At 45.2% G+C, this 218414-nt stretch overlaps 2 protein-coding genes and 1 non-coding gene across 6 annotated transcripts; all 3 read right to left on the bottom strand.

Moving 5' to 3' along the window:
* Positions 1–32003: 32003 nt before the first annotated feature.
* On the bottom strand, positions 32004–43288 carry KCTD7 (potassium channel tetramerization domain containing 7). Of its 2 annotated transcripts, none has more exons than XM_058681232.1 (4): positions 42927–43288; positions 40527–40696; positions 34229–34367; positions 32004–33587 (listed from the first exon to the last, which is right to left on the bottom strand). In XM_058681232.1, the coding sequence occupies exons 1-4, from the start codon at positions 43068–43070 to the stop codon at positions 33336–33338; spliced, it is 705 nt and encodes a 234-aa protein (XP_058537215.1). In that variant the 5' UTR covers positions 43071–43288; the 3' UTR covers positions 32004–33335. The 2 variants fall into 2 exon arrangements, with proteins under 2 accessions (XP_058537215.1, XP_058537214.1); XM_058681231.1 differs by having other exon boundaries at positions 32008–33587; positions 34189–34367.
* Positions 43289–65547: 22259 nt separating this feature from the next.
* Positions 65548–65687, bottom strand: LOC118757832 (small nucleolar RNA SNORA48). Its single transcript, XR_004995393.2, has one exon. It is a non-coding gene; the product is annotated as a small nucleolar RNA SNORA48 (small nucleolar RNA).
* Positions 65688–68070: 2383 nt separating this feature from the next.
* On the bottom strand, positions 68071–187082 carry TPST1 (tyrosylprotein sulfotransferase 1). Of its 3 annotated transcripts, none has more exons than XM_058680567.1 (6): positions 186861–187082; positions 143376–144321; positions 113718–113916; positions 71083–71133; positions 69902–69948; positions 68071–68595 (listed from the first exon to the last, which is right to left on the bottom strand). In XM_058680567.1, exons 2-5 carry the CDS (start codon positions 144218–144220, stop codon positions 69931–69933), a joined length of 1113 nt encoding a protein of 370 aa, XP_058536550.1. In that variant the 5' UTR covers positions 144221–144321; positions 186861–187082; the 3' UTR covers positions 68071–68595; positions 69902–69930. The 3 variants fall into 3 exon arrangements, with proteins under 3 accessions (XP_058536550.1, XP_058536551.1, XP_058536552.1); XM_058680568.1 differs by lacking the exon at positions 186861–187082 and adding an exon at positions 173311–173341; XM_058680569.1 differs by lacking the exon at positions 186861–187082 and adding an exon at positions 162786–162803.
* Positions 187083–218414: the final 31332 nt, after the last annotated feature.

Raw genomic sequence — 218414 nt, 5'->3', positions numbered from 1 at the left:
CAGTAGAAGATGGCCTTTGGGACCCTGGACCCAAATGGGAGACCCAGAAGAAATTCCTGGCTCCTTCAGATCTGTTCAGTTCCAGGTGTGCAGCCATATAGGGAGTGAACCAGCAGACGGGAAAAAAAAATTTTTAATAGAAAGTGCAGCCAAGAAGTTTGAAGTTTTACAGCGGATCCAAAAAGGCCTCACTGACATAATTCAAGCAAAAAGTGAGGGAACCAGCAATGCTGCTGTACAGATTTCTGGGTAGGAGTATTCTAGGCACAGGTATTGGCAAGTGCCTAGGTCCTCTTTGTTTAAAAATAAACTTTGTTTTGTTTTTTGATTTACTTATTTTTATTGGAAAGACATCTACAGAGAGGAGGAGAAAGTTCTTCTATCCGCTGGTTCACTCCCTAAATGGCCACAACAGCTGAAACTAAGCTTATCCAAGGGCAGGTCCCCCATGTGGGTGCAGGGTCCCAAGACTTTGGGCCATCCTCTACTACTGTCCCAGGCCATAAGCAGGAAGCTGGGTGGCAAGTGGAGCAGCTGAGACATGAACCAGGGCCCATATGGGATCCTGACACTTGAAGGGGCCATTATTATTATTATTATTATTATTATTATTATTATTATTTTAGATAATATTTACATCGTCAGGGTGGGAAAGATCTGGTGTTCGGAGAAGTGGATGTGATCATTCTTTCCAGACTTTATATTTCTCCCCATTTCTGGGAGAGGGAGGAGATAAGGAGGCAGGCCGTACCTAGTCTCCCAACCGTCCCAGTACCTGAGGATGGGGAAAGGCCACCTGACATCAATCCGGGGTCACAACGTGGCTCATGCTCAAAGGGTTCTGCCCAGGTGGATGCAGTCGCTCCAAAATGCTATTGGTCTCATTGATCTATAGCTGAGGAATCCCTTCCAATGTCCATTGGCTGACATAGTTCACCGCAGAGTCTCCGTTCACCCAGATATTTGCCTGGGGTAGTAGGCCATAAGTTCTGTTCTCCATTCTCTGCTATGAGTACCATGGTCTGCCATCCAGCAGTCCATCCTTTTACACTGAGGAAGACCAGTTCTCCTAGGTGAACTGAGTCAGGCTACCTGGGCCAAGCCCCAGCCCTGGGGCTCTCAGACCCAGCACCTACCACACAGGCGGGCCCAAGGCCCCAGGCCCCAGGCCAGGAGACAAGGCCAAAGGGGCCCTCTTGACACCTCCAACCTGTGTAGGCATGACAGAGTGAATTGAGAAGCAGAAGAGACCATAGGTAATTGATAAAATAAGGGGCCAAGCCTGAAGTCCGTATGAGGGAATTGCCAACAGAATGGACCCTGGAAGGTCTAATTCACTGGGACCACTAATGGAAAATCCACCACATACACAGTTAATTATTCCATTGCTAATTTTGACGTTGACTGTTGGTTTAGAGGAGAAACATGCTATCATGCTAAGTAAATTTTTTTCTTTCATCCAGGAGTGGAAACTTGTGGCTAGGTTACTGATTTGCAGTTCAGTTAATTTTTTTTTTTTTTATCATTTATATCATTTATGCTCCCAATTAAATACCCCAAATAAATTTAATCTTCCAAATATACACAGATACAGAAGAGTTAATACAATTTTATCAGAAATAGGCTTCTTTCCTTCTATAATTAAAATGAATCTGCCATAAAAATCTTTTGTTCCATGGAGAACCCCATATTTGCAGTAATCTATCTTTCTTCTGCCTCAGCCTGATGATACATTACATTAATATACCATTAAAGAGACACCTTTCAAAAGTGATATATTAGTACAGCACATCACTGGAGAATCGCTAACGAGGCACAACTCATTAGATTTGAAATTATTCTCTGAAGAAGGGGATGTTTTATTGAATGGGTTTCTAAACATGAAGAATCACAATACTGGCAGTGTTACGCCAAACAGGTGAAAATTACCATACAAAAATTTAACAAAACATGACAAATAGAATTTTTCCTCTAATGGTAATTAGAGATTGTGAAGGGCTAAGTCACAAAGCTGACAAAAGCAACCAAACTCAATTAAAACAACTTTTAGATACTTCAGTACCAAAATGGCTGTTAGCGAAAGGATGCTTATGAATTTCCGTTGTCAGAGGATATTGTAGAGTCTTACTCCCTGCGTTTTCCTGTCGTCTTCTCCCAATATCCCTAGCAAACTATCCCTGTGTCTGTTGGTTTCTCTATTCTCTGCTTCCAGTATTGTTGTTTTGGCTGAAACACTAATGAAAAGAGGGGCAAAGCTTGCCTTGGGAAAGTAGTTATTTAAAAAAGTAGGTGGAAGGTCCATCAGTGACGTCCTTTCCTTTGTGATATTAAATATTGGGAAAAGGGGCCTGGCAGCGTGGCCTAGTGGCTAAAGCCCTCACCTTGAGCATGCTGGGATCCCATATGGGCTCCGGTTCTAATCCTGGCAGCCCTGCTTCCCATCCAGCTCCCTGCTTGTGGCCTGGGAAAGCAGTGGAGGACGGCCCAAAGTCTTGGGACCCTGCACCTGTGTGGGAGACCTGGAGGAAGTTCCTGACCCCTGGCTCTGGATTGGTGCAGCACCAGCCGTTGCAGTCACTTGGGGAGTGAATTATCAGATGGGGGCCTGGCAGCGTGGCCTAGTGGCTAAAGTCCTCGCCTTGAACGCCCCGGGATCCCATATGGGCACCGGTTCTAATCTCGGCAGCTCCACTTCCCATCCAGCTCCCTGCTTGCGGCCTGGGGAAGCAGTTGAGGACGGCCCAATGCTTTGGGACCCTGCACCTGCATGGGAGACCCGGAAGAGATTCCTGGTTCCCGGCATCGGATCGGCTCACTTGGGGAGTGAAACATCGGACAGAAGATCTTCCTCTCTGTCTCTCCTCCTCTCTGTATATCTGGCTTTCCAATAATAATAAAAATCTTAAATAAAAAAAAATTATCAGATGGAAGATTTTCCTCTCTGTCTCTCCTTCTGTCTGTGTATCTGACTTTGCAATAAAAATAAAAATAAATATTTAAGAATATATATGTATATTGACCTCAGAATGATAGGCGTCACAATGATGATACCACTTCTCTGCTATCATGACAGTACAGTAAGAATGTTGTCGCTTAAGATACCACCAGCATGTTACGTCAGTCGAGCTGAGAGAACCTTGTCCTCCCAAGAGCATCATAGTTTGAAGAGGCAGGAGGATTGCTGTAGCCAGGTGTCGAGAGCCAAAGCAGGGACAGCGAGAGAGCTCTGTCGGCCTCGATTGTCCTCCGACTAGGAGGGAGGAGCTGAGGCATTTCCAGCTGTCGGAGGTGTTCTGGGCCACTGCGGCAAAATACTTTGACGTGGGTAACTGAATAAGACATTTCATCTCAGTGTTTTGGAGGCTGGGAAGTCTATGAGGGTGTTTGCAAAGAGCTCACTCTGCTTCGAGGATGGTGCCTTCACAGAAAACATAAGGAACTGGAAAGACTAGTGGTTTGGTCATTTGAAGCCATGCATATGTGTTGAAAAATTGCCTTGTGGCCCTGAAAGTTGTATATTGAAAATAAACTTTTTTTGAAAGTGCCTTCAAAAAAAAGAAGAATATATATAGGAAAGATGATTATCTTGAATTATGAAGTTTACAAAAACTTAGTTTCAAATGAATTTTCCTACGTAGATTTCTTTTTATTGTGTTTTCTAAAAAGAGATTTTTTTTAAGATTTGCTTATTGGAAAGACAGAGCTACAGAGAAGAGAAAGTTTCTCCATCCACTGGTTCACTCCATAGGTGGCTACAACACCTAGAGCTGAGTCTAGCCAAAACCAGGAGCCAAGAAACTCTACCAGGTCTCCCACAGGTGTGCAGGGTCTCAAGGCTTTAGGCCACCCTCCACTGCTTTCCCAGGCCATAAGCAGGGAGCTAGATGGGAATTGGGGTAGTTGGGATATGACCCAGTGCCCACATGGGATCCTAGTGCTTACAAGGTAAGGATTTAGCCATGGAGCTATTGTGCCAAGCCATGAAAAGACTTACTTGAAAGGCAGCATGTCAGAGATCCACAGAAGCCAAGATTGGACAAGGCCAAAACCAGGAGCCTGGAACTTCATCTGAGTCTCCATCATATCAGGGACCCACACATATTAAAGGGAGCTGGATTGGAAATGGGATCCCAACAGGTGTGTTCACATGGACGCTGACATCCACTGCACCACAATGCTGGCTTTCCTTTGTTAAAGAAAAACCCTGTCATCGGGGTACCGTTTTGTTACACTGAAGCAAGACTTGAATCAGAAATTAGGAACAATTACTTTTGGCATTGTCTCCCTATTAGTGATTGCAGGCGACCTGATCTTACTAAACAAAGTTATAAGCAAAATGCATATTTTGGGGTACAATGCAGGAAATAATACATAACTGTTTCTTTTAACGATTCTGCCCAAACAATATACACAACCCATTGGATCCATGTTTTCAACTAAATCATACTGTTTCTAGAATAAATGTCTCCCTTCCACAATTAAACATCAGTGTAAGATAACATCATTTGAACACAGTGTCATTTTCATAAATACACTGATTTATGTAGATTTGCTAGATTGAATATTGATTTCCCATAAAAGGAGTGGTCACTCTAACTTCAATAGAAAAACATACACATTTTAGAACAATATAGAGGAACACTTGGATCTGATTGCTGAGCTCAACGATTTTCAGAAGCAGCACTGTAGATGAACATAGAGGTGTACAATGCAATTTAGGAGTGATGGGAGCTAATTTAAAAAACTATAACTTTATTTGAAAGGCAGAATGACAGAAACAGAGATCGTCCTCTGCTAGTTCACATTTCAAATAGCCACAACAGGTTGAATAAGGCTGAAGCCAAGAGGCAGAAACTCCTTTCAGATCCCCTGCATGGGTGGCAGAGGCTTACATACTTGGTCCATTATCTGTGGCCTTCCTGGGTAGATTAGCAGTGAGCTGGATCAAACAGGGCCTCGGACAGGTACACCAATATGAGATGCTACCTCCCTGTCAGTGTGCCTGGGGAAGCAGCAGAATATGACCCAAATATTTGGGCCCCTACCACCCAAGTGAGAAACCAGATTGGAATTCCTGGTTCCTGACTTTGGCCTGTCCCCATATCACCCACCCGCTCCAAACCCTTGCAGGGATTTGGGGAGTGAATTAGCAGATGAAAGAAAAGTCTTTCCCTGACTTCCTCCTCTGTGTGTGTGTGTGTGTGTGTGTGTGTGTGTGTGTGTGTGTGTGTGTGTGTTTCAAATAAATAAATGAATATTTTCTAAATATTCTTGGAAGCATTAAAAAAAAAAAAGGTAGTGGGCCAGGGACACACCAACAATGTGATTGGCCAACTCATCTAGGCCAGGAGGGGACACCAACTGGTTCTTCAGAGGATGGAGAGCAGAACAGGTTGGAAAATTCTGGCCAACCTAGCAGCATGTTCCTGGGTCTGTGAATGCACTAAGGTGGATTTTTATCGATGAATAAACCTTAGGGGGAGTTTTTCTCAACCCTGGAGCAATGAAACCAACAATTTCTCAGAAGTATCAAAACCACCCAGGTAACCCCCTTGGAACATTGTTCCCCACTTTAGGATCTCTAAGGCATTATCAAATGACTGTCCCTCCATCCTCAGATACTAATATGGTTGGACATCAAGAAGCAGCCCCCCTCCTTGCCCTTCCCTGGGACATAGGAGGGAAAGAAAAAGACAAACATGTGTCCCACCGGCCTCCCTCTATACCTGATCCTCCCCTCCCTAATCAGAGACCCACATGGGAATGTATCCCTCTCGACTGTAAACAATATTAAAAAGAACATTTTCTGACTAATTTTGTCTCAAGAAAGGTAATGGTATGTTAAATCGTACTGGGTCGTATGATTTGACTTTTTTAAAAAAGATTTGTTTCTTCAGTCACCTAAAGGAGTATGTAACAGATAAAACATGTGCATATTGATGTTTATATGAATGATAAATTCCAAGTCACTTTTCTGCCTCCTCTGGGAAAAGAGAGACGGAAGCATCTGAAAGGAGCTTTGAAGACACATCCAAATAAGCAAGCAGTGTTTTCATTCTTGAGCTAGATGATAAATACATGAATATTCATTGTATTATTCTTTAATTCATGTGTTGTTTTTGCATGCTAACTTGCACACATCAATCCCCCTGGGCAAAGTGAATACACACGAGGCTTAAGATTGGATCCTTGAGTCCATCTTTGTGGTACAGCGGGTTTAGCTTCTGTCTGAAATGCCGCCATTCCAGCAGCAGTGCAAGTTCCAGTTACTCTGCTTCTGATCCAGCTCCTGGAGGGGCAGTAACAGAAGATGACCCAAGTGTCTGGGGCCCTGCCACCTACATGAGAAACGTGGATGGAACTCCGGGCTCCTGGCTTCGTGCTGGCCCGTAGCGGCATGCTTAGCGCGTGTGCTACACATGATCAGAGCTATGATTGGCGTGCCTGCCGCGTGCATCGGTGACCTTTAAGCTGATTGGACTAGGATTGTATTTAGTGGTGGGGGTTCCAGAAAGAAGGGGGAACAGGACAGGAAGAAGACGGAGACGGACGGACGGACTGAGACGGAGGACAGGGTACGACTGGGACAGACGGACGGACAGAAGAAGACTAGGGGCGACGAGGAGACTGGGAATGAAGCAGAGAGAAACTGAAGAAAAACGGGAGGTAGCAGAAGTCAAGTCGACCGGCTGGGAAACGGACTGGTTGGAATTCCGGGGTCCTCATTTGGGTTGGGGCAGACTCATTCCATTGCAGCCATTTGGGGAGCCAGAGGATGGAGGATCTCTTGTTGTCTTTCTCACTAACCCTGCCTTTCAAATAAATAAATATACCTTTTGGGCCCAGCGGCGTGGCCTAGCGGCTAAAGTCCTCGCCTTGAAAGCCCCAGGATCCCATATGGGCGCCGGTTCTAATCCCGGCAACTCCACTTCCCATCCAGCTCCCTGCTTGTGGCCTGGGAAAGCAGTTGAGGACGGCCCAATGCATTGGGACCCTGCACCCGCGTGGGAGACCCGGAAGAGGTTCCAGGTTACCGGCTTCGGATCGGCGCGCACCGGCCCGTTGCGGCTCACTTGGGGAGTGAATCATCGGACAGAAGATCTTCCTCTCTGTCTCTCCTCTGTGTATATCTGGCTGTAATGAAATGAATAAATGTTTAAAAATAAATAAAAATAAATAAATGAAAAAGAGAGAAGAAATGATTTGGTGCACATGTTCATGGTATTTCTAATTTTAGCTACTCGATTTTTTTTGCTTTTTCTTAGTCAATCAAGCTAAAGAATTATTCATTTTTCTGATCTGTTAAGAGTTTCTCATTTCGCATATTTATTTATTTGATAGACAGAGCAAGATGAGAGAGAGCTCTTCAGTCTGCCGGTTCTTTCCCCAAATGCCCATAACGCTCAGGGTTGGGCTTGGCCCAAATCAGAATCAAGATCTCTATGTAGGGCTTGCCTATTGTGGGCAGGGACTCAAGAACTGGAGCCATAACCTGCTGTGTGTCAGAGTGTTCGTTAGCAAGAAGCTGGACTCGAAGTGGAGGTGGGTATAAATTTTAAATGTGCCTCAAACACAGGCTTTTCAGGGGGGATGCAGGCTTCCTAAATGGTAGCTTAACCTGATGTACCATAATGTCCAATCTTACTAATCTTTTTAAAGAGTAACTTTTGGTTTTAATTATCTCTATTTTTTCTTACTCTCTGTTCTACTTAACTTAATTCCAATCTTTATTCCCTGCTATGCTATTTTAGGTTTAGTTTGTTTCTTTTTCTAGTTCCTTTAAAGTATATGAATTGGTTTGACTTGGGTTTTGTTTGTCTGTTTGTTTGTTTTGTTTTAGGGAAAAAAAAATCGTTCCTATGTATTTGAAATGCTGAGAGACAAGAGACAAAGAGTCCTCTGCTTCATGTTCCAAATACCTGCAAGCTCCAGGGCTAGGCCAGGCTGAAGCCAAGAACCCAGAACTCTTTCCAGGTCTCCCATTTGGATAGCACGGACCCCACCATTTGAGTTGTCATCTGCTGCACCACAGGTACACATTTAACAGAAAGCTGGAATTGGAAGCAGAACTAGAATACAAACCCGGATACTCTTACATAGGATGCAAGTGTCCCAAATAGGGTCTTAAATGCTGAGCCAAGCTCCCAATGTAAAACTTTTTAAAAAACAATGTATTTATTTATTTGAAAGTCAGAGAAAGAGAGAGAAGGAACTCTTCAATTTTATTAACTCTCTCCAGTGAGCACAACAGCGAGTGTTGAGCCAGATCAAAGATAGGAACTTCATCTGGGTCTCCAGTATGGGTTCAGGAATCCAACCACATAGGCTATTATCCACTGCTTTCCCAGGCACATTAGCATGAAGCTGGATCGGAAGTGGAGCAGCTGAGACTCCAACCGGTGTTCAATGTAAGATACGGGTACTACAGGTGACAACTAGAACTGCTGTAGCACAATGCTGGTCCCATGTGTCTTCATTTTTTAATCATCGGTGGCTTAAGAATTTTTTAATTCCCACATGTTTGTGGGTTAATGAGTGTCAATTCTGTTGCTGATTTTCAGTTCTTTTTTGTTTGGATTATAATAAATCTTTTGTATAATTTCAATCTTAAAATTCATTAAGAGTTGTATTGTGGCTTAACACTGAATAGTATTTCTTGTTCATTTAAGAAGAATGTACATTCTGCTGTTATTGGTGGAATGTCCTTTTTATTTTTAAAAAAGCTTCTATGTATTTTTACTTGAAAGAATTAGAAAGAAAGAGATCTTCCATCTGCTAGTTCACTTCTCCAAAGAACAGCAACAGTCAGAGTTGGGCCAGTCCAAAACTGGAAACCAGGAACCTCATCTGGGCCTAATGACTTGGGCCTTCTCCACTGCTTTCGCAGGACGTAAACAGGAAGCTGTACGAGAAGTGGAGGAACTGTGATTTGCACCAGTGCCCATATGTGACACCAGCACTGTAGGCAGAAGATTAGCTTGCGGTGCCATTGCACCAGGCCCAATAAACTTTTTATTATAAAGACAAACTGATTTTGATGCAAAAAAATATTTACTTCACACATAGTCTATTTTTCCACAATATTCCTTGTCCATGAGAGTTTGCAAAAAATCTCTCATTTGGGCCCGGCGGTGTGGCCTACCAGCTAAAGTCCTCGCCTTGAACACCCCGGGATCCCATATGGGTGCCGGTTCTAATCCCGGCAGCTCCACTTCCCATCCAGCTCCCTGCTTGTGGCCTGGGAAAGCAGTCGAGGACGGCCCAAAGCCTTGGGACCCTGTACCCGCGTGGGAGACCTGGAAGAGGTTCCAGGTTCCCGGCGGCCACTTGGGGAGTAAATCATCAGACGGAAGATCTTCCTCTCTATCTCTCCTCCTCTCTGTATATCTGACTTTGTAATAAAATAAATAAATCTTCAAAAAAAACTCTCATTTGTGTGTACGTGTGTACAGTTTCACAAAAAGAAAGCTGAAATAAGAATAGACTCACTGAGCGTGATCAAAGCTACCCCTTACCCAGAGAGGACTCTATGATACATTGGGTTAAGCTGCTAAATCAGAGCTCCATCCCCAGCTATAGGAGATTGCCTAGATTGCCTTGTGACTAGCCAAGTGTTACAAGGCTGGGAGAAAAGCAGCCAGGAGCTGCAGGGCATTCTAGACCTAATGTCAAACTTGTGTTAATGATACAAGCATACCAACATAGTTGCTTTTTTTTTTTTTTTTTTTTTTTTTAAGATAAATGGGGAAGATGGGAAACTCCAGGCCAGGACACACCACCCTGGCCCCTAGCCGAAGGGGCTGCGGATTGCTTGGGGAAGATGTCTGGAGATGTATTGTACTGGGAGTGGCTGAGAGCATGATTGGCAGGGCAGGAATGCTTTCTGGGGTCTTCCACAGTCAGGACCACTGCACTTGCAGATAGGCAAGGGAGCTGATGGAAGGTCCTGTGAAAGGGAAACCAGAGGGCGTGTCTGGGTTAGGCCAAGGCACTCACCCATGTGGAAGACCTGGGCTAGACTAAATAATATCACCAGCCATCCACCGTAGTACAGAAAAGATGGGGCCAGGAGAGCATGCCTAGCTGCATTTGGCCACAGTACCTGTGAATGAATGTTACAGCAGCAGATGGTCCACGTCAGACTGAGTCATAGCAACCATGTAATGTGAGAGAAACAGATCTGGGGGCAGATTCTCTAGAGGACTTGCAGGCTCACCTCTGTGGGATTGCAGCACCTATGGTTTATGCAGAGAGCTAGAGATAGTGATGAGCCAAGCTAGGTTGGACCAGGAAATCCACCTGGCAGGAACCCATCTGACTGGGTGGGACTGAACAAGGCTGAGTAGGGCCAGGCTGCAGCACCTGCTGGCACGTGCACAGCCAGGGCTGAGGACAGATCGTGCCAAGCAGGGCCGCTGCTTCCACTGGCATGTGTGAGATCTGGGGCTTGGTGGGGAACCTAGAACTCCCCTACTAGTCCACAGCTGCCACTAATCCACTGGGGAGCCCCAGAAATGGAGCTGGAGGTTGGCAAGGCTAGGCAAGACAGTCATCATTTGTGTGGGTCATGTGTTGGGACAGGCCAGGCTAGGCCAGGCTTCAGCACCCACTGGCATGCAGGACAGCAGGGCAGAATGTAGGTCTTGTGCAGCTTGGTAGGTTCCCACCAGCAAGAGCTGAGACTGCAGGTGGGCCATGCCTGGCTAGGTCAAAGCACCCACCAGCATGTGCAAGACCTGGAGCTGGGAACGGGCCTGGTAGGGGAACTCTAGGGACTCCCCTGTTGGGCTGGAACTCCCACTGGTTCTTGTGAGAGCTGGCACTGTGGGTGGACCAAGCTGTGGGCTGGGTCTGGGAGTTACCCAGAGTGGGCTAGGCTCCAACATCCACTGATAGTCTTTACAGCCAGGGTGGGTGAGGGACAGACTGGTCTAGGCTGTGGCACTCGCCATTGCATCTGAGAGCCAGTTCTGGAGGTTGGCCAGTCTACACTATGCAGCAGCATCCATTGGTGAGAGCTGGAATAGGTGCAAGCCAGTGGAGCTAGGCCACAGTACCTGCCAGTGAGTGCAAGAAATGGGGACCAGTCATGTCAGTCTGGGTAGCAACACCCAACAGCACACGCAGACCTATTATGGTAGGAAGCTTGGTAGGAGAACTTAGGGAACTACCCTGCTAAACCATCGCTCCTACTGGTGAGTGGATGAGCCAGGTCCTTGGAACTAGACCAGGCTGCATTGCAGCACCTGTTGGTTGACATGAATGTGAGCTAGGTCTTATTTTGGGCTGGTTAGGGTCAGGCTGCAGCATATATTGGCATAAGTGAGAGCTGGGAAAGGGTGCAGGCTAGATCAGGTTGGACCACAATACCCACAAGTTCACATGAGGACTAATAGTGGGCCAGGCTGGGCTAGACTGCCAACACTCGCCAGCGAGAGTTGGCACTGGGAGTAAGCCAGATTGAGTCAGGCTGTAGCACCTGCTGGAAAATGCTAAGACTGGAAACAGGCTATCTTAGACTTGGTCACAGCACCTGTAAGCACATGCATGACCCAGAGTTTGGAGTGGGCTTGGTAGAGGAACTTTGGGGACTCCTTTGCTGAGCTACTCCTTCTACTGATAAGTGTGAGATCTGGAACTGGTAGCAGGCCAGTGTGGAGGTGGGCCAGGCTGGGCTAGCCTGTTGCAACTACTGGGACACATGAGAACCAGAATGGGTACAGGTCAACCAAGTTAGGCCACAACACCAGCTGGCAAGTGCCGGCCAGTGCGTGAGTCATGTCAGGCTGAACAACAGTACTTCCTGGAGCATGCCTATCAGGGAAACTGTAGGCATTCCCCTAATTGGTTCTACTTGTCACTAGTGAGCACAAAAACCAGGGCTGGGGCCAGCCTGGTGAGGGCTATTAAGGGTTGCCCTGACTAGGCAGCAGTACCCACTAGTATGTGTGAGGGCTGGGTTTGCAGCAGCTAGTGGGGCTGGGCCACAGCACCCATCAGCTCGTGTGAGATACAGGGCGGGGCAGAACTGACCAGACAGCTGCATCCGCCAGGATGTGTGATCACACCTGACCTTACACTGCCTGGCACTCCCAAGAGTCAAATCTGAAGTTACCCCAAGCGAGGTTTCTTGGGGGATTGTCCGGCTACACTGCTGGACTCAGATCCTAGCCACAGGGAAAATCACAGGATGTGTGGTCCAAATACAGTGCACGTGTATTGCATAGGGCCTCCCTAGTAGGGGACAGCATATCCAGGTGCACATAGGGGACATTTCAGCCAGCTCATCTAGACCATCAGGGGACATCAACTGCCTCATCAGTGGATGAAAAGCAGAACAGGTTGGACAGTTCTTCTGGCCAAGCTTTTGCAGAACATTTCTGAGTCTGTGGATGCACTAAGGTGGACTTCATCAACAAATAAATCTTGGAAACATTTTCTCAACCCTGAAGCAACGAAACCGACAATGTCTCAGGGCTACCAAAGCCACTCAAGTTAAAACCCTCAACACTCCCCCCACACACACAATGGGGTCTCTAAGGTGTTATCAAATGACTGGTTCCCCATCCCCAGATGCTGATGTGGTTTGACAGCAAGGAGCAATCCTCTCCCCCTCCTCTCCTGTGGACACAGAAGAAAAAAGAAAAAAGACTTAAACATGTATCCCACTCACCTTCCTCCATGCCAGACCTCCTCCACCCTAATCAGAGGCCCACATGGGCATGTGTCCCTCTCAACTATGCAAAAAATATTGAAAAAAAATAAGGTCCTATACAGTATCCTAGTGGCTAAAGTCTTCACCTTGCATGCGCCGGGATCCCATATGGGCACCGGTTTGTGGCCTGGCTGCTTCACTTTCCATCCAATTCCCTGACTGGCCTGGAAAAGCAGTCGAGGATGGCCCAAAACCCTGGGACCCTACACCCATGTGGGAGGCCCAAAAGAAGCTCCTGGCTCTTGCTTTCACATCGACTCAGCTCTGGCTGTTGTAGCCACTTGGGAAGCAAACCAGCAGACAGAAGATCCTTCTCTCTCTCTCTCTCTCCTTTTCTCTGTAATTTTGACTTCCCAATAAAAAAAATAATAAATCTAAAAAAATAAATGAACATAAACATTGTGGAAAAAGCTTTGGTTCAAGTCTTGATCATTCCAAGTCCAGTTTGTTCCCTGCTAATTTGTCTGGGAAAGTAGCAAATGATGGCTTAGGTGCTTGAGCTCCTGCCACACTAATGGGAGACCTAAATGGAAATCCCAATTCCTGTCTCAAACTCAGCCCAGCTCTGGCTTTTGCAGCCATTTGGAGAGTATGCCAGTGGATGGAAGCATGCTCTCTCTCTTCTCTCTCTCTCTCTCTCTCTCTCTCGCTCTCTCTCTCTCTCTGTCTCTCTCTCTGTTCATCTGTCTCTGTTTTACTTTTTAAAGATTTTTTTTTTTTACAATTTTACTTGAAAGAGTTACAAAGAGGGAAGGAAAGATAGAAAAAGAGAAAGATCACGCATCTACTGGCTCATTCTTCAAATGATTGCAATGATCAGAACAGGGCCAGTCTGAAGCTGCCAGCCAGGAGCTTCTTCTGGGTCTCCCACATGGGTTCAAGGTGCCAAGCCTTGTGCCACCCTCCACTGCTTTCCCAGGCCATTAGCATGAAGCTGGACCAGAGCAGCTAGGACTTGAACTGGCACACATACGGGATGCTGGTACCATAGGCAGAGGTTTAGCCTGTATACCACTGTGCAAGCTCCTGTCTCTTTCTGTGTCTCGTTTTTAAAATAAATAATTTTTAAGGCTACATATTTAAACAAAACAAACCAAGCATACCCCTTACTCTAGGTGCTGGAGAGCTGTGAGTTCAGGAAAGACTGAGGCAGAGAACAGCAATCCAGTGAACCTGAGAAGAGACTCTAAATTGATTCCCAAAAGCACAAATAAACCAAAGATGACACTCAGGGAGAGGAGAGATACTCACAAGAATGACCTGCCCCCATCTTTTACTTGGTGGTTGCCAGGTCAAAAAACACCTGCAACAGACACCTTCTCACAGGCCCTAGGAAAGAGGCGTGGGGTTTCCCCTGGCCACCCAGTGGAAAGCACCTCTAAACTCACAAATAGACTTCACGTGCAGGTGGTTCCCATAAACTCTCCCCACAGCCAGTGTCCCTGTGCACCAAGCCCTGGTGAGGTCATGAATGCAGCACCCACAAGACTCCACTCTTGGCTCTCCTGGTGCAGCGAGGGAAGGCTACCAGGTGTTCATCCATAGTTAAGAGTTGTCCCTGGGCCTGGCAGTGTGGCTTAGCGGCTAAACTCCTCACCTTGAACATGCTGGGATCCCATATGGGCACTGGCTCTAATCCCGGCAGCTCCACTTCCCATCCAGCTCCCTGCTTGTGGCCTGAGAAAGCAGTTGAGGACGGCCCAAAGCCTTGGACACTGCATCCCTGTGGGCGACCTAGAGGAAGTTCCTGGCTCCTGGCTCCGGATCGGCACAGGACCGGCCCGTTGCGGCTCACTTGGGGAGTGAATCATCGGACGGAAGATCTTCCTCTCTGTCGCTCCTCCTCTCTATATACCTGACTTTGTAATGAAAATAAATACATCTTAAAAAAAAAGAGTTGTCCCAGCCCTGCAGCATTTGACTGAACAATGGAGGCAGCCGACTCGGGAAGTGTTGGGGCTTGTCCTGGATCACATGTCATTGCTACCATATGTGATGGATGGTATCGTTTCTTCTGCTTCTTGTCTCCTTGTGTTCTGTGGATCTAGAGGTCTCAGTTACAAAGGGAGGAATGCTTCTGGTGAGAGACCTAATGTTCCATTGGATTGGAAATTCAGACTTGCATGTGGTTACTTTGAGCCGCTCCTGCCTCTGTAGGGTAGCAGGCAACAAAGAGTGAGTGTATGCACCAGGTGGTAGATCCTATCAAGGAGAAATTGAATGGCTCTGCAGTCAAGGTAGGCAACGATCAGTCTCACCAAGCTCTGTGACTAATGTTAACAGAAAACCACAACAACCTAAATCTAGGCAGGACTACTAATAGCCTAGAGTTTTATGGAATAAAGGCTTGGATCATCGTGCTGGGTAGAGAATGGCCAACTAAGGGGTTTATTATGGCTTCAGCAGTTCTGAAATGCTGTCGGTCTCACTGATCTAAGGATGAGGAAATGCTTCCAAGATCCATTGGCTGACATAGTACACCTTAGAGTTTCCATTTACCCAAATGTTTGCTGTCAAAACTTGGCTGGGGTAGTTGACCAGTTTGTTCTGTCTTTCCTCCTTTGCTATAGTACCAGATGTCTTCTTCAGGTCCCAGTGGACTGTCATCTCCACCATGTGCATCTGGGCATGTCATTCACTGCTCCATCTTAGCCAGAGAGGAGGCCCAGTTTGAACACATGCACTCCACGGTCAGACCACAGATCGTAGGATTCTCTCCATGGTTGGAGTTTTGAGTGCAGCAGTTTAGTAGGGGGCATCCCCAAAGAAACCTCGTCTGAGGTGAACCCAGACCTGACTCTTGTGTGTTCTTGCCAGTATGAAGTCTGGTTCAGTCTGTCACTAACATCAGCCCATGCACACAGTGGATATTGCAATTATTGGGTCAGTTCTATCTACAATCCTATCTCTTACACAAACCAATGGATGCTCTGGCCCAGCGCAACCCAGCCCAACACATACTTGGCCCACAGGTACAACAGAGGGAACTAGAGCCTAGTTGGAGCAATACACAATAACCCCCCACCAGGCCCAGACCCTGTCTCGTATGCTTGCCAGCTCTTGGCCATATCAATGGGCACTGGAGTCTAGTTCAACCCAATCGACCTCACTAACTAGTCCATCTTCATGCTTACCAGTGGGAGTTGCTACTGATTAGAGAAGTGCCAACCATTTCTCTACTGGAGCCACACCCAGTCACTGATCTTGGACTCTCCAGGTGGTTCTGCAGTCTAGCTTGACAGGATTTGCCCCCAGTCTCAGCACTTGCCAGCTGATGCTGCAGCAAAGCCCAACCAGCCTGCTCATGCGTGCACCAATGGACACAGTTACTTAGCCCAGCCTGGCTCTCCCCCTAACCCAGTTGACATGCAGGCCAACAGGTATTGTAGCCCTACCAATCTGTCCCCAGTTCAAGTTCTCATGCTCACCATTGGGAACAGTGGCCAACCAGAGGAATTTCCACAGCCCTCATACCAGGCTCACTCCCTCCCTCAGATCTCATGTGTGCTGGTGGGTGCTGTGACCCAGGCTGGCATGGCATGCCTCACCTTGGGGTTTTCTGGTAAGTGCTGCAGCCTGGCCTAGCTTGGTCTGCTCCCAGTTTCAGCTCATACTGGTGGGTGCCGCAGCCTAGCCCAGCCCAGCCCAGCCATCTCCAAGTCGCAGTCCTAATGTGAATGGCTGGTGTTGCAGCCTGACCTGGCCTCTCCTGCACCCCATCCTGCTTCTCAGATCTGCCTGTTGAAATTATGAACTGGCTCAGCCTGGCCTGCCCTTAGACCTGACCCACACATACAATGGTAGATAGTGTAACCTTACCTAGTCTGGGCTACTCCCAGCCTCGGTTTTTGCACTCACCTGCAGGGACTGTGTCCTGAGCGAGGAATTCCCCAAGCTCCTCGATCAGGTCACTTCCAGTGGCAGATCTTGTGCACACTGGTGGGTCCTAGGCCCAAGCTGACTTAGTACACCTCCCATCCTGGCAGGAACAGTGGCCTTGCCCATCCGGCCCACACCCTATCCAGTTCTGACTGATGGGTGCTACAGTCCAGACACAACTGGTCCATGCAAAGACATAGCTGTCACGTGGTTTAGCAGGTGCAGAGACCTAGCCAGACTTGGACATTGCATTCCTGTCCAGCCTAGAAGGCATCCCCATTCTGGCTCTTGTGCTTACGAGTGGGAACCACAACCCATCCAGGACATTCATTCTCTTAGCTTCCCAACCAGGCCTATTCCCTGCCACAGATCTCATGTGACCCAGCTCCACATAGCGCATCTTGACCTTTGCCATTGGATACTTCAACCTGGCTTATTCTGTGTCACCCTGAGTCCCAACTCTCACTGGTGGGTGCCACATCCTAGCCTTGCCTAGTCTGATCCTATCTCTGGCTCATGCAAACTGGTAGGTGTGATAGCCTATCCCGGCATGACCCGTACTCCAATCTGGCTCCTGCACATGCCAATGTGCTAACATTTTCCTCAGACCTGCACAGTTCAGCCTCCTACAGAACCAACCCACACACTTAACTTGCCTGGCCTGACCTACACCCAGTCCTGAGTCACATGCTTACCGGTGAGAGCTATAGCAGCCCACTAGGGGAGTTTCCCAAGTTCCCCCACTAGGCTCACTTTCAGACCCAGATCTCACATGTGCTAGAGGGGCTAGGCCCTTAACCAACATCATCTGCCCCCTCTGTCCTGGTCTTTGTATGAGCTGGTGGATGTTGCAGCCCAGCCTGCCCCAGACCCTATTCTTCGGTGCACCTGTGGGTGCTGCAGCTTGGAACAGCCCATCTTGTTCCCGACCCCAGTACTCATGAGTGTCAGAAGGTTTCCTGGTCATGCCTAGCTCAGCCAGTCACTACCTCCAGCTCTTAAGCAAATCAGCAGGAATTACAGTTCCATAGGGGTGGGCCCACATATTTCCCACAGAATCTGCCCTTAGACCTGATTCTCTTATGTGCTGTTTAGCGTCCCCTATTAAGACTTTTCACTGACAGGTACTGTTGTCTAGCCCTGCCAGGTAGTCCCCCAACCCTAGCTTTAGTGTGCAGCAGTGAGTGGCAGTCAACGATGGCCAATGCTAATTATCTCAGCTCAGGTCTCCCATGTAAGATGGTGCATCGATCTGACCCTTAAAGACCCTCCATTGTTGAAAAGAAGATTTGTAACAAGTGTTTTGAATTCTGTATCCCCCATTTTCTCGATGTATTCCTCAGTGAACTCTGAGGTTGGCCAAGGCTTTTTCTCCTTTGCAGGGGAGTCTTCAGTAATATTCATTGTGCCTCTGTCTCTTCTTTTGCTCTTGGTCATTGTACTTCTGGTTAGCAGATTCTTCTCCTTTGGGCAGGTTTCTAAGCTGTGTCACCCACAGGTTTACAGTTTGATTTTACTTATTGTGGTTGGTACGTGGCTTTTTGTTTTCAGTCACTTGTATCACTCCCTCCAACAAGTTCCAGGTCTGAGTTCTTATGTTAGACTTCCATGATGGTCTCCGTAGCCCCAGCTCCTGGCTCACCAGTCTCCACCTCCTTTGATACTGTGTTGAGGCTGCATCCTTGTCTGTACAACATTTCTCCTACTTCCAGTTGGAGTAGGTCCCAGGATTAGGGAGACACCACGTATCCCACATAGCTAGGTTGTTGTTGGTGGTGATGATCTTGCTGGAACCTATTGGCTATTAGGTCTCATGGCCACATGGACCTATTTTGACCCATATGATGCCATAATTGGTATTATTTTCCCTATGGTACCAGTGCAATGCACTGAGCTCAGTGAGTTCTCACTGAGTTCAGTGCATGCACAGCTCACTCTTTTCCCCTACAGTGTTAAATTTTTTGCCACACTGTACAAAATGGTTCCTGATGTTCCTCTACTAGAATTTTTGATCTGCTGGCCATCAGGTCTGAGAGTTACCCAGACCTATCTTGGGTGGAACCCATAGGATGCCATGTTGTTCCAGTTCACTGAACCCAAAATAAGTTCACTCCAAGCTCAGTGCATGCACGGCACTGTCCACAGCTCTTGCCTCCTTAAACAAAATGGCACCCGATACAACTCATGGGGGCGGACTGGGTTATGAAATCCACCCTGCTCCCTCATTGTCCATCTGGGATCTGCTGCTCTGTCTCTGCTTTTGGTCAAACCAAACAGACCAGCAGGACGGGCAGTTCTTTGTCTGGGTTCACCGCCTGAGCTCCCAGTGAAAGTCCCTTCCCTCCTGGTTGCTGGTGGAGTTCAGATTGCCATTAGCTGAATGCCACTGGAGTATCCACCACTGCAACACCACACCGTTGTGTCTGCTGCTTTCCTGTGTCTATCAGTCTCCAGGTACCCCTCTGCTGTTGTTCTGTCTTCTCCTATCTCCTGGAATGTGGTCTCTCTGCTTCATACTGGCTAATATTTCTCTGTCTATTTAAATGTGTCTTTATTCTGTCATCTTGATTCCTCAAAGGTCCTCCAGTTCCCCTTCCTAATCTGCTCCATGTCAATCCTTTCACTTACCTGCAAGTACCATAATTTTGTCAATAGAAGTCCCTCCAACATTATCCTTCACCTGTAACATGCTCCCTCAGTGGTCCTGCCTCCCACAAATTCCCTTGTCCCCTTCCTGGTGAATCCACAGTCCCTGCCCCTCAGACCAGCTTTCTGAAGCCCAGTCTTCCAGTGGGGTGGTATGCTGGCCTGGAGCTCTGCCTGCCCATTAAGGTCCCAACCTCTTGGTCTGGTGCTGGCCTGGGATCTTACCCCTCCATGGACTCAAGTTTCCAGCCCATTCAAAGTTCTCCAAGATAGACCCAACATGTTAACCTAAGGTCTTGTTTCCCCTCCCACCACCCTTCCCAGGACCAAGTATGTGTGAAAATCTCCAGGCTTTCTGCGGCTACCTTGTCTTGAGCTCCCAGGTCACTGACACTCCACCAGCACTATCCTCTAGGCCCCCATGAGCCCACATTCCCGCAGCAGTATAATGACCAAATGTTTACTTAAAATTTTATCTATCTATCTATCTATCTATCAGAAAGTCAGGTAGAGAGAAATCTTTCTTTAGCTGCTTTACACCCCAAATGGCTGCAGAGCCAGGATGGGTCAGGTTGAAGCCAGGAGCAAGGAGCTTCATATGGTCTCCCGTGTGTGTAGCAGGGGACCAAACACTTGAGCCATCTTCTGCTGACTCCTCAAGCACATTAGGATTGAGCTGAATCAAAAGTGGAGCAATGAGAAAATGAACCAGTGGCCATATGGAATGAATGGTGGTGGCTAAGCCTATTATGTCTCTATGCCAGTCCCAAAGGTGTGTTTTTTAAAATCTTTTTAAAAAGATTTATTTATTTTTATTGGAAAAGCAGATATACAGAGAGGAGGAGAGACAGACAGAATAATCTGTCTGCTGGTTCACTCCCCAAGTGGCCGCAATGGCTGGTGCTGTGCCAAACCAAAGCCAGCAGCCTGGAGCCTATTCCGGGTCTCCCACGCAGGTGCAGGTTCCCAAGGCTTTGGGCTGTCCTCGACTGCTTTCCCAGGCTACAAGCAGGGAGCTGGATGGGAAGCAGCATCCATATGGGATTAGAACCAGCATCCATATGGGATCCCAGCATGTTCAAGGCAAGGACTTTAGTCATTATATTACTGCACTGGGCCCAAAAAGTGTGCTTTTTCATAAAATATTTATTTATTTGAAAAGCAAAGTAATAGAGGTGGAGATTGATGGTGCTTTCATCCAGTGGTTAAATGATCACATTGGTCAAGGCTGTGACCCACTGAAGCCGGGAGCCCAGGACTCCATCTTACTGGTGCTCTAGTATGGGGTGCCAGTATCACAGCATGGCTTGGCCAAATGTACCACGATGCTGCCATGGGAGGATTCATCTTAGAGGGCATGATTCTAGGTCTTACAGAGGATGTGACTTTTTAGGTGGGACATAAAATAAAAAAATGAGTCAGCCATGAGTGAGAAGGACTGGAGAAAAGCCATTGAGAGAAGAGGGGTGTCAATCAGACACCTGATACAGATACTGGAAGAAAGCCAGGAGGAGTATGGGCAGTGAGTGGGGTGGTTTGATGAGGCTGGCCAGCTGGGCAAGAACCAGCCCCAGCATAGTAAGGCTTCTGTTGTGTTCTAAATGGGAAGAAGCTTAGGACAAGCACTGTGGCATGGTGGGTTGAGCCACCACCCGCAGTAGCAACATTCCATATGCTCACTGGCTCGCATTCCGGCTACTCCACTTATGACTCAGCTCCCTGTTAATGCAACTGGGAAAGCCCTGGAAGACGACCCAAGTGTTTGGGCCCCTGAACTCTGGGAAGACCTGGAAGGAAATCCTGATTCCTGGCTTCAGTTTGGCCCAGCTGTGGCCACTGTGGCCATTTGGGGAGTGAACCAGCAGGTGATAGATCCCTTTCTCATCTCTTCTCCCTCATTCTCTGTAAGTCTGCCTCTGAAAAAAAGTGAAAAATGTTTTTAAAAGTGAAGGCAAAAGATTTCAGCAGGAGTATTGCAGAATATAAGCAAGACTTCAAAGACCATTCTGGAGTATTGGACAAACAAGATGGTAAGGGACCCAATTAGAGCAAGAGGCCTGTGAGGTATGCAGCAGATGGAAATGGCCTCAGCATGGGCCCCGAGGGCATGGGCTATGAAGGTGAGACAGGCAGCAGTCAAATATGATTCGGAGTTTGCTGAGTGTGAGGATGGTGGTGCCACTTCCCAAGATATGGAAGAGGCAACAAGGAGAGTGTTTGGGATAGGGAGACATGTGTTCCCCTGGATTTCCTACCTTTGAGATGGCAGGCCCAGTGCAGTAGCCTAGTGACTAAAGTCCTCATTTTGCATGTGCCAACATCTCAAATGGGTGCCCGCTCGTGTCCTGGTTGCTCCACTTCCCATCCAGCTCCCTGCTTGTAGCCTGGGAAAGAAGTCAAGGAAGGCCCAATGCTTTTAGACACCATACCCATGTGGGAGACCTGGAGTCAGCTCCTGGCTCCTGGCTATAAATCAGCTCAGCACTGGCTGTTGCAACCACCAGGGAAGCGAATCACTGCGTGAAAGGTTTTTCTGTCTCCTCCTCTCTGTATATCTGCATTTCCAACAAAAATAAATAAATATTTAAAAATAATTAGCAGGCAGTTAGGAATCTGGTTTGAGACTGAGGGAAGCAGCCTGGGCAGAAATATAAATTAGGGACTAATCATCATTTGGACGTGTCAATTTTCAGCTAATTGTCTTTTAAATCCAAATTCACCCTTTATTGCCTGTCCTGCAATCAGTCAATCAATAAAACTGAGTGGGGTTTGGAAGTGTTTTATTCGTTGCCAGTGAGCAGGATTTTCAGCTTTGTCAGTAGAGGGCATTACTGAGATGCTATGATACAGTTCCATAGGCCCTGGGATTGCCCTTACCTGCTCTCCAAGTCCCCTCCTCTCCTCCACTGATTTATCCATATTATTATTATAGTATAATTCTTCATAAGCAGTCATAAAGTCCATCATTACAAGCATAGACAAAGGTAAAGCATCCAGCATCCTATTGTCAAGATATAGTAAACAGTTTCATTGGGAGTCCGTCTTTGATCTGGAAGCAGAGATGCATACTGCATTGTATCCTCACATCTGGATATGATAGTCTCCATTACACAGTTACTGTACATTCTCTTAAATGAAAAGCCACAAAACAAAATCAGCAACAGGAAGGAAAACAGAAATTTACATTGGCATGAAGTTACAGAAACATGTTACTGAATGACTAAAGTGTGCTGCCGGCATGGGAGGTGTACTAAGTCAGTTTGGGCCTAGGACCCACCAGTGTGCACAAGATCTGCCACTGGAAGTGACCTGATCGAGGAGCTTGGGGAATTCCTCGCTCAGGACACAGTCCCTGCAGGTGGGTGCAAAAACCGAGGTGGCAGTAGCCCAGACTAGGTAAGGTTACACTATCTACCATTGTATGTGTGGGTCAGGTCTAAGGGCAGGCCAGGCTGAGCCAGTTCATAACTTCAACAGGCAGATCTGAGAAGCAGGATGGGGTGCAGGAGAGGCCAGGTCAGGCTGCAACACCAGCCATTCACATTAGGACTGCGACTTGGAGGTGGCTGGGCTGGGCTGGGCTGGGCTGGGCTGGGCTAGGCTGCGGCACCCACCAGTATGAGCTGAAACTGGGGGCAGACCAAGCTAGGCCAGGCTGCAGCACTTACCAGAAAACCCCAAGGTGAGGCATGCCATGCCAGCCTGGGTCACAGCACCCACCAGCACACATGAGATCTGAGGGAGGGGTCTCCCTGTTATGTCTGACCGTGGAGTGCATGTATTTAAACTGGGCCTCCTCTCTGGCTAAAATCGAGCAGTGAATGACATGCCCAGATGCACATGGTGGAGATGACAGTCCACTGGGACCTGAAGAGGACATCTGGTACTATAGCAAAGGAAGGAGGATAGAACAAATTGTTCAACTATCAATTTGGGTTGAAGTTGGGTATCTGTTCCCATTCTTAGGTACTGGGGCTATTGGGAGGCTGGATGTAGATTTTCCCCTAGTCTCCCATTTCCCTAAATACAAGAAGCAGAAAAAGAAAATTTGGAAACACTTTCCCCTACCCTTTGACCTTCCCCTACCCTGAGCAACTATGTAAACATCATTAAAAAATTTTTTTTAAAGAAGTAAATTAGAATCTGGCATTGTGACTTAGCAGGTAAAGCTGCCTGGGCACAGGTTCATGTCCAGCTGCTCCGTTTCCTATCCAGCTCCCTGCTAAAGTGTCTGAGAAAAGCAGTGGAAAATGAGCCTAAGTTTATGGGAGACTGTGATGAAGCCGCTGGCTTAGGCCTGGACCGTTGCTGGCAGTTACTCTTTGGGAGAGTGAACCAGTGAAAGGAAGATCTCTGTGTGTCTGTTTTCCTCCTCTGTGTGACTTTCAAAATGAATAAAATTTTATAAAGAAAAAATTCATGGTGTTTTTAATTTCTTTTTTCTTCCTATTGTTGATTTTGTTTTGCGCATTTCATTTAAAGTGATGTTAATAGGGCGTATCATACCTAGTAGCATATTACTTAGCTTCATGCCATTGTAAATTTCTATTATTCTTCCTGTTGTTGATTTTGTATTGCGGCTTTTCATTTAAGAGGACGTATAGTAACTGTGTGATGGAGACTAACATATCCAGATGTGAGGATACAATGCAGTATGCATCTCTACTTCCAGATCAAAGATGGACTCCCAATGAAACTGTTCACTATATCTTGACAATAGGATGCTGGACGCTCTGCCATTGTCCATGCCCGCAATGAAGGACATATGTTTATGAAAAACTATACTATAATTATAATATAGGTAAATCAGTGGGGAGGGGGTTGTTAAGGAAATCCCAGAGCCTTTGAAAATGTAACATAAAATAATACTAATAATAATATAAGAAGTAAAAAAATTATTTTTGGGCTCTGTAAGATGGTTCAATCCACTAGCCCTCCCCTTGCAAGCACTAGTATTGCATATAGGTGCTGGTTTGTGTCCCAGCTGCTTTACTTCCCACCAGCCTCTTGTTTATGACTGGGAATGCAGTGGAGGATGGCCTAAGTCCTTTGGATCATGCACTCACAGGGAGATCAGGAAGAAGCTCCTGGCTTCTGGCTTCCATTCGGCTCAGCTCTGGCCATTTTGACTACTTGGGAAGTGAATCAGTGGATGGAAGATCCTTCTTTGTGTCTCTCCTTCTCTCTGTAAATCTGTTTTCTCAACAGAAATGAATAAATCTTTAGTTTCTTTTCATTCTATTTGGGAGACAGACAAAATGAATCTCACAAACTGATTTACTTCCCAAATGCCGGCAAGAGCCAGAGCTGTGCCATTTGGAATACAGACACCTAGAACTCAATCCAGGTTGCCCACATGGATGGCAGGGAGTCAAGTGCTTCGGCCATCATTTCTGCTTTCAGGGTGTATATTAGCATGAAGTTGCCATTGGGCATGGAGCTGGGTCTTGAATCAAACTCTCTGATAAGGGATGTTGACATGCCAAATGGAATCCCAACTATGCACCAAATGTACAATCATATGTTTTATTTTCTTTTTTAAAAAAGATTTATTTATTTTTATTGCGGAGTCAGATATATATAGAGAGGAGAAGAGACAGAGAGGAAGATCTTCCATCTGATGATTCACTCCCTAAGTGACCATAATGGCAGGAGCTGAGCCAATACAAAGCTAGGAGCCAGGAGCCTCTTCTGGGTCTCCCACATGAGTGCAGGGTCCCAAGGCTTTGGGCCGTCCTCGACTGCCTTCCCAGGCCACAAGCAGGGAGCTGGATGGGAAGCAGGGCCGCCGGGATTAGAACTGGCACCCAGATGGGATCCTGGCGTGTTCAAGGTGAGGACTTTAGCTGCTAGGCTGCCACACTGGGCCCCTTTTGTTTTTATTATTTCAACCCTATTAAAATCAGCAGTTACTTTACTGAAGATAAAAATGGTTTAAATTACTACATAGATTTTTTTTTCCTGAGGAACACAAATGATCCTAAATGCAACATGGGCAGAGTTGTGTGTATATTAGTATGTCAGAAAAGTCTCTCTTCTTCAATTCCTGCTTGGAATGGCTTAGATGCAAAGGCACACGGAGTGTTCTGGGGGAGCAGGAGCACCTGACTTCAGCTTCTTCTCTTCTGACAACAGCTATGGTTGGGAGGCTTTGGGTTTCTGCCTGGCCTTTGTTATTCCCGAGTACCTGCCTGCAGCTTGCAATGGCCTCTCTGCCATTTACAAAGCCAGAATTGCCGTATGGTCATTCTGGACCTTACCTATTATCTCACGGAGCAGCCTCTGAAGCCTAAACCTCCGCAAAGCATGCTTTGCTTCCACTATGTTCGCTTGGGCTCCTGTTGTACAGATACCACATAAAGCCTGCCTTTACCAGTGGTGGGGAATGGCTGGCCCACGGTCTGTGTAAGCCCTGAATGCCTGATCTAACTGGTTCTACACCAAGGCAACCATAGGCAGGGCTCAAAGTTCAATAAACCTATAGTGGCTAACTGAAAGTTGGAAATGTATGGCCTGCAAATGATGTTACGATATCCAAACGGCTTTTGGCAGAAAAAAAAGTTTCCCCACCACTGCTCTAGATTTTGACATATTCATGGAATTTCTTTTCTCTTTTTAAATAAAAATTCATTTGTTTGAAAGACAGAGTGACCGAGAAAGCGGGGGACAGAGAGGGCATCCTCTACCCTCTGGTTCACTCCCCGCATGGCTGCAAATTCCCCCCCGATTTTCTCCTGTATGAGTGGTAGGAGCTTGGTACTTGAGCCATCTACTGCGGCTTTCCCAGGCACACCAAACGGAGCTGGATTGGAAGTACAGCAGCCAAGACTCAAACCGCCAGCCACCCTGATATGGGCTGTTTGTTTTACAGACTATAACTTAAATCAGTGTAGCACATGCCCATCCAGGCGTTCATCATGTCTCAACTGTCAGTCGCAGGGCTGTTAGGCTGGAGGTGGAGATGCTGTGGTTTCAGTAGGGACAGTGGACACCCACAACAGGTACACATGCAGATATGGGTCTTTGGGGGTGGAATCAATTGAAGTACAGTTGGTGATCATGAGGTTACACTGATGAACTCCATATTAAAGGCATTTAGAGTGGTCGAGACATAAGAGAACTTGAAAATGTTTGTGGGAAATGAAACTGAAAGACATATTATTTTGGTGCAAGGTATTTTGCATGCAAGGGGTCTTCAAAAGGTTTATGGAAAATGTGCATTATGAAAAAATAGGCATAGGCCTGGCGCGGTACCCTAGCGGCTCAAGTCCTCACCTTGCACGTGCTGGGATCCCATAGAAAAAAATAGGCATGGATTTCAATTTTTTGCACTAAAATAGACATACCCTTTAATTCATTTTCCCACAAACTTTTTAAAGTTCTCTTTACAAAAAAAAAAAATCAAAGGGATGAAAAAGATTTCTTCAACTGGACTAAACTTGTACATTTATCTTAGTGGAGGCAAACTCCTAGTTTAGTGGTACTTTGAGGCTATAAGTCTTTGTGTGTTATGTATTTTTTTTTAAAGATTTATTTATTTTTACTGGAAAGTCAGATATACAGAGAGAGGAGGAGAGACAGAGAGGAAGATCTTCCATCTGATGATTCACTCCCCAAGTGAGCGCAACGGCCAGTGCTGTGCCGATCCAAAGCCAGGAACCAGGAACCTCTTCCAGGTCTCCCATGCGGGTGCAGGGTCCCAAGGCTTTGAGCCATCCTTGACTGCTTTTCCAGGCCACAAGCAGGGAGCTGGATGGGAAGTGGAGCTGCCGGGATTAGAACCAGCGCCCATATGGGATCCCATCACATTCAAGGCGACCATTCGCCTTTCGCACATTGAAGCCACTAGGCCACCATGCTAGGCCCTGTATGTATTTTTAAGACTTATTTGTTCATTTATGTGTTTGGATGGCTGAGTTAGGGATATAAGAAGACACAGAGGGATTTTTCCCATCTCTTCACTCCCCAGATTTCCATGACAGCCAGGTCTGAGCCAGGCTGAAGCCAGGTGTCAAGAACTCCATCCTGGTCTCCCACCTGTGTGACAGGGACCCAAGTGATTGGGCCATCTTCTGTTGCCTTCCCAGCTGCATCAACAGGGAGCTTAGATTGGTAGCTTAGCCTGTGGTCCAACAACAATGGCCCCTCTGTCTCTTGAATTCAGTAATAACTGAGAGAAACATGGATATCTCCATTCCAGACAACTACAGGGTCAGACGCCACCTGCCAGGATCACATGATACAGTGCACACATGCACACACACACTCAGATCAGGGTCCACAAAACACGAGACTCCTGCTTTGGTTTGTTGCCGGGTCAACCAGGCTGAGGCAATCAGAGCCGGCTGTAGAAGATGCGTTATGACCTTGGACCTGATGACAGGCCTCTGCTCACGGCGCATTCCTGGATGGCCCCAAGCCTTTTGGATTTTCTCCCTGTAAACAAGTCCAGTTTCAGCTTGGTACCAAGTGTTCCGAGGAGGAGGAGGACTCCTAGGATCTTTACATGATGTCACTCCTTGAGAGGAATAAACACTTGAGGAACGAAGGTCTTGGCAGTCAGGGAACTGATCTGCCTTGTTCCCAGGCCTGCTCTTGTTCTCTCTCTCTCTCTCTCTCTCTCTCTCTCTTTCTGTGAGTGTGTGTGTGCGCACGTGTGGCAAGCATATTTTGAAAGAGGAAGCAAAAGTCTGGCCATCAGATCTACTAGATAATAACCAAGACTCATGATTTTATGGTAACAGTTTTCCCTTGCATCCAGGGTTCATCTAAGGAAGAATGAGGTTGCCTGACTCGCAGCTGGTACAATCATGGTGGAGATGCCTGGAGAAGAAAAGCATATTGATTACACGTGCTCGGAACAAGAATGACTTGCACTAGTGTCCTGTTCACGTACATTTTAATCAGAGGTTAGAAATAAACCTTAAAGCTGCATTTTAGATGGGCCAGTGCGGTAGCCTAGTGGCTAAAGTCCTTTCCTTGCACATGCTGGGATCCCATATGGATGCTGGTTCGTGCCCCAGCGGCCCCACTTCCCATCCAGCTCCCTGCTTGTGGCCTGGGAAAGCAGTCGAGCACGGCCCAAAGCCTTGGGACCCTGCACCCGCGTGGGAGACCCGGAAGAAGCTCCCGGCTCCTGACTTCAGACTGGTGCAGCTCCGGCCTCTGTGGCCACTTGGGGAGTGAATCATCGGATGGAGGATCTTCCTCTCTGTCTCTCTTGCTCTCTGTATATCTGACTTTCCAATAAAAACAAATCTCATAAAAACAAAACAAAACACAGGGAAAACCCATTTTGGATGACTGAAATGAAGCTATAGTATGTGATAAGAAAACACAAAAAAGGATGAATGAACGACTAGAACATTAAAGGTAAGTAAAGGATCGTGCTCTAAGTTCAAGCAATCAGAATTACAAGCTAAGCCAGCAAGGTTATCGTCACAAAGACAGGGCAGACACCTGGAGTCCAAGGGCGGGGGCCCCAGGTCAGGCACACGAAGTCCCCAAGCTCAGGAGCCTCAGGCCACCGTTCCTCTCGGATGGATATCAGGCGCTCCTTCAGGAGCCCTGCGGCTTGCACATCTTCCCACGTGGCCACGTTGTGCCAGGCTGGGCGGTGCAGGCAGGGCTGAGGGCTCTCCCAGGTCATCCCGCCAGACCCAGCGCCCCGTTCAGGGACTGTCTTCACCTGCTGTAGCATCCTCCTCACAGCGCCCCGTGGGCGGGGCCCTTTTCCTGAGAGGACATGCTCCCCTCACTAATACAGTCAGTCAACTGGGGGCCCCATCTATCTTCTTAACAGCCGGAAGCTCCTGAGGGAGGCTTTCTAAGCCACCTTTCCAGAGCATCCACTTCTCTCACGTCTTCTTAGGTCAGGCCAAGGGAAGCCCTGAGCCAGGTGAGGGGAGGGCCTGGAGCCGCCTGGGGGAAAGAAGGGCCGTGTCACTCATCTGCGCATGCTCCTGCGGAATGGTCTCCTCTCCGAGGTTGTGTCCTCTGCTACTGGCAGTATGCTGCTACCAGGGAAGCTTGTGCTCTGTCATCTGCTTCAAAATCCAAACGATGACAGATGTGAGGGAAGCCCCTAGGTGGTGGCTGTGCGGCTCCTCAGCACTTCAGCACCCACTTCTCTGGCTTCGTCTGTGACGGGGCTCCAGGGCATACCTTGGTGAGAAGGGCAACCTAGCTCTGTTTTGCTCTGGGATGTGTAGAAGTCCCTGAGGCTCCCACATATGTTTAGAGCCCCAACTCTCCCTCTTGAAAGACAAGTGCAGACTGGACAGCAGGGATTGCCTGTGCCATTCCTGGGCATGGCGGGAGCTATGCAAGCGAGGACAATGCAGCTGGGGACTCTCCTTCCCTCAGGGGAACTCTGAGCAGAGCAGGACAGGACTGTGTGCCCAGGCTGGGCAGGAGGACACACTCCTACCTAGGACAGAGACAAGGCTGGGGCAACTCCACCGGAGCCTTGGTAGGTTCAAGGTCAAGTCAGGGCAGGAGCTCGGCTCCCTGTCTCGGGGAGCAACCTGTTTGGTTCAGTGCAGCAGAAATTGGGACCTATTTGCTGACCAAACCCAAGGCAGGGAAGGGATGAGCGCAAGTCTCTCACAAGGAAAGCCAGGCAGCCTCATTCTGGTTCTTGACTTTAATGCCATGTGAGAATGTGGAAGCACCTACAGATAGGTACATGAACGAACACAGGAAGGTTATGCTGCATACAAACCCACAGCATCCAGAGGAAGACTGTGGACCCGGCGGGCTCTGCCACTCCACAATCGGCTGCCTGTCCCTGCACCCAATCTTTGCTCCTACCTCCCGAAACCCTCTGCCAACCCGCCCCTCCCCAACTTAACATATATAAATATATTCACATATATACTTCACCCAGAATTCTAAAACCCAGCTTTTTTTTTTCCCTCTCCTGCCCCATCCCCAACTCTCCAGTCTCCGGTAAGAAAGGCCGCTCTTCTAAGGACCTTGAGACAGGCACCTTCATGTAAGAGCCCTGGGGAAGTGGACAGAGTATGCAAGAAGGTGGTATCCATGACTCTTACTGGCCTCAAAATGCTTGGAGTGAGTAGTCTTTGCTTTGCTCTTGTTTGATGGAATCTCTTTGGGCCTCAGCTCAGATCAAAGTCACATTGAAGCTCAACCTACTCCCTGTCTTGCAAATGTCTGTTTCCTGGTCCCCTAGAGAGCAGCCATAATGAGATGCCATCACCTCATCATCTGAGGTATGAGGTTCACACAGCTTCTAGAATATTCTAAGCTCCCAGAGAAAGCTAAGAGGAGAAACTTTCGGAGTATGGCGAACTGTTCTCTGCATGGGAAGCCTGGTGAATGAACACAGCAGAGGTAGAGTGGGGTGGTGATGACTCCTTTCTTCTATTTAGGGCATTGCCAGAATCCCTCTCCCTGGGAAGTCATGTGTTGTGGTGTGGTTTTATTTCACCTGTGTGTGTGTGTGTGATCATCAGATCTCTTATTGTTGTTGTTGTTGTTATTGGAGATTTTGGCTAGCGTTGAGCCACAAGGTCCCATCTCCTGGAACTTTCACCTTCCCAACCAGGCAGCGTGGTCCCTAAGAAGAAAGGTGCCCAAAGCTAAACAAAAGGTTCCAAGGCAGGGCCTTCAGTTCAACTCATAGATAACTCCTGGCCTGTGTCAGAACAAGTTGGATCTGGTTCCTTGTCGAGATAAGAGGGATCTATGAACACACAAGGATTCCATTTTCATCAGGGAGAAGCTTTCATCCTATGGAACCTCCTTCAGAAGATAGCCCTTTGCATGCTGCAGGCCTAGCCTGTTTGGAGCTGGAAAAGGATCACCCTGGGAAAAATGATGAATGCAGGGGTGACCTCTTTGTTTGGAGAACATTACCACAAACCACCTTACCATTTCCATTCTGCAGAGGCTCCTCATCACACAATGGCTCTCGAGAGGGCATTCTGCAGTGGTTCCTCTTAGAGGGCGTTGTTCCACTTCCTTAGGGACAGTCCTCAGCTGCCCTCTCTGACTCCCTCCTGGCCCCTTGTCTCCCGACCATGGAGAAGAGAGCACCATAAGGAAAACCCAGGGGAGCAGAGAAACGTGGCATCTCTAACTCTGAGCAAGAGCAAGCCAGTGCCTGTGTTTAAGCAAACTTGCAAACATGTTTCTCTTTGTCCTGTAGGGACAGATTCAGTCATCAAGAACTGTGCTACCCTGCAGTGAGATGGAAAGGAGATGGGACCAAGGCCAGATTACTCAAAGAACTGGGTCTCATTACCTCTCCTTGCCTCGGATTCCTCTTGAATAGCCTCACTAGGCCATGAGAACGTGTATCAGGCAGCAGGTGGCACCAATTGAAGCAACGTAAACCCAAGGCTAACATCAGAGCAGGGACACCGGTGCTCCTGAAAATAAACCATCCAACTCTGCAAGAAAACTGGAGACAGACCACGTATCTTGGAACAGGTACTATGGCCCCTTCCTCTTGGACCTGTTTCCACCTCTGTCCTGCTCTCATGAGGCTGCTGTGGGAGGGGTCAGGCCATGTCCTGGAATCTCTCTTTCCATCCAGGGGTCCATGAGGCCACTGCTCTCCAGCCAAGGTCCCACAGCTAGGCCTTGTCCTCTTCAGAAGGACAGAGCTGCATTAAGCCTCTTCTTGCCCCATAAGATTGAGACCAGTGACATTGTCTTTATCAAGTTCTTTACATATAAAAACAAACAAGCAAAGAGCAAAACAAAACAAAAAACAAACAAACAAAAAAACACCTTCGAGAACCCTTTGGGAGCAGTCAAGTTCAGTTACAATTACAGAAGGCAGTTCTTAAATGCAGCATGGAACAGCAGCATGCTGTCTAACAGTTCCTCTACACGCAGGCCCATAGCCTGACAAACTGCCTTGGGCTGCAGATACAGCGGCAAAGACATAAGCATCGTTGTGCAATTTTCTCTCTCTCCGAAGTGGGTGGGGTGGAGGGGGAGGACAGGTAAAACACACAGACCTTTGCTGCTGTCTCCCTAGGGACAGTCTTGCCCTCACTTCCTGGGGACACACTGACTTCCATGAAGACAAAGTTTGCAGGGTTAACACACCCGGGCTTCACAAGGCAGGGAAGGGTTCCTTCCCATGAGGCTCACCACAGACTGGATCCTAACACATGAGACGGTAGCTCTGGAGGCGCTCTGTGCCTCTCCAAAGAGAACAGAAAGTCCGGGCATCTTGCCTGCTGGACTTGGGGGAGTCTTTGAAAAGGAGTCCGTGGGAGCTAGAACTGGTGTCCCAGCCCTGGGAGCAGCTAACTCTGCAAGCAAGGGAGCCGGACAGGAGGGAGGAGAAGCTGAGGCCCTGAGGGCTGTAAACATTGTGGTTTGCTAAGGCCAATCTGGTACATGGCTTTGGCAACTACGCTGGAGTCTCCAGAAGGGTGAAGAATGTGTTCTAGAAGGAAAAGAAGTCTGACCACATCCTAACACAACGAACACAGGGAATTAACATTAAGGGGATGGGCCTGCACTGGGAGAGAAGATGCTATTTATGCTTCAGTGGGGGGAGTGTGGGGGGCTTCTGGGGTGACATGCCCCCCAGTCATGTTGCACATTTGTCCCACCAGAGGGAATGCTGACGTGTACATCAGTTTGTGGCTCTAGAAAGGACAGAAAGTCTCTTACAAGCTCAAGAAGGTGACGAAATCGCTCTGGACTTCCTGGCCAAGACCTGCCCACACTCCATTGGCCTCGAATAAAGCTTCCAAGCCTCAAGGGAAGGCCAGGTGAGCGCAGGCCCCAAGCCTCCTGTGGGCTATGAGCCCTGGGCAGGATCTGAGGTGCGACCACGGTGGCTGGAGCTGTTCCTCTGTCCCCTTGGAGCCGTGTCCCGGGGCTCGGTCCTTGCCTCAACAGGTTCCGGGTCAGTGGGCAACCGCTCCAGGCATCTCCATCCCAGAGCCACCGAGAGGGATTCTGCAGCCTCCCAAGGCTACTCACCACCACGTGATCTTAAACTCATAGATGGGGCGCTTGCAGTAGTAGTGGTTGACGAGGTGTTTGTCGCACACCCCAATGCACTGATGGTCCACAGTGAGACCCTGGGCCGAGAGGTCTGTGACTAGGCAATGCAGCAGGTCGTACACATCCGCCACAGCCTCCCAGGGCCCAAATGATACATCCACTTCGCAGTGATGCTCAAAGAGCTGCCCGTCACTCTCACTCCGCTCAAAGCGCAGCGAGTTGAGCAACGGACACTCGTAAGGGGTGATGGGCATCTCCTCCTTGAAGACACAGACCTTGAGTTTGGCAAAGCGGGCCTTTCGCTGTACTGCCCGCAGCCGGGCAATCTCCACAATCCGCTCCAGGTGATCTATGTGGGAGCAAACACAGGGCACTGGTCAGTGGGGTGGGAAATGGCACAGGACAATCCTCAGGAGCTGACACTGTGGCGTGGTATGTGGGTAAAGCTGTCCCTTGTGACATTAGCATCCCATATACGTACTGGTTCGAGTCCTGGCTGCTCTACTTATGATCCAGCTCCCTGCTTGTGGCCCGGGGAAGCAATGGAGAAAGACCTGTGTGCTTGGGCCCCTACACCCTTGTGGGAGACCCCGAGGAAGCTCCTGGTTCTTGCCTCTGGCTTGGTCCAGCCCTGGTCATTGCTTCTGCTTGCAGATTGAACCAGTGGGAACAAGGTCTCTCTCGGTCTCTCTCTCTCTCACTGTGACTCTGTGTTTCAAGTGCATAAATAAATCTTACAAATGCTTCGACTTGCTGATCATCATGAGCACAGTGGGACACCTCAACCCACAGCCTCCTGATGTGACTAGGAGGCAGGTGTTCTCTCCCACCTCGGGTGACCTGAATGAACCTTGAGCCCATCTGGTCTGGTCTTAGCACTACAGGTGCCTCGTGCCTGCCCCGTGTCCTCCCAGAATTCCACCAGCTGTCCGGGGCTGCTGACCCCTCACCTTTGTAATAGGGCATGAGTCCCAGAAACGCCTGGCGCACCTTCTCACCCTTCAGCGGTTGCATGTTTTCAAGCTGCTCCAGCAGGGGCCCGATGGCATAGTACTGGGCCTCCTTGTGCACAGCCCGCACCCGCTCCCGGGGAGGCAGGTCCCCCGAGCGCAGGAAGTTAAGCACATCTCTGGGTAGGAAGGAGAAGAGAGAGAGTGAGGAGGAACAAATGGATGTGAGATGTGCCAGGGCTGTGACAGCGCAGAATCTGGAACTCAATGACCAGCTGTATAATCTCAAGCAAATGAACCTGACCATTCTGTCTTAGAGTTCACGTATCCCGCTTGCAATGCCAGCATCCCTTGTGGAAGGCTGGTTTGAGTGCCAGCCGCTCTGCTTCAGCTCTCACTTCCTGCTAATGAGCCTGAGAAAGCAGCAGACAATGGCTCAAGTATTTGGGGCTCCTCTCATTTACACAGGAGGCCTAGATGGAGTTCTGGGCTCCTGGCTTCAGCTTGGCCCAGGCCTGGCTGCTGTGGCTATTTCAGGAATGAACCAGTAGACAGAAGATGTCTCTCTCTCATATCTTCTCTCTCTGCTGCTCTGCCTTTCAAATAAATAGAGTGCTGAGAAATACTCAGCACAGAGTAAACCCTTAATGTGTTGCTAGATGCTACAATCAGTATAATTATTATTTGGTATAATATTAGATGTTATGGTTATTCACTACTTACAACAAAAAGATGTTATAACTTAGAATATGTAATTGAGTTGTTATTAATATTCAATAAATATACCAATCTTAACCCTACAGCTCAATTATTTTAAGTACAAATTACCCACACAACCACCACCTAATTAACTAGAGAAAACTTTGGGGTTGGTACTCTGGTGTAATAGGCTAAGCATCCCATATATAGGCACCAACTTAAGCCCTGGCTATGCCACTTCTGATTTAACTCCCTGCTTACAGCCTGAGGAAGCAGTGGAGGATGGCTCAAATGCTTGAGCCCCTGCACTCATGTGGGAGACCCAGAAGAAACTTTAGACTCTTGGCTTCAGATTGGCCTAGCTCCACCAGTTGCTGCCATTTGAGTGTCTCCTTCTCTCTGCTTTTCAAATAAAATCTCTCTTAAAAAAAAAAAAAAAGATATACAGGGCTCAGCACAAGGACTCAGTGGCTCAATCCTCTCCTTGAATGCACCAGGACCCTATATGGATGCCAGTTCATGTCCCAGCTGTTCCACTTCCCTTCCAGCTCCTTGCTTATAGCCTGGGAAAGCAGTAGAAGATGGTCCAAAACCTTGGGATCCTGCACCCCCATGGGAGACCTGGAAGAAACTCCTGACTTCGGATCAGCTCAGATCTGGACGTTGTAGCCACTTGGGGAGTGAACCGGTGGATTGAAGATCTTTCTGTCTATCCTTCTCTCTGCAAATCTGCCTTTCTAATAAAAATAAATACATCTTTAAAAAAAGGATATAGAATATTTCCATCTACTTTTGAAGATAGGGTTTGAAGAACATGTTTGTTATTTATTTATTTACTTATTTCTATGAAAGGCAGAGTAACAGAGAGCGAGAGAAGAGCAAGATCTTCCATCTACTCCTTCCCGCTCCCAAAGCCTCTAGGAGCTTGAGTTGGGCCAGGAATTCCATCGGAGTTCCCCATGGGGGAAGCAGGAGTCAAAATATTCATCTGCTCGCTTCCCAGGCATATTAGCAGGGAATTGGAAGTAGAACCACTGCAGCTCAAGCTGATGCTCTAACCTGAGATGCGGCATTTAACTGGCAGTAACACAGTACCATTTCTCTACCCCACCCCCCATTTTTATCTCTTTCAGGTTTCCTTCAGCCCCTGCCAGGCAACTCCTTAAGAGACAGCTGCTCCACCTTCTCCTTCTGTCAGCAGCCATTAGCTGTGCCTTCACTTGAAATTCACATCCAAGGGATGCTTCAGAACGCGTGCGTGGTGTGGCATTCAAGGATCACATGTGCTTTTCCATGAATCTTTGGAAGCTCCTTAAAACAGAATCACAGAGCGTGTTCTTGCATATGGCTTCTTTTTGTCAGCAGAATATTTTCAAGATTCACCTAATGGTATGTGTGGAACAATACTTCCTGTTTCTGATTTGGCATAGAAACAGCAGACGGTTGTGTGAACAGATTATCATTTACATTCCCGCTCCCCTGTCGGTGGACACCGTGGTTGCTCCCAGTGTAGGGCAAGGCCTTCTGCAGATACAAGGACAATCTCCGTTGGGTAAACGCCAGGCATAGTGTTTTCACGCTCTGAGGAAGCGCATGATGAACAGAGGGGCTGCAGCTGTTACACTCCCACCAGCCATGTGTTAAGAGGTTTGAGTTGTTTCACATTCTAGGCTGCTATGGTTCGAATCCAGCCCCTGCAGGGTTTACAGCTGACAAGATTGATCCCAAATCTGGCCATGGGAGGAGGTTATGGAACCTTTAAGAGGTGAGACTGGTGGGAAGTCATCGAGCTACTAGAGTTGCCCTCTAATAGGATTAAGACGGTTCTCCTGGGCGCTCCCCCATTTCAGCTCTCACGAGAGCAACCGCTACGAGGGAGCCCCTTTTCTCCGAGAGGCTGTTTGGTTTCATGTTCTGCCATGTGATGTTTGGATCACCCCCACGTCTGCCACGATGCTAGCTGCTCACCAGACACCCAGCCAATGGGGCTGGTTGATTCTGAACTTTCAGTCTCTAAAACTGTGGGCTAGGTAAGCCTCTTACCTTTACAAGTGATCTTGACTGAGTTATTCTATAACCGTAACAAAAACCAAATTAATGCACTAACCCCTAGTGTTTAAACAAATTGCTTCTAAGACCGAATAAAATCATACATGGCTGGTGTTGTGATGGAGTGCATTAAACGATCAGCTTCTACACCAGCATCCCATGTGAGCACTGGTTCGAATCCTGGTCGTCTACTCCTTGCTAATGTGCCTGGAAAATCAGTGGAAGAAGGCTCAAATACTTGGGTCCCTGTCACCTATGGGGAACACCTGGATGAAGCTCCAGGCTCCCAGCTTCAGCCTGGCACAGTCTTGGTCGTTACAGCCATTTGGAAGGTGAGCAGCAGATGGAAGCTCTCTGCCTGCCTTCTCTGTAACTCTGCCTTTCAAAGAAATCTTGTACAAATAAATAAATAAACTACAAATCGAGTTTCTTCTAATTGCCCATTTAGAGTTTTTAGTGCTAAGAGTAATCGGATCCATCACAGTAGGTATGGGAAGAGGGTAAATAAACCCTGGATAAAACTGTTACCTCACCAGTGGACATCCAGAGTATTAGTATGTATCAGCTGATATTGTTGTGTTAGTCCATTTAACCTTTCAGTAACACTGAGGCGGGCACTAGCTCATCTCCATTTTATAGATGAGGCTCAAGTGGGGTCCAGATAGGCTCAGGAATAGCCTTCAGTTACAGCAGCTAGAATCTTATCTCCAGGGGTGGTTCACTGTAAATGCACATCCACAATGGCCCACACATCAGACCACAGCACGGTACACTGAATGTAGTCGGGATTTGCTCCAGATGGGGACCCAAGCAGCCTCCATGGGGGTGCAGGGAGAATATGAGTGGAACCAACCAAAAATGATATATCCCAGAAAGTGCCAGGAACCCTATCTTACAGGAGTTGTTCAACATCACCTGCCGCTGAGGAATCCTGGGCCACTGCGGTTGAACAGCCCAATCACAAATGGCACCACCTCCTGCTTTCTGCCAGAGGCCCAGGTGCCCACCTGGGCACAGCACATCAGCTTCAAGTCAAATCCTGCCCTGCTTCTAAAATTGGTCCTCCGGGATCCTCAGTGAACCCGGGTGAGCTCTGAAAAACACAACCCTGGGGCCAGGCCCCACTCTGAGCGCTGCCAGCTGGGGCCAGCACTTTCCTCCCCAAACAGCTTGCAAACAAAAATCTTTTTATAGTTCTGCCAAGCTATGTCACACTTTGTTTTCTCAGCACTGGAGGCAGCTGACAATCCACTGGGGAAACCCAGATGCTTCGGAAACAAATAATTTGCCCCGAAGCTCCTTTCTGAGGATCAAAGTGACCCTTCCCAGAGCTGAAGGTCAGTGCAGACATGGAGTGATTTGAGAGTTTCTGCCTTCTTGGTCATTTGGTTCAAAGTCAAGGTCATGTCAGTTCTCCATGTATCTCTGAAGTTAGATTGAAAGAGGAGAAAAGTTCTGGCCATATACGAGAATAATTCGAAAAATTTGTGGGAAATGGAATTTAAAGGTAAGTTCATTTTAATGCAAAAAAAAATTGTTTTAAAATCAGGTATTTGAGAGATATTTAAAAAGTTGATGAAAAACGTCAATGTCCCACGGCAGGGACCCTGGGATGGGTGGGAGGCTGGGTAGGGTTTCTCTCTTTATTGGCCCCCTCCCCCCAGATACAGAAAAAAAAAACAATAATGTGGAAACAATGGTCTTACCCACTTTCCTGTAGCCCTTGGCCCTTTGTGCCCTAATCAATATGTAGATTATCAAAATAAAATAATTTTTAAAAAAGAAGAAACAGTCAATGGCATCAAATCTTTTTGGAATAAAAATAAATGTATCTTTTAACTCCATTTCCTATGAATTTTCTGAAGTCACCTAGCGCTCTGAGAGGTACCTAGCCTGGGGTCCAAGTCTCTAACCTTCAGTAATAGGTCTGCAAAACAGCTGTAAATATTTTTCATTTCACAAACAAGGAAACTGAGCTACAAAGTCTATAAATTTCATGTGATGTTGTCAGACACCTGAACTTGAGAAGGTCTCTCTGTTTTAAAGATTGGGTTGCTGGACGTATTAATGTTAAAATGATAATAACAATAGGAGCTTCCTTTTTTTTTTTTTCTTAGAATTTTACTTATTTGAAGACAAAGTGACACAGAATGAGAAACAGAAATATCCTCCACCTGCTGGTTCACTCCCCAAATGGCTGCAATGCCAGTGCTGGGCCAGGCTGAAGCCAGGAGCCTGGAGCTCCATCCAGGTCTTCCACATGGGTAGCAGGGGCCCAAGCACTTGTGTATCTTTGGCTGCCTTCCCAGGAGCACAGGCAGGGAGCTGGATGTGGACCAGTGCTGGGGCAGCTGGGAATTGAATCAGTGCTCCTCTGCTGAATGCCAGCCTTGTGGGCAGAGCATCACACACCACCAGCCCTTGTTGTGTTATTTTCAAAGACTGGGAGAAGCTGGGAAGCTACCGCCATACACCGACGCCAGGCTCTGGGGTCTGGATCCGAAGGTGTCCCTGGAGAAGCTGTCTCAGGTTTCCCTGCCTCGGTTGACATCACCTCTATTCCTGTCCACACAGAAGACAACTTCCCAGGTCTGAGACTCAGACATTGCATCACACCTGACCTGTGTGTGACATCCGCAATGTCTCTGGCTGCCCGTATTTTCTCTGGCAAAGAAATCAAGAATTCCAATTCAATTCAAAAAGCATACTCATTCATTTCAACCAATAAGTCACTTCTTCTTCGACATACTATGCCAGATTGGTTAGCTAACAGTATGGGCATGCCCCAAAGGCCTGCGTATTAAAGCTCTGGTCCTCAAACTCTCATGTTAATGGATTTAATGGCCACTGGATTAAGGGTGGATACTTGATACAATTATGGTACAATGATGTTATCCAGAGAGAACACTCTTCAGGCTGCTGGGAGCTGCATTTAGAAGGCGGTTCTCATACAAGGGTGAATGCTCTAAGCTGACTTCGGCTGAGCGTCTCTCTGACTTCCTGGTTTGGGGTGGAATCATCTGCCTGCATTCCTCTGAGCTCATCAGACCCCTCAAGCAAATGGGCCGCCTGATCTTAGACCGTGAAACCTCCAAAACTGACCAAAAATGTGCTTTCCTCCTTCCTAAATAACTCTTCTCGGGTATTTTCTATTTTATTATTATTTTTTTTTAAAGACATACGCATTTATCCAAAAGGTAGAGTGACAGAGAGAGGGAGAGGCAGAGTGAGAGATCTTCCACCCTTTGCTTTACTCCCCAGTGAGTTACAATAGCCGAGGCTGGGTCAGAATGAAGTTAGGAACACGGATGGTGGGAACTCGAGGACTTGGGCCAACATTCACGTCCCCCTCCCCCTCCCCCTCCCCCCCAGTGCATCAGCAGGGAGCTGGATCTGAAGCACAGAGCATCTGGGGCTTGAACCAGGCCCTCCCATACAACATGAGGGTGTTCCGTGTAGCGGCTTCACCTGCTGCACCACAATGCCTGTCCCAAAAAGCTGATTTAATGCAATGCCCAGGGTCCAGCCACACAAGCCTGGGCTATTCACCTGCTAGGACTACCCAGCTAACCGGAGAAGGAAAGACATACCCGAAGTGTGTGCCATCTCGGTCGATGAAGTACCGGCCCTCGGAGTCCGTGGGGATGTAATGCCGCCCGCTGAACATGGCCGCCAGCATGGTATCTTCGTAGCGACGCAGGGTGGACAGGCGTGTGGTGAAGTGGGCCCCTCCAATGTTAAGGGGCACGACCTCGGGAAACTGCAAGGGACCCATCGGGGCTCTCAGGCAAGGGAACCGGGACTGCCCCCACTTCAAACCTCCTGGGTGGGACAGGTACCACATCTGTCCACTTAGGGGTGTGTCTCAACACTCTCCTCTTCCTTGTCTCACACAAGCCATGCTCACACCTTCAGTGTCCTCCTCCCTCTACGTCATGAACTTTCTTTGTCTTCTTCGCCCCAAATGTCCTTACCACTCTTCTCCCACGTTCTATTGGGAAAACAACGCTGCTCCGGGTGCCAGCACAGACGGTTCACTATGTGAGGCCGCCTGGCTGACATGATCTGCAGTCCCATCTCTTTGATGCCCATGGAGGTCAGCGGCATCCACCCTCACTGAACACTTCCAGTACCCTACCTCTGTCCACACATCTGCTCTGTCTCCCCTCCACTGTCCCCCTCCCGGTAGAGCTGACCCCACCCTCCTCCATCACAACTTCACCAAATGCCACACCTACTTGATGGCAGAGCCTAGCTTAAACTGCTGCCAATGACTTCCTTCCCAGGAGGCCACAGGCTTCCCAATCACATGGGCTTGGCAGCTGCCCTCGCCTCCTCTCTCTCACATCTCCTCTCCTGTTTAACCTGCAGGACAGAGGCCCCAGCCCCAGTGAGCTTCTGGAAGCAAAGGGGCTCCATGAAGCAAATCACAGCCCAGGCCTGGAAGCTCCAGGTTCCCTCTCAAAAGCTGAAGCAATTGTTCCTGTTTCAATAGCATTCATCACGTGTGGTTTCCATCAAACTGCAAAAAAAAAAAAAAAGCCACCAAGCCAGTCCTCCCTAATTTTCCCAGACTTCCTCCAGGTCAACGAACATCTTAGCCCAGTGCATTCTTCGGAATATTACGGCAGGTCTATGACTCCGGAACTGGATGGTCCCTTTCCCCACGCATACACCCTTTTGTGAGATAAGGGAAGAGACCAACATGTGACTTGAGGCTCACCAAGGGCCTGGCTCTTGCTAACCACCCTAACCACGACAAACTCACTGAATGCAAGAAAGCAAAGGCATGTTGCACCCCCAGCGCAGGGAAGGCCTTCTACCTAACCTACAGGTCCTCTCCAGCCACTTGAGGCACAGCCCGAGACTCCAATATGGTGGAAAGAAAATGGTATCATTTCTCACTGATGGACTCTTTAACCACTGTCTTCCAAAGACATTTTGCAGAAACCCAAGTGTCCGCATGAAAGACAAGAAGACTCAAGCAGAGTGGGGACAAGTAACTGCAAACAGTTTAGGGAGCTCATAGCAACGCCGTCACTGGGGGGTGGGGCTGAGCAGTTGGCACCAGAGCCACAGTCGGCCACCTCCGGGCCTCGTTTCCTTTCCCTCAAACCACACTATTGCCCCAATGACTACAAACAAAAAGAAGAAGGAAAAAAAAAAAAAAGAATAGCACTACTGTGTCTCTAAATGGCTCTTTTTTTCCCCCGAGCTGCAGTCAGTCTGTGTCTAGAATTTTACCCATTCTCACAAGTGCCCCATGGTGGTGTGGGTATCCAGGGCTCCGGGCACCAACAGAACGCTATCCGCGTGCCCCCGGGATTCTCACTCCATTGGCTCCCACCTGGGGCACTACCTTAGTCCCTTCCTCCTCGTCTCCATCTTCAGTGTCTACCTGCCCTTCTTCTCTGCAGGGTCGTTTCAACCGGGAGCATGCTGGGCACCCAGACCAAGCCCAGGCGCACCCAGCCAGTGCATCAGAGCCCAGCGGCCAGGAGGGCAGGGCCCTGGGCTGTGGACACAGCTCCCACCCACCTGGCTTCTTAAGGGCAGACAGTTCCGTGTCCCACTTTCCTGGACTGCTAGAGGGCCAGTATGGGCAATGACCAAAGCCTCTCTTTTTGAAGTCTCCAGAAGACACCATCACTTCTTGGGGCTCCAGGACCATCACCTCTTGGGGCTTCAGGGTCCCCCTTGCGCAGCCTGCCCTCCCTCGGCTGGTTAGGAGAGATGGGACATAGGGATGGGGACATTCAAGCCTCACAGGGGGTGAACATGGAAGGGGAGGGGCTTGGGGGACCACGAGCCCTCTGAGATGGGGAAGACACACCTGGGCGGTCAGGAGGGGAGGGAGTAGGCGGGGCAGCATAGCCGCGCCCCGAAATCCAGCCCAGCGCGGCTCACCTTCCAAGGTCAGCTCTGCCCTGCAACCCGCTCCTCCTCGCGCCGGCCCCCCTCACCCATCCACGCTCCCCTCTGCCGGGTACCTCCTGGGGCAGCAGGGGCAGCGCGTGACCCGCCTGCGTGGCCGTCGGGGTGGCCGGTTCCAGAAAGTCGTCCTCGGCGTCGGAGCTGGACATGGCACCGTCCGGGCGACGGCTGTCTGGCTCCTGCCCCGTGACTACCACCATCCCTCTGGCTCTGGGTAGTGGGCGCGGCTTCGGGCGGGCGGGCGGCCGGGCAGGCGGGCGGCGGTGCCGGGCACTTAGCGCCGCGCAGCGCCTGGCATGACGCGGCCGGCGGGGCCGGGTGGCAGCCAGCGGGCCGGGGCAAGGGGGGCGGCGGCAGTTCCCTCCAACGCCTGCTGGCTCTCCGACCACCGCGCAGACCACAGGGCCGCTGGCCTCACCGGGCCTCCCTCCCGCTATTGGCCGAGCTCTCGTTGGCTCCGCCTTGATCGGCAGGGGACTCGCCCAGTCGCAGGGCGGGCACGCGCGCACGGCCGGCGCCTGAGTGGCCAGGCGCGCGTGTGGACCGCCGGGGGCGCACTGCCGCCCCTCCTAGCGGCGCCGCCGGCTTGGCGTGAGGACCAGGCTCCCGAAAAAGGGCTGCCGACTGGCTAACTGGTTCGTCTCTCCTAGATGCAGGGCCTGGGCAGCTGCTCCGGGAGGATGTGGCGGGAGGAGGAAGGGTTGAGGTCAGTCACTGAGGTTGCCACAGTGGTTGGCCCTCCTCAAGCCACAAGGGCAGAGTGTGCGCTTCCATTTTTTTTTTCTCCCATTGACTCAGGCAGGAATTCGGGAGGAAAGAAATAAATGGAACCGTGGAGTTCAATGAATAAGGACAGTGACTGCCCACTGTGACAGCCCCAGGATATGCAAAATGGCGACAGGCCCTTCCCGCTGAGCCGACACAGATGGTGTGTACCCCCTGTTGGGGGTGGGAAGAGAAGCTGTCAGGGGCTGAGTCCCCCTCCTGGGGATCAGGGATTTCCACGCCCAGTTCATCGTCTGGTTGGCAGGCTCGAGCGATGAGACAGCTTGAAGGAGGTCAGCCATGAGCTGGTGGCATTTACCGTGATGGGCAGGGCCCGCTCCTAACTGAGGTCACTGCCTCTCCAACTGGAGTTGTATAAAAATCGCTAGCTGAAGAGATCTTTGTTGGAACAGAGATTCCACCCGGAGAGAATCTGACTCACTTGGGAGGAAGCCCTGGAGTTTGAATTCCTAAAGCCACATACCTGTCCCCTGCCATTCCTCAGACCCATGCTCTTAGGCGCCAGGAGTAGCACTGCCCCAAAGGCCCCATGGAAGGTGCTGTAAGCCTTCCTCCAAGATGCCTTGTTGAGTCACTCCTTGTTGGGAAAACTCGCATCGCAAGTTGCTTGGGTTGGAGTCCCGTCCTCGCTCCTGGTCCAGCTTCCTGCGCCTGCGCTTGCGCAATCTGAAAGGCAGGTGAGGGCTTAAGTACTTGGCTGCCTGCCTCCCGTGTGGGAGGCGTGGATGGCATTGTGACCCTAGGCTCCTGGGTTTGGTCTGATCCAGCCCTGGCTGTAGAGGCCATTGGAGGAATAACGAGGGAGTGGAAAGTTCTGTCTTTTCCTGTTTTTCAAATGAATAGTTAAAAGGATCGAATCTATCTGAAAATTCCCTGTTTTCATCTTGATGATATTTTAGGATGCTATAACAGACGCCACGAGGAAAAGCAGTTTAACTAATAAGGGAGCTTGATCTTAAAGGGAAGTCTTTGCAGACCTAGGGTTGTTCAGTAACAAGCAGGTCCTAGAGTCTGCTTCCTTCTCTGAGCTGCTCTTCCAGGTGGCCTCCCCCACCCAGAAGTTCACGTGACAAAAGCACAGCATTAAGGGGCCGCCAGGGAGGCAGTGGAGAGCAAGAAAAGAGGGCATGGAGGGCAGGGAACCCAGTGTGGCAGCCTAGTGGCTAAAACCCTCGCCTTGCATCTACCGGGATCCCATGTGGGTGCTGGTTTGTATCGTGGCAGCTCCACTTCCCATCCAGCTTCCTGCTTGTGGTCTGGGAAAGCAGTCGAGGATGGCCCAAAGCTTTGGGACCCTGCACCCACGTGGGAGACCTGGTGGAAGTGGCCATTGTGGCCACTTGGGGAGTGAACCAGAGGATGGAAGATCTTTCTGTCTGTATCTCTTCTCTGTATATCTACCTTTCCAGTTAAAAATATATATGTATATTTAGGGCCCAGTGCAGTAGCCTAGTGGCTAAAGTCCTCGCTTTGCATGTGCCAGGATCCCATATAGGTGCCGGTTCGTGTCCTGGCGGCCCTGCTTCCCATCCAGCTCCCTGCTTGTGGCCTGGGAAGGCAGTCGAGGACGGCCCAAAACCTTGGGACCCTGCAGCCGGGTGGGAGACCCGGAGAAGGTTCCTGGCTCCTGGCTTCGGATCAGGGCGTCTCTGGCTGTTGTGGTATTTGGGGAGTAAATCAGCAGACAAAAGATCTTCTTCTCTGTCTTTCCTCCTCTCTCTATACATCCGACGTTCCAATAAAAAATAAATAGATCCTAAAAAAAGAAAGAGGGAAGGGGACCTGCATTGTGGGGTAGCAGGTTAAGCTGTTACCAACAACCCAGCTGAAGCATCAGTTCCAGTCCTGGCTGCTCGCCTTTGCTAGCTGACTTCCTGCTAATACGACTGATGATCTGTTCTTTTTTTTTTTTTTTTTTTTTTTTTAAGATTTATTTTATTTTCATTACAAAGTCAGATATACTGAGAGGAGGAGAGATAGAGAGGAAGTGGAGCTGCCGGGATTAGAACCAGCGGCCATATGGGATCAAGGCAAGGACCTTAGCCCCTAGGCCACACCGCCGAGCCCGCTAATACGACTGAGAAGGCAGTGGAAGACGGTCCACAGGGGAGGCCTGCACGGGCTTCCTGGTGCTTGTCTTCAGGCTGGCCCACCCTGCGTGTTGCAGTTATTTGTGGAGTAAACAAATGGGTGCAAGATCTCTTTTCCTGAGTTCGGAACTCGAGAAGGGTGCTTGGAGTCGGCTTTCTTTGACACAGATACTGTCACTTGGTGCCTTCTTGCTTTTTTCCCAAGAAGAAGCTGTCCTTGTTATTTACTTAGACACAACACAAGCCTCTGCACAAATGTTTGATTTTACTATCTTTAACTTCAGAACTAAGCCAGCATATACAGATGTTTGATTCATTTTCACTTCGTGGTCAACCAGGTGCTCTTAAAGATAATTCTGTAAGTTACTATAATCAGTTTCTTTAAAGCAAGCCATTATTCATTCTTCAGAACGAGCCATTAGGTGACAGCCAGAACTCCAAGGCCAAGGCACAGATGGTTACCTACTAATCAGTAAAACATTCCTACTACATTTTATTTTCACAACTTATCTATAACTTAATGGGAGAAATACATCAAAAGAGAAAAAACATGAAGATCTAAGACAAAAGTTTTAAACATTAAATCCCCCTGCAACTGCAGGCTCTATAACCTCATAAACAATCAAGCAATAATCACAAGTATATCTCTATAATGTTAATAAAATCACCCTATATTTCCTCTAGTTAAAAAATTATGAAAGCGGCTAAAACAGCTACATTTTCTATGCTCTAAAGAAACTGCAAAGGCAGACTAGCCTTTGAGATAACAATAACTATATTTATTGCCATAACAGCTTCAGCTCTCACTCCCATCACTTGCATTAATATTTAGGATATTTATCAAGCCCTTTCCCAGAAGGTGTGCTACATGTCTGGGCCAGATTCTGAGGCAATGGTTAAGTACCCAATAAGGTGTCCAGAAATGGCACGGGCTTAATTGTGCTCCTGTGTATAAATTGTCAAAGGCCCACTCACCAAGACATTATCAGAAACATTAACTCTCAAGCTCACATCGGTTGCAAAAACCGTCTCACGGGGGCAAACAACAATGCCTCAAGAGATTACAGAATTCTTAGCAGGGTGCTTGAATGTCCATGCAAGAAGGGGGTGAGACTGCATCAAGGTGGTCAGAGAGACATCCGCCAGGCCCTGCCATGCAGCGGGAAGCTTCCCCGGGCCTTGCCAAGCAGGGAAGCTGTTCTCTTCACACCTTCATGTCATTCACACCTACTGCACGGACCCCAGCACCTGTCTCTGTCACATTGTCTTTCAAGCAGATAAAATTAAATCTTGTGGCCGGCATGGTGGTGTAGTGGACTGAGCCTCTACTGTGGTGCTACCATCCCATGGGGAAGCTAGTTAAGAGTCTTGGCTGGTGCCCCGAACCAAATTACCACCTATTTGTGTTAACCCTGAATGTAAACGGCTTAAATGCATCAATCAAGTGTCATAATCAAAACCCATCTATTTGTTGCTTACAGGAGACACATTCCATCAACTAAGATCAGCAGAAACTACATCTCATGGGTTTTGATGTTTTTTGTTAGTTTCATTTCTTCAAAACACTTTCTTGTGATTAAATTCTTCAGTGACTCATAGATCATGCAGTAACATCATTTTCTTCAAGAAGGTTCTTGATTTTCATTTCTTCAAGGACACATTAGTCATTTAGTAGCATGTTATTTAACTCCATAGTGTTGTTAATTCTTTTTTCTTCCTGTTGTTGATTTTGTATTGCAGCTTTTCATTTAAGCGGATGCACAGTAACTGTGTAATGGAGACTATATTACCCAGATGTGAGGATACAATGCAGCATGCATCTCTACTTCCAGATCAAAGATGAACTCCCAACGAAACTGTTTACTATATCTTAACAATAGGATGCTGGACTCTCTCCCATTGTCCATGCCTGCAGTGATGGACATATGACTGTGTATGAAGAACTACACTATAATAATAATATAGAACTAAGTGAGGGGAGGAATTGGGAAGGGAATAAGGGAAATCCAGGGCCTATGAAACTGTATCATATAATGATAATAATAAAAAGAAGTAAAATAAAAATAAATAAATAAAAATCCCTCATCAAGAAAAATAAAAACAAACAAACAAAAAACAAAAAGCGCAGGGGCGGAGGAGGAAGCGGCAAGGCAAGAGTTTAGCCACTAAGCTGTTGCACTGGACCCCTGCCCTCTTTTCTTTCTTCAGACCTGCTCTTCAGCCTTGCTCTAGGGTTAGGGTTAGGGTTCGGGTTGGAGTTTGGATTTGGGTTTGAGTTAGGGTTAGGGTTGTAAAGGGTTAGGGTTAGGCCTGTTAGGGTTAGGGTTAGGGTTATTGTCTCCTTGAAGTAAGACCGTCCAAAAAAGAGTTCATGCTGTCGTGCCTAGTGTGCTTGCCTTGCAGCTAAAGTCCTATGCTTGAACATGCCGGGATCTCATACTCCCTGTTGTAATGCCGGCAACCCTGCTTCCCATCCAGCTCCCTGCTTGTGGCCTGGGAAAGCAGTCATGGATGGCCCAACACCTTGGGACCCTGCACCTGCATGGGAGACCTGGAGGTAGTTCCTGGCTCCTGGCTTCGGACTGGTGCAGCACCATCTGTTGCTGTCACTTGGGGACAGAAGATCTTTCTCTATGTCTCTCCTCCTCTCTGTATATTGGACTTTGCAATAAAAATAAATCAATCTTGGGGCTCGGCAGCGTGGCCTAGTGGCTAAGGTCCTCGCCTTGATTCCATATGGCCGCTGGTTCTAATCCCGGCCACTCCACTTCCTCTCTGTCTCTCCTCCTCTCAGTGTATCTGACTTTGTAATGAAAATAAAATAAAAATCTTAAAAAAAAAATCAATCTTAAAAAAAGTTAGGGTTAGGGTAGGGCTAGCATTAGGGTTAGGTTTTGTGCGGCTAATGTTAGGGATAGGGTTAGAGCTAGGGTTAGGGTTAGAGTTAGTGTTAGGGTTAGGTTTGGTGTTATTGTCTCCTTGAAGTATGACCATCTGATTCATGCTGTCTTGCATGGTGTGGTGGCCTTCGGGTTAGGGTTATTGTCTCCTTGAAGTAAGATCGTCCAAAAAAGAGTTCATGCTGTCTTCTCTGGCGTGCTTGGCTTGCAAGTAAAATCCTTAGTTTGAACGTGCCGGGATCTCATATGGGTGCCTGTTGTAATGCCGGCAACCCCGCTTCCCATCCAGCTCCCTGCTTGTGGCCTGGGAAAGCAGTCATGGACGGCCCAACACCTTGGGACCCTGCACCCATGTGGGAGGCCTGGAGGTAGTTCCTGAGTCCTGGCTTTGGACGGGTGCAGCACCGGCTATTGCTGTCACTTGGGGAGTGAATCATCAGATGGAAGATCTTTATCGCTGTCTCTCCTCTCTGTATATCAGACTTTGCAATAAAAATTTAAAAATCTTAAAAAAAAAGATAGGATTAGGATTAGGGTTAGGATTATTGTATCCTTGAAGTAAGACTGTTCAGAAAAGAGTTCATGCTGTCATGCCTGGTGTGGTGGGCTTGGGTGTTAGGGTTAGAGTTATGATTAGGGATAGGTTTAGGGTTAGAACTAGTTTGAGAGTTAGGGTTAGGTCTAGCCTCAGGGTTAGGGTTTGGTTTAGTGTTAGGGTTAAGGTTATGGTTAGGGTTGCTAGCATTAGGGCTAGTGTTAGTGTTATTTTCTCCTTGAAGTAAAAGCATTTAAAATAGAGTTCTTGGGCCCGGTTCCGTGGCCTAGCGGCTAAAGTCCTCTCCTTGAACACGCCGGGATTGGAATGTTAGAGTGTGGGTAAAATGTTATTGTTGGGCAGTGTGAGATTCCTTTGTACTGAACAACTGCTACTTTGCTAGGCCAGGAGGCGCCCGGACTTTGGGAGGATTCCGCTTTAGCGATAAATCTGTTCTTCGCTGCCTTGCGACTTTGTGAATGCAAGGGCACAATTCTTCTCCAGTCCCCGGAACCAGGAGGAAGATAAGGATGTGCGAATGGGATGAGCCATTCAGATAATAGGTATGGGAACAGAACAGGCTGCCTGTGCCTGAAGGCCATATGTCTAAAGTTGCTACTTTTGATGTATTTCCCAGCCCAAAAGGGCCTATATAAGCTTCTGTCTTGGGCTTGTTCGGGATCCGACAGCCCTGTTTGGCTGGCCTGTGTGCCCCAAGTGCAGTCTGGCCCCAGCATGCTGGCGCAATAAACTCTGTTTGCTGTTTGTATTACCAGCGAGACTCTTTGTCATTCTCTGGGGGTTGACTAGTTCACACCCTGACGTCCGGCGGCTTTGGCCCAGACTCTAACAGGTGCTGGTTCTAATCCCAGCAGCTCCAGTTCCCATCCAGCTCCCTGCTTGTGGTCTGGGAATGCAGTTGAGGACGACCCAAAGCATTGGGATCCTGCACCTGTGTGGGAGACCTGGAAGAACTCGTGGCCCATGGCTTCGGATTGGCTCAGCTCCAGCCATTGTGATCACTTGGGGAGTGAATCAGGTGGACAGAATATGTTCCTCTCTGTATATCTGACCTTGTAATAAAAATGAATAAATCTTAAAAAAAAAAAAAAAAAAAGAGTTCTTGCTGTCGTGCCTGGTGTTGTGTCCTTGGGATTAGAGTTAGCATTAGAGTTAGGATTAGGGTTAGGGTTAGGTCTAGGCTTATGGTTAGGGTTAGGGTTGTTAGGGTTAGGGCTAGGGTTCAGGTTACGGATATGGTTAGGGTTATGGATATGTTTTGGTTTAGGGTTATGGTTAGGTTTAGTGTTATATTGAGGGCTAGTGTTAGGTTTAGGGTTAGCGGTTGGGTTATTGTCTCCCTGAAGTAAGACCGTCCAAAATAGAATTCATGCTTTCATTCTTGGTGGGGTGGCCTTGGTGTTGGGGTTATGATTATGGTTAATGTTATGGTTAGGGATAGGGTTATGTTTAGGGCTATAGATAGGCTTATGTTTCGATTTAGGGTTACGGTTATGTTTCGATTTAGGGTTACGGTTATGGTTAGGCTTAGGCTTAGGTTTAGTTTATGGTTAGGTTTAGGGTTTGGGTTAGGCTTAGGTTTAGTTTATGGTTAGGTTTAGGGTTTGGGTTAGGCTTAGGTTTAGGGTTAGCATTAGGGTTATTGTCTCCTTTAAGTAAGAGCGATCAAAAAAGAGTTCACGCTGCAGTGCCTGGTGTTCTTGGCTTTAGGGTTAGGGCTAGTGTTAGTAGGGTTAGGGTTAGGGTTTTGGTTATGGTTACTGTTAGGGTTATTGTCTCTGTGAAGACAATAGTTTGGGCTGTTGTGCCTGCTGTGGCCTGGAAGTTAGGGTTAGGGTTAGGGATAGTTGAGGGTTAAGCTTAGAGTTAGGGTTAGGTTTAGGGATAGTGTTAGGGTTATTGTCTCCTTGAAGTAATAGCGTCCAAAAAAGAGCTCATGCTGTCCTGCCTGGTGTGGTGGTTATGGTGTTAAGTTAGGGTTATGTTAGTGTGGTTAGGGTTAGGTTTATGGTTAGGGTTAGGGTTATTGTATACTTGAAGTAAGACCGTCCAAAAAGGACTTCATGCTCCTGGTGTGTTGGCCCTGGCGTTAGGGTTAGGGTAAGGGATAGAGTTAGGGTTAGCAGTAGGGTTAGAGATACGTTTAGGGTTAGGGTTATGGTTATGGTTAGGTTTAGGCTTATAATTATGGTTAATTTGAGGCTAGGATTAGGTTTAGGTCTAGGCTTAGAGTTAGTTTTAGGGTTCGGCTTAGGTTTTGGGTTACGGTTAGGGGTTAGGGTTTAATGCTAGGGTTAAGGTTAAGGATAGGTTTAGGTCAAAGATTATGGTTAGGCTTAGGGTTAGTTTTATGGTTACAGCTAGGTTAGGCTTTTGGTTAGGGCTATGGTTAGGGTTAGGTTTAGCATTCAGTTTAGGGTTAGGGTTTAGGTTATTGTCTTCTTGAAGTAAGACCATTCAAAAAAGATTAAAGGAATTCATGCTGTCGTGCCTAGTGTAGTGGCCTTGGTATTAGGGTTAGGGTTGTGAATAGGGTTAGGATTAGGAATAGAGTTAGGGTTAGGTTTAGGTATAGGCTTAGGGTTAGTTTTAGGCTTAGGCTTAGGTTTAGGGTTAGCATTAAGTTTAGCGTTAGGGTTCAGGTTATTGTCTCCTAAAGTAAGAGCTTTGAAAAAGAAAGTTCATGATGTTGTGCTTGGTGTGTTGGTCTTGGGTTAGGGTTAGGGTTATTGTATCCTTGAATTGAGACTGTCCAAAAAAGAGTTCATGCTGTAGACCTGTTTTGGTGGACGTGTAGTTAGGGATAGTGTTAGGGTTAGTATGGTTAGGGTTATGGTTAGCGTTATTGTCTCCGTGAGATAAGACCGTTCAAATAAGAATTCATCGTAGTGCCTGGTGTGGACGCCTGGAAGTTAGGGTTAGGTTTTGGGTTAGGGATAGGTTAATGGTTAGGGTTAAGGTTAGGATTAGGGTCATGTTTGGGTTAGGGTTAGGGTTATTGTCTCCTTGAAATAAGACTATGTAAAAAAGTGTTCATGCTGTCATGCCTGGTGTTGTGGCCTTGGGGTTATTGTTAGGGGTAATGTTATGCTTAGGGTTAGGCTTAGGATTAGGGTTAGTGTCAGGGTTAGGGTTATTTCTCTTTGAAGTAAGACCATCCAAAAAAGAGTTCATGCTGTCTTCTCTGGCGTGCTTGCCTTGCAGCTAAAGTCCTTGGTTTGAACGTGCTGGGAAATCATATGGGTGCCTATTGTAATCCCAGCTTCCCATCCAGCTCCCTGCTTGTGGCCTGGGAAAGCAGTCGTGGACGGCCCAACACCTTGGGACCCTGCACCTGCATGGGAGGCCTGGAGGTAGTTCCTGGCTCCTGGCTGTGAATTGGCTCATCACCATCCGTTGCTGTCAGCGGGGGAGTGATTCATCAGATGGAAGATTTTCCTCTCTGTCTCTACCTTTCTGTATACCTTCCTCTTCAATACAAATAAATCTTTTTAAAAAAAGAGTTCACACTGTCTTTTCCTTCTTACTTGCTTCACTTTTCACAACTCTTTCAGGGTTGCAATGTCACCTTATCCCTAGGGTTAGTGACTTGTTGAACTCTCTGAAGCACACCACTGTCAAGTGCTTTTTCTCTCTGGACACACCTTTCTCCTTGGGTAACACCACCCTCTGATACACTCCTCTTTCTGTTTCCCACCACCTTGGCAGTTTTCATTTCCTTCTCATTCCTCCAGTGGGTTTTCGATGCCAGTTAGTGTTTGGCTTGCCTCATTTCCCATTCTATACAAATTTTCAAGCTCATCCGGACATTCAAGTTTCCCCTATTTCAATTTCCAGCCCAGATTTTCCTCTTTAACTTAGCTCTTTATCCAGATAGCATTAACATATTCAAACCTAGATTTTCATCTTCCCACTTAATTTTTTTTTTTTCCCTCCTTTCCTCTCACAATTCCTTCTTTTTCATCCATGGAAAGGTCAAGTTTGAGAAGATAGAGTTGATGGGTTGGTCTACCTGTACTCTCCCAGCCTTGAGAAGGATGGTGTTTGCCGGCGGCTTCCTGATGCACAAAGGCTGAGCTAAGGGTGTACTTGTTCTCATCTCAGCTGCTCTCTGCTCAATGCACCACCCTTCAACAAACACCACTCCTTAGCTTGTGCTTCTTTCCCCAGCGTCTTGCTGGTGCATGTGTCCAATGGCTCATATTGCTTCTCTCACCTCTTTAACCCCCTTGAAATGTGCCATGCTACAGATCAGAAGCTTGGAATTTGCCTGGGTACTTTGTGTCCTGGTTCCACAGATGACCCAACCTTCACGTAGCAGATCACGCACTTGAGAGGTGGAGAGTAACACTGAACTGATTGAAGACTGGGCTTCTTGCTCCTTCTAGCGGCAAGCAAGGATATGCAAGTCTTAAGGATTTTCTGTTTTATTCTATCTCTAGCTAAGGTCCTAGTGTTGGCCTCAGGATTCCTGGTGATCAAAAGGCAGGCTGTTTATCTCTTTTTAAAGTTACGTCCAAGGTCTAGTACAACGCCTGGCATGCAGGATGGATTCAATGGCTTATGTGAGTGGAGTCAAGTTTAGACAGTTGGCCCTCTCTGCATCTGCTTTGTTGATGATATTAGTATACAGAGGCATGTATTATGGTTATTAATACTGCAGGGGTAGGGGATCCCAGGATGCCAACCCGCTGGGCTGGTGAAAAGGAATTTGCTAAGTGGTCAGGGTTCTCGGGGATTTATCCAGAACAAGACAGGAATGGGGCTTTTGCTTTCCACTGCACAATGAGTGTAGCCATCTTCACTGTGCAAACCACACAGGTTCTGAGGTTCTCTGGTCTAAGTTCTTTAAATGGAAGCTTTCTTTTTTTTAAAAGGTTTATTTGAAAAGTAGAGTTACACATTAAGAGAGGGAGATGAGAGAGACCTTCTGTCTCCTTGGTCATTCCCCAGATGGTTGCAGCGGCTGGAGCTAGGCCAGTTGAAGCCAGGAGCCAGGAGCGTCCTCCAGCTCTCCCATGCAGGTTCAGGAGTTCAAACACTTGGGCCTTCCCCTGCTGCTTTCCAAGGTATATTACTAAGGTGTTAGGTCAGAAGTGGAACAACCAGGACTTGAACCAGTGCCAACATGGGATGCTGGTGCTGTAGGCAGTGACTTAATCTGTTACACCACAACACCAGCCCCTACATGGAAACTTAAATGAGTGTTTCATTTATGTTTTGTTATTGTTTCATTAAAATAAAACAGAGACTACAAAACGAAGATGCAAAAATAACCACCCCTCTAGAAACCCATGAAAATAGCATCTTTTTTTATTAAATGTATTCATTAATTACATTGTGTTGTAATTACATAGAATCTGGGATTCTTCCCCCACCATCCCCCCATGGTGGGGTCCTCCACCTTGTTGCATAACCAAAGTTCAAGTTCAGTTGAAAATTCCCTCTTTGCAAGTATATGCCAAGCATAGAGACCAACATCTTATAGTCCAGTCAAGTCCAACTGCTTATTGGGTAGACCCTCTCTGGTCTGAGGGCAGAGACAGCAGAGTATCATCCCGGTCAAATAAAAACACTAATATACCATCTGCGTGAAAATAGCATCTTATGAATTTAGCTGCACATCCACTGTTATCCTATTTAACACTGCACATCGTATTCTCATCTTCTCAGTCTCTAGGTAACTCCCATCTGAGTCAATTCCCCTGTGGGCCAGGAAAGTAAACTGGAGCCATTTCCTTAGTTCTCTTTCCCATCCCACACCACTTATGAGGCGTTCGTACTGGTCCATCAGTTGTTAAGTACTTCACAGCTATGATGTCTGTGGCCTCAAAATACTCCATCAAACGGGGAATGAGCTGGAAATAGAATCATGCTGGGCCTCATTCCACAGCTTTTCTCCCCACCAGGCAACCCCATCCACTTAGAGACCATGTTGGACTTAGAGGAGGTAAAAAGGCACCAGGGAAAAAACAATTTGCCTTTTTTTGGGGGGGGGATAGTGGTTCTAGCTCTGGAATTACAACATTTGGAGCCAAAAGTCCAGAGTTCTTTTGGTTGGTTAGAGATATCAAGGTCCAGTCAGACATTCACACATCCTCTTTTTTTCTTTTTTTTAAATTGTGTTTCATTTTTTTTAATTAATTACATTGCAATATGTGATACATTTTTTATGCACTGGGATTCCCCTCGCCCCTCCCAAAACCCTCCCCCCACGGTGGATTGCTCCACCTTGTTGCATTTCCATAGTTCAAAGTCAGTTGACATTCTTTCATTGGAGGTATTTACCAAGCATGAAGTCCAGCATCTTATTGTCCTGGTAAGTTCAATGGTTTCTTGGTGAGACCATCTCTGGTCTGAAGGTAGAGCCGGCAGAGTATCATCCCAATCAATTAAAAGCCCCGACATAATTTTTCCAACCATTTATAACATTGTGGCATTAATTGACATGGTATTGATTAACCAATATGTTAATAGGAAAATGCAGGTTCTCAACCACAACCTGTGACTTCTTCATAGACATTTCATTTTTGGTTTATATTCAGCCGTGTTCTATACACCTTAAAATGGCTTAGATTGCTATTCAGCTGTCTCATGCCTATTTTAATTTTAGTCTTTAGCAGTTTATAGCATTGAAGCATGTTTTCGCTGAACCTGGCTGTTTTTCAGGTGGTCTAACTCTATAATTCCAGCAGGATATATGTCAACAGTTTAGGTGAGCATGTTTAGGCGGAGTGTGCAGAGAAATCTTCCATACCTCAGTGAGGAGTAACTAATCTTTGTGTCCCACCCAGTGAGTTATAAGTGCATCCCCGCTGACCGTTTCCTGTCTGTTTCTAAGCTTTCCTTGTTGTTCTCTGTCTATCTATTCTAGTTTTGTTTGCTTGTTTGTTTTGAGGGGTTTCTGGAGCGCTCCTGATGGTTATTACGAGAGGGGGTGGGGACCCAAAATTGGAAGCAGACAAGGACCAGAGAAAGCTCCTCTCCCTAGTCCTGAAGGAAGTTTACTGTTCTTCTGTTTCTGTGGACCGCTCAGGGATCCTGGTTGTTGTTCCAATGACCTTGGAACCTGCAAGGCAGGATTTGGGCTTCTTCCATCCCATGTGGTAGATCCAAATGGGGGTGGGTGACCTCAGAGTTCTTGGTCTCCGAAGGCACTCCATTTCCCCGTGGTCTCCTTGGCAGTAGGGATGTAGCCCTCGGGACATTCCCACATCCTAAGACGACATGATTCTGTCAGGAGCAGGGGTCTGTAAACTTCTGTAAAGGATCACTCAATGCTTTCATTGCGCAGGACAGAGAGTTTCTGTCCTGACTACTCATCTGCTGTTGTGGTGGGAAGGTGACCACAGACAAGGCAAATGAATAGGTGTGGCCAGATTGGGTTCAGCGGCCACGGTTTGCCAAACTCTACACGAGAAAGAAATAAACGCTGGCCTCACTGTGGTCTTTTTAAATGTTCCATCTAATGACCGTATCAGTTGACACCCTGCTTCTTTTCTGAGTTTTATGTGAACCACCAAACAACAGCGGAGTCTTGAGATTGCTAATATTTCTAATTTTCTGTCCAAGGGTTGACTAATGTGTCAACAGAAAGTATCAATGAGTTTACAATTAATTTTAGGTCTAACGTAACACCATTCAGAACTCAAAGACTGTCTTATTTTCTGCAAGACTAGGGGCTCAGTTTCACAACATAATTGCATTTTACTTTTACAAATGAAAGCAATTATTCATAGCATGTTTAAACAGAGTAAATCAAAAAGAAAACAAAAAAAAAATCCAATGATACACCACTGAGATACCACTGTTATGTCTGAACATGTTGTCTCATGTCTGTTAATTTATTGTATTTACTTGACTATCTAACCTTTTATTTTGAAAACAATATAATCAGCTAATTTATTTTCATTTGAAAGGCAGAGGGAGAGAGAGAGAATGAATGCCTTCCCTCCATCAATTCACTCTCCAAATGCCCACATAGCTGGCAGTGGATCAGTTGGGAAGCCAGGAGCCAGTCTCCCATATGGGCGGCAGGGACCCAGCCACTTGACTCAGCACCTTCCACTTCTCTGGATCCATTCACATTAGCTGAAGTTGGAAGAGGAGACACGAGTCACACCTTGGCTCTCAATGGTGGTGTTTCAAGTGGTACCTTAACCATTATGTCAAACAACCCCGTCCTCTAAGCAACACAAATAGGTTCACATTAAAGCTTTGTGGCTTGGGCCTGGCAGCATGGCCTAGCAACTAAAGTCCTTGCCTTGAAAGCCCCGGGATCCCATATGGGTGCCGGTTCTAATCCTGGCAGCTCCACTTCCCATCCAGCTCCCTGCTTGTGGCCTGGGAAAGCAGTTGAGGACGGCCCAATGCATTGGGACACTGCACCTGCGTGGGAGACCCGGAAGAGGTTCCAGGTTCCCGGCTTCGGATCGGCGCACCGGCCCATTGCAGCTCACTTGGGGAGTGAATCATCGGGCGGAAGATCTTCCTCTCTGTCTCTCCTCCTCTGTGTATATCTGGCTGTAATAAAATGAATAAATCTTAAAAAAAAAAAAAAAAAGCTTTGTGGCTTGAGTCTGAACCCTGGAGGACACCACTGAGTTCATCGGTCATCGGCAGTCCAAGTGGACGCCGATTTGAGAGCTCCCAATGAGGAGCCAGAGAGTGCCCTATCCTTGTGTTGAGTAAATGCTGCTTTTATCCTTAAACCGGATGTGTGTGAGAGAAAACTCTCTCCCGAAAGGATATCAAGCAGGACCTGGCTGGACCAGACTCCCGCACCCCTCCCTGCTGGAGAGAGGTTTGACTTCATTTACCCTGTCTAGTCTGAGAGATTTTCCTCCTTTGCCATCAGATCTGGTCTACTTGTTGGCATGCTCAGTTAAATACACATTTAACCAACTTATTTGGATCTCTAAATTGCTCAAAATTCTGAAGCAAGTCTCCTGACTTTGGCAATTTTATAGGATCCATGGACGTCTCAAAGATAGAGACAAAAATTTGGGTAATTGAGTTGCTATTTGAAACAATATGGATTATAATCTCACAATGTTATGAAATTATGCAAAGTTGGTTGCTTCATATGTCCTTTTAAAGTGATGGATATTTACATGGTTACAGAGAATGCAAATTGAGGTTTAGGTTTATTGGTCAAAATATTATTTCATGACAAAATTGATTCAGGTTATAAGTTATCTGTGTTCTTATTTATTAAGAAGTATTGTTTGTGAGAGGCGAGCCGAGGGCTGCGGGAGAGGACGTCTAGCTCGGATCCCGAACCCAGTCTGCCATGTGCCCATGGCTCATGGCGGGCTGGGCCCGGACATGCCTGGGAGCGGGGCCTGCTTCCTTCTGGGGTGAGTACACCGAGGGGGGAGGCCTCCGTGACTGGGCATGTCCGGGGCCCACCCACCACCCTCATTGGGTGGTGAACGGGATTGGGGAGGGGCGCAACCTTGGGCCTGCAGGATTACACCTCCGGCTGCCAGAGGCGAGCCGAGGGCTGCGGGAGAGGACGTCTAGCTCGGATCCCGAACCCAGTCTGCCATGTGCCCATGGCTCATGGCGGGCTGGGCCCGGACATGCCTGGGAGCGGGGCCTGCTTCCTTCTGGGGTGAGTACACCGAGGGGGGAGGCCTCCGTGACTGGGCATGTCCGGGGCCCACCCACCACCCTCACTGGGTGGTGAACGGGATTGGGGAGGGGGCGCAACCTTGGGCCTGCAGGATTACACCTCCGGCTGCCAGAGGCGAGCCGAGGGCTGCGGGAGAGGACGTCTAGCTCGGATCCCGAACCCAGTCCGCCATGTGCCCATGGCTCATGGCGGGCTGGGCCCGGGCGGTCAGTGCGCCATTTGGCGCCAGGCTTTGCCTGCTGGCCGCCCGGCCGGGGAGCTCTGGGGTATTGGACGTTTGAATCGCTGCTGAGATAGCTCTAGAGTGACCCCACTGTTTCTGGGATCTGAGTCAATCCTAAAGATTCCCAATGCCAGTAACTCTTCCTTTGAAGAACTTCCAATCCCTTAATAATGCTGCGCTTGGAACACCTATCAAATAAAAGATAAGCTCTGGCTTGTCTAGCAGGCTGGCACCTAATGGTCCTTGGAGCAACCACGTGCAGGTCCGTGATTCACGGCTAGGAACGGTCCCAATCTGGGATGCCACAGCTGGGATGAGGTTCCCACCAAGGGGTGTATGTGCTGGAATGGGGGTTGCGTTCTATCTAGGAAACAGTTGCAGTCACCCGAGGCACTAGTGTGGGCTGGGATTGGATGCACCAGGCCGGTTCAGATCCCAGCACCATCTGGTGTTATGGAGAACCAGGGTAGATGTGGGACTGACTAGGCTGGGTCTCAATCCCCTTCTGAGCCATGTGTGAGCTGTATGTGGGTATGGACGAGCCATGGCTGGGCTGAAACATCCAACAAGAGTCAGAATGGGGTGAAAGCCAGCCAGGAAAAGCCACTGTTCCTGCTAGGACAGGAGGTGAACTGAGTAGGGTTGGCTCAAGAACCCCCTGGCAAGCGCAAAATCTGGCATTGGGAGGGGTTCTGATGGAGGAGCCTGGGCAACTCCTCTGGCAGGACACAGTCCCTGCAGGTAAGCGCGAGAAGCATGATTGGAAACAGCCCAGAATAGGCCATGGAAAGTTTCCCACTGGCATGCATTCGGCATGGGTCAGGAGCAGACCAGGCTGAATCAGTTCATGTCATCCTCTGGCAAATCTGATCACCAGAACAGAGTGTGGAATGGGCCGGGTTTGGTTGCGACAAAACCAGTACACATTATGGAACGCCAGGGCGTGGTTGCCTGTACTGGATATGAATGCAGCACCCATCCAGCACACATGAGATCCAGGAAGGGAGGGGCAGAGCTGGCGGGGGGATTAAGGGGCTGGTCCCCTCGCTGGACAGCCACTCCCACTGGAGAGCGTGGGCTGGGATAGAGACAGACACGACTAAGCAAGGCTACAACACCTGTGCGCTGCATGTGGACTAAATCAGGGCCACAGCATCAGCTGGCAGAAGCTGGCACTGGGGACTAATTCTGTCGAGTCAAATCACAGGACCACCTAAAGAGTGCATAAACCGGGACAGAGAGACCTGGGAGGGAAAAAGTGGGTTCCCCCTTCTTGGGTCACTATTCCCGTGGGAGGGCATGAAAACTAGGACGGGGGCTGGGATGGCTAGATAGAGAGGTACTCAACAATATCTGTGAGGGCTGGATGGTTGAGTTGGTTAGATAAAACTAAGCTTTAATACCCATTGACAAGTACCAGAGCCAAATGGGATGGGGGACAGATTGGTCTTCTGCTACACATACTGGCAAACCAGGGTAGGGGGCGGTCTGGTGGGGGTTATTGTGGGTCGCCCCAACTAGGCTGCAGCTCCCACTGGTTGATGTAAGGGCCGAACCAGACTGGACTGCAACACCCATTGGTTCCAGTGCAACTCGGGACTGAAAACAGAAACAACACAGCAATTGCAACCACCAGCTGATCAGGGTGATGGACTGTGCCGGGCCCTGTGCTTGCTAGAACATACAAGAAACTAATCTGGGAATACCTCAAAGTATCTTTGGAGATCTCCCCACTTGAACTGCTGGACTCAGATTTCTAACCAAGAAAAGACAGAAGACAGAACAGGACAATCATTCATCTCAGCTACATGTTGGCAGCGAAATATGGGACAAATGGAGACTTCATGATGGACCATATCAATCAGTGGACCACCTCATCGAGCGAAACTGGCAGTGACTCATAACTGGAGAACTATTAACTCCACTTGAGCACATATCTCAGAGCATGCCCCACATCCAGGACTTGGGGTGGGCGGGAAACCAGGTGGGGCTTCTCCCTCAATATCCCCCTTTACCTCAGATACATGATGGAAACAATATGGACATAATAGCATTGCCCACCTCCCTATCCCCCTGAACCTTTTTTTTTTCTTTTTCTTGTTTTTCCTTCAACTATAGTTAACTATGTAAAGATTGTCAACAACAATACAATAAAATGGATTAAAAAAAAAAAAGAAATACAACATTGTTCTGAAATGTAGGTGAGAACCATTCAGCAGCGGACATGACAACGCAATGCAGAAAGACTGAATATGAAATCACATAGCTATGGGCATAAAAATCACCAAATCACACATGTTTGATGTAACATAAAATTCCCCACCTGTAAGGGTACAGGACATTTCACTGGCCAAATATAGTACTTGTTTCTGATTAAAAGAGCATCAACCAAAAAAAAAAAAAAAAAAAAAAAAGTATTGTTTGTGAGATTTTGCCTTATAGGAAGACAACGAATTCTTCAAGGATGTGTGGCAAAATTGTACATCTTCTAAGTATTTAACCTTTAAAACGATAGAATTGAACCCTGCTCACTAGGTTCAGTAAATTCTTAGGCAGCCTCCTAAGACAACAGCCAAATTGAAGTTCTTCCATACCCTTGACTTCATTAAGACAGAAGATAAGAAGATGCTCCAGGCCTAGGAGCCCTGGAAAAGGGAGAGGCATGCTTGGAGCCTGGCCTTTGAATTTCGGACTTTTTGTCCCTACCACTGATTCTTATCTGCCTTCATTTGAGAAGGGGGAAGTTCCCAAATCAGCTGGAAGGAGGTAACCACTTCTGGTTCTGAGGTGGGTTTGCGTTTTAAAATGTTTTCATGGACAGGCTATTTATGAAAAATAATTGAAGACTGCCTAAAGCAATTGTGTCTAAAATTTCACCTGCTTTTATTTAGAAAATGTTTTGGAGTCTTACATGATTGTTTTCATAATGTAAATCAAGAAAATTAGCAGATGGAAAATGGTTATAAGCCTGAAAGTGTGTTCTTAGGTTACAGAAGGAGAATTATTAAGGAAGAACATTGCTTGTAGAATTTTTTGGTCCAACAGGAGAATGGCTATCATAGAATGGGACAAAATACTGAAGGTTTAAGCATGTTAAGAAAGAGGTGAGGAAGTCAGAAAATTTGAAGAATGAATCTTCTAAGTTTTATATATAATTGGCTATCATTTTTTAGATACTATTGCAACATTGTTTAAGTTTTTAACATTAATAGCTAATGTATGCTGACATTAGAATTGATACGTTTGCAAGAAGTTTTTGAAGTGTGCACACATAGGGATGCTACTAAATATCTGAGAATAAGAAAAATCTCTTATTTTGAAAGCTGTTAAAAAAATTGAAACATTGCGGGCCCGGCAGCGTGGCCTAGAGGCTTAAAGTCCTTGCCTTGAATGCCCCGGGATCCCATATGGGTGCCGGTTCTAATCCCGGCAGCTCCACTTCCCATCCAGCTCCCTGCTTGTGGCCTGGGAAAGCAGTCGAGGACGGCCCCATGCATTGGGACCCTGCACCTGTGTGGGAGATCCTGAAGAGGTTCCAGGTTCCTGGCTTTGGATCGGCGCGCACCAGCCCGTTGCGGCTCACTTGGGGAGTGAATCATCGGACGGAAGATCTTCCTTTCTGTCTCTCCTCCTCTCTGTATATCCGGCTTTCCAATAATAATAAAATCTTAAAAAAAAAAAATTGAAACATTGAACTTTAGATAGTCTGTTTAATTGGTGACTTTGTCAATTATCTATCCAACTTCTGTAAACTGCCTTAGTGCCAACTTTTGAATTTGTTAAACTTAAAAGTTATGAGATGATTTTATGCATTAATTCCTATGTTTAAGGTTATATTTTCCTTTTCGTGACTGACTGAGGAAATATACATTTTGCCTTCTAGTTAGTTAACCCTTGGGTTCTATATATTGTCTTTGTTAAGTTCTCATGGTTTAAAAAGAGCTGCATTTTTCAAGGGTGTTTTCTGATATGTATTTATTTGTGTGGTCATTTTGTAAGTGATAAAACATTTTTGACCTGTTACTACCTGAATCAACTTGACTCTTCTGAATTTTTGGCCAGATGGATCCTAGGGAGTCTCAAATTCATAAGAATATGTGTCGAAGGTTACATATTTTGGTTGGTAAAGATAATTGTGTAGAAAAAAAATTGGTTGCAGAAACCAGTTTGGGAAGCCTTACCAGTGGGGAGCCAGAATTAGTTACAATCCTACCAGGAAGGATCCGGGAATGGTTGATATAAAAACTTACAGGGGAAGGGCCTGGTGCGATAGCTTAGCAGTTAAAGGTCCTGGCACAATAGCTTAGTGGTTAGAGGGCCTGGTGTGATCGCTAGTGATTAAAGGGCCCGATGCAGTAGCCTAGTAGCTAAAGTCCTCACTTTGACAACTGGTAACTTTAAAAGACTTAAGAGAATTTTCAAGAAATGGTTACAAAAGCTATTTTGTTTTACAATATGTTGTGCCTGATACACATGTACATGTTCATGTGGCAAGCTATGTAGTCTATCTTAATTGGCTTATAGATGAAAATGCTGATAGATGAGAACTGGTAGGCTAAATCCATTTTAAAATAATGGACAGATGTATAATTAGACTCTTGGAGAGTCTGTCTGTTTGTCTTCTCAGCACCTACAAAGTCTGTTGAGCTATTTCTGCATGTATTCAAATGGACTTACTGCTAGGGTACAGTTTCAACACCGGCCATGGGAGCCCAAATCCCCATGAGCTCGATGGAAAATCTATGGGTATATGTATGTAAGTGTTTAATGATGACTCAGAATGTTACAATGCTCCCACATGGGAAGCAGCTCTTACAGCAGACTCATAGATTGGCAATCTTGAGTAGCACTCAGTGACCTCAGGATCAGCCCAAAAGGCATTCTGGTTTGACAGGAGAGCCAGCGAGAGAACAAGCGAAGAGTGTCCCTCCGTGAAGGACCCCAGTGCAAAGAAGCAGCCCTCAGATATGGTTGTGCTCTTCTCTTGATGGAGGAGGAAACTTCCACTTCCTGTGTGGCCTTGTCTGATGCCTCGTGGGGTTGTTGTGGACTCAAGAGGCTTCCACAGCCTAAGCACGTGCCAAGAGCTTCAGGGGATCACTGACGTCACAGATAAGAGTGCTAATCTATTAAATTCACTAGAGTCACTGTGTGCCGGCTTCCCACGCACGACCTGTATCCTCAGAGTCGTAGTACAATTAATAGGAAACCTTGCTGTATTTTCGTACGTTAAGATCTATCCTCTCAGTTTTGGTTATGTCTGAATATTTAGTTCTTTTGCTCTGAGGCAATTGTTCCTAAGTTTTGCACGCTCCTACAACCAGGGGTCTAACTGGCTCGATAGAGTTCAATGGCAAGTACGTGGCTTGTTCGACTATAAAATAGTAGATTACTTGCCTCTGCCTTAAAGTGTATAAAGTTCTATAAAATCTTGTTGGATGCTATAAACTGCTGGGTTATTGTAAATAAAAACCAGCATGCTGGCACAATAAACTCTGCTTGCTTTTGCATTTAAAAAAAAAAAAAGCTTTGTGGCTTCAAATTTTCATTTAATGTATGCGAACATTTTTCTGTGATTGTTTTTCTAGAATATTCTTTGGCTATTTAGTATTTCATTATGGGCTTGTGCCCTAATCCATTTAATCACCCCTTTCTACAGTTAAATTCTTTCTTATTTTTGCTTTTTGTTTCATTTATTTTATTTTAATTTATTTGAAAGAGTCCCAGAGAGGAGAGTCAGAGAGAGGGATCTTCTAAGCCCTGGTTCACTCCCCGAAAGACTTCAACAGCCAGAGCTCAGTCAATCCAAAACCAGGAGCTTCTTCCATTTCTCCCACGCGGGTACATGGGCACAAGGACTCGGACCATCTTCTACTGCTTTCCGAGGCCATAAGCAGGGAGCTGGATGGGAAGTGCACCAGCCAGGACACAAACCAGCGCTCATGGGGGACGCTGGCGCTGCAAGTGGAGGTTTAGCATGCTACGTCATAGCACTCGTACAAAATATTTTGTTTTTATAAACTACATTGCAACAAACATCTTTGTAGAAAAAGCTTCCAACATCATAATTTCTTCACTTCAACTTTAAAGTTTTTTGTAGGTTTTAGCAGACATTCCAGTGTGGCCAGTAGAGGGCACTTTAAGCCTGCCTTCTCAAGACAAGGCCCTCTCTACAGTAACAAAATGGTTGTGAAAAATGGCTGAATTGGGAATTTTCAATAATAAACAATACACTTCGAAGGGAAAATAAAAATCATATATTTTTCTCACAAGATCTTTTTTTTAATTGTTAGACAGGTGTGCCAATGTTAGCCACACCCGTGTTTTCCATCCTTTCCAAGCAGCCCTCAGTTGAAAACTGTGACCCTTTTAATCACTCCATTAAACACAGTTCAAAGAACCACATGACATAAACATGGGCCATTAAACCCTTACCCCCCACTGCAAGCCCTGGCACCCCTGCCATAGACCCGACATGCAGATTCTTCTGTGCTCTAGGATGAAACAGCTCTGGCCACCAACAGGCATCAAGCTAGGATGAACAAAGGGCTGCCTCTGCTCTGCCCCTGGCTGATGTAAGAGCAACATCACAAGCGAGATGTCGCCTTGCCCATTGCCAGGGGCGGCTAACAAGATTTTAAACACACACACACACACACACACACTCTGATATTCAAATAATGAAAAAGAACAAAAATCACATCTTTTGTCCCAAGCAGAATAACTAAGGGAGTGATCTCCTCTAGGCAAATGTGGTCTTTGAATGTGACAAACTCGCAAAGACTCTCAATTCTGAAAACACTGACTTTGCCAAAGGAAAATCCAGGCAGATCCAGGTTCTGCAGCCTCCTTAGAAAAAGATTTTGAAGCGACAGTTAAGTGGGGGTCTTGTCTACAGGCTAGTTTTGGGGGTTAATACTGTTAAGTTTTGTTAGAAAGGCTTAACATGTACCTTCTTGGTTTTCATCCAGATCATAAACTGGTAAGTGAAACAATCTGACTCTATACTCCTTGACACCCACAATTACAGAAACAAAATGACTGAGCACAGGCAGGTTTTTCCAGAAAGTTGTCACCAAACACTGATGATGAGTTCTGTTCCTCTAGAGTGATGGTTACTGAGGGGCAGGGCAGTGATTAAAGGTACCAGCCTGGAGCCAGGCTGCCTGCAGGTGTTCTGGCACTGCTTGCTGGACAATCTCGGGAAAGGGACTTGATTTCATTGGGTCAGTCTTGTAACAGCTTATAAAACATGGTTATCAAGAATACCTACTCTGGCCCAGTGTGGTAGCTTCACCTTGCACGCAGCAGGATCCCATATGGGTTCTGGTTCTAATCCTGGAAGCCCGGCTTCCCATCCAGCTCCCTTCTTATGGCCTGGGAAAGCAGTCACAGACGGCCCAAAGTCTTGGGACCCTGTACCCACACAGGAGACCTGGAAGATCCTGGCTCCTGGCTTCGGATAGGTGCAGCTCCAGCCGTTGCAGCCACTTGGGGAGTGAATCAGGTGGACAGATCTTCCTTTCTGCTTCTCCTCCTCTCTGTATATCTGACATTCCAATAAAAATAAATAATCTTCAAAAAAAATAATACCTACTCAAGAGGATGAGTAGAATTAAACATGTAAAGTAGTTAAAACAGCACCTAGAGCATGAGAAACTCCTGCTCAATGTTACTAGAATCATTAGTTGACAAAGTGACCACTTCCTAAATTCAGTTTAGGCTAATGCTACCTCCCAGTTCTTCCTCTAGCTGTCAGTGGTCACAGAACTGATTCAGGCTGTCTCTGGTAGAGGTAACAATGGGTCCAGGAAGCTCCCCGCCAAGCCCAGGCCACCCCGCACACTTTCCAAGTTAGCTCTTCTCACATTCTACTCCCGCCATCTTTTGCATGTTCAGCAGCAGTTGTTTGATTCCATCATATCTGAACACGTCACAAACAGAGCCATCTTCATAAAGATGCTAACAGTGATCAAAATGCCAAGTGAAACAGAAATGCAGTTCTTTGCAGGACTCGGGGGAACTGCTGGGGTGGGTCTCGTGGCACAGCAAGTTAAGCACTGCTTGGCATGCCTGCATCCATACGGCTATGGATGTGTTTGGTTCAAGTTCTGGCTACTCCACATTTCTGATTCAGCTTCCTGCTAATATACCCGGGAGGTAGCAGAGGATGCACGGGCCACACGGCTGTGTTCCAGCTACCCACATGAGGGACGCAGGTGGAGCTCTGGGCTCCTGGCTTTGGCCTGATCTGACCCCGGATGCTGTGGACATTTAGGGAGTAAACTTCACCCTCTTTTTCTATCTTCTCCTGTCACTCTACCTTTTAATAAATAAATACATATTAAAAGGGGGAGGGTGGGATTGGGAGGAGAGAGAGAGAATTGTGTCCAGATCAGAAAGAAATAACATTTTGTGAAAGAATACAACATCATTGGCTTCTTCAGGCCACTAGAGTGGAACACGTTCCTTTGAGTCAGCCATCCTGAGTAGTATGTCTCTGCCTTTTCCCCACTTTAATACATTCTCACCTCCAACAATGGATTCTCCAGAGGTGAGAAGTACAGGGGGGAAAAAAGATCATAATTTATTAGGAGAAAATGGATGGTAACAGGTCTCTCTGAAATAAAGCAGACAGAATTTCATGAAGAAATTTGGATGCCAGCTCCCTGCTTGTGGCCTGGGAAAACAGTCAAAGATGGCCCAAAGCCTTGGGACCCTGCACCTGCATGAGAGAACCGGAAGAAGCTCCTGGCTTGAGATCAGCTGAGCTCCGGTCATTGAGGCCTCTTGGGGAGTAAACCAGTGGACGTACAATCTTTTGTATCTCCTTCTCTGTAAATCTGACTTTCCAATAAGAATAAATAAATACGTCTTTCTTTTTTTAGAAAAATAAATTTGGATGTCTAGAGAACCAACTGGAGAAACTTTGGCTTATCTGATTGCCACCTGTTAAGGTCTTGTCCTTCTCTGGAACTACATTTATCAAAACAAAGAATTACTATGGCTCACATTTAAAGCTTTTATTTTGAAAAATAAAATACAAAAGTCATTAAGTTGTAAAGGTATGCAGTAATTTCCCAACTTTCCAGAAACAATACAGTGAATTATTTAAATAATTAAGATATATCATATTATCCACATCAATACATTTAAACAGGCACAAGTGCGCTATAAAACATTAGAACACATACAAACAACCTATTCCAAAACGAATCTGCCCAGTTTTGCTTACACAGAATCCCATTTGAAAACCCTCTCCTTAAAAACAAAGCTTGCAATCTGTTAAGAGAAGATGAAGAGCAGAGGAGTTTTAACAGAACACACAGGTCCCCTCGGGGCTCCTGGGCCACAGGCTGTGCGTGTGACCAGGTTCAAGAGACGCTGCCCGGGAAGCAGATCACATCTCCACCTTGAGAACGGCAGGAGACTGGTGAGAGCAGGAGCTGTAGTTGGGTGCGTCCACTCCGCTGATCCCAGCGGGGACACCCAGGGCCAAAACCTCCCCTGGGTGGAGAAGGCAGCAGTCTCTCCTAGGGCAAAGACACAGAGCGTGGTTACACGTGGGCACTCGCAGGCTGTTCTCCCCGCACCAGCAACACATCCTCTCCATCGTGAAGCTGCTCGAGTCAGGCAGCAGGAGGAAGAGCTGCCTTAGAGGGTGGCTGGGGAAGCACGCTCACCTCAGCAGAGGGGCTTTTGGGGACATGCAAGGACTTCTGCATGCAACTCAGCAGCTGCATGCCAAAGCACAGGCTTCCCAGAGTCCTTGTGTCAGAATCTGTGGACACCTACAGGCCCCAACAAGCAAACAGGGACGAAACGCTGCTGTGGCCAACTTGAAAGGCTAAGGTTACTGAGCACGCACCCTGCATCAGTAAAGGAAGTTTTTACTGGCAGGAGCTGAGGACTATCTGGAAGCTTAGAAAGCATTTTAGATAAACACGTTATCCAAGGACGGATGACTGCTGAGACACAGGCATGGCCACGAGCACAAGTCTGACATTCAGTGTGTACTGCTCAGCAAGGAGGCTGTGCTTAGTACCGACTCAGTACTAAGGTAATTGGCTCAGTGACACACACGACCGACATGACCCAGGAGAGTCCATTCATACACAGCAAGTCATACTCAACTTCAGGAATAAAACTACACACTTGCCGGGGTGTTTTGAGAACTGAATGAAATTTTACACACACACACACACATACAACTTGCCATGTTTTACATTAGCATATGTCACATAATTATACATATAAACTTTTGCATTATGCCTGGTATGGAGTAAGTACTCAGTGCACAGTTGCATACAAGAAAAATTCTAAAAAAACCCAACAAGCAGAACTATCAGATTTTTAGAAAAGCGAGTTCCACAGAACCTAACGCAGTACCACAGCTCTCAGTGTGGGAGGAGCTGGGAGCTGTGAGTAGTAGTTTTGCCGCTAAGCAGCTGGTGCTCCGAGACATTAAATGAGCAGCAGGGCAGACTTGAAAAACCGACCAACCCACTATACGTTATGCAAAACCACTTGCAAGCGCAGCACAGCGCAGTGGTGGGAGGCGCCCTGGCTGGGGGTCAGGAGGTGGTGTTCTTTAGCTCTGTGATACGATCTGGACAAATAACCTGCTTGTTCCCAGATCAGTTACTTGATCAGCAAACAGGTGGTTAGAGTTAATGGCCTCCAGGCTGCTTTCAGATATTTTCTAATTTTAAACGCCTCTGAATAACAACAACAAAAACACCTCCACTGGTATGGTTACTGCCCTGCTCCTTGTAGACATCACTACAGTTAACTCTCTCTTAGCCCAAAGTGTCAGTTGTTACGCACTCCAGTTCTCACCTCACATAGGACAGAGGTTCCTGGCTCTGCTACTCCGCTTGCTCAGTCTGTGGAAGGAAGCAAAGATGGTTCAGAGTCCTGTCACACGGTCAGCATAAAAACCAACCGCTTGCTGCTCAGACACTGGGCCTGGCTCACGGGCTCTGCCGGTTTGGTACTGTGGTACAAGGGGGAACTCTCTTCCCTGTGGTTCCTCTGAGGGAGACTCTACACCATGGGGGTGTCTTTGTTACTCCTCAGGCTCTTGATTGATTCACGTTGGGAGTTTCTGTTAAGAAGATGGCATCACTCAGGATGAGGGCTGCTCACCCACCAACACCAAGCACGTGGAGCAGAGCACTTTGAGCCAGCCTGACCTCCACACCGGGGTTTGCCTGGAGAGCCAGGATCAGATGAACCGTGGCCATGTGGAGCAGGTGCATTAGGAGGGTGGCACGCCTGGTTCCACAGCAAGAGGACACGGCAGCTTTGCATTTTTCTCTTCATGACTGCTCCTCAGGTGAGCCCTCTGTAAGACTAATGGTAAGGAGAGAGCTCTCCTCAACTCTGAGAGCCAGCCCAGCCAGTTATGGAATCGAAGGCTCCAGGGGCTTCAGTGTTCTTGTTCACACACACATAAGTCCTTTCTAAGAGTTTTCCTAAGGGCGGGCATACATGTGATACAAAACCATAAGACCAACCAACAGGCTCTGAAGTGCTGAGGTCTTGTGCCCGCATTTTCCTCTTTCTGAAACGTAAGAGTTCTTCGCAACCTTTGGACAAGTCCTCTTTTTCAAGCAAGGCTGACTTTCACGTTTTTTAGGATGAGCTTTATTAAGTAAACATTCTCGAAGAACAAAAAGAGTAGCTTTACATTTTTATTCCCAATTAGGTATCAGAAGATTGGCAAAGATGCACCAAAGCTCATGCCTCAGCTGTGGAATATCGTGCGGCTTGGAAACAGCTTTGCCTTCTTACTTTAGGAAGAGAGTGAGCTCTCTGACATTAGGACTGTGATAAATTACTGTTAAAACCAACAAGTACCAGAAGCCAATCTTTCAACCATTAGCCCATTTCCTCCCCCCCCTTCTTTTGTTTTCCTGGTTTTGTCCTTTTTATTTCATTATCTCTTTGAAAACACTTTCACGCAAGGGTCCATCTATTACACATCAAGAGGTAGAAGCAGACACAGTGTACAGTACCTGGGGTTTCTCTTTAAGAAAATCAGGTAGTTGAAATTCTCCTTTATAGACCTGGAAAAAACAAAGCAGACACAGGTGCTGTTGGCATCATTTCAGCAAATCTGGGTGGGTTTACCGCTTCATTTTTGGTGAGCTGAGAATGAGGTTGGAGTATCAGGGAGCTGGATTGGAAACAGAATGCTTGGGATTTGAGCCAGGGCTCTGGTATAGGACCTGGCATTGCCCCAATGAGCCACAGTGCCAGTCCACCAATTAAAATGTTAACAAGCTTCCTTCCTTCTCTTTTCTTCTTCTTCTTCTTCGTCTTCTTCTCTCTCTCTCTCTCCCTCTCTCTCTCTTTCTCTCATGGGAAACAAGCAATATCAAGCTGATTGCAAACATTGTATGGAAATGCAAGGGACCAAGAGCAGTCAAGGTAAAGACAACAAAAGGACACAGTGGGAAGACTTATTCTGTCAGCTATCAACACATTAACATTACAGGGCTACAACCACACTTAATTCTGTAATTACTTATAAGCAGTAAGTGAATTACACAGCCACAATAAGGAGAGTAAGGTCTTGGCAAAAGGACAGACAAGTATCTCAATGAAGCAGAAATCAAGAGTCCAGAAGCAGGTCGTCATGTGTAGATAACTGGCTTATGACAAATGTGGTGTTACAGAGAAACGCAATGAGAATGGATAAATAAGTCGAGTCAATGTACATAATAACATACTTGACAGCAATAACAATGAACTACTGTTATATCACCCAAACCACAAGTGAATCGCAAGGCAGTGATGAGGGAGAGGTGGATCTCAAAAAATTTCTCCATCCTGAATTTCTAAAGCTCATTCATAAATGAAACAGATTTCCAACGTTAGACATCAGGATACTGCTCTTTGGGGAGGAGAGAGGTAGCGGTGAGTTAGGAGAGGGGCAGAGAGAAGCATCCAGGATGGTGACAATTTTTTGTGTCCTAATACAGGTGGTAACTCTGAAGGTATGTTCATTTGGTGATCACTGATTGATGGCTGACTGCTATACTTTTCTGTACTTAATAAAAAATTCACTAAGTAAATTAAGGTCTTAATTTTAAAATTTAGAGCTAACACACATACAGAGATGTTCAACAGTTTGAAAGTAAAAGAAGATAAATATTAATGTTTATAAATAATGATGAAGAGTTCCCATAGAAAAACATCTGATAAATAATGTACTCAAATTGTTGTAGCAAGGAACTTAGGGTATTGTCTAGAAACAGTGTGACTGGGTAGCCGCTCAAAGCACAAACAAATCTCCTAAATGATAAACCCTGAGCCTGCAAACCTCATCCTCATGACGTTTCTCCTCTTAGCTGATTATAAGATGCCTGATCCAATTCCAAACGTAACTGCATTACTTCTTAGAGTTAGAGAATTAAGGCTGAACATCCTGGTTTTTTTCTCTCTCCCTGCCATTTCTTAAATGTGGGCTATTCTTTTTTTTAATTAATTTTTTTAGGTTTTAATACATTTTATTATTATTGTTATTATTTTATAATACAGTTTCATATTCCCTTATCCCCTCCCCAGTTCCCTCCCCCCCAGTTCCTCTATATCATTACTAACATACAGTTCTTCATATACAGTCATATGTCCATCATTGCGGGCATAGACACTGGCAGAGAGTCCAGAATCCTATTGTCAAGATACAGTAAACAGTTTCATTGTAAGTCCATCTTTGTCTGGAAGTAGAAACGCATACCACACTATATCCTCACATCTGAATGTTAGTCTCAATTTTGCAGCTACTGTACATTTCCTTAAATGAAAAGTCATGATTCAAAATCAACAATAGAAAGAAATTTACAATGCCATGAAGTTAAATGACATGTTACTAGATATGACCGTCTCCATTACACAGCTACTAAACATCCCCTTAAGTGAAAAGTCATGATACAAAATCAACAATAAAAAGAAAAATAGAAATTTACAATGCCTGAAGTTAAATGACATGTTACTAGATATGACAGTCTCCATTACACGGCTACTATACATCCCCTTAAATGAAGAGCCACAAAACAAAATCAACATTCGGGAGAAAAAAGAAGTTAACAACATCAAGAAGTTGAATAACAAGCTATTAAATGACTAATGTCTAGCTAAAGAAAATCAAGAACCTTCTTGAAGAAAATGATGCCACTGCATGATCTATGAGACATTCTATGATTTAATCAGAAGGAAGTGTTTTGAAGAGATGAAAACAACAAAACCCATGTGATACAGTTTCCGCTGATCTTTGTTGAAGTGTATCTCCTCCAGACAATAAGCGGATGGGTTTTGTTTTTTAATCCGTTCTACTAATCTATGACGTTTGATTGAGCTTAAGCCATTTACATTCAGAGTTTAATATACATGGGTGTTACTTTGGTCCTGTCATTTTAGAAATGGGTTGTTCATTGGTTTAGTCTTCTGTTGTCATTTTACTGGGATGTTCTTCATCTTTGCCTTTCGCTTTGGTAGGTGCTATTCCTCTTTTCTGTCAAGAGAACTTCTTGAAGTATCATTTGTAGGGCAGGTTTGGAAAAGGCAAATTCTTTTAGCTTTTCTTGACTGTGGAAGAATTTTATTTCATTTTCAAAGACAAAAGAAAGCTTTGCTGGATATGTTATCCTAGGCCGACAATTTTTTTCTTTTAGAATCTGGAATATGTCACTCCGTTCTCTTCTTGTCTGTAGAGTTTCCTGTGAGAGATCTCCTGTGAGCTTAATTGGCATTCCTTTATATGTCAATTGATTTTTTTCACGTGCACATTGAAGGATCTTTTCCTTATGTTCAATTGAAGAGAGCTTGATGATCATATGTCGTGGTGAAGATCGCTTTTGATCAAGCCTGTTGGGAGTTCTGTGCCCCTCCTGGAACTTGTTTCCCAATTCTTTCTCCAGATTAGGGAAATTTTCCTTGATTATTTCATTAAATGCATTTGCAAACTCAGCTTCTCTTTCTGCACCTTCTGGGACTCCCATAACTCTTATATTTAGCCTCTTAATGGTGTCTTTCAGTTCTTGAATACTTTTTTTGGCGTGATCCAGCTCTGTTTCTAGCTTTTTGTTCGCTTCCTCCTGATGACAGGAAATACCTTCCAATTCTGAGATTCTTTCTTCTGCTTGCTTCATTCTATTTTGGAGACTCTCCACTTTACTCTTAATTTGCTTTACTGTGTTCTTAATTTCTGATATACCAGTCTTGATATGCTTTATTGCTTCCTTAAATTCTTTGAACTCTTGCATGAGCTTCTCATTGTTGATCAGAATCTTTAAAATGAGTCTTATGGATGCTGTGTGCCCCATTTTCTCGATGTCTTCCTCAGTTAACTCTGAGATTGGCATAGGATTTTGCTCCTTTGCAGGGGAGGCTTTGGTAATATTCATTGTGCCTTTGTCTCTTCTTTTGCTCTTGATCATTGTACTTCTGGTTAGCAGAGTCTTGAATTCTCCTTGAGGACAGGTTTCTAAGCTTTGTCACCCACAGGTCTACAATGCGATTTTACTTATTGCGGTTGGTACACAACTTTTTGCTTGCAGCCACTTGTGCCACAACCTCCAGCGAGTTCCAGGTCTGGGTTCTTACGTCAGATTTCCACAGTGGTCTCCACAGACCCAGCTCTTGGCTCACCACTCTCCACCTCCTGTGATACCATGCTGAGGCTGCACTGTTGTCTCTGCAACCTTTCTCCCACTTCTGGTTGGAGCAGGTCCCAGGATTAGAGAGACACCAGGTGTCCTATATAATTAGGTTGTTGGTGGCACTAATCTTGTCGGAACCTGTTGGACTTTAGGTTTGGGTGCCACACGGACCTATTTTGACTGGTATGCTGAAACAGTCAGTATTAATTTCCTGTGTGACCTGTGCTATCACGGACCTCAGCAAGTTCTTGCAAGCTCAGCACATGCACAGTTCACTATTGTCTCCTGCAGTCCTAAAGCTATTGCCACAGTGCCCAAAATGGCGCCTGATACACAACCACTACAGTTATTGATCTGCTGGCTGTCAGATCCGAGGGCTACCTAGACCTGTCCTGGGTGGAATCCGTAGAATGCCACGTAGTTGTAGTTCACTAAGACAGAAATGAGCTCACTCTCAGCTCAGCGCATGCTCTGTCCCTTCCCTTGCCCTGTTCTCCTTTCGCAAAATGGCGCCTAATTCAGCTCTAAGGAACTGACTGGGCAGTTAAACCCACTCTGTTCTCGCACTGTCCGTCTGAGATCTGCTACTCTGTCTCTGCTCCTGTCAAATCAAACGGACCAGCAGAACGGACAGTTCTTTGTCTGGGTTCACCACCCAAGCTCCCAGTGAAAGACCCTTCCCACCTGGTTGCTGGTGGAGTTCCGGATGCTGGCGGAGTTTAGATTGCCATGCTGGCGTATCAGTCTCTGCAACACCACACCGCTGTGTCTGCTGCTTTCCTGTGTCGGTCAGTCTCCAGGTACCCCTCTGCTGTTGCTCTGTCCCTTCCTATTTCCTGAAATATGTCATCCCTGCTTCATCTTGATTAAATGTTTCTCTGTCTGTTTAAACGTGTCCTTACCCTATTCTGCCATCTTGATTCTCCTTAAATTAATTTAATTCTAAGCTGTTTCCAGCTGCCAAACTACATCAGTACCCAGGGATGGGGGATGTCCAGTGATGTCATCTTAGAAATCCCATTGTGGAGAAGAATGTTCTGGGGCTATTGTTTGAGTGGATTTGATAGTTGCAAGACTCCAAGTGTTGCTTCAAGGTTGAGGAAATCCTTCCAAGGTCCATTGGCTGACAGAGTCCACCCTAGTGCATCTACTCACGCAGACACTTGCTCCTAAAGCTTTGCCAGGAGAGTTGTCAAACCTGTCCAGTTCTCCATCTTATAGGGCACTCACTGTCCTCTACAGGCCTGAATGAGCTAGCTGACATGTCCCCTGAAGTACCTGGGCATGCAGTCCACTGCACAGGCATCACTAATAGAAGAGGTCCAGTCCCAATACACGCATTCCAAGGGTGGGCCACAAATCCTGATTTTCCCTGTGCCTGGGGTTTTGAGTCCAGTGGTCCAGTTGGGAAGTGCAAGAAATTTCACCTGTAGTGACTCCAGATCTGACTCTTGCATATACCAGCCAATACATGGTCCGGCTCAGTCACCCACATCAGTCTACATACACACACTGGTGACTGTAGTTGCCTGGTCAGCTCCCTCTCAGTCCCACATCCCATGCAAACTGATGGGTGCTGCAGCCCAGCCCAACCCAGCCTGCCACACACCTGGCGCTAATGCACACCAGCAGGAACTGCAGCCTAGCTAGGGCGACCCCCAATATCCTCCACCAGGCTCACCCCTAGTCCCGGTTCCTGCACATGCCAGTATGTGCAGCAGACCAGCGCAGCTCATGTGGCATCCCAATCGGGCTCTTGTATATACCCAAGGGTGTTGCAGATTAGCTCAGACCATTCCACTCTTTGACCCAGTCCAGCATACACAGGTGTATGCTGACAGGTGCTGCTGTCTTGTCCAGCCTGGTCCACCCCCAGTCCCAACTCTTGCTACTGGGTGCTACACAGCCTAGCCCTGCACGACCCACCACAGTCCCTGGCTCTCAGGCAAACCAGTGAGTATGATAGCCTAGCCTGGCATGGCTCACATCTTGTCCTAGCTCCTGTGCATGCAAGTGTGCTACAGTTTGGCCTAGCTATACCTGGTCTGCCCCCTCTAGCCAGCCCACATACCTGCTGACAAGTGGAGCAGCTTTCCCTGGCCTGACCAACACCCAGCCTGATTCTTGTGTTCACCAGTGTAAACTAAAGCCCACTAGGGGAGTTCCCCAAGTTCCCCCACCAGGCCCACCCCCAGATCTGGATCTTACGTATGCCAACGGGAGCTAGGCCCTTATCCGGCATAGTTCTGTCCTCCCACTTCTTTCCCACCCTGGTCTCAGCCTTTGTGTGTTCTGATGGATACTGTTGCCTGGCCTGCTCCACACCCAATTTTTGGGCATACCTGCAAGTGCTGCAGCCTTGACCAGCCAAGCTTGGTCCTAACCCAGTATGCATGAGTGTTGGCGAGTTCCACAGGCATACCTAGCTTGGTCCATCACCAACCCCAGCTCTTGAGCAAACTAGTGGGTATTGCAATCCCACAGGGGACAGCCCACAAATTTCCCACAAAATTTGCTCCCAGACTCAGTTCTGATGTGGTGCCCAGTTACTGTCATGGTCTAGCATAACGTGGCCTATCTCCTGCCCTAACAAACACTAGTGGGTACTGTGGTCTAGTCTTACAAGGCAGGTCCCCCAGTCCTGGCTTTCACGTGCACTTGTGGGTGGTGGTTGATGCCAACTAGCCCAGCTCAGGTCTCCCACGTGGGTGGGTGTCCTGGTCTGACCCAGAAAGGTCCTCAGTTTCCCTCCAAACCCCTCAGTCTCAGCCTCCTCATTTACCTGCAAGTGCAGTGGCCTGGTCAGTAGAAGCCCCTCAGAAGTCATTCCTCATCTATAATGTACTCCCTCAGCAATCCTCCCTCCCAGACATCCCCATATCCCCTTCCCTGAGCAATCCACAGCCCCTGGGGCCCCGCTCATCTGCTTGGTGCTCATGTGTGCGTCCGCAGACCCTATGTGCTGGTGTGCCAGCTCTCAAGGTAGGTTATTCTTTGGTATCTCTGTTATAGTAAAGCCCAAATTAAAGCAGAGGTGCCGGGGGGTGGGGAGGCTGTCACAGTGGCTTAGCAAGCTAATCCTCTACCTGCAGGGCTGACAGACCATAGGGGTGTAAGTTCTAGTTCCGGCTGCTCCATCTTCCATTCAGCTTCCTTCTAATGGCCGGGAAAAGCAGTGGAGGGTGGCCCAAAGCCTCAGGACCCTGCACCCACATGGGAGACCCAGAAGAGGCTAACAGCTTCAGACCAACAAAGCTCTGGATATTGCTGCTATTTGGGGAGTAAACCAGATGATGGAAGATCTCTCTTTCTGGAACTTTTTAAAATACAAGACATAAATCTCTTTTTTCAAAAGTGAAGATTCCAGACTTGAGATAAGGTGTCTCTGAGGAGATGTAGCACACTGGAAGCTGAATAGCACTACCTCAAAAGCTTCCAGGGTTGGTGAAGTAGTTCAGTCACCACTCGGGACACTCACATCACATATTGGAGTGCCTAATTTAAGTCCTGGCTAGTCTGCTTGCTCTGTCTTTGTCTCCCTCTCGGATAAAATGAAAATAAATTTTTAGGGGATGCCATGGTGGCATAGCATGTTCATCCTCTGCATGTGGCACTGGCATCCCATATGCACAACAGTTGGTGTCCCAGATGCTCTACTTCTGATCCAGCTCCCTGTTTATGGCCTGGGAAAGCAGCAGTGGATGGCTCAAGTCCTTGGGCCCCTGTATGTACATGGGAGGACTGCAGGAAGCTCCTGGTCAGGTCAGTTTTGACAACTGGCCATCTGGAGGGGGGGTGCGGTGAACCAGTGGATGGAGGAACTTTGTGTCTCTCCCTCTCTCTGTAAATCTGCCTTTCCAATAAAAATAAATAATCTTTAAAAAAATTTTCTAAAAGATGCTACCAGGAACACATCTTCTTCCTTTCCGTCTCAAATTGCCCTAGGTCCCTGATGTACTGGTCTAGCTGCTCCCAAAGAACCCACAGTTCCTCTACCCTACCACTGCAGCCTACTCCTCCAGTTTCTTGCACAGTGAGGCTCCCAGCTCTGGCAGCTGACTGCTAGCGTGCCTATCTATGCCTGTGGGGACAAGCAGAGACCATGCCTGCTGCGGGGGCCCCAGCTATGAGGATGCTTTTGACTTTTATCATAATCTCAAGTTTCTTTCCTTCTCTCTACTATTCAGGAAACCGAGCCTCAAGCTCTACTTTACCTGTCTACAGCAAGCTGCTCGGGCCTTCAGTTCCAGCCTGGATGGCTTTACCAATCAGTTCTGGTTTGCTTTGCCCAACCTTGTCTTCCCTTGGTGGTTTAGTCCCGTGCAGCCGTTCTTCCTCACACTGTCTCAGACACTGAGTTTCTTCTCTCTTGTTAAGCACGTCTGCTAGAGAAGGCTCAGCTCAAGCCCAAGTCATCACAAAGGGGAGGCAGCCCGAAGCCAAGACAGCCCCAGCTCAGCCTCTTCCGTGGTGCCACGCTTCCGCATCTTGTATTACTGCTAGCAAATCACAGGGTCAACTATTTCCTTCTCTTTTTTGGTTTGCTGTAAAAGCCAGCAGAGTATGACAGGAAAATACGAGTAGCAAGAGTCTTTAAGAGTCTCTCAGTTCCAGAGAGGCAAGGCATATCTGAGGGTGGGGGAATTAATTAAGTCACACACACAAAACCAGAAAAGGCTGAAAACAAAAACAGGAATGTTTGCGTGGGGAAGGATGTGTGTTGTGGCACAGCACATTAGCTGATGCTTGGAATGTCGGTACCCACATCAAAGTTCCCAGAATTCAGTGTCACCTCTACTTCTGATCTAGCTTTCTGCTGATGAACTTGGGGGTGGGGATGGGCACAGGACTTGGGTTCCTGTCATCCACACGAAACATCTGGGTTGAGTTCCTGGCTCCTAGCACTGGTTTGGTCCAGCTTCAGCTATTGCAAGCATTTGAGGATTTTTTTCTTTCTCTCTGACATTCTGCCTTTCCAATAAAATAAATAAAACTAAAAGAAAAAAAAAAGTGAGTTTGGTGGGCATTCGGCTTAGCAAGCAAGGCACCCACTGGGATGCCCATGTCTCACACTGGACTATCTGGTTGGATACCCAACTCTGGCTTCTGACCCTGGCTTCTTGCTAGCATAGGAGCCCAGGAGGCAGCATTTGATGGCTCAAATAACTGGGTTCCTGGTATTCATGTGGGAGACCTGGACTGAATTACCAGTTTTCAATTTGGGCCCCCAGCCACTATAAACAGTTGAGAAAGGAACCAGTGAGTAGTGTCCCTCTCTCAAATAAATGAATAAAAATTACGAAAAAAAAGTTAGAAGCTATCTGGGAACTTGGTTTTTGTTTGTTTGTTTGTTTGTTTGTTTTTCAATATCCTGTAGGGAACAAATACCCCCAACTTAGGAGTATTCTAACAACAACAACAACAACAACAAAACAAAAACAAAAAAACCACTTTCCACTGACAAAACAGTTCCTTTTCAGTGCAGGAAGCCAACTAGCGCACTGTTTGTAAAACTAGCAAAGTTAGCAATTAAATTTCCTTTGGTTAGATGAACAGTGTTTCCGAACATACTATTCTTAGGCACTAACAATTGAGGATTCTGCTCGACAGAAATGACCCAGGGACTTAGAATTCAAGTATTTCCATACATCTTCCCACCTCAAGGATTGAACGAACAACAAGGAAACAAAAGCAGGCTGCCTGTTTGGAGGGTGCACTGGAAATAAAAATAGTAAGGACAGCAGCTGAACTCGACCATTTTCTGTGCACTAGGTGGTTATTAAGCAAGTACTTATTTGTACAGTAATGCCACCCCCATCCGTGGTGATATGTTCAAAGACTCCCAGTGATACCTGAAAATGTTGATAGTACTGAGCCCCATTTAGGTCATGTGTTTATTCATGTACAGAGATCCAATTTACAGAGATCCAAGATGGCTGACTAAAGAGGAAGAATGAGTAAGAGGAAGAATAAAAAGGAAGAAATAAGTTTCCAGGAGAATGAATAATGGAAACCTTTGGGAAAGAAGTGACAGGAATTCTAAACAGCACAGAGACTCCTGGAAGGGGCAGAGGAGACGAGAACAAAGCACAAGACAACTTCTACCCTACACCCTGTCTGTGGGTGATAGTATCTTACAGCAAAAGGTAAGTAGAAAGTTCCAGGCCTTAACACTGCCCTTGCTACAAACAGGTAGCCCTAACTACAGGAGAATCTCAAGAGTCCTCCCTGGTTTTGCTTCAAAAAGGGAACCTACAAGGCTCCCTAAGCCTTCAGAGTCCCAGATCTGAGCTGCTGCGGCCATCACTGTGAAAAGGCTGTCTTAGGGGACAGCAAGCAGCCCTGTATTTCCAGAAGACCCTGGAGGCACAGCAAGGCTACTCTACAGGGTATGGAGCAGGCCCCTCTGCACTCAGAGCTGCACCTCAATACTGCAGGAATGCCAGGCACAAACACTTGATTCATAGTCATTTGCTCTGCAGGACCTAGGGGTTTCCATCTGCCCTGCGGGGCTTGGCACCAGCAACAGCCAACACACGAGCTTGGAAGATCAGACTTCAGAAGTCCTCTTCTGGACCTCTTAGCTCAGGGTTCTCAGTGGCCAGGGCACAAGCACCAGTCGCACTGCTGTGTCCTACAACCCTGGCACGATGGCTGTTGGTGCTACAATCCCTTGTGGGACCTGGAAGGCTCCACCTTCACTCCTCTTTTTCAGAACGGTAGCATCCAGTCTACAAGCCCAGCATAACTGGTGCTCATCCTGTAAGGCCTGGTTAAAGATCACATTGCATCAACAGCTCTGGGTCTGTGATTGCTATGTCTGTAAATCCCAGTACACCAGTGGGACCTGAAAAATGGCCTGTGTGGGCCCAGTGTGGTAGCCCAGTGACTAAAATCTTCACCTTGCATGCATTGGGATCCCCAATGGGCACTTGTTCTAATCCCAGCTGCTCAACTTCCCTTCAAGCTCCCTGCTTGCAGCCTGGGAAAGCAGCCGAGGACAGTCCAAAGCCTCGGGACACTGCATCCATGTGGGAGGCCCGGAAGAGGCTCCTAGCTCCTGGCTTCGGATTGGCTCAGTTCTGGCCATTGTGGCCACTTAGGGAGTGAATCAGCAGATGGAAGATCTTTCTGTCTCTCTTTCTTTCTGTAAATATTACTTTCAAATAAAAATAAATACATCTTTTAAAAAAATGGCCTGGGCCTGGTGGTGTGGCCTAGCAGCTAAAGTCCTCACCTTGAATACACGGGGATCCCATATGGGCACCAGTTCTAATCCCGGTAGCCCCGCTTCCCATCCAGCTCCCTGCTTGTGGCCTAGGGAAAGCAGTCAAGGACGGCCCAACACCTTGGGACCCTGCACCCATGTGGGAGACCTGGAAGAAGTTCCTGGATCCTGGCTTCAGATTGGTGCAGCACCGGCCACTGCAGTCACTTAGGAAGTGAATCATTGGACAAAGATCTTCCTCTCTGTCTCTTCTCCTCTGTGTATATCTGACATTGCGATAAAAATAAAATAAATCTTAAAAAAAATGGCTTATCTGCATCTCACTGATCCAGGATTACATGATGCACTACACAATCCCCAGCACAAGCTAGCGTCGATCTGTAGGATTTGAGTAAGTTACCCTCCAAGTTTTACAGCTCTGCAACTAGGACTGTTGAAATTAAATTCCACTGAGTCACCCAAGCTCTCCTTGTGGAAGACTTTATCTTCATTCCACTGTTCCAGACCCATCACTACCAGTGAATTATCCCCTAGCATAACCTGCATGTGAATCATAAGACTGGTCAAGGCCTCCTTTATACTCAGCAGCTCTGAGCCTTTGACTGCTGGTTCTGAGTCCAGGAACACCATGCTTGCCCTGTGGAAAGCTCTGCCTCCGTTCCTTTGCTGCAGGCCCAAGGTTACCACTGCACAATTCCCAGCATAACCTATGCTTTCCCCGTGAACCTGGACAAGGTAGCCTTCCTACTGTGCAGCTCCAGGACACTGACTATTAGTGCTATATTCCTCAGAGTCACTGGAACCTGGAAAAGATCCTATTTATATGCCACTTCTCTAGGTCCACATCTTCCAGAGTACAATGTCCACTACATCCTGCGTTCACCCTATGGCACCAGGGCAATGTCCTTTTTTACAATATCCTTTCTTACACTGACGTGGTAAGACTAGCGCTTTGGACGCTGTAAGCATCACCCATGGCCACAAGGGGGATTATGGGAAGGTTTCAACCACACCACACAGTTCCAGGCCCACATCCAAAGGCATCACAACCGCTGCTCAGTCTTAAGAGACAGACCCAGGGGATGTGTAAGTGGCTACTTTTAACACAAACCTTTGTATTAATGCCTTTCAACTATCTGCAGCCTGAAGACACACACCTTTGGAAGCTCACACCCCCATCAAAATCATACTACAGCCCCTACAAACTGCTGCACACTACATAACTGTGGTACTCATACATTCTTCTGACATTGTTTAGAGTGAAAGAAATCATTCAGAGGTTATGCTTCTGGGTTTACCAAATCAAAGTCAAAGCCAACTACCTACTGGCACTCTATATTCCATATAAACAAAAAGTCTTTTTGGCCTAGGTGTTGTCCTTCTGCTGTGGCAGTGCCTAAGTGGCCTCAGGGGGCCTGTGCGTTCAGGCTGGGGACTGGCGGGTGGAGGGAGCCTGGGAACTCCCCCACATGTTTGGTTCCCAGACAGGTAGAGGGGTATAGGGGTTTGGCCCTAGGCTGGCATGCTATGCTTGCAGACTGGGCTTGTGGACTTGTTAATATGCTGGAGTCCCAGCTGGGCAGAAGGGTGGGGTTCCCAAGTAGGGAGGCAGGGCCCCAAGCCAGCACACCACCTCACCAAAAGACTGAGGTGGGGAACCCATGAGCTCAAGGGGTGAGGCTGTGGATTAATCAGGGAAGGGGGTATAGGATGGTGGGAGGGAGAATGCTGAGGGAGTACGTTACAGATGAGGAAAGACTTCTGGGGGACTTCTGATGTACTCACCCATGTGGGAGACCTGAACTGGGTTGGTTAGCTTTGACCACCACTGACCACCACCCACTGGCGCACACTGAAGTTAGGGCCGTGGGCCTACCTGTAGTTCTAGATCACAGTACTTACCAGTGAGCGTAGGAACAGGGGGCGAGTAACGTTAGCTGGGCCATGACACTAGCTAGCATCAGAGAAGCAGGTTTTGGGGCAGACTCTGTAGGGGATATGTGGGCTCATCCCTGTGGAACTACATGTGCTCGAGGGGTGAGGCTGGTTTGCTTTTGAGCTGGTTTGCTCAAAAGCATCCTTTGGTTTGTATAACAGATGAGGCTGGAGATAGAACTGCCACAGCAATTGCAACCACCAGTGTATGTATAGGCTGATATGGGTAACAGATTGAGATGGACCCTGTACTGCCTAGCACACACAAGAGTCAGGTGTGGAGTCACCTCAGACAAGGTTTCTTTGGAAGCGCCCCCACTAACTGAACCGCTGGACTCAGAACTCCAACCACAGGGAGAGTCACAGGATCTGTGGTCTGACCGTGGAGTACATGTGTCAGAACTGGGCCTCTTCAGCTGCTGAAGACGTTACAGTGGATGGCATGTACAGATGCACATGGGGGATATGGCAGCCCATTTGGGACTGCAGAAGACATCTAGTACCGTAGCAGAGGATGGAGGGCAAAACAAACTGGACAGATCTCCCAGCCAGGCTCTGACAGCAAGTATCTGGGTGAACGGAGACTGTAAGGTGGACTATGTCAGCCAAAGGGCCTGTGGAAGGCTTTCCTGCTCAGAAACTATCAAAAGCACTTGGGCAGCACTCTCGGACCATGCTCCACATCGGGATGACATTGGTGGGCGTTCCTCATTTCCTGATACTGATGCAGGTGGGATACTGGGTGTGGCTTCTCCCCTTCTCTGCTCCCTTCCAAGACCAGATACAGGGAGAAGAAAAAGAAAATTGTAAATAGTGATCTCCTCAATGCTTCCTACCCTAATAGTGGTTGCACATGGGCATGCATACTTCTCAACTAGGTAAACACCTTCAAAAATAAAAGTAAAAAAATATTAAAAGTCTTTTCCAATTAAAGTTACTTCATGAAGATGAGACTGTTAAATTAGATGTACAGATGCCAATGCAGGAACACAGGAAACATGAAGAAACAAAGAAGCAGGATGCCTCCAAAAGGATGTAACACTTCTCCAGAAAAAGATCTTAATTCTAAAAAAGAATTGAAAATAATGATCCTAAGGAAACTCAATGAGATGCAAGAGAATACAGATAGTTAAAGAAATGAGGAACACAATTCCACAATATGCCGGAGACATTGAACAAAGCCAGAAATCAGTAAAAAGGATTGAAGCAGAGAATTTGAAGCTAAAACTTCAATGAAATATTTATATAATAATAATACTTGAAGGAGAAGAAAAAAGGCATTGAGAACCCACTTAATGAAATAATTGAAAATTCCCCAATTCTTGAAAGCAATATGGAGATCAAGATAAGGGAAACTCAAACTACTCTAGCCAGACTCAATCAAAAAAGACCTTTTCCAAGGTGTAATACAGTACAACGGTCAAAAACTAAGTCCAAGGAAAGAAGCCAAAAACAGAGAAAAACATCAAGTTGCTTGTAAAGCAAAATCCACTAGAGATGAACAGTTCATTTTTTAAAAAGATTTATTTATTTTTCTTGGAAACGCAGATTACAGAGAGAAGGAGAGACTAAGAGAAAGATCACTCCCCAAGTAGCAGCAATGGCTGGAGCTCAGCTGATCCAAAGCCAGGAGTTTCTTCCAGGTCTCCCACGTGGGTGCAGAGTCCCAAGGCTTTGGACCATCCTCGACTGCTTTCCCCGGCAACAAGCAGGGAGCTGGATGGGAAGTGAAGCAGCTGGAATATGAACCAGTGCCCATGTGGGATCCAAGCGCAGGCAAGGTGAGGATTTAGCCACTAGGCCGTTGCACCAGGCCCAGAATAATAAATTTCTCACCAAAAATTCTACAGGGTAGAAGAGAACAGGATGATATAGTCAGGTCCTGAAAAAGAATTTTGCAATCGAGAGTACCATCTATATTCAGTGAAGTTGTCCTTTGGAAGTAGTGGAGAAAAAAAGAAGAAGAAGAAGAAGAAGTAGAGGAGAAATAAAGTATTTTCCAAACAAAAATTGAGAGAATTCATCAAAAACTAGACCAGTACTTCAGGAAAGTCCTACATTAAAAATAAAAAGATAATAAGACCATTATCAAAATATATAACAGTACAAAATACACTAATAGAAAAATACACAAATAGAGAAGAAAATCCAATTCAAGCTAACAAAACAAAAAGACAAATAATAAAGTCAAAAACAAAAACCAAGAGAATATATAAAACAATTAGTAAAACAATAAGTAAACTGATAGGAATTAGTTATCAATCAATATCATGAATAGAAATAGATGAAGTTCCCCAAATTATATAGGTTGGGTGAATGAATTAAAAAACTCTATGCTGCCTACAAGAAACTTCACAGGCAAAGACATACATAGAATGTAAGTGAAGGGTTCGAAAAAGATATTCCATGAGCATAAGCTGGGTAGCTATCACACAGGCTTTAAATCAAAAAGTAAAAGAAGAAGAAGACATTATAACTGATAAGACCAATATAGCAAAAAATTTAATAATCATAAATACATATGTACCAAACACAAGACCAACTAAATATATAATGCAAATATCAGACCTAAAGCGATAAACACCACCACAGCAATAATGGGGGACATCAATACTCCACTGTTACCTTCCAGACAGAAAAGTAGCAAACATACAACAGAGGTGAATCACATCACTGAGCAAATGAACCTAACAATTCACAAAACATTTCATTCAAAAGCTACAAAACACACCTTCTTCTCACCAGCACATGGGATATTTTCTAGGATATATAACATATTAGGCCACAAATGGAACCTCATTAAATTTTTTTAAAACTAAAATCATACTCTGTGTCTTCTCAGGTCACAAAGAAATCAGGAATAAGAACAATAAAAAGTTCACAAATGTATGGAAATTGAAAAAATGTTCTTGAATTATTATTGCATTATTATTGAAGAAGCTAAAAAGGAAATAACAAGTTTCTTAAAACAAGTTAAAACGAACATATGCCATGTCAAAAGCTGGCATATGACAAAATCAGCAGAGGAAGTTTTATAGTAATAAGTAACATACATTAAAGAAATAGAAAAATTTCAAATAAATACCCTAGCAATGCATATCAAGGACTTATGAAAGCAAGAGCAGGGCCATGGTTGTGATACAGTATGTTAAGCTGCTGTTTGCAATGCTGGCACTCCATAACAGAGTCCTCGGTAGTCGGCTTGTTTTTTTTTTTTAATTAGCTGACACAACTGATATACTCTGCTTCTTATCCAGGTTTGTGTGAACGCACCTCTGAAGGCACAAGATGACAGTCCCTGCACTGAAGCAGGAGACCCAGGCCAGCTAGCAGCTGTTGTGGCTATCTGGAGAGTGAACCAGTAGACAGAAGATTCTTTCTGTCTCTCTCGTTTCCTCTCTGTAAACCTACCTTTGAAATAAATAATAAATGAATACTTTTTTTTAAGGCATCTAAAAACGATCTCTTAAGGTATAAAAGAAAAATTATAGTGTCTGCCTTGGGGTGGGGTGCTCGAAGCGGGCCTTCAGGAACCCCTGCTTGGAAGCTTTACTAACTGGTGCAGTTATGAACAGCTGAACACACTGCCTCTGGGTGGAGGGTGGAGAGGGGATGAGGCACAAGAGGACTCCGGTAGCACTCCATCCTGGAAGTATTTTTTTGACCTGCGTGAGTGCATGTAGCTGAGCTGCGTGGATCCCTTGGGGAAGGGGATTTCACAGCCCAGTACATCCCCTAGAACTGAAGCAGGCACCATTTTGTACAGAGAGGCAGAGGCCATGGGACAGGACTGCACATGCACTGAGCTGGGAGTGAACTTATTTTGGGCTCAGTGAACTGGAACAACATGGCATCCTACATGTTTCACCCAAGATAGGTCAAGGTTGCCCTCAGACCTGATGTCCAGCAGATCAAAAACTCCAGTAGTGGCACATCAGGCACCATTTTGTACAGTGTGGCAAAGGCTAAGAATGCAGAGATAACAGTGAGCTGCACATGCACTGAGCTCAGAAGAACTCACTGAGCTCAGTGCATTGCACTGGTACCATAGGGAAAATAATGCTGACTTCAACATAGTACAGGGCAAAATAGGTCCGTGTGGCCATCAGACCCAATGGCCAACAAGTTCCAGAAGATCTGCACCACCAACAACCTCCATGGGACTCCTGGTTTCTCTCTAATCCTGGGACCTACTCCAACTGGAAGTGGGAGAAAGGTTGTACAGACAAGGATGCAGCCTCAACACAGGATCAAAGGAGGTGGAGACTGTGAGCCAGGAGGTGGGGCTACAGAGATCATGGCAGAAATCTAACATAAGGACCCAGACCTGGAACTCGTTGGAGGGAGTGGCACAAGTGACTGCAAACAAAGAGCCACATACCAACCACAATAAGTAAAATCAAACTGCAGACCTGTGGGTGACACAGCTTAGAAACCTGTCCTCAAGGAGCAGAATCGACTAACCAGAAGTACAATGATCAAGAGCAAAAGAAGAGACAGAGGCACAGTGAATATTACTGAAGACTCCCCTGCAAAGGAGCAAAAGCCTTGGCCAACCTCAGAGTTCACTGAGGAATACATCGAGAAAATGGGGGATACAGAATTCAAAACATTTGTTATAAAACTTATCAACAACAAGAAGCACGTAAAGCAGGCATTCAAGGAATTTAAGGAATATGTCACACAGGAAATGAATCAATGAAAGCTGATATATCAGAAATGAAGAATAAAGTGGAGCAAATTAAAGGTACAGTGGAGAGTCTCCAAAGTAGAATGAAGGAGGCAGAAGAAAGAATCTCAGAATTAGAAGATATTTCTTGTCACCAAGGGGAAACAAACAAAAAGCTGGAAACAGCTAGGTCAAACTAAAAAAAAGCATTCAAGAATTGAAAGACACTATTAAAAAGGCCAAATGTAAGGATTATGGGAGTCACAGAAGGTGCAAAAAAAGAAGCTGGGTTTACAAATGCATTTAATAAAATAATAAGGGAAAATTTCCTAGTCTAGGAAAAGAATTGGGAAACAAGATCCAGGAGGGTCACAGAACTCCCAACAGGCTTGACCAAAAGCGATCTTCCCCACGAAACGTGATCATCAAGCTCTCTTCAATTGAACATAAGGAAAAGATCCTTCAATGTGTACGTGAGAAAGATCAATTGACATATAAAGGAATGCCAATTAAACTCACAGGAGCTCTCTCACAGGAAACTCATCAGGCCAGAAGAGAATGGAGTGACATATTCCAGATTCTAAAAGAAAAAAATTGTGAGCCCAGGATAACGTACCCAGCAAAGCTTTTCTTTGTCTTTGAAAATGAAATAAAATTCCACAGTAAGGAAAAGTTAAAGAAACTATGCTTTGTTCAAACCTGTCCTAAAAAGGATACTTAAAGATGTTCTCTCTCTCTCTTTTTTTAAGATGTTCTCTTGACAGAGAAAAGGAACAGCTCCCACAAAACCAAAGGCAATTGCAAAGAACATTTCAGTAAAATAACAACACAAGACTAAATCAATGAACCAACTGTTGCTAAAATGACAGGACCAAGTTACCACCCATTCATATTAACCCTGAATGTAAATGGCTTCAACTCATCAATCAGACATCACAGATTGGTAGACTGGATTCAAAAAACGAACCCACCTATTTGTTGCCTATAGGAGATTCTCACCAACAAAGATCAGTGGAAACTATATCTCTTGGATTTTGATGAATGTTTGTTTTGTTTTGTTTTGTTTTTTTAGTTTCACCTCTTCAAAACATTTTTTTTTCATTAAATTCTTCACTGACTCATAAAAAAAATTACAGAGGAAATAAGTCCATCCCATTTTACGTGGTCACCACGGCCTTCCCTGTAGTCACAATTTGAAATTAGGATGGAAACGCAAATCTCAGAGCAGCTTAAAATGGCTGCAGTTAACATCACTTGCAGGCTGCAAATGCAATCTTTCGTGGGTCTCTTACTTTATATGTTGTTATAACCAACTTACGTTATTTAGTTTTGACATTTGGAAATTAGATATAACAAACGGGAAGACAATGGGTAAAAGCTGATTAACCGAGACAGGCAATGGAAGGAACCCAAAATTATAAAAGAGAAAACAGGCATCTTCTCTAACACAGCTGCTAATTTTATTATGATGAAATGAAATCTCATTACTGAAATAATGATCAGTCATTTTTTAAAGGAGGCAGGGAAGTATGTGATTAAATACAGAAGGAATTCTACATTAAATTATTCAGATCTGGTCTCATTGTGGGTTAAATATATCTGAGAACTGACTCTCCAGAATGACTCATTTCCCAAGGGTTTCAGACAGCCGAGGATTTATAAATTAGAAGGAAGAAAAACAAAACACCCTACAATAAATGTTTTGAGGTCAATTCTGTGCTTAGCTTAATTTTTATTAAAAAAAAAAAAAAAAGTGTTGCAGCCACATTCTGAGACATACATGGCTTGTTATTTGTGGTAGGCAGCCTCTCTGATGGAACCTCAAGCATCCCTGACTGGTGCCTGTGACCCTGTGTAACTCCCTTCAAGCCTAATTAGCAAATTTCTTGTAATAATAAAATGTGGAAAAGAGATAGATAATCCTACTTGTGAGATGAGGTTACAAAGACTGTATCTTTTGTCTTGGGCACTTTTTCTTGCTTGCTAAAGGAAGCCAGCTGTGTGCTGGCAACTGCAAAGAACCGTTTTCAGCCAACAGCCAGCAAGGCACCGAGGCCTGCCAACACTCACACAGTGCAGCTTGCCAGCGGGCCCACTCTCAGTTGAGCCTGGAGATGAGTACAGCTGTGGCTGAGGGCTTAACTGCAGTTTTACTAAAGACCTTGAGCCTCAGGCATCTTCTAGGTAAACTGTGCCTGGAGTTCTGGACCACAGAAACTAGAAGATAACACATTTGTCTTAAGCTGCTAATACGTTTTAGGGTTGTTGCTGTGACTCAATGGGTAAAGAGTGTAATTTTTTGTTGTTGTTGTTAGGAGTGCAGTTCTGTGGTAACAAATACCTGAAATGGGAGGAAGAATATTAGAATTAGGTAGTAGTAGCTTGTAGGACCTGAAGGGTTTCATTGGTAAAACTCTAAAATGCTACAAACTAGACCTTGAGGAGGGTTCTGTGAAAAGTTCTAAGACTGTGAGGGGCATGGACATGGAAAGAGACAGGGAAATCTTTCTCATGCAGTCCCCAAATCTGAAAGCCCTATGCATGCAGTTATATAGAAAGTAGAGATGTGTCTATGGAACTGGATGGTCCAGGTAAGAGATTCCAAAGCAAAGTGTTAGAGGTATCACATGCTTTCTTCTTAATGTTTATAGAAAATGTGTGAGGGGTGAGAAATTGAGAGACACTGTTAAAAAAAAAAAAAAGAGCCAAGACAGGGTTTTGAAATTGAGCATGAAAATTCTTAAGCCTCACCATCTCACTGCTAGCATGATGGCAAGGTCCAAGTTTCCTTCACTGATAGTTTCCATGGTCACAGCATTATCTCTGTCAAGATCCTGTGCTGGGGATTCCCAGAATGGGAGGGAGCATCAGATAACAAAATAATCTCATTTGAAATTCATTAGTTACACCAGTGAAGTAATTACTTTGTGTCGGGTAAAATAGCAGATTCACATTGGAGGGATTAGGAAGTGGACATGTATACAGGGTCCTTACTCAATATATTAGACATAAGCAATAGATAACAATTACATTTAGAATTTCTACAGATTGCAAATGAGAATACAGGGATGAAAGCAGTGCTGTTATATATATTAGGGGAATGGAATGTATTTTTCCCAGCCATGAAGACACCCTCTTCCCATATTAGAATACCTTGGGTTCCAGGTATTTGTTTCTGTCAGGAAGGAATAGTCACATAGAGGAGGAGAGACAGAGAGAAAAATTTTCCATCTGCTGATTCACTCCCCAAATGGCCGCATGGTTTGGGATGAGCTGATCTGGAGCCGGAAGCCAGGAGCCGGGAGCTTCTTCCGGGTCTCCTGTGAAGGTGCAGGATCCCAAGACTTTGGGTCACCCTCTGCTGCATTCTCAGGCCATGAACAGGGAGTTGGATGGAAAATGGAACAACTGGGACATGAACCAGTGCTCATATGGGTCCTCGTGCCTGGAGGTGGAGGGATTGCCTTGGACCCTCCATATTTAGTGCTACCTCCTAACTCTAGCTTCCTACCAGTGTAGGCTCCAGGTGTCAGTGGAGATGGCTCCAGCAGTTGGGTTCTCACCAGCTTATGTGGGAGAACTAGATTGAATTTCCAATTCCTGGCTTTGGTCCAGCCCAGCCATGAGTTCTGTAGGCATTTGTGGAGTGAACCAACACAGTACCCCCTCCCCCTTTTGTTTCTCTGTCTTTCAAATAAATAAAAAATTAAAAAGAAATGACAGCCATATTGTGTTTACAAATAAACAGCAAAATTCACACGTATATCTTTACATTTTAACACAATGGGCTATACTGGACATTTCTCCTTTTTTTAAGATTTATTTATTTTCATTCCAAAGTTATATATATAGAGAGGAGAGACAGAAAGATCTTGGTCAATTGATTCACTCCCCAAGCGGCCACAACGGCAGGAACTGATCTGATGCAAAAGCAGGAGCCAGGAGCTTTCTCTGGGCCTCCCATGTGGGTGCAGGGTCCCAAGGCCTTGGGCCGTCCTCTACTGCTTTCCCAGGCCACAAGCAGGGGGCTGGATGGGAAGCGGGACTGCTGGGACTAGATCCTATGCCCATATGGGATCCCAGCGCATGGAAGGCGAGGACTTTAGCCACTAGGTTATTATATTGGGCCCAAATTTCTCCTATTCTAAGAGTTGTGTACTGCAGGCATATATGTAAAACTTTGAAATCATTAAGTATCAGCAGCAAAAACAAAAATATCCATCACATATACACACAAAGAATGATGGGAAATAAGGCAAAAATGGTTATTCTGTGTTAAGGGTACTTAATGTACTTGTTTTTTCAATTCTTCTCTAAGTTTGAAAAATCTGGAGGAAAGAGAAAGATAAATTTTAAACACAAAACTATGTTAGCCCTACAATGCTAATCTGTCAGATGACAAGAAATTCATCACTTACGCGTGGTCTGAAACTAAGGATTAAACTCAGGGGTCAGCAACCGACTCTACAAAAGGCCAGAGCAGATATTTCAAGGATTGTGGACCACACGTACAGCCTCTGTCCGGCCACTGAACTCTACTGGTATGGTGCAAGCAGACAGAGGCAATATGTAGATGAACGAATGTAGCGGGTTCTGATGACGGCTACTTCACACACACAGACGGCACATCACATTCCGACTGCAGGCTGTGATCTGAAGATTCCCACTTGAATAAAAACAATTCTTTTGGAAACTTTTACCTCCGAAAGCTAAAAGATTTATTTCACACTCAGGGGTTGTGAATTCAAATTTCATTTCAATTTCATTTCAATTTATTTCCCTCCTCTCTGTCTGTGAATTCACCGTCAACTCTAATATAGTTTCTCCTTTTGTTGAATTGTACTTTTAAGTACAGAATTGTATTATTCATAATTTTTAGCTCCTAACAAACTTCCATTATTTGTCTGTTTGGTCTATTATTACTTAATAAGATAATTCACTACTTTTGATATTGTACAAAGTATCCCCCCCTTGAGAGATTACGACTTAATAAACACCAGAGAAAACGCACAACTCCAGCTAGATATGATAATTCAGGAAGGAATCTAGATTTTGAAACTTACATCTTTAATCCCACTGGGTTCTTTCAGGCCACTAGAGACCGATTATTTCTACAACATAAATATTGTAAAATGGTTGATAACAGGCATGTTTATGTATTCTCATTCTCTTCAAATATTTTGGCAGCTTTGCAAATCTCAGCCTGGGTTCTTGGAAAGTTCAACCATCGTGTACTGTCTATAAACAATTGGATAAATATTGTTAATACTTATTATATCAAGAAATATGCTAGTTTGTTCCAAGAATATTTTTAAGAAAAATAAATATTTTGAGAAAGGGTGCACACAGCATTGTGGCTGGAAGCCGGTGAGGAACAGCTGTGCTTTTTCTGAACAGCGGGTCTCGCAAGAGGCTGGACCTGGAGGAGATGAAGGGGAAGACACCCAAGGATGGGATCTTTTCCATACCAAACCTCCTCATCTCCACGGCCTAGCAATGAAAAGAAAGTGGGCCTCACATGGAATGTACGCTGCAAAGGACCTGGTTACCGTTTCCACTTCTTCCTGCAAATAAATAGGCCAAAGGGTGTGAGAGTCTACTTACTAAGTAGCGGTGAAGTAGGATCTGCCTCTGGTAAGTGACTTCTATTGTCAAACAAAACTCTTTAGGAAGTCTAGAGAGACTTGTGGTCACAGTATGTAAGTCATAGTGTGTCTTAAGTTCAAGAATTGGGGTCAGCATGATGGCTAATCCTCTACTTACAAGCGCTGGCATTCCACATGGGTGCCAGTTCGTGCCCTGGTTGCTCCACCTCTAATTCAGCTCCCTGCTTGTGGTCTGGGAAAGCAGTCAAAGATGGTCCAAAGCCTTGGGACTCTGTACTCCCATTGGAGACCTGGAAGAACTGGGTCTCCCGGCTTCAGATCAGCTCAGCTCTAGCCATTGTGGCCATTTTGGGAGTGAACCAATGCATGGAAGATCTTTCTTTCCCTTTCTCTGTAAATCTGTCTTTTTAACAAAAATAAAAATAAAAGAATGTTAAAATTTCATGAAATGCGTAACATCTGAAGGAGTCCTGTCTTGTCTTCTGTTTACCTTTTTGTTTGGGTCTGGAGTATATTTGTGAGGAATTTCTTAGAATTGCTACATCTTATAGAAGTCAGCACACAGCCAAGTTAACATTGAAGCACAGGACTGGTTGGTTATACTTTAAACAAATCAATGAAGTAAGGTATGTTTCAGTATATTAACTTCTGGGTAAAGTTCGACAAGTGGTTGGGCCTAGTGCTATGGCAGAGTGAGAAAAGCTGCTGCCTGAGGAGCATCCTACATGGGCACGGGTATGGGTCTCAAATGCTCTACTGCTAATTCAACTCCCTGCTACTACGTCTGGAAAAGCAGTAGAATGTGGTCCAAGTGTTTACTGTATGCCTTTTCTAGTCTCTTGATTATTTTTACAACATTAAATTTCAATGCAATCTAATCTAGCTATTTTCATTGTGTCCCTCGTGCTTTTGGTTTCATATTTATAAAACAGTTTTAAATCCAAGGTCACACACTTTACTTCCATGTTTTCTTCAAAGAGTCTTGTGGTTTGTTTTTTTTTTTTTTCTTTACGAATTATTTATTTATTTGAAAGTCAGAGTTACAAAGAGACAAGGAGGAAAGACAGAGAAAGATCTTCTATTTTAGGGTTTAATCCCTAAAAGGCCACAATGGCTGGAGGTAGGCCAGGCTGAAGCCGGGAACCAGGAGCTTCATCCAGGTCTCCAAGGTGGGTGCAGGAACCTAGCGACTGGGGCCATCTTCTGCTGCTTTCCCAGACACATCAGCAGGGAGTGGGGCAGCTGGGACTTGAACCATATCCATATGGAGTCACAGCTTAACCTGCTATACCTTAATGCTAACCCCAAGTCCTGTGGTTTTAACTCCTACATTTAGCTGTAGAGTTCATTTTTAATTCATTTCTGCAGATGGTATAAAGATGGAGTCCAATTTTGTTATTATACACATAGATATCTAGTTGACCCAGCACTATCTGTTGGAAACATTGTGTCTTCTCCACTAATTGCTTTGGCAATCTTATTGAAAATCAAGTAACCAAAAAATGGTATGGATTATTTATATATGCTCATGCACAAAAATCAATTAATGTATTATCAACAGAATAAGGGGAGAAAACACCATCACATAAGGGAAAAAGTTTTGACAGAAAGGGACTGGCATTGTGGCACAGCTGATTAAGCTGTTGTAATTAATCAAGCACCAGTAATCCCATAATGAAGTTAGAAATGAGATTATAAAATTAGAAATGAATAATAAATACTTTTATACTGTTGAAGTATAAAGGGACAAAGGAGGATGATATAGTCAACCTAATCAAATAATATTAAGAAAATGCTATGAAATACTACTGGAAAAAAATTAAAGATGATGCAATAAATGAAAATACATTTCATGTTCACAAATTAGAAGACTTAATATATCAAGATACCAGCACTACACTGATTAAAGCATCTATTGGGCACAGCGCAGTAGCCTAGTGGCTAAAATCCTCACCTTGCATGTGCCGGGATTCCCTGTGGGTGCCAGTTCATATCCTGGCTGCTCCACTTGCTTCCAGCTCCCTGCTTGTGGCCTGGGAAAGCAGTAGAGGACAGCCCAAATCCTTGGGACCCTATACCCTTGTGGGAAACCCAGAAGAGGCTCCTGGCTCCAGGATTTGGATCAGCTCAGCTCTGGCCATTGTGGCCACTTGGGGAGTGAATCAGCGGATAGAAGATCTTCCTCTCTGTCTCTCCTCCTCTCTGTAACTCTCATCTTCCAATAAGAATAAATAAATCTTTAAAAAAAAAAAAAGAAAAAGAAAAGAAAAAAGAATAGAGGAACTGGTGTGGTGGCTTAACACACTCATCTTACATTTTCTTTCTTTTTTTTTTTTTTAAAGATTTTATTATTATTGGAAAGCCGGATATATACAGAGAGGAGGAGAGACAGAGAGGAAGATCTTCCATCCGATGTTTCACTCCCCAAGTGAGCTGCAACGGGCTGGTGCGCGCCGATCCGATGCCGGGAACCAGGAACCTCTTCCAGGTCTCCCATGTGGGTACAGGGTTCCAAATCTTTGGGCCGTCCTCGACTGCCTTCCCAGGTCACTAGCAGGGAGGTGGATGGGAAGTGGAGCTGCCGGGATTAGAACCAGCGCCCATATGGGATCCTGGAGCGTTCAAGGTGAGGACTTTAGCCGCTAGGCCACGCTGCCGGGCCCTCATCTTACATTTTCAAGCAGACATCACTATGGGTGCTGGAAGGTGTCCCAGCTGCTTCACTTCAGATTTAGCTCCTTACTTATGGCCTGGGAAATCAGTGAAGCACGGCCCAAGTTCCTGGGACCCTGCACCCACATGGCAGACCCAGAAGAAGCTTTTGGCTCTTGGCTTCAGTTTGGCTCAGCTCTGGCCATTGCAGCCATTTGGGGAGTCAACCAGTGGATGGAACATCCTCTCTGTAAATTGGATTTTCAAATAAATAAGTACATAAACTTCTTGTTTTTACAACCAAGGGAAGGGAAGGGAAACTAAAAGAAGTGAAGGGAAAGGAATCCACGCACTTATTTTGTAGAAAACTTAGAGGAGTGAAAACAGAGATGAAGTGTCTTACTGGAGAACGTCAAGAACGTCAGTGCACACAGAAGAGGGGAGGGCACATCTATTCACAGCAGTGGTTCTTCAAGGCAATCAGAAAACAGAGCTTCTGCGGCCCTTGGAGGAGGCAGAACCCCTGAGACCGTACCCGCAGGGCATCTCACTGCCAGCCATGCTGACTGCATGCCATCACTGAAGCTCTCTCAGTCCCTGACATTCTATATCTGAATGGACGTGAAAGCAGAAGATGGATCAATTCACCAAGGATGGAGGAGACGATGGTAACCTTGTTACCAAAAAGAGGTCTGTGTTACAGACACAACTGGATGGGTGGCACAAAAGAAGGCTAGAAAAATGGGAAAAAGTTTAAAAACCTACCTGAAGCTCCAGGAATGTCCACATGAGGCTATTGCCCCCCCCCCCACCGTCTCTATAGGAAAGACTAGATGAACAGAAAGGAAGCTGTACGAACATGACGAGCAGTTCTAATTCAAAAACATGTTAAGAGGCCTAGATGATGATGAGCCCGACTGCCCTGATGAGATTTCTCAGCAGTAAGAACTAACAGAAAAGCAACTAGGAGATGGAAGAACTGAAGGAATATGGAAATAATCTTAAAAAGGTTGGAATTTCTTCAGAAAAACAAAAAGAAACTGGCTGTGATACCCACAGAAACCAGGAACAAGTTCTCCCAAAGTTGTTGGAAGGAGTTGTGCAGTGTAAGAGTTCAGAATGGCAATGGTGTCAATAGATTGAAACCAGATCCTGACTCAGGGGACAGGAATTAAGCTATGTGTCTCTCAGAAACACTACCCTGATGGCCTCTCCATCCACTGCCCCGCTGCTGTTGTCTGCCTCCCAGCCCCCCAGGCCTGAGCATCCACACAGGGAGTAGCAACTGGGAGCCCAGCTCAATCAATGCCACTAAGACTGGTCCCTTCACCTTCCAAACGGACACGTGCCCTGAGCCTCCTAACTTATCTGTCCTTATGATGGAAGTTTGTCTCCTCAAGTAGTAGGGCTGGTCATCCTGTCTGCAGCCATTGCCTCACTCCAAAAACTCCCTTGTTTACTTCCTGTACATACTGGGGTGGCTTTTTTTTTTTTAAGTTTTTATTTATATATTCGAAAGTCAGAATCACAGGGAGAAAGAGAGGTCATCAATGGCCAGGGCTGGGCCAGGCCAAAGCCAAAAGCCATGGACCACGAGCTTCATTTGGATCTCCCACACACGGGTAACAGCCTGAGCATCCGGACCATTCCCCACTACTTTCCCAGGCACACTGGCAGGGAGCTGAATAGGAAGTGGAACAGCAGATACTCAAACAGGTGCCTATACAGCATGTTGGTGCTGCAGACAGTGGCATAACCCGTTTCACATGGTGGCTTAATAGATCGCATGTAGCACATTAAACAGCAGCAGCACAGTGCCTGTCTCCAGCATGATATTTTTCAGCTAATTCAGAAATGTACTAGATTTTTTTTAAAAAAGAGGGCCTGGCACAGTAGCCTAATGGCTAACGTCATCACCTTGCATGCACTGGGATCCCAAATGAGCACCAGCTCATGTCCCCAAGTGCCCCACTTCCCACCCAGTTCCCTGCTGGATGGCCCAAGGCTTTGGGACCCTGCACCCCTTCTGACCTGGAAGAAGCTCCTAGCTCCTGGCTTCGGATTAGTTCAGCTCCAGCAACTGGGGGAGTGAATCAGTGGATGGAAGATTTTTCTCTGTTTCTTGTTCTTTCTGTAAATCTGACTTTCCAATAAAATAAATAAATAAATAAATATTTTTTAAAAAAAGAAAGAAAGGAGAGGAGAGGAAGGTATTTGGTCTACCAGGCAAGATATCAACTGGAATTCTTATATCCCAAGTCAGAACTCCAGGAGTCCAGGCTCCATTTCCAAATGTAGCTTCCTGCTAATGCGCATCGTGAGATGCAGTGGGTGATGACCAAGTACTTGAGTCCCTGACACTCACAGAATGAGTTCCTGGTTCATGGCTCTGGCCTGGCCCAGCTCTGGCTACTGTTGGCACTGGGGAACAAATTAGGAGATCGTACCTATTTGTCTCTGCCTTTCAAATACAAAAAATATATATAACAATTTAAAAAAGATCCTACCATCTGTGTGTGTGTGTGTGTGTGTGTGTGTGTGTGTGTGTGTGAACGAGAGAATGACTGAACGAAAGAAAGTTTGATAAGTGCATTTGATAGAGAGAGGCAGAGAATAAACACAGATTTGGGAAAGGATATCCAGGAACCTTAATTATTTTGTAACATTTCTGTACATTTTAAATTCTTTCAAAAGAAAAAGATAATAGCTATAACTCCAAGAATGTGGTTCTTAACCTTTCCTGTTTCATGAAATCCTTGAAAATACAGTAAAACACTGGATTCCATTTCCAGGAAAATCAACTTGTTTAAACACAAAGTTCACATGTAATTTCAGAGTTCAAGGACCATAAAGATCAAGAAATACTACTCCACGACTTTTTAATATCCAGCACTGCAAAAGAGAAGTCTGTGGCCAACATGATTTCTGATCCTTTTCTAACAACCCATTTTTTATGTATGGAGCATGTGATATTTTTTGGAATCCTTGAAGTTAAAAGATTAAAACCAAAACACATTTCGGTACAGATGTTTTTCATAATGTTCCTTAGAATTCACTTTTTTTTTTTTCAGTCACACATTTGACAAACACTTTTACTCTACTCTCTTGGCCTTCTCCTTTGGCCATATCTATTATTTACTAGTTAAATCTCTTCCATCTTTCACTGATTTTTTCCTCACCTATAGTTTTCACCTCTATACTTTCATTGTTTTAGAAGAGCACATCAAATATGCTCTCCACATCACTTCTTTGATTTTTTTTTTTTTTTGTAGTGTAAACTGTGCCATTGTAAATGTGCTGCTTTAACTCCAGAAATACTGTGTTCTCAGAATTGTGATTTGAGAGCGGTAAAGAAAGACAGCAGATGATAGGAGCAGGTTTTCAGCAAACCAGCTTCCTGATTCTCTAGTTAGGAGAGCCCCTCTAATCTGGAGTTATGGATGGGTAGTTAAAGTGAATCAAAATCTTGCTCTTTCTCCTCTGTGCTCAAAAGCAATCTTTGTATTTAAGAAAGGTCTACAATGCTATCAAGGATACATTCAGTAAGAAAATTTTTCCCAGGAAATCTCAGGCCACCAGCAGGAGCTCAAATTGGCACCCATATGGGATGCCTGCACCCCAGGCAGAAGCTTAGCCTGTTATTGTACAATTTCTTTCTTCATCGTCGTTTTTTTTTTTAATTACAGTATCTTCCTGAAATTTTTCAAGTAATGGAAACAAAGTATTTTAGAAACTGGTAATCTGATATCAGTTTAACATATAGAGTGCCTTATTTCCTATTTTTCCTTAAGTGGTGGAAAAACGACTTGTAACTGGTTTACTATATTCCCACTTATAGATATGGGTTTTCTTTTGTTTAAAAAAATTGGACTCTACACATGCCTTCCAGTGGGATCAGGGTTGAGAAAGAAGAATATTACGCTGGATTAAATCATGCAATACAATGAGTAACAGAATATTTGCTCATTCTTACAACACACAAAGGGTTTACCTCTGACATTTGTGTAGGTAAGTAAAGTAGGCTGCTTCACACAGAAACATGAGCACAGTAAACTTACAATCTCCCAAAGGATTTGCAATGGAAAACGAAAATGATTGGAATACATTTATAAATGATAGTACCAAAACCAGTGACACAGAAGCTAGGATATGACTTGTAAAGGCAAATTGCAAAATGAGGCCCTGTCCCAGCTCCTCCCTTTGGGCAGTCTTACATCTTTAAATGAATCCTGTGGACCGATGTGTGAGTTTCTAACAGCTTCTAACCCCTTAAAACACAGTGGAAATTTTTCAATAACTTTATTGTTATCTCATCTTTTTCATGTCCTGTCTTCTCTTTGCAATTATTAATATTTATTTCCCAGGTACAAATAAGAAGGATTTTGCTTCATCTGAAGTATCTAGATGATATTATGGCAAGACAAGACAGTGTTTACTAAGAATCCGATTCATTATTAAAGCCTTCAAATGATGAACTGGAACACAGACTACTATTCTAAGATTATAAAATGTGTAATTCTGAACCTTTTCACATATTCTTTATAGAGCACATGCAGGAAACAATTCTGCCTGCTTTGTAAAAATACTGATTCATGGGGACTAGCGCAGTAGCCTAGTGGCTAAAGTCCTCGCCTTGCATGCACTGAGATCCCATATGAAACTGGTTCGTGTCCCAGCTGCTCCACTTACTTCCAGCTCCCTGCTTGTGACCCGGGAAAGCAGTCAAGGACAGGCCAAAGCCTTGAGATCCTGCACCCTGGTGGGAGACTGGGAAGAAGCTCCTGGCTCCTGGCTTTGGATAGGTTCAACTCTGACCTTGCGGCCACTTGAGGAGTAAATTAGGGTAAGGGAGATCCTACTGTCTTTTTCTCTGTAAATCTGCTTTTGCAATAAAAAGAAATCTTCTAAAAATAAACTGATTTATTTAATGTCATCTTATTTGAAAAGTAGAAACACTGAGTGACACATAAACGTCTATTCACTTGCCAGATGCCTGCCACAAGCGAGGCTGGACCAAGCTCATCACTCAGTACAGCATCCTAGGGTACACATTAGCAGAAAGCTGGAGCTGGAAACAGAGCCAGGACTTTAACTAGGACATTCTAATATGAGATGTGGGTGCAACAGCAGAGACCTAATTGCTGCACCAAATGCCCACCCCAATTACTTTTAAAATACAGCAAAATACTTGAATTAAAAAAAAATACTGATTTAAGGAAATAAATTTAGTTCTGTGGCTGTTTTGAAGGTCTACAAACATTCAAGAGAATGGAATATTTCTTCAACTTAAAGAAAATGTAAAGTTATTAAAACCTGAGCACAGAAAAATTTAAGCTAGGAGGAGTAGCTAAATAGTCATCATTTTTCAAATTTACCCAACTGGAAAACTCCTACTATAGCACAGAAACCCAATTAAAAGGAATACAGTTCCAAAAGGGAAATAGTTCCTGAAAGTGAGCCGAGATGTCTCACATGCCTGAGACTACATTTCCACCTCAGTTCCTGGATATGGTACCAGAAAGCTTCTATGAATACCCAAGGGTCAAGACTTGAAAACCAAGGCCACGATATGATCTTGCAGGTGGCTGAGCAGCATCACTAACTGGTCTCACAGCCATTAAAGATAAAACGCTGAACAAATTACACTCTTAACATTAGGATGATGTATTTGGGAAGATTTTAACGATGCTTAGAAACTTGGACTCCAAATTTATGCTGGGACTCATGTGTATGTAAAACCCAAGGGGGCTTCTTTGTTCCTGTGCTTCTGATCCAGCTTCCTGGTCCTGTACCTGCTGGGCAGCAGATACGGCCCAAGCACTGGGTTTTCTGACACTCAGGTGGGAGACTAGGGTGAGCCAACTGACAGAGATTCTCTCTTTCCCTCTGTCTCTTTCGCTGACCTTATATTTAAAAAAAAAAAAAGGGGGGGGGCCCGACAGCGTGGCCTAGCAGCTAAAGTCCTCGCCTTGAAAGCCCCGGGATCCCATATGGGCGCTGGTTCTAATCCCGGCAGCTCCACTTCCCATCCAGCTCCCTGCTTGTGGCCTGGGAAGGCAGTCGAGGACGGCCCAATGCATTGGGACCCTGCACCTGCGTGGGAGACCCGGAAGAGGTTCCTGGTTCCCGGCATCGGATCGGTATAGCACTGGCCCATTGCGGCTCACTTGGGGAGTGAATTATCAGACGGAAGATCTTCCTCTCTGTCTCTCCTCCTCTGTGTATATCTGGCTGTAATAAAATGAATAAATCTTTAAAAAAAAATAAAAAAATAAAAATTAAAAAAAAAAATGGACTCTGCTGGATGGACTACTACCAAGGAAGGCAGAATACTAAGTCCCACAGTTTCCTTCCTTGCTTGATTCAGGGTCAGGGGCTGCCAATGTGAGAAATTCGTGTGGGTTTTGTGAAGCAGAAGAGAAGCTGAAGCCATTACTCTCAAAAGATCAGTTGTCAGATGCAGTGGCTCCACAGACTGCTTCTCAAGCTCCCCCTCCATTCGTATGGCAGGCTTCACTGGCCTTTCCCAAAGCTCTCCCGGCAAAGTCCGACCACAACAGCTACATGTAGTTTTTCATACTTTTCTGCAAACTGTTGCAAACTGAGTTCCATTACTCTATGTCCACTCCAGAGTTTCAGGGTTAAGGCATTAATGCTTACCTTTCCAATATAGCTATATCTAATTCATCCTCTAACTAATGCTGTATACAGAGTATTCAGTATACAGTTTAAAAGAATTTGTGAGGGCTGGAGGAAAATAAGAGGTGCTCAAAGCTCACCTCCACCTCTGGAGCCAAGGACCAAAATAACAAGCAAATAGCCACATTTCATGTCTCCCTTGCTGAGTGCCCAAGGGACTGAGCAAGAGGGATAGGGGAACTCCGCTGGATAGAGACTGGGGATGATAGCATAATGAGAAGAAAAGAGTGCAGTCATTCAAGGGCAATTAAAACACCCTTGTTTCACTCTGGGGTACCTGCGGGGTTTCCATAGCTGGCTTCCAGCATTTCCTGCTCCTGTAGACCCAGGCAGGAAGTGGTGATAGCACAAGTAATTGGGCTGATGACATTTACATGATACCATAATAGAAGACCTGAACTGAGTTCCTAGCCCTTTGTTTGGGCTGGCCCAATCTCAGTCACTGATGGCATCTGGACAGTGAACCAGCAAAGGCAAGATCTGTCTGTTTATGGAATAAATAGATTTCTAAATTAAATTTTAAAATCTTGTAAATAAAATGATCATGAAAATGTATAGACCTTCAATAGAATTTCCCCAGTTTGTCCACATTTATGTAAGCCTTAAAATAGTAACATCCAGTAACACTATTAACCCATTAATATTTAATCTTCATTCATGAAAACCTATGGTGCTATAACACAGCAGCTCAATCTCTTCTGAGCTCTGACCTAGAGTCACAGGCATGTCCCTCACCGATGGTGGCCATGTCTGGGTACTAGAGCATTTCACAGGTAAGACAGAAACCCTGTGAACTGAACCTTAATAAACTAGTACCCAAAAGACCCTAATATCAAAACATAGCTTTCTGGTTATAAAAAACAATTCTCTCCCTACACCTCAAGTTTATTTTGTTAATGATAACCATTTTACTGAACATATGATTGTTAAGTGCTCAAGGTATAAAATTCAAATGGAATGGTAACTAAGGTTACCTACAGTACTTTTAAAAATAGAAATGATAAAGCATAGTACATCCTGACTACATTATAGAGATTGTCTCACATCATTACATTGAAACCTACCGCGTTCACATAGCTACCTTCTTTTGAGGAGAAGGAAGACATCAAAATGTCAGCATTTTAATTAAATCAAGACTATGTCATTGCTTTGAAACATAGTCATGTTCTCAGCTGAAGGCCTCTTGGGCAAATAGAAAAGTTCTTAGTTTGAAAGAAGCAGCACAGAGCACACAAATAATGATACTATAGGATGGTCCATGCCAGAGTAAAGGTACATTTCCACAGGGGCAATAGAAACAGTCTGTGACACACAAGGGGTATCATTTGTATCATTTGAGCTGAGTCTTAAAATGTCAAGATCTCAGAGGAGAGGAAGAGAAACAGAATAATCAAGGCAGAAGGCACAGGAAGGATCAAAGGTATAGATACATGAAGACGTTATGGGTATGAAAGGTGTGGTGTGGCTGAAAGAGTAAAGAATAAAGGCTGAAAGCAGAAGAGGAGTCCCATTACTCTCAGAACGTCAAAGGTTTCAAGTGACCACTACTGCCATCAGAGCAAGAAATACTAGAAAAACTAAATACTAAAAACTGCATATTTTTCTTTAGAGTGCAAAGAAGCCTAAACGAACCAAAATGCAAAGAAAGATGAGTTCTTCAAAGGTGGGCCTTGAGTCAACTGCCCAGCCTGGGTACAGATACACATCAATCAATAAATAGCTAGATAAGCAAACAAACAAGTAACAGTGGGACACAGGTGAAAACATCCGGAGTAGCCTCCAGCACAGTAAGAACCGTCCAGCTGTGCCAGCGGTGCGCCAAGGCTGATGGGCTAAGAGGGGTGGGAAGTTTCCAATCCCCTGTAGAACTGCAGCTCCAGTCCCTGCTGTAACTACAACCCAGACGTTCAATGATGTCACTAAACCTTCGGCCCCAAACTCCTTTCCTGTGAAATATTGATAAAGAAACCAACCCCTTATCTAGAGCACACAGGAAGATGGGGCTTTGGTTACAGGTCAAATCTCCACAAACACATTTGAATCTAGAGGTAAATGGAAATGAAAGCAGCTCACCTCCCTGAGATCTGAAACACCAGGCTAGCTAGCAGACAGAGAAAGAACATGGCCTCTCTGGAAAATACAACCAAAAACATCATCTATCTCATTTGTTACTCTTCATTTACGCAAAAGGTTTAGTATGTCACCCAAACTTTTAAGACATGAAAAAGCTAATAGGTATAACCTATAATTTAGAAAAGAAAAAAACTCAATAGAGACCCTTGGATGCAGACTTTAATTATTATGAACGTTAAACTGAGAGGAAGAGAAGAACAAATAGGTGAAGACATTTCAACAAACAGAAACTGCAGAACTGAAAAATAAATGATTTGAAATGAAGTCAATGTAAAGACTTAGCAAACAAGACATACAAGAAAAAAAGGATCAATAAATATAAAGATAGGTTAATTAAATCAATCAAAGCTAAGGACTATATTGGATATAATTAAGCAAGTTTTAGTGAATTTTCTTAAGATTTATATATTTTTATTGGAAAGTCAGATGTACAAAGAGGAGGAGAGACAGAGAGGAGGACGCTCTGTCCAATGATTCACTCCCCAAGTGGCTGCAATGGCAGGAACTGAGCTAATCCAAAACCAGGAGCCAGGAGCCTCTTTTGGATCTCCCACACGAGTATAGGGTTCCAAGGTTTTGGGCCGTCCTCAACTGCTTTCCCAGGTCACAAGCAGGAAACTGGATGGGAAGTGGGGCTGCTGGGACTAGAACCAGTGCAGTTATGGGAGGCGTATGTAAAGTAAGGATTTTAGCCACTAGGCTACTGCAACAGATCTGACTGGATTTTGTGTATCGGAGTCAAACTGCTCAATACCAAAGATAAACAGAAAAATGTAATGGCAAAGAGAAAAAAACCATTACATTCACAAGAATGTCAGCTGACTTCACATCAAAAAATGGAATACAATGAGATTTTTAATTGAAAATCCAAAACAATCTTGTCATCCAAAAACTCTGTCGGCCAATTATTACTTTAAAAAAAATGACTTATTTTTATTTGAAAGGGAGATTCACAAAGAGAAGGAGAGACAGGAAGATCTTCTATTCGCTAGCTCACTCCTCAAATAGCTACAACAGCTGAAGCAGAGCTGATGCGAAGCCAAGAGCCAGGAGCCTCTCCTGGGTTTCCCACATGGGCAACACAAGGGCCCAGGTATCAGGCTATAAGCAGGGAACAAGGTCCGAAGTGGAGCAGCCGGGACACAGACACCTATGTGGATTATTGGCGCTTGCAGGTGGAGGACTTGTCTGTTGAGTCACTGAACTGCACCAGACAAATCATTATTTTTAAAAAGATTTTATGTATTTATTATCTTTGGAAAGTCAAATAGATACACAGAGCGGAGGAGAGACAGAGAGCAATATCTTCTGTCCGCTAGTTCACTCCTCAAGTGGCCTCACTCCTCAAGTGGCCTCAATGGCCAGAGCTGAGCCAATCTGAAGCCAGGAGCCAGGAGCTTCCTCCGGGACTCCCACGCGGGTGAGGGTACCCTTAGGCCATCTTTCACTGCTTTCCCAGGCCACAAGCAGAGAGCAGGATGGGAAGTGGGGCCTCTGGGATTAAAACCAGTGCCCATATGGGATCCCAGCAAGTGCAAGGCGAGGACTTAGGCCGCTAGACTACCACACCAGGCCAAAAACAAATAATTTTTAAATAACAATGGAAAAAATAAACATATCTGATTATTTAAATTTTTGAAAGGTTTACTTCTTTATTTGAAAGGCAGAATCATAGGGAGAAACGGGGAAAAACAGATCTTTCATGAACTGTTTGAACAGTTGAGGCTGGATCAGGCCAAAGCCAGGAGCCTGGAACTGCATTCAGGTCTCAAGCATAAGCTTAGGAGCCCAGGGACCCGAATCAGAAACGAATCAGCACTCATAGGAGATGAGATGTCGGTGTCCCAGGTGGTGTGACTTCACCTGATGTACCACAGTGCCCCTCCAGAAAGTTGTTGCTTCTTTGTCCTGGAGTTACTACAACAAACAAAATTTTAAAAAATTAACTAAAAAGGGGAGATTATCGCCACCGGGAGATAAAAGTGGAACACTGAAAAACATTATATTAATCCAAAACAATGCTGGAAAAGAAAAACAAAAACTGCCAGGTGTGGTAGCCTTGCAACTGAAGTCCTTGCCGCGCATGTGCAGGATCCCACATGGGCGCAGGTTCGTGTCCCGGTGACCTCACTTCCCTTCCAGCTCCCTGCTTGTGGCCTGGGAAAGCAGTCAAAGATGGCCCAAAGCCTTGGGACCCTGCACCCGCGTGGGAGACCCGGAAGAGGTTCCTGGTTCCTGGCTTTGGACAGGCTAAGCTGCAGCCGTTGTTGCTGCTTGGGAAGTGAATCAAAGGACAGAAGATCTTCCTCTCTGTCTCTCCTCTCTGTACATCTGCCTTTTCAATAATTAAAAAAAAAAAGTAAATCTTAAAAGAAACAAAGGACAGATAGTCCAAATAAAAAACAAATAGCTAGATGTAATGAAATACATGAAAATGTTGCTGTGGTTATATTCTATTAGAGAAAGTAGACTTTCAGAGAGTAACATCAGAAATATTTTATAATGGTAAGAATTCTTCAAGACGACGTGGTGTGCATCTGAAAACAGTGACCCACAATAAAGGCCGCAGGTGTGGATGCTTGGCTCAGAGGTAAAGAAAACTGCTGAATGTATCTGCATCCCGAATCAGAGTGCCTAGCCTGGAGTCCCAGCTCTCTCTTCTGACTCATTTCCTGTTACTGCACACTCTAGCAGGCAGTACACGGAAACGCAAGCACCCCTCAGCCCTACCTTAGTGCAACTACGTCAATTCCCAGCTGTCGAAGCATCTTACCGCCTGGTTTAGGAGCATGACCTAACCTCCTTTCCCAGCTCACTTCATCTTCAAATCCTTTGAGTCTGCCGCTGTGAGCTCTGCTCCAGACACCTGCTCTGCCACGGACCGCTTTCTCTTCCTAAGCTATCTGCTCAAGGTTTCAACTATATATTCCAGGCATGTTTGGATCTGCTTTTCCACTTTAAGTTTAGCAAACAGATCTACATGACTTTAAAGATTCTGTTCCTCATATCTGCTCTCTGGCTCATGGATACCGCAAATTGAGATGGACAAAACCTCATCTCTATTCTCACTATAGATTCCTACTCAGTTTAGTGAACAATTTGTACATACGTACATCTTCCAGGTAAGAAACTACCAGTTTCATTTGATTCTCAAATAAAATTCCTAAGTCTATGAAGATTAAAAGCCTATTTCTGTGTATGTGTATGTGTGTGGTGGTGGTGGTGGTGGTGTGGTTGTGGAGACAGTTTGGGATGTAACTTAGGACACTTCTTACTAGAATGTGCTGTAATTTTGAAATTAAGGACTGTGGTCTCTAACCATCTGCTATTTACCAGGTGAATCACAGCAGCCATGAAGCACATGGTTTTCTGTTCAAAATTGCACACTATGTCCCTAAAATGTACCGACTCAGACATCACTATTTCCACACTACCCAGAACTGTATGCAAAATAGCAGCTTTAGGCCAAAGGATCTAGAATCTATATTCCCAGTCAGAAAATGTGTGGGTTTTTTTTCCCCTCCTACATTTTTTTAAAAAGATTTATTCATTTTATTACAGCCAGATATACACAGAGGAGGAGAGACAGAGAGGAAGATCTTCCATCTGATGATTCACTCCCCAAGTGAGCTGCAACGGGCCGATGTGCGCCGATCCGAGCCGATCCGAAGCCGGGAACCAGGAACCTCTTCCGGGTCTCCCACGCAGGTGCAGGGTCCCAATGCATTGGGCCATCCTCGACTGCTTTCCCAGGCCACAAGCAGGGAGCTGGATAGGAAGTGGAGCTGCTGGGATTAGAACCGTCACCCATATGGGATCCCGGGGCATTCAAGGCGAGGACTTTAGCCGCTAGGCCACGCCGCTGGGCCCCCCCTCCTACATTTTTAATATAAATAAGGGAATACCTTCCCCAGCCACCTTCCTATTCTGGAGTTCATCTGTCACAAGCAACAATTAGAGAATTCTTTCCAAGTACTGCTTTACAAACCTCATGATAATGCCAGAGTTATTAGAAGCAAAAAAAAAAAAAAAGCTTTAAAATTACAACAGACGTAGTTTACAAGGCAGTCTATGAAATCCACTTCATAAAACAAGAATGTCAGCTTGTATGCAGTTGCAGAGCTAAAAGAAAATGCAATCATAGTCCACATTTTTCCTTTTCTTGCTTAATACATCATTTCTTATTTTAAGAGAGGTAGAAACCAGAAAAAAAAAAATCCTTCTTCCAGCATGTATTTTAGGCCACAAGTGTATATAAAACAAATTCTTTAGTCACATGGAATCAAACCACTGCATTCTTCCCACCCTACCATTCAAAAAACCTGAGAAAATTTAGCCAAACCAACTTACACGTATGAGAACTGTAATGTCTCCTGCCTGGGAACCTCAGTATATCATTTGGTTTATTGAAAAAAAAAAACAAAACCTCTCAGTATTGTGCAAAAAAGAAAGCTGTGAATGACTGACCACAAGGAGATTACTGAGGACTGTAAAAGCAGGTTGCAAGACGGAGGCATGCTTTTAGGAGAATACAGACCACCACACTTCACAGGAAAGGCACAGCAACTGAGAGTGTGCATGAGAGAGAGAAAAATACTTCATCTATTCCCCAAAGAGTCACAGCAGCCAGGCCTGGGCCAGGCTGAATCTAAGCATCTGGAACTCCATCAGAGTCTCCCACGGGAGGAGCAGAGATCTAAGCACCTGGGTAATTACTTGCTTAATAGGAAGCTGGACCGGAAGCAAAGGGAGCCAGGATTTAAACTGGCCCATCAAAATCGGGTGTGAGTTACAGTTTAACCTGCTATGCCACAAAACCTCCTCCCATAAAACTTAAATACATATAAAAAATGTTTAATGTATGAGACAGTTCATAAAAGAACGTGTGCATATAGTTAATAAGCGGGAAATATTAAATTTATTAAACAATAAAATCTATCAAAATAAGCAGAACTCTTAAAATCACCCCATTTTGCTGGTAGCTTTACTATTAAAAGAAAACTATCAGTACATATCAAGCACTTTGAAAAACCTCAGATACTTTTTTATGTAGTTTGACTTTTATGTCTTAAAAAAGTCCTTGGGTCTGGCGTGGTAACCTAGCAGCTGGAGTCCTCATTTTGCATGCACCAAGATTCCAAATGGGCACCAGTTCTAATCCCGATGGCCCGCTTCCCATCCAGCTCCCTGCTTCTGGCCTGGGAAAGCAGTCAAGGATGGCCCAAGGCCTTGGGACCCTGCACCCGTGTGGGAGACCCCAAAGAAGTTCCTGGCTCCTGGCTTCGGATCAGCATAGCACCGGCCGTTGCTGCCGCTTGAGGAGTGAATCATAGAACAGATGATCTTCCTGTCTCTTCTCTCTGTATATCCAACTTTCCAACAAAAATTAAAATAAATCTTAAAAAAAAATTCTTAAACATGCAAAGGTCTTTACTGTAGTACAACCTGTCAAAGAGAAAACTTCAAACAAAAGAAAATTGGAAAAATGAATTACAAAACATTTGCCAGGGAACTGTGTCTTGTTTTTTCATTTACATACTTACTATAGTGTTTCAGGAAGGATTTAAGGTACCTCCTATGATAATGTTACTCAGCCATGAAAAATTATGCTTAGAAAGCATGCCCATAATGGGAAAGAATCTATGAATATTAAGAGAACAATTTTGATACACAAGCCTATAAGTTATGCAATTTTATCTTTGTTTAGCAAAATGCAGAGGAGGAAGTGAAATACATCAAATATTAAGAATGATGGATCCAGTTTTGTGGCATAGCAGATAAGGTGGCAGCCTGTGGTGTTAGCATCCCACATAGGCACTGGTTCAAGTCCCAGGGACTCCACGTCTGATCTAGCTCCCTCCTGATGTGTCTTGGAAAGCAGTGGAGCAGGATCCAAGTACTTGAGCCCTTGTACCCACACGGGAGATTCAGAGGGAACTCCAGGCTCTTGGCTTCAGTTCTAGTCGCTGCAGCTATCTGGGGAATGAACCAGCAGATGCAGGATCTCTCTCTTTCTCTTTAATTCTGCCTTTTAAACAAACAAACGTGTGTCGGGATGTTAACTTTATAGGCAATGATTTTTATTTCTTTATTTTCATTTTGTAAGTTTTATACAACGAGCTTACATTTTTAAAATAAAATATTCACATACATAAAAAGCTTAAGAAGAACAAAGATTACTTTAAAAACGAAAAAATCTGCCTTTATATGTAAATGCTTTACAAGACAGTTTTTCTTCACTAGTGATGAGTTAAAAAGCATTAATACCTCAGAGAAACAAATCCCTGTGGAAAGTAACCTTCAAGGAAACAGAGAGTTACTGCAAAGCTGTGGGGGAGAGAATGGTACTTAAACAGGAATTCCAGAGAAACACAAGAAATATTAATTTTGAAATCAAATATCTTACCAGTGAGCATACACTCACATGGGTGTTATGTCTGTACTGCAGTTTTTAAAAAGAATAAATATAGAAAGATGAAAACAGGCCATGGAAGAAGGCAACAAAGGGTTATGGTTCAATGGGTAGGGGAAAATTATTTCCAGTTTGAATCCCAGCTGCTGCAGTTCTGATGCAAATTCCTCCTAAAGCATCTAAGAGGGCAGTGGAACATGACCCAAGTGCGGGGGGCCCCCTGCCACCCACATGGGAGATCTCCAGCCTCTGGCCTGGGTCAGGCACAGCCCATGCAGCCATTTGGGGAATAAGCCAAGTGGATGGAAGCTCTCCTCTCTCTCTCTTGCCTCTCCTTTCTCACTCTGCCTTTCAAGTAAGTAAAAATAAATCATTCAAAGAATTCTGCTAAAAAGGCACATTTATGTTATTTAACTAAAGAAAAGAATGTGTAAGGTCTAACTTGATGAAATGGACTCAACTGGTAAAGTACTATATTTAGATTAACTCTTTCGGTTTTCAGAAAAAAAAAAAGATTCAAAAGATGAACTTTTTAAAAAGAAAAGCTATAATTTTACTTTAATAGCATTTTCATCCAAACAAAAGGCTGATGTATTTTACCTATTTAATACTTTTGCTAGGCTCTGACAGCAACATTCCATGGCTAAATTCTCACCTTGTAAGCACGGGGATCCCATATGGGTGCTAGTTTCTGTCCTAGCAACTCCACTGCTCATCCAGCTCCCTCCTTGTGGCCTGGGAAAGCAGTAGGGCATGGCCCAAAGCCTTGGGACCCTGTACCCACATGGGAGACCGGGAAGAAGCTCCTGGCTTTGGATTGGCTCAGTTCCAGTCATGTTCAGTGAAACAGCAGATGGGAGACCTTTCTGTCTCTTAGTAAATCTGATCTGCCATTCCAATAAAAATAAATAAATCTTTCAAATAAAATAAAAATAAATCTTTAAACATAATTATTCTAATGTAGCCAACATTTCATCTTTACATGTCAAGAAATTATGTTATCTAAACTTAAAAGCATAATTTGGTTTAAAGAAAAAAATGAGAAATACGGCCACTAATAATTTCATGTTTTTGCAAATTTTATTTACTCAGCTATAGGAATAAATCTCCACAACAATTAACCCCTCAGTTCTTACAAGAACCAGAGTAATCTTGAAAATGCAGTGTGAAACTTCTAAACATAAAGCATTCTACAAAGTTGAAACTTGCTCATTTAAAATAATTTTCTGATGAGAAAGAGCAAAAGAAGGGCCTGGCGTGATAGACCAGTGGCTGAATCCTCACCTTGCATGTGCTGGGATCACAAATGAGTGTCGGCTCATGTCATGAGGGTATACTTCCCTTCCAGCTCCCTGCTTGTGATATGGGAAAGCAGTGAAGAATGAGTCAAAGCCTTGGGACCCTGCACCTGCGTGGGAGATGTGGAATAAGCTCCTGGCTTCAGATTGGCTCAGCTCCAGCCATTGTATGCACTTGGGGAGTGAACCAGAGGATGGAAGATCTTTCTCTCTGTCTCTCCTTCTGTATATCTGCCTTTCCAATTAAAAAAAAAGAGAAAGAAAGAAACAAAGAAAGAAAGAAAGAGAGAAAACAAACAAGGAAAAAATACCACACAGAATTCAAGTTCCCCACCTCGTTTTCTCAGTCACTTACCCTTCTAGTGTTTTCCAGGATTTTTGGATCAGGCTTCCCATAGTTGGGTGGATTGGCATATGGGTCATATCCAAGTTTGGCAAGCATAGGTGCAATCACTGCCATGTCCTGTAGAACATCTGGAGGAATCTTCCCAACCCATTTTGACAGAGCTCCTACATTCACCGGCTTGATGACTTGGTCTGTAGATCTCTCCACTCTGCAAATAACATAATGTGATTACATACTTATCTAGACGTTTTTAAATGGTATTTAAAGATTACTGTAAATTATTTTTGGATAGCTTTAAAATTATAATTATCTGAATAACAAAGCACTCGGAAAAGTATCATCAGGTTTAACACATGGAGAGGGAGGGAAACAGAGAGCTTCCATTCACCGGTTCATTAGCCAAATAGCCACAACAGCTGGGACTGGGTTAGACAAAAAAAACCAGGAGTTTCACACAGGTGTCTTACATGGATGCAGGGGTCCAATCACTTGGACCACCCACAGTTGCCTTCTCAGATCCATCAGCAGGTTGGAAGTGGAGCAGCTAGGACCTATAACCATTGGAAAAACCTGCATCACAGACAGCAGCTAAACCTGTTGCGTGAAAACCCACCCCCATGAAAAAGAATTTAAGGTTTGTTTTTAAGATTTACATATTTATTTGAAAGCTAGATTTATAGAGAGACAGTGAGATGCAGATCTTCCATCCAATGGGTCACTTGCCACACAGCTGCAAAGGCCAGCACCGCACCAGGCTGAAGCCAGTATCATCCAGTCTCCCAGGTGAAGTTGTAGGAGCCCAACGACTTCGGCCATCTACTACTGCTTTCTCAGGTGCACTAGTAGGGAGCTGGATGGAGACATGGGACAGTCAGGACTCCAACTGAACCCAAGTGGATGCCAGCGCAGCATGGGCTTAACCTACAAGAGCAAATCCTAAATAACTTGACAGTAACTCCTGGCAACCTAAGATTTCTAGAAAAAGGGTCAGCTGAAAACATCTTCAAAAAAGTCTGTTGGCACTTTCATTACAATATCAAGGAGGGAAAAAAAGCAAAGATAAGATTACTAGAAAAGCCTCCAATTTGCTTGAATTACATAAAAAAATAGACTGATAGATGACAAAGCACTGAGTAATTGTAGAATCTAGGTAGTGCATGTATTCATTTTGTATGCTATAAATTTTCATAATCAAATATTGAGGGGAAAAAGCCAACTGAAAACCGCTAAGAATGCAAAATATTCACCTGTTGTGTTTCTGGCTGACTTCTTAGAGAATGTTTTCTATAGAAAAAAAAAAGAGCTGCTTATGGTTTTTGGTACAGGACTCAATCTTAACCAAATCAATGGGTTCTACCTGTTGGTCTGGCAATTTACTTTAAGCAGGTAGAGATTGTCTTCACTAGTTCACTAGTGAAAAAAACACCATGAAATGACATCTTTTAAATCTGAATTAGATTTTGGCCAGTGATTATAAAACTGAAGTTCTTGGGAGAGCTTTACACTCTCATAAGAAGTGTCTCAAATACAGTGTTCTAAAAATGGGGGAAGGCCTTTCATTTGACCTACTTCTCACTGCAGATAATCATTATCTAATGAGGAATTTATCCAAGGAGCTTTGCTCCTAAAAGAACAGGCAAACAGAAATATGTTGAAGCCATTTGCTCCAGCTTTTCAGCTAGCTCAGGTTTTTGTCTAGCTCAGTATGGCATTACTTTTTTCCCCTTTTAAATGTTTCTTCAGGAACTCATTTAACTCATTTTCCATGTCTGGTTTCATCTCTAATGATCTTTGCTTGCTATACATTTTTTTTTTCCTAAAGATTTATTTATTTGGAAGGCAGAGTAAACAGAGACAAAGATTATTTTCCATTTGTTGGTTCTCTCCTCAAATGGCCAAAATAGGCAGGGCTGGCTGATGCCAACGCCAGGAGCCTGGAACTTCACCCTTGTTTTCCATGTATCTTACAAAGGCCCACACTGGGCCATCATCTGCTGCCTAGTCAGATCCTTTAGCAGCAAGGTGGAAGTAGCTCCAGCAGAAGTGGAATAACTGGGACTGATACTCCAGAAAGAGATGCAGGCATTCCGAGCAGTGGCTTAACTTGCTGAGCCGGAACACCTGCCCCACCCACTGTTTAGTTTTCTTTTTTTACTTCTCTTTATTTGTTTTTAAAAATATTTACTTATTTTAACCAGAAATGCAGATTTACAGAGAAAGAGGGAGGGGAGGAGGAGAGGGAAAAGAGAAAGATATCTCCCATCTGTAGGTTTACTCCCCAAAAGGCCACAATGGCATGAGCTGAGCTGATCCAAAGACAGGAACCAGGAGCTTCTTCTGGGCCTCCTACCAGGCAGCAGGGGCCCAAGGACTTACGCCACCTTCCACTGCTTTCTCAGAACTTAAGCAGGGAACTGGATTGGAAGTGGAGCACTCGAGACACAAACCACAGCCATATAGGATGCTAGCACAGCAGGAGGTGGAATAGCCCTGGGCTTTTGTTTCTCAAACACTTAAAAAGGGGCATGGGGGAGGGAGGGACTGAGAAAAAGAGAGAGAGAGAGAGAGAGAAAGCAAGAAAGAGAAACTCTTCCTTATGCTGGCTCGTTCCCTAAATGGTCAAAACAGCTAAGCCTGGACCAGGCCAAATCCAAAAGACAGGAACTCCACCAAGGTTCTCCCACATGTGCATCAGCAGTTCAAGTACTTGGGCCGTCTCCAGTCGCTTTCCCAGGAACATTCGCAGGGAGCTGGAACTAAAGTAGCCAAGACTCAATGTGAAACTCTGGCATGGGATGCTGCCATCAGAAGCAACAGTTAAACCCACTGTCCCACGTATCAGTGCCTTCATTTACTGTCTATGGCAACTCTTCTACCACAATGGCAGAGTTCAGTAGGCTTTTTTGTTTTCTCTTTGCTGTTGTTGCTAAAGACAGAGTTAGAGAAAGGCAGACAGACGACAGGCTCAATGGCTGGAGCTGAGCCTGATCAAAAGCCAGGAGACTCTTCCGGGTCTCCCATGTGAGTGTAGAGTCCCTAGGCTCAGCCATCCTATACTGCTTTCCCAGGATACAAACAGGGAGCTGGATGGGCAGTAGGGCAGCTGGGACACAAATCGGTGCCCATATGGGATTTCAGTGCTTAAAGGGGAAAGATTAATTAAGCCATTGCATCAGGCTTCCTAAAATGGAACATTTTCCACTTTTTCTGTGACTTAAAATAGTTTAAATCACATTAGATACACATTATTTTTGCGCAAGCAAAAAAAATTCAATTGCAAGCCATCTATTACTTTTTAAGTAGTATCTGTTCATCATTTCTTAATCTCTTATCCTAATCAACCTATTTCTCCAACTTCAAAATCAGTCACTATCTCTATTTTCAAAGTTACTGCAAAACGTCTCACAAAATTCTTTCAAATCTGTGGCTATTTCTTCTTTCTCCACTATATAACATATTCTCTTTTTAAAACCGTCATCAATATTGTAAATGTTTACTTTTCATTGATCATATAAAAAGCATTTTCAAATTTATCCTTTTCATTTCTGTCCTATTTTTGTTAATTTCAGGTTTTTATCAGCATTTAGTGTAGGACCCACTCCTTTGTGTAAGATGTCACTCCACTGTCCTAAATCCCCAGGGGATTTGTGATTGCTTCTTATTCTTTTAGCTACTGGCTAAGGCAAACCAGTATTTCATTCACAGGCAAGCAGATTCTATCTTAAAATAGTACAGAAAAACTCATTAGATAATATAATAGGAGAATCGATAGTAGCATTAAACTAGATGTTCTGAAGACAAAGCAAGTAAAGTAGCCATTTTTTCCTAAACTCATGGGGATCTTATCATATGTGTATGTACTGCTGCCACACAAGCCACTAACATACGTAGGACAAGGACAGGCATTTTGGTATGTTGTGTTCATCACGGTATTTAAAGTGCCTAGAAGTATATTATCCTAGGCACATAATGGGAGCTTAACAAGTTTCTGTTGAACGTAACAATGTAACTGGGAAATGTTCATGTTTCTTCAGATGAAGTTGGCATTTCTAGATTTAGATTAATAGTAAAAGGTTAAGAAAACAAAAGTAAGATCTCTTTCCTCCCTTGTTTACCCTATCTTTTCCCTACGCTTCTGTCATGTTCCACGAAGCAGCTCTGGGGTGCTTTTGTTTCTAGCTGCTTTACTCTCTCTGTGCAGCAACATCTTGGTATTTGGCCAGGCCCTGCATTCTTTGCAAAGAACAAATCTGATTTACTTTTTCTGACGGACAAGTCATTGCAGAAACACCGATGTTTCATTTCTCAAGTTTCTAACCTAACTCCTTCTACTGTGGCCCTCCAACAGGAAGGAACAGAGCCAACCTAGTTTACATGGCTAATAACTGCCTTACACCTATTTTGAACTTCAAAAGTAAGATATGTGACCAGATATTTAAACACTATAATTCAACAGGGTGGTCAACAGGCTCAGTGAGACCTATGTTTATCTTAAAAGTTGAGTGCCACAGAATTGGTCCCATTCATTTGTATTCTGTGTACTGAAAACGTTAAATCTATTTTTTAAGTAGGAAAGGAATGGTGAAAAGATACCAACTAAGTAAGTTATTCGAAACTATATACTGAATGCAAGAAGGGTGCTGGGCTCTTAAAAGGGGGAGAAGAGGGAGGAGTATGTTTTCATCCTTCCTGTCCTTAAGTAGATGATTACTGGAGCGCCTCCTTCCTCTGGGGACCAGTACTGGTAGGGATATATAAACCTATCTAGCGGCCCGGCGGCGTGGCCTAGCGGCTAAAGTCCTCACCTTGAATGCACCGGGATCCCATATGGGCGCCAGTTCTAATCCCGGCAGCTCCACTTCCCATCCAGCTCCCTGCTTGTGGCCTGGGAAAGCAGTCGAGGACGGCCCAAAGCTTTGGGACCCTGCACCCGTGTGGGAGACCCGGAAGAGGTTCCTGGTTTCAGGCTTCGGATCAGTGTGCACCGGCCCATTGCGGCTCACTTGGAGAGTGAATCATCCGACAGAAGATCTTCCTCTCTGTCTCTCCTCCTCTGTGTATATCTGACTTTGTAATGAAAATAAATAAATCTTTAAAAAAAAAATAAATAAACCTATCTAGGTAACGTTACCAATGTTCTTTATTTGTTCCCAAGGATTTGAGTATAATCTCTTTGAAGCCAGAAGTACTTCCCTTAGCAGTTGTTACAGGCAGGTCTGCTTTCAACAAATTCTTCTGGCTTAGACTTATTTCTCCTTATTTTTTGAAGGCAGTGGGTTTCAGGTGATGCTTCTCGTTTCAACGATGTGAACATTTTCAGTTCCTTGATCTCATGGAGGAGTTTTCTTAGGTGATGGTATGCTTTTTTCTCACTGCCTTATTCCTTCGCTCTTTGGCTTTCAACTATTTCATTAGGGTATGTCTAGTTGTAGCTCTCTGGTTTTGTCCTACTTGAAATTCCTTAGATGTCCAGCCATGAATTTTTCGACACCTGATGGTATGTCACAGTTTTTAGATTTTGTTAATTTCTCTTAAGTATTATTTTTCTTCTCAGAATGAATAAAACCAACTGTCCTATCTTCAACTATGCTGATTTGTTGCTGTTGTTACTGAAATCTGCTGGGCCCCATGTGTGCATTTTTCAGTTCAGTTACTGTACTTTTCAACTCCAGAAAATCCACCTGGTTCAGTTTTATAATTTTTATCTCTTTATTGATGTCTTCAATGTGGTGAGATACCGTTTTCATACTTTGTTATTTCTTTAGAGGTGGTTTTCTTTAGTTCTTTGAGGATATATTTTAAGTAGCTGATTAAAAGTTCCTCAGGAAAAATTATTGTCAGCTGTTTTCTTTTTTAACTCCTTGCCTTATACTTTTTAGTTTAAAAATTGGACATTTCAAAATTATAAAGTCATAATTCGGGGAATCATATCCTTTCCCCTGGTCACAGCTACCACTCACTGTAGTAGTTGCTTTACCTATTTAAAAATGATTATGTACATTTTGTGTTCTTTGGTGTTTGTGGCCACTGGAGAATATTCTGTTAGTTTAGCAGCTGGCTGATAATTTCCTTAAATGCCTAGAAACAAAAATCTCCCAGCCTTTGCAGAAGGGATCTGTGTAGGTTTGGTGCTCACTTTTAATAGTCTGTCAGTTGATTACACAATTGGCTTAATCTTCCCTTCTCCAGAGCCTCAAAGTCAGTCAGGCACATAGCCATTTACCTTACCAGGAATATATGACATTTTTCAAATGTCCTTACAGATATCTCATGCCCAGTTTTTCAAATGAGTCTACTTGTTACGCTCAGTGTTGTCTACTGAATCATGTACCAATAATTATTTTCTATAAATACTTTGGATAGCTGTTACTTTCCAGGCTGTCGGCAGATTCAGTAATGTCCAGCTCTAAGTTAACAGAGATACAGCAGAGGCTTTTGAATCAGCCTTCCAGGATCACAAAATGGAGTTAAGCAAATAATGACAATTCTTTAAGAGTGAGGTCCGTTCTGTTCTTCCCATACTGGGAACTGTTATTTCAACATCAGCTGATATGTGGAACAGGAAACAGTACAGGGCTAAGTTGAAACACCTCAAATCTCATTATTCTTACTGATGTCTTATAATCTTAATTACACATTTTTAGAAGATTTATTTACTATTTTATTAGAACGGTAGATTTACAGAGGAGAGACAATGAACGAACTTCCATCTGCTGGTTCACCCCTCAAGTGGCTGCAACAGCCAGGTCTGAGTCAATCCGAAGCCAGGAACCAGGAACTTCCTCCGGGGCTCCCTCACAGATTCAGGGTCCCAAAGCTTTGAGCTGTCCTCTACTATTTTCCCAGGCCACAGACAGAAAGCTGGATGGGAAACAGAGCAGCCAGCACACAAACTAGCACCGATAAGAGATCCTAGTGCATGCAAGATGAGGATTTAGCCACTAGGTCATCGTGCTAGCCCTTAATTACACTTTTTTTTTTAAATGAATAAAGGATCTCCAAGTTATTTCAAGTCTTTGCATAATCTCCGGAATTCTGAAAAAGTTGATTCTGACAGTTTTGGTCAATTCTGCTGCTGTTCTTACAGAAGGGTAAACCAGATTTGGTGTCTGGTGACGGTTTACTGTCTGCTCCAAACATGGCCCCTCACATGGCAAAAGAGAAGGAACGAACAAGCTCTCTCACCTCCTAACATCACATTGGAGATTCAAGCTGAACACATTAGTTTTAGAGAGACCATAGCACAGAAAGATGAGAATTCTAAGAATCAAAAAAATGTTAAGATATAACAAACTGTAATAAGAGTGACTGTCTTTGATAGGCTCATGAGCTGACCAGACAAAGCTGAACAGGAATCTTTGAGCTTGAGGCTATGTCAACAGAAATTCCAAAACAACAAAGGAAAGAGATTGGGAAAAAAAATGCACAATAATACACACAAGATGGAAATGTCACTGTTTATGTCAAACAGTAAGCAGGCTGTCTTCCCCGATAGAGGAAGAGCTGATCCAATCAACGGAAGTCTTGAACATGAAAAGGCTGAGCAAGAGGAAAATCTGCCTGCCTATTAAATCCCAAGTAAGTAGGATTAAAAACTGAAATTTGTGTGTTTGAAAAGATAAAACTGATAAACTTCCAGTTAAGCCTAAAAAGTTACTGCTGGGCCCAGTGTGGCAGCCTAGTGGCTAAAGTCCTCGCCTTGAACGTGCCAGGATCCATATGGGCTCTGATTTTAATTCCAGCAGCCCTGCTTCCCATCCAGCTCCCTGCTTGTGGCCTGGGAAAGCAGTCGAGAACAGCCCAAAGCCTTGGGACCCTGCACCTATTTGGGAGACCTGGAGGATTCTCTTGGCTCCTGACTTTTGATCGGCTCAGCTCTGACTCTGGCAGCCGCTTGGGGAGTGAATCATTGGAGGATCTTTCTCTCTGTTTCTCCTCTCTGTATATCTGACTTTCCAATGAAAACATAAATAAAATCATTAAAAAACATTACTGCTATCAGAATGAGGTGACATCATTACAAATTCAATGCACATTAAAAGGATAATGAAGGAATAACAAGTCTATATCCACAAATCAGTACTTTAGATAAAATGTATCAATTCCTTGGCAGCTACAACCTGCCAAAACTCACAAAGAAGACCTAGACAATCTCAACCAGGTCTATATTTGTTATAGACACTGAAAAATTGGCCCGGCGGCGTGGCCTAGCTGCTAAAATCCTCACCTTGAATGCACCGGGATCCCATATGGACGCGAGTTCTAATCCCTGCAGCTCCACTTCCCATCCAGCTTCCTGTTTGTGGCCTGGAAAGCAGTCGAGGACAGCCCAAAGCTTTGGGACCCTGCACCCATGTGGGAGAGCTGGAAGAAGTTCCTGGCTCCTGGCTCTGGATCGGCACAGCACCGGCGCGTTGCGGCTCATTTGGGGAGTGAATCATCGGACAGAAGATCTTCCCCTCTGTCTCTCCTCCTCTCTGTATATCTGACTTTGTAATAAAAATAAATAAATCTTTAAAAAAACAAAAACTGAAAAATTTATAACCTTCCAATTAAAAACCCTGGTTCCAGACAGGTTTACTGGTGAATTCAACAAAACATTTAATAAGTAAATAATGTCAATTCTTCTTTTTTTTAAGATTTATTTTTACTGGGGGGCCCAGCGTCATAGCCCAGCGGCTAAAGTCCCTGCCTTGAATGCCCCGGGATCCCATATGGGTGCCGGTTCTCATCCCGGAAGCTCCACTTCCCATCCAGCTCCCTGCTTGTGGCCTGAGAAAACAATAGAGGATGGCCCAAAGCCTTGGGACCCTGCTCCTGCATGGGAGACTTGGAAGAAGCTCCTGGTTCCAATTCAGCTCAGCTCAAGCCATTGTGGCCAAATGGGGAGTGAACCAGTGGATGCAAGATCATTTTCTCTGTCTCTTCTCCTCGCTGTAAATTTGCTTTTCCAGTAAAACTAAATCTTTTTTTTTTTTAAGATTTATTTATTTTATTTTATTACAGTCAGATATACAGAGAGGAGGAGAGACAGAGAGGAAGATCTTCTGTCTGATGATTCACTCCCCAAGTGAGCCGCAACGGCCGGTGCTTGCCAATCCAAAGCCAGGAACCAGGAACCTCTTCCAGGTCTACCATGCGGGTGCAGGGTCCCAAGGCTTTGGGCCGTCCTCGACTGCTTTCCCAGGTCACAAGCAGGGAGCTAGACGGGAAGTGGAGTAGCCAAGACACAAACTGGTGTCCATATGGGATCCCAGCGAGTTCAAGGTGAGGATTTTGCCACTAGGCTATCGCACTGAGCCCTGTGCCGATTCTTTAGTATCTTTTTCAGAAGATAAGAACAGAGAGTATTTCCTGATACTATGAAGCCATCATCACCCTAATCACGAAAGAAAACTAGGCCAATATTTCTGATGGACATAAATGAAAACATTGTCAGCAAAATATTAGCAAGTCACACCAAACAACACAGACAAGGAATCGGCTGTGGTTTAATTCCAAGCATGCAAGGCTTGCGCAACATGCTAAACAACAACTAAAGAGGGTGGCCGTATGCCACAGTGGTTCAAACACCGCGTTAAACATTCACAAAAGACTGCCTGGGTTTAAGCCCGAGTTCCCGCTTCCTGCCAATATGTACCCATGCAAAGCATCAGGTCACGGCTCAAGTACTTGGTCCCCTGTCACCCAAGGGGGAAACTCAGATTCAGTTCTGGGCTCCCAGTATCAACCTGGCACAACTGCAGACGTTTCAAGCATCTGAGGAATGAATCAGTGACTAGAAGCCCCAATTCACTCAAACACACACACACACACACACACACACACACACAATCCATTTCTCTCCTCTTTTTCTCACCTCTCTCGTCCCCAATAAAAATGGAAGAGAGAACACTGTGGTTTTCACCTCTCTCTTCCTTTCAAATAAATACATAAGTAAATGGAAAAAATGATCCAAAATTTTACCATCTTGCAAGTCAAGGATTTAGCCATTGAGCCATCTCATCGGGCCTAAAAATTTTACCATCTTATTAAGAGAAGAAGAAAACTTACTTCATAAAATCCAACATCATTTATGATTTTAAGAAACCAGCTAAATGGAATACAATGAAAGCAGCATTAAGGGCAAAGGTCACAGCATTTAAAAAACATTTCCTGTTAAAGATCTTTAGGACAGAAAATGGAGAACAAACCAAATCCCAAACCAGCAGGAGGCAAAGAAGAAAAAGGGTCAGGGCAGAAACGCATGATTTTGAAATTAAAGGAAACTAAAAGAAAAAGGTCGACAAAACAAAAAGTTGTTTTTTTTTTAAAGAAGATAAAACAGATAAACCTCTGGTCGGACCAACAAAGAAAAAAACAGAAATTCAAATAAATAAAATTAGAGATAAAAAAAGGTGACATTACCACCAACACCGATGAAATATAAAGGAATCCAAGAGACTACTGTGAAGAACTATATGCCAACAAACTAGAAAACCTCAAAGAAGTGGATACATTCCTGCATTCATATGACCTACCAAGATTAAATCAAGACATACACAAGATGGAAAGTCATTCCTTGCTCATGGCTTGGAAGACTCGATATCATTAAAATACCTAAACTACCTAAAGAAATCTAGATTCAATGTAATCCCGATCCAAACACAATGATATTCTTCATAGAAGTAGAAGAAACAATCTGAAAATGTATATGGAATCACAAAAGGCCCAGGCCAAAGCCAGAACCCAGGGGCTTCTTTCAGGTCTCCGACGTGGCTTCAGGGTCCCAAGCACTTGAGCCATCCTCTACTGCTTTCCCACGCAGTTTGCCGTGGAACAGCCATGACCTGAACCATGGCCTATATGGGACATTGGCTCTGCAGGCAGCAGCTCAGTTTGCTATGCCACAGCACTGACCACTCAAGGAGGGTTTTTTTTTTTTTGAGATTTAACTTATATGAAAGGCAGGGCTACATTTGTCAAAACTCATAAAACACACAATACCAAGAGAGAACTTTCATGTCAACTATGGACTCTGGGTGATAATGAAATCAATACAGATTCCTCAGTTGAAACAAACGTATCAGTGTCATTTGGAATCTTTCCATACAGGTATTCTGCACATGCGCATGAGAGGAACTCTGTTCATTCTGCCATCCCGCTCAATTTTGCTATGAACCTGTGACTGCCAAAAGTTATTTTCGTAAATTAAACAGAACATTAGCCAGCTGAGGAATAATTTCATGGCGTCACATTCATGTGTCAGTAGAATGCTAAAAAACAGGAGGAGTTTAAAAAAAAAAGACACAAAATCTACCCAGGAAAAGCTCAACATATTCCATGTAGAAACATTTCTAGAATGCAAGTTTCTACAGACAACAGAAACCCTAAGGGCTTTGGGGAAATGGAGTTAATCAAAGTTCCCTCACTGTCATGACACACAGGAGGCCTGAAAACCGGTAAGTTTTCTATTGGTCAGCAGGCCTGGGAGGCCCCAGCACACCAACAGATTTTTGTCAGTCAGTAGGCCCAGGGACTGATCCAGTCTGCTATGTAACTCTCACTGCTTTCGACTGCTTATAAAACATACGTAAGAAGCTGAGGACACAGCTGAGTGCAGATTCTCTGCTGTAGCTCGTCAGCTGCCACGAGCATGGGCATCTGTCTCCTCTGTATGTTCAAGAACCGTCGTGAGAACAGAGCCCTCTGAAGTTCTTACGAATCTCTTCTTGTTGGAGTTGAACTGCAGAACCCAAACATGGTCAGCTTCATTCCTATAAAACCAACAACTTCAAGGAAGTAGAAAAAAAATACCTCAGAAGACATAAACTACCATAGCTCATTTAAGAAAAAAATACTAAAAAAAAAAAAAAAAACCTTTAAACTAGCCTGTACCTTTTAAAGACATTGAAATTTTAGTGGAAAATAAACATCCCATATTTTCAAGAACATGGGCCAACATTCAGAAATCTATATCTACTCAGAAACTATTGCTAAGAACACAGAACACAGACATAAGAAGAATATCTAAAAGTGACTGAGAGAAAATTACTAAATGACTGCCAACCTAGAATTGAGCAAAAATAATCAAGCAAAAAATGAGAGTTAAAAGAAATCTGAGGAGAAGGCATTTGGTACAGTAGCCTAAAGTGCCAACTGGGATGTCCATCTCCCATATCAATGTACTTGGGTCAAGAGTTGGCTGCTTTGCTCTGTAGCCATCTTCTGCCAGGGCTCATCCTAGGAGGCAGCAGATGATGTCCAGTGCTCATGTCCCTGGCAGCCACATGTATCGGGATGAGTTCTGGGACCATGACTTCAATATGGCTAGATATTGGCTGCTGTAGGCATTTGGGGAGTGAACCACTCACAGAAGATGTCTGTCTCTTTCTGCCTTTCAGATAAAATAAAAACAATTTTAAAACAAAACAAAATTAAAAAGATCAGAGTTATTAAGATTCTCCAAATAAGAATCACTAAGTCTATATATAAAGTATGAATATAAACAGTAATAGATCTGAGCAAAATCCCAAGAAACACCTAGAAGGGACCACAATGGTCTAAAGTGTATGGGAATCATCTTCATTATTTCTGACACCTTTCTCTCACGCCCTGGCCTTCAAGAAGGCCCAGTCTTACAGACACGCATGCTAGCACAAGCAGCTAAGACCTAGAGAAACCTACAGTTCTGCTGGAATAACAATGAGAAGAGCGTGCTAACACCTAGAGAAACCTACAGTTCTGCTGGAATAACAATGAGAAGAGCTTCTGGCAGCCAGACAGTACAAACGAAATGCAGAAAAAGAGAAAGCTGGGGAAAGATTTCACCCTGATGTTTTTTTTATAAACCAGCCACTTCTAGTTCATTGAAAGACATACAGAAAGACTTCAGAAACTGAACTGGAATGTAAACTGTCATTAAAGATCCACAGGTGAGAAAAATTCAAAGAAAGCATAATAGGGTTTTAAATGGTGCACGGGTGAGAAAAATTCAAAGCAGCATAATAGTTCAAGTTTTCAAAAACCTGAACTGATGTTGAAAATATCATTCACGAAAGGTAAGAAAACTTGTGGTTTAGGACTTCACTAGCATGAATGCCTAGAGAAACAGTCAGCACAGTCTCAAACATTTTAGAAGGTCGTAGAGACACCTAACTCTAAAAATTATTCAAATCAAGAGGCCAGCATTGTGACACAGCACATAAAGCTGCTTGTTCCCTGTAACCTAACTCCCTGCTAATGGCCTGAGAAAAGCAGTAAAAGATGGTTTCATTCATGATACAGTTATAATTACCTTACAGCAAAACATAGTTTATCAAATCCATAAATACCTGTCAGATGATAGGCAATGACCAAGTTTTGTTTTCTCCCAGGAAATCAACACTAGAAAATCTATTAATGTAATTTATATTAATGGTTAGGTAATTTTAAAAAAGATTTACTTATCTGAAAGACAGTTATGGACAGGAACAGAGAAGGAGTGAGCTATCCACTGGTTAACTCCCCGAATGTGCCAAAGCCAGGGGATTCATCTGGGGCTTCATCTGGGTCTCCATTGTGGATATCAGAGGCAGGCCCAAGCACAGGGGTTGTCTTCAGCTGCTTTTCTAGGAGCTTTAACAGGGAGCTGGCTCAGAAATAAGGAATGGAACCTGAGATGGTGCCCATATGGCATGCCAGCACTGCGTGCAGCAGCTTAATATGCTATGCCACCATGTCAGCCCTGAAGGACTATGTTTTTAAAAAATCCCATGACCACTTCAAACTCTGGAGTAGGCCATTCCTAAAATGGGACTCAATAATTCAGACATATCAAAAGGCCCTCTAAAATATTTTAAGGTGTGCCTCACATGGCCTATGGAACAACAGGAATCCTGCAACAATCATAATACCATTATCCCTTAGCCTTCTCAGAAGAAGTCAAAAGATAATTTATCTCAAAGAGATATATCTCAAAATGACTTGTGGAACTGACTATTATCCAGTGGAATAAACCCCAAGGAGTTTCACAAATGACTCACCAAGTTTTTGAGAAACATTCTATCAGGAACAACACTGTCAGGCTGGACTCCGAGACAGAGACAGTGCAAAATAAAAACAGGCCATGTGATTCTCAAATTTCTACTTGTAGGGAGCAAATAAAACTACAAGTAACAAGCACATACACATTTTTTTTTTAATAAAAAAGGAAGTCAGAGGAAGATTCAAAAGCCTAAAGGACACAGATGAGCACCGTGTAGAATTATCTCCTTTTTTTTTAAGATTTTTTTTTTTTTTTAATTGGAAGTCAGAGAGAAGGAGAGACAGAGAGGAAGATCTTCCACCTGACAGTTCACTCCCCAAGCAGCCGCAATGGCTGGGGCTGAACTGATATGAAGCCAGGAGCCAGGAGCTTCTTCCGGGTCTCCCATGCAGGGACAGGGTCCTAAGGCTTTGGGTCGTCCTCAACTGCTTTCCCAGGCCACAAGCAGGGAGCTGGATGGGAAGCGGGGCTGCTGGAATTAGAATCAAGGCTCATATGGGATCTCGGCACATGCAGGACATGGACGTTAGCCACTAGGCCACTGAGCCGGGCCCTGTAGAATTATTTCTAGGTCTTTGGATCTAACTGAGGAGTTCTAACATTTATTTATTTTTAAAAAGATTTAATTTTTATTAGCAAGTTAGATATACAGAGAGGAGGAGAGACAGAGAGGAAGATCTTCCGTCCGATGACTCACTCCCCAAGTGACCATAACAGCCAGTGCAGTACCTATCCGAAGCCAGGAGCCAGGAACTTCTTCCAGGTCTCCCACACGGGTGCAGGGTCCCAAGGCTTTGGGCCATCCTCAACTGCTTTCCCAGGCCACAAGCAGGGAGCTGGATGGGAAGTGGAGCTGCTGGGACTAGAACCAGCACCTATGTGGGATCCCGGTGCTTTCAAAGACAGGACTTTAGCTGCTAGGCCAATGCGCCAGGACCAATTTTTTAAAAAGATGTATTTCATTTGTATTTGAGAAGCAGTTACAGAAGGAGAGACAGAGAGGGAGAGAGAGATCTTCTATCTGCTTTTCTAAACCATAAGCAGGGAACTGGATCAGAAGTGAAGTAGCCGTGACTCAAATTAGCACTCCTCTGGGATGCTGGAGCCAGAAAGTCGCACCGTTTTCCTGGCTGGATCTTGGTGCCTTCTATTCTTCACCCCTATAAACAAGAATATCTATTTATCTCCTGGTTGATCCTCCAGTGCATGCTGGGAATGAGTTAGGCTTTAGAGCTTAGGCACGCACCTGGCGTGGTAGCCTAGTGGGTATGTCATCACCTTGCATATGCCAGCATCGCATACGGGCACAAGTTCATGTCCCGACTGCTCCACGTCCCATCCACCTCCCTGCCTATGGCCTACGTAAGCAGTAGGACTGCCCAAAGCCTTGGCACCCTGCACCCACGTGGGAGACCCAGAAGCAGCTCCTCATTCCTGGCTTCAGATCAGCTCAACTCTGGCAGTTGACTCCACACAGGGAGTGAACCAGCAGATGAAACATCTTTCTCTCTGTCCCTTCTCTGTCAATCTGCCTTTCCAATGACAATAAACAAATAAGTAAATAAATAAATAAACAAATAACGCTTGTGTGTATCGGCTGAGGTGGAGTGTGCAAAAGTTTGGGTGTGGTTTGACCCTGCCAAAATTCATGCTAATATTTGATTCCCAATACTGTTGGGAGGTGAGGCCAGTGGGAGGCATATAGGTCCCACGGACAGAGCCCTAACGAATGAGTTAATGTCCTTTTCTGTTGTACTCTCACTCTTTTGGGACCCAGATAGGTTACCTGAGAGTGAGTTCAGCCACTCTAGGCCTCCTTTACCTCTGCTTCCCTTCCGCTCTTCCAGGAGCTAGAGCAGCATGCGATCCTCAGAGTCGGAGCCACCTACAGTTGCACTTTCCAGCCTCCAGAGGCAAGAGTCAAAGTAAACCTTTCTATACATTACCCCCATGTAGCATCGGGAAGTGAATACAATGAAGCAGAAGAGGGTATCACTGGAGTTGAAGGATCTTTTAAGTATTTAAGGAACTACACTCGGGGAAACAGGAACTGATTTGGACAAAGGAGTCCACATATTTTGCATTCGAAAGAGACACAGTGAGGGTGTTGCTTTTAAAATGGCCTCTGAGGATTCCTCACCTCTGGTACTCCTGCCTCTGTAAAGTCCCTTTCCCTTCACTGTATTTAGGTTTGAGGACTTGACTCTAATAAGTGTAGCAAATGTGACAGGATGTTGCTTCCAAGATTGTGGCTCACAAAAGATGTTGTATCCGCCCTGTTTTCTTCCTGTGGCTCCAGCCTGCTGGTGCTGATGAAGCCAGTTGCCAGGAACCCGGACAGAGGATCTTCGGGACAAGGAACTAAGATCCCCTATCCACTGCCTACGAAGAACTGAATCCTGCCAAAAACCACATGAGCTACAACACACCCACTTCTCCAGCAGAACTTGACTGTTCTGTGTTGTGACTCAGAGTCAGAACATGCAGCTAAGGCAGGTGTATATTCCAGACTCACAGAAATCGTGATAAAATATTTGTTACTGTAAGCTATTTAATTTTGAGGTAACTTGTTGCACAGCAACAGAAAACTAATTCAATATTCACATGAAAAACCCTTAGCAAACAGAACATTTTTTCTTTTAAAGATTTATTATTATTGGAAAGCCGGATATACAGAGAGGAGGAGAGACAGAGAGGAAGATCTTCCATCCGATGTTTCACTCCCCAAGTGAGCTGCAACGGGCCAGTGCGCGCCGATCCAGAACCAGGAGCCAGGAACCTCTTTCCAGGTCTCCCACATAGGTGCAGGGTCCCAAAGCTTTGGGCCGTCCTCAAGTGCTTTCCCAGGCCACAAGCAGGGAGCTGGATGGGAAGTGGAGCTGCCGGGATTAGAACCGGCACCCATATGGGATCCCCGGGGCGTTGAAGGCGAGGATTTTAGCCGCTAGGCCATGCCGCCAGGCCCCCAGAACATTTTTTTACCTGATAAAAGGCATCTACAAAGGGCCCAGCGTGGTAGCCTAGCGGCTAAAGTACTCGCCTTGAATGCACCAGGATTCCATATGGGTGCCTGTTCTAATCCCGGTGGTCCCGCTTCCCAACCACCTCCCTGCTTGTGGCCTGGGAAAGCAGTCAAGGACAACCCAAAGCCTTGGGAGCCTGCACCCACATAGTAGACCCGGAAGAGGCTCTGGGCTCCTGGCTTTGGACTGGATCAGCACCAGCTGTCGTGGCCACTTGGGAAGTGAATCATTGAACAGAAGATCTTCCTCTCCTCTCTGCATATCTGACTTTCCAATAAAAATAAATAAATCTTAAAAAAAAAAGGTATCTATAAAGGGGAACAAAACAAGCAATGCCAGTACCTATCACATAACATATGTCAAAATAAAGTTGGGTATAGTGGCATAGCAAGTTGAACCACAGGTAGGGGTGCCTGCGTCCCATGTCAGGCTGCCGGGAATAGAGTCCCATCTCCGCTTCCCATTCAGCTTTCTTCTAATGGACATACACTTGGAAGCAGCAGCTGATGAATCAAGCACTGGGGTCCCTGCCAATCATGAGCAAGACCCAGATGGAGTTCCTGTCTGGCCTGGTCCAGCCCTGGCTACAGCAGGCATCCAGAAAGAGAACTGACAAATAGACCTCTCTCTTTCAAATAATTTTTTAAAAATAAATAATCTTTAAAATGAATGACTCATTAAATGTATTCCCTTTATAACCACCTCTTTGTTCGGAAAACAAACCAGAAAAGTCAGTAATTACCCTTAGTTTTTGGCGCAAATTATATTTAGAGGTAACCAAATAATTCCCTTGGAAACCGTCTTGTTAATAGAAAAATGCCATTAATAAATATAGAAGGTGTTAAGAAAATATCATGATTTAGTCAGATAAATTAAAATAAGAAGCATAAAATACTAGGTTTGAATAATAATCATCAATGACTGCAAAAGTCATCAGATGAAAGACTTAGAAAACTTGTACTGCCACATTAAGTATATTTCTGATTGGATATTTTAAGTCAATGAGGATGTGATATCAAGAATACAATGGGGCCCGGTGGCGTGGCCTAGCGGCTAAAGTCCTCGCCTTGAACGCCCTGGGATCCCATATGGGCGCCGGTTCTTATCCCGACAGCTCCACTTCCCATCCAGCTCCCTGCTTGTGGCCTGGGAAAGCAGTCGAGGACGGCCCAATGCACTGGGACACTGCACCCACGTGGGAGACCTGGAAGAGGTTCCTGGTTCCCGGCTTCGGATTGGCGCGCACCGGCCCGTTGCGGCTCACTTGGGGAGTGAATCATCAGACGGAAGATCTTCCTCTCTGTCTCTCCTCCTCTGTGTATATCTGGCTGTAATAAAATGAATAAATCTTTAAAAAAAAAAAAAAAAAAGAATACAATGACTATACAGAGGATTTGCCCTGAAGGATATTAAGACATTTTATCTCACTTTCATCATTAGTACAGTGATATATTCTGGCACAAGAATAAGCTAATACCTATGATGGGGTGCAGCTACTGATGGCTCACACCCATTTGACAAGCTGACAGTGGACAGGGCTCGGGTTTCCATACCCGGCCATTCCTACCTCCACTTGCACCATTCAAATTAACTGAAGGCCTGAAACCAGCTTTGGGGGTCCTTGCTGGTGCCCCACCTCTCCTGCATTCCACAGGGTTCAGAACAATTGACAGTGAAAAAATTACTCTGGAGGTTCCACATACCTCACCCCTCCTGCCTCCTAGTGCTCTAGATTAGGTTAACTACAAAAAGACTTTGGGCTCTGGCAACTCCCTTCCTGCCTGAAACTTTGTACTATGTGGCTCTCAATCTGATTAGAGGATGAGAGCTTAAAAAACCCCTGACTTTGGTGGCGTTGCAGTGGTTCCTGGACTGGAGCAGGAGTTGCTGTCGCCAAACTTGAGTAATATAGACTCCTCCTAACATCCTACACTTGGGTCCAGCGTGATCTCGCTCACACTCTGCAACAATAACTGACTTAACAGAGAGATCTCCCGAAAAACATAATGCATATCTGAGACTTAACACAATTAGTCGTGCATGTCACTAAGAGAAACGAGATTATTTCATAAATGTTTCTGGGAAAGTGGCCATCTATATGGAAAACATTTGAAAATAGAACTGCATTTCAAACACCAGACACACAAAACAAATTTCAGCTTGACTACTAAAGTTTGAGATTAGTTAATATTAAAGTCTTAGAAAAAAACATGGGAGATGATTTTTATCATCACAGATAAGGAAGGATTTTCATCACAAAATGTAGAAAAAATTTAAAACTGTAAAAGAAAAGATGTATGAATGCAACAACTTTAAATTTTACAATCCAAAAGCTATATTACAAAAAGTAAAAAGTTATTGAGGGAAGCAATCTGGAATATGTAACAGATAAAGATCATCCTAAAGGAAAACTGCCTATCAAAAAATGCACTAAAGTCATGAACAGACATTTCACAGAAGAGATTCACAAATAGTCTGTAAAAATGCAAAAGTATCATATCACTATTGGATAATTAAACATTAAAATCATAATGAGGTACCATTTTACCCTAACTGGAAAAGCAAAGAGCCAGGACGGTGCGAATACGGGTCAGTGGCAACTTTTATACCCTGATGACAGGAAACATCAGAGTAGAAACTAAGGCAAACTCTTGGAAGAAAAATTTGGCATTCCCCATTGAAATAAAACACACATATCCTGTGAGTCAGTAATTACATTCTGAAGTATTCATCTTAGAGAAATTCTTGAAGGAGGTATCTTAGAATTTACAAAGCCCCTAACTAAAAACAATCCAAACGTTCAATGGAAAGCCGTTGGGGCAATGAAAGCAAGTTGATGATAGCTATATATCTCAGCATAGAGAAACATCAAAAAACAATGTTAAGCATAAAAAAACTGACAGACGACTATAACCCCATTTACATAAAAGCTCACCAGCAGGCAAAACCAAACCAACATAAAATGGGAAAAATACGACAATAAAGGATCACAGATCACCACTATGTAGTTCAAATATTGCTACTGCAGTGCTAAAATTTCATGTTGATTTCACCACTGCAGTTGTTCAAATCAGGTGCCAATTTTACTTCAGTATTAAGCAAACACTGAGTTTAAGATTATCTCTTGGGTCTCCTCCCACAGCTTTTCCGGGTGTATTAGTAGGGTGCTGCATTGCAACTACACATGGGATAGGAACCAGCACTCATATAGGATGCCGGCACTACAAGCAGCAGCTTAACTCACCGGTCCCCTAAATGATTAATTTTTTTTTTTTTACATTAAAGGGGTCTTCTAAGTTTTATACTTTACTGTGAACAAAACACTTGTGTCTTCCCACTCCAGATTCACATGTGGAAACCTATCATCAGTGTGATCTTAAACCTAATCACTAATCACCGGTATTAGGGAGGGGTGGCTTTCGGGAGGGACATTTATGAGAGCCTTTATAAAGACACCTGAAAGAAATCACTGGCCTTTCCACCATGCAAGGACACAAGACGCACAAGGAGTACAAGGACACAAGGTTCCATGAACCTTTTTCTAGGCCCACCTGTCTACCTAATTACAAGAAAAAAAAAAAATTAGCAAACAGCCCTGTTAAGTCACTCTAACAAGATACTGCCATCCTCCAGGTGATGTGTGATCACTCTGGCCTGTTAGCTCAGCTTGGTCAGAATTCCTTTTACCCTTGATGCTTCCTCATGTTCACTGACCCACCTTGCTGCAAACCTACATCTATAAATTCCCACTTGCTCATATCATTAAGCCTCTGCGTGTGGCACCAGCATGGCATCTGGGCGCCAGTACGTGTCCTGGCTGCTCCACTTCTGATCCTGGACCCTGCTTATGACATGGGAAAGCAGAGAATGGTCCAAGTCCTGGGGACCTCGCACCCATAGGTGAGATGTGGAAGAACCTCTTAGCTCCTGGCTTCAGATCGGTCCAGCTCTCCCACCACTGTGACTGGGGAGTAAACTAGTAGATACAAGATTCTCTCTCCTCTGCCTCTCTGCCTTTCGAATTAAAAAATAATAATAAAATAAATCTTTAAAAAGAAAACCTGACTATTTTCTCCTGACAATTTTTATAGAATCAGAATGAGTTTAACGACAGAAACTACTTTGTATGTTCCAGAACTTCTGAAAAGATCCCTGGTAGATTCCCACACTCTGTGAGAAAAGGGTTCATTTAAATGTAAATAGGCTCAAACTGTATTTCTCAAAATATTTCATACTCAAAATATTTGCACAACTAAGACCTACTAGTTTTCTGTAACTGGAACTAACTGGGAGACAAGAGGTACTACTTTGAAAATAACTGACCCCTTGAGGGTTGGGGGCAAAAGCAGCTCCCTGCAGTGTGGTGGCTGTGGGGGGTGCCCCTGCCAGGCCGAACCCAATGCTGGGGACTCAAACCAAAGCCACGAGTCCTTGGCTTTCTCCAGACCCAAGAGAGATCATCCCTGAGGGTGAGTATACCATGAGGGGAACTTGGGAACTGGATTAAAGTCCTAGCTTTGCCCTGCCACTAACATCTTGCAGCAAGATTAGTTGAGGAGCGGTTCCGGCCTTCGGGTTGGGGCCAAAAGCAGTTCCCGACAGTGTGGCGGCTGTGGAGGGTGCCCCTGCCGGGCCAGACCCAATGTTGGGGACTCAAGCCAAAGCCACAGCCCCCAGGCAGTGACCAAGTCCTCAGCTTTCGGCGGCTAGTGCACCAAATGGTGCCAGGCTCCGCCTGCTGGCCAGCCAGTGGCAAACTCTGGGGTTTTTAGGATATGTAATTACTGCCAAGGGACACCCATGAATAAGGCCAGTGTGAATGTAGGTGAGAGATGAATTCTAGGTGATTCCCAGTAGCAGGGTCATGAAACTTTGGGGCAAGCGTGGGGAGTGAAACCTGGTGGTTTGGAGGGGAGTGTCCATAAAGTCTATTAGGGCTAGACTGATTCACCAGCCCAATTAGCATAGAGCATCACTGACTGCCACACACCAGTCCACACAAAAGCTAGGGATGGGAGCCTGTCTGGCAGGGCTGGGTACCAGTACCTGACTGGGTGGTAGAATGGTGGACTAGTCACACTTGGCAAGTCAAGACACTAACCAGCACACGAGAAAACTCGGTCCGGGAGAAGTCTCTGTGGGGGAAGTGTGGGCCCAACCCTGCAGAAATACAAGTCCCGCTGGTTAGCTTGCAAGCCGGGGTGGTGATGGGCTAAGCTAGGAGTGACCATGGCACCTGCCATCACTTACGGGTAAAGAAACCGGAAATAGTCCGAGCAGGTCAAGCAGCAGTACCCAAAGCTGTATCCTATCCTAAAGTAGGATGTGGCGTGGGCCGAGCTGTAACTGGAAGCAGGTGGACCAGGCAGGGCCAAGCAAACCTCAACTAACCAGAAACTATAGAAATCAGGATGGAGCACATGTCAAGCTGAACTAGGCTCTTACACCAACTGGTCTGCATGAGCCAGGGACACTAGCCAGGCCACAGCATCAAAGGAAAAAGCTGACACAGGTAAGGGGCTAAGCCACCTGGGTCAGAGCAACCACTGGCACGCACATATCTAAGGCTAGGAATAGGCTCAGGTGGGGAGCTGTGAAAGCACACCCTTGCTGGGTTGTGGCACCCATGGGAGAGTGCGGGGCCATACTGGGGGATGCCCTCTGGTCTGGATATGGCTGCATTCTCCTTTGGTACAAGTGTGAACTGGGGCTGGGCGCACCTAACCGGGCTAGATGCCAGCACTATCTGGTGCTCTGGAGAACCTGGGTAGATGTAGGACGAACTAGGCCAGGTCTCTGCCCCAATGAGCCATGTGTGAGCAGTGTCTGGGTATGGATGAGCCTTGGCTGGGCTGAAACATCCAACAAGAAGAACCAGAATGGATTGAAGGCCGGCAAGGAAAGGCCACTGTTCCTGCTAGGACAGGAGGTGGACTAAGTAGTCCTGGCCCATGGACTCACCGGTATGTGTGAGATCTAGCAATGGGAGAGGTTCTGATGGAGGAGCTTGGGAAACTCCTCTGGCAGGACACAGTCTCTATGGTTGAGTGCAAGAACCACGATAGGCAGCAACACAGACCAGGCCACAGAAAGGTACCCAGCAACATACATTTGGCATAGGTTGGGGGCAGACCAGGCTGAACCAGTTCACATCACCTGCTGGCAAATCCGCGCATCAGAATACAGTGTGGGTCGGGCCAGGCATGGTCGCAGCACGTACCAGTGCACATTATGGAATGCCAAGGTGAGGTGAGCTGTACCAGATTTGGCCACAGAGCCTGAACAAGCACACGTGAGAACCAGGGAAGGCGGGGGCAAAGACGGCAAGGGGATGTGGGTTCCCCTGATGGACAGCCACTCCCCAGGCACAGCATGAGTTGGGATGGGGGCAGACCAGACCAGGCAGGGCTACAACACCTGCTGGCCTCATGTGAGTTAAATCAGGGAAAAGCCAGGTTGGGCTGACTGTTCCTACTGGTGCAAGCATAAATTAGAGTGGGTAAGGGTTGGTTGGGCTTTGCCACAGCATCAGCTGGCAGAGGCTGGCACTGGGGGCTAATTCTGTCAAATTAAACTCCAAAACCACCTGGAGAGTGCATAATCCAGGAGTGGGAGTGGCCTAGGAGGGAAACAGTGGGCACCTCCCTCTTGAGTTACCACTCCCAATGGTGAGCATGAAAACCAGGACAGGGGTAGGGATGGCAAAATAGAAAGGCAAGCTCCAGTATGTGTGTGGGCTGGATAGTAGGGTTGGTTGGGCTGAACTAGGCTTCAATGCCCGTTGACATGTACAAGAACTAAATGGGATGTGGGACAGACTGAACAAGTGCGGCACATACTGGCAAGCATGGGAACCATGGCAGGGGGCAGACCTGGTGGGGGTTATGGGGAGTCACCCCAACTAAGCTGCAGCTCCCACTGGTTTGCGTGAGGGCTGAGTATAAAGTGGGCAGGACTAGGCTGGACTACAACACCCATTGGTTCACATGGAAGACAGGGTTGGAAGCAGAACTGACCCAGCAATTTCAACCACCAGCATGTGCATAAGCTGACTGGGGCGACTGACTGTGCCGGACCCTGTACTGGCAAACACGCACAAGAATCAGGTCAGGTCTGGGATCACCTCAGACAAAGCTTCTTTGGAGATCCCTCCAACTGAACTGCTCATCTCAGAACCCCAACCATGAAGAGACTATGTCAGCCAGTGGATTCAGAATAGACTTCATTGCAATTGGAACAGCGAGATTGGCAGCAATTCAGAACTGTTGAACTATCAAAACTGCTTGAGCAGGACCCTCGGAATGTGCCCCACATCAGGGACCTGGGATGGGAGGGATGCTGGGTGTGGCTTCTCCCTTTGTTTCTCCCATGACCCCAGACACAGGGGGTAAAATGATGTTGATATTAGTGTGGAAACAATGGTCTTACCCACTTACCTGTAGTCCTTGACCCTTTGTACCCTAATCTACTAAGTAAGATTATGAAAAAAAAAAAAAAAAGGAACTGGCCCCAGCTCTAGGCAAGTGCCTAGCTTGCATTGTATCAAAGTAAGTGGTACACTGCTGGGAAAAAAGAAGCTAATAGCTGGCAGGCATCCTGGGCCTGGTTAATGCCAAATCTGTTTTAACTATACCAGTGTGCCAGCATAGTTGCCCATTTTTTAAAAGATATGTCGGGCGCAAATGCTGGCATGCCAGCAGAGAGGATCTGGGGACGCACACACCAGTGTGCGTTGGTCTCAGGCAGGCAGGCAGGCAGGGCCCCAGTTGGCACAGCACACTACTGGAAAACCAGGCTTGGGATCTGCAGGCTCGTGGGCATCAGTGGGTGGGGGGTGGGGGCCTGTGGATTGCTCAGGTAAGTGAGTGTGGAAATGTGTGGCAGGGAGGACTATTGAGAGAGAATGTGTTAGGTGAAGAGTGACTTCTGGGGGACTTCCACCAACCAGGCTACTGCACTCATAGGTAAACGAAGGGGCTGAGACCAGGTGGTTTGGAGGAGGGAAACTGGAGGACCTTCTGGGGCCAAATACACGGAGCCACGTGGGAGACCTGAGCTGGGATAGCTGGCATCAATCATCACCTACCAGAGCACACAAAAGCCATGGTTGAGTGCTTGGATGCCAGAGCCTGACCACAGTCAGTGAGTGTCGGGCCGGGTGTGGACCATGTTAGGCTAGGCATGACACTAACCAGCTCAAAAGAGAACTGGGCCTGGGAACAAATCCTGTGGGGGATCATGGGCTCACACCTGTGGGACTGCCATACTAGACGGCTGGCCCAAGGGTTGGGGGTGGTGACAGGCTGAGCTAGACATGACCATGGAGCTCAGCAACACTAATGGATACTGGGGTTGGGAACAGGCCAGACTGGTCCAGGCTATTGCATCTACAGGTGCACCCAAGAATTGGGTGTTATGTGGACTGGGCTACAACATTCACAAGTACACACACACAGAGACCGAGATTGGGAGAAGACTATGCCAGGTAAGGGCCTAATACCCGCTGGCATGCATGGTATATGGGTCTGGGAGTGAGCCTGGTGGTGGAACTTGGGGAGGCCTAGTGGGCTGTCACTTCCACTAATGACGTGAGACCTGGAACTGAAAGCAGAACAGCTTGGGCAGGGCTATAACACTCATTGGCCTGCATTTGGGCCAGGCTGGGTGGAGAGTCAGGCTGAGCTAAGTGACCACATCCATTGTCACATGCATGAGCCAGAGTAAACACAGGCTGGCTGGGCTTTGCTGTAGCATCGGCTAGAAGGTGCTGTTGCTGGGACTCGGGGGAGGTGGGTGTCGGGGTGGGGCAGGGCAAGTCTTGTCAGGCTAGACCACAGAACTACCTGGAAAGTGCAAGATTTGGAGCTGGGAGTAGAGCTAATAGGGAAATTGTTGGCACCCCTCTGATGGGTTGCAGCTCCTACTGGTGAGCATAAGAACCAGGGCTGGAGGTGAGCACGTGGCTGGACAGGCAGTGGCACCTACAGGCATAGTGTAGGCTGGACAGTGGGGTTGGTCAGGCTGAACTAGGCTCCATACCCACTGATCTATAAGAAACCTGAATGGGATGTGTGACAGTCTGCTGCATATATGGGCATATATGAGCATATATGAGCCCAGTGTGGGGGTAGGTCTGGAGGGGTTACTGGGGACTGCTCCAACTAGGCTGTAGTTCCTGCTGGTATGCATGAGAGCTGAGCATAGTATGGTGGGCAGGGTCAGGCTGGGCCACAGCATCCTTTGGTTTGTGTAGGAGATGGGGCTGGGAACAGAACTGACCAGTTGACCAGTGTGTGTGTGTAGGCTGATTTGGGTAATGGACTAAGCTGGACCCCACACTGGCTAGTACCCACAGGAGTTAGGCTGGGGTCACCTCTGGCATGGTTTCTTTCAGGATCCTGCAAATTGGATCAATGGACACAGAACTTCAACCACAGTGAAAACCACAAGATCTATGGTTTGACCGTGGAGTGCATGTATCAGATCTAGATCTCAACAGTTGCTGAGACCTGTGCAGTGGATAGCATGTCAGTAAATGAACCTTAGAAGGATTTGCTCAACCTTGAAGCAACAAAACCAACAGCATATCAGAACTATCAAAACCACTTAAGCAGTATCCTCAGAACATGCTCTACACTGGGGACCCTGGGATGATATCACGTGGCCATCTCCCATTCCTGGGTGCTGACGCAGTACAGTTGGGCTGATGGAAGCTGCCCTCTCCCTCTCTCTCTCTCCACTTCCCAAAGATACAGCAAGAAAAAAAATTGGAAGCAGTCACCTCATCCACTTTCCCCATTCCTAATCAGTGGTCCACATGGGCATGCATCCCTTTCAATTATGTCAACATCAAAAAAAACCAAAATAAACTATTAAAAAATAAAAACAAAAAAGAAAATAACCAGAAGTTTCAAACAAGGAAAGGAAAGGTTATCTTTCATAATTAACAAGATAAGGCAGTTCCTATAGGATAAATGCCTTCCCGATTAGTTTCTGGAGTTGATATCTTCAACAGCTTCTATAATCCTAGACCATTTGTTGACAGCTTCCCATTTTTAAGGCTGAATATATAAATACTGTAATGTTGAAAAATATTAAAATTAGGATTAAATTACTTTCTTTAAACAATGTTCCCAGAATAAAAATACTTACATAAAGAGAAAAGCACACAGTATGAACTATAGTTATTCCTTACTATAACAAATATGGAATACTTGTAACTTGTTGCTAACGGAATAATTTTCTATGTTTCTGTTTTAGTATTCAGAGCAGAGCTGCTGTTTCTTTTATTTCATTTTAAATGTGACAAATTTATTTGGTAGAAAGGAGAATAAAGGAAGCTCACCTCCTTTCCTACCATGGTTACAATACTGAAGAGCATGACAAAACATATAAGAGAGAAGTTGGCAGGACTACCCTCCCCCTGGCCCACAGAGCTGGGACACAGCACCAAAGCCTGGTACATGCAGGCACCTTTTCTGCTCAGAGCTGTACATGGGAGAGGCAGGCACTTCTCTTAAAAGGGCAAGCTTGGCCTAAGTTTGACTGTCCTCAACCAACAGCACTGTTCTTTTTTTACACTGGAATTCTGTGTAAGATTTTGTTTCAAAAAGGAGCTCAGTCTATTTCCCATGGCAGGTATGCTTTTGTAGAGGGATTCCCTCCTATTCCCCCCCATGCTCCCCTTTCCCGCTATTTGCCCCTGTGTTATTAACAAACCTTTAGCAACAAGTCCAATATTCCACTATTTAAGGGTATCCATGGCACTGTAGGTATAGGCAATAATATAAAATCTGGTATCATAAGTTTTTTTTTTCTTAAGCTTGCACTCTAATGGCAAGCTTAAAACTTAAAAACATTGACAACGCTAAATACTGCCAAACATGTGAGGCAACCAGAACATATTTATTTACGGTAGAGCCACACATGAATGGTATACCACACCAGAATGATACAGACACTTTAGAAAACTAATGTTTATATGTACACTACAAACTTAATATATAAACTATATACAAGGCATCAAAGTTGCTAAGGAGGCAGAGTTTTCTATATTTTGAGGTGGGTGGTGATTACACAAATGTGTATGATTATAAAAATTCACCATACTGCAAACAGAATTTGTCCATTTCCTATATAGGTCAAACTTCAGTTTAGAAAATATCTTGAAATAATGGTAGTTCTACCATGCACAATTTTTCAAAAAGCAGAATCTTGCTAGGCTTCTACTCATATATTAAGAATTGTCAGTTTCTCATATTTTTTTTAAAGATTTATTCATTTTATTACAGCCAGATATACACAGAGGAGGAGAGACAGAGAGGAAGATCTTCCGTCTGATGATTCACTCCCCAAGTGAGCTGCAACGGGCCGATGCGTGCCGATCCGAAGCCGGGAACCTGGAACCTCTTCCGGGTCTCCCACAAGGGTGCAGTGTCCCAATGCATTGGGCCATCCTCAACTGCCTTCCCAGGCCACAAGCAGGGAGCTGGATGGGAAGTGGGGCTGCCGGGATTAGAACCGGTGCCCATATGGGATCCCGGGGTGTTCAAGGCGAGGACTTTAGCCGCTAGGCCACGCTGCCGGGCCCCAGCTTCTCATATTTCTAAAACTCATTAATATGAAAAATTTCTATGAATTTCCTCAGACTACTTACCTTAAATTGATTAAGTTTATATATCCCAACTGGCACAAAAATCTACCTCAAGCATATCTCTCTAATTCCGAGTTGGAAAGGAGTGGGTGGGGAACCTAAAAGGCATTACTATCTCTGGGCCAACATACAAGTACAAAGAGTAACATAAGTATCTTGGAGTTCAGGTGATAAACCAATTACAGTTTATTACTTGGAAAGAACAAACTGTGACGACAGTAGCTGGCGCTGTAATTGTCTTTTGAGTCTATGGGTTAATAGTACCTTTTCTATGGGTACTGTGGCTCAGCAGTTTAGTATGCCCGCATCTACTTCAGATCCAGCTTCCTGTTAATGCTTTCTGGTACGCACAGAGAATGATCCAAGTGATTAAGTCTCTGCCACCCTCTGAACACCAGATTCAGACTGAGTTCCAGGCTCCTGCTTTTTGCCTGCCCCACCCCCAGCTGTCCTGGACATTTGGGGTGTGAACCAGCAGGTGGGAAGATCTCCGTGCTTCTTTCTGCCACTCTGTCTTTAATTTGATTAAAAAAATAATAATTTACAAGCAAGCAATAACTTAAAGCTATATATAGGCAGGCAGCTTTTCTTTCGAGATAATCTGTATTGAGGAATCAATATTCATCCTACAAGTTCCACACTGAAAAGAAACAAACTCGAAGGCATTCCCTGGTGGAAGCAAGCAAAGGATCACAAACAAGTAACTAAGATCCTTCACTGCCTATAAATGTGGATTGCATCCATCAAACATATAAAGGATCACAATAAATAAATGAACAAATAAACTAAATAGACAAAAGGGTCTATAACAACTCGAAGAGAAATGATAAAAACAAAAACACATTATTGAAGCTCTATGTCAGGAAAGTCAGGCAAGATACACATATCCACACAAACACGCATTCAACTATATGCGTACAAACACAAATCCATCTACACACATGTATCTTTCCTAACAGAATCAAAGTAAAAACACATCTACTTACTTTGACAGCGACACTCCCCCAGCTTTCCCAATCATCTCTTCGTGATGTAATACTGAATGGTTCCATGGAATATGGAGGAATTTTAAGAGTGTTCTCATCCACCGTTCAGGATGTAAGACGAGCTGTTCATAGTGAACTAACATGCATTTTTTATAACCAACTTCCATACACTGGTTATACATGGTTTCTATGGCACGATTCCACTTGGTCAAACAGTCCCTGTAACTGTTCAGGTCAAATCCAGCTATAGTCACTTTCCGAGAAATCATTGAATGTACTGATGCTCGTCCATCTCTGATCATCAGCAGAAATTTGGCGTTGGGGAATAACCTAGCAAGGTACGTTAAGGATTTCAGGGCAAATGGATCTTTATTACATAAATAAGGGGCTGGCTCTCCGTGCTTAACAATGACTTCCAGTAAGAAGGCTTGCATGGCAGAATCCAGCACTTCATCAGTGACACCAGCCTCATCCAAACGGATCTTCTCCTTACTTGACCGTGACCACATCTGCTTCAGGGCCAGGATTCGGGGAATGACCCTGGTTTCCTCCCCACAGCGAATGTCAGGGTGTGCATCTAGCATGGCCCTCATGAGTGTAGTGCCACTCCGCGGCACACCTCCAATAAATATTAAAGGCATATCTTTGTGGTAGGCAAATGTTTTGTTGGCTTTCACATCCAGGCTGGTTCGCACAGTGGTCTTTGTGTTCTCCAACTTGACTGGCTGGCTACGTTCTTCTATTCGGTGATGGCATTCCATGGCATGCTGGCCCAAGTAAAACACTGTCACAGAACTAATCACCAGACATGCCAATAGTAAGTTCTGCTTCAGTTTGCCAACCATCTTGATGCGGTTTTCTTGTTATTAAACAGATATTCCACTAAAAATGATTTTCAGCAAATGTTCAAGCCATGGAGATTCTACTTCAGGAAGATGATCAACATCTAATAGGAAAAGGAAAGAGTCATCACATCACGATTGTTCACGGATTAGTCACCAGTTACCAACACTGCACTCTAGCTGCAAAGAACCTGAAGTGGTCTTGGATGCTTTAACATTCCTAAGCATCGCACACACAAGTGCAAGCAAAAACAAAATTGACACTGATAATCAGAAACAACTTTTTTAATGTAACAATTTTGAAACTGTGTGGTTGGGGCAGAACAGAAAATAAGAAACTATTTCTATAAGTAAATCTATCAGATACTTCACATGCCCAAGTTGCAGATGAGATCTAACTTCCAACAAAACAGCTTCAGTTAACTCACCCAGTTTATTTAAGTACTACAGATTGAACACTTTGTCTCAACTAAAAATAAACCTTAAAAAAGACAGCAGTGCAATGAACTCTGCTCTTAAAAACAAAGACTTGGGCCCTGGTTTGTGTCTCCACAGCCCTGCTTCCCACCCAGCTTCCTGCTTGTGGCCTGAGAAAGCAGTCAAGGATGGTCCAAACCCTCGGTACCCTGCACCCGTGTGAGAAAGCCGGAAGAGGCTCTGGGCTCTTAGCTTTAGGTCAGCTCAGCTCTAGCCGTTGCGGCCACTTGGAGAGTGAATCATTGTATGGAAGAGCTTCCTCTCTGTCTCTCTTAACTCTCTGTATATCTAACTTTGCAATAAAAATAAATAAATCTTTAAAAAAAAGACTTCTGGACAGATACATAAATGATGACAATAGCATATGATCAGTGCTTCAGCAGGAATATGCAAAAGGACACAGGCACATAACAAAAAGCAGTGTAAGTTTATGCTGGGAAGGTGTAAATGCGTTACATCAAATGAGGAGGGCTCTCTAAGCCATAGGAATATGTGCACAAAAGCTCAATGGCATGGCAGAGCACACAGCACAAGGAAAGCTGGTGTAGAGAGCACAGATAGCGCATGCGTACGAGGGTCTGCTAGCTACTCCTCAGTGACCAATTTGTCACCATCTGAGGGTGATGATCAAAGCTGGACACTTGGAGCACTCCAAAATGCAGGCACATTACAACCACAGCCAGGAACATACAAAAAGCAGGAGCACACACATAAATGTTACAACCGCAGGTTAGCTATATCAAGAGTACACTGTGGGAAGCAAACAGCAAGCAGAATATCTCTAGACTCAAAAACTACTCAATGCTCAGAAGGTAAGTATGATGGCTAATTTTACACCATGACAGCTAAGTATGGCATCCAGCTATCTGATAAAACATCACACAGCAATGGAGATTATCATATCCAGATGTGAGGATACAATGCAGTATGCATCTCTACTTTCAAAGATGGACTTACAATGAAACTGTCTGCTATATCTTGACAATAGGATGCTGGACTCTGCCACTGTCCATGCCCGCAGTGATGGACATATGACTGTCTATGAAGGACTACACTATAGTTATAATATAGGGGAACTCAGTGGGGAGGGGGAGGAGTGAGGGTAAGAGAAATCCCAAGGCCTATGAAACTGTATCATAAAATGATAATAATAATAATAATAATAATAATAATAATAAATTGTAAACAACAAAAAAAACCTCACTACACAGCTATCACTGTAAGGGTCTTTTTTAGATGTGATTAATACTTACATTAACAAATTTTGAGTAAAGCAGATTACCTGCAATAATACAAGAGGACCCCATCTAAAAGTTACAAGGCCTTAAGAGTACACTACAATTTCCTGAAAATGAAGGAATTTTAAAGATTTTCCTCTATGCGCCCAGTGTGGTAGCCTAGCGGCTAAAGTCCTCGCCTTGAATACACCGGGATCCATATGGGCGCAGGTTCTAATCTCAGCAGCTCCACTACCTATCCAGCTCCCTGCTTGTGGCCTGGGAAAGCAGTCGAGGATGGCCCAAAGCCTTGGATCCTGCACCCGCGTGGGAGACCCGGAAGAGCTCCTGGCTGCTGGCTTCGGATTGTCTCAGCTCCAGCTGTTACGGTCACTTGGGGAGTGAATCATCGGACGGGAGATCTTCCTCTCTGCCTCTCCTCCTCTCTGTATATCTGACTTTGTAATAAAAAATAAAATAAATCTTTAAAAAAAATGATGCGTGTGGTCCATGGGTCTGCTATCTAAACCTCAGTGATTAATTTGTAAGCAGGATTAGTATGATGATAAAAGTTGGACACTTGGAGCATCCATTGGAGTGCCTGGGTTCAATGGCTGACTTTTGACTCCAGCATTCTCATAATGCAGACCTTGGCAGGCAGTCAACATGGCTCAAGTAACTGAGATCTTGACACCAACATGAAAGGCCTGAATTGAGTCTCTGGCTTCAGCCCCAGTCTGATCCAGGGCTCCTTCAAGCATCTAAGACAAGAAACACTGGATTAGAGTGACCTATTTGCCTTCCTGTCTTACAAAGAATAAGTAAATAAAATTTTAAAATGTGTTTACATACAAACTATTCTAGAAGGAATATGTTTATATAAATACACACACATGAGTATATGTATATATGTATAGGGTATTTCAAAAATCTGGTAGAAAACGGAGTTAAAAGGTAAGTTGATTTAGTACAATACATTTTGAAATCAATGTAATGTATAATATTTTAAGAATATATATTTTCCGGGCCTGGCGGCGTGGCCTAGCAGCTAAAGTCCTCGCCTTGAATGCACCGGGATCCCATATGGGCGCTGGTTCTGACCCCAGCAGCTCCACTTCCCATCCAGCTCTATGCTTGTGGCCTGGGAAAGCAGTCGAGGACGGCCCAATGCTTTGGGACCCTGCACCCACGTGGGAGGCCCAGAGGAGGTTCCTGGTTCCTGGCTTCGGATTGGCACAGCACCAGCTGTTGTGCTCACTTGGGGAGTAAGTCATCGGATGGAAGATCTTCCTCTCTGTTTCTCCTCCTCTGTGTATATCAGACTTTGTAATAAAAACAAATAAATCTTAAAAAAAAGAATATATATTTTCCATGAATTATTTAAAATTATTTTCTAATTTCATTTCACATGAGCATTCTGAAGCAGATATGTGCATGTGTGCTCACATACTTATACATAAACGAGTAGCTTATGTACAAGCTCATTAGTTTTAGGAAATATTTACACAAGGCAAATTTAGAGACACAAAATACAGTATAGAAGTAGAAATTAGGCTTTAGAGAATCAAGATGGCAGAACAGGGTAAAGACACGTTTGAATGGACGGAAAAACATTTAATCAGGATGAAGCAGAGAGGTCACATTCCAGGAAATACGAGAGGACAGAACAACAGCAGAGGGGTACCTGGACACTGACAGACACAGGAAAGCAGCGGGCACAGCAGTGCAGTGTGGCAGTGACTCATACTCCAGCGGCATTCAACTAACGGTGATCTGATCTACACCAGCAGCCAGAACTCCACCAGCAACCAGGTGGAAAGGGACTTTCACTGGGAGCTTGGGAGGTGAGCCCAGACAAAGAACTGCTCGTCCTGCTGGTCCATTTCATTTGACCAAGAGCAGAGAAAGAGCAGCAGATCCTAGACAGAGAACAAGTTGGATTTCACAGCCCAGTCAGCTACCTAGAGCCAAAATGGCACCATTTTGTCTAAGGAGGCAAAGGCAAGGTAAAGGACTGAGCATATGCTGAACTGGGAATGAGCTCATTTCTGACTCAGTGAACTGCAGCAATGTGTCATTCTACAGATTCTACCCAAGACAGGTCTGGGTAGCCCTCAGACCTGATGGCCAGCAGATCAAGAACTCTAGTAGTAGCATGTCAGGTGCCATTTTGTACACTGTGGCAATAGCTTTAGGCCTGCAGGGGACAACAGTGAACTGCGCATGTGTTGAGCTCACGAGGACTCACTGAGTTCCGTGGATTGCACTGGTCCCACAGGAAAATAATACCGACTGTGGCATCATAAGGGTCAAAATAGGTCCATCTGGCACCCAGACCTAATGTCCAACAGGTTCCTACAAGATCAGCACCACCAACAACCTAGCTATATAGGACACCTGGTGCTTCCCTAATCCTGGGACCTGCTCCAACCACAAGTGGGAGAAATATTGCAGAGACAACAGTGCAACCCCAGCATGATATCACAGGAGGTGGAGAGTGGTGAGCCAGGAGCCAGGGGCTGTGGAGATGACGGTGGAAATCTAACATAAGAACCAGACCTGGAATTCGCTGGAGGTTGTGGCACAAGTGGCTGCAAGCAAAAACTGGTGTACCAACTGCAACAAGTAAAATCAAACTGTAGACCTGTGGTGACACAGCTTAGAAGCCTGCCCCAAGAAGAAGACTCTGCTAACCAGAAGTACAATGACCAAGAGCAAAGAAAAGACAAAGGCACAATGAATGTTACCGAAAACTCCCCTGCAAAGGAGCAAAACCCCATGCCAACCTCAGAGTTCACTGAGGAAGACATCAAGAAAATGGGGGACATAGAATTCAGAAAACTCATTTTAAAGCTTCCAGTCAACAATGAGAAGCACATACAACAGTTCTAAGAATTTAAGGAATATTTTACAGAAGCAATAGCAGCAATAAAGCATATCAAGTCTGATATATCAGAAATTAAGAACACAGTAGAGCAAATTAAAAGTACAGTGGAGAGTCTCCAAAACAGAATGAAGCAAGCAGAAGAAAGAATCTCAGAATTGAAAGATACTTCCTGTCACCAGGGAGAAGTGAACAAAAGGCTGGAAGCAGAGCTGGATCAGGCCAAAAAAACTATTCAAAAATTGAAAGACACTATTAAGAGGCCTAATATAAGAGTTACGGGAGTCCCAGAAGGTGCAGAAAGAGAAACTAGTTTTACAAATATATTTAATGAAATAATAAAGGAAAATTTCCCTAATCTAAAGAAAGAATTGGGAAACAGCATCCAGGAGGGGCACAGAACTCCCAACTGGCTTGATCAACAGCAATCTTCACCATGACACATGATCATCAAGCTCTCTTTGATTGAACATAAGGAAAAGAACCTGAAATGTGCATGTGAAGAAGATCAATTGACATATAAAGGAATGCCAATTAAACTCATATTCCAGATTCTAAAAGAAAAAAAACTGTTGGCCCAGGACAACGTACCCAGCAAAGCTTTCTTTTGTCTTTGAAAATGAAATCAAATTCTTCCACAGTAAAAAAAGTTAAAAGAATATGCCTCTTCCAAACCTGCCCTACAAATGATACTTCAAGATGTTCTCTTGACAGAGAAGAGGAATAGCACTGACCAAAACCAAAGGTAAATGTGAAGAACATCCCAGTAAAATGACAACAGAAGACTAAATCAATGAACAACCCAAGCCTAAAATGACAGGACCAAAGCACCACCCATACATACTCTGAATGTAAATGGCTTAAGCTCAATCAAACATCATAGATGAGTAGACTGGATTAAAAAACAAAACCCATCTGTTTGTTGTCTAAAAGAGACACATTTCACCAAAAAAAATCAGCAGAAACTATATCGCATGGGTTTTGATGTTTTCTGTTAGTTTCACCTCTTCAAAACAGTTTCTTCTGATTAAATTCTTCAATGACTCATAGATCATACACTAGCATCATTTTCTGCAAGAAGGTTCTTGATTTTTCATTTCTTTAGCTACACGTTAGTCATTTAGTAGCATGTTATTTAACTTCTTGGTGTTGTTAATTACTTTTTTCTTCCTGATGCTGATTTTGTTTTGTGGCTTTTCATTTAAGGGTATGTATAGTAGCTGTGTAATGGAGACTGTCGTATCTAGTAACATGTTATTTAACTTCATGGCTTTGTAAATTTCTATTTTTCTTCCTGTTGTTGATTCTGTATTATGACTTTTCATTTAAGGGGATGTACAGTAGCTGTGAAATGGAGACTAACATATCCAGATGTGAAGATACAATGCAGTATGCATTTCTACTTCCAGACAAAGATGGACTCACATGAAACTGTTTACTGTATCTTGACAATAGGATGCTGGACTCTCTGCCATTGTCTATGCCCACAATGATGGACATATGACTGTGTTTGAAGAACTATACTTTAGTAATGATAGAGAGGAACTAGGTGTGGGGGGGGAAATTGGGGCTGAGATAAGCAAAATACTAGGAGCCTATGGAACTATATCATAAAATAATAATAATAAGCAATAGATATGCAAAATAATAAATACATAAAAATAAATTTAGGCTTTAAGCAGGCACGAAGAAACTCCTTTGCCATAACTGAAAAGTTATTTTTATTAAGGCGCATTTATTTATTCGAAAGGCAGAACGACAGAGAGGGAAGGACACATGGAGACTTTGCATCTGCTGGTTCACTTCCGAAATGGCCAGAACTGCTGCGGCTGAGTGAGGCAGGAGCCAGAAGCCTAGGATACCAGTCAGCCTCCCACTTCAAGTGGCCAGGGTTCAAGCACTTGAGCCTTCTGCTGCTGCACTGTCAGGTGAAATCAGCAGGAAGCTGGATGGGAGGGGAAACAGCCAGAACCCAAGTCAGTGTTCTAACAGGAGATGCTGACGTCATGCACAGCACTTAATCTCTGCGCTGCAACACCGGCCCAATTGAAATGCTCTAAACTTGACTGCCGGCACAGCTGCACAATTCTATGAAATACATAATGCATCAATGAATCATACATTTACAAGGAGTGAGCTTTAAAGTACATGAATCATACTGCAATAAAGCTTTTAAAAACAATTACAAGAAAAATGTCAACAGTCTTAGTATACAACAAGACCTGACTTTTGTTTATTGATGTTTTCAATCCTTTAGTCAAACACTCAATATATAGATTTATGAGCACATAAATCACAAAGTGAAAACAGGTTGGGATTCAAAGATCAGTTTAACAAGAAAAGACTGCAAAGAAGAAAGCATTAAGTGGTAGCAAAAGAGCAGAAAATTATGCATTTTTTAGGATTCATTTATTTTTGGGCCTAGTAGCTAAAATCCTTGCCTTGCACATGCCAGGATCCCATATGGGTGCTGGTTCTAAACCCGGCTACTCCACTTCCCATCTAGCTCCCTGCTTGTGGCGTAGGAAAGAAGCAGAGGATGGCCCAAAGCCTTGGGACCCTGCACCCACATGGGAGATGCAAAAAGAAGCTCCTGGCTCCTGACTTTTGATTAGCTTAGCTCTGGCCATTGAACCAGTGAACGGAAGACTTTTCTGTCTCTCCTTCACCTTGTAGATCTGACTTTCCAATAAAAATAAACAAAAAAAAAAATTTATTTATTTTTATTAGAAAAGCAGATTTACAGAGAGAAGAAGAGACAGAAAGAAAGATCTTCCATCTGCTGGTTCATTCCCAAAGTGGCTGTAATGGCTGGAACTGAGCTAATCTGAAGCCAGGAGCTTTTCCTCCAGGTCTCCCACGTAGGTGCAGGATCTTAAGCACTTGGGCTATTCTCGACTGCTTTCCCAGGTCACAAGCAGGGATCTGGATGGGAAGTGGAGCAGCTGAGATGTGAACAGGCATCCATATGGGATCCTGGCCCATGTAAGGTGAGGATTGAATCACTGAGCCACCATGCTAGGCCCTATCCACTATTTTTAAAAAGATTTACTTATTGGAGCCAGGCTTGTGGTATAACGAGTTAAGTCACCATCTGCAATGCCAACATCCCCTATGAGTGCCAGTTTGAGTCCCAGCTGCTCCATTTCCAATCTAGCTTCCTGCTAATGTACCTGAGAAAACAGCAGAATAAGGCCCAAGTCTTTTTTTTTTCTAAGATTTTTTTTTTATTATTATTGGAAAGCCGGATATACAGAGAGGAGGAGAGACAGAGAGGAAGATCTTCCATCCGATGATTCACTCCCCAACTGAGCCACAACGGGCCGGTGCTGTGCTGATCCGATGCCAGGAACCTGGAAACTCTTCCGGGTCTCCCACGCGGGCACAGTGTCCCAAAGCCTTGGGCCGTCCTCGACTGCCTTCCCAGGCCACAAGCAGGGAGCTGGATGGGAAGTGGTGTTGCCAGGATTAGAACCGGCGCCCATATGGGATCCCGGGGCGTTCAAGGTGAGGACTTTAGCCGCTGGGCCCAGCCCAAGTCTTTAGAACCCTACATCCATGTGAGAGATTTGGATGAAGCTCTTTGCTAAAATTTATTTCTACTTATTTGAAAGGCAAAACTACACAGAAAGAGGGAAAAACAAAGATAGACATGGAGGGAATAATGGGGACAGTGAGAGAGGGGAAAGAGAAAAAGAGAGAGAAAATTCTTTAATCTGTTAGTTCACTCCACCAGTTGGGCCAGTCTGAAGCTGCAAGAGCCAGGGCTAGGTCAGGCAGAAGCTGGGAGTCTGGAACTCAATTCAGGTTTCCCATGTGGGTAGCAGGGATCTCATCTTCCATTACTTTCCCAGGCACATAGTCAGTGAACTGGATTAAAAGTGAAGCAGTCAGGAGTTGAACTAGAACCCATACAGAATGCTGGCATTATAGGCAGCAGCTCAATCTTCTGTAGCACAATGCTGGTTCCAACTGTATCCATTTGATAGAACATATACTTAAGATATTATCCCAGAATTCAATTTAGAAGAGGGTATGTTGGGCCCGGCGGCATGGCCTAGCGGCTAAAGTCCTCACCTTGAACGCCCCGGGATCCCATATGGGCGCCGGTTCTAATCCCAGCAGCTCCACTTCCCATCCAGCTCCCTGCTTGTGGCCTGGGAAAGCAGTTGAGGACAGCCCAAAGCATTGGGACCCTGCATCCCTGTGGGCGACCTGGAAGAGCTCCTGGTTCCCGGCATCAGATTGGCGTGCACCAGGCCCGTTGCGGCTCACTTGGGGAGTGAATCATTGGACGGAAGATCTTCCTCTCTGTCTCTCCTCCTCTCTGTATATCTGACTTTGTAATAAAAATAAATCTTTAAAAAAAAAAGAAGAAGAGGGTGTGTGGGAAGAAAATAATATAAAAAACAAATGATTAAGATTTAGCCAGGGGGCACTGCTGTGGCACTGTGGGTGAAGCCAGTACCTGGGACGCCAGCATCCCCTCCCAAACTGCCAGTTCATGTTCCTGTTGCTCCACAATTTTGTTTTGTTTTCGTTTTTTAAAGATTTATTTTATTTATTTGAAAGGCAGAGTTACAAATTGAGAGAGAGAAAGTCAGTCTTCCATCTACTGGTTCAATCCTCAAATGGACACAACAGCCAGAGTTGGGCCAGTCTGAAGCCAGAGGCTAGGAATTTCTTCTAGGTCTCCCACGTGGGTACGGGGAATCAAAGCATTTGGGCCACCCTCTGATGCTTTTCTAGGCACTTTAGCAGGAAACTGAATTAGAAGTGGAGCAGCCAAAATTTGGACCTACTCCACCACAGCACTTGTCCCACTGCTCCACTTCTAATCTGGATTCCCACACCTAGGAATCTAGCAGAAAATGGCCCAAGTGCTTAATTCCCTGTCACTCGAGTGGGAAATCCAGCAGACATTCCAAGCTCCTGGCTTTGGCCTAGCCTAATCCTGGCCATTTGAGGAAGGAGTGAGCAGATGAGAGGTCTCTCTGGCTCCTCCTCTGTCACTCTGCCTTCCAAATAAATTAAATCTGTAGACAAACTGAAATCATTCAACCCAAAAAAAGTTTTCCTGAACTGGAAACCGGCACTAGTTACTGATGTATGATATTATTTCAAGCAAAGTAAATGACAATAGATCCAATGTGGGCACATTTTAAAAATTGCAAGTACAAAGAAAATAATTCTGCAGAATTACAAACAAATGAAGGAAATAAGGACCACAGAACTAAACAAAGTGGCATTAGATGTCTACAATACTAAATGGGTACTCTCTGGTTTCCTGTTTATACCTTTTTCAAATTTGCTATAATGAACATGCTTGTGTTACTCTCCTAACTGGGAAAAGAAACATCAATGTTCTAAAAATAATAGCAACAGTTTCTCCTTCAAAACAGAATTTAGGCTAAGATTCCACAGATGAGTAGGGGTTAACAAGACTGATGAAAAGAACATTCCAGGAGAAGCAAATGGATATGCAAAAGTCCTTACAATAGGAAGGCATTTTGAAGCTTTCAAAGAAGCAGGAAGTAGACCCAAGTGGCTGCAAGACAGTGAGCAAAAGGGAAAGGAAGTGAGAGATGAAACCAGGCAGGGATGGAATCATAAATCTTGTGGCTCAAATTAGGGTCATGAAATTTTATTGCAGATATAACCAAATGTGCCTGATTTAAAGATTTTTAAGCAAGGAGTTACTTGATCTAATTTAGGATTTTAAATCTCATTCTAAGCAAAACGATCTTAAAAAAAGGACTCACACTTCCCAATTTCAAAACCATAAAACTATGCTAACAAAAATGTCAACCTAAAATGAAGAATAGAGAGACTGATTCATTATGGCAGAGTTCACTCAGGAATCGCACACACAATCCTAGATACATGTTTTATGGCACCCAATGCACAGACTGGTTAGCTGCTGCTTGGTAGTTCTGCCTCAGCCCCATAATTCACACAAACCAAGGGGTGTGGCAGCTCAGCCCACCACATTCCAGCAGGTGTCAATGCCTTGTCAGGGCGATCCCTACCAGGCCTATCTCCAGCCCTGGTTTTTGTGTGTGCCAGCCTGTGCTGAGGCATAGCCCAGGCTGGCACACATCCCACCTGGCTCTCCTGCATGCCTGTGGGCACTGTGACTTAGCTCAGCTTAACCCATTCCCAGAGCCGGCCTTCTAGCATGCCGACAGGTGCTGCTGCCTTGTTCAGCCTGGCTTGCCCCCAGCCCTGGTTCTTGTGCACACGAGCAATTGGTACAGCCTGGCAGGTGAGTGTAAATCTTAAACAGAACACACACAACCACACACAACCACACACACACACAGAATAAGATACTGCTTGACAATCAAATTTGGCTACAACTGAAAACAGAGAAAGAATCAAGTAATAGGCCAAGTTTGGCAGAGAAGTTAAACTTGCATTTGTGATGCTGGTCTCCAGGTGCACTTTTGATTCCACTTGAGACTGCTCCGTTACCAACACAGCTTCCTGTTAATGCACCTGGGAAAGAAGCAGAAGATGGATGGCCCAAGTGCTTAGGCCCCATGATCCCCTAAAGATTCAGTGTTTAGGATTCAGTGTTTAGCCTGGTATGGCCAAATGGCCACAATGGCCAAAGATGAGCCGATCCAAAGGTAGGAGCTAGGAGTGTCTTCTGGGTTTCCCATGCGGGTACAGGGTCCCAAGGCTTTGGGCCATTTCCCTGTTTTCCCAGATGAGGAGTAATGACTAATGAGTATGTGATTTTTCTCCTGGGGTTATGAAGGCATCCTAAATCCAGATTTTGGAGAATTTTATGGTATGTAGATTACATCTAAACAATACTACTTTTTAACTAGATGGTCCCAACTAAGTACTATTATGCTCAGTGAAATAAGTCAATCTCAAAAGGACAAATACATACGTTCTCTCTAATATAAGGAAACCATCATGCAAATTGTAAGTTCAATAACCCAATCCATACGTTCCTGGGTTTTTTTTTTTTTTTTTTTTTGCTGCATCCCAAGTATTTTGATATTTTTTATTTCATTTTCATTTCTTTCAAATACTTCATTTTCTCTTGTCGAATTCATCGCTGGCTCATGGATTGCACGGTGGCATCATTGTACCCAACAGACTTTTGTTTTCTTTTTGCTACCTATGCGTTGGTTATTCAGTGGCGCGTTTTTTCAACTCGATGGTGCTGTAATTATGTTGTGGTTGTTGTTGTTGTGGCTGTTGTCCTAATTCATAATGGTTGTTGACCTTATTTCGTGGCTTCTCATTTAAGGGAATGCATAGTGACGGAGTAATAGAGACTACCATATCCAGACGTGGGGATACAACAGAATATGCATCCCTACTTCCAAATCAAAGATGAACTCAATGAAACTGTTGGAAATGTGTAAAAAATAGGATGCTGGACTGTCTGACATTGTCTGTACCAGCAATGTCAGGGCACACTTAAATAACAGACTGATGGAATCATGACTCCTTATGAAGGACTGTATTATTGTAGCAACGTGGGGAAATTCAGGGGTGGGATTTTGGAGGGACAGAAATCCCAGTCTCTCCAAAACTGTACCATAAAGTTCAAAATAAAAATTAAAATAAATAAGTAAGAATACTGCTTTTTATAAAAACATGGGGTCCAGCATGGTAGCCTAGCGGCTGAAGTCCTCGCCTTGCACACACCAGGGTCATATATGGGCACCAGTTTGTGTCCCAGCTGCTCCGCTTCCCATCCAGCTCCTTGCTTATGGCCTGGGAAAGCAGTCGAGGATGGCCCAAAGATTTGGGACGTTACAACTGCGTGGGAAAGTCAGAGGAGGCTCCTGGCTCCTGGCTTCAGATCAGCTCAGCTCTGGCTGTTGCGGCCACTTGGAGAGTGAACCAGCGGATAGAAGATCTTTGTCTCTCTTTCACCCTGTATATCTGACTTTCCAATAAATCTTAAAAAAAAAAAAAAGCATGAAGCATTAAAAGGGATAAAATAAAATACACTGACAATATCAAGTTTCAAAAAGATCATCAAACACAACAATTAAAACATCTTTCTGTTGGGTGGAATTTGGAAAGCTTTAATATATTCACTGGTAAAACATTATCCAGCACTAAGAAGGAACAAACTTTTGAAACATGCAAACACACAGGCAAATCTCAAAGGCTGAGCAGAAAAGTCAGTTTCAAAATGATTCCATTCATTAAACATTGTCAAAAAAGGGGAAAACCACACATCAGTGGATGCCAAAGGACTCTATTACACAAAGGAGTTTTCTGGGATAATTCAACTGTACTATTTTGATTATGAATCATAACATACATAATCACAGAACCGAGCACCAAGAAAAAAATTCTATTTAATTTTTTTGGTAGTTTTTAGAAATTTCGAAAAATTTGAGGAAAACATGAGGGAGGAGGAAGATTGAGGATAGGAAAGAGCCAAGAACAGGAGTTGTGAACCTAAATCTTCCAGTTAATGTTTCTGATCAAGCATCATTTGATGTTGATAAATTCAATGGTAGTAGGAAGACATGAAGTAAATAGTGAGTTTTACTGAGATCTAGAGAAAATGATCCTAGAACATAGTCTCATATTTTCTATCTGTGAATACTGAAATAAAATAAAAATTTATTTAAATCTAAACAAAGCCAACTAAATCCACTTAGTGAAGCAACGGTAAGAGCTTCTTGGAATATAACAGGTTCTAATCAATGGCTGATTTCCTCTTTAGACAGTCATACAAGAATGATTCCTCTAGCATATTAGATTCATTTGAAGTGTTGTATAATTCATCTTACATGAGAGAAGTAGTCAGCTAAAAAAACATTTTAAGTGGCAAGCTTTTGATAAAATGCTTGCATGACCCTTTTTTTTTAAAGATTTATTTTGTTATTACAAAGTCAGATATACAGAGAGGAGGAGAGACAGAGAGGAAGATCTTCCGTCCAATGATTCACTCCCCAAGTGAGCCGCAACGGCCTGGTGCACGCCAATCCGATGCCGGGAACCAGGAACCTCTTCCGGGTCTCCCACGTGGGTGCAGGGTCCCAATGCTTTGGGCCGTCCTCAACTGCTTTCCCAGGCCACAAGCAGGGAGCTGGATGGGATTAGAACCGGCGCCCATATGGGATCCTGGGGCGTTCAAGGTGAGGACTTTAGCTGCTAGGCCACGCTGCCAGGCCCTTGCATGACCCTTTTTAAAAATTTTTATTTTTGATGATGATTACATGGCTGACCAGGGTGGGAAGGATCAAAGATTAGGGAAAAGTGGGTGAAATCATTGTTTCCAAATTTGCTATTTCTTCTTGTGTCTGGAGGAAGAGGAGATATAAAGGGGGACACCACACCCAGCCTCCCAAATGTCCCAGTACCCAGCGATGGGGAAGCGCCACCCTGGTATCAGCCCAAGGTCCCGCTGCAATGCATGAACTGAGGGTTCTGACCAAGTGGTTTGGATAGTTCTGAAATGGTGTCGATTTCGCCGATCCAAGGGTAAGGCAACCCTTCCAATGTCCATTGGCTGACATAGTCGACCTCAAATCTCCATTCACCCAGATTTTTTCTGTCATTATTTGTTGGGGTAGTTGCCCAATTTGCTCTGTTCTCCTTCCTCTGTGACAGTACCAACTGGGCTGCCATATTCTCCATGTGCATCAGGGTCTCCGTCCACTGCTCCACCTATTTGCCTTGCAGACAGTGCCAAACACCAGGGCCAGGCGACCCGAGCCACGCCAGATCCCCCGCACCCAGGACTCACACACCCGGCACCCACATCACAGACAGGCCCAAACACCAGGCCGAGCCCCACCAGATCCCCTGCCCCCATGCCAACTAAACTTGCCAACCTCTGATATACGTCAATAAGTGACAAATTTCAACAGGTAACAAATGACTGCTGCAATCTCTCCAAAATCACCTTAGCAACAATTTAAAAATCAACTATACAAAAATAACATAATTATCTCTCTGAAATCAGAAATATAAAATCTAAACCAATCAAAGGTTAATATGACTGAACTCTAAGTTATTAAAGCAACAACTGGGCCTTGAACATGCCAGGATCCCATATGGACGCCGGTTGTAATCCCGGCAGCTCCACTTCCCATCCAGCTCCCTGCTTGTGGCCTGGGAAAGCAGTCAAGGACGGCCCAAAGCTTTGGAACCCTGCACCCGCGTGGGAGACCTGGAAGAGGTTCCTGGTTCCCGGCTTCGGATCGGCGCAGCACCGGTCATTGAGGTCACTTGATGGAAGAGATCGAGTTTGGCAGGAAAAAGCAGAGAGAAAAATGAAAAAAAGAACCCACGCACTTGCTCAGTGTTTCCTTGGAATTTGAACCCAGCCCTGGGGTGTGGCTGCGACACAGGTGCACAGAAGATCTTCCTGGGGCCTCTGTCTTCCAGTTATACCTTCACCTCATAAAATTGGTTCCTGGTGAGAGGAAAGAAGGGTAGTGGGTGCGCAATTGGTAAGCTCCTACGAGCCTGTTTGTGCTCCTCACAACGCGGATGAGGCTCAGACTAAAGGTGGAATGAATGAAACCAGATGTGAACTCCAAGGTTCCAAGCAAACCTCCTCCAGGATGCCGAAGTCAAAGCAGAAAGCTCAAGCGCTACAATCATCGCTAACTTGGCGGCACCCATTTCTTAAGACCTCCTTCTCAGCCTCCTAAGGCCGCCCCCTGCACAACCCTCTGACACGTGCTAAGCCAGATGAACCTTCTCCCTTCTAAGAATACCCCTGGCTCTCCATTCCTGCTGCCTGCCTGAAGAGGACCCACACTCCTCGCCCTAAGCTCACTGCCTGAAGGTGTTGGTTCAGCCTTCCTGGGATGCAGCTTTGTCCAGCCCACTCACTGATCTGTAATGGGGAGAGGAAGGATATGGTGAACACGAGCAACTATACAACATATTTTAGGAGGCAGCAAAAGTGGGGAGAGACACAGGCACCTGAGGCATTGGCCTTCCAGGATCAACCCCTTGGAAAGTTCCTAGAAGTGTTGGTGCTCTCAGCTGGATATTGAAACTGAATGGGAATTCACCACTGGCTGCAATGTGTATGGTTTGAAAAGTATGGACTCCCCCAGCTCACAAAACATTTAAACACGAAGAATTACGCCTTGCCAAATGCCTAAGCCAATGGGGTTGCCGGACTTCCTGACTGCAAGTTGAAGTAAACATTCTTTCTTTCTTAAATAAATAAATAAATAAATAAATAAATAAATAAAGCAACAACTGATTACTGATACTCTCTACCATCTTCTTATTAAAATTCCCAGTTCTATGCACACTCAGTTTTTCCAGTTACACTCTCACAACACAGATCACTTCTGACAGTAGATGCACATGTGTGGCTGCGGGAGGTTCCCTTATACACCAAATAAATGATCAGTTCTGTAGCAGCAGGCATCAGCTGAATGCTTTTTCATTCACTCTCAATTAGACACTACCTTCCTGGAGACAGTGTCCGATTCCACAAGTTGAGAACAGTGAATCCCACCAGAATGCCCAGCTGCACCCCTTCACCCCTGTACCCCAATCTCCAGTCATGGGGTTTTTTTTTACCTATGTTTTGACCAACTAGCTCCAAAACAAGGTTCCCACAACCCTCCTTCAAGCTCCACTGATTTGCTAGAGTTGCTCACAGAACTCAGGGAAACACAGCTGTGGTTCATTACAAAGAATAACAAAGGATATACAGAGGGGAGGTAGATGCACATGGGAAGGGGTATGGAGCTTTCTTGCATTCTCCAGGCACATCACCACCCAGGGACTTCTACATGTCTGACTATCCTTTGAGGGGCATACATGGCAACACTATCACATAAGCATGACTTAAGCATGGCCAACTCTATAAACAGCCTAAGTTGCCTTGCACTTAGCTGATTGTTACACTGCTGGGAGAAAGGCAGCCAATAGCTGGCAAGCTTCCTGGACCTGGTTAATGCCAACTCTGTGTTAACTATACTAGTATGCCAGCATAGTTGCCTATTCTAAAAAAAAAAATCTAGGGAAAAGGGGGCAGAGTGCCTGCTATGCCACTGTCGGCACATACCAACCAGGGCTACATCACTGCAACCACTGCCGCCACAAGCCTGTAGGGGGGCTTGCAACACTAGGAGGTGGGGGACTCAGGATGGGTCAGAATGGGGGCTACTAAGGACTTGTTGGACAAATATAAAATGCTTCCTGGGGGCTTACATGGACTGGGCCACTGCACCCACATGTAACGGTGCGAGCTAAGACAAAGCAGATCAGAAGAGGGGATTAGAGGACCCCCCTGGAGTAGGCCAAAGTACCTGCCTGTATGCACAAGAGCCAGGGCTGGGGCCCAGCGTGGTAGCCTAGTGGCTAAAGGCCTCGCCTTGAACGCGCCAGGATCCCATATGGGCGCCAGTTCTAATCCCAGTGTCCCTGCTTCCCATCCAGCTCCCTGCTTGTGGCCTGGAAAGCAGTGTAGGATAGCTCAAAGACTTGGGACCCTGTACCCACATGGGAGACCGAGCAGAGGCTCCTGGCTTCTGGCTTCAGATCAGCACAGCTCCAGTCATTGCTGCCACTTGAGGAGTGAATCACTGAACGGAAGATCTTCCTCTCTATATCTCTTCCTCTCTGTATATCTGATTTCTAATAAAAATAAATCTTAAAAAAAAAAAAAGAGCCAGGGCTGGTGGTAGACCAGACCAAGCTAGGTCACAGCACCTTCCAGCAATCACAACAGCCATGACTGTGGGGCTAGTCTTGAAGGGATTCTTTGGGGTCACCCCAACTAGGCTAGGCCAGGCTGAGTCAGGCTAGGCTGCAGGACCTATTGGCATGTGTGAGAGCCAGGTCTGGTGGTGGGCCTGTGAATGGTCCTGAGAGGTCTCCCCAGATAGGCTAGAGCATCCATCAGAACAAGAATGATCCGAGTTTGGGAGTGGACTAGGCTAAGCCATGTGCCTGCTGGCACAAATGGAGGCTGGATCTGGACATGCCCCTGATTAGGGGTTAGGGGGGGGTGTCTCCTAACCAAGCTGCAACAGCCACCAGCACATGTAAGGTTGGGTCTGGGAGTGTACCTGGAAGGTGTATTCAGGGGTTCCTGACTAGGTTGCAGCACCTATTGGTACAAGTTACTACCAGGTCTGAGAGCAGACTGGGCCAGGCTACAGCACCCACTGGTGTGCACAAAAGAGCCTGGTTTGAGGGTGGGGCAGGCCAGGCCATAGTAATAGCCAGTTCACACAGGAACTGGGGCTAAGGGATGGCTAGGTCAGGCTGGACTGCAGCACCCAATAGCATGTACAGAGGCCTGATCAGGCTCGGCCTGGTTGGAGTTATGGGCTGCATCACCTGCCAGCATGCATGAGCCAGAACTGGGGGCAGGCCAGGTCAAGCTAGGCTGTAGCACTCACCAGCACACTTAAAAGCTGGTTATGGGGGCAAGTCTGGAATGGGCCCTCAGGGATCTCCCAACCAGGCCACTAAAAGAACTGGGTGTAGGCACAGACCAAGCCAGGCTGCAGTAGCCACTGTACACATGGGGACTAGGTCTAGGCTTCTTGGGGGTTACCCCAACTAGACTGATGCACCTACCAGTGCATGTGAGGGTAGGTCTGAGGGAAGGCCAGGTTAGGCTGGGCAGGAGTACTTGCTAGTATACGGTGAGAGATCTATCTGCGGATCAACTCAGTAAGGGCTCTTAGAAGTTGGCCCAGTGGGTCCATTCCACCCTCTCCCCAACATCAAGGACCACCACCCAGACATCTGAACTGGACTTGGAGCACATGTTGTAGGACTGGGCCAAACCCATTGCTGATTCTGTGTAAGGAGAGGCAATATACTGGGATGCACAGAAAAGACAGGGCAGTCGGCCTCTCTTGACTCAACAGAGGAACTTGAGTGCATTACCAAAAGATGGCAAGAAGAGCACACTGAATAACGCTACAGACTAAATTCTCCACCAAGTATCTAAGGCTATAGACATACCAAAATAAGACAGCCAACAAGTACATGAAGTGGTATCTTACACCTGGTACAACAAAGCCAACATCAGCTCAGAACAATCAAGACTACTCAAGTAATCCCTCAAGACATTCTTCTCCCTTTTAGGGTCCCTGGGAGGAAATCAGGGGACCACCTTTGTCCCTGGCACTGATATTATCTGGTAGCAAGGAGGAGCTCAACACCTCCCCTTCCTCCCCCAACTCCTCTACAGTCACAGGAGGGAAGGTGGGCTCTTTTCCCTCACCCACCGCCCACTCCATCCTTTCCCATCTCGTGCATAGGTTTGCAATCCCCTTACTTATGTAACAAACATTTTGAAACAAATACATTTAAATTTTTAAAAATGTGATTGGACCAAAAGAAACTATGATCTCATGCTAACAGGACTGAGTGAGGAATCCAGCAAGGTCATTCTGTCCAGATTCTTCTTGGTCTCTCTCTCTGGAACAGAATCCCTTCTGAAACGAGGGCCTTTTAAAAATTAATTTATTTTAAATTTGCATTATTTTTTTAATGAGGGTCTTATGATTAGACAATTTCTTTATGGCCAGCTCCAAAACAGAAAGACAAAGGGGGTACTATATTGGAAATAATTCCAGTTTCTATTACCTGCCTTTGGAAGAAAAGGGAACAGCAAGGAAGGCAGGGAAAGAGATTTTGTTTTCTGAGGCCTGTTTCTGAGATCTGCAGTGGCCCAACATTATAACAAGTGACTGTTTTTACTTTCACTGTTCCAAAGCTGTTCTGCAAGTGTTTCAGGAAGAACAAAAGGCCAAATACTTCAACCTTACTATTCCGGTCAGTTAAGAAATAATTAAGGGCCACAGGAATTATGAACCAGAAATCATGAATGAAAACAAAACAAAACAAAAGAAAAAATATATATATATCTCCTAACACACCAGTAAATTATAGAAGACTGAAACTGTAAATATATTTTAATGTACTTCCTTGTGCAAAAACATACACGTAAATAATTTTAATGATTGTATAACACTTCACTATGTATTTGACTAATTCTCTATTATTTACTTATTTTAAACTTTTCCTCACTATAAACAATAGTGATATTCTTATATGTAGAAATATCTTTGCACACATGGTTATTTTCTTAAAGTATGTTTTAAGAAGAATTGCTAAGTCAGAAAGCTTATGTGCTTGTCTACAGAGTAATACATAACTTTATTTCATTTCTTTACACACACACACACACACACACACACACATACAGATATCCGAATCTGACAACACTAATGATCCTACCTCCAAAATACAGCCAGAATCTGACCCTAACTCCATACATGCACTTCCCAGCAGGAACATCTCCCATCATGATCACAAACAGGTGGCATTACTTCTTTCCACTCTTGTCCCCACAGTTCATTCTCAACTCAGCAGCTAGAACAGTCTTTGTAATTATTTATTTATTTATTTATTTTTAGATTTATTATTATTGGAAAGCCAGATATACAGAGGAGGAGAGACAGAAAGGAAGATCTTCCATCCGATGTTTCACTCCCCAAGTGAGCAATATGGCCAGTGCACGCCAATCCGAAGCCGGGAACCAGGAACCTCTTCCGGGTCTCCCACACGGGTGCAGGGTCCCAAATCTTTAGCCCGTCTTCAACTGCTTTCCCAGGCCACAAGCAGGGAGCTGGATGGGAAGTGGAGCTGCCGGGATTAGAACCGGCGCCCATATGGGATCCCGGGGCTTTCAAGGCGAGGACTTTAGCCGCTAGGCCAGGCCGCCGGGCCCCATAATTATTTATTTTTAAAGATGTATTTTATTTATTTGAAAGGCAGAGTAAGACAGAGAAAGAAAAATAGAGATCTTATACCTACTGACTCGATTCCCAAATGGCCACAATGACCAAGGCTGGACCAGGCTGGACCAGGCTGAAGCCAGGAACTCAAATTGGCCTCTTATAGCAGGCCAGCTTCACAGGTGGCAGTTTAATTTTTCCTGCCACAATGTCAGCTCCCAGAGAGATCCTTTCAAAATGTAAGAATTACGTCATTCCTCTACTCAAAGCCCAGTTGTTGCTTTTGTGGGTTATTTTTTTCCCCAAAATGATCTTCAAAAGGCTTATTTTAAAACATCAGATACTAAATCCATGTTAAATTTCCCACCCTTTCTTTTTGTGTTTCTATGAAGAAATTCCTAAGGGCATCCCAAAGTAGCACTGATTAAAGTCGGGCTAATATGATCATTATCTCCGAAACAGTAGTTTGTTGTCCAAAGTAATGTAATTGAGAAGACATCTCTTAACCTTAGAGGTTTCATGAGGACTCTAACACAGGCAACTCTTTCTTACCTGGAGATAATTTAAGAGGAAACAAAAACCTTACAACACATACAATCACTTGACAGTTGTCAACTGACATAATTTTTCATTTTTTTTCCCTTAAGTTTCACTTTTACTGTATTTTCAACACAGACTCCTCTCCTATATTTGGAGGGAAAAATATATTCTACATCCCACTCAAGATGTTTGAAAGCAAATGAACAAGATAGTGACGAAAGTCCTTATAAGAGACACCAGAAAGAAAAAAGAGATTTTGACATCTTCGAAATATTCTTCTCTACTTTTCTCAAAGCTTGTGGAGTCCAATTTCTTCTCTCTGAAAGTCTGCTCACTTGCATAACTGCAGAACCATACAGCACCAGTGCAGAAAGGGGCCTTGAAATTTTTTTAAATTTTATTGTAAATATTGTCTACATAGTCGGAAAGGATGCGTATGCTTATGTGGGTGTCTGACCAGGGTGGGTTAGGGTCAGGCATGGAGAAAGGTGGGCGGGACAAATGTTGACATTTTTTTTCTCCTGTGTCTGCAAGGGAGAAAGGGGAGGTAGTTTCTCCCTGCTATCAAACTGCGTCAGCACCTGGGGATGGGGAACAGTCATCTGATTTGTTAGAGGCTGATGTGAGGAAGAGTGTCCTGGGGATGTTACTTGAGTGGTTTTGATAGTCCTGAGAAGTTGTTGGTTTAGTTGCTCTAGGGTTGAAAAAAATCTTTCAAAAATATGTTGGTTGGCAAAGTCCACATTAGTATATTCACCGACTTAGCAAGATGCTAGAAAGTTGGCCAGGAGAATTGTCCAACCTGCTCCTCTAAGTCATCAAGCTCCAACCTTCTCATTTCACAGATATACAGACTGAGGGTCATGGGTATTTTGCTTATTCCAAGTATCTCAGATCCAGAGATTTTTATGTTTCAGGTCACAGCACACACTGAGACTCCGAAAGCATCCATGTAACTAATCAACTGAAAATATTCTTCTCCAGAAGACAGACTGCGAACTTCACGCTGCTATTCCCTCTTTGATACATATTCTCCTCAAATTTTGGAGAAGAGACAGCCTTTGATTTTAAAGCTGTGAAATGGAGACTAACATCCAGATGTGAGGATACAATGTAGTATGCATTTCTACTTCCAAAGATGGACTTGCAATGAAACTGTTTACTATATCTTGACAATAGGATGCTGGACTCTCTGCCATTGTCCATGCCTGCAATGACGGACATATGACTGTGTATGAAGAACTATATTTTTAGTAATGATACAGAGAAACTAGGTGGGGGGAGGGAATTGGGGAGGGGATAAGGGAAATGCCAGGCGCCTATGGAACTATATCATAAAATGATAACAATAATAATAATAAAATCTTTAAAAAAAAAAAAAAAGAAATACAATTAAGAAAAGTCTGACCTTTACCCTTGCATCTGCCCGCAAAGCACCAACGCAAACACATCACGGGCTTCTTTCCATCACCTTTAACTCCACTGCACAGCATTTTCAGATGAGTAGTATCAATATTTTCTCAGCTGGGACATTTAAAGAGCTGAAGCTGAGTTAGAAAGGAACACTAGAATGCGTAACAACTCTCTTATCTCTGGGGAAAAGAAAGTGTTGAACACGGCAATAAACATATCTGAGAAATTCACTATTAATAAGATTGTTCTTTCCTAGCAGGCCAAACGAAGAGACTCCCAAAAATAAGGATTTAGAGACAAAGACAGGGCTGACTTCACATTTCTAGACTTAGATCTCTGCAAATTATATACAGATTTACTATTCAAAAACGGCGTTCTGAGGCAGTCACTTAGCCAAGCAGTTAAGACGCCAGTTGTATTACTCCTTATCAAGGCGTTGCGTACAGGCTGGCCTGCTTCCAGCTTCTGACTCCAGCCTGCTGCCAGTGCAGACCCTGGGAAACAGCAGCAGATGGTCACGCAGCTGGGTCCCTGACTTCATGTGGGAGACCTTGATTGAGTGTCCCAGCTTCCAGCTTCAGTTTTGATGCAGCGTTGGCCACTAAGGGCTTGTGAGAAATGAAACTAACAGATGGGGGCAGAAGGGAAGTGATCCATCTCTCTGCCTCTTAAATAAAGTATGTTAAAAACTTAACAGCATTGACACCTATCACCCTAATCAGCTGTGTAAAAAATCATCAAAAATAGAAATAATCATTGGGAAAAAAAAACTAAACAGCATCAAACAGGAACCAATGTGGCACAGCAAGTTAGGCCACAGCTTGCAGTGCCAGCACCCCCCATCAGAATACCAGTCTAAGTACCAGCTGCTCTGCTTCCAATCTAGTTTCCTGCTAACATGACAAGGACGGCACCAGAAGATGGCCCAAATACCTGGGCTCCTGCCACACATGTGGGAGAACAGGATAAAATTTCTAGCTTCAGTTGGGACCCTGAAACCTCATGGGAGACCCAGAGGAAGCTCTTGGCTCCTGTCTTCAGATCTGCTCAGATATAGGCTTTAAAGTCATTTGGGGAGTGAACCAGTGGATAGGAGATCTTTCACTCTGTCTCCATAATTCTGATCTGCCTTTCCAATAAAAATAAATAAATCTAAAACAAACAAACAAACAAACAAACAAACAAAAAACTTCTGACTTTTGGTTTCTGGCTTCTACCTGGTCCAGAATTGGCTACTGAGACCATTTGGGAAATAAAAGGGCAGATAAAAGAGCCCCTTTTTTTCTCTTTGTAGCTCTCTCTCTTTCAAAGAAATAAATCATTTTTAAAAGACAGCATCGGTTAACAAAGGCAGAAGTATACAAGTGCACTTCAGAGTTTGTGGAAAACTGAATGAAAAAAATGCATATTTTGGTGCTAAAAAAAACACTGAGATCATACATAATTTATACAAAACACATTTTCCATCAAGTTGTTGAGGATTGTGCCCAGAGGTCGGCCATGCTCAATCCCTGAGGCATAAACATGGCCCAGGCACCTGTACGTCTCAGCCTATTCAGCTCACCTTTTATTGCAATCAGGAAAACAGCCATGTTTCACACCCAAAGAGATGCTGGAGAAGTACCAGAGCAAAAGATAAATGATAGGACTATAAAGATCCTCTGGAAAACCTTCTTCCCTTTGTTAATCATTAACTCTTTCCCAGGGCCATTTATGATGTCAACTAAGGTGGCAAATAGCAACAATCAATGTCGTTTTATCTGCTATCTAAAGTTCAGTTTTATAGCTGGTTTCTCCATTTACTCTCACCTTGCTACCAAAAGGAAAAATAATAGCATAGCCTCAAACTTGCCGATGAATAAGCATTTAGAAGTTCGTTTTAAAAAACAGTGATGTTCTTCAGCAGAATGTTTAAATCAGCAGAGGCCATAAGTGAACCTCTGTTACTCGGGAACACCTTTTCCCAACTACATTTTGGGGGCTTGCACAAAATCCACTGACAACAAACAACAAATAGCAAGAATGTGGTAATACGACTGACAGTCTCTGAAAGTCAGTTAGGACTTTTCTGATTTTGAATTAATTAATTTGAAAAGCGGAGTGATAGAAGGGGGTAGGAGAGAGAAGAGCCATTGGCTCACATCTCAAAAAGTAGTAACAGCCAGGTCCCACCCAGGCCAATGCCAGGAGCCAGGAACCTATCCTGAACCAAATAGGGTAGCAAGAGCCGAAGTACTTAGGGTACCATCTGCTGCTTTCCTGGGCACATTAGCAGGGAGCTGAGCCAGAAGCAGAGCAGCCAAGATGCGAACCAGCACTCCAGTATGGGATGCCAGTCACAAGCAGGGCTTAACTCACTGCCCTGGGATTCACCTAAAAGGAAAAACACGCTGCAACAAACCTCACTGTCAGGAAGAAAAAGAGCTTTTCAAATACTAAAAACTGAATCTAATGCCAAGTATAAAAATGGAAACAACAGGGCCCGGCGGCCTGGCCTAGTGGCTAAAGTCCTCGCCTTGAAAGCCCCGGGATCCCATATGGGCGCCGGTTCTCATCCCGGAAGCTCCACTTCCCATCCAGCTCCCTGCTAGTGGCCTGGGAAAACAGTCGAGGACGGCCCAATGCGTTGGGACCCTGCACCCGTGTGGGAGACCTGGAAGAGGTTCCAGGTTCCCAGCTTCAGATCGGCGCGCACCAGGCCGTATTGCTCACTTGGGGAGTGAAACATCGGATGGAAGATCTTCCTCTCTGTCTCTCCTCTTCTCTGTACATCTGACTTTGTAATAAACTGAATAAATCTTTAAAAAAAAAAAACGCAAACAACACTATAATCAAACTCAAACACAACTGCTAAAAATTCAAACTAAATCCAATGCCTGGGATTTGCTTCAAAAGCATCTGCAAGCAGACATGTAAGCAAGGATTATAAATGAGACTGCAATGAGTCTGCTTGTGGCCTGGGAAAGCAGTCAAGGATGGCCCAAAGCCTTGGGACCCTGCACCTGTTTGGGAACCCAGAGGAATCTCCTGGCTCCTGGCTTCAAATTGGCTCTGCTCCAGCTGTTGCAACCACTTCAGGAGTGAATCAGTGGATGAAAGATCCTCTCTGTCTCTCTTCCTCTCTGTACATCTGGCATTCCAATAAAAATAAATAAATAAATGAATGAATGAATAAATAAATAAACAAAAAACCTTAAAAAAAAAAAGAAATTGGGTGATAATTGAGTGTTCAGTATAATCAAGTCCATCTGGAGTATACTTAGAATTTTTCATACTAAAGAGTTGAAATTATAATCACAGGCCCAGCGTGATGGTTCAATTGGCTAATCTTCTTTCTTGCTTGCGCTGAGATCCCATATGGGTGCCAGTTAGTGTCCCAGCTGCTCCACTTCCTATCCAAATCCCTGCTTGTGGCCTGGGAAAGCAATGAAGGATGGCCCAAAGTCTTGCAACCCTGCACTATGTAGGAAGCTCAGAAGAAGCTCCTGGCTCCTGGCTTCAGATTGGCTCAGTTTCAGCCTTTGAGGCTATTTATGGACTGAACCAGTGAATGGAAGAAATTCCTTCTCTTTGTAAATCCACTTTTCCAATTAAAATAAATAAATCTTTTAAAAAAGTCATCAGTTTAAGTTACCAAGTTATAACTTTCTCAAGCCTATAAATTAGAGGTCACTGTTGCTAACACATTTCTCATAAATTCTTCAAGCTTATGTTTATAATCTATTTAAACCATCCATGATAAGGAACACAAAGGAAAGAAAGCAATTTCGTAAACTTTAGAATTAAAAGTAACTACAAGGGCCCAGCACAGTAGCCTAACGGCTAAAGTCCTCGCCATGGAGGTGCCGGGATCCCATACGGGCACCAGTTCATATCCCAGCAGCCCCATTTCCCATCTAGCCCCCTGTTTGTTGCCTGGGAAAGCAGCAGAGGACAGTCCAAAGCTTTGGAACCCTGCACCCATGAGGGAGACCTGGAAGAGTCTCCGGGCTCCTGGATCTAGATCGGCTGAGCTCTAGCCGTTGCGCTCACTTGGGGAGTGAATCATGGGACGGAGGATCTTTCTCTCTGTCTCTCCTCTCTATATATATCTGACTTTCCAATGAAAATTTTAAAAATCTTTTTTAAAAAAAAGTAACTACAAAAGAACAAAAAGTCCAGAAAACAGTACTTAATTAATGTAAAAGAAACCTAGCATAAAGTCAGAGAACTTGAGCAACAGAGAAACGGAGAGAGATTAGCTATCCACTGGCTCACTCCCTAAATGGCCACAACAGCCAGATCTGGGGCAAGCTGCAGCCAGGAGTCAGGAGCTCCACTTAGATTTCCCACATAAGTAGCAGGTGCCCAAGTACCAGGGCCATTTTCTTCTGCTTTTCCAGGCACGTGGCTCAACTGGATGCACATCAGTTGGGACTCAAACCAGTACTCTGATATGGGAGGGTCTCACAAGCAGCCTTAACCCACCATACCACAAAGGCAGTCCCTGGGGTCACATTTTTCTCAGCCATATGACACTAGCTAAATTAGTAAGCATCACTTCTTTCCTTCTTAAAATAGAGAAAATGGTAATCAGATTTGCTTCCACAAGTAGAGTACAAATTATGAGTGAGAGAAGAAAGACTGATGAAAGATTGCAAAAACACCTCTTTGTCCTTCACTGCGCCACTTTGATAATCAAGCAAATATCAGGTAAAAGATTTGAGCAGGAGCCCATAGCATCCTTCTCACACTGGTTTCTACTCATCTGCTGCTTTTACCTCCTCACAATCCTCCATGCAGTGACTTCCTTCAGAAGCACCATCCCCACCCACTAGGTCTCCCCACACCTGGCTTCTACCCATGTGATTGCTTCTGTGTTATGCTTTTTCCTTTCAAAGAAAAGGTAAGAGAGAGAGAGAGACAGGAGAGAAAGAGAGAGAAAGATTTGTTTATTTGAAAGGAGTCACAGAGAGAGGGGCGAAGAGAGAGAAAAGTCTTCCATCTGCTGGCCACTCCCCATGGGGCTGCCAAGAGCGGGGCTGGGCCAGGCTGCAGCCACGGACCAGGAGCCTCACCTGAGTCTCCTACGTGGGCGGCAGAGGCCAAAGCACTTGGCTTAGCCTCCTCTGATCTCCCAAGCACATCAGCAGGGAGCTGAATGGGCAGTAAGGTATGGTAACAGCCTGACTCACTACACCACAGTGCTGCCCTGCTCCGCTCCTCCCCCCATCCCTTTTGGACACATCTCTGGTGAACCTTTCACTGAATGTTCTTTTCCAATCCTCTTACCCTCCTCCCCTGGAAAAAAAAAAAAAAAAAGAATCTATTTTTCCCTTTTCTCTAACCTCGATGCACTTGGTAAAAGAGTTTTGGTTTACACATGTAACACTATATAGTGGTTAATTTACCCAGTGGACTATAAACTCTTTTAAAGTATAAATAAAAACTCATTCATTAAGTAGTATTCAGTAAATTCAGTGTCTAGTGGGTAAACGAATACTATATTAAATTTTAAAAAAGAATGTGGAACTTAGAGGTGAAGAAGCAGAGAAATCTTTCTATAAAAATATGATTAAAACACCTATAAACTCTGAAACAAAGAAAATATATTAAAAATGTATCTATTTTCATTGGAAAGGCAAATTTACAGAAAGAAGGAGAGAAAGAAAGATCTTCCATCTGCTGGCTTACTCCACAAATGGCCACAGAGGCCAGAGCTGAAACAATCTAAAGCCAGGAGCCAGAAGCCTCTTCCAAGTCTCCCACACAGGTACAGGATCCCAAGGCTTTGGGCCGTCCTCCACAGCTTTCCCAAGCCACAGGCAGGGGGCTGGATCGGAAGTGGAGCAGATGGGGCGTGAACTAGCACACATATGGGATGCCAGAGTTTAGAAATGGAAGATCAGCCAACAGAGTCATTCTGCTGGCCCAAAAAACAAAGCAAATATTTAACAGATAAAACAAAACAAAACAAAAACACAATGAACTACAATTAAACAAAAACAAAATAACCTAGAAATATTAAAAAATATATAATTTTAATCATTATCCCAACTGTATTTTTTAATTAACAAAACTATTATAGAATTCAGAGCAGGAAGGAAAAGATGTCTTTCCCAAGTCTTTGGGGAGAAATAATAAGATAGTAACAAAAACACCTTAACTGATTGATACCAGCAGTGATAAATTGGACCAAACAGAAAGCTCCTAAAAAAGTGTTAATTATGTATACAATTTTACTATGTTTCCAAAGCAAACCACAAAGTGGTGATTATTCCATTGATGGTGCCATTTACCTTCTTTCTCTCATTTACCTTCCTACCATTGTCTATAACTACAGTGTCCCGATCCAGCAGAATGACGGGCTTGTGAATGTTGTTGAAGGACTATACCATTGTGATAATACAGGGAAAATCAGTGTGTGTGAAGCGGGGATGGAGAGAGTGGATGGGGAAATCCCTGAGCCTATGGAACTATGTCATGAGATTTAAAAAAAATTTTTTTAATAAAAAATAAAAAAAAAAAAATAGGCAACTGTTAGCATGCTGGATATAGCTAAATACAAATTTGGCATTAACCAGGTTCAGGATGCCTATCAGCTACTGGCTGCTTTTCTCTCAACAGTGTAACATCTGCCTAGGTACAAGGCAACCTAGACAGTTGCCTACAGCTAGGATGCAAATACTTATACCATCACCATGTTGAAAGCATTTAAATGATTTTCCACTTCTATCAGAAAAAAAAAATATATATATATATATATCAATCATCACTCTCCAGCCTCAACTCTTGTCTGTCCCTCAGCTTCTGTCACCTCCTCCCAATACCATTGTCCCACCTATGCATACTCACCCAGTGTGGCATTCTTCAGCCTGAACCATCCCTGACTTGTCAAAGCCTCCACCAGCTTATTTATTCCCACTCAGCCTTCAGCATGCAGCTTCAATGCCATCACTTCCAGCACGAACAGCTCTCTGCCACATATGATACCTGTGGAATGGTTCCTTATTAACACTCAGATGCATCCCTCTTTCACTGCTTCTTGCATCAGATGGTGGCTTGACTAGTTTTTCACTAGACAATGAGCTTATTTAGTATGGACTTGTGAGTAAATTAATTGGCTCTTGATTGTCAATAAGCTGTTTATAGTTAACCCTAGATTCTGTCAGTGAATTTTAACTGTGAGTTCTTAGCAGCTATGCATCTGACTGTATCTTACCTTTTTCTCTATTCCCTGTGGAATAGAACAAGAAGCTACATACGTAATGAGCTCGATCTATACCCACTGAATGACCACACTAAAACTCCTAAAGCTCCAAGGACTAACACCGTCCTGGGATTTTTTAGAATAATGGTCTTTTTTTTTCTGATTCCAATGTTATATGGTTTGACTACATTTAGAAAAAGCAAAAATACAAAGTTAATTTCCTGATTTGTCCTTTGACCCTTGCTCTTCCAATCCACTGAATCAATCTATTTCATGTGCCTCTATCAATTATTCTCACTGATGAATGAGAATCTTTTTTATAATCCTTTACACTGGGCACAACAAGTCGTAAGCTACAGAAACACCAATGCCTATTAAACTGTTAAAGAAATTAACTGTTGTAAAAATTAAAGAAATTAACATTAAAAAAAGATACAGAAACACTTCTGTCCTAGAACAATTTGACATATGAGGAAACTGAGCCTCAAGAGAGTTTAAAAATTTGCTTAATATAGCAAACTGCTGACTAAGGAAGAAGCTATATCATGGTGCTTCCCAGACATTAGATTTGGCAGGAACAAAAACTCACACATGCCAACAGGTAAAGCATTAAATAGATGATTTTAAGAGCATTTGTTATTAATTCTAAGGCTATTGTTGGCATATGGTTTTATAAGTATGCCCAACTTTTGAATTATATTTTCTCTAGGATTATCTTATTATGAACATCTCAAATTGAATTAGAATAATAGAGGACAACTAAAAACATGTATGCACTATGCTTTCTTGGGATAAATGAACAGTGTATGTAACTGATCCTTCTGAAAACTCAGAAGGTATCATCTGGATGAGACTAAGAATGGGGAGCCGACACTGGGGCGCAGCAGGTAAAGCTGCTGCCTATGGTGCCAGCATCCCTTGTAAGTTCCCCAGCTCCCTTTTACTAAACCTGGGAAAGCAACAGGTGATGACCCACATACTGGGCCGCCCGCAACCCATGTGAGAGTTCCAGATGCAGTTCCAGGCTCCTGGCTGTAGCCCAGACCAGCCGTGAGCATCTGGGAAGTGAAACTGTATACAGAAGATTTATTTTTCTCTTTCTCTCTCTTTCTCTGTTACTCTGCCTTTCAAAGAAACAAATCTCTTTTTTTAAATGGAAAGCCAGAGCTTGTCTTGAAGGAAAAATAACTATTCCAGGACAGTTTTTAGAGACAACCAGAGTGGTCCAGCATTTCACATACCACCACAGGCTTGCTTACAATACAGCCTCCAGCAAAACCACTGTCCCAAACCCATGGGGACAGAATTGTTATCTTTATCCCAAGGCTGAGGAGGTATCAAAACCTGCATGTGACATGTGTCCAAGGAGACTTTGAGGGATTCATGCTCTAAGACTTAAAGTTACAACAAGCTTGCCTAAATACATATGTATACATAATAGAAATGGCTGGAAACTTCCCAAATTTAGGAAACTCACACACACACACACACACACACACACACACACACACAGTGGTCATCTGCTTTAAAGCGATACCCTTCAAACAAACAGCAAAAATGATTCAGAAAATCTGGCCACATGGAAGACAAGGAAAAGAAGCAAATGGAAACTATAAAACTGAAAAGTACAATAGCCAAAATAACTAAGTATATTGCAACAACCAAAACCTCCCTGGGTGGTCTCAATAGCAGAACCACAGAGGGAAGAGCCAGTCGATTCGAAACTAGATGTCGAAAAGCAGGAGTTACTCCATCTAACTAACAGGGAAACAAAAAAGAGAAGCGTCTCATGGCCTTTGGAACCGTAACAACAACAACAGCAACAACTCTAACACTCACACCATCACGGAGGTAGAAAGAGAGAACAAAGAGAATGATACTAGAAAATAAGTCTAGGAAATAGCTGGACAAGCCTTGCAGTTCAAGAAAGTTAAGGAAACAAGAGACTTCATAATTAGACTTCTGAGAACAGAGGACAAAAATTCATTAAAGCAGCTGAGAGAAATTATATTGCATATACACCAACAAAATTTCAAAAACAGATTTCTCATATGAAGTCAAGATAGTTTTCAAAGAAATACCAATCCCAAATTCCATAAAAGAAACAGGTGACATAAACTCCTAGAACAAAGGACAAAAAACAACTCCAGTTTAGATTCCAGCCTTGAGAAATTATAAAATGGTATGACAAAGGAGCAATGATTAGTGTTTACTATCAGTGCAATTAAGTATTTTAGATTTATAGACTTCTCCCCCTCTCTAACACCAAAGCTATGGAGGCTCATTTACATACAGGCCTTACTATGTACCTCCTACTTCTTGTCTTTAGTTAAAAAGAAACTGACAAGTCATTGCTCAAAATCCTTCATCAGGGCCCAGCAGCGTGGCCTAGCGGCTAAAGTCCTCGCCTTCAACGCCCCGGGATCCCATATGGGCACCGGTTCTAGTCCCGGCAGCTCCACTTCCCATCCAGCTCCCTGCTTGTGGCCTGGGAAAGTAGTTGAGGACGGCCCAATGCATTGGGACACTGCACCCGCGTGGGAGACCTGGAAGAGGTTCCAGGTTCCCGGCATCGGATCGGCGCGCATCGGCCCGTTGCGGCTCACTTGGGGAGTGAATCATCGGACAGAAGATCTTCTCTGTCTCTCCTCCTCTGTGTATATCTGGCTGTAATAAAATGAATAAATCTTTAAAAAAAAAATCCTTCATCAGCTTGACAGTTCTGTTCTAATTAAAAATCCCAACGTGCAAGAGTCTAAAATCAGAATTATTTGCTTCTAAAATAATAGATGTATATGCCTTAACCATGTGAAATAAAATGTATTGGAATATGTGTCGGGGACAGCCCTGTGGCACAATGGGCAAAGCCATCCGGAACAACAGCTTCAATCCCGAGTGTTCCACATCTGCTCCAGTTCCCTGCTAATGTAACTGGAAAGGAGAGGAAGATGGCCCAACCCTTTGGTCCCTGCACTCAACTGGAAGATTCAGAAGGAACTCCTGTCTCCTGACTTCAGTCTGGCCCAGCCCTGGCCAGTGTGACCATTCGGAGGTGAACCAGCGGGTGGAAGATATCTCTCTCTCTTTCTCTCAGTCTCTTTCAAATAAATGAAAATAAATCTTCCCGAAAAGAAGTTTGAATGAAACTCTGTAGTAACCGTCACAGCTTAATCACCTTAAAAGCCAAGTCTCTGTACAACAAAAATTGTATCTGAACCGAGCAATTTATACAGATTGTGTTATGTGCTTTTTAAGACGTATTTTTTATTTATTGGAAAGTCAGATTCACAGAGAGAACAATCTTCCAGCTGCTGGTTCACTCCCCAAGCAATCGCAACGGCTGGAATTGAACCTATGAAATCATATCCTTCAGGTTAGCTGGGATGGCCAACGCCTGCGGGACACTGCCAAGCAGAGACTAGCAGGGAAGACAAAGGCCTCTTCACCCACTGGGAACCTTTGAAGAAGCTCCAGGAAGGAGAAGGCGGAGGGTCTCCTCGCCCAGAGTGTACTTTTGCCCCAGTGACTCCTTGGACACGCTTCTGTGCTCTAATTAATAGATTAGCCAACAACAAAGCCACGCCACAGATCAAAATAGCTTTGTTAACTTTTCTGGAACTCCCTGACCATATGAGAAATGCAAATCACTAACCAATTAAGTCTTGTGACAGAATCCTAAATTTGAACTACTTTGATTAATCCTAGAGACATAGCCTAAGTTTGAACTACTGTAATTAAACCTGATGATCGTAACTAATCTTTTGTTTAAGTTTAACCTGTCAGAACTAAGTCTGACCTGTTGCTATGCCAAATGTATAAAAACTGAAACTCTGGAAATCAACTTTTGTCAGCAGCGCACAAGAGCACTGTCTGCCCCATTCAGATCAGTCACTTTCCAAGGTCCTTAAAAAGAAAACTTGCGGGCCCGGCAGCGTGGCCTAGCGGCTAAAGTCCTCGCCTTGAACACCCCGGGATCCCATATGGACGCCGGTTCTAATCCCGGCAGCTCCACTTCCCATCCAGCTCCCTGCTTGTGGCCTGGGAAAGCAGTTGAGGACGGCCCAATGCATTGGGACCCTGCACCCGCGTGGGAGACCCGGAAGAGGTTCCAGGTTCCCGGCTTCGGATCGGCGCGCATCGGCCCGTTGCGGTTCACTTGGGGAGTGAATCATCGGACGGAAGATCTTCCTCTCTGTCTCTCCTCCTCTGTGTATATCTGGCTGTAATAAAATGAATAAATCTTAAAAAAAAAAAAAAGAAAACTTGCAGAGCTGATCTGCAGCCAGCAGCCAGGAGCTTCTTCCAGGTCTCTTCCGTGGGTGCACAGTCCCAAGGCTTTGGGCTATCCTCCACTGCATTCTCAGGCCACAAACAGGGAGCTGGATAGGAAGTGAAGTAGCCAGGACACAAACCAGCACCCATATGGGATCCTGGCACATGCCAGGTGAGGATTTAGCAACTAGGCTACAGCGCTGGGCTTCTGCTGTGTGCTTTTTCAAAGATATATATATATATATATATATATATATTTTTTTTTTTTTTTTTTTTAATTGAAAGCCAGATTCGCAGAGAGCAGGAGAGAGAGAACTCTTCCATCCTCTGGTTCACTCCCCAAATAGCCACAATGGCAAAAGCTGAGCTGATCAGAAGCCAGGAGCCAGGAGATTCTTCCAGGTCTTCCACATGGGAGCAGAGGTCCAAGGACCTGAGTCATCCTCTGCTGCTTTCCCAGGCTACAAGCAGGGAGCTGCATCATAAGCAGAGCAGCTGATAAACAAAAACAAACTGGCACCCATATGTGATGCCAGTGCTGCAAGGTGAAGGATTAACCTGTTGAGCCACTGCACTGGTCCCTGTTCTATGTTTTTTAAAACAAAAGAATGACTATGCAAGTTTGAGTAGTGATCTGTTAGTAGCCAAGAGACAGCTGGTCAGCCTGCAAGACCTACAAATCCAAATCACTTTTACATGATTTACCAACTGACCATTCGAACAACTTCTCAAGTTTCGAAAATGCATCAAGTACTGTGCAAAGCAGTAATGAAGAGATAAATAAGGCACTGATCCCCAGCCTCAAGGCAAAAGAAAATGAGAAATAATTTTAATGAAATGTTGTAAATATTTTTTTAAAAGATTTATTCATTTTATTACAGCCAGATATACACAGAGGAGGAAAGACAGAGAGGAAGATCTTCCGTCCGATGATTCACTCCCCAAGTGAGCCGCAACGGGCCAGTGCGCGCCAATCCGAAGCCGGGAACCAGGAACCTCTTCCGGGTCTCCCACACGGGTGCAGGGTCCCAATGCATTGGGCCATCCTCGACTGCTTTCCCAGGCCACAAGCAGGGAGCTGGATGGGAAGTGGAGCTGCTGGGATTAGAACTGGCGCCCATATGGGATCCCGGGGCATTGAAGGCGAGGACTTTAGCCGCTAGGCCAGGCCGCAGGGCCCTGTTGTAAATATTTTAAATAGGTACATGAATAACACAGCAGGGAAGTAAGCAACTAACCCAACCAAGCCCCGTGAGTTAAATTACTCCTCAGGGTTCTGTCACTCTTCTTCTCTCAGCCCAGTTCTCAATCCTAGATGCGCATCACCTGCCCATTGGGGAGCATCACCAGCCCATGGGGAGCATCACCAGCCCATGGGGAGCATCACCAGCCCATGGGGAGCATCACCAGCCCATGGCGAGCATTTTTAAAATAACAAAGACTTGTCCTGGACCAAATGAAACAGAATTTCTGCAGGTGCCAGGATCTTTTCACCCCTATCCTTTAAAGGTATCCCTGATAGTTTTTAAAGTAGTACTGTGTTGAAAATCATCAGAGAAAGCAATCTCATCTATTTCTGAAGAACTTAGATTCTATTCTGGCACAGATCATAAATCTACCTTCAGGCCCAACTACTCGCTTGAGCTATTTCCTTGGGCAGCAAGAAAGTCAACTACTGTAGGCAGTTGACTAGATTGCCTTGTACCTAAGTGAGCGTCACACTGCTGGAAGAAAAGCAGCCAGTAGCTGGCAGCATTGTGGGCTGGGTCTTTGCCAACTCAGTGTTAACTGTACTTGTGTCCAGCAGAGCTGCCTGTTCTTTTTTCTTTAAAGATCCTGGGGGAAGAGGCAGAGCACCTACAGTACCACCATGGTGCATGCCAGCTGGGGCACTCTACTATCATGCGCATGTCGGGGGCTGGGGAAGGCACGCACTGCTAGGAGATGGACACTGGGGATGGGTTTGAATGGAATTTACTGAGGGTTTGTTTGCCATATATAAAATGGTTTCTTTGGGCCGCCATAGATCAGGCCACAGCAGCCAAAGGTAATCATGGGAGTTGAGACGGGATGGATTAGAAGGGGAAATCCAGAGGGCCTTGCTGGGTGAGGCCAAGAAATCCACCTTGCATATGACAGTCTGGGCTGGGGGCGGTCCAGTCAGGCTACGTTGTACCACCCACCAATGCTCACGAAAGCCATGGTTGGGGGCAGGTCAGATGGGAGTCCCTTCAGGTCACCCCAACCAGGCTGCAGAACTCAGTGGCAAGTGTTGGGTTTTGGGGTAGGCCATGCCAGGCTGTGTGGCAGTACCTGCCAACATGTACAGAAACCAGGGATAGGAGCAGGAATCTTTGGGGACAACCCTACTATACTGAAGCACCCCCTGGTACGCATGAAAGCTGGGATTGGAGCAGCCTGAGCCAGGCTAGACCATAGCACCCACTGACAAGTGCTAGAACTGGGAGCAGGTTGGGTTGAGCTGGGACAGGCTGCAGGACCTGCTGTCAAATGTAAGAGTGGGATCTGGGGTTAGACCTGGTAGGGGTCCTCAGGTGTCTTCCAAACTAGGCTGCAGCACCTACCAGTACAAGTAAGAGCAGAGTCTGGAGGTGGACCAGATAGGCCACACCACTAGCTGGTACACACAAGAGCTGGGTCTAGGGGTGGGTTGGGTCAGGCCACTGCATATGAGAGCTGGGTCTGAGGGAGGCTGGTAAGAGTCCTCAGGGGTCTTCCTGACCAGGCCACAGCTCCCACTGGTACAAGTAACAGGTAGGACTGAGAGCTCACAAGCCAGGTCACATCTGCCAGTATGCACAACAGCCAGGTCTGGGAGCAGGTCAGGCGAGGCCACAGTACCTTCCAGTGCACAAGAGTCACGTCTATAGGCAGGACAAGCTGGGCTAGGCTGCAGCACCCACTAGTGTGTGCAAGTCAGGACTGGGAGTAGGCCAGGCTGGGATAGACTGCAGTACCCACTGGCACATGTGAGAGCTGAGTCTGGGGGCTGGCCTGAAAGGGGATCTTAGCATTCTCCCATCAGACCACAGCACCTACCAGCATAAAACAGCACTGGGTCTGAGGATAGGTCAGAACAGGCCATAGCACTCACCAGTGCACACGAGAGCCAGGTCTGGGTGCAGGTCTGGAACGGTGCCTCCAGAGTCTCCCCAACTAGGAGCAGCACTCACTGGCCAGCATGCACCTGCTGGCACATGCAGGGACTAGGTCTGGACATGGGTCCAGATATGGTTCTTAGGGACTGTCCTGACCAGACCACATAACCCGCCAGTGCACACTAGGCTAGGTCTTGGGGTGGACCATGCTAGGCAAGTTTGCTGGTATACAGTGAGAGCCAGGACTCTTAAGAGTTAGCCCAAAGGGTCCACTCTAGCTGATCCCCAACCTCAAGGCACACCACATGGAAGTCTGGTCTGGTCTGGTCTATTCTGGGAGCACACGTTATAGGGCCGTCTCCATTGCTGATTCCATGTGAAGAAAGACAACATACCAGAATGCATATGAAAGACAGACAGCTGGCCTCTCTGAATAGAGAGGATCTTGAATGCCTCTCTAAAAGATGGAGAAGAACAGACAGAACAACACTGCAGGCCAAAATCTTCACCAAGCAACTAAGGCATACCACAACATAGACAGCCATTAAGAAGGGGAAGTAGTATCTCACACCTGGTGTCACAAAGCCAACACCATCTCAGAACAATCCAGACTACTCAAGTATCACCTTCAAGGCATTCTTCCCCCCATCAGGAACCCCAGAACATCAGGGGATCATTTCAGGCCCTTGGCACTCTCACAGTGAGGAGCAGCACAACATCTGCCTCCCACTATCGTCCCCCACCCTCATAGACACAGGAAAGGATGAAGTCTTTTCCCTCACTTCCCAATATCACTTCCCATCTCACCCAAAGAAGTGCATGGGTCTATAATCCCCTCACTTATGTAACAAAAAGTTAAATATGAACTTTAAAATAATAAAAATAAGGGTCTGGTGTGGTTGTCTAGCAGCTAAAGCCCTCACCTTGAAAGCACCAGGATCCCATATGGACATCAGTTCTAATCCTGGCAGTCCCGTTTACCATCCAGCTCCCTGCTTGTGGCTTGGGAAAGCAGTCGAGGATGGCCCAAAGCCTGAGACCCTGCACCCGTATGGAAGACCAGGAAGAGGGGATATAGACATGAATCAAAACACATCCTGACTTCAAAAACTTACCAGTAGAAGAGAGAAAATGGAAGAAGTTATAAAGCACGTAAACTCAACAATTCTAAGTACTTTGGCGGTAGAGATCAAGAGCAAGATGACGTGGGGGAAATGCAGGCTTTACTGCAGGAATTACCACAGGCATGGATAATCTACAAGTGGTTAAGAGGGTGAAGGACATTCCATGGAGAAAGAGAAACACAGAAAACAGGCATTGCTAAATGCTAGGCTCGGGTAACACATGTGATTTCTAATGATTTTATATGGCTACTCCAAAGGCCAGGCATGCACCAAGACAAAAAGCCTGAGATGGAACAAGCCAGGCTTTGCAAGAACTGCCCGAGTTCAAAGCTTTCAAAGGTTACTCATTATCATCAGGACAAAACTGTAGAAAAACACACAAGCTGCATCGCTTACACCTATCAGCCACCCTCATACGCCCTTTCTTCAACCTTTTCAAATCACCAATTCTTTTCCAAATATACTGAGATCCCACATAACTTCATACAAGTCATTTTTGCTTCCCAAAAATGCCTGTTTCTCCTTACTTTTCCTTGCCTAAATTCAGTTCTTGAGACTGGACTAGTTTACTGAACATATGCCATGTGTCTAGCATCTTAATCACACTACACTGAATGGTCTACCAGTGCACATTAACAAGTTCACAAAAAGGCAGGGTTGCAGCACAGTAGGCTGGGCCTCCACTTAGGAAAACTGCATCCTATACTGGAGTCCTCGCCACTCTTCTTCCCATGGAGTTTCCTGCTAATCCATCCTCAGAGGCGGTAGATTATGACCCAAGTTCTTAGATTCCTGTCCCCAGGTAGGAGAACTAAACAGAGTTCCTGGCTTCTAGCTTTGGCCTGGTCCAGCCCTGACAATTGCAGCAATTCTGGAGAGTGAATCAGCAGAGGTGAGGTCTCTCTATACCTCTCTTTCTGTCCTTCAAGTAAACTGAAGTGAATAAACTTTTAGAAAAAAATAGTTTATGAGATTTAAAAATTTGTTTTGGAGCAAAAGTTTTTAAATCGTATATATGAAGGGTCTTCAGAAAGTTCATGAATGGGCCAGCAGACTGCACCACTGCATCAACTTGGACACTGGTTCCAGTCCTGGCTGCTTCACTTTGGATCCAAGTCCCTGCTAATTCACCTGGGAGAGCAATGGAGAACGGCCAAGTCCTTGGGCTGCTTGCCCTATGTGGAAGACCTGGAAGAAGCTCTGGGATTTTGACTTCAGTCTGATTCAGCCCCAGCTGTTGCAGCCATTTGTAAAGTAAACCAGTGGGTGAAAGAAATTTCTCTCTTCCTCTCTGTAACTCAACTTTTCAAATAAATAAACAATAACTTTTGCATCATGAAAGGCCCAGCATTAAGACCATATCCATGCCGCAGGAAGTTTAGTAGAGACCTGGTCATCACTGGTCAGAATGTTTTAAGGAAACAAGTGTCACAATCAGGCCGAAATTTCAGAAATGGAATCAGTCCCACAAATGATATGAAGAATGGGCCAGAGTGCAGGTTCCTGAGGCAAAGAAGCCATGAGGCAATGCTGTTTTCATAAAATAAGGAAAAAAGAAAAATAAAATAACAACAAAAATAATGAAGATCTGAATCAATCTTCTGAAAATAAGAACATAAAGAATTATTTAAGATAGTTATGCTAGGGTCCAGCGGCGTGGCCTAGCGGCTAAAGTCCTTGCCTTGAACGCCCCGGCATCCCATATGGATGCCGGATCTAGTCCCGGCAGCTCCACTTCCCATCCAGCTCCCTGCTTGTGACCTGGGAAAGCAGTCGAGGACGGCCCAAGGCTTTGGGACACTGCACCCGCGTGGGAGACCTGGAAGAGGTTCCTGGTTCCCGGCATCCGATCAGCACAGCACCAACCGTTGCAGCTCACTTGGGGAGTGAATCATCGGACGGGAGATCTTCCTCTCTGTCTCTCCTCCTCTCTGTATATCTGACTTTGTAATAAAATAAATAAATATTTTTTTAAAAAAAGATAGTTATGCTAGATCTATGATAGGCTTAATGTGAGGAGGAAAAAATGATTCTGAAGTTTTAGGATAAACATCTTGTTAGTTTTTTGGTTTTGTTGTATATTTGTTTGGAAAGTCAGATAGATACACAGAGAAGAAGAGACAGAGAGGAAGATCTTCCGTCCGATGATTCACTCCCCAAGTGAGCGCAACGGCAGGAGCTATACCAATCCAGGAGCCTGGAACTTCTTCCAGGTCTCCCATGTGGGTGCAGGGTCCCGAGGCTTTGGGCTGTCCTCGACTGCTTTCCCAGGTCACAAGCAGGGAGCTGGATGGGAAGTGGAGCTGCCGCTGAGATTAGAACTGGCGCCTATATGGGATCCTGGGGCATATGCCAGGCAAGGACTCCAGCTGCTAGACTACTGCGCTAGACCCTACGATAAATATCTTAAAATAGTAGAACATGTATATATGTGCTTGCAATGGGCATGGGTAGAGAGAAGATGAAGGAAAACAGCCATTTTTGAAGTACCAAGTATCTAATTACAGTTATCCAATACAGATGGAAATCAGGACCTGACGTTCGACAGGAATAGGACAGAAAATACATCTTTGAAAGCCATAAATAAAGGTGTTATTTGATGCCATGGAAGGAATAATCACATCCAGGCCAGTGTTACAGCGGTTTGTCATGCTAGCATCCCATATTAGACCAGTAGTTCTAGTCCAGGCAGCTCATGCACTGGATACTGCTAATGTACCTGGCAAAGCAACGGATGACAGGGTACACACCTAGATCCCTGCCACCCATGTGGGACACCCAGAGGGCGTCTGGGCTCCTGACTTTGGCCTGGACCAGCCCTAGCCCGCGCGGCCATTTGGAAAGTGAACCAGCAGATGGAAAAATTCTCACTGGTTCTCTCTCCCGGTCTGTGTCACTCTTCCTGTCAAATAAATAAATATTTAGTTAAAAAAAAAAAGTCACAGGAAATCAGAGAGAACAGACAAAAGAACAAAAATGAAAACCTAGAGAGTGGTACGTCAATCTGAGAAGGGGAAAAAAACAAAAGACAGGCAAGAAAAGCAGCAGAGACAGATTTTTGTTTAGTTTGTGATAAATGGTGGAAACCTAGGCCCGTAAACATGCATGACAACGGACAGGGAGAGCCTGATTAAGGCAGACGTCTCCCCGAGACAGAGACCAGAAATGACATCAGTCCAGGCACAAAAATGACAGGTCCCAAGGAACTCAAGGGCTGATGGCCAACAAGCTATTCTGTGAAGTAAGAGACAGAATCAGCAAAGAGAAGGCAGCAGCAGGACAGAGGGGTACAGAAGAAAAGTAAAGCTATCTTCATACAAGCAGAGCAAACGGAGCTGAACACAGAAATTCAGAACAGCTCCCAGTACCTCAGTTTTCCCCCAGCCTTCCCGGACCGATTCATCCAGACTTGAGCCAAATGTGGCAAGAACAGCACAAGCCATAACAATGCTTTTATCATTTGAAAAAAAGTCACATTCATTTTCCTTTTTTAATTCAAAGAAGAAGAAGAAGGAGAGTGGCTATCGCTTTGGTAGCCAGAGTGTTGGAGCCGGGAAGAGTGGACAGTTCCGCTCACACTCTTGAGAACTTGTTCAGACTTTTTACTCCTATGCATATCTGGCCCCTGCAGTAGTAGGCTGACTTCAACAAAACCCACCTAGGATCCCTCCTGGCTGTTCGAGGATCAAAATTTACCGCCGCTCCCCGGACTACCCAGCTAACAGATAAAAAAAAACGAACAACACTAACACACAATGCTTCCCTAAAAGAAAGGCTCTGTCAACACTAGGTTGGGGCAGGGGGGGGAAGTAATTAAACTGCAAAGCTCACTGAATAGCAGCAGCCCAACAATCCTTTGAAGGGCAATTTGCATAAAGCAACACAGAACACAAAGATAGTGCAGTTCCACTTCTTCTAGATACATACAGTAAGTAATTGACAATGAGAGCCCTCCTGTCATCTTCTGAATCCCCCCATTCCTCCCCAACTCTTCAACCACAGGACTTCTCTCTAACTCCGTCTGGGTACAAAAGGCTACCACGGTGAGCACCGACTACGCGCCTGGCCTACTATGTGCTAGGCTGTGGGCAAGGCACTTCAGAGGCGCTGCTTATCCAAGGACTGAGGCATCACCAGTGATGGCATCCAGGAGGGTAAGAGTAACGAAAGAGTTAGGAAGGTGGTTGATGAAAGTGAGGGGAGAAGGGGCGACTTAGGAAGGACCGGAGACTCCTGGTGGGGGGGCAGATGGCTGAAATGCCCAAGGCATAAAGCTTAGGAGTGGGAGGGTGGCAAGGGGAGCTACTCAAAGCGAAACCCAGGGGGAGAGGTGAGGGCAAAAGCGATCCCGGAGCACGGGGGTCTCCTCGTGGGACGCAGCCGCGAAGGATGCGATTCCCAGCGCCACGAGAGGGAGAGGAGCAGAGGAGGGAGGCCGACCACGACCCGACCGGGGCGAGGCGAATCCGGATCCGAGGAAGGAGTGCGGACCCCGGGGCCGAACGGGCCAGAACCTGGGGCGCAGGCGCTGGGGGGGTGGCGGGTTGGACAACCGCCCCGGGAAGCCAGCGGGCAGAGGATGGCAGGATGCAGTCGGCGAGGACGGGAAGCCGGGTAGGCGGCGGCGGCGGCGACAGGGCAGGGTGGCCGGGATGACGCTCCGGGAGCAGTCCGCCTTACCTGGCACGGGTGAAGAGCCGCCGCGCCGCCTCGCCGGCATCCTGCGTTCAGCCGCTTGGCCCACCGCCCTAGGTGAGGGCCATGCCGCCCGCCCTCACCGCCCAGCGCTAGGCTTGCCGCTGCCAGCCGGGCCCGGCCCCGCCGCGCAGCGAAGCCGCCACCCGCGCCCGCGGCCGCCTCAGCAGCGACTCCCGCCGTCCCCGCCTCAGCGCCGGCCGCCTGCCTCGGGGGCAGCTGCGGGATCACACGCGCGCTGTGATTGGCCGACGGACGCTCGGGGCGGCGATGTGTCGGCCTCTCGGATTCGTGGGTTGTGGGGAGAGAGGCGTGGCTGGGGAATTCATCGCGGGGGTCCAGCAGGCGTCCGGCGGCGGGGGTCTGACGTCGCGGCCGGGCCTACGCCCCCCTCGGCCCTGTCCGGGCGCGCTTCCGGAGAGGGGTAAGTCTTGGCAGGCGCCACCTGCCTTGCCAGGGCGAGGTGTTGCCGGGGCAACCGTACGCGTGGCCCCGCTGGGGAGGAGCGGGCTGCAAGTGGCCAGCCTCACCTCCCCGGGAAGGCCCGGACGTGGGTTTCTCAGCAGGCTGCACCCGTGAGAACCTGGGACCGCACACACACACACACAGAAAAATAAGCTTTTCCAGGAAACTCCCGCCTCTGCCTGTCCACACTGCCTCAAGCCCCGGGACTCGTAGGAGAGCAAATTTCCTCTCTTGGGAAACTCTGAAATGCAAACAGCATATTCCACATCCATCCGGCACGAAACTATAAATGAGTGATAGTAACCTTGTCCAGACAATGGGACTAGGGAAGCAACTACTTGAAAAGAAGAAGAAGAAGAAGAGAAAACTATGAAAGAGGAAAAGGCAAAGAAAAAGCTGGGGACTGGAATTTCACAACTGGAAATTAATCATTTACTTTTCCGCTGCCTTCCTGAAGGGGCATCCACGTCAGGTTTGGTGGAAGTCATGAGTTCAACTCTGCCAACATGGAATGGACAAAAAGCCAGACTCAGGAATTAATCCCACAGCTGGGTTGAAAATTTCTGTCTGGGGCCTCAGGGTGGCCTAGCGGCTGAAGTCTTCACCTTGAACACGGGATCCCATCTGGGCGCAGGTTCTAATCCCGGCAGCTCCACTTCCCATCTAGCTCCCTGCTTGTGGCCTGGGAAAGCAGTCGAGGATGGCCCAATGCATTGGGACACTGCACCCACGTGGGAGACCTGGAAGGGCTCCTGGCTCCTGGCTCCGGATTGGCTCAGCTCCGGCCATTGGGGCCACTTAGGGAGTGAACCATCCGACAGTAGATCTTCCTCTCTCTCTCTCCTCCTCTCTATATATCTGACTTTGTAATAAAAATAAATAATAAAATATTTGGGAAAAAAAGAGAAATTTGTGTCTGACCATCTTGGCACCAGATTTGTTCCCTGTAGAGTGGGGGCTGATAGGCACTTTAGAGACTGGCTATAATGATCAAAAGAGGCTTTTTTTTCTCCTGCTCCCCGCCCAAAGCTTGGCTTCTAAGCTTGGACACTCTGTTGGTGGCTCAGTGTCTTTCTGGGCTGCTGAGGAGTCACCACAGACTCCAGCGCTCCTCTGCCCGAGAACCAAGCCCCTGAGAAGGTGTCCTTACACTGCTGTGGATCCTCACCAGACAGCAACAACGCAAGTTGGATCCCTCCATCTTCCTGGAAGTCTACGGCAGACAGTTCTGATGTGTTAGAAAGGTTGACGAAGGATCTTTGTAAGCTGACACTTGAACCTACTGTGCGAAGATTTCCAAGTCCATACACTGTGAAGAGTTTGGCATTGTTAACCTATACACACAAAATGAAGACACACACGGCTGCGCGGAGAGAAGGCAGGCCAAGCTGATAAGGCATAGGAAATCTCAGCTTAAAAGAGAGGGCAAAAGGGGCCCGGCGGCGTGGCGTAGCGGCTAAAGTCCTCGCCTTGAATGCGCAGGTTCTAATCCCGGAAGCTCCACTTCCCAAAGCAGTTGAGGACGGCCCAAAGCTTTGGGACACTGCACCCGCGTGAGAGACCAGGAAGATCGTCCTCTATGTATATCTGACTTTGTAATAAAAAATAAATAAATCTTTTTAAAAAAGAGAGAAAAAAAAATTTTTTTTAATTTAAAAAAAGAGAGAGAGGGCAAAGACAGCGGTCTTAACGGAGTGCAGAGTGACTCAAGCGAGGCATTCCGACGTGGCTGCAAGCACTGCCTATATCCTAATTGGGATCCTTTGGAGGATGCAAAGCCAGGAATGGGTTCTAACAAAGAGTTGATTTAGGCATAATCCTTGTTTTACTAATTTTGCCAGTAATTTTATGTAGTACCCAAACTGTTCCATGCTAAGGTAGACTTGTATAGCAATCGTTTTGATAATGTAGGACTTTGGTAGGGGACGCTGGCATCCTAAGCAGCAGCCTACCGTGCTATGCCACAAGCTGAAAGGGATTTCCACTGAAATTAGCTGTGCTGTCTTCCTAGTCTGACACCAGTAATTTATGGAATTGGTAGTTAATGATTTCTGATACGTTTCATTCTTTTTGTCTTTGATATGACTGAGAGAAGAAGCACCAATAAGTTTCTCAAATATTCCCATGTTTTAAAAGGCTAAGGTCAATGAGATGAAGTTACTGTACAGGAAGAATTATTGTCCACAGTAACTTGTAGGAAAGGAATAAAATGAAAACATTGGATATTTTGTCTGCATAATTTGGGAAAACAGATACTCTGGTTTTCAAATGTCTGGATTGAAATAAAAAATTGTGATGTGCAAAAAAAAAAAATTTCAAAAGAGGTCCAGCGTTACTCTTCAAAGTCACAGTAGTCAAAAAAAAAATTAAAAATCCAGATGTCCTTAACTGATTAATGGAAAATCAAAGTGTAGTCTCTCCATGTGAGGGACTATTATTCAGCTACCAAAAAAGAATAAAGAACTGATACATGTTACAACATAGATGAACCTTGAAGATAGGATGCTTGGGGCCAGGAATGAAGCTAGAGCTGGCCACATCAGAGTGCTACTTTGAATCCCACTAATGTGCTTTAGAAGGCAGCAAAAGATGGCCCAGGCACTTGGGCCCTTGCTATCCATGTGGAAGTCCCAGATGGAGTTCCTGGCTTCTGACTTTGGCCTGACCCAGACCTACCGGTTTTGAACATTTGGGGAATGAACTAGATAATGGAAGATATCTCTGTGTGTTCCCCCGCACCTCCACCCCCATCGCCCATTTCACACACACACACACACACACACATACTGCTTTTCAAATAAATAAATCTTTATGCTCAGTAAGAGTAGATAGTGTATTATCCCATTTATGAAAAATGCCCAGAACACGCAAAGCCATGAAGACAGAAATGTTGGTAGATTCTTTGGGCTGGAGGAATTAAAGAATGGGAAGTGATGATAAAAATGTTCTAAAATTGATTCATTGTAGTGGTGATGTTGCGCAGTTCCATGATTACATTAAAAATAATTGAATTATGTGCTTCAAGTAGATGATTTGTAAAGTATATGAGTGGCAGTTCAAGAAAGCTCAGAAAGCTTCAAGTCCAAGGTAAAGTGTGTGGTATATCTAACATTGGTTTTACCTTTAGTCACTTGGCCAAATCTTGTCAGCAGTCTGACCGAAGGAAATATAAAGAAATATTCACTATGATCATTCTCTTTAGAGATTTTAAACCAAATGAAGTTTTTACCCAAACTGCAGATGGAAGGCAGAGTGAATTCTACAAAACTCTGCCGAATGAGCAGAGTTAGCAGGCAGTAGAGCAGAAAGGAAGAAAGGAGGGCAAGACCCCCCTGTAAGGTTACTATAGTTCCCAGGGCGGTCCTCAACATCACGTCACCAATCCCTTAACGGTTACACCCTTCTACTTCCTCTACTTCAGACCTCTTAGGGAAGAGAGTGCAGTGTGTGATCTGAGCACATACTGCCAGCCTCTCTGCACAGAGCAGAACTGCAGATCCCTGAGGTGATCTCCCTTGCTGCCCAGAAAAAAAAAAAAAAAAAAAAAAAAAACTTTCACCTACCTTTCACACCTGGAGGAAAAAATGGAGTATCCAGAAAAGAAGGCTGACGCTTAGCCTCCTCCTGCACAGAAAAAGGCCTGAACAAACTCCAAGTGTGGGAATTCACTGAGAGCAAGAGGCATCACTGCTGCACAGAACAAACCTAACTTGTGGCAGAGTGCGTCAGTTGGCATCAGTGGCGTCAGTGGCAGAGATGGCATCAGTTGACCCTGGAGCCAGCTCTGGCTGGCATTGGCTAATGTCACAGCCAGAGGCAAGGAACAGCTTGATCTGAAGCAAAGATCAGGGTCATTTGGAACCAAAGTTTTCCTGATTTCTAAATATGGCCCCAAACCAAACAGCCTACGTACTAATTAGAGAAAAAAAAAAGATTCAGCCAAAATACAGTTAGGTAGGAGTGATTAGTTCTAGTGTTCTACAGCTTTGCAGGGTGACAATAGCCTACAAAAATTTATGACATATGTCAAAATAGCTTCAAGAGCCTGATGTTCCCAACACATGGAAATGATCAATGTTTGAGAAGAGGGAAATGCTCATGACTGATTTAATCATCATGATTATGTACATGTATCCAGTTATACTGTACTCACATAGATGTGCGCAAATCGTCTGTGTCGATTAGAAAGAAAAAGGGCAAAAAGAACAAAAAAGATTTCAAAATACATTCCTAAATGAAAAGGTCAAATTTTAAAAGCATGTATATACTTCTTTTTTTTTTTTAGAAAAGTTACTTTTCTAATTTTTAGAAAATTGCTTTTAGAAAAGTACACAGACACACACACACACAAATGTTTGGAATTTTCAGTCTCTAGAAGGAGGCGTGGTACCCTAGCTAACAGGGATTGTAAGGATTTGCACCAGGAGTCAGAACAAGATTACTTTTCACTGTATGTTTTCACCTTTTCTGAAATGGTTTTGTGAAGTGCTCAGATCTATCTATCTGAAATGAGCAAATACTTTTTTTAAAGAAAATAACTCCTGCAATATTCCCTTTTCATGCCTAAATGAGCATCTAACTCACACAATATGTTTATATCTTGGTATAACTTCAAAACTGTCATATTTGGGTGTTTGTCACTGTGGCTTAGATGCCCCTTGGGACACCTACATTCCATTGCCAAGTGCCTGGGTTCCAGAGTCCTAGTTCCACTTCCGATACCAACTTCCTGCTAATGCACACCCTTGGGTGCAGCAGAGGATGAATCAAGTACATATACAACACCCTGACTCAGTTCCTGGCTCCTAGACTCAGCCTGACCCAGCTCTAGCCATGGAAGCCATATAGGGAATAAACCAGCAAAATGAAGATACTCTTCTGTCTGTCTGTCTGTCTCTCTCTCTCTCTCTTCTTTCAAATAAATAACATATAGCAGTAGCAAGCCTTGCTGTGTATCTGTTTTTCCTCCCCACAACCTTACCTCTTCCAGGTAATCCGCTCAGGTTCAGATAAGCTCACCTGAGAGGTAGGCAGCTTCACACCTGTTCAACAAGCAATTCAAAGGACTCAAGGAGAGAAAGGAAATAAACAGCAGCTTGCTGGCACCCCAGTGAGAGCCAGAAAGCCTCTTTCCTCCTCACCAGCCAAACTCTGCACACCTTCCACCTGGAAGATTCATCTCCAGGGGAGACAGCCTGGCCGAAGCTAAGTGAGGACCACTTATCACAGCCATCTCACTCCTGGAAGGAAAGTCTCCATGCAACAACCCCCCACCACCGGAAAGGACAGGCTTTGAAGAGAACTGAAAAGGTAGCATTGCTCTTTAGCACCCCTCTGATTCAGGAAGGCCGGGGTCGGGGGGGGGGGGGGGGGGGGTGGGCGGAGGGGAACGGGTGGGCGATGTTGGAACTGCTTTTCCATTGGGAGAAAGGTAAAAAAAAAAAAAAAAACGCGTCAGATTTCTTTTCGTAGCCTCTAGATTCCAGAAGCTGTCTGGAAAGAGGATGGTGGTAGAGGTAGAAGGCAGGCAGGCCCTCAGAAAGGGACCCTCAGAAAGGGAAAATTGATCATGCCAGATCTGACCTTTTTAATTCCGTGTCCCAGCCCAAAAGAGTTGAAAATGAGGACTCAGGAGCAAGGGATTTGGAAATAGAAAATGGAGACTGAGAGGCCCCCTTTTGCAACTTAATGTTGAAGGGGCAGAGAAGGTTCAGAGGCTGGCTATGGGAGCACCGGGAGAAGTGAGGTTAAAAGGGAGGTCCCAAGGGTAAGGGTAGAGATGGGGACAACAGGAGATAACCAAGTGTATGTGACCCTCCATGCAAAGCCTGGCACTGGGTTGTACGGAGGGATGGGTAATAAATGGATATCTGACAGCACAAGCAGCAGCTATCCATCCAAGCCAGCAGGGCAGGACAGAGAAGGACAGAGAAGGACAGAGAAGGACCCAGGAAAAAGAACAGCAGAAACACTTACCTGCGAGCAGCAACCAGGAGCCAATGAGCTGCAGGGGACACCTTCCAGTTCTCCAGCAGCTTGTGGGACAGAAGCATTCAGAACAAAAAGAAAATGGTGAGACAATTTAAAGAAGAAAATGAGCCTACTTGCTCACTGTCCCCACTCCTAGATCCTGGAAAACTGGCCAGGTCAGGCCCTTCAGCCACATCAGCATTTTCAAATGAAAATCCAGCCCAGCCTATGAGCAGGCATTTTCCAAATGGCTACAGAATCCCCTGCACCTTCCAAAAATACCTCTTCATACTATTCCTGCCAGAGAAGGAGGGCCCCATGCCCGGATGCCTGGAACTGCCCAACGGGGCTTCCTGAGCCCTGGAGCTGCTGCCACGTGCTCTGCGGACCTCACGTACAGGAAATGCCCGCTGCTCCCCTGGCAACCCAGCTAAACCAGCTGCTGGTGCTGAGCCTCAGACTGGGGGGCAAAGCACTGTATAGTTTTGCTTCCAGCCCTGGAGATTGCAAGACTTCCAGGAGCTGTTTCCAACCCTGGGATGTGTGGGAACTACCTGGGCAGCCACTCTGTGGCCAAAAGCAGGCTCCTGGTGCTTTTGTGAGGCAGGAGCTCTGGAGGGAAGCCCTGCTTTGAGACGGGGCTGGGGACAGAAAGGAAAAGCAGCTCCAGAGACTGAGGGATCCTTCTGTTTCTCAGCCTAGGGGCAATTATCTGGGTTGTTTTCTTTGTGAGCACTCATCCACTTATGTACACATAGTGCTTTCAGTGTGTGTTTGTTAGACTTCACTTAAAAACAAAACCAAATGAGGCAAGTATTTGGCTTGGTGGTTAAGAAGTCACTTGAGACACCTGTAGCTCATGTCAGAGTGCCTGGGTTTGAGTCCCTGCCCTGCTGCTTCCTACTAATGCACACCCTGAGAAGGTCATGGCTCAAGTTCTTAGCTATCTGCAAACCACATGATAGACCTGGATTGAGTCCCCAGTTCCTTGGTTTCGACGGCCCAATCCTAGACATTGCAGGTGTTTAGGAAGTAAACCAGTGGACGGGAGAGTCTTTCTCTTTTTCATTCCTTGCTTCTACATTTTCTTCCTCACTTCTTCACTCTTTCTTCCCCTACCTCTCAAATAGAATAAATAATGCCTGAAGAACCAAAATTAAAATCATCTTCCAGATCATTCTACTGCCCAGACAGGCTTGAGAACCACTGAGTCAGGAAAGGATGAGGACTTTGCTTAGTGTAAAGAGGCAGGCGTGCGTGTGCAGAGTGCTTCTGAATGTGGCTGGAATAGGAGAGATGCTCCAGGAAGGGGAGAGGTCTGAATGGTACATGTCCAGATAGCAACTAACCCTTCTCTGTACGTGGATGCTGGCCGGAAACACCAGTGTAGACAGCTGCCAGTGACCTCTCTTCTGCTGATCAGAACTGGATTAAGCCTCTGATTCAAACCTGGTTCAAACCTGGTTCAAACCTGGTTCAAAGCCAAAGCCTGTTGCTTTAGTGTTTCCCTCCCTGGTTAAAAAATGTGGTGAACCCACAGGCTTCTTGCCTCCCTTCTGGGTCCCATTACTAGGGCAGCAACTCTTCAAAGCATAGACCAGTGGGGCATCATACGTTCAGGCGCTGCCCGCGGTGCCAGTATCCCATATGGGCAAAGGTTCAAGTCTCAGCTGTTCCACTTCTGATTCAGTTCCCTCCTAATGGCCTGGGAAAACAGCAGAGGATAGCTCAAGTATTTAGGCCCCTGCACTCATGTGGGAACTCCAGATGAAGCTCCTGGGTCCCAGCTCCTGGCTTTGGCCTGGTCTAACCCAGACATTGCAGCCATTTGGGGAAAGAAACAACAGATGAAGTGTGATCTCTCTCTCTCTCTCTACCTCCCTCCCTCTCACACTGCTTTTAAAATTCATGAAACAAACCTTAAAAACAAAACAAAACATAGACCACTCTTGCAGGATCCAATGGGACCCAGCAGGGGAACTGGCTAACGTCTGCAGCGGGTACTATTCTAGGTGCTGAGAACACAACAGTGAGTGAGATAGCCCCTGCTACTAGGCTTTCTTTATTGATTTTTTACACATGTTTTTGAGAAGCACAGAGGCAATAAAAGAGAGATCTTCTGTCTTCTGGTTCATTCCCCGAGTACCTACAACAATCAGGTCTGGACCAGGCCAAAGCTGGGAGCTCAGAACACCATCCAGGTTTCCCATGTGGGTGGCAGGGACTCAACCACTTGAGCTGAAGGGGAACATTTGGGATTGGAAGGACAAAAGGATTTACTTTGCTTTTTCTTTGCTTTCTGTATTTTGCTTGCGGTAGAGGACAGTGAATAGCTGAACGAACATTTCATGATTAAGTTTAGATAGAGCCTGGGAGCCTGAGAGATAAGGGGCACCTGCAACTAGCCTCCGCCCCTAATTGCGTGGCCCCCTCCCTGTTTATATTTATGGTTTCCTCCTCCCTGTGTATGTTTATGGTTTTGCCCTCCCTGTTTGTGGTTATGGTTTTAGCCTTTGCTTTCCTGTTTATGGTTTTATGGTTTTAGCCTTGGTTTAGCCTTTAAAAAGAATGCTATACCATGACTCGGGGTCGGTGCCTTCCCTCCTGTGTGAGGAACTGGCCCTGGCCCCAGCGTGCTGATAACCGAATAAAGCCTCTTGCTTTTGCATCAAGCTTCGTCTTCAGCAGTCATTGGGGAAACCCACTCTCTCGAGACAGATGATAAGGTTTTCCCTGTTGGGGTGCTTTACAGAGCCATCACCGTTACCTCCCAGGAACTGCAAGACGCCGGAGGTGGGTATGGAAACTGATACAGGATGCAGGTGCCCTAACCAGTGCTTACTCATGAGCCTGGATGTTCTTCCTGCTCTTACATTTGAACAAGGAGCCTAACATTCTGTTACATTTAAAGGGGACAGGAATATGTTACTCCAAAATACACCACTGAGGCATTAGGGTTATTTAGAGCGAGCAGTAATTAAGAAATAACCAACACTGGCACTGCCTGTTCTCTTTCTCCCTAAAATCAGGTCATCAATTTTCTTAGATTTGCAATGGTATCCACCTCTCCCATAACAGGAAGAAGTGGCCAACTTGGAGACAACTCCATCACATGAGACCAACAAACCTAAGCTAAAAAAAAAACAAACAGACAAAAACCAAAACAACAACAACAAAACCTTCCATTTACCTTCTCCCATATCATTACAGTAATTAGAAGCCCATAATCTCCCTTTCTTTTCTCCCACTAAGGCTTTTACCACTTAGCAAGCTGGTTATTTCCTTTGTTGGGCTACTCTGTGCATGACAAAACTTTTCTGCTGCTAATCCATCTTTAAGACCACATTCAGAACCTAAGAAGGATGACAGAAGAGTGTTTGCTGCCCTCGATTTGAGCTTCGCTCAGGGCAAACGTGGCCTCCGCTTCTGTTTCTTTGTTCTCTGGCATCCTGCCATCTGCTATGCACTCCTCAACCCAGCTCTGCCAGATGAAAACTCAAGCGAGCTCACTGCACATAGCAAATGACAGCTCCTGTGCAGAGGGTCCTGATTCTGTGACTCTTACGACTTTTCCTTAGATTTAGGTCTTTTAAAAAAGGAGTTATTTATTTGAAAGGCTGAAGAACAAAGAGGGAGAGACTGGAGTGTCTTCCAGTAGCAGTAGCAGAGGCTGGCCCAGGCCGAATTCTGGAGCCAGGAACTCCATGCAGGTTTCCATGCGAGAGACAAAAATTCATTATTTGGATTATTATCCAATGACTCCTGAGAACATTAGCAGGAAGCTAGATTTCAAGCACCCAAACCAGACTGCAGTACGGGACATGTGCGTAGCAGGCAATAAATTGGCTCACTTTGCCACAATGCTGACTACTAATTTATGTTTTTTTCAAAAAACATTTCTCCTATTCTACTGTGTATCTTTGTGTATTCGTCTGGGGCTCTACTCTTGGTCCCATCCTGGTAGAAGTTGCTTGGCTACAGGACAGTCATTTTACTCATTGCTTGTTCCTCCACAGAACCAGACACTATCCCAGGCCTGTACTAGATGTTGAAACACTGGTTCACATGGACTAGATGGAAGAATGACACAACATTTCCCTTAAGCAGTTTACTTTGTTGTACCACTCTGTAATCTAGAGACAAAAAGCTGTATTGTATTTTTTTTTTTTAAGATCTGTATATTGGAAAGGCAGATTTAAAGACACAGAAAAGATTGTCCATCCACTGACTCACTCCCCAGGTGGCTGGAACTGAGCCAATCCCAAGCCAGGAGCCAGGAGCTTCTTCCAGGTCTCCTACGTGGGTGCACAGTTCCAAGGCTTTGGGCTGTCTTCTGTTACTTTCCCACATCACAAGTAGGGAACTGGATGGTGTTGGGTCTGGAATTTATCCCACCCTTGAACAGAGGAATTCCACACAAGGAAAAGCAAAAGCAAAGGAACTTTATTGCTAGCGTGCTAGGGTCCAAGTCTCATCCAACGCAGTGGAGTCTTGCCAAGTACCCCAACCATACATTTCACGTAGTTCATATAGGGTTTTGGCTGCAGTTCTGGGAATGGGCCATTGATTCTACACACAGGCATTGACAAGATTGTAATTAGTCAGTTTCTGTTGCCCGTGACCACACTGGTGGTCGGTCTCTCTTATCTGTGCCCACCCCAGTGGTCAGCTTCTATTGCCATGACCACCTGATGATTAGGGACCCTTCAAGTCTCCTCTGATTGGTTGGCTCTGTCAAGGGTGTGTGGCGACCCACTTCGGGGAAGTGAGTACCTCAATTCTAGGGACTGAAATTTAGGCCTCGCCTGTGTCTGAGGCCTGTCATGGCTTTACCTTGGTTCCCCTTGTAGCAGCAAAGCTCTCATTACAGAAGCCAAACTTAGCTTTATTTCCTTTATTGCAAGACATTCATTTATTATTGAACTATTTCTTAATACTACTCCCTAATGCCATTTCTTGTTGCTATCATTCTAGTACTATTTACCTACTGCTTAACACACTATTTTCTTGATTCATCTATCATTCAGCACTCTTTAGTACTAAGTACCATAGTCTCACAATGGGAAGTAGAGTAGCTGGGATGCGAACTGGTGCCCATATGGGATCCTGGTGCGTACAAGGCAAGAACTGAGCCATTGAGCCATTGTGCTGGGCCCAAATTGTACTTTAATAAAGGTTATTTTGAAAAGCATTCAAACAGAAAAAGAAGTGGTGAGAATACAATGAACTCTGATGAACTTAGCTTTCACCAACTGTCCAACTAACGATTCACTATGTGTTTTTTTTTAAGATTTATTTTTTTTAAAGATTTATTTATTTTATTACAGTCAGATATACAGAGAGGAGGAGAGACAGAGAAGAAGATCTTCCGTCCGATGATTCACTCCTCAAGTGAGCCGCAACGGCCAATGCGCGCCAATCCGAAGCCGGGAACCAGGAACCTCTTCCGGGTCTCCCACGCGGGTGTAGGGTCCCCAAGCTTTGGGCCGTCCTCGACTGCTTTCCCAGGCCACAAGCAGGGAGCTGGATAGGAAGTGGAGCTGCCGGGATTAGAACCGGCACCCATATGGGATCCTGGAGCGTTCAAGGTGAGGACTTTAAGCTGCTAGGCCACGCCGCCAGGCCACGCCACCAGGCCCGATTCACTATGTGTTTAACATTCAATAAATAGGGAACAGCATGTGGCTCAACAAGCTAATCCTCTGTCTGCAGCAACAGCATCCCATATGGGTGCTATTCAAGTCCAGGCTTCTCTACTTCCAATCTAGTCCCCTGTTTATAGTTTGGGAAAGCAGTGGAGAATGGCTAAAGTCATGGGGACACTGACCCATGCAGGAGAACCAGAAGAAGCTCCCAGCTCCTGCCCCCTGGCTTCAGATCCAAGCTCCTGGTTCCTGGCTTAGCTCTGGCGATTGCAGTCATTTGGCAAGTGAATCAGCAGCTGGAAGATTCTTTCTCTCTGTAAACCTGCCTTTCAAATAAAAATAAATAATTTTTTTAAAAAGTTACAGTAAATGATGATGGGCACAGATGGATCAGTAAGTGATAGATCTCATTACTAAACCACTTTTTCATGGTGTGGGAAGTAACCAGTTGAGACTGGTGTCGTGTGTGGCAAAAGCATTCCAGGGAGCAAATAGAGTGAGCCAAGCTGTATTTATCCAGCACGCTGCAAGGGAACAGCAGGCAGACAGGATGGCTAGAGGCTTAGTGCTGCAACACAACCTGTGATCTATATTCTACGTAATATAAGCCTGTGAGCTTATATTTGTAGCGGCTGTCCCTTCTTAGGGTGAGATTACCTGGGACCCAGCAGATTTTTCCCAGTTTAGTAATCTGCATTTCTGGGCAGAGCTGGGGAGTCTACATCAACAATCCTTAGCTTAGGGACTTTTCCATTAGCAAAAAGCTCAAGGACGATCTCCCACATCTAATGTCCCTTATCGCCCTTCATCTTATGTCCCTTTTGCCCTAAAGATCTGTTCCCAAAATAAGGACACAGTCTTACGAAATAACCACAGTCAAGAAACTTAACATGTGTATGACACTATTACCAATATGCAATCCATGTTAAAATTTCCCTTGTTACTTCAATTACATCCTATATAGGACAGTATTTTTCCCTTCCAATCAGTGTGTTGCATTTAATGGCCATATGATCTCAGTATCTTTTTGGTTGGGACATGTCCTCACATCTCATTCTGGAGGTGTATACTAATTTTTTTCTACGGAAATGATGCTGTATCTTTCTCAGTGCATTGTACCAGGAGCATACAAGGTCAACATATCCCATTATTTGGGTGTATTGATTGTCTGGTTTAAGTACAATATGCTAGACTTTCCCTCTGAGTGAAGTGTGAAAGATTATTTTGGACTGTGGAAAGATCCCATTCCTGTCTGCTGCTGATGCCTGCTTGGCCCAATTGTGCTGGCAAGTAATTCAAGGAAAGCAGAGCTGACTGGCACCAAGGCTGTGAGGCATGGGGGAGTGCCACAGAGCCAGGTTGGACAGGAAAGGAAAAGCATCTGGGATAGAGAATCAGTAAGAGAACAGAGCAGGCAGTCTGAACACCACTGTGCAAGACAGACTGAGGCTTACTGAGGCATAGACTGTAGGCATCTACTCCCCTTCACACCCACAAGGCACCTGCTGACTGCCCCTGTGGTACCGGTGCTTCACCACAGTCCTACCGGAGTGGGACCAGCTTGCAGAGAGTCGAAGGATGGCTTTTCCCCCTTCTAACCCCCAACTTTGTTTCCAGAATATATCCAGGGCCCCAGTGAATTGCAGCCTGGCTCTGGTAAGCAGGTTCCTCCCTCAAACCCCTGCGTGTTTGCTCCACTTCCTTGCAAATATTTGCTGTTCTGTTGGACACAGACCTGGATTGGCAGTCAAGGTGGAGTGTCGGAGGTGGAGGAGGCCTGCAGGATATACACACAGCAGATGGGCCAGAAGTTGCTGCACGTTTTCCAAACGGTATAGTAGCTTCCTGGGCTGTCTTAGGACATTGTTACAAACCAGGTGATAAATTGCAAAAGGAACTCCCTACCTCACAGCTCTAGAGGTCAGGAGTCTGAAACCAAGGTGTCAGCAACACCCAGCTCCCTCCAAAGGCTCCAGGGGAGAATCCTTCCACAACCCCCCAGCTTCTGGGTGCCAGCCACCCTGGCTTGCTTGGCTACATCTTCCTCTGCGCATGTTTCTGTCGCTCTGCTCACATTGCTGCCTCCTTCTCTTTCTCTTTTTGAGATTATTGGCTCAATTTTGAGAAAGAGGGAGAAGCTTCTATTGTGGTTCATTGTCCATAACAGCTAAGGCCGTGCCAAGTGGAAGCCAGGAGACAGGAACTCCATCTGGGTCTCCCTTGTGAATAGTAGGAAGTTAAACACTGGGACCATCATTCCCTGGTTTCCAGGTGCATCCATCAGGAAGTTGAATTGGAAGCAGAGGAGCCAGAACTCAAACTGGACACTCCAGTACTGGATTCAGGTATCCCATGCAGTAGACCAGCCTGTTGTGCCCTAGCACCCGCAGTCTCCTATCCTCACTTACCAAGAAAGCCATCATTGGATTTGGGACAGATCCCGGGGACATTCAGATAATTTAGGGCACTTATAATCTTTTATCTCTTCATAGGATTTTCAGCTTAATCACATCGACAAAGACTCTCTTCCCAGTTAGGGTCATATGCATGAGTTCTGGGGGACACTGGAGAACCACTGTTCAACTCACAACAGAAGGTGTATGTTTGCCTCCTCCCATTCTACACATACATGAACTTTCCACATTTTTCTGAATATGTTCTGTGTTGACAGTCAGCACTCGCTAAAGCTGGTGGCTGCTTTAGGTATACTTGAAATGTTTGTCCCGCACACACACACACACACACATCATTGCACATACGCATAACTACACGTGGAATGCCTACATCCCATATCCGAGTGCTGGCTCCAATCCTGACTTTACTTCCCATTTAGCCCTGATGATGTGTCCTGAGCAGCAGCAGGTGATGTGAAGGGCTTGGACTTCTGATTCCCAAATAAGAGGCTGGGAAAGAGTTCTGGGTTCCCAGCTTTGGCCGAGATCAGCCCTAGCTGTTGGGGGCATGTGGAGAACGAACCAACAGATGGAAGCACTCTCTTTTTCTTTTCTCTCTCTCTCTCTCTCCTCTTTTTCCTCTCCCTCTCTCTTTCTCTCATACACACACACACATACACACACATACACACACTGCTTTTCAAGCAGATGAAAATAAGTAAGTAAACATTAGGCAACAAAATGCAACCACCCACACATTTACATAGCACACACAAAAACACGCTCATATGTTATATTCATTCATTCAATGCATGTTTGTTGAGTGCACACTCTGCACCCTGCCCTTTTGAGTCACAGGAAATAGAGGACTGAATAAGAGAGAGCCTGAAAAACAGAGTCCCAAGCTTGCATTCTACATTTCAGTAAAATGTTTACGTGCCCACAATAAACAAAATACGGATGCAGAATTCTGCAAAACTTTTAGGTTATTCCCGGGGCTCCCGGAATGGTTTGGTTTAGATTAGTAACTTCAGGACACAGATAGAGAAGGAATGTTAAACATTTTTACGCAAGTACACAAAGTCACCAGCTAAGCAGTTTCAGAATAAACCCTTAGGGGCTGACCTTGGGAGGCATTTGGTTAAGCAGCATCCCAGATCAGAATGTCAGTTGCTTCTGGTCCAGAATGCTTCTAGTGTTAATGTGCCTGGAAAAGCAACCTAAAATGGCCACTCACATGGCAAATCAGGCACTCTCTCAATCTGCCACTCTTCCTATCAAACAGATGGAAATGCTTTTTCGAAAAAAAAAAAAAAAAAGAAGTGGTGGACCTGGCACGTTAGCCTATTGGCCAAAGTCTTCGCCTTGCACATGCTTGGATCCTGTATGCGCACCGGTTCTAATCCCAGCAGTCCCGTTTCCCATGCAGCTCCCTGCTGCTTGTGATCTGGGAAAGCAGTAGAAGATGGTCCAAAGTCTTGGGACCCTGCACCCAAGCGGGAGAACTGGAAGACGCTCCAGGCTCCTGGCTCCAGATCAGCTCAGCTCTGGGCGTTGCAGTTACTTGGGGAGTGAATCAGCAGATGAAGGATCTTCCTTTCTGTCTCTCCTTCTCTGTGTATATCTGACTTTCCGATAAAAGAAAGAAAAAGAAAGAAAGAAAGAAAGAAAGAAAGGAAGAAAGAAAGAAAGAAAGAAAGAAAGAAAGAAAGAAAGAAAGAAAGAAAGAGAGAAAGAAAGAAAGAAAGAAAGAAAGAAAGAAAGAAAAGGAAAAGAAATGGGTAGGTGGGATCTGGCACAATAACCTAGTGGCTAAATCCTTACCTTGTACACCTGGGATCCCATATGGGCGCTGGTTCGTGCCCTGACTGCTCCACTTCCCATGCAGCTCCCTGCTTGTGGCTTGGGAAAGCAGTTGAACATGGCCCAAAGCCTTGGGTCCCTGCACCCACGTGGAAGACCTGGAAGAAGCTCCTAGCTCCTTGCTTTGGATCAACACAGCTCCAGCTGTTGCAACCACAAGAGGGAATGAACCAGTGGATGGAAAATCTTTCTTTGTTTCTCTGCTCTCTCGGTAAATCTGCCTTTCCAATAAAAATAAACAAGCCTTTTTAAAAAGAAAAAAAAAATGCCATATATCTCCTCTAATATTAGGCAATCTTAATGCAAATTATAAGATCAGCAAACTTTCAATACTGTTTTTGCTGCAACCCATGGGTTTTTGATATTGTGTTTATTTTCATTTCTTCTCAATAGTTTCTTTCCTCTTGTTAAGTTCCTCACTGACACATAGATAGCACAGTAGCATATTTTTTTCCAAGACATTTTGTGTTTTCTTTTCCATTTCTTCATCAACACATTGGTTATTCAGTAGCATGGTACCTCACTCCATGGTGCTGGAAACCTTTTCTTTTTGTTTTTGTTTTTTTGAAGATGTATTTATTTTTATTACAAAGTCAAATATGCAGAGAGGAGGAGAGACAGAGAGGAAGATCTTCCGTCCGATGACTCACTGCCCAAGTGAGCCACAACGGCCGGTGCGTGCCGATCCAAAGCCAGGACCCAGGAACCTCTTCCAGGTCTCCCACACAGGTGCAGGGTCCCAAGGCTTTCGGCCGTCCTCGACTGCCTTCCCAGGCCACAAGCAGGGAGCTGGATGGGAAGTGGAGCTGCCGGGATTAGAACCGGTGCCCATATGAGATCCCGGGGCATTCAAGGCGAGGACTTTAGCTGCTAGGCCACGCTGCCGGGCCCTGAAAACCTTTTGTTTTATCTTTACTCTTGTTGTTGATGTTGTTTCAATGGCTTATCATTTTTTTTCTGGCTTTCATCTTTTTTTTTTAATTTTTTAAAATTTTCTTTTAACGTCTTTTAAATTTTTTAAATGTATTTTTGCTGGGAAGGCAGATATACTGAGAGGAGAGACAGAGAGGATGATCTTCTGTGCACTAGTTCACTCTCCAAGCGGTCACAATGGCTGGAGCTGAGCCAATCCAAAGCCAGGAGCCAGGAGCTTCTTCCAGGTCTCCCACATAGGTGCAGGGTCCCAAGAGCCTAGGCCATCCTCGACTGCATTCCCAGGCCACAGCAGGGAGCTGTATGGGAAGTGGAACAGCCAGGATTAGAACCAGGGCCCATACGGGATCCCAGCGCCTTCAAGGCGAGGATTTTAACTACTACACTATCATGCCGGGCCCCTTTTTAAATTATGATCATCATTCTATGATACAATTCCATAAACCCTGGGATTTCCCTGCCCTATTTATAGGGCAGCTGGCAAGTGCTAGGAATTTTTTTTAATATATGTTTTTATTATACTATTTATGTATCTGAGGTGAAGGGGGATATTGAGGAGAATCCCCATCCAGTCTCCCACCCGCCCAAAGTCCCGGATGTGGGGCATGCTCTGAGATACTTGCTCAAGTGGTCTTAATAGTCCTCCAGTTATGGATCGCTGCCAGTCACATCCCTCCGAGCTCGATTAGGTCATTGAAGAAGCCACTGATTGTCACAGTCCATCATAGAGTCTTCATTTGCCCAGTATTTCGCTGCCCAACATTTAGCTGAGGTGGTTGATTGACCTGTTCCATCCTCCGTCCTCTCCTGGCCAGGACTCTGAGTCCAGCAGTTCGATTGGGGAGATCACCAAAGAAACTTTGAGGTATTCCCAGATCAGATTCCGGAATGTTCCAGCAAGCACCTGGCCCGCCACAGTCCATCGCCACGATCAGCTGGTGGTTGCAATCACTGGGCTGGCTCCGTTCTCAGTCCCGACTTGCACTGGAACCAAGGATGTTGCAGTCCAACCTGGTTCTGCCCAGCATGCACTCGACTCTTTCATCAACCAGTGGGGGCTGCAGCCCTGTCGGGGCGACCCACAATATCCCCCACCAGGCCCGCCCCCCACCCTGGCCTGCCAGTATGCATAGCAGACTAGTCCAGTCTGTCCTGCTTCCCATTTGGCTCCCGTACCTGTCAATGGGCATTGAAGCTTAGTTCCCTCCAACCAACTCAACTATCCAGCCCTCAGGGATGTTGCTGAGTGCCTCTCCGTCTAGCCACCCCAGCCCCCGTCCTAGTTTTCATGCCCTCCTGCGGGAGTAGTGACCCAAGAGGGGGGAACCCACCACTTCCCTCCCAGGTCTCTCTCAGTCCTGGTTTATGCATTCTTTGGGTGCTTCTGTGGAAGTGCTAGGATTTGAAGCAAGTCCTGTCAAGCTAAACTGCAGAACCACCCAGAAAGTACAAGTTCCAGGACTGGGAGTGGACCCAGTAGGGGAATGATGGGCACCTCTCTGATGGGCTGCAACTCTCACTGGTGAGCATGAGAACCAGGGCTGGAGGCAGGCCACACAGGTGGCACCCGCTGGCATGAGTGTGGGCTGGATAGTGGGGTTGGTTGGCATGAGCTAGGCTTCAACACCCATTGATGTGTACGAAAGCTGAAAGGGGTATTGGCCAGATTGGACCAGTCTGCTACACATACCGGCCGGCACAGGAACCAGGGCTGGGGCTGGACTTAGTAGAGGCTATTAGGGGTCATTCCAGGGAGGTTATAGTTCCCACTTGGGTACATGAGGGCTGAGTGTGTGGTGGGCAGAGTTGGGCTGGGCTGCAGCATCCACTGGTTTATGTAAGAGACAGGGTTGGAGATAGAATTGTCCCAGCAATTGCAACTACCAGTGTGTGCATAGGTTGATATGGGTGACAGACTGAGCTGACCCCATGTTGGCTAGCACAAATGAGAGTCAAGTCTGGGACACGCCAGACGTGGTTTCCTTGGGGATCCACCCAGCTGACCTGTTGGACTCAGAACTCCAACCATGGGAAGAATTACAGGATCTGTGGTCTGACCATGGAATGCACGTGTCAGAACTGGGCCTCTGTGGGGAAATTTGTTCCCTGAACCAGACCACCAGATGCCTGGGAGACCTGAGGCTCAGATATTCTCAGCACACTGAGAATGCTACAGGAAACAGGTTTCCTGCTGGGGCTGCAGCAGCCTGGCTGGCCAGGCGTGCCTGGGGAGGTGTGCGGCACCTCACTATCTCTGCTTTTAGTGCTTGTGGTCTAAATGTATCTGAGTACAAACAAAGTTTTGTTATATTCCTTTTCTTGTTAAACCTGTTTGTTTATTGGTATTGGTTCCTGTAACTCATGTTTGCTATACTGTTGCCTAAAGCCTGATGACTTTTTTTTCTACGATTTTTTTTTAAAGATTTATTTATTTTATTACAAAGTCAGATATACACAGAGGAGGAGAGACAGAGAGGAAGATCTTCCGTCCGATGTTTCACTCCCCAAGTGAGCCGCAATGGGCCGGTGAGCGCCGATCCGATGCCGGGAACCTGGAACCTCTTCCAGGTCTCCCACGCAGGTGCAGGGTCCCAAGGCTTTGGGCCATCCTCTACTGCTTTCCCAGGCCACAAGCAGGGAGCTGGATGGGAAGTGGAGCTGCCGGGATTAGAACCAGGGCCCATATGGGATCCCGGAGCGTTCAAGGTGAGGACTTTAACCACTAGGCCATGCCGCCAGGCCCAAGTCTGATGATTTTTTCCCCAAATTCCTTGTCATCTATCTTTAGAGGGGCTTGTGAGCTATTGTTTAGTTAACTAATAACTTTTACCTGCCTGCCTGCGTTGCAAAAAAAAATTTAGTATAAAAATGCTGAGAAAAACTCACTAAAGCGTGCACTGGTTCATCTTGCCTTTGCACTGCCTGTGTTTCGATTCTTCTCAGTGCAGTCATCACACCTCGGGTCCGTGTCCCCTCAGAGGAACCCCCCAACAGGCCTCCTCAGTGGCTTAGACAGAACAGTGGATGACATGCCCAGATGCACATGGAGGATACAGCAGGGCACTGGGGCCTGCAGAAGACATCTAGTAGCATAGCAGAGGAAGGAGGGCACAACAAATTGGCCAACTACCCCAGTCAAGTGTTGACAGCAAATATTTGGATAAATGGAGACTCTGAGGTTGACTATGTCAGGCAAAGGGCCTTGCAAGGATTTCCTCATCCTTGGACTGGTGATATCAACAGTATTTCAGAACGATTGAAACCACTTGAGCAAAACCCTCAGTGTATAGGGGACCCTTGGATGACATCGGATGGCTGTTCCCCATCCCTGCATAAAAGGGTGGTTGGGAGGTTGGATTCTGCTTCTCCTCTTATCTCCCCTCTTCCTCTTCTTCTCCACTTCCGCCCAATCCTCAACCCTTCCCACCCTAATCAACTATGTAAACATCATCAAAAATAAAAATTTGTGAAAAGCAGCAACTATGTTGACATAGCAAGATATTTGAATACACCTTTGGCATTAACCAGGCTCAGAATGCCCACCTGCTAATGACTACTTTTTTCCTAACAGTGTAACACTTGCATTGATACAAGACAACCTAGGCAGTTGCTTACAACTATCTATCTTTCTTAAAGATTTATTTATTTTTAACGGAAAGGCAGATCAGATTTACAGAGTGAAGGAAAGACAGGGAGAAAGATCTTCCATTCACTGGTTCACTCCGCAAATGGCCACAATGGCAGGAGCCAAGCCAATCTCAAGCTGGGAATGTCTTCCAAGTCTCTACATGGGTACAGGATCCTAAGTACTTGGGCCATCCTCTGCTGCTTTCCCAGGCCACAAGCAGGGAGCTGGATGGGAAACAGAGTAGCCGGGACATGAATTGGCATCCATATGGGATCCCAGTGCTTGCAAGGCGAAAATCCAATCAGCATCATCATGTCATGCCTAATAAAGTAGTTATCTAAAAAAGAAATGGTATCTACTTCTGTTCACTAGTTTTTTTCACTGAGACAAAGATGCTGTGTTGATTCTAAAGATTTATTTGAGAGAGAGAGAGAGAGAGGCAGGGGAAGAAGACAGATCTTCCATTTCCTGGTTCATGCTCCAAGGGAACTGTTGGATAATCTGGTGCTCTGATTTGGCATGCTGGCATTTTAAGCAGTGGCTAGCACCACAGTGTCAGCCCCATAAACCCCACTTCTGAAAGAGCAAATTTCTGTATTGTTTTGGAAGAGCCTGGAGTTCTGGGGCATGAGGTAGAGGAGTGTGACCAACGAGGGCTTTTGCCTTGGTGGGGCTGCAGACATAGCCCTGAATCTGAGTGAAGTGCCAAGGCAAAGGGGCTGCTGCTTCTTGAAGAAATAGCTTGAGCAGGACACGTGCACAAAGAGGAAAGCAAGCCACACATACAGACACCATGATAAGCTATGCCAAGGACACTCAGACGCCAACTGAAATGATCCCCAATGGCCAATGCCAGAATAAGTCAACCAAAAAAAAAAAAAAAAAAAAAAAGTAAAGTACTATTGAATTGTAAACCAGTGTGAGACCATTTAAAAACAAATACATGGAGAGGGATAAGTTTTGTTGCCACAGAAGGTTAGACTGTCACTTGAAACACCTACATCCCATGGTGGAGTGCTGGTTCAAACCCTGGTTATTCCACTTTTTTTTTTTAAGATTTATTTTTATTTTATTACAAAGTCAGATGTACAGAGAGGAGGAGGAGAGACAGAGAGAAAGATCTTCCGTCCGATGATTCACTCCCCAAGCAACGGGCCGGTGCTGTGCCAATCCGAAGCCAGGAGCCAGGAGCCAGGAACCTCCTCTGGGTCTCCCATGCGGGTACAGGGTTCCAAAGCTTTGGGCCGTCCTCGACTGCTTTCCCAGGCCACAAGCAGGGAACTGGATGGGAAGTGGAGCTGCCAGGATTAGAACCCGTGCCCATATGGGATCCCGGCATGTTCAAGGCGAGGACTTTAGCCGCAAAGCCATGCCGCCGGGCCCATATTCTTTTTTCTTTAAGATTTATTTATTTTTTATTGGAAAGTCAGAGATACAGAGAGGAGAGACAGAGAAGATCCTCTGTCCCTGCTGATTCATTCCCCAACTGGCCGCAATGACTGGAGCTCAGTCAATCCGAAGTCAGGAGCCAGGAGCTTCCTCCGGGTCTCCCATGTGGCTTTGGGCCAACCTTGATTGCTTTCCCAGGCCACAAGCAGGGAGCTGGAAGGAAAATGGGGCAGAAAAAAAGGCATCAGGTAACAATGAACGAAAACCAGTGAAGATGAATGAAAGTTAATAATAATGTACCAAGATTGTATTTTTAAAAGACTTTTTTTAAAAAAAGGTTTATTTGTTTTTATTGGAAAGTCAGATATACAGAGAGAAGGAGAGACAGAGAGGAAGATTTGCTGTCCATTGATTCACTCCCCAAGTAGCTGCAGCTGCCAGAGCTGAGCTGATCTGAAGCCAGGAGTCTCTTCTGGGTCTCCCATGCAGATGCAGGGTCCCAAGGCTTTGGGCCGTCCTCAAACGCTTTCCTAGGCCACAAGCAGGGAGCTGGATGGAAGCCGGGCTGCCAGGAATAGAAATTGCACCCATATTGGATCCCGGTGTGTTCAAGGGGAGGACTTTAGCTGCTAGGCTATGGCACTGGACCCAGAAAGACAAACTTTACAGAGAGAAGGAGAGATGGAGAGAATAATCTTTCATCTGCTGGCTCACTCCCCAAGTGGCCACAAAGGTCAGAGCTGAACTGATCTGAAGCCAGGACCCAGGAGCTTCTTCAGGTCTCTCAAGAGGGTATAGGATCCCAAGGCTTTGGGCCGTCCTCTACTGCTTTCCCAGGCCACAAGCAGGGAGTTGCAGGGAAGTGGAGCAGCCCATTTGGCATCCTGGTGTGTGCAAGACGAGGACTTTAACCATTAGGCTACCATGCCAGGCCCTTTTTAATATCCTTTTTAAAAAGTGATTTTTAAAATTTATTTCGAAGGCAAAGAGAGAGAGAAGGAAAAGTCTCCCATCTACTGGTTTACTCTCCAAGAAATGAAAATAGCCAGCGCTAAGGCAGGACAAACGCAAAAGCCAGGAACTCCACGTTGATCTGCCTTGTGCGTGGCAGAAACCCAAGCACTCTGGTCATCATCTGCTGCCTCATGGGGTGTTGGCAGGAAGGTGGATCAGAAACACAGAGATGCCAGGACTTTGGTAGGGGATGCTGGCATCCTAAGCAGAAGCCTACCGTGCTATGCCACAACACCTGTCCCTGTGGCAGTTAATGAATTGCAACAAACGTGGCACAGGGAAAAAGAATTTGAGAATATATGAGAATTCTCCATACGATCGCTGACATTTTTCTCTAAATCTAAAGCTTCTAAGTTTGTAACTTGGTTTTGCTTTTAGAGAGGGCTGAGGTCTTGCCTGAGTACCAAGCCTCCAAACAGCATGTGTCCAGCCTGTTCTTCCTTTCCTCCAGCTCCTCCAGAGTTTCTGTACAAAATGAACTTTGGCCCGTATCCGTGCGACTCTGAGCTGCTTGCCACCATCCCTTCCCAACAGCTGGCTCTGTGGACTTTGGGCTTACTCAGTCAACTCCCACAAATGCATCAACCAATCACTTCTGAATACACAGATCTGCTTATCTTACTGATTCTACTCCCCTTGTTGACCCCTTGCACAACTAGAATCTTACAAACTGTTAGTGACTCCAATTGTTTTAAAAACAAGCTAAATATTTTAAAAAACGTTGCAAACGTGAAAAGCTAAAATCATAAACATCAAGTAATATTGGGCCTGGCGGTGTGGTCTAGCAGCTAAAGTCCTTGCCTTGAACGCGCCGGGATCCCATATGGGTGCCGGTTCTAATCCCGGCAGCTCAACATCCAGCTCCCTGCTTGTGGCCTGGGAAAGCAGTCAAGGACGGCCCAATGCACTGGGACCCTGTACCCGCGTGGGAGACCCGGAAGAGGTTCCTGGTTCCTGGCATCGGATCGGGGTGCATCGGCCCGTTGCGGCTCATTTGGGGAGTGAGTCATCGGACGGAAGATCTTCCTCTCTGTCTCTTCTCCTCTCTGTATATCTGACTTTGTAATAAAAAATAAAATCTTAAAAAAAAAAAATCAAGTAAGATTATCCACTTTAGGTATATGGTTTCACTATAAACTAAGAGCAAATAAAATTAAATGCCACTTAAAAATAACCAGGGATGGTAGGCTTAGTAGGTAAGATACCTGTTAACACACTCCTATCCCATCATCAGAGCCCCTGAATGCACCTGCCTGCTTTGGAGACTCTAAGATGGGGCACTAACGGCTTAAGTGGTTGAGTCCCTCATGACTATAATGGGGCTCTGGATTGAGTTTTTGGTCCCTGGCTTTGGCACTGACCCAGCTTTGGCTATTGTAGGTATTTAAGGGAATGAAACACTGTATGGGAATACTGTCTCTTTATCAATCTATCAGTCATTTCTAGCATTCCATCTATCATCTTCGTGCCTCTAAAACAAAACTAAAATAACCAACTTGATACAATAGACAAATTAAGAAGTTTAGTCTTGGGGCCCAGCACAGTAGCCTAGCGGCTAAAGCCCTCACCCTGAACTTGTTGGGATCCCATATGGGCGCTGCTCATATCCTGGCAGCTCCACTTCCCATCCAGCTCCCTGCTTGTGGCTTGCGAAAGCAGTAGAGGACGGCCCAGGAATTGGACCTGCACCCATGTGGGAGACCTGGAAGAAGCACCTGACTCCTGGCTTTAAACCAACTCAGCTCTGGCCAGTGCAGCCACTTGGGGAGTGAACCAGCAGATGAAAGATCTTTTTCTCTCCTTCTCTCTGTAAATCTGATTTTCCAATTAAAAATAAATAAATCTTAAAAATATATTTAGTCTTGAAACACTGAACATGAAATAATGCTATTTGATATTTTTTAAAAAATAATTTTATACTAAAAGAAGCCATAGAGTTGTAATAGACTCCTTATACAAACATTTCTAGCTTCTGGGAAAAATTTCTTGTGAGCCTTTACTAGTTGAGTAGAGTAACAATTGCAAGCATTTTTCTTTAAATTCTGTATCTTTAGACAATCCCACTCCTTTGGAAAGCTTTCTTCCACAACCTTGGGGAAAAGGCTAGGATAGCAAACTGGTAATAAGCTGTGTATGTTACGTCAAAAAACTAATAAAAAAAATTTGGTCTTCTTCACTTTCATGATGTATGGATGGGAACTGTGATCAGGGCAGAGATGTGGAAGCCTGGAAAAAATACTGTTACTTTTAAATTTTTATTTATGTTTATATTACTTTCGAAGCAGAGAGGAGCCACCAGTGTGATCCATTGGGTTAAGCCATTGCTTGCAACTTAGGAATCCCATATGAGCCCTGGTTCAAGTCCCAGCTGTTCCACTTCTGATCTAGCTCCCTGATAATGCACTTGAAAGGGCTATATAAAGATGCATGAGCTTGGGACCCAGACGGACTTCTGGGTTCCTGACTTTCACATTGCCCACCCAGACCTTGGTGATCATTTGCAGAGTCATCCTGCAGAAGAAAGATTCTCTCTCTTTATCTCTCTCTAATTCTGACTTTAAAATAAATAGAAAAAAATGTTCTGGATCTGTCAGTGAACTGGGGTGGTGATCTTCCTGAAAGCCGCCATATAGAAAAGTGGACATCACTAAGCAAAGACCGCAATAGTTTATTTTGTTTTTTTTTTTTTATGTTGACATAGTTGAAAGGGATGCATGCCCATGATTTTGATTTCTTTACTGCATTAAAAAAAATCACATCTAAATGAGTTAAAAGTGGCTGAGGTGCTAGGTTCACAGCTTTTAGAACAGAGCAGTAGCTTGGCTGTTCTTAGCCACTACATTTTAGATAAATTTAGAATCAGGTTGTTAAAACATTCAGAAAACTGGAGAATCAAGATGGCCGAATAGGGTAAGGACATTTTTTTTTTTTAAAGATTTATTCATCTTATTACAGCCAGATATACACAGAGGAAGAGAGACAGAGAGGAAGATCTTCTGTCCGATGATTCACTGCCCAAGTGAGCCACAACGGCCAATGCGCGCTGATCCGAAGCCGGGAACCTGGAACTTCTTCCGGGTCTCCCACGCGTGTGCAGTGTCCCAATGCATTGGGCCGTCCTCAACTGCTTTCCCAGGCTACAAGCAGGGAGCTGGATGGGAAGTGGAGCTGCCGGGATTAGAACCGGCTCCCATATGGGATCCCGGGGCTTTCAAGGCGAGGACTTTAGCTGCTAGGCCACGCTGCCGGGCCTGGTAAGGACATTTTTAAACAGAGAAATATTAGCCAGTGTGAAGCAGAGAGGGCACATTCCAGGAAAGAGTAGAGGACAGAGCAACAGCAGAGGGGTACCTGGAGACTGACAGACACAGGAAAGCAGCATAAGCAATGGTGTGGTGTTGCAGTGACTGATATTCCAGTGGCATTCAGTGAGTGGCGATCCAAACTGCACCAGCAGCCGGAACTACACCAGCAACCAGGTTGGAAGGGACGTATACTGGTAGCTCAGCCAGTGAAGCTGGACAAAGAACTGCCTGTCCTGCTGATGTGTTTGATTTGACCAGGAGCAGAGACAAAGTGTCAGATCCCAGATGAGAAGTGCAGGAACAGGGTGGATTTCACAGCCCAGTCCACACCCCTAGAGCTGTATTGGGCGCCATTTTGTATAAGGAGGCAAGGGCTATGGACATACTGCACATGCACTGAGCTGGGAATGAACTTATTTTGGGCTCAGTGAACTGCAACAACATGGCATCCTCCAGGATCCACCCAAGATAGGTCCGGTAGCCATCAGACCTGACTGCCAGCAGATCAAGAACTCTAGTAGAGGCACATCAGGTGACATTATGTACAGTGTGGGAAAACATTAAAACTGCAGGGACAACAGGGAACTATGCATGCACTGAGTTGGGAGTGAACTCACTGAACCCAGTGCATTGCACTGGTCCCACAGGGAAAATAATACCAACTTTGACATTGTACATCAAAAGACGTCCATGTGGCCCTCAGACTTAACAGCCCACAGGTTCTGGCAAAATCAGCACCACCAACAACCTAGCTACATAGGACACCTGGTGTCCCCCTAATCCTGGAAACTATGTGAACCAGAGGTAGGAAAATGGTTGTACAGACAACGGTGTATCCTCAGCACAGTATCACAGGAGGTGGAGACTGGTAAGCCAGAAGGTGGGGCTACAGACATCATGGTAGAAATCTAATATAAGAACCCAGACCTGGAATTCGCTGGAGGGAGTAGCACAATTGGCTGCAAAAAAAGAGCAGTGTACAAACCGCAGTAAGCAAAATTGAACTGTAGACATTGGGTGACACAGCTTAGAACCTACCCCAAGCAGAAGACTTTGCTAACCAGAAGCACAATGACCAAGAGCAAAAGAAGAGACAGAGGCACAATGAATATTACTGAAGACTCCCCTGCAAAGGAGCAAAAGCCTATGTCAACCTCAGAGTTAACTGAGGAAGACATTGAGAAAATGGGGAATACAGAATTCAAAACATTTGTTATAAAACTTATCAACAATGAGAAGCACGTAAAGCAGGCATTCAAGGAATTTAAGGAACATGTCACACAGGAAATGAATGAAATGAAAGCTAATATATCAGAAATGAAGAATATAGTGGAGCAAACTAAAAGCACAGTAGAGAGTCCCCAAAATAGAATGAAACAAGCAGAAGAAAGAATCTCAGATTTGGAAGATATTTCCTGCCATCAGGGGAAAACAACAAAAAGCTGGAAGCAGAGCTGGATCAGGCCAAAAAAAGTATTCAAGAATTGAAAGACACTATTAAGAGGCCAAATATAAGAGTTATGGGAGTCCCAGAAGGTGCAAAAAGAGAAGCTGGGTTTACAAATATATTAAATGAAACAATAAGGGAAAATTTTCCTAATCTGGAGAAAGAAATGGGAAACAAGATCCAGGAGGGTCACACTACTCCCAACAGGCTTGACCAAAAGCGTTCTTCACCATGACACATGATCATCAAGCTCTCTAAGACTGAACATAAGAAAAAGATCCTGAAATGTGCATGTGAAAAAGATCAATTGACATATAAAAGAATGCCAATTAAACTCACAGGAGACCTCACACAGGAAACTCTATAGGCCAGAAGAGAATGGAGTGACATATTCCAGATTCTAAAAGCAAGAAATTGTTGACCCAGGAAAACGTACCCAGCAAAACTTTCTTTTGTCTTTGAAAATGAAATAAAATTCTCCCACAGTAAAAAAAAAAAAAAAAAAAGTTGAAAGAATATGCCTCTTCCAAAGCTGTCCTACAAATGACACTTAAAGATGTTCTCTTGGCAGAGAAAAAAAAATAGCACCCACCAAAACCAAAGGCAAATGTGAAGGACATCCCAGTAAAATAACAACAGAAGACTGAATCAATGAACAACCCATTGCTAAAATGACAGGACCAAGTTAACACCCATTCATATTAACCCTGAATGTAAATGGCTTCAACTCATCAACCAAATGTCATAGATTAGCAGACTGGATTAAAAACATAAAACCTGGGCCCGAGGCATGGCCTAATGGCTAAAGTCCTCGCCTTGAACGCACCGGGATCCAATATGTTCGCAGGTTCTAATCCTGGCAGCTCCACTTCCCATCCAGCTCCCTGCTTGTGGCCTGGGAAAGCAGTGAGGACGGCCCAAAGCTTTGGGACCCTGCACCCGTGTGGGAGACCTTGAGGAGGTTCCTGGCTCCCAGCTTCAGATCGGCACAGCACCGGCCCTTGCAGTCACTTGGGGAGTGAATCATTGGACGGAAGATCTTCCTCTCTGTCTCTCCTCCTCTCTGTATGTCTGACTTTCCAATAAAAATAAATAAATCTCTAAAAAAAACATAAACCCATCTATTTGTTGGCTACAGGAGACACATTTCACCAACAAAGATTAGTAGAAACTATATTTCATGGATTTTAATTTTTTTGGTCAGTTTCATCTCTTCAAAACAGTTTCTTCTGATTAAATTATTCAATGACTCATAGATCATACAGCAGCAGCATTTTCTTCAAGATTCTTGATTTTCATTTTTTTAGTGACACATTAGTCATGCAGTAGCATGTTACCTAACTTCATGGTGTTGTTAATTCTTTTTTCTTCCTGTTGTTAATATTGTTTTGTGGCTTTTCATTTAAGGAGCTGTACAGTGACTGTGTACTGGAGACTATCATATCCAGATGTGAGAATACAATGCAGTATGCATCTCTACTTCCAGGCTAAAGATGGACTCCCAATGAAACTGTTTACCATGTCTTGACAATAGGATGCTGGACTCTCTGCCATTGTCCATGCCTGCAATGATGGACAAATGACTGTGTATGAAGAACTACACTATAGTAACAATATAGGGCAACTCAATGAGGGGGGAGGAAATTGGAGAGGGGATAAAGGAAATCCCAGAGCCTATGGAACTGTATCATAAAAATGATAATAATAAAAAGAAGTAAAATAAAAAATTCAGAAATCTCTTGAGATTTTAATATGGATTAAATATAATCAACAAATCCATCTGGGGAGACTTGCATGTCACAAAAGCCAGTGCTAGCATCCATGAACATGGTCTATTTCTCCAGACTCAGATATAGATCTGAATGTTAAAAATAAATAAATAAATAAATAAAGACATTAGATTGTTGGGAATGTTGGTTTATTGGAATATCTGACTGTCACACTGATCCTCCAGAGTGAGTACTACTTTCAAGTTAACCTTGCGGTCCATAGCTGATTCCAGAGAAGGCATCCACGCCAAGCTGCTTCCAAAAATGTCAAGTCTGGGCCAGCACAGTGGTTTAGGACGCTACGTCCTCACCTGTAACATTGGCATCCAATATGGGAACAAGGTCATATCCCAGCTGCTCTACTTTCAATCCAGCTCCTTGCTTATGGTCTGGAAAAACTTCAGAAGATGCCTCAAGTCTTTGACATACACGTCAGATCCAGAAAAAAACCTTCTGGTTTTGGACGGGCTCAGCTCTGACCTTTGTAGCCACTTGGGGAGTGAACCAGCACACCCATGTCTCTTCTTTCTGTTACCCTTTTCTATTTTTATTTCTTAAAGATTTATTTATTTTTATTGCAAAGTCAGATTTACAGAGAGGAGAGACAGAGTCTGTCTGGTTCACTCCCCAAGTAGACACCAGAGCTGAGCCTATCCAAAGCTAGGAGCCAGGAGCTTCTTCCAGGTCTCCCAAGTGGGTGCAGGATCCCAAAGCTTTGGGCCATCCTCGACTGCCTTCCCAGGCCACAGAGAGCTGGAAGGGAAGTGGAGCAGGCAGGATACAAACTGGCACCCATATGGGATCCTGGAGCATGCAAGGTGAGCATTCAGCCTCTAGGCTGTCATGCAGGGTCCTCTGTTATTCTTTCAAATAAAAATAAAATAAACCTTTTTTTAAAAGAGACATGCCAACTTACAGAGCTTTGGGTAATGTTTGTAAGGAGTGGAGCCAGCCTCTTCGTGGTATCAGAGGTTATAATATATGAGATGTAGCGGGAGGCATTTCTTGCACTGGTGGTTGTTGCAAAACACTCCGTCCCACATCAGAGTGCCTGGGCAGTCGGTGATGGCTCAAGTGCGTGAGGCCCCGCCACCCACGTGGGAGACTTGGATTGAGTTTAAGAACTCCAGGCTTTACTCTCACCCAGCCTTGGATGCTGCAGGCATTGGGGGGATAAACCAGGAAGTTGGACAATCTCTTCACCTCTCTTTCTCTTTCCAACTGTCTACCACTGTCTCTGCCTTTCAAATAAGATAAAAACAAATACAGAAAACTTTGAAAAAAAAATTTCTCCCTGTGGCCATGTTTCAGACTGTAGATGGGGGACTGGAAACAGATGTGTGGCTGAGGGGGAAGAAAAAGCCAAAGATCAGAGAGTCAGCGAACACAAGACTGAAAGGCAGAGAGAAAGGAAACGGCGTCTGGTGATACAGGGAATTCTTGGGTCCCCCTGCCTTCTTGTTCATGATTTCCAAAGGGCAACTCATCATTCCTTATAACAAATCGTGTTCCTGTTGGTTCCAGTGGAAAACAGGGATGGAAACAGAACCAGCCCAGCAACTGCAACCACCAGCTGATCGGGGCGATGGACTGTGCCGGGCCCGGTTCTTGCTAGTACATACAAGAATCTGGTCTGGGAACACCACAGACAAGTTTCTTTGGGGATCCCCCCAATCGAGCTTTCGGACTCAGAACGCTAACCATCAAATGACAGAGGA

The sequence above is a fragment of the Ochotona princeps genome, chromosome 24 (assembly GCF_030435755.1).
Source record: "Ochotona princeps isolate mOchPri1 chromosome 24, mOchPri1.hap1, whole genome shotgun sequence".
Classification (NCBI taxonomy): domain Eukaryota; kingdom Metazoa; phylum Chordata; class Mammalia; order Lagomorpha; family Ochotonidae; genus Ochotona; species Ochotona princeps.
Note: the sequence above shows the minus strand (reverse complement) of the source record. Positions and strands in the feature narration are given on the sequence as shown.

Coding starts and splice junctions, on each gene's coding strand:
- KCTD7 (XM_058681231.1), bottom strand. CDS start 43,070: ATGGTGGTAGTCACGGGGCAGGAGCCAGACAGCCGTCGCCCGGACGGT. Junction 34,368..40,526: donor CGAGATGGCACACACTTCGG/GTATGTCTTTCC, acceptor CTTCCTACCCAG/AGATGTGCTTAACTTCCTGC. Junction 33,588..34,188: donor ACTCATGCCCTATTACAAAG/GTGAGGGGTCAG, acceptor GCTCCCACATAG/ATCACCTGGAGCGGATTGTG.
- TPST1 (XM_058680567.1), bottom strand. CDS start 144,220: ATGGTTGGCAAACTGAAGCAGAACTTACTATTGGCATGTCTGGTGATT. Junction 113,917..143,375: donor GGGGGAGTGTCGCTGTCAAA/GTAAGTAGATGT, acceptor TGTTATTTGCAG/AGTGGAGAGATCTACAGACC. Junction 71,134..113,717: donor TCCTGGAAAACACTAGAAGG/GTAAGTGACTGA, acceptor TGTTTTTTCCAG/GTCTATAAAGGAGAATTTCA.